The sequence below is a fragment of the Perissodus microlepis genome, chromosome 12 (assembly GCF_051167445.1).
Source record: "Perissodus microlepis isolate ML-2025 ecotype Zambia chromosome 12, ASM5116744v1, whole genome shotgun sequence".
NCBI classification, from domain to species: domain Eukaryota; kingdom Metazoa; phylum Chordata; class Actinopteri; order Cichliformes; family Cichlidae; genus Perissodus; species Perissodus microlepis.
This window is the reverse complement of record NC_140472.1, coordinates 19,733,497-20,018,067: the sequence shown is the minus strand read 5'-3', so window position 1 is coordinate 20,018,067 and position 284,571 is coordinate 19,733,497. Positions and strand designations below refer to the sequence as shown.

Below are 284,571 nucleotides of genomic sequence, written 5' to 3'. Positions count from 1 at the left end.
CAGATTTTTCAAGAACTCAGATAATCTGCAGTGCTGTAATAACTACAGAGGAATAAAGTTCATAAGCCATACCATCAAGCTGTGGGAAAGAGTTCCTGAAGCTAGGCTAAGACGAGAGGTGATGATCAGTGAGCGACAGTATGGCTTCATGCAGAGAGCTCTACAGATGTGATGTTTGCTTTTAGAGTGTTGATGGAGAAGTGCAGAGAAGGTTAGAAGAAACTGGAACTGTGTCATTGTCAATCGACAGAAAGCATATGGTAGGGTGCCAAGTGAAGAATTGTGATACTGCAGGAGGAAGTCAGGAGTGACAGAGACGTACGTGAGGGTGGAGCAGGACATATGGCAACACTTTCAACACTTTGAGCTGATCTTTCCCAATGAAACATTACAAAAAATATGCCTGTAATGAAATATGTCACTTGTATAATATTCACAAATCAGGTGGGAGGGTTTTTTTTGGATAAGTGTTAATACCTGGGGTCAACCATCCAAAGCAACAGACAGTACACGAGGTTAAGAAGGCAGACTGAAGTGGTTAGAGATAAGTGGCGGGGGCAATGGCTGTATAAAATATAGTATATTTCTAAAGTCACTGGTCAGGAGGGACTTGTGACAGAAAAATAGCAGCAGTGGATATATTGGAGAAGTTTATTTTGATACTAATACTAACAGGAGTATAAAAAAATGGACATGGAAAACCATAGTACAGCTTTTATGTATAAACATCTGGTTGCTCATTACCTGGCATCCCAAACCAGCAAACTCAAATTTATGTAGTTTTGACTAGTGGCATTAGTATAAAAGAAAAGACTGCCAAGTCAACCCTCCTGATTAAAAACTAATCGAGCTGTCCGTACATCTCCTCAACTCCTTTGCCAGAGTATCTGTAATCGCTATATTTCCTACAGCACCTGAAGGCAGCACATGGCTACTCGTCCGTCTTTGGTCACGCGGTCAGTGACATCAGACGAAGCGTTGGTGACGCAGATATGTGATGGTGCAACACATGTAATATAACCGGCTACCTGTGAGGATCTGGACTTCGTTTTCTCAGTCATACGGAGAGTGGATCTGTCTGAAGCCGAGACTTCTGTCTGTCAGATCTGGTGTAAGCAGCAATTTTGGAGAAAACCGCTTTAGGAATTATTCGTTTCCAGTAAGGCTAACAGTTATTAGCGCTGATAGCATAGTAAGTGAACTTTCACGGTTCAACCTTAACCTACTCGAGGAGGACAGCATAATAGCTAAAGACTAATGTGAACTTTGAACTCCACAGGGGCAAAATTTCGGCAAAAAGAGTGCGTTAGATAACCGTGTAGTCCTGTCTGTTTAGCTAGCCGGACTTCCGTGTGTCGTTCGAGGTCATTCTGTAGCGCTCATTCAGGAGACACAGCTTCTATCCCAGACTCTAGTCATGAAGAGCCTGCCGTACTTCTGTCGGGGAGAGGTCGTTCGAGGATTTGGAAGAGGAAGCAAAGAACTCGGTATTCCCACAGGTGAGTTGACTATTTTACCATTTGCTTGCAGGGCTTTTAATTAAGCTTAACCAAACACCGATTTACGCAAATAACGTAGTTGGAATTAGTAGTTGGAAACAACCGTAGACAAAGTTAACATTAGTGGTCTGATTTTATATAATACATGTACGTTATAGCACGTGTGATCAGTTACTCTGTTAGTCCAACTGTTCTTTGTACTGCCCCTTTACACACGACTGAACTGCTCTGCACCTTTTACGTAAATATCGCTCAGTTTTTTACCGCAATGTCACGATGATTCACAGCTTTTAATTACTTCATTTATCCTCACGTGTACTTTTCGAAATAAGCTCAGTTTTTGTTTTACACCACCTATAAGTTTAGGGTTTAAGATCTTTACACTTAACCAGTATCAGTCCAATAGCTTTGAAAACAACTAAAGAGGACTGCATTTTAAACATCTGTTGACCAGGCAGCGTTCAGCATTTTTTTTTTTTTTTTGCTGTAAGAAATGGCCAAATTAATGAACTGTGGGCTTTACTCTAAGAGATCAGAATGGAGCTCTGGGCAGCATGCAGTCACGGACAAAACCAAAACACATGAGTTTATATGGCCTTGAGCATTTTGCAAGATTTTTGGCTTAAAATCAAACTTGCATAGGATATTGGATGCGGTTTGTTTGTAATAAATATCTTTCATGTATTTTTTTTTGTCCTCCACAGAAGTTTCTCAAGCAGTTTGTCTCGTTTCACAGTACCAGTTTTGAATACACTGAAGTTAACAGATTAATCAAATGCTTTCTGCAAACATTTCTGGCCTTTATTATCATAAAAAGCAGTTGAACGCATCAGTTAAATGAAGTCTTCTTCTAGTTTGAAGTAATTTTGAGAAAATCACTAACTTCTACCACAGCATCCTTTTTATTCCCATCATCTGATGTTTCCCTCTGACCTACAGCAAACTTCCCAGACTCCGTGGTGGACAATCTTCCAGCAGATATCAGCACAGGGATCTACTACGGCTGGGCTTGTGTGGGTAATGGTGATGTCTACAAAATGGTGATGAGCATCGGCTGGAATCCTTACTACAAAAATACCAAGAAATCCATGGTAAGCACTTAAATGCCATAGTGTTGTGGCCATAAAAGATGTCTTTGATAGTAAAGGGCTAAGCTAATTATGATCTAGTTATAAGTGTCCATCGATTCTACAGCTTTGGGAGGAAAATTAGATTTCACACAAACGTATTTAAGCTGAATATGTGAACTTCTTTAAAAAGTCACCTGACTAAGCCGTGGGTGAATATAGATTTTATATATACACACACATAGAGAGAGAGAGTTTTCCAGCCATCACCATGTGTAATAATCTGGAAATCTCCTTTCCACAAAACACATAATGTTGCGCTCAACACCAAATCTTTGTACATATGCAATGTTTCTGGTTTTAAAGAACACTGGTCTATTCCATCTAGCGACATACTTATTTTTGCTAATGACCATGTCAACAATTTGAGACGTGTTAGTCAGGGTGGATTTTCACAAATCTCCTCAGCAATTCATTTATTTATTTAATTTTTGTCTAGTTTACCAGATGGGAATTTCCCCTGTCTCAATCGTGCCCATTGTATATCAAAAAAGGATACTTTTTTGCATCCTCACAGTGGGAAGAAGTGTAAATTAAAAAACAGAATCTCCTGTAGAAAAGAAAACTGTATTCTACTTGTTAAAACGGCCATGTGGCTAGCATATGCAGGTAAAACTAAGCAGATTTAAAAATAAGGATTTCTGAAGATAACAGGAGCGTAAGAAATGGACATGAGAGCTCCAGTGTTTAGACATTTTAATGCAGCTGTCTGTCTTGTGCGTTCCCTTCCCTTTCAATGTGTAGAAATATTACCTCCTCTCAAAAGTGTAGATTCAGACCGATTATTGTTACAGAGAGACAGATATAGCTTATGTGCACTACAGACTGAAAGCCCTAAAGGCTTGAACTGTTAAAATGCTTTTTGTGGTCAATTATATGGGTTATCCTCTCTATTTTTATACTTAGTGTGAGGTTGTTTCGAGTCTAGAAAGTGCCATGCATTCTAGTTTCTTTGTGAACTTGCCTTTTTTTCCCCCTGTGTCTGTTTTTAATATTTCTAATAATGTTGTGCATAAAATCATTTTGACAGTATTAGTTTAAACTGTGTTTTGTTGTTTTTGTTTGTTTGTTTTTCATCTGGATTGCAGATGGCTTGTAGACATTCTTATTACTGATTTGTCCATTTTTTTTCCCCACCAGTATTTACTTTTTCTACCAAAGGTCCTTTTCACATTGACACTGTCCACTACTGTTTGTATGTGTTTTACATTGAGTTTTCAGTACTGTGCAAAAGTCTTTTGCCATCATTTGTCACTCAGTATTTTTACTTTCAAGAACTCTGACTTTCTTATAATCTTCTAAATGTTCTGTTAACTTTTCTTCAGGTCTTTCAAACGTTGCCTGCTTTTTCACTCATTGTCAGGCCCTCGCCACTTTCAGAGGAAGGTTTTTGTTTAAGCCACTTACAACTGACTTATGAGTCATCCAAGCATTAAAAAACACAACTGAAGAAATTAACCAGTGTGATGTGTAAACGCAACACACAGTTTAGCAAAGAATCTGTTTTAAATTGTATCTTCTGACACTTTGTTAATATTTGTTCCCATTTCTTTGTAAAATCTATAAAATAATTCCAACAAAAACAGATTAACAAACAAAATAGTATTTTTGTATCTTTGTACAAGTGGTGAACAAACAGAATAGCAGATGAACCGTATTTAAAATAGGCTGACGCAGAACCTTGAGTTTGGGCCTTTAGCTGATGCATCAACTGTTCACTGAAGCCTCAACAGAAATGGGCTCAGTGGAAGGGTGGCTGGGAAACTGTGAGAGAACCCTGATGTATGCCAAAAAACCCAACATCTGGACTAAAAACTGATTTCTGTCAGCACTAATTTAAAAACTTCAAATTCTTCAAATCATTTTGTCCAACAAAGCAGTCTGGATATGGCATGTCCTCCACACACTGGCATTGATTGGCTTTTTATTTTGCAAGTCACTTTTTTCCCCAGATGCAGGATAGGCGCGAATGCAACATTGTAACATTTTTCTAATACAAAAAAGCAATTCAGTCAATTATGGCTCTTATCTAACTTTATGCATTTTTGGTTATAGGAGACTCATGTGATACACAAATTCAAAGAAGACTTTTATGGAGAAGTTCTCAGTGTGGTCCTTGTGGGCTACATCCGCCCAGAAAGAAGCTTTAACTCACTCGGTATGCCTTTTAGTTACACTCATCTCAACACAGAAGTGATGTAGTGTGATGCCAGTAATGCCCTTTTAAAGTTTTGCTCAGTATTAATGAATACATTTCCATCATCCCTTTTTTTTCACGACTCTCATAACACTTTTCTCACCTTTTTGCACACCTTTGCCTCGTCCTGACAGAAGCCCTCATTGCAGCAATCAACAGTGATATCGAGGAGGCCAAGATGAAGCTGGAGCTGCCAGAGCATCACAAGCTGAAAGATGACAACTTCTTCACCAGCACGGCCAACTCCTCTTCAGTCCTGCCCGCCACGCCCAGCCCGTCCACATCACAGACTATTATGAACGGTCACTAACAGCTGGCTAGGACAGCAGTGCTGTGGATACACTCACACAGACCAGAATTAGACAAAGGTTTATGGAAATGCACAGCCTCGCTGTCACAATGCATGCACATGGACCTAATCATAAGCAATCCTTTTTTCTTTTCTTTTTTTAAATTCTGTTTTTCTTTTATGTTGTTGGTGTCTCTTTGTAAAGAGCTGTTAAGCTTCCTGCCTGGTTTTGTCACACAGACTGATTATGTCTGCCTCTCAACAGTCCTGCTGTATATTTGGAATCGTTTACTAGAGAAGGCACTAAAAACAGACCTTGGGATTAAGGTAATTGCAACCACTGCAGAGGCAGTTGTAAAATATTGTGTGTAAAAGGTACAAATAGACTATTAAGTGTCTGATCACTATTTATTTTGGTTGGAAATACATGACTTATCTTTTTTTCTGCTTCAGCGACGGTTAAAGAGAAGGTCTGGGCATTATTATCTGCAACAAAAACACACATTGTGCAATCTGAGGCTTTTTGAAAGTCTTCAGTTTTCTTGTTTTCTCCTTACATGTCCCTCTTCAGGAAAGGAGAAAGTAAAAGGGCACTGCCCTAAAACTTATACACTTGGCCAGAAATTCAGTTTCGTTTTGACGCAGGAAGAAAATGGTTAAGATGGTTATTTATTGAATGATATGTTTACCTAAAATGTTTTAAGCAAAGGCTTTTATTAATCTTTATTTTTATTTTATCTTGATTTAGGTATCACTTAACTGTCTTGTCAGTGACCGGTCCTTTTAATCAGCAGTGAGTTATAGATGAACACTAAGGCTGAAAAGGGCTTTAAGCATGTTGGGAATTTGTTATTCCCTTTAGCCTTTTCATTTCAGTGTCGATGGCTTTGTTACAGATAGAAAAACACTGGCAGGTGGAGATGCTAAAAGATCTTTTTAGTACAAGTGGAAGTGTATGACACCAATTTATGAGAATTTGAACAGATCAAACTAAAACAAGCACACTATTCTTAGTATCTGCATCGGTCAGGGTTTAATATATTTACATTCAGAAACCGTTGTCAAAGCCCTGGCTGGTGTTAGCTCTGTGTGTGTGTGTGTGTGTGTGCGCGTGTGCGCCTGTACCTGTTTTGCTTTTACAATGAAGTGTTTACTTTCATTCGAAGCTCTGATGATTAGTTGAAGAAATGTGGAAGCCTGCTGATGTGATTTCAGCTCTTATAAACTCTTGTTTTACATGAGACATATTAAAATGTTATTTAGAGAGTTAAAACAAAAGACATTTGTCGTACACTCAGCTGTTTTTGCTGGTGAGATGCCTTTTAGTTGTTCCATTTCTAATGCGTGCAAAGGACTGAACTAATTTGTGCTGCTTTATCAAGCCTATCAAAGATATAGTGACATCGATAATTTTTTTTTTTTTTTTTCTCCCCAGTCTAATTACTGCAGGGCGGTCTGGTGTTTTAGTCTCACATGTTGCAGTTATTTAGTCTAATTTACACAGGGACCACAGATACTTGATGTAGAGTTCATTAAAACGTATCCACCTTTATTTTCATCCATGTTTCATTAAATCAAATCATTTTAATTCAATTGTATCAAAGTTTTCTTTTCTTCTTTCCTTTTTAAGGCTTTATATACATTCAACGTATTTTCAAAAATGATGAAAACAAGAAACCCACATTAAACAATATGTAGCTGTCTGACCTGTTAATACTTTTTGCCACATTACATCTTTGGCTGATACAACCTGAATTTTGTTACTGAACTTGTATTAGCTTTTACAAATATGCACAGATATACATGTTAATTCAGATTAAATCAGTTCTGAAACATTTTCAATATTAAAAGGCTTAATAAAGTGGCTGGTGAGTGTATGCAATCTTGGCATCCTCCATTGTGGCCATTCTTTAACCACATGAACCCTGAACTCCTAAATAATTGCAAAGAAACTCAAATTTTATTTTAATCCAGCTTTATTATGAAACAACCATTCACAGCACATTTAACATAAAGAACAAAAAAAAAAAAAAAACTCTTTTCACTTCACATTCAGTGACTGAACAAGATTTGTTATCTCAGCGAGACCAAACAAGCTGCTACGTTAAAGTCACAATAAAGTCAAACTGTAAGAAAAATATTTTAAGGAAAAGTGTGGGAAGATCACTTATGAATCCTTCTGCTCTGTTGTGTGGAGGTCTGAACACCTGCACAGACATGGTAGATTTTAATGTAGCCTAAACAAGGAAACAACAACTGTAAATCGTTCTGAAAAGATCCAAAGTGACCCACACAGGGTCACAAATCACACTAGTCTAAGAATTCCTCTAACCTGATTCACACAAAAACAACTGAATAAAATGGTGATGTTTCAGCACTAATTAAAGACTGCTTAAAATCCCATGTTGCCAAAGCAGAGAAGCATATTACATGTATGTGCTATTAAATGTAGTATTGTGTGTGAAATGCAAAGATGTTTAGTTTTAGCTTTTGCTGACAAAGCTGAATCCTGCAAACATTAACATAATTTAATTATCGTTCTATTTCTGTTTTCCAATTAAAATAATATTAAATTAACACTTTAAATTTAATATAGGTGACTTATATTAAATAGTACTGACAAGACAACACTAACCTCCCCCAAAGAAATCCAGCTAAATTTGTCTTGAATCACATTTATAGTGACTTAAGAAGCAAACCTAATTTAGATGACCCATGCATGGTTTGCAGAGTATCTTTATTATAGCAGAGCCAATTTATCAGCTATTATTAGCCATTTGCCGATAGCTCAGTGTCGGCATTTATAATGGTTGATAAATTAAAATTTAAAAAATGAAGAAGAGATGGGAGAAACACCAGTGTTAGTAGTTCAATGCATGGTTTGTACAGGGCACGCTGCAACTCCCCTGTTGGCAAAAGGCATTTTAAATTCAACAACCAGCTGATCCGAGCAGAGTCGGGTAGAGGGTAAAGGAGATTATTTTTAAACTGCGCATGTTATCTTAGCTAGGGAAGTCTGTTTTTGTTTCATGTATCTGAAAGGAAAAAAAATATTGGCTGACATCTGATTTTTAAATCACCAAATAAAGGTGTCTGTCTTAAAAATCCTATACTGATCGGTTTCTAAATGTTTATTATATTTTTTACATGTATGCAACAGGCCATTTCTCAGCATAAAAAGATAAATAACATTTTGTTTCACCACAACATTATTTCCCACTGTTTATCAAACTTGAAAGAACCAAATAATTTTCACCAAAATATTAAACGACTGTCTGTGTAGATATGAAAACAGGAAACAATGATGGTTCAAATTTTCAATATGTAGCAAAAAATGTTGATTATACCCATAATTCCTTTCCCGGGCTTGTCTTTTATTATAATTACACATAGCTTTGCCCCACCAGCTAATTAACTGTTAGAAATTAAATATTTTCTAAAGGAATACAAATTTTTAAAAAAGGATTAAATTAACATGACTGATCGGTTTCTACTTTTACAAAAAAAGGCATTGCACAACAAAGTTGCAAAATAAACATCAAACGGAGAACCATCCCTCTCCGCTCTCTTCATCTATACGAGTAGCTCTCATCATCATACTCTAGTTCAATGTCATCTTGATCCAAGAGCCCATACTTGAACTTCTTATACACCGTTCCATCTTGTGTCATGTACACAATATCATCATCTTCCTCTTCTTCGTCATCGTCACCGTCAATAATTCTGTCGTTGTACTCCCCAAATGAAGAGCTGGCAGGTTGTGGTGCAGTGTTTTCCTTGGTGCTCAGTTTCTGGTACCCTCCAGCTCTGGTTTTGGGTGTCGCGGCATGGGATTTAGACCGAGCATTGAAGATGAGAAAGAGCACTCCGCCCACAGAGAGGATGATGAGAACACAAACGAAGGCAAAGACTTTAGCTCCACTGCTCTGAGCTTCCCCCTGCAGCACCACAAAGTTGACATCCAAGATGCACTCGACTAAGAAAAAGGAGAGAGCAGACCATGAGGTTAAAGTGCACAAATCTAAAGTGTGTGTTTGGTTTAACAACTGAAAACTGTTAAATCAGGAGTGTTAAACCGGCCCGCTGGATGGCTTTGGAAAATATGAAGGAGAGAATAAATTTTTGGACGAGAGTATGTGTTCAAAAAGCTAAGGGAGGGATTTTCACTGAAAAGATCACACATGCTGGTCGTAGAGGTGTGTTTGCTGGAAGTTTGTGTCTCAGTGTGACTCCTCATTTACATTGTGATGACTTGCAGTTGCAGCACTCCCTGGGGATTTGTTGTTCTTTGTGGCGTATCTCATTTCCACAACAGGTCAAGCAGCGGCCATCATCAGAGAGGAGTTGGCCCGCGTGGCACATGGTGCAGTTCCATATGCCGGGACCTCGGCAGCCCAAACAAGACGGGTGGCACGCTCTGCACTTGAGTTTCTCGCTCTCTGACTTTGAGTCCTGAAGAAGAAAACATAGACTGAATCCGCGGGTTCACACATTTGGTCAGCTCTGGCAATTTGCTGCGTATGATAAGTGTAAGATTAATGAGTGATTTGAACATAAACAAAAACACTTGCTAAATAAAAAAAAACAAGAGATCTGTCACCTCTGATGCATCGTAGTAGCCTATTGAACACTTGGCGGTACACATGGTAGCCATCAACGTGTAGCCAAAATAACAGGACTTACAGGCTAAAGCGCTGTTGTCTGAGAGGAGAGAGGCGACAGATAAGAGCAGTTACAATAGGCCTTCATCTTTGCTACAGTTTAAGATTAGATTCAATGGGAAAATCCATTTATTCCATGTTCCAGAAAAATTGTTCTCTATTTAATTTAGTATAATTTTTTTTTATCTCAGCTACCCCTCAGCCTCCTAATAGAGGCACATATGGTTTACATTTTAAAATCATAGGTCACATCTTTTTCAAGTTCTTGTTTTCATAAGAGTTTCAGAAAACTTGACCTTTGATGTCATCAAGGTCATCAAGAGTCTAACTTAAGATTTTTAGCAGATGTAGAATTTTCACCAATTTGAAAATCTTATGTGTAGTTCTCGACTTATCAAGTTCACAAAGTTCGGTGTCCACACGGCTCAATGGGGCTCAATTTCCCATCAGCCTTGAGGGGTAAAAGTAAGCTACAATGCAGATAAGAATAAATAAATAGACATGACAGGCTTCCCTTACCGTTGCAGGTCTTGCAGGTAGGGTGACACTTGTGACAGCTCATGGAATGACTGACTTGGTAGTATCCTGGAGGGCAGCTCTGCAGGCACTGCCCCCACTGCTTCATGTAGACATAGCCCTTTCTGCAGCTCAGACAGTTTCCGCTACCACCACCCTGACACTGGCTACAGGACGGGTCACAGCGCTCACACACCATGGTGGCTGTGTTGCCAAAGTGACTGAGAAAGAGAAAGAGGATATCTGCTTACTTCATGGTGTTTTTTTATTAAAGGATGTGAGACTACTCCTGAGATTTGCGAGCACGTCTTTGTTTTTTTGCCTGACCCCTCTGAGCAGGTTTCGATGCAGGTCTCTCCCTGCTTGAAGAATCCAGGTTTACAGGTGGCACACTCCACACTGTGGTGGCCAGTACACGTCTTACAGCTGAAGTGGCAGCGCCCACACAAGCGCTCATCCTGGTCCTTAACGTAGTAACCCTCAGGACACTGCGGCACGCATGTGTTGTCTGATTGACACAGGCACAGAGTCAGCATTTCAAAAGGAAAGGGACAAGCATACATTAAATAATATGAGCTACAGTACATCTTTTTTTCTTACGTAGTAAGAAGTGTGGGCTGTTACAGCTTAAGCAGTGGTCTTTGCCTGGCCCATTACAACCATGGCAGTGTTTATGGCACTGTTGACACTTCCCATTCTGGTCCTTGTATGAGCTCGGGGAGCATTCACTGTACCACACACAATGTCCAGTGGCATCCTTTTGCCTGCCTTCAGCACAGGTGAGGCAGGATGTAGGCTCAGAGCCTGAGCAGGTCAGACATGAACTGGGACAATCTGGGGAAATATGAAGCCATTAGACAGAGCCAACTAGAATCTGAGTATAAATGTCCTGTAACAACTCCACTGATTCATTTTCATTCTCATTGTGTGGTCATGTTAAGTTTCCACCTTCCTACCTTTGCATTCTTTGCTGGTCTCATCATAATACGTTTGGCTGGGACACTCAGAAAGACATTCTCCACTGTAACGTACATTTTTGTCACTTTGACATAGAGTGCAGTCATCTATGTCGGGTCCATCACACAAAGCACAATCATCATGACAACGCACACACTCCTGCTGGCTCATACTGGCAAAGTAGCCATCAGGACAATCACCCACACACTGATCATCATGGAGAAAGTAGTAAGGTGCACAGTCTGGGAAGAAGAAGGAGATGGCAAAATCATTTTTTTGTGATTTCCAAAGTCTAAGTATTTATAATTAAAAGCAAAGGATTCAGCTCTTTGTTGTTATTTCATTTCCTCACTTCCTGACCCTCTGCAGCTATTGAATTTAGGTTTCAGGCCTGAATTATTAGCAGTCAAGGCAGCAGCGACAGAGCTCTCTGCATTTCCTGTCTATCCCTCTTCTGCACCCCCTTCCTCATCTCCCTTATCTGTTCAGCTAGTATCGCCTTTCAAAACAGCTCTTTTCCACATCTTCATCTTCCATTCCTCTCCGCTTCACTGTTCCACCGATCATACTTACTCTTGCACAGGCCATACTGATTGCACTCAGTGCAGTGAGCTGGACAGTGATAGCATTCTGTATCATTGGCATAATAACCCTCAGGACACTGGAGCACGCAGGAGTTGTTGAGCAGCAAGTACGGCCTCTCACAGCTCAGACAGTGAAAGATACTTTCCACACAGGATCCACACCCTGTGCTACATGGCAGGCATTCGAGATCTTTAGGAATCCCTCTGAGAAGCAAGCCAGAGAGATAAGAACAAGATGTTACGGACGTTTTACATTTGTGTGAGTTCAGCAGGAAAAGAAGATGAAACTGAAGAAGCACCTCTGACACTCCACCACACACTTCCTGTTTTCCATATAAAGTCCACTGTGACACTGCTGGCACAAATTGGCAGTCTGGCACATGACACAGCCTTCTGAGCACTCCTCACACTGGCCAGACTCCACGTTGGCAAACATGCCAGAAGGACAGTGAGCCACGCAAGTGTGTCGAGCAGTCAAAAAACGGTCTAAAAGAAAAGAAAAACAACACAAACCACATCACTCGTTTAAATTTAAATGATATTGTCAGTGATTAACATCTTTCGGCATTTGCTGTATTTGATATTGTTCCATAGGATATATGAAAAACATCATGGTTGATGAAATAATTTATCACCTGTTGATGGAAAAGCATGGGTTCTGATAGAAATCAAGCTAAAGTATTTTCTAGTTTCACAGGCAGGCTAACACAGCATACAGCCTGCTTACCTGGGGGGCAGGTGGTGCAGTTCTCCTTCCCTTCACCAAGGCAAGTCTTACAGGAGGAGTGGCACACCTCACGTTTGTACTGAGCTGTCGAGGAAAAGAAAATGGGAAGTGTTTTTTTTTTTTTTTTTTTTAAAAAAGGGAATGACATACAAGTGACAGAAAAAAATAAAAGGACTTTTAAATATGTAAATGCCCCAAAAAATGAAGGCTCTGCTACTGAGTACAATAGAAACATGACTTTCAGTTTCTCCAGCTTCATTTAACCTCCTAGGACCTGGCGTCCACATATGTGGACATCACATTTTGGGTTATTTAGACTAAAATACTCAATTTTGCTCTACGAGGGCCTGATATCCACTTACAAGGACATTATACTGCTACTGTTCTATCAAAATTTTAAACGAATATCCTCATATGTGGCTCTTATTTTTCTTAAAAACAAAAATAAGGTTAAAAAAAAAAATCTGGTAATTCTTTGTTTTTACATTCATCGGGCCCCAATATGCCCAAATATCAAAGAGAAATTAAAAATGCATGTCGTGGAAGAGTTCAGGTCTTAGGAGGTTAAGTTTGATGTTTTAGTATAAGAACACTACAGAAGTAAACTCAGAATTTAGTACAATTAAACAAATATGGTGCTGTGAAACTCCTAATTTTACACAGAACATGTAAAACAATACGAGTCTATCACCAATCCACAGGATGCTAGATGGATCGTGCTGATGGCAGTTAGAACTGAGGTCAAATGATCATTTACTCTTTTTGTAGCTACACTTACTTTTTTTGAAGTGTTTCTCAAGGGAAGAGGCACGCTGGCTTCTCTCTAAACACTCTCCGTTCCTCAGCATAAACCCATCCTCGCAGGAGTCACAGTCATTGTACCGTGGCCCTCGACAGCTACGACAGCTGCGGTGACAAGACTCGCACTGCCGGCTTTTTTCATTCACAAAGGAACCTTCTTCACAGCGATCCACACACTCGCCATCTAAACACACAAAGAAAATGTGTAATGCATATAATGAAAAATGTCACATGTGCAGATGCGTCTAGGTTTTTGATGCTTTTGGTATTTTGTTGTTGGGTTTTTTTGCCTGGTAATTGGTACATAAATAAAACTGAAGTAAAAAAAAATAAATTGGATTTTTTCTGTGCATTCGTGTGAGTTTTCCTTGTAAATCTTGACTGCTTTGTCATGCTGGCTTGTCAGGAGACAAATGTTTAGTGCCTGCTTTCCTTGTCGGTGCATGAAAATCTCAGTCAAACTTGGTCAGAATTTAACCATTAAAAATTATGACTTTGTGCCATTAAGAATTAAGGCAGTTCTGAAAGAAAAAGGAGGATCCAACCACTACTAGCATGCTATATCTAATAAGGTGGCCAGTGAGTGTATATTCTTAAAACACAAACATTAAGCATCATTTCTGGTTTTCAGTTCCTCACTTTGTCTACCAAATGTAGTTACATATTTTTCCATCAGCAGTTTATTATCTGATATTTTTGCTACACACCAAATAAGAAATGTTTCAAATGTTACCGGAGACATAAAATCCGTCTTCACACCAGTAGCACTGGGACTGGTCACAGATTACACATTGCTTATCTTCACACGGAGCGCACGCCATGGCATCTTCCACAATGTAGGTCCGATAAGGACATGAGCGATGGCACTCGCTTCCTAATCTGGCAGACAAAAAGAGTCATTATAAGATGAGGACACACTGTGTGACCGTGGAGGAGGACCTTAATGACTTACTCAACTGAGGAGACTTACTGGTAGTAACCTTCTTCACATTTAAGGCAAACAGTTTCCTGCTCCTGATCTCCCAAATCATCTGTGGCGAAAAGCAGAAATTGAACCACACAAGAAAAAAGGGTAAAAAAAATTGTTGTTTAAATCAAAATTTAAATATGATGATTTTTGAACAAGTGAGGTGAGGAACCAGTGAAGCAGGTAGTAACTGTTCGAATGCAGTTTCTTCAGACAGCAGCAGGAGGCGCTCTGACAACACATATCAAATGTGTTCAGCTCAGCACAGAAATGAATGGCATGCTCAGATCGATCATAAGCCGAGTGTGATCAATTTTAAAGCAAGAAAGAGACCTAATCCACAAAGCAAATGTAAAAGTCAGCGAGTCTCCATGCTCACTTTGGTTCCAATCTTTAAGATCAGTGCATTTCTCTCATCCCCAATTATTGCAAGTGTGTGATTTTCTGTTTGTCAAGCTTGCACTGCAGGTGTACTTCTGCTTAAAACATACACACACACACACACACAAAATGCATAATGTGAGTGACGGGTTATGAATTTTTTTCCCTGTTTTCGTTAGACCAGGAAACATATGGAGGGGATATTAATAAGTAATTCAGGTGAGCGTGTGACTGTTTTTCTACACGCAGCAAAGGAAGAAACTTGTTTTCTTGCAAACTAATTAATTTGTGCTGCCACTCAAAACCATCCAACTGGTAAGTGGGAAAGAGTCACGCTGTCATCCCTTAGTCCAAAAATGTCAAAACATCTCGAAGGACAGAGAGAGCATGGGGGTGGGCTTTTAAAACCCTGCTTCTGCAGACTTTCCCTTGGGACCTTCATCCTCTCCAGAAAAAGCCTCTGCCGACCCCCTCTACACCCCCTTTCCTCTCCCTGCTTCTCTCCAGCACCCGCAACTTAGCACTGCACTGGTTTGCACTTCAATGCAGTCGACAAGCCACTACCTGTGAAAGCAATTACTCATACAGAGAGAGACTGAGAGAAAGGAAAGGTGGGAGGGACGGAGGTATATAGAAGAGGAGACAGCGAGCGAGGAGCCGGAAATCATGCCTCCAGGCTGTGTCTGTGTGTGAGAGAGGGAGAGAGAGAGAATAGCGCCCGCATAAATATTAACTGTGCACGCCAGGGGAGGGGGGATTTCAACAGAATTTAAAACCTGTACGCACATCCTGAACTATTCACTTGTGGAATGTGGACGCACTCACACATATTACGCAAGCAACAATCACGCTTTAAAGAAAAAGATTAGGTCAAAGTTATACATGCTCAGGAGGGGGAATGGGTGAACTCGTTTTTAACGTCAACAAACACAAATCATCAATTCAGCAAGAGAAACTGAGAAAGTGTGTTTATGAAAAACTCCTTGATATTCCTGAGACAAAGAGACAAGCATAGAAATGAGATGCAGTGCATTAAAAGGGCTGAACTCTGGGGGTGAAACCGAGCTTTGGCATGCAAACAGCCTCTGAGCAAGAGGTTTAACTCTTTATTACTCCTTTTTGTAATGGACGGGAAGAGGTCAACGGTAGCTGCGATTCCTGAAAAATTAGTAAACAAATGGAAATCCATTAACTATTTAAGCCATCCTCACTTGTATCAAATGGAGTGTGGCACGAACAGCCATGTAGAGATGTTATGAGGAATGAAAATAATGATGGGACCCAGACAGACAGAAAGGCCTTTTTTTTATTTAATGTTGGAAAAATACTGCAGTACACGCCCTATGTGCTAAAATAAGCAAGATGAAGGTCTCGAGTCCCAGGTAAAGGACAAAATACGGCGATTTCATCAGATCACACCCAGGTACACAAGAAGCACGCATCAGTGCCACTCCTGAAATTACCCAGAACCAAAAGCTTGACTAATCCAATTGTAAAATATTTTCAAACCTCTCGCCACTGATTACAAATCGTAGTAACCTAAGAGGATTACAGGACATAAAGCTGATGACGAGTCAAAAAAGACGCGTTGAATTTATAAGATGGTGAAGCTAGGACTGAGAAACAGCTGCTGCACCTTATCACACACTGTCAGGCTTGAATTCATTGACTGATCTCATCCGATGTTACAAACCTCGAGCCTACAGTTTCTTAATCTCTCAGGCAAATGAAAACAAAATCCAATGCCAAGCGGTTAGGAATTTGGTTTCTTATAAAACACAATAGTGCATGATTTAATCCCCTCGTATATCTATTCCTAATTATGATTTAAGGCTTAATATCATACACCCAAACCTGACAGCCAAATGTCCTCCACAAGCAGTATTCAGATTAAGCTGCATTCCCCACGCTGACATACAGAGGATGACCTCTGGCACGAGTATGAGCACACACACACACACACGTCAGATGTCAGTGACAGAAAACGACACGGTTTCGTCTTTACTCTGGCCTGTGGCATCACGTCACACAGCCAATCATCTCAAATCTCTAATGCGCTGACTGACTTGTTTGGCTTGCAGAATTGCGATTGCTACGACTGGGTGGGTGGCAAGAGCGAAACTGAAGAAACGTATTCCACCCAGACTGCATAATGACATAATAACAGTGAGCCTCCACCTCAGACTAGTTCAGCTCCACAATAACAATTTTCCACGGTATGTTGATAATTACCCCTCAGCCCTTTCGCCTTAACGTGACTTGTACCGATAGTGCTCCACAAATCTCATCCACACTAAGTCTATATGGTTTTCCCAGTGAAGGGAAAGTGCTCAGAGATTTAAGAGCGCCTGACTTTTTCATAAATTGACTCAGTTGTTGGGGGCTCCTCTAAGTGAATTGATGTACCTGCAGTAATGGAGAGCCTACAGCAGAGCGTGAGGTGCAACTAAAATCAATGGCAACGTCATTAAATGCAGCGGCGATGCCTCACAACTACCCTTTCAAACACGTTTAGAAAGTATCCCTCTTTAGTAGGTGTCATGTTTGCGCTTTCACAAATGTATCTCACCGATGAGCGGGTTGGCTCATGATTATTAATTCATGATTTTGTGCAGCGCCCTGTGACTGCCTCTGCCTCTTATTTTCTAAGGTCTGGTTTTGTTTATGCAGGTCGGTTGATGGAGAAGGTTGGATCAGCCAGACGATGGAAAGAAAAAATGCTTACTGCGTTTACACTGTGCGCAGCCGTCATCACAAAGAAGACACTTTTCATCCTCTGCATCCGAGGCCTCACCTGATGAACACAAGTGAACACAAATTAATAAGATTATATATAAGGACAAAAAGGCAGAGATATCACATACAGCACAGCTAACGAACCCCGGCAAGGTCCTCAGCCTGTCTGTGCAGGTCTGCCTTCCACATAAGATCAGCATCTCGCCTTATTCTCCAACTCATAAACTTTATCTCCTCACTTACACACTGCCATCATTCCTCCGTCTCAGATTCATTGTTGTGAAATTTTAAGTACCTAACTCCACCACTCCTCCTTATCTCAAAACGCAGTATCTCAAAAAATATAACATCTCACTCAAAAATTTCAGCTCTTACTCAATACTCGATTTGCTGGCATCCGCATTTGATCTCCCACGATGAGATAAAGTGCAACAGGTTCGTCCTCCTCAATCTTTTCAACTTTAAGAAAACATTTGGCAAGTGTTTATTGGGCTGAACAGATCGGGAACAGAAAGTAGATGTAAGAACACATCAGCTCTGTGCTGGCCAACAGATGAACGAAGTTAAGACAAGTCTGATTGTATTACTCTACTAGGGGATCAGTTTTTATAGAGCTTTTTGCTCTAAAATAGCTGCTTCACTGAATAAACTTTCAATACCATCTATTATTCTGTCATTACTATACTTCAGTCAGGACCAGCATTTGTTCTAATTTATATTTGGCAGAGCAGCTTTGTTCCAGAGACTAAGGCTCATTTATGAACAGAGAAGGCTTCAATTACAACAGATATGAGACAGATTCAGTCAAACACAGCATGAAAAGGAGGAGGGGGGTTGCAAAGCTGCTTGCAAATGTAAAATCCTCGCTTTAAAAACCTGCTCAGCTGAGTTGTAGCTTGTTGAAGTTGTCTTTTGGAGACCATTTTCCTTTTTATGTATTCTTTAAAATACGGCTACACGTGTTCTCACAGACTTGTATATATTGTTTTATTACAAATTATATTATTAATGCACTTTTTCTTTATAGAAGGTGACCTACTACCTGCACATTCTGTACCAGCGTATCTCACCTGTGCTGCAATGCAGTGGGATGCAGTGGCCATTTCTGAGCTTGTGTCCTGGGCTGCATTGGAGGCAGTGATCTGTTTCAGTGCAGATGATGCAGTGTGCCGGACACACGTCACACCGTCTCCCTTCTGAGCCTTCAAACTGGAACAACCCCTCTGGGCAGACATCCAGGCACTGACCCTGAAAGAGGTACCTGGCCACGCCAAACATATCTGAGGAAGAGCAAAAACAGCAAAAGTTTTAGGAAAAGAAATCCGAAGAAGAAGGAGTGCTGAAAACAGCTTTGAGGACATACTCAGACACAGAGTCATACACAGGTTAGGACAAAGCAGTTTTACTGCAGGCGTTTAAAGGAAGGGTACATGGATGTTTTGGTATACCGCAAGGACATTTGGCACAGCCAGTCACAAGTGGGAGCTTCTCCTGTAAAATGTATGTAAAGCCAGGAAAGATGATAAAATAACCCAAATTCAGAGGCAGCCCAATTATTTATTCACACAGGTTTAGAGACCATTCAACAACCCCTTTGCAAATCTACATTTTTTTGTTGGCATAAATATTTATGTAAACAATAATAATAAGCTTTTTACAACATTTAACACATTTTGTTTGATCCTTAAAAAGTGTTTTAAACCTGCTGGACATTCAAATGAAACAATTTATTGGCTTTAAATCAGGACACGTGCTTTTCAAAGTCAAATATTTTTGAAACTGTAAATGCAATGATATTTAAATGTCAACATTAACCCAGTTTTTCACAGTTAGTCAGCTAAACACCCTCAGCCTGCCACTCTGTATTTGCTTTCACTGTAATTACATTTAAAAAAAAAAAAAAAAATCTGTGTCTGGCTGTAATTTCATACATGTCCGGGCTTGTCCGCGTGCGTGTCAACATTTTTAAACTGACACTTTAGTATTTTGCTTGTTTCATCCATCTGTAGTAGTGACGAGCAAGGGCGTCGAACATGACTTTCAAAGACCTGTCCTCTCAGTACGGAGCTGTACGCATGTGAGTGTGACTGACCAAGATAACAGAGGTTGTTTTGAGAGAGGAATGACAAGGGCAGAGGCAGATAGAGGGTCTGTTCAAACTATTATTGTTATGTCTCACTGAGCCTCAGACAGACCGGCAATTAAATGAAACCACATTTGCAAACAGTCTGACAAGCTTGCCGGCTAATTGAGAGTGTATGCACATGTGAAGGTGACAGAGAGTGTGTGTGTGTGTGTGTGTGTGTGTGTGTGTGTGTGAGAGAGAGAAAGAAAAATCTGGTGTTAATCTTCTTTTGGCTGTCTGGTATCTCAAAGTGAGTGCGTGAGTGGGGGCTAGGTGTGTGAGTAACACAATCTCCCCAGTGTAAATACATTCATTCAAACAGCCATAATACCTCCTGAAATAGTGTGATAAACACAGTTATTACTACCATCCTCAGGTTGATATTTCTTCAGCTGTGGTTGCCTAATGACGTCCGGATTTTATAACTGCTGTTATGAGGGGAGGAAAAAGGCTTTTTGATAGACTGATTGGCTGCACAAGATCAGAAAACATGCAGTTTTAGAGGAAGTAAAAGTAGTCATTAAATACAGACCTTTTTTTTTTTGACTGATCTGAAAAGCTGACCAAAGTGCAGTGACCTCTAAAGCATGCAAATGACTAATATATGTTTTATCCACATCTATCAGCAGACCTTGAGTGACCTGCTGCATTAATTAGGTTCACTTTTGGAGGATTTATTGATGGAGACTGGCACAAATGAGTCTTTGTGTGAACCAAAGGATAGTATGAAGAGGCCCAGTTGGATGGATGGATGGGCCTGATGGATAGATTTGCAGCTAAACCTTTGCAAAAACCTGCGTCAGTTCAAAGAGTGCAGCTTTTATGTGGCAGCGAAGAAATAAAGGACGTTTTTAACTGCACTAACTGGTGCTGCATTTCCCTGAAAGCTAACTCAATGCACTTGTGATTGATGTTTATGTTTTCTAGGGGCATTGATGTATATTTTAAATATACCTGTGTCACAGGTGGTGCAGCTATGAGCTCCCTCATCAGTACACTCCTGACAGGTGTAGTGACAAAGGCGGCATTGTCTTCCCACGGCATAACGGCCCTTCTGACAACGGGTGTCACAGCGTCCTTCATCAAAGAACCTGCAGGTGGAACAAAATTAGGCCCAGCTACTGTATATAATATCCATATTTATAGTGTAACAAGTTGCTGCACTTGCATGACAAGTTGACAAGTTTAAGATGAAGATTTCACAAATTAAAACAGGTTAATCCAAACCCACTGGAACTTTTTTTTTTTTAGGTTCGTGTAATTATTTTAGCTCCTTCCTTTGGTGGGTTGGCTCAATTGTCTTCTTTTCAGTCAATTGTCAATCTTTTCAGTATACACTACAGATGTTTGTGTGTCAGTGGCTGTCACCGTGTTGCAGGGCAGCTGGTGCAGTCATCTCTCTCTGGACCTTTGCACCGCAGACAGGAAGGATCACACGGGTGGCACTTGTTGTGTTTACTCAAGTACTCTCCTGCCGATAGAGAGCCACAGAAAACAGCATCACCGCACGTTCTGCCTCACTTATCTGCCTCTATTTGACTCACTTCATACTTACCGTGCTTACTTGTCGTATCACTTGAGCGATTTGATTTGATGCTTTGATGTGTCCTAGTTGCACCAATTAACAGCCAATTGCTTTTGTTTTCATTTCATTACATTTCTCTCTGACTTCTCCTGCACAGAAACAGCTGTATATCTGCTTTTCTTTATCTTGCAAATATATTTCACACATCTTTTTTTGCTAAAAAACTAAGGTGTTAAAATGTCATTTACCAAGTACTGATCTGATAATTTCTCATCTATTTAAAGAGAAGTCTTATGGGAAAGGACAACAGTGGTGCAGTAGTTAGCACTTTCACCTCATAAAGACTCTTGGTTTGAACCTCCCTGAGGCCTTTCTGTGTGGAGCTTGCGTGATCTCCCAGTACACGCGTGGGTTTTCTCTGGGCGCTCCAGTTTCTTTCCACAGTCCAAAGACTTGCATGTTAGGTTCATTAGCGATTCTAAATTGGCCGTCATGTGGATGTGAGCGCTTCAGTGCGTTGAATAAGGCGCTGCCTGAATGTGGATTGTATTGTAAAGCCTCGTGTGTGCTCAGGATGAGTAGAGAAAGAGCAATATAAATGCCACTCAGCTTCCATTTCAGTCGTGACTACAAATTTTAAGCACTTCTAGTTCGCTGCACAGCATTTCTGCACGAGTCCCCCACTTTGTGTGTTGACTTTGCACGTTTCCTCGCTCACATTTGGGTTTGTTCATTATCCAAAAGAGTCACAGTTTAAGTCAGCAGACAAACGCTACACCCAGTGTAGCGTTTGTCTAATTAAAGTAGTCTCTGAGGGGAAACAAAGACTTTTCACGCCATGAACAGGAAGAGCCAAGATAATATACAAAGTCTTAAAGGAAGACATCATCTCTAATCACCAGCATCTGTAGCCAGGTAATGGCAATATTTACAACCTCTTGCCATAGAAGTGAGCTTGCTTATTAGAGTGGAAATGCGACAGAGGCATCTGCTATATCATAAGGAAACATCCTCCCCGCAGCCCATTAACCACATCTTCCACTGATGAATGTGTTGAAAATGTGCGTAGGTTCTTGAAGGCCGGAAAGTTTTTCTTACAAAACAGATTACTGACTGGAAATTCAGCTTCAGGCGCCAGAAACCTCAACACCTGGCAAAGCAATCGTTGAGTCACTGGATCCCACTCCAGGTAGTTCTTATTGTAAATGTAAAATTAATAAGTGGTGATTTTCTTTCTCAGGAATGAATACCTAAGCTTTGCTCACAGATTAAATGTTTGTAAGCGTTTGTGCCCAAGATTAACAGGAGAACAAAACTTTACAAAAAAAAATCAACCTTGAAAACAATATTGTCTCCTCTTCTACTTTTGTATTACACAAAGGTGACAGACACTGGTTCAGGCGTAAAGATGGATGCTGTGTGTGTTTGTGTGCGAGCAGCCTTCAAGGCATCGGTGGGGTTTGTCTGTGCTCTCTGGCTTTCTGTGAAAAGCTCAATTGTTCCTTTCAAAACAAAAGAGCCTCTTTGTGTACAAACACAACAGGCGGTGGCTTCCCATTCAGTAGAGCTCTGCTGAAACGATTCAAGCAGCCCCCGAATACACGCCGTCACTCTTACTCACACACACAAATTGTCTCCCTGTCTTTATGTTTGTCTCCCCCTCACTCACAAACAAACAGAGCCAAGTTCTCAAGGGACAGAAAGCTGCACAACTCCACTCAGCAAAAGCAAACTTGACTCCCACCGCCAGACAGGAGAAAAATGGAGCGGAGAAGAAAGGGAGCCTGTCACTCAGGGGAGTAAAACTTTTCCTCTGCTCTGGACTCGGCTGACCTTGTGAGGACAGTGACACTCTACTTTGTAAGGAGAGACAGAGAGCACGCGCTCTGTTGGCAGGTGTCACACTGACGTCTAACACACCTGATCGTGAATCCCGATTCCTTTCCCCTCTTTCACCTGCTGGTCCCTGCGCCCACTCACTCTAAGAAGGTTTCAAGATATATTTATTCTTTTCAATCCACCCAAGTGGTTATTGAATACATTAGGTGTTTATTAGCCACAGTGGTTATTTAACATTGTGTATTTATCACCACAAGGTACCCTTCTTAGTGTTTCATACCCCAAGTGGCGTATTTGGGATGCTGAACTCACAAAAACCAGAGGAAAAAGAAAAACAATAAAAACAATAACATAATAAAATAATAACGTAAGACATAATTTGAGGGTATATCTCAGACTCCTGAAGACTCTTGTCTATATCAGCTACTATGAAGTTATCATGTTGCTTAGCACCCACCTACTAACAGGCTAAAAAGACCCCTTTTAGCATTTATGCAGATATACCTTTATACCATCATTTCATTTTCACAGTATTTTTTTAAAATAAATTTTATTCATTTACATAAACAAGACCTGTCACTGCTTTTTCTCAATGTGATTATATTTTATTTACCATCACGAGCAGGCCAAACAGTCCTGCATCATGCCTATGTGCTAGTTTATATAAAGGATGCTGACGCTCTTCTTTACTATTACGAAAAAAATGTTTGATTGCTGGAAACTAAAGTGTTTCCCGAACTGTCCCATCAGTCAGACCCCTGTTAAAAAAAATATTTTATGCACAGCAGGAGCAAAACTAGTTGCAGTGGGGTGCAACTAAAAATAACCCTAATTTTGATAATGAATATACAACAGCCACACAAGTGTCAGAAGACTGCATCCTGGCACTGAAATGTTTCCTGAAAGGCTGATATTAAACAGTGATTAGTATTTAATGGGACATTTAACCTGAAAATATTATTGTAGTACTACATATCTCCCCAGAATGTTGAGGTGCCCAGTTTTGTAGATGTAGATACATCTAAACGGCACTCATTTACTACTTTGTGATTAAGTTTCATTTAAAGTCTCTAAAACTCCTCATTTCAAACTGTTTGATGTAAGAACGATGATAAATAAGGTTTGTAGAATTCTTCATTCTCTGAGTGACGATTACTAGAAAGAGGCACTGTAGCTGCTTTGGTCATCACAAGCCCACAAACGTCATTTATTCATGTATCCAAACTACTACTTTTTTTCTTCACCACTTATCCACTTGGGGGTTGTGACAGAACTTGGAGACTATCTTGGTTGTAAACCTTGGACAGGTTTAACACAGAGACAGACATGTATTCATTCGTACTCCTAGATTTAGACTCAACTAACGTGCTAATGGAGAAACCCCACGTCTGCAGGATCCAGCCGGCCAGTGGATTCAAACCCCAGACCCTCTTACTGTGAGGTATCAGTCCAAACCACCACATATCTGCATCATCCCATACAGCGTCATATTTTTGCTATTATTTGCTGCTTTGTGACAAACATTCTATATTCATAAATTTAATCTAATACATGTAAAAGTTAAATCCAAAGATGTTAAATAAACCTTGCACCCAAAAACACACACTGTTGACCAGTTTCAGCTTCCACCTAATTGTAATTGAGCGCACATATCTCCCTTTAAGAGCTGCGCCTGGGGCATGTGCAACTTTCACTTAATCAATGCGATTGAGTGCCGAAAAACGAAATCAAGGATCTGAATTTCAATGATGTTTTTGCCTTTCATGAATTTGTAAAACATAACTCAATAGAGTGAAAACAGGGAAACTTAATGACTTGGAAAGTGAGCAAACAAAAATGCTAATGAATGAAATAATACTGATTAATACACCCTCAAAATAATTAATGGAACTGAAAGGAAAAAAACATGAACAGATTAAACATTTTAATAAGAACACTTAAGTAAAAAAAAGAAAAAAAAATATTTTCAAAACTAGGACTTTGAGTAACATTAATAATGCATTGTCACAGATATGTCACAGGTACACAATAAAAACAGCTTTTATATGAGGGGTGGGTATGTGTGTGCGTCTTCTACCACACACACGCGCACATGAACACGCACACGTACACACGTCATCTTAAACAATGACCAAGATTAAGTTTTTGTTAAACAAAACAGGGGATTCATCAATCTTTATTACAAATCATCAAGAACCATAACCAGATAACGGTACAACAATTCATCTAATACTGTAAATGCTCAAGCTGCGGGTGCGAGAACCCACACAAAATAACAATCTTAAACATTTTTTTTAATATTTTTTACTTTATTTTTTTATTGTTTCGCTGTTCTTTATTAGAAGCCAGCACCTCCAGGACAACCCTTTGAGTTCGATCAGGTAAAGCTCAGAGACAGGAGGAGAAACCGGGCACCTGACGTCTGTCGGCCTTGTCGCACACGCGATGCGATTTGAATTTCTAACACAATGGATTCTGTCTAAACAGAAAGTAATAATAATAATTTGACTGCATTATGTTTGTTTTAGGCTTTTCCCCCCCTTGGATTAACTGGCCAAAAGTTCTGCTGTCAAAAAATAAAATAAGAAAGACTTTGAACATGAATTTTCAGAGTAAAACCCATCCCAGCACCCTGCCGTTTCGCTCAGCTGTCGCAGACCTTTACCTGCCGATGAAACGTGATAACAGCATTTTTCTGCTTCAATCGCTGACCCCACCGTGGTCAGAGTTTAGAGCAGTATTTCAGCTTGATATGCTTTGCCATAATAATGGGATGAAGAAAAGTTTGGATTTCTAAAACTCTATGTTATTTGATAACAGTAACATGTAGGGGATGCACCGATACACATACCCTTTTTGTTTGTGTGGAAAATATAACCAACATGTAGTAGAATTTCAGTTCCCTTTAATGAATAAACTTCAATTACTTTAATCCAGTGACAACAAAAATGACGGAGGAGGCTTAAATCGTTTAATCACAGAGACGGATGGAATCGATACTCGGTTTGGGGGGGAAACAAAAAAGTTTAGTATCTATAATCATCATTTTGTGTGAAAAATTTGCATCGGTACATCCCTAGTACCACAAAATTACTATAACTCACTGCAGAAGCTCTGGAAGGAATGACTATTGACTCGTCCTGTAGTACCTCTTGATGGATCAATGCTGTCTGGGCTTACATCAAGAATTAATGGCATTCTCCGAGACCCACCAGTAAAGACAAACGCACACGCTCTTCAAAGGGTAACTTTACGTTTTAAGTAAATGAAATGGGGTGATTCTGGTCAGCGACATGCATCCGCCTTGTATGCAGTGAATTCAAGTGGTGCACAGATTAAGTGTCTGAATAGTGTGTGTGTGTGTGTGTGTGTGTGAGGGGGTATGGATGCATTTGTGTGCCGTGTGTGTGCCGTGTGTGTGTATTAAAATGTGTGTAAATTTGTCTTCTCGCACAGCCAAAGTCAGCCCAGACACACATTATTTTCACATTACTGCGTGAGCTTGGTTTTTACTTTTTTCTTTTTGTCGTCCCCCCTCTTTGACGTATATTTACAGGCATAAAACCACGGCTTTTCCTACTGTATGTTCGCTTTCCATCTGTTTATCATTAACACTGGAAAGAGAGGAGGAAGAGGAGCCAGAATAAAAATGCACACAGACGTATTTGAAGATTCACAGGCTGAGCGGCTCCTGCATTTTAGCTATAATTCCTATACTGGCAACAAAAAAAACAAAAAAAGGAAGGAAGGGAAAAAAAAAAAGGAGGTTCAATTATTTTGGCATCAATGCTTTGGTCACAAAATACCGACACTTATTCTTTTGTTTGTTTTCGCTTATGTTTTCATTTGCTCATTTGTTCTTGAAGTAAGTCCCAGTCGTATTACGCCCTGACCTCGTGTGTGTCCCAGTACAGAAAAAAAGGTAGGTTTGTTGTAGTCCTGTCATCGCACCTCCGATGCAGTCCCTTTAAAAGAGGCACAGATTCTCTTATAAATTATGTGACTGTGAATGAGTGGGCAGGGGGTCTGAAGAGGAGTGGGGTGCCCCCTGTGCCCCCCTCCCCCCGCATCCCCCCCTGCACTCCCTTTAACACCCAGCAACTACGTCCCATCACCCCTTTTGTGAGCATGTTCTGCAGCACAGTTGTTGCAGCACTTTCCTCTGGCAGAGATTGTTCTTTTTAACGAGCACGCAGAAGCTGCCTTCCGCCCAAGATTCTTCATTTGCTTTCCACAGAGCAGGAAGAGGAGATAAAGAGGTGGGGGGGTGGTTGGGGGAGGGTAGTGGGGATGGAGAGGGGAGAAAGGAGACACACACACACACAGATACACAAGAAGGGCAGAACCATTTGTGATGGTTTAGAGCCGTGTGATTGGTCAGGAGACAGGGTTCAGGTGACAGGAAGAGGTTTTTGTTTGTTTGTTTGTTTTATCCAATCACAGGTGATGTTCATCGAGGAGGAAAATTATTGCAGTCCGGTGGAGTGATTTCAATCCATGTCAGGAGAGAGGGGAATCAGATTCAGGAAGGAAAAAAAGAGAAAGAAAAGAGAGACAGAGAGAGAGAAAACAAAACAAACGTCACACAATTAGAAAATTGAAGATTTTTGAAATTCACAACGTGGTTTCATTTTGCACAACAACAAAAAAAAGGGGACAACAAGTGGACTGCCAGTCTGTAAATCCTGTGAGCCAATTCTTTCACAACTCAACAGCAGTTCACATCTGAGCTGCAAATCAAAACGTCACCAGTAAGAAGCTGGAGCGGAGGGTGGGGGTTTAGGAAGACAGGAAACAGACTGAGAGTGCACTTAAAGTCCTCATCATTAACAGAAAGGTCACGCAGTAAAGATATTTTATCCTCGGAGCTTTATCTCATCACAAGCCGAGACTTCGTGGCCAAGGGTTCATTTTAAATAGAAGGTCACGGCTAGAGCAGAAAATCACAGGATTTATTCAAAGCCTCATAATCAGACCATCACATCAGAGGGGTTAGTGGGGGGAAAGAAAAAATAATAACCAAAAAGAAAGGGAATGTTTGCATTTAGAAGAGCCATCAACAGAGCATGCTCAATTTGGGCAGAAGCCACAAGGCTTGGATGACAGAAAATGGAGAACACAACGTAAGGCAGGAGAAGATTGAGCAGAATATTTAAATAAATATAAAAATATATAAATGAAGACTTGGAAGGGATTTAATAATGTTTAGCAACTGAACAGTTATGGTCACAATCCACCCCCTTTGAGTTATGGCATTAAACAATGGTAACGCGGGCCAATATTTTTCATCTAGACCTTTAAGATCTCAAAAATATTTCCACTTCAGCATTTTATCTTGTTGGACAGTTTTCTAAACTTAAGCCATAATAAACACATGGTTTCTCGAGTTATTACCAAAATGTATTTGTGAGGTCACAGTAAACTAGTGCAAGACAAGATTTAGATATTGGAGGCCGAAGTGAACATTTGTGCCAAATCTCAGGAAATCCCTCAAACAGGATTGCGTGTTGCTGAGAATGAATGACCCCAACATGGAGCACAAGAAATACAAAGGAAAACATAAAAGAGGTAGCGCATAAGTAGATACTCAACAATCTTTTCTGCCCATGCGGTCTAACAAAGTTCAGGAACCCAGGAAAGCACTGTGTTAATGTCATATGATAGAAACGTGTGAGCACGTAGTCCCAGAGAGGTTTTATATTAGTGACATGCAGGACATGGATGTAGAGCACAGAAGCCAAAAGCACAGCTTTGTTGGTTAGGAGCTACAACAGTGAGCGGTTACATTTAACGTGTTAGTTCAGAGTTCGAATTTCTTAAAAATGGCCGCAAGTGAATCATTTTCTTTGTCAAACTACTTCACCTGTGGGCCAAATAAAAACCATTCCAAATAATAAACAACTATCCAGATCATGGTATTGATAAGAAAGCTGACAACTCACCATCTTTGCAGATGGTGCTCACCACGCAGGCTCCTGCCTCCAGATTGTAACCACTGTTGCAGCTGCTGCAGTTTCTTTCCCCGGGCCCCAAGCACTCATAGCAGCTACTGTCACACCTGCCGAAGGGTGTGTGAGGAATTAGATGCTAGTTAAGGCAGCACAAACTTTATTCCTGCACGCCAAAATCTGAAGTAAATCGATCGCTATAAAGGCAATGACGAATGACACCTGTTAGAGCTCACATTTCAACTACAAACACTTGAACTATTAAAGGTATGACTATATTAATAGCAGAAAACAACCCTGACGCATATATTATACTGCAGTATTAGACATTTACAAAGAGATGAAGATGAGAAAAAGCTGTAATTTATGTAGACTCTCTTATTTATTCTCTTACTTTCCTTATATGTAATATTATTGGCCTATTCGGTTTCTGCTGGTGCGCGGTGTCTGCAAATGTGCCAAATTTCTGAACACAGAAAATCTGGAGGAGAAGATACCTGAAGCAATCCTTTGGGAGCAAGTGTTAGACACAGTTATCACATTTATCATCCCGCTAGTGTGAAAACATCACTTTCTGAGACAAATCTGAAGCTGAGCATGAAGGAATCCAGTACGGTAAAAGGGTCAAGTGGGTAATAAATAATTCAAGACGGGAAGGGAACATAGCAGGGAGGTAAGGCCATAAGAGGAACAGACAAGATGTCTGACGCTGTGGATGAGTTTCAACTAGCAAAGTAGTCATCAAACCATTGTCAATCATGGGGATATGATTATGTTTATGTGTTCTTTCCGTCCTCATTCAGGTTAACATTAGCGAAGGGTGACTCAACAGAGCCGTCTGTGGGAAAAGCTCACACAGCTTAAAGACAACAAAACAATGACGGCACCAAATGTCAGCGCTGACTGGCTCTGTGACTGCGGTTTACTGGGAAGTCCTTCATTGCAGGCTTTCTGTTCTCATTTACCTTTACTGTCATTAGTGACTGATTGCAATTTTGCTGAATTACCCCGTTTGAATTTTTAAATACAGGTGTAGTGCAGCCGAGTTTTGATTTCATCAGATGTAGGTGCCCATCTTCAGCCTGCTATCTCAGAAACCAGAAATGCACAGAGCAGGGAGAGAAATAAGAAAATAACAGCGGAGGCTAAAGTTAGGTTTAAGTTGGAAATTTGCACTTGCACTAGCAAAGTAGACTTCCTTGTTTATCTCTACAGACTGGAAAGTCGTCCCCCACACCACCCCTTTTCACCGTGGCGTAGAGGTGTTGGCAGGTGTGCTGACTCACTTCTTACAGGACCTCTGCACCTGCCCGTTGTCTGAGGTCTGCTCTGACAGGTAGTAGCTAGGACTGCATGTTAAAACACACCGCCAATCCTCAAGTAAGTAGCCGTCCGCACACTTTGTGCACGCCTCGACTCCTGTGCCTGCAAGACACAAATGCATTTTTGAGCGTTACACTGGCGAATAGAAAATGTTGATCGTGTCTTTAAAACGCACAGATTTACTGCACATAACAAATGTAATCCTGCAAGCATTGCTTCCTACCTGCGCAGGTGGCACAGGCCCGATGACATGGTTCGCAGGTCCTTCTGTGGCCGTTGTAGTAAGTCCCGGCGTCACAGGTCATCTGACACTTGTTTGCCTGAAGGCTGGAAAGTGAAGAGAAACAAGGCACTCGTAACTTTAAAGTAAAACCAGAAAATCCTGCAGTAAAATCACTGGACATTAAAAAGCCTCATGTTTTCCTTTGTGTGGATGCAGTGTGCATCAAAACAACATGCTTCTGATTTTTGCATTGATTTTAGAGGTGGCAGACGGTGGAGAAGAGGTCAGATATGTAGCAGGTTTGGAGGTTACAAAGTCGGCTCTGTGGAGTCACAGTGAGGACAGGTTGGTGAGCTTTGCTAAGCTGAAAAACAGCTGGTCCGCGTTAGCTTAGGTTTCCCAGAAACAATTTCGTCTGGTCCCGTCTTCCTCTCCGACTCCTAACTGAGCATTAATGGTGGACTAAGTGGAAGAGGAGAGACTGTGTGTGTCTGCGTGTGTATGTGTGTGTGTGTGTGTTACTGTGGTCTCTGAGGCGTTCAGAGGAAATTATGGCCTACAAGTGTCCCTCCCCACCTCCACCTCTGGCAACACTATGCACTTAAAAGTTGGGTTCAAGACCACAGTATGTTTAAACACTTCACAAGTGTTTCTTTCCTGACCTAGCTGGAATTCCAGCACTTTAGAAACTATCCTCAGTCAGGTCAAATGCAGCTGGGTCATTTTGAAGAGGCTCCTGTGGAAGTGGCCAAATGATGAACTGAACCATGTCTCAATGGCTGGCTAAACGGTTCAGATCATAGCCTCTTCAAAGTAAGGATTACAACGCAAAACAGATCCTCTTCCTTTGGGTCTCCACATTACACAAGCATATGTGGGCTTTAATAAGCCACTGACCCCACTGGATAACTATCAGTTTACTCAATATGGATCCCAAGTGGATAAAAGTTGGGAAACCCTCGTTTCACCGGTTCACTGTACAAACCACAAAGTATACAATGTTCTGGAATAAAATGGCAGCACTTCTGCAGCATTACAGTCAATGAACACAAAAGGTTTTTATCCTGGAACCACAACAGTGATATTTGGGGGGGAAATCTACGTCAAATTTTATGTTCAAGGCTTATCAAAGCACAAAGCCCTTCATATGATACATATTGTAGAAGCGGTCCATGTATAATGAACAGGATTTTCTTGTAATTTAAGTCGTTTTTAGGAATAGTTCTCCTGGTTTCTTGAAGGACATTTAAAGCTCTTCTTTGGATGTTGGCTGGCATTTGTTCTATTCTCTGTCGAGATGATCCCATACTGTTTCATTACTGTGTTTTTCTCTACACAGCTAACCTTTTACTGCACTGGCAGTGTGTTTGGGATCATTGTCATGCTGAAAAATACATTTGCTGCCAATCAGATGCTTTACACTTCGTATTGCATTGTGAGTCAAAATCTGATGCTAGTCCATGTTTGAAATTAAATCAGTTTTGATAAGATCTCCAGCAATGAAAATGCATCAATGTCACCGTGTTTTATAGATGGCTGTAGACATTTGTGTCCTACCTCTCTCTAGGCATCCTCCATACTATTGGCAACAATCTGAACCAAAAAGTTAATTGGATTCATCACCCCATAAACCACTGATTTCGAATCCAGTTCTTGTGTAATACGTCATACCTGGCTGGTTAAAATACTTGGCTTCTTGACAGCCACCCTTCCACTCAGACCAATTCCAATGAGGCTACAGTAAACAGTAGACGGATCGACTTGTAACGCCGTTATTCCCATCACTGCTCATAGGTCAATATTAGGTGGCTTTAAACAACAACAACAATCATTCTTCTGAAAATGGTCAGTACAAGGCCTGGACATATAATGAGTGAGAAAGCAGCCATTATCCAAAGAAAAACTGAAACACCTTCAGAGAGCCTGGAGAACTATTACTGAAAAAAGACAGTAGGACTCCTGTGAAGCAAGACGTAAAGGAATGGTGGGAGGTCTAACACGAACACATTTTGCACAGTGCTACATTGACTTTTCATATGCACCTCTTTCACGTGATGACTAAAAAAAGTTCAAGGCTGTGCTGTTTGTGAAAATGATTAATGCTTTAAACTATAATCAGTGACTCTAGTCAGGAATTGCTCAACGAGGCACCCATCTTACCTCATCCCAGGTTTACATTCTGTGCAGATATTGGAGGCTGTACACTTCTTACAGTTCTCCTGACATCGCCTAAAAATGTTGGAATCTGGAAGACACACAGTGTGCGAGTCATACACAGCACATAATAGGAACCAGAAGTCTGGTTGCATTAAAAAAAACAGCAGGGGAATAGAGGCAAAAGAGTGATGAAGAGTATCAGATGGAGTCGAATGTGTGAGGAAGACCAGCGAGTAAAGTTATGAGAGAATATGGAGAAGAAGAGGCAAAAAGGACAAAAAAGGAAAAAAAGAGGAAGAAATCGAGATAGCGAGATGAGGGGTGAAAGGTTCTGTGGGGCTGAAAGAAGATTATAGTGTTGAGGGAGAATGGGAATCTAGATGAATATTTCAAAAGGCAGACTAAAGTCAATGACACGCTTTGACACAAAGCACATGGACTCCTCTGTAGCAATGGTGATTGCCAAAAAGTTATGCTAATAACATGTTTTATCATTCCCTGAAAGGACGAGGAGACTGTAAGTAAGAATGCTGGTTGGATTTTTGGGATTTTTAGGAATCCTTACAGGATGAAGGAAGGACATGGGCAGGCTACGGACTGGTTTCCAAGAAAAGTTGGACGATATGTTGTTTTGGCATTTTGGCTCAGAGCTGTAGGTGAACATTAGAGTGTAATTTGGCTCATCAATCAATATAAATTCTTTAGAAATTTTAGGGTTTTTAAAATGCTGCTGATTTCTACCCTTCTCTGTGTTATATCAGGGTTTCTTGAATATTTTTGCATTTTAAACAATTCACAAAATGATTAATGATTAGAAAAGATTTAGTGAAACCACAATAAATAGTACAATCCTGGTCAAACGCTTTGTCATTTAGTATATATGCACTAATTTTAACATCAATAGCACAGCGAGCCTAGCTTACATTGGTTTATCCGTGATATGGTAACAAAATCATGTCAACGTTGCTGTCAGAATGTTAAAAAGAAAATAAACTCCAGTTTTCTTATTTAAAAAAAAACAACAACCAAAAAACCCTCGGCTATGCTGCCATTCCAAAAGGGAAAATGTACCCACTACATCTTGGCCTGTTAAAATGTTATGATTAAACTTGCATCAGAATATCTCAGATCTGCTGCCAGAGACTCTCAGAGCTGCCAGGGCTTACACACTATCCTGGCAAATACAAAGACATAATTATAATATATACATAGTGTCAGTCTCTCATTTCTGGTTTGTTTTTATTAAAAAAAAAAAAAAAAAAAAAAAAAAAAAACACTGGCAAAAATTCTGAACCCGTAAAGCACATACTTTCTGTGAATACTACTGCACTACTGAATACTTTACAAGCCAGAATTTAACACAGGAAGAAAAAAAAGAAAAGAAAAATGATCGTAAACCTAATCCAAGCATAATCTTCCTGCAGATCTGGTTTATTTCATGTTTTATTCCACTTTAATTTGACGTAGCCAAACAGTTCGCTACCACAAACTTTTCAGTTCAGCTTGAATCAGCAAGTGCATTACAATAAACAAGTGGCTAGACATTACCTCAAGGGTACAATGGCATCATTCTGGTGTGGTGAATGAAAGCAGACTGGTGATAGTTACTGCTAAGGGTGGAGGTTTTTAGAAACCTCCTCCACCATTTACAAATGGCAGTGTATTTCTCTACAGTCTTAATCTAAGGAACTTCAGGCACAGATGATTATGCAGTGGACACGGAGAATAACAGTGAGATTTTGGCATTTTAAGAAAACAGGTGCACAACAGAAACACAAATGAAGTCCCAAGAAACGTATAACAAAACTGTGTGACAGCCTGCAAATAAGAAATGCACAGCCACCGTGATGTGACTAATTGGTTTCAAAAAACCTGACGTTTTGAAACCGAGTGAAGCATAGATCTGAGTGAGAAACAGTAATATACTATAACACATTCCCTGCTTCTTGTTTATGTTACTCTAATGTTTATTCGGGGCGATCGTTGGCAGTTCGTCCTGTAACCGGAAGGTTGCCGGTTCAACCTTCCGGCTCGGACAGTCTCGGTCATTGTGTCCTTGTGCAAGACACTTCACCTGCCGCCTACTGGTGATGGCCAGAGGGGCCGATGGCGTGATATGGCAGCCTCGCTTCTGTCAGTCTGCCCCAGGGCAGCTGTGGCTACAACTGTAGCTGCCTCCACCAGTGTGTGAATGTGAGAGTGAATGAATAGTGGAATTGTAAAGCGCTTTGAGGGCCCTGAAAAGCGCTGTATAAATGCAATCCATTATTATTATTATTATTATTATTATTATTCTACGAAACAAACATTGTGTTTTCTTAAATAAAACCTAAAACTAGCGACTGAGACCATAAACCCGTCGGGATTTTTTTTTTTTTTTTTTTTTTTTTTTTTTTTTTTTTTTAACTTAGGGAGTCGCCCCCTGTTGGCCGTCAAAAAATATGCAGGATATGGCACTTCTGCAGTAGCTTTACTTTTCAGACCCGGAGGTTAGCCATGACAAACCCGGTGTGACCTGCGGGGAAACCTACCGCTATCGAGGTAGAAGCCGTCAGGACAGTTGGCGACGCACGTGTGGGAGCCCTCGATGAGGTTAAAACCACTCCTGCATGTGGTGCACAGGTCACTACGACTACCAATACAGGTCTCACAAGAGGAGGAGCACTTCTTGCAACGTTTCCTATCATCACGGAAAAATCCACTGGGGCACTCCGATACACACATCCTGGAAAGGGAAGTCATTGAAGACAGAAAAAAAGTATTTACATTTAGCGCATTAGGATAACCTCCTTGAGATGGAACATGTAATTTTGGAGGTTTTGAAGACAGATATAAAGACAACAAAAAAAAGGTGAGGGAAAAAAATAAAAATTACAACCTTATACAAAGCGACTCTAGCAATTCAGATTGATTAGTCAACGCTGCGCAAAATAAGTGAACAGTTAGACTCGCAAACATGTTTATGCAAGTTTATCACTCAGGTGGAGCTCAAAACATCAAAGCTTTTTTAAAAAAAAACTTCTTCGGATACAAAACAGGAAGACTTAGTATAAAAAAAAATGAAGAATGAAAAAAAGGTGTCATGAAAGCATGTAAAAAAATCTATAGCACATTTTTCTTAAAGATTTATTGAGGCTGTAGTTTCCTCTGAAGGGCAGCGTTCTTCAGCAGCAGACCAGTGAAGACCAAATCAAAACCAAGGACCGAAATGTAAAAAATAAATAAATACATAATCTCTGCAGCAAATATGATCTAAAATGAAATAAAATATCTGGGAAGTAATGCAAAAATAAATGTGTGCGTGCAGGTTTTACACAACGAACAGGCCAACATCTACTGAATAACTTCACAGCTCCTTAGCACCCCATCATTTTAACCCGAGCTCACACTTGAAGTAATGACCTCCATAGAGCTAAAGAGCAAAAAACCACACACAAGCGTGCGCCTTCTGCCAAAAAACACACACTGCACGTGTGTAAGTACAAAAGACATGCTTTTATCCTCCAACTTAAATACATGCCTGGTTTGCTGAAATGGTTATATAAAAAGAAAAAAATATCTTTTGTAACGACAGTATGTACTGTAGTGTAACCTCTAAACCCAGGACACCAATTAAAACTTCAAACTTCAAACCTTATTTTTTCTCCGACACACTGATTAAACATGTAGAAAACAATAGAAGGGAACTTTGAAGTTCAAACCTGAATATCGGCAAGAAATTTGGAAAGCCAAAAGGGTGCGCATTCAAAATGTTGGCCCCCTGTACATGCCAACAAAGCTAACAGATCTAAATTCAAATGTATACTTTATAAACGGTTACAAATATTTGCATATTATTATCCCTCAACAAACACTGATAGTTCTCTCAGAACCTAAGAAAATGTTTTTAAAATGTAATTGATTACTATTTACAAGCTGATAGTTTACCCTGAGAATCAAACTCAAAAATACATAACAAGAAATTCCAAAGACCCCCACATCCTTTGGTGTATGTGAAGCATCAAACACGCATGTAGGGATGTAATTATCTGATGACTAGACGCTGCTGCCACCCCTCCTTCCTCCAATCTTCATTCATCAATTGCTCCCTGTGGTGGCAGAAAAGGGCAGCACACCTCTAAAGTGAGCTAATGATAAGGCAGCACCTAAGCTTGCACATTCTCATGCATCTGCATCGGCCTGTCTTTTATTAGACCAGAGACAGGCCGACACAAAGGCAATTACTACAGACTTTGATCCCGGGGGCAAGCACAGAATGTAGACACATGCACAAATTTGAGTCACACACAGGCTTGTATACACACAATTAAGAAGGGGAAAGGACAAACAGGACACACCGTGACTGACAGCGTTTCTCTTATCAGACTGACGTGGTGTAATTAATCAGGCCACCATCAGGAGAGTTTCCAAGCTCACCATGTAACAGTCTCCTTATATAAAGCACAGTGCAGTGCAAAGCTTCCAAAAACTCAGTAGCCAGTTCTCAGTTCTTGTTTTTCTCTCAGATTTACTTGTCAAAACGTAGAAACACTCTTTTTCTGGATTCACATGAAAAATAAATAAATAAAATGCACTAAAAATAAACGCAGATGTTAAATTTCTGTAGGTTTCCTAATGATCAAACCCAATCACACAAAACAGGCTGGCGAACAGATGTTTCTCTGAGGTATGTAAACAACTGAAATGTTGCCTTCGGCTGGTTAGATCTACAGATCGAGGGATTTGTATGCACCAATGTTCACTTTACCTTTGGAAAACTATCTGATTGAAAGCCCCTCAGCTAATATTGATCCGTCTGCTCATTGGACCCTTACTCCTAAAAACGATCAAAAGACGAAGCAACTGCATGGGCCACATTTCCATGTGTTGCCTTTAAATTAACAGAGGAGAGAGAAAAAATGGCTCTGTTGGAGTTCATTAAACAAGATTTTTTTTGGCATTGTGGGTCATAGGGTTTGAGCTGATCTAAGTAGTTCTCACTCCTAATTCTACAACGAAGAACACAAAGGAATAAAAGTTTTGCCAGGACAATCATTCAATCATTTGTTTTTTAGTCTGTGATTTTTTTTGTTTATTCATGTGTTGAAATCTTTTATCTTCTTTGTTAAAAGAATCTAAGAAGAAAACCCAACAGTAAGGCACTTTTCCACTGCTCTCCTATTCAGCATGAGCTTGTAGCCACAGTGGATAGTTCGATACGTCTGATTTAGCACAGATTTTATAGTGGCTGCCCTTCCACCCTTGATACTCTCATTTATCTGCGCTTGGGTCTGGCACTAGGAGCATACAAGCCCGTGAAGTCACTGAGGCTGGGTTCTTGTCTCCTCCCGGTCTCGAACCAGGGTTCTTTCACGTTTAAGGAGAATGTATAACCAGACTATAACTAGATGGCAACCACTTGGGTCGAATCCATGAGTGCAAAGAGACACGTGTGGACATGTTGCACTCATCGGTGGAGACTTACTGCAACATGTAGCAAAGTATTTGCAAACCTTCACCAATTTGTCTGAGAGTGACTGCAGTCGAATAAGGCTGACTGTGCAATCATCCATTTTTTTCCAAATTGCAAGGACTCTACTGTCCTAACAGACAGACAACCATTTACACCCAGATTGACACCTCAGCTAATTTAGAAATGTCACGTGATGCATGTATTTGCACTGTGGGAGAAAGCTGGAGTACCCAGAGAAAAGCTACATGTGGAGGGGGAGAGCAACAGAGTCGACACAAAAAGTAAATCCCCATTCTGGACCCAGGACCTTCTTGCTGTGATGAGCCAGTGCTACACAAGGCTAAAGCACACCATGTAAAGCTTTTCTGTCAGAAAGTCAAGTGGCGTAAAACAAAGAGTGATACAGTTCGATTCTGAAGGTTTGATTTTGAGTAGATGTATACAATCAAGGAGCAATAGAACTTCTGACAATCTAAAGCAGTCTGACCTGGTGTTGTTCTTGAACTTGAGGAAGTAATGAAGGCAGTTAATGCAGTGGTGGGGTCCAGGACCCCAACAGCCATTCTCACTGCATTCAGAGTCACAGGGGCCTGGATTCAAATGCAGAAAGAAAAAGGGGTTTCAAGTCTTATGGCCTCTTAAAATGATCTATTTTAACTGATTGCACTTCAAAAGTACCCTTAAATCACAAACTACAATACTAATATTTTGACACAACAGCAGGGAAGTAAAAAAGGCAATGACAAACATGTTACTAAAGGCTGCTATTGTAACCAACCCTTCTGTGGGCGGCAATGGATTTATCACTTACCAGGGTACTCCTCTGGGAATTCCTCATCAAGGCCTGCAAACTGAGGCTTATCTATGTGCCCAGTTGAGTACGGGTGCACAGAGGTGCCATACAGCACCAATGACCACTCCTTTAGCTTGCCTGAAAAGACAAGATGAGACTTATAAAAGTTATCCTAAATAGAGGTATTTCGGTCTTTCCTTGTGGTGGGTAAATGGGGGTGTTCTCATATTTATATTGTAGAGTTACTGGTATAATCAGGTCACACTATAAACCCGACTACATTTTTACGCCCTGCATTTTCAGAAACCACCATGAAACGTTTTAATGATACCCAAGGAAAGCTAGGTAGTTTATATGGCCTTACAGTGACTGATGTAACAGCTTTTAAGAACCTACTACTCTTCATCTGAGACAGTAAATTAGTGGGTAATTTCAGTTACAAAATTCACGGCTTCCCGAGCAACATGCATGGCCCTATTGGCACTTTACCTATTCCAGAGAAAGTTAATGGCTCTTCTGCTTCTTCTGTTGCCATAACATAAAAATCAATGTAAAAAAATGAATACAACATGATTCAGTTAAAGAAACTATTCACACTGTCATACCAGGCACTTTCTGGCTGCGAAGTTGTGAAGGTGAGTCATAGATCTCTAGGACCCAGTCGCCAGCTGCCTTCTCTCCCCAGCAGTGGGTGGTCATAAACTCCCAGTTCTTAAAACCCTCCATGGAGTGATCAAACAACCTGTGCATCAGAAGTACACACAGTTACAAACACACAGACACTTATCGGATGAGGAAGTGTTTCAAACACTGCAAATACAAGAGCAAACAATCAGAGCCTTTAATGAGCTATGCGCAGTGTACAGTACTGAGATTTACTAGAGGTTAAGTAAACCTGTGAAAACTCTGAATTCTGATTGGTTGGAAGATGCTGATTCACTTTTTATGAGCAAAAACTGTTGATAAAGTGTTGTAAACATAAACTCAGTGGCCACTTTATTTGTTACACCTTGCTAGTACTGGATTGGACCGTCTTTTGCCATCGTGGCACAGATTCAACAAGCTGTTGGAAACATTCCTTAGAGATATTGGTCCATACTGACTGGATAGCATCACACAGATGCTGCTGATTGGTTGACTGATGTGAATCTCTTGTTCTACCACATGCGAAAGGTGTCCTGTTGGATTGAGGACCATTGAGGGCATTTGAGTGCAGTTAATACACTGTCACGTAGAAGAAACTGGTTCAAGATGATTTATGCTTTGTGACATTATTCTGTTGTAAGCTGGATAGATGGTACGCTGTGGTCATAAACCAATAGGCATGTGGTGTTTAAATGATGCTCAGTTGGTACCAAGGGGTCCAAAGTATGCTAAGAACCTGAGGTTGAACCATTATTACAAAGCAGAACGATCCATTTTCATTCCAAATTCTGACCCTACTCTAAGTCAAAGAGAAATTGAGACTCATCAGATCAGGCAACATTTTTCCAAATGTTGCAGACCAATCTACTGTTTTCCTATTTTGATCCAGCTTCAATTTCCCATTTTTATCTGACAGTAGTGGCGCACAGTGTGGTCTTCTGCTGCTGCAGCCCATATGCATCAAGGTTCAATGTGCTGTACATTCACAGATGCCCTTCTGCATACCATGGTTGTAACGAGCGGTTATTCGAGTTGCTGCTACCTTCCTATGACCTTAGGAAGGCAGTTCTCTCAAAGAGCTCCCACTCACTGGATATTTTCTCTTTTTCAGACCATTCTCTGTAAGCCCTAGAGATGGTTGCGTGGGAAAAATTCCAGATGATCAGATCAGTTTCTGAAATACTCAGACTGCCACAAACAACCATGCTACGGTCAAAGGCACCTTTATTCCCCATTCTGATGTTCAATTTGAACTTCAGCAGGTCGTCTTGCTCTTGTATACATGCCTAAATGCACCCAGTTGTCGCCATTTGATTGGCTGATATTCGATATTTGTTTTAACAAGCGGCTGAGCGGGTGTTCCTATTGAAGTGATATATTTGCCACTGTTCAACTGCAGGTAAACTGTAGATGGTAAACACCAAGCTTCAGCTTGAGGTCTTAGAGCCAACAATAACGACCAAAGATGGGATAAAACCATGAATATATTACAGTTAAGTGATGAGGACTGTATGATGGGCTGAGGGTTGCTTTGCTTTTTGAAGGGAGAGCAGCTGTTTTTCACATAAACCATATGATTTTTTTTATTATCTTAACACATTCCCATCTGTTGTCAGTTGATCATATTTTTCCTAAATTAACCAGACAAACTGTGGGGAGTACTCCACAGCAGACCAATGAAAAAGAGGTCTTAGCTGACCTAAAGTCCGGCAATGGTATTAATTTAATAGAAAATAAACAGATGAAAGAATTAATAACTGCAGATCAGAAACAGTGTACTTCAGCCCATAGAAGTTGCAGATACTGCTGTTAGGTAAGGAGTTTAATTTGATTTTCATTCATATTCAAATTAATTTTCTTTTTAATAGAAATACTCTGGCACTGGCAGCCCTCTAAATGCATCATCATCATCACACACAAACTTCAAGCTGTTCCTGTCTGTTGTGGCACTCGACTGCATGCTCTTTGGTTGTAGTAAGTGGACTTTGGACATATTCAGATAAACATGCAATTATATGAAAGGACGTGGCAGGCATGAGTCAGAAAAACTGGTGGATTGAGCAAGTTTTTTTCTGAAAAGTTTAAATTATACAACTGAGTCCTATAAGATCAACGTAGCTTGAAGCTACGTTGATCTTATAGGACTCAGATGTATAAGCTATAGAAGCTAATAGCTTCTATAGCTTATACACAAAATTGTTTACTCTGTGTTTTATGCTAAAGCAAAATGAATAAGTGGAATAAAGCCATTTTAAGCCCGTGCAAAGGAAGCTGTCTTACCTATGCATTCATTCATCGGTTATTTTAAGCTCCCGAACTTGTTCAGAACACTATTTCAGTGCATGAGCCGCAAGGTTATATTCCTACTTAGGAGCTGACTGATTGATTCTTGACTGATAGATATCAACTACCTTCTATAAAAGGTTTAACAGCTTTTTGGCAGTGCCGGTATTTTTTACAATGTTCTGTGAAATAACACAGCACTGTTCTGTGTTTTCTTCAAAACGACAGCACGTAAATTACTCATTTTGATGGAAAGTGGCTATAGAAGCATCCAGCCCAACCTCTGGAGCTCAAATATAAAAAAATAACAATAATTTAAGAGAGTAATGCAATCACACTTAGCTTGTTCTAAACTTCAGAGGGCCTCCTTTCTTATTTGAAGTTCTTTCTTGAAGTGCTACTAACTTTTCCTTTGAAGAAAAAGTATCTCCACCAGTGTGTCATTTATCTGATTTACTCCACACAGCTAAAGCTAAAGGATATACAGCCCTGGGCACTGCAGTGTCTCGTTTTAGGTTCCTTATGGCTGAAGTTTTGGGGCCTCCTTTGTTGTGATGTCACACACAGTAAAAAAGGTTTTTAGCCTGTTAAAGATGACGGGGTCACAGTTGGCATTGTTGTAGGCTCAGCAACTTACGGCTGCTCCCTTATTCACAAGATATCACCACACAAGGTATCTCCACATGTTCTATTTGGGAGATTTTTATAGAGGATGCCCTTCCTGACATAACCCCTTAAAAAAAAAAATTCTCTCCCAAGATTGGACCAGGGATCTTTCGTTAGGCATGTGTGTAAGTTGCTATAGTTTACACTTCTACAATAAATTCATGTAATATCTCAGAGGGCCCGGTGGCGCCAGTGTCCGGCAGCCTCGCCTCTGTCAGTGCGCCCCAGGGTGGCTGTGGCTACAATGTAGCTTACCGTCACCAGTGTGTGAATGTGTGTGTGAATGGGTGGGTGACTGGATGTGTAAAGCGCTTTGGGGTCCTTTGGGACTAGTAAAGCGCTATACAAATACAGACCATTTACCATCTAAGTGCCCGATGCCCTTGCCAGGATTTGTATTTGCACATGACGAGCAAGTATAGCCACCAAAACACAAGTTTGTGGTGCAGTTTCTCTCTTTAAGCTGGTTTGAAAAATCACACCAGAAGAAGCAGCAGCAGCTGGAAATGTTTAGGAGGAACCTACAGTACTGAATGGGCCAATCACAGATCCTATGGACTGTGCAATTACATTTCTAAAGAGGTGCACATTACGTTCAGCATATGGTTTCAGAAGGAATTGCAATTATTAGGTACCCATGTAGATTTATCGCTAACATATAAACCCCTGTTAGACTCCTCTGTCATGACAATATGCTTTATAAATAAATCGCTAACCCAAATATTAAACAGATTAAGGTCAGCTATTCTTCCTTAGATGGAACGGCACAAACCCGCTGGGCTACCAAAAATTATTCTCAAAGGCGTTGGTTTGGCAATGTATAATATACACATGCATGCATTTTTAAAAAAAAACTAAATTTAAAAAAATGCATAAAAAGAAAGTGGAAAAAGTGATCTTTTATTTCAAGTTCATGAAGCTGAACCTTTGAAAAAGATCATTCACAGTAGGTTCTGTACCTGTTGGCAAGCAGCTGAGACTTTGTCCCTGAGGGTGAAGTCAGGTTGATTGACAGGTCCCCACGGCGAGGGTGTGTAATCGTGATGCGTACGACCACATGCTCCAGGTAGATCACGTGATGGTTGGGGTTGTCAGTGCATCCTGTCGCCTTATACACGGACCGAACCACGTGCTCTGGACGGATGGTTCTGGAGGAAAACAGAGTGTAAACATCAAAAGAACCAACATGCTGCAGCACAGTTTAACCACTAAGTTTTTCAGAATCAGAAAACTTTGTTATTCTCAGAGGAAATGATGTGGTCACAGATGCTACAAAACAGCAAGGACAGCAGTGAACAAGTACCACTATCACAAGAAAGCTCCAATAAAAAATATACACAATATATAAAATAATAATATAAACTTGCAGCTGTGGTGTCTCTCTTACCATACTGACAGTTATTTTCTCTGCAAGGGATGTGCAGGATTTATCTGCCCAATATCACTCTACATGAACTGAGGCATTTGAAACCTTAGACTGTGGCCTTCTCCATAGCGATATGGCTCTAATTGCCATGACACAATTAATGTAATTATAAAGTTTCACTTCACTTCTTTTGATTTAACCTCCGAAAACCAAAGGGCATGCAAAAAAAGAGAGAGAGAAAAAAGTCCATATTAATATTTCTAATTTCTTGAACCTCACTCTGCCAAAGAAACCAAGAACCTGAACACGATAAGAAAGACAAAGAACATTATTTGTTCAGTCTGCTATGCACGGCTCAGCAGCAGAAAGCTCACCGAGCAGCCAACATAAACATCTAATGGCCCCTTGAATAACATCTGTGCTATGATTTAATAGAGCAGCGATACAGCACCAAAACCTGGACGAGTCCACAAGAGGGGACAATGAAAACCATCTTGCCAGCGCAACACTTTGGAGAAAAGGAGTCACACATGGAGCAGCTGAGCCAACTTAACACATCAGCTCACTGCTGCCAATGGATTACATGCAGAGTTTACTCACTGGAAACTAAAACATTACACTTTCTTCAAAACATTACAAAAATGAGTTACTAAAATAATTTCTTGCAGGCTGGAGGGGGTTGAGAGAACAGCCAGTGAGTTCTGTTGTTTGATTATATATTGGAAACTTTTTTTGAAAGATTCAGTTTTAAGCGTTGCAATCACGACCACGACATTTTCTAGTTATGAAGCCATGCGGTACAGATGTTCATCTTTGCCAGTAAAATTGCCCTGAGGCAATTACAAACTAGCCCGTGATATCGAAAGCAATTCCAGGAGTGACACTTCCTCGCATTTGGCTCGAGAATTGATTGAGAACAACAGTAACAAAGTGGCTTATTTCATTAATAAAAATAATCAGCTTTGGCTGTTCAGTCCGTGTAATTAATGCTGGTCTGCTGACTATTAATTACTGCTAAAAAACATCAATTTGTTGTGACTGATGTGTTTGCAAAAGGCCAACACTGGCCACCAAGATGAAAGTAACGATTTCCGCTGAGAAATGCTGCTTAAATTACCCGAGCTGGTACGTTAAATTAATCTGTCTCACATCGGTTAGAGCGGTGAAGAAAGGAACGACGGCGATTTATAATTAAAAGCAGCACATGAGCAGCACACGTTTTCCTGAATGCGGAGAGGAAAATAATCTACGATAATCTTTCCATTTGTCCCTCATCTCTATCTGAGCGTTTCCATAATGGAAGTCTGAGCAGCTAATTGACGCAACTATTTTTACATAAAGTACAAAATAGAAACAACTGTTGATGGTGAAGCAGATTAGATGGAGCGAATAACAGTGAACACACTGAATGTCCGTTTTGATGACCGTTTGGAAAGCGGTCAGCGGTAACGTCTGGGGAGTCTGGAGCCGACAGAACAGCTCTGCTCTATGACACCGCACAGATAGCTGAACCGTACGTGCTGGGACCAACCAGATGCACGGCTGATTACCACCAGTCTGATTGCACTCGGATCATGCAGTTTTCCTGCTGCATACTCCAAGTGGTGCTGAGATCAGCTGCAGACAGACATTACCAAACGTGGTCAGAGGGGCCAGCCAGAGGGTGTGTGGGAGCACAGCAGTGAGGTGATGACTGCACTTATCTTGCAAGTTGCACTAGAAGCACAGAATACACGCCCAGAGAGATGTGGCAGCGAACTAACTGCACATGTGTGCCTGCTGTCGTCTTTTCTTTATTTTTAAACAAACTCTTTGGTTTATGAAGGAGGTTGTTTCGCTCCTTTTGGGACGAATCCAGATTTGAAAATGTGTCACAGATAAAACTTTTATGATTGTTTTGCCTTCACTTCAGAAGCAAAAAAAGAATACAACTCCTTTTGTTTCTGTTGATTGCTTACTTTCTTCTTATTGTGGCTTAATGGAAGTGTTACTTCTGTTCAAAAACAATGCTTTAATCCCATTCACAGCACATATATTTCTCATTACCCACCAGTAAGGATTGCTTAACACAACAGCCTCTGACAGGAGTTAGACTTTACATAAGCCTCGTATGGGCTGGCTTGTGCACTGGTGCAGAACAGACAGAATGACAGTGATAATGGTGCAGTCGCTGGCCACTGAGCCTTCGACTGAAAGCAAACCAGTTCGGGGCCCAAGTTCAGCCAGCCTGCCTAACACAGAACAGAGCTCAGGCTTCCAGCTGCATCAAGAATAACAAGTTGTGAAGCCCTGGCTCTCTCTATGCAAGTGTGTGCACATATGCGTGTGTGTGTGTGTGTGTATACACATAGTAAAGGTCTTATGTGAGAACCACCCTGCCAGAACTAATGCTTGGCCCCTATCAAGGTACAGCTTGCACAACTGCACTCTGAAACACATGCCAGTGCAAAACACCAGAGAGAGAAAGAAATAAGAAAGAAAAAAGAAAGACAGTACAACTGAGAGGGGGGAACAGATTGAAACAAAGAGTGGGGGCGGCAGGGGCTCTCACAACAGCTTACAAAATCTGACTTAGCCAGAATGGAAGCATATTTAATGAGACTTGTTGGTATATGAGGACACTAGATGGGATCAGATTCCTTTGTGTCACAGAAACTGTACATATACATATACTCTTTTAACATAAAATTAAAATCACCCTAGCAGTAGACATCCATGATTATTTAATGCAGGAACACCAAGCTTTTAATTTAATTGGCGAAATTTTAAAGCTCTTTTAAAACAGTTGCTACAAAGCTGGAGTGATCCAGCTTTGTAGCAACAGTTGGGGGAGGCTGTTTCCCGTATCCCATGCTTCCTTGGGGATCATTTTGGAATACCAACTACGAACATCGCTCATCAGCTTACAGCAGAGTTTAATGATGCTTTTGTGACTGAATGGAGTAAAATTTCTGCAGCCAGGTTCCCAAAGTCTGATCTCAAATCTGCTTCAAGTGTTTTGTCCACATACTTATGACTTATAAGAGATTATGCAACCTGCCTTATGTTTTACCTGATTTGTCGGTCTGCACTCTCCACACAAACATGTTGAGTGGGAACTTGCTTCCATCGCTCCGCCTCCTTCACCATCGCCTCGGCATCCATCAGGCCGAAACCATACAGGTGGCTGACTGCAGGAAACAGCAGAAAGTCACAGGTAGTCAGGCTGATTTATTCGATTGTTTTTGGCTACAAACAGTTTGTCAAAAGAGGGTTACATCTTAAAGCTCCTTCTGTTTTTAAGCAGCCACAGTACAACATCGGCGTCAACATCCTTTTACAGAATCTGGCCTCACCGGGTAGCACCAGGTTGGACAAAAGAGGGGTTTATTTGAGTCACTGTTGCCTTTCTATCAGGTCAAAGCAGTCTGACCAGTCCTCTCTGACATCAACAAGGTATTTTTACCCAGACAACTACTACTCCCTGGATATTTTCTCTTTTTTGAAGCACTACGCCACATTCAAAGTCACCTAGCTCCTGTTTTTTGTTTTTAAACCATCGGTCAATCTCATAACCAGTCTTCAAATGACCATAATAAAAGGCAAGCGGTTTCAGAAAGAAGAGAAGATGACTTTTGAGGTTATGTCTGATGTGTCACAGTAGCACAAAGCTTTCACTAAGTATGGGTGTCTGAAGACAAACAACAAAAAGAAAAAAGAAAAGAAAAAAAACGCTCCATCTAAATTTTACGTGCTTCATATAACCATAGCTCCTCAACAATTTTGGTCTAGAGGGAAAATTCAGATGCTTCCTGACAGATGAGAATTAGTCCAGACGCCCTCTATAACACTTGGGTGATAAAGGGTTAAATCACCTTGTTCCTCATTGTGATGCTCATTGTGAACTTCAGCAGGTCATCTTAACCACACCTACACCTGACTCTTAGTCAGAAAAGAGTTAGAAAAAAAAAAATAAGACTGCTTATATGTACAGCTAATCAAATATGAATTCCTTTCATACTTCCTCACCCCTCCTCCTCTCCTCTGTCACTTGGAAAATCTCCAGGCACACTGGGCCTGCAGCCTGGCTGACCCTTAGTTCTCCCTCTCTTGGTTTCTCTCCACACACACACACACACACACACACACACACACACACACACACACACACACACACACACACACACACACACAGGTACGCACTCAAAGTTACAAAATAGCACCCACCACATGGACCCTGACAGATGGCAGCTGGCAGCGCCGTACTTAAGCAAGCAAGAACAAGACATTTTTGGAAACTTCTCATCAGCCGCCTTCAGAATAATCTAATGAAAATATACATTTTCACAATGCAATAATTGGTTAGTTAAGATAAGATCTGCTGAAAAAGAAATTCCTTAATAATAATAATAATAATAATGGATTGCATTTATAGAGCGCTTTTCAGGGCCCTCAAAGCGCTTTACAATTCCACTATTCATTTACTCTCACATTCACACACTGGTGGAGGCAGCTACAGTTGTAGCCACAGCTGCCCTGGGGCAGACTGACAGAAGCGAGGCTGCCATATCGCGCCATCGGCCCCTCTGGCCATCACCAGTAGGTGAAGTGTCTTGCCCAAGGACACAACGACCGAGACTGTCCGAGCCGGGGCTCGAACCGGCAACCTTCCGATTACAAGACGAACTGCCAACTCTTGAGCCACGATCGCCTTACATCATCCTCCTGTGTTCAAACTGATCTGATTTTTCTAACACAGAGCTGTTACATTTCCTTTTTACCTTTACAGTCAGCTCCACCTGCTAGAGAAACAGCTCAAAGGAAGCTTTATGTGAAAGCTCTACTGGCTCTGTTCTGTGTAACGTTTATTTGTTTGTTTGATATTCTGGCGGTATGAAACGAAGAAGCGCAGATTCCTAGCAGTAAATCAAAAGCCTCAAACAAATATCAAACACTTCTAGGGGGAGGGAAAAGTCAGCTTTAAAAAGACAAATTCCAATTAAGTTAAATCAACTTTATTTCAAAGACGTTTTTTAATGATTATCACCCATCCAGACTTCAAACACCGCTCAGTGAACTTCTTGAAAATTAATTAAAATCAGTCACATAGGACTTGTAACCGATTATTTTTATTGTGTAGAGGCACTGATAAGATATTGAAATTCAATGTGGTTCATGGTTGAGAAAACACTGTGGTAGATGGTCTGAATTCATAAGCAGATATATTTTGATGCTCTCTTTTTGAGCAAGAAGTAAACAGGTTTGGATGCAACAGAGATTCAAGAATTTTACTGCTTTCATTTACTGAAGGTTTACGTCTGAGTGAGTGAGTGTTTACCATTGTAACCAGCAGCATTCGTTTTCCAGTCAGGAGCGCTGAGGTGTCCGGCTCTAGAGGTTTTCACAATGATATGCTGAACGTCTCTCCATGATAGCAGAGGACTAGCAGAGGAAAACACAAATAAAAAGAAATCCATTGATTTATTAACGAAAAAAAGAAGAAGAAACTTTGCTTAGCTGTCCTACACTACAGCTAAATATTTGAACTGCCTTCACAAAAGCAGGAAGTTATCCAGGAATGATAACGTTGATTAGACATTAAAAAAGGCAGAATGGAGATAAAGACAGACAGATCTTTGTTGTGAGAGTTAACAATCAGACATCATCGTGGCGGGGAGGGGAGGAAGAGGCGGCCGTTGGCTAGATGAAAGGAACGTTGGGAAAAACAAATCCAGTACAAAAGGTGAAGCGGGTTTAAAAAAAAAAAAAAACAAAGCAGAAAGACGAAATGTAGGTAAAGAAAAATGAATATACAGTAGGTGGAAAATTACTGAGAGAGAAAATTACAGAGGGCGTAGATGGAGGCCATAGATGCTTGTTCCGTCTCTAGTTTCTTAGATCTCACGTGAGATCCATTACAGGATGGCAGCCATGTGTCTCAACTCCTTTGATGTCCAAATGTTACATTAAAGGAAAAAAAAAAAAAACAGGAAGAAGTGGGTCACCAAGTTTCCTGGGATTCCCTTCCATCTCATATGCTGGCCAGATGCTCTGTTCTCTCCCCTCATGTCACTCCCTCACCATCTGAGACCTCCAGAATTTGCAATTCTCCAAAGCTTTTGACCTAAAACTATGATTTTAGGCTTTCAACCTCACATTTTAGTGTTAGAGCCTAACAAAACAGACAGATATCTGCCCCAATTTCGGGCAGATATAGACAGGAACGAGGCTTGTTGAGTTGCTAACATAAGAGGAGCTACCTGCGGTCCGTGAAACATGCTGTACAGAGTTTTGTTTCACCGCCAACTGGCTATGCCTGTGATATATGCCTCCAACGAGGAAAGCAACACCGATGGTAACCTCTGTTTGTCGCTAATGGCTTACTTATTAGAATGAATGCAAGATAGATTAACTCTTCCTAATGGTTTACCTCGTATACTTATTCATCCTGATAGTGCACCAATCAGGTCTGGCAAACAAAACATTGTGTAACAAACCAGCATAGGTATGTCACCATAGACACTATTTTACGGCCAAAATCTACCAGGAGACATGGAAAATTCAAACAAGAAGACTCAAGCACGGCTTACTTTCATAACGACCTTCATTTGAAGTTTTATCTATAGCTGTGCGATAATGCCACATGGCGAAGATGAGGAAAAAAAATCCTCCAATGATGATTTAGTACCTAAAAAAGGAGCTACTTCAACAGCCTCCAACAAAGCACGGTACTTAGCAAAATGCGCAAGAAAAAAAATTCTTGCTAAATGTGGAAACATTAAATCAGGCAGAAAAATAAATAAATAAATATAGATAAAAAATAAAATAAAAAGTACAACCAAGCCACAGAGGAGGTGCTAGCGGCTGGTGCTGTGCGACTCAAATGTAAACAAATGACCCCACTGTAGCACTTGCTAGCTGTGCTCCACATGACAGAAAGAGCAAACAGTGACAAACTGACGCTTGCTTGGTAAAGCAGGACTGTAAGCAGTTCGTTAAATAGCTCCAACATCCCAGGCAGAAAATGTTTGTGGGTTTTATTGTGTGACAATTTTGTTAGAAGTTTGAGCTACTTTAGTTATTGCTAATCATAAGCGTCATGCAGCTGTTTTATACTTAAAATTTCCAGGTAAAAACACTACACTAGACTGCTGCTGGCAGCTTGTTTCAATAGATTCACACTTTAAATGTTGAAGTGTGTCAATGGTAACAGAAGCTCATTGACAAAGAAAGACAGGACATGTCTTTTAATTACTCACATTTATAAAGTTACTGCCTACAAGCTAAAAGCATTGATAAAACATTCACTACATTTTTAAATATTCATTCAGAAATATTGTTACTGCTAATTTTCTTAAAATGTGATATAATTTGGGGGCCATATTGTCTACCCCCCTAGCCCTATTGGAACCCCAAAAAACACAACAACCAGCTGATCCAAGCAGGGCAGAGCATAACTAAGAAAATAAAAAAAACTTTAAAAATAAAATACATGTGATGAATGTTTATGTTTCATGTGTCTCATCAGGAACAAAAAGATTTTTTAACATCCAATTTTTTTAAGTCTTAAAAATTCCATACTCGTCAGGCTCCAACTTGGACCCAAGCAAACCCTAGAATACTTACTTAAAAATAAATAAATAAAAAAAATCTTTTAAGAGTTTAGAAAAAAAAAATCTGTCCAGCATTTCTTTCTTTCAAAACGCTGATTAAAGATGGACACAGTTTCTGGGTCTGATCAGTAAAACCAATGCAGAAACAAAATCTTTCTAGAAGGAAGTCTGAAGGTACGGCTTAGAAACGCCTTCAGAGACTTAGATGAGAAATTATTTGAAGCATCCTGTTTATGTTCAATTTCAACAATCGCCAAAAATGTATCTTTGTTTCTCCTCTGATACGTCGACTTCTACCTCCATCTTTGCTGCTGAGGAATCCTCCCATAGATTTTAATTTCAGATTCTTTGACTTTGAACGCCCCTCTAATAATGTCTCTAGTAGTAGCGCCTTAAACCTGCATTATTTATGATTGCCAGCAGAGGTTGAACCCCCTGATTGGTTAGTATCTTAGAAAACCTCCCCTCTGCTCAATAAATAATCTCCTGATGGGTTAATGGGTCTTTATCATCATTTTTGTGTCTTATTTAATTCCAGTGTGATGTTTAGTTCGGGAATTATGGCCCAAATTGGAGTGAAGTAGGTGATAAATTATGTTATGGTTTAGGGCAAGGCTCCCTTGTGATTGGCAAGTCTCTACTACATGAGCAGGAAGTGTCAATGAGCATCTCAGTCAGATCCACCCTTTAGAAAGCACGTTAGGCACAAAGCATTAAGATGGTGTTCAAATTCCTCAGCTCGAGGTCTTAAGACAGGACTTCACTAACCTACAGCTGACACCACGGGAAATATAATCAAATTCACTTAGTTATAAGAGTTTATAGTTTAAGCACTTTTTGCAGGACATGAGGACGATTAGACAAAAAAAAAGGAGATTTTACAACACATTTTCTCTTTTTTTCCCCTTTTTAAATTTCTAATAAAATCCAGAGAAAAGAAATCCCCACAATGCCAAGAATGCAACAAGACATTTACAAGCTGTTACACATGCCCAAAACTCACTAATGCTCTCGATGAGACCACACTTGTAATTGTAGAACAGACCTAATGTCTTAAAATAAAGTCAAGTAAGAAATAAATAAGGGATGGCAGCACAAATAAGTCCAATGAAAAGTCAGAATAATTAATGGTCAGATCAATATTAATAGGCTTAGCTGCCAGTGTGTAATTATGGGTCCATAAATGTTTTATGGTCATTAATTAAAAGTGACTTTGGCATCGTTATCTAGGCCATGACTGCCTTCCCATAAACAAGCCAATACTAATTAATGGAACAGCTCACATGCTGGGGGAAACCAGCAGCAAATCAGACATCTAATATAGGTTTCTTGGTGCTTCTCTCAAGCGTAATTATGGCTGAAAACACACAGGGCCAATCTGAAGGGAGACAGCTAAGAGCACAGTGACAGAAGAACGAGAGGTGGGTGAAGCAAAACACTAACACTCCATCTATTTTCTACTCTTACTTCAGTCCAGTGATACAGTTTTTCATGCCACTCTCTTTAATTTTAAATCTGAAAATGTAGGGGGAAAAACTGAAATCCATCTGTCCCTGTTTTGGTTTCTTAAAATCTCCCTGTAGATGAGGTTCATATGTCAGGCAGCTCATTCTCATTTCTTGTTCTTTCGTCAGTGAAGCCTTTCGTCTCCACGTTCACTCTCTCTAACGTTTCTTCATTTTAAGGACACAAAGACCGGGTAAACGAATGAACATTTGAAGGGCTTTAAAAAGCTTGCCGTGCTAAATCTAGCACTCACTGAAACATCTTAAACTTGGAAAAATCCAGAGAGAACATCACATGGGGCAGTTTTCTGAAGTTTCCCATTCCAATCTTTGCTCATACCAACAAAGATTGCCTCAAAACGGAGATTGTAGTGAAGTCTAGCATAATGGCATCTTGATGTGTTTATCACAGAGTTTGCTCGCCCTCATTCACCAGATAAGAGCAGATATGATCAGTACGAGACAGACTTTTTCTAAACCGTTTACCCTTTTCGTCTTTCATCCTATCCTCTTTGAATAAATAGGCATGGAGGGGAAAAAAAAAAGATTTTGGAGGAGTAAGAACACAGAGCATTGTGACTATAGTAAAGGCAGAGAAAGTACCACAGAGACGACGTGAATGCCAGCAAAAGAAGAAAGCAGGCAGACAAGAAACAGTGTGTGATAATCTTGTTGAGGAAACAGGCTTATGTGTCCAGCACTGCCTGGAAACGGAGAATATTTTCTACAGGGAGGATTTGGATTGGATTATCCAGGTTAAACGAAGTGACCTCAGCTAACTGAGTCGCTCAACATGTGATGATGGGCCTAATTCAGAGTCTCTGCACCTGCACTGTTTCCAATTCATGAATGTATCACAGACTGAGCCCCTCAACAGGTTTAAAGTGAGAACAGGCCAGCACAGAGCACCCAGGGCTTTGAGAAGACATGAACGCTTAACTGAAACCAACTGGGGGAAAAAAAAAACAAAAAAACAGCTTGTTCTTAATATCTGTCTCCTATTTTTCTCATCTCGCTTCTTCACATTGGCACGTTAGTCAAATCTAAAAAGAAAATAAAAAGTCCCCGGGAAAAAGACGCCCAAAATGTCCTATCTGCTTGTTACAAATAGCTTAAAAATCCAGTGTTGACCTTATTCTGCCAAATTAATTTAGCTGGCACAGTTTGGGTCCACTTGACCTGTTATGGCTCGGCCACACTAGTAGAATAAGATTGGATGTAAGTGTGTGGTTGCAATCACTCTCACACAGGTCGACAAAGGTTTGCTAATAACTATTGTCTAATTTATTTTAAAAAAGAGTGCTAACATGCTAACATGTTGAGTGTGTTGTCTGCTTCTAATTGTGGACTCAATTCAACTGGTTGCCAACTGCTTGTATTCTGTATATACTTGGATATAAAAAGCTGAAGGTTGCTGAGCACCTGTGTCATTCTGCAGCAGCTGCGTCACTATTTGCGGAGGAATTTCTAAATTTTTGCTTCACATCTGTGGGCTTTGAACTGGGCTCTGAATGTAAGTAGTTTATGTGAATGCCTGTGTATGCAGACACAAAGAGATGTTTACCTTATCATGGTTAAATCTCTATATTATTGCAAAAAGGAAAAAAATGCAGATAACGTGACACAAACTGACAGCAGACTGATTGTCTTATTGCCGTTTGGTCACCTTCACTATCACACACCAGCGTAGTCACAGACCTGGTCCCCATCTTCAAAGCAACCGTTTCAAAAGCAGCGAGATCCAAGTTTGCTGCACACTGTTGCAAAAATTTTGGTTGTGCTGCCATCTCACTGTTAATGTAGCATTAGGGAGAGGTCATTACAAGGTCATTACAAATACAAAGTTGTTTACAGTGATAATGCCTCCATCAACAGGGCACGAGGGGGTGACCGAACACACCAGCTCTCCAGATTTAAACCTGAAGGGGAGATTTTAAACCAATGTGTTTGGCAGCACTCTTCTAATGAGGGAATGTGCTCATCCATCCAGCAGAATCAATGCCAAGGTCTACTGGATTTTCTTTTAATTTGTCACATATCTGTGGATGTTCAACGCAAATTTCTGACAGTCAAACAGGCTTTACAGCAGCTAACAAGCATCCTGTATTCATGCATTTTTTTCACCACAACGCACACTCACAAATATGCTGAGCTTAAAGTGCAGAAGCAGCAAATGTGAATGCATCACTGAACGGATGAAAGTTTATTGCACATTCAAAAACAGGCGTGCGTTTTTTTCTGGCCCACCGTCCAACAGTAAGTTTACACTTCACTAGATGTGCCGCTTAAACTGAAAACAAGCAGATGATCTGTTATCCAGTATGACCTCATCTTGTAAAACTCTTTACAGCTTCACAAATGTGGGCTGATAAAAAGAAAGACAGCATTTCCGTGTAATTAAATGCATCTGTCCTGCTGACTCTGACAAAAAAACAGAAAGAAAAAAAAAAAAAAGAAGAGAGCAACTTCACGTGGTCCCTCTTACACACCAAAACAGGCCAGAGGACAAGAAGGCATTAGAAGGTGAGCACAGGGCAAAGGGATGAAGTGAAAGGATGAGGTTAAGTGGATCTTACTTTGCCTCCAGGGCCAAAGCAATTATCGCAGCAGCCATGGGAGCCGAGGCTGACGTCCCTGTGTGACTGTCTGTACACCGATGCCTCAGGTCTGTTGTGATCTGTGGAAAGAGAAGTGAAGAGAGTCAGAGGCAACAAAGAGACAGGCGCAGGATGATGAATCAACGTCAAAGATGATAAAAGAGGATGAGGAATCAGAAAGCCGTAAGCAAACAATGAAGGAAACCATGAGAAGGGCATTACAGAGGTGGAGGAAAGGAATCAACAATGACAGTACCGGGAAGACCAGAGGGAGAAAAAGACGGGAAGAGATTGAAGTCATGAGGATCAGCAGGATTTAGACACACCTGAAACTCTTTAAACTACCATTCCAGCTTTGATACGCTGCCTTTCTATAGATAACGCACACACACACACACACACACACACACACACACACACACACACACACACACACACACACACACAAAATCACCAGATTCACAGGGAATAAGTTTAGTGTTAAAGAAGAAAGGAAAAACACTGTGTAAGAAGTATAAAGTAGCATAAAAACGTGTTATTAAAAAGCTGCATGTTCCCTTTGATTGTATGGACTTTAAGCAGCGAACTACTCAGACAGCTTGATAGTCAGTTAGCCAAGGAAAGCCTGGCTAACTTCCAGTCTTAGCCCTCATCAAAGGACCTTTTCTGGACTGAAAAGTTTGGGGGATTATCTGAAGAGACACACACACATATACACGAGAACAGAATGTGGTTCAATAGTATTAGAGTCGACAGTAGCCCAAGTAGATATGCTGACACTCATATCAAATATATGAAGTTCTACTGTGAACAAAGAGTACACAGCCAGTGATAAATCATACACAGCATGCGTGTTCAGGGGTGTGTGTGTGTGTGTAGTAGCATCAGTATGAGGAATGCAACACGACGCTGCCAGACAAGCCAACTCGAAGAGGCCAACAGGCACTGCTCATCCCAGCAGGTCAGCGGGACTGATGTGGTTGATCTGAGTTAAACAAAGCTACAAAACTGGACCTACAAGCACACACGAGGCCAGGTTCATGTCGGTTTTTATCATGCTGCACCATACCTCCATCCATCCATCATTTAACTCTGTTAAAGGGGCAGCACTAAAGGCAGAGAAGCCTAAACCTCTCTTTCCCCATCCACCTCCTTCAGCTCTTTTGGGAGAAACAGACGTGTTCCCAAACTAGCTGAGAGAAATAATATCTGCAGCATGTCCTGGGCCCACCCTGGAGTATCCTACCAGCAGGTCATGCCTGGAAATACTTCACCTGGGAGGTGCACAGGAGCCATGCTGTATGCTTATTTGAAATTATACTATACTGGGTTTTCCTCCATCTATCCAGCCATCCATCACCACCCATCCATGGCAGCAGACTGAGCAAAAGAGAAGGGGAAGACCAAAGCATTCCCAGGCCAGTCAAGATACATAATCCCTCCAGCGTGTCCTGGGTCTACCCCAGTGCCTCCTCCTGGTAGGACATACCCAGAACACATCACCCAGGAGGCATCCTAGGCAGATGCTTAAATCACCTAAACTGGATCATTTGGATGTGGACAAATAAATGTGTGGTGTTTGGTGCTGAAATTATCAGTCATCACCCATTGGTGCTTATTTTCCTTCACTCAGCACTTACAATCTTTCGGTCGTAGTTCTCCCCGCTGCTGTAAGTGGTGGTCAGTGTAGACGAGCACTCCTCCAGGTACCAGGGCTTGCGTCCGCTCTCAGCCGTGCTGGAGATGGAGATGGTGTAGATGGAATTGGTGTAGCCGTCACAGGAGCAGTGGTCTCTGCTGCGCCCGCCGTTTCCCGAAGCCCATACAAAGATGGAGCCGCGGCCCTTTCTCCCCTGACAGGAGAAGAAACGAGAAGGTTTTTATTAAAAGACTTCACATTGTCTTAGTACTTGGAGGCAGTTGCTGCCCGCTAGACCTTTGGCTTTATTTTAAAATGATCTTTTAATGTCTTTTAAAAATGAAAGCAATAGATTCTGGGCTTTATGTGCAGAAATTATTGCTTGAAGAAAAAAGAAAAAAGAAATCTTTACCAGCAACAGCAAAAGAGCAGAAAAAGATCAGAGAGAAGCCAGACAGTTAAAGTCCTCAACGATCTTGTGGGTGTCTGGCAACAGAACTGATGTTATCTGATCCAAGTTTAGTAATCATAATGTTTTAACTGGCCAAATACTGTGGATGTGTGTGCCTGCCTCCCCCTAAAAAAAAGAAAAAAAGATGTTGGCAATGCTTGGAGCCATGCTGTGTAAGTGAGGGTTTTTAGGATCTTGGACTGAGCGAGGTTCACTTCTGTCTTGTCACGTCACTGCAGCAGAGCATGCAGCATCGTTTACTGACTGACAGACGTTACTGGAAACTATTACGTTCGTTTTAAATTGCAATAATTGAGCTACAGGCAATTACATTAAAAAGATGCACGCTTTCCTGAACTGTACATTGCATTGTATGACGTCTGATGTCTGACTACACTTCATTAGTGAAAACTATAAACTTAAATTTGTCAAATGCTTTGTATGATTAAAAGGAATTGCATATCAACAGTAACTCAGGCTCTTCAATTCCCTTAATTCCACATTTTCTACCCTTCAACTCCAATTTTGTTGCTTCTTGTTACTTTTGTACGTCTTTCCCCTCTACTCAACATTTCCATTTTGTTACATCCTAGAGAAAGATACTGTGTTTTGCTTAGTATTCTGTGGCTTTTCTTTGAAATTGCCATGTAAACATCAAAGCAGTCACATTATAATGTGAAAAGAAGGCACTGAATAAATACAGACGATAGATCACTGGCATTGCTTGGCAGAAAGGAAGTCTTCACGACTTCAAGACGGGAAGTTTTTTATGTGCATGTTTTCCAGATTTTAGGCCCTGGTTACATGGGCGTAGAGAGACCGCCTCAACCATCTGAAAACAACCGGTTATAAGTAAACTGCATTCTTCGACTGACTGGTCAGTGGGTGCTGGAGGTTGCTGCCAGTGGCTGTGAAATCAGCTCCCGAAGCCCGAGCCATGCAGGCAAGTCAGAGACCTGTCAGTTCCTCCCTCCCTGCCAACCACTGATCGCTAAAGCAAAGTATGCATCCACTGCAGCACCGTATACCTCTTTGTGACGAATTTTATTCAGCAACTGCTAGCAGCCATTCATCAGCCAGTAAGGAAATACTTTTTTTCCCCCTATGTGACCAGAGTTTGCCACAGGACATAAACATAACACAAACCGAAAATACAAATCTTGGTGTTCAGAACATTTAAAAAAAAAAAAAAAAAAAAAAAAAAACCCCAGTCGTATTCAGAAAATCTTCCTAATGGAGAGCCCATGTTAAGGGTGAGCCTCACACTCACATTAATACAATTTTGCCTCAGTTTTTTCTTTTACCATTTCAGTTAGAAAGTATACTTCCACATTTGTTCAAACTAATTTTGATCTACACCGCGAACCCAGCGGAGACACGCTGAGGATGTCACAGTCAAAGTTCACCCAGGAGTCAGCAGAAGAGATCTCTGACAAACACACAGGTGCTAAAATTCACAACGTTTGTCAAGACACACTCGCACAATAAGCGCACTCACACACACAGACACACACAGACATAGAGCCGGGAATAAAAGGTAGAATGGAGTTCTTCAAAAGGGGGCTTCTGTCAGGCAGCGATAAGCGAGTGAAGCCCCTCTGTGAAGGGAGGGTATCAGACAGGAGCAAATGCTGACAGATGAGAGGGACGGAGAGCGCTTTGAAGAGCAGTTATGAAAAGAAAGAAGGGGACAAAGAATAAGAGAGGATGATGAAGGAGAGGAGAGAGGTGATACACGGGATAAACAGCATTCATAAGCAGCTGAGAAAAATAAAAAAGCAATACCTCCACAAATAACCTTGATTAAAAGTTCTATTCATTAAAAAAAAGTAACTGATCGACAAATTAAAACAGCACTTCAGAAAACTGTTGAAAAAGGCAGGCACAGGCAGTCTAATTAACACCTAAAACAACAATTCCCATTCAAACAATCGCATTTAAACTGGGACAAGCCAGGGTATCTCCCCATAGCTGTCAGTGTTATTTCTAACACCTTGCTCTCTGTGATAAACTGCCACTTCAAGATATGCACAAGTACTTGTTACACTCACAAACATGCCATTTCCACTCAGGCTCAAACGGTTGGTGGGCATGCAAGGAGACACGTGCCCTACCCATACCAGTGGGACAGATATCCCCCTCACTTCACCTCATGTTAAAGGCCAGCCTGTCATCAACAGGCTGGCCTGTTCTTCTAACACTCACAGCCTGTTCCATCACTCTTTTCCTTCTCTCCCTTCCTTCCTGTTTTGCGACAGGAGCCTTTCGTTCTCATCTTCTAGAGTCAAGTCTGAAAAAGGTCCATAATACCGCTGACCAGCCCCACCGATTCCCCTCCCTCCCTGGATCACCCCTCAAAAGGTCAACATCTGCTTGCCCAGAATGGAAACAGCCACCTAAAGTAAACTTTTAATGTTAATGAGCACATTTGTGAGACATAACCAGTAAATGACTTCACCCCACTTAACCTCTGATATTGCTTTTTCACTCCGCTCAGCCGACATCACAACACCAGCTTGCAGTTATGCAAAACAGGCTATGAATATGTAAATGAATATATGCTAATAGAGCAGAGCTGCTCTCTAATGTCCGGAGGAGCTTCACAGGTAGAGATAGCCTGGGAGCAGCTTGGACTACAATTATATTAGCGTGAAATGCACATCTGCTTTGAGTGTGTCTTTGTGTGTGTGTTTACATCTTTTCTTGCCACATGAATACTAATGCCAAAGTCCTGTTTAAACAATGAATCACATGTTTACTTGTTTCTACATGTATACGAGAGTCCATGTGTACGTGTACCCACCGTGCGGATGCCATTATCAAAGGCCTGCCTGGCCAGAGTTGCTGGCCCATCCACGGTCTTTCCGTCATCATCGGGTCCCCAGCTGGCACTATAGATGTCGATGTGCTGTGGGTTCAAGCTAAGAGATCTGGCCTCCACCATGTCCGTTACATCTCCATCCAGCATTCGCACACCTGATGCATAAACACAGAAATAAAGCATGCATTTGATCAAGTTAGATCAATATCTCAAGAATCAGAAGAATCAGAAGAAGAAGAAGAATCAGAAGAATCAGAATCAGAATAATCAGAATCAGAAGAATCAGAATCAGAAGAATCAGAATCAGAAGAAGAAGAAGACTAATAACAGAAAAATAGCTGAACCTTCATTCAACACACCGATTACCGTAGTTTTCGGGTCATAAGCCGCTACTTTTTTCCCACACTGTTAACACTGTGGCTTATACTGACGTGCGGCTAATGCATATTTTTTTCCATGCGGCCAAAAACATTTTGCCTGGTAACAGTAGACCAATGAAATTGATAAGTAGTATATATACGGTATATATTTTTACGGGTTGTTAAGAGACGTTGTAATGTTGTGTGTGCACTGTTCCGTAAAAAAAACATAAGCAACGTAATTTGCGTGTTACTGATACGTACGTATACTTAAAGGTAGCCGTGTTACAGGCGCTGTTCGAGGAAAAAAAGCATTTGCAGTATGTATTTTGTATGTTACCATGTTTATGTTACCTTACGGATTAAATTAAACGTTAAAAATCCTCACGTATAATATTTCTGTGTAAATATCTCATATTACAAGTGAAACGCATACGGCTTAAAATCCGGTGCGACCTGTACAAGTACAAAATTGATTTTCTTTCTAAAATTAGAGCATGCGGCTTTTAATCAGGTGCACTCTATAGTCCGGGATTTACGGTAATTACAGTTCAGGCTCTCAATCTGATGTGAACTCGAGTTATATCCTCTTTCAGCAACATCCTCCATGAAATAATTATTGGGGCTGCTTCTTTATACAACTTTGAATTCTTTATTTCCTCAGTGATTTTTAAGGCATCCAAGAGATTAAATGCAAAGCAGCCCAAAACATTGATGCTCCCTCCACCATGCTTCACTATGCGTTTGGTGTGCACAGTCAAAACCTGAATAGGTCAAAGTTTTCTGGAACATCCAGTGTTTAAAAACAAGACATGATTCAGTGTTTTTGTTTTTATTTTTAAGAGCAGCTGACTCCAAATGGCTTATATGGTATTAGCATAGAGGTGTTAAATAAGGCATGTTGAGCACAACGATTCATGTGTCACTAGTTGGTCATACTGTGTTCATCTATAATTGTAACTTGAAGGAAGATGGTTTTTTTAATGCAACATTAAAAATATTTGAAAATGTCATTAATAACATTTTTAAAGAATTAGGAGAAACACACATATGTACAGCACATTTGTGCTACGATGTCCTTTGATGTCTAATGACATTTCAGTTGTCGGGTTTATAATGAATATAAACAGAAGCAGGTAACCTGTCGGTGAGGTTATGATGTGCATGAGATATAAAAAAACTCTAACATTTAGGGTGAGCCAGTAACTCTGCATAGGTTAATGACATTCACAAAAGCAGAAGAGACAAAGTTCAGCAGTGGCAGTTCTCTTCAGCATCCTTTGAAATGCATTAGAGGTTCTTAACTCTTAATCACACTAATAAATCCTTATGACGTAGGTCTCTGCTGAAAGAGATGTCATGTCAAACATTGTTGATAAAGTGCAAATATAACACATCGCTCACCTCCTATTCTGGCATTGTAGGCAATTCCCACAATGCAGTGGGAGTTGTTTGCAGCTGCAGCAACTTCACCCGCACACCGTGTGCCGTGTCTGGGGAAAGAGTGGGAATGAAGAAGCTTATTACAAAAATCTAAACAAACACACACACACACACACACACACACACACACACACACACACACACACACACACACACACACACACACACACACACACACACACACACACACACACACCATGTAACTGAGCTGGAGAATGTCCCAGATGACTAAATATATACACAAGCAGGATCACACACGCAAACCACCACATAAACATGCTGCATCTGAAGGGGAATTGACAGACGTGTAACCGCGCTTTTTCATGGACAAATATGTACATTTCTGCTGAAGTCATCATAAACTATACGCTTGAAGTGTACAAATGTAAGAAACGCTACAAATATTTCTGCAATTCTTGTTTTTTCTTTTCTTTTGTTTTTTCTGACAGAAGATGAAAGAGTAGGTACTTCATCATTTGTAATACTATCAGGACAAATGTTTGCCAATGCTCCCCAAATGCATGCACGCACACACACAGGTCCTTTTGTGATATTTTCTGAGCACAGCATGCAAGTAATGTGCTCCCTACGAGCACACAGGAAATAAATGAAAAAAAAAAAAATCTAGTATGTTAGACTGCTCACACTTCCTTTTACAGTTAAAAATACACACATGTACACACAAAAACACACAGAGACACACACCAGGGTAACATTCCACCAGCAACTGCAGTGGTGACAATCGGCCCAGGCCAGGGACCAGCGTAAACAAACATGGCATGTTTGCGTCCACCGCCTGCTCAAAAACACCACTTTCTGGATCGACACAAACACACGCACACACGCATTCACCTCCCGCAGAGAACATCTGCATCATCCCGCCTCCCCCTTGTCCCGGAAACAGCTCTGACCGTTGCCACGGAAACCCAGCATCTAGCTATCATGAACACCCCCCGACCCCAGGGGAGTCAGAGCAAAGTTTGCTCCACAGTTACATGATAGACTCAAATTATCTGTAATCACTGTCCTCACTTAACTAAGGTGCTGTGTTTCTGCTACTATTAATCTAAATAAATTTAAAAAAGAAATACTTGCTTCAACATCAAAGATTTCCAAACTTTTGGGGTCACAGTTTTCTCCCCACTGGGGGGCCACTTTCCCAATTTACAACCTCATAAACCTAACACTGGTAGGGCGAATGCCTATTTTCACATTAGAAGCGACTGGAGCCATTTCAATTTCAAATGTTTTCAGACTAAACACTTCAGATGTATGCGCTGTGATGTGTTACAATGATGTCAGAGTTTCTGCTCGTACAAAGACAACATGGGTGAGAGTAAAGAACACATTATGCTGGCTTTGTTGCTGTAAATGGTTCCAATTTGCAGATTTGCACTTGAAAACAGAGCGCAATCCTTTACAGCAAATTATTTTGGGGACCCCTTTGCCAATAGTCATGGTAATGCTCAAATTTTAAGCATTATGTTTTACATGATAGGCTGTTTATCAAACCATTAGCACTTGACAAAGCAACTTTAACATGACCTTTGTGTCATGCACTGGATCTTTTGATTTATGCTCAATTTAATCCAGCCTAGATATTAAATGCATATGCCATTTGTAAAGGTCTGGTAACCTTCAGATACTGGATGGCCTCAGAGGCCTACAGAAAAGTTAACACAAATGCAGCTGTGAGGGTTAAAGTATAACACATCAAATAGCTGCACATCAGTGATAGGCCCCTTTATCAAAGTTAATGAGCCAAGCTGCTGGCTCCTTCTTTCAAAATGCTTCAACAGTCCCAGCCCACTCAGTTCACTTCACTCCAGTAATCCATAAAATCGTCTGTGTGGCCGTCTCTCCAGTCTTTGTTTGCCTGTATTTTCCATTTTTTGCACATCTGTGTCACAGCCACTCGGGGTCTCTTAGTTCACCCAGAACTATGCATTTGTGCAATGAATGACACTAAATGGGGCTGTTTCAAAAGAAGACAGAGTTTTAACTTTTTAACTTGTTGGTTCTTTATGAATTAGGCTCGATATAATCTCTAATTTTTTGTTTTTTATTTTTCTTGGGATTGTTTAACCCCAATCCATCTGAATATTATTACAAAATCTTACATTTTCAAGTCACTTTATCAAACAGAGTCGTACTGTTGTATAAATAGTGGTAACATCAAACCCAGCAAATGGGGATCCTAAAAACCTATGATCCTAATTGTAGGTTAATGAATAGGTTAAACAGAAAGAAAAATATTGTACTATAAAATTTTACCTCCTTAACCTAATGTCAATACACTCATAGATTGTAATCAACGTAGAACTGTTTTCTTACCCCTCCCAATTCCAATGTGTAATCCTACCTATGGTGGGACCACAGTAGGACACCATCTGTAGTGAGTGTAAGCTGTCAATCTGCTTTTTACCCCAGCCATCAATATGTGCTCATGTTCAAAAAGCCTGCAAAATTAATTTGTGAAATTAGTCTGAAACAACTCGATAAGTCTGTGAATCTCTCTTCCGTCTGATGACAGCAATGCTAAGGTGAGTTGTTGTCGATTTCCAAACTTTTTTGTCGGTACATGCAGCTGTTTTTGCTGCCGTTAGCCGCTGTTACCTGTTAACCCAACATTGCTAGACTCACAGACACTTAGCTGGAGTTACGTTGGCTTATAACCAGCTGTTGTTATTGATTAGTGGCTTTTGTGAGCCATCTTGAGATTGTGAGGGATGTATGTCTAATGTACTGACAACAAATAATTGCAACAATATCTGGAAAAAAATGAGCATTTTTAATGCAGGTTTTTGTGTATCATAGAGCTCCGACTTTAGTACAATAGGTGAGGCTTGAAGATAATGGAGAGGATAAAATTTTATTATTGGATTGTCTCTTTGCGCTTTTGCTTTTTTGGTGAGGTGGACCCTTTCTCAGATGATAAAACATGTGTATGACCCTTTATATCTCGAGTCTGAAGGTCAGACACTAATTAAGTTTTGCCGGGAAGCCCCACGTGCACCTACAGTTTCTCTTCTCCTCCCAATTTGGCATTCTCAGCCACTGTATTCAAGATGAAGGGGCAACATGGTGGCTTCCACAAACTGACGCCCATTCCTATGTATTTTTCATGGATTAATTCTAAGTTTATGAGAATGCATCAGTTTGTAATTTCACACTAACTAATCAAAAAATTACAGACTGTACCTTTAAGAGCATCTTGGCTGACGCGATTTTGATATTTTTTTCCCAATTTTTGTCAAATTATATTTCAATAAACTGTGGGTAATATGCACGTTCACTGTTGAATAAATAAATGATCCAAAGACATTACTTCAGAGAGCTGTAAAGGAGACTAATATAGTGATAATGCAGTTGTTTATCCCCTCCTGCTTGCTGTTTATACACATAGACATAAATCCACAAGCATTATGTAACTAATCATCTGCATTTTGATTCCAGATGTAGTTAAATTTAGCTTATCCCTTTACATAGCTAACAGATTATGTGCCTCATGTATTCAGATAAAATTATCTGCAGAAAATCATCATATAGAGAATGATAAACTCAAAAAACAAAAATAAACCAGATTTCTGTTCCACATGCATCACAGTCAAATATAAATTCAAACCCAAACAGAAACCAGCTCGTTAAGCTGCATCGTGGCCCTCGTGTCTCTTTAAGACAACGTATTACCAGCAGGGACTGAGCCATTGCCATGGCACTTGAGCTGCTGTGCCAAATACACATACACACACACCCAAAAATCACTCACTGAGCCAAACTGGCACAAGACAAGTGCACAGGCAAGCGAGTTCCAAATTACTTCTTCATTCTCAGCTGACTGCAGGTTTCCCCGACCTTATAGACAGTACATTTGCATAATGACTGAAACTAGCACCACTGAATGAACAATGGGCTCTGAGGTAAGTTTCTGAATCATTAACATGTAAACTGTCATGACCATTGACCAACAACCACTGATCAAAGCTCATTGATCATTGATCAGTGACCATGAGTACCGTTCACAGAGAGTTGGGGAATGGCCGCAATCACAGCATTGTAATAGGGCGAAAGATGTACCCTTAGGCCCCCTCCTCGATTCAGAGATGGTCTTTCCCTCTTCACGTAAATGGCCTCTTTGACTCCCTGCTCAAACCACCATTCCTCCCTGTTCAGGATGTGTACATCCTTATCATTGAAAGAGTGTCCACTGGCCTGTAGGTGTTAATAGACTGCCGAGTCCTGGCCTGATGAGTTAGCTCTTCTGCGTTGAGCCATCTGCTTCATCAGAGGTTGTTTGGTTTCCCCAATACACCACACTACTCTGTTTGTGTCGGGGGACCAGATCCTTGATGCGGACAAATTTTTAAAACACCGTGTTTTGGTGTTTGAAAGCCACAGATATGCGGTGTTTAGAGAAAATGTTTCTCGACAGTCCCGATACTCCTGACACATATGGGATCACCAAGGGTTTTTGTCCTTCTTCTCTCCTGGATCGACTGGAGAGAAGAAAGAAAGCTTTCTTTAGGTGCCTTCCCAGCTTTGACAAATGTCCAGCTGGGATAACAACATTTACTCAGGGCCTTCTTGATGTGATGTTCTTCTGCTTCACTGGCCGCTGTATCTGAAGGGCTGGTGTTCGCTCTGTATTGTACCGTCCTGAGGACACCCAGTTTGTGCTCCAGTGATGAGAGTCAAACCTTAAATACTGATCCATATGCGTAGGTTTACGGTACACAGAAACATTTAAATGTCCCCTATTACTGATGGAAATCTCACAGCTAAGAAGGCTAAACTGTCATTTTTCACATCCTCCCTGGTGAACTTAATGTGATCAGTGGTTGTTGATCAACGGTCATGACAACTTGCATATTAATGACGCAGAAACTGACCTCACAGCCCATTGTCTGTCAGTGGTGCTAGTTTTAGTCATTATGCTAATGTACCTTTTATAAGACTAAGAGGAAACTGCAGTCAGCTGAGACTGAAGAAGTCACTTGGATGAGCGACGTTTCTCCCACTGAAAAAGCGACGTCGAGATGAACAGAATCAACTTTTCGGGATTTCCTTACCTGACTGATTGAGCATGCATCAAGACAAATATGCTAATATAACTCACTGCACCACAACAGAGTCACGACTCAGCAAATACAAACATATTGAAGCACAGAGCTTGTTGTAGAAATCAATGAAGGGAAAAAAATTATCCTGAAGAGCTTTTGGTAAAAACAAAACAGTGAAGCCACATGCTTATTTTCTAAAACCCTGTTACAGTTCAAATTAAATTTCTTGCTCTCTCTGTTATAGGGTAGATTTCCTTATTTATTTTCCTTACTTGTTCTCGTTGGTCGCATCATATCGAGGCATGGGATCCACATCGTTGCTGTTGACATCATAGCTTGCCTGAGGGTCCTGGAGGACACATGAAGGTCAACACAAGTATAACAAAATATAACGATGGCTGTAACACACACACACACACACACACACACACACAATGGGAAAAAATCAAGCAAACAAGTGAATTCATTAGTAGAGTAGGTCCAACACTCTCTGTGAGTGTGTGTGTATAACTGGCTTGTAGATCGCCAAAAAGCTTCTCTAACCCAATCGAAGAGTTCACATCAACACGACTCACAACAGTTTTGTAAATCGAATGCAATCAGAGCTAACCCAATCTGCGGCACCACTCGCCCTTCGGCATAAACAAATCTAAGCATTAAGAGTAGCTAATAACAGCAGCGCAAAGAGGGTGTGAATCATTTCATCTGTGCAGCTGATTGATGGCTTTACCTGCTGCCTCAGGCCAACAAGTTAGTTCAACTATCAGTTCTCGGTCGTAGGTAGACATACCTCAGCACGCACACACACTAAAGTATGAGCTCACAGAGAGATAAACATGTACACACAGCATAACTGCACATCTGCAGGTTTAAGGAAGTTTTTCTCTGGAATTTAATTGCAGACACATGATGGGCTGATGATCCAAATGGCAGCAAATATCACTACCTAGTTCATCACATGACTGCTGTCTTCTGGAACACGACTTGGTTACATGGTAAAGAGAAACAGTGTGATTACAAAGCAGAATTTGTATTATTAAAATCACAATTATAATCGTCAGATTTTTATTTTTTTTTTCCTCCACATTTACATTACTAGAAAAAGTTGCATTTCCTGCGAAAATGCAGTGTGACTGCTGTGTAGTGGAATCTAAAAACAGCAGAAGAAGGAGAACTATCTGCTGAAAACACTGTGTAGAAGCTCAACTCTTTGCTGAAAACTACTGTATTTGAAAGGGTACACTGAACAGTGTCAATAAAGCGTACATGCAAGCGGGGAAGATGTGCGGCAACCGCCACAGGTAGGATTCGAACCTTTGCCACCGGATCTCACGGCAGCTGCTCATCCCACTGAGCCAAGCCAGTTCTGGTCACAAAGAAAGATATGATGAGAGACAAAATGTGCACTGTGCAGAAGAAGCTGAATTGTGCTGAAAAGAGTGAAAAATCTAAACTTTCTGCTGGAAAAAGCTGAAAAGAGGTGAAGAAACTAAAAAGAGGTAAAGAAGCTGTAGTTTCTTCTGAAAACAGCTGAAGAATCTAGAATTTGTGCTGAAAAGAGGTGAAAAAACTGAAAATTCTGCTGAAAAGGGGCGAAGAAGCTGAAATTTGTGTTGAAAAGAGTTAAAAAGGTTGAACTTTTAACTGAAAAATTATTGCCATAAGCGGGATTCGAACCCAGACCTCCCGCTCTGAGAATGGCTGCTCATCTCACTGAGCCAAAACATAGCTCACCCCGGCAAGCAATATCAGTGACCACACTTGTCATGTGGTCCCAGTCATCTCAATGGGACAAAATATGGCATAAAAAGCTTAATATTTCAAAAGGTATAAAAGTTCTGAGCACCAAAAGATATAGCAGTCATTAGCAGAAAGAGCAGAACAGGTTAAAATTTGAATGGTGAAAATTGGATGAAAACTGAGGGAGTAGTTAGGCGGAAACGGAGCAACTAGAATAATAAAGGATAAAGAATAAAGAGAAACAGGATCACAATAGTGTGGCACTGCGTTGCTATGTATTAATCAGTGCACTGTGTTGTATATGTGACTTGTTAATCCTGAATGAGGCAGACTCATAGCCATTCATGCAAACACATGCAGGGGCATTTACATTTGAACTGATACACTTCCTCACTTGTCACACACCGACTCAAAGCCAATATGCGCACACGCTGCCACTCATAGCCGCCCTACACGCGCATACATACACACTCACGTAGTTCTGATAGAGGTCTGGGTGGTTCCTCTCGATCCCGTCGTCTAATATGGTCACCACCACGTCTTTACCCGTGTAGCCCCTCTTCCACGCTCCCATGATGTTCATATCCGACTGGCAATTATGGACGTCGTCGTTGCAGTGCTGCAGAGATGGAAGCAGATGGTGAGAAGAGAGCAGGTGGGGATAAACATATGAGGTGGGAGTTTAGGAACTCTGTCATGTTCTTGCAGATGTTCAGCTAGGAGTTACAAGTTATGAGCGTACTCATGTCACTTTCTTTCAACTTGGAGCAAGCAGGAGAGTTCTGATTTTACTTAGAGGGGAACGATTTTACTTCAACAACTCCAATTAAAGCCCAGCGTTTTTGAAAAATACCTCACACAGTGCGTTTCAACCATTAGAAACAGACTCAGACTGCAACTACACACTGATCACCAACCAGTCATTACTTGCTGCCATTCAAGACCTGCATGATGTCATTGGGAATAGGGTGCCAAGAATAGGGATGGGAATCCAGAACCAGTTCCAACTGAGAACCTTTTCCAAATTGTCCAAATCACCGGAATCATCTGCCTCCAGGCTTACTAATTCCCTTTGTCAATGCTGGCATGCTCTCTGACAGTGGAAAAGAAAAAAAAACAATGACATCAACCTCACGACAGAGAGGAGCTTCTGCACACCTGAAAGTTGAGTCTTTTTTTGTTCCGTTTCAAAACTGTGTTTAAACTTAAAGATAAACAGTTTTGCTCATGGCGAATACCTGTGTGGGCCTATTTTTTCCCCACCCAGAGAAAACCGGTCAAAGGTAGGACGCTAGTCCTTTTGTTAGCTATGATGTCAACTGCATCCTTGCTCTGCAAGCCCACTAAGGAGGTAATATCCCAAAACCTGGCATTACTTCTCTGCACAAAACTAGAGCAAAAACATAATTCAAACATTCTCTCTATCGAGAGAGAGATCTATCTATCTATCTATCTATCTATCTATTGAGAGAGAGAGAGAGAGAGAGAGAGAGAGAGAGAGAGAGAGAGAGAGAGAGAGAGAGAGAGGAGAGAGAGAGAGATTAAAAAAACGTGTCAGTTTTTGAGGGACTTCGATCGCCAATCCTAAACTATTATCCTGGATCACAATGTGTGACTGGCAGATAATTTGGAATTCCAGCAACCAAAGACATCTATCCAACCAATTTCTTAAACCTTTATCCAGTACAAGGCTGCAGGCACGACACGGGGCTAAACGGGAGCACAGGTCCCCAGCCCATTATAGGGCTAACACAGAGAGACAGACAATAACTCACATCCACACCTGCAGCCAATTTAAAATCACCAATTAAGCTAACATGCATCATCTGTGGATTGTAGAACGCAATCAGAGCTACACCACCGAAAACTGCGTGCCGTCTGCAAATAAAGACAACACCACCTAGTTCACAAATATTCACCAATCTCTCCCAAACTGACAGCGGCAGATCGATAACATGAGCAGATGTGCCTCTGCTTTCTCACACTCTGCTTCCACTGGAGCGCGACAAATCAGGAGGCAGGCGTCAGATATCGTTTCATCTAGCACAGACGGGATTTTTTTTTAGTCCCGTCTCCCGCACCGTCTTCATTGAAAACAGCTACATGGTCACTGTTGCCGAGTGTAACCCTGGCATTTCAATATTGTTCACAGCAAATCTTATTCAGAGGCGTGTGTCACGAGCTATAGTTTATTTTCTAAAGGTTAAAGTGACATTTAGATGTGTAATGTTTAACCCTAAATTGCTCCTTCACACACTTTATTCATTGATTAGAAGCACTTTGCTATGCCTCTCACACAGCTCAATAAAATTCTAGTTATTTCAAACAATTAATGGTGTAATATTGCACTGCACTTATATTAAATACAAACTATACAACTGGACAGAACTATCAGGCTGTGTAAGGTCACTTTGATGGGATTGACCAGAGGAAGCTTGTTTTCCATTCCAGGTTCAAAACACACATGAAGTTCTGAAAGTCTGGAAAATATATAAAACCTCGGGTCAAAGTATCGGCAGTTATCTACACTGAGTTAACAATTGACTGAGCTGGGATCACTCGACCGCACACACAAACATATAACTAAGGAGCAATGATCTTAAGGTGTATGCAAACAGGAGTGATAAGCCAGCAAAAAAAAAGTATCTGCCCCCCCCCCACCACCACAGAGACACGTACGCGCCTCTGTGTGGGCATTCCTGTGACAAATGCTTACAAATAAACAAAGAACCTCAATTTCCTTGTTCCAATTAGAGTTCAGATAAAAGCTAAATTTCATCATTAATGCCGGGATTTTCAAGGCACAGGTTGGAATGGTGAAGCAGAAGCCAAAATGTACAATGTTTATTTGAGAGCAATCGTTCCCTAATAGTTGTCATCAAAGCCCCATTATATTTTTGCAAAAGCAATCCTTTTTTTAAAAATTAAAAAAATACCCATTATAACTCTGCTCATTGTTCTGAAACATCTTTGTGGGGATGCATAAGCATTTCTCTATAGGGGAAAAAAAATCCTATATCAACTCTTCATTCTTATAAGACACAAACAAAGACACACACACACACACGCACACACACAAATCCCTCAGCTCAACTGCAGTAATCAGGACAATGCCGTGACCTAACCTGACCTTTGACCCACAAACTGGATAAATGTGGGCAAAGAACAGCATGCAATCCTCCGAGCAGACTAGATGCTGCATACACTGAGTTCATGGGCCCTTGTTATATTCTTCTGTCTGGTGTAAACAGAGAGGAAGCCTGGAATAAGTATACACTGGACTTACAATATACCACATACTGTTCCACTTGGCGTCATTATAGAATATGTTGTTTTGGGCTGGGCTGCTGTGGGCGGGGCTTGACAGCGAAAGGAGCGGGGCCTGTTTGAAATCCCTCTTGATCCTCCTTTTCACCACCTGCTGCTGTATCCACTCCACCTGAAACATACAAACAGAGACAGGCGATAGAAGAAACTGAGGAGGCTTACAATAATAACAGGGGAGCAGAATCACTTCGGAGATGACACAACCAGTATACAGGTGAAGTTCCAGTGAACTGAATACTGAAGGTGAGGCAACATTTTAGGAGGATTTAAAAAAGAAAAAGTGCAAATACATTGTCTATGTTTGCTCTTATTTGCCTTATGTGATGAACACGCAGAGGGAAAACAAAGAAACCACCTACAGAGACTAAACTACATTATACTGTTGTACGCAACCGAGCAAGACAGAAACGAATCTACTGAGTCTTAAGGGGGTGTTTTTCTTTTGGTGCTCAGCCTTAAAGTCGTTTTTATCCCAATGGACTGCCTATAAATAAGCGTAATAAGGTTTTATGTGCTGTCTCCTCTTTTAAAAGTGGTAAAAGGTGAACAAATGAAGACTGCTTAAGTAAAACAAGCCACTACAAGCCCAAAAACAACAACAAAAAATAACAAACTATAGATGTGGAAGACTCGCAAAGTCATGATTTATTTTTAAAGAGAGATTTTAACCATGTCAGTGTTACTGTGGGCTCATCAGTTCGCTTCTCCTTTACGGAAAATTAAAAAAAAAAAAAAAAATGTTAGGACATTTGATGCACACATACGCACTAAAGGCTGTAAGGCCTCACAGGTAACATCAATCTCTCAAATGTTATGGGCTCGCTTCGAGGCGCAGAGGCATTCCTTGGCAGGAGCCTCGTTCAGACTTTGAGGCGGAATTTTCCAATTTCAAAATCCGTGCTGCCTGGATCCGAACGAGATGGCTGGACCCACTCGCGCCGCCCCGGTCAGCTCCTCTTAAAAACCCGCAAACCTTGTGTTTAGTCTAGAAGACTTCATCTGTCTGAGAAGGCCCGATCAGAAGTTTACGCGGACCCAGCGATGTTAACACAGAATCTGAAATATTAGCAGGTATGCGACTGGCACAACACAGAGCAGACGTAAACATTTGTGTGATAAATGATCCAGGGATTCTCCGGCACAGAGTTTGCACCCAAACACGATTGTGCAACAGTTTATGGGGACGGGGGAACGGTGCACATTGGCACGAAATGTCAAGGTAGTTCTTCTTTATACAGCGTTTACAAAAGTGTGTAATTCTTCTGAGATGTCCGCCACACCAGCTTCCGTTTCTAGCTGTATAGACGATGTATAGACAGAATAATTTTCACACCGCAAGTGTTTTTGTTTTGCCGCTCAGCCCCGACAGTCCCAGAAATCTGAGGTTTTATTGAGCTATGTCCGACTGTAAAAGACAAAGCGTTTCTCCACATCAATAGAGCTCCAGCAGACAGGAGGAGGAGGAAGAGGAGGAGTAGAGAGAGAGAGAAGAAGAGAATAGCTGACATAATGACTGCAGAGTGATTATCTGGTCTCATGCACTGAAACAATCTGCCAGGCTCTCTCCGGAGAGTTTGAGAGCGAGGCAACAAGACAAGATAAGACGAGAGGAGAGGCGATAAAGAGCTGAAGAGAACGAGTCCCAGGAGAGTCAATAATATAAAAAAAGAAGAGAGAGAGCTGGAAGGGAAGGGAAAACAAATAGCAAGAGAGACCAAAAGACAGCAAGTGAAGGGAGGATAATTGAGTTTATAAATAACTGATTTAATAACTTGAGTATGTACCTCTTTAGAAATTGTGAAGGAGGGAAAGGAATAAAGTGCAAATGATGTAATTCAATAAATGACCTCCCATAAGGAAGAAAAAAAGATGGGAAAGGAAAAGGAAATGGCAAACCAGCGCAGAGAGAAAGATAAAGTGTAGAAACGAAACAATTTTTTAAAAAACCCAGTGAGAAATTTTACTTCTCCCGTCTGCCAAGGTCTCAGCTCATTTCACTCCAACTTCTATCAGGCCCATCAGCTTCAAAGCAACCGTTTACACAGACCATTAGCCTCAAAACAACACTGTCATCAAGAATTGTGCGTGAGTGTGTCTGCGCAAAACCACTGGTGTATCATTACAATTTGCATACATTAGCATACCATCAACCACAATCTTTGATCAGCAGTGTAACTCTTAATTGCTCTTGTTCGCAACTTGCATGGATATCTGCCCCGTGTATACCCGTAAATCCTCCTTCACCGCCATCAGGGGCGACGCAAACGCTTCAAGAAACGACAAAAAAAACAAAAACAATAAATTCATTTTTTGCTGAAGTTTGTCTCAGATGTCGCGGGGCAAGAAACACACGTTCAGAGGAATCTAAAAGAGTTTAAAGTGGCTTTAATGAACAAGGTCAACAACCACAGAGCTGGAATTTTAAAATGCTTCTGCATGCCAGCAAGTGTACACCCTACTGAAGCGCCTTTGAGCAAGACACTGAACCTGCCACCTCCTGGGATTTAGTATTGTTTGCTACCTAAAAGCTTAGTGTGGTGAATGAGCACAAACCATACAACTTCTTTGGAGATTACTCTAGATGAGGCATTTTTGCAGACTGGTGTTTGCTAATTTCACATATTCTATTGACAAAGGGGCTCTTTTTTCCTCTTTATGAAGGCTATGATGATTCAAAAATATTTCTGAAAGCAAAAAATTATTTAAGCCAACTTTGACCAACAACGTCAAGGCAACTGCAACCTTGTAGATCCCTTGATCATGACTAGATTGTGAAAAGAGGTAAACTCTGTTATCCCAGTGCATCCCCAGTTTTAAAAGGTTACCTGAGGTGAGCTTTAAATATTACAGCTTTCATCAAACAGCACAAACACCGTGAGCACATCCTTACACCATCTTCCATTTACATTCTGCTGCTCACGCCGACACAAAAACTTGCCTTTAATTTAAAAACTGGTTACGAAAAAAGCTGCTCAAATGAAGCGTGTATTTCACCACAGCTTTGCTAACATAGTAGCGTCCCTGCAGCATTACACTGCAGGGTCTGTAACATAAATCATATGCCTTACTTTCAGTATCTGTGTGTCATATCTATGCCTGCATTATTAACACAATAAGAGCTCAGTGGGTGGCAGCGTGCTGGCTGTGGGGGTGCTATATGTCAACATGAGATCGCAGACATTTATATACAAATTCTTTACATCCCAAGGAAGAAGGCTCAGCTTAAAGGTCTAGAGGTGGAAATGCCAACACTGGCATCATAATTTCAAGACTGATGGCTCCCATCCATCCATAGTCATTTATATCATTTACTTCCATTCTTAAGGAGCAACAAAAAAAAAGCCTGGTCTTCAAGAAAAACATGAATCCGTTATGAAAAATGAATCATTTGTTTGTGTACACGGATAAGAACTGACATTTTTTTGGAACAGTCAGCGCAAATTTGTGAGTAATGCATTTCAACAGGGAGTGTATTTTGTGTCTCCGGCACGAATCTAGCCCAGACAAAATGGAGATGCGTCACCATTGCAATTTAAAAGAATAATAATAATAATAAAAAGTGATGGGACTTTAATTCCTAACCAACAAATTGTTATTAAACAGCTAAACTTAACCAAGTAAATAATATGAAAGTATAGTCTATAAGTAAGCATAGACCCTACAATGTTTAAAAGTCTGTGAGGTGTTACAGCTTTAACTTGGGTCTTGTGAGCGGTAAAATGACCAAGTGCACCATGAACGCCTCCAGCCGCCTTTTAAAAATGGAAAATATTCATTTCATGTACATGGACACAAAGATTTATGATCATTCAGATGAAAAATGGGGCTCAGAGACAAAAGATTTGGGTTTTCATGTTTTCATGTCCAGAAACAAGACTTGACAGAGTAGCTCGAGACCATTTCACAAACTGCGCTGTATATTGTGCGTGTTTAACTCTTCCACAACCTATTTTATGAAAATTTTTTAAACTTTCCACTGCTGTTGCTACAGTTGATGTTGGATTTCTTTACTGGGCTTTGTTTTTTTTTATTTTTATTAAAAATACATGTTTATCCTCTCCCTTCCTGGATTACCAGAGGCAGATAACGGCCTATGTAACACTTTTTCTGAAGCCGTTGAGAATAATGCCATCCTTTATTGTGTCTGCTAAAAATCACTCACTGATAACAGCCTGCAGTTATCCGCATCAATTGTGCCATGAATGCGAGGCCCTATCCAAACAAAGCCAATATCGCCCGTATTATTGCCTCTAAAACTTCCCCATGTATCACTACCATTGTGTCAGTGCCAACTCACTGGCTGGCTCTGGGGCATAACGACCTCCTCCATTCATTTAACTGCAGTCTGGTGTAGCAGAGGAATGATCTGGTAGCACCTGTACCTCTGTCACCCTGCCTTTACTCCCAGTCTGACTCCCGCTCCTATCTCACTTCCTTTTTTTCCCCCCTTTTTAAATCCCTTTCCTCGTCAGCCCCCCTCTCTCCTTCGCTGCATTTTTCAGTCTTCTTCTCTGCAGGTGCCCATTTCTCTCTCAGATGGCCTGTCTCTGTCTCTCTCTCTCATTCCCACTCCAACCCCCTTCCAACCTCCCTCCCTCCCTCGCTCTCACTCTCATTCACTCTGTATAAGGGTTTGCAGGTGGCTCTAGCTGGCTGGGTCAGTAACCAGGGGAAACTGGGGAAGAGTTCACTTCAATAGAACAAATGGGAACAAATTGATCCACTTTTACTGCTGTTTGTGTGACGATGTTAGAGCTCCAGGCAAAAAAGCTAATGGATAGTGGGCAGAACACCCAGTGAAACCCTTGCAGTAACATGAGAAACCAGTTCTTGTCCTCTCTCTGGGGTATTTCAGAGACTCGGCCCAAACTCAGCCATCACAAACAGCATGGGCCGTTACGGCCAGCTGTGGGGGCTCGTCTCAAAGCTTAGACTATTTTAATGGTTCATTTGTTAAACAAATTCAAACTAAAAATTCAGGATTCTCGGCCTAATGGAAATTTGTACTTGGGACTAAGATGAGTCTGATAAAATCTAAGGGTATGCACGTTATCCCTGAGGTCCAGACACTAGCTATGTCGTCTCCGTAATGCAATGAGCGTCCTCGTCTTCTGCATATCTATGAATACAGCAAGGCATCTGTGCGGTGAACAAAAAAATTCTGTGAGCCAAAAGGGAAAAAACACTGAGCATATTTTAATTGTTTAACAGTGTAATAAGTAGATATGAGCTCATTTTGGTAGTTTTACTATGTGGTAAACCGTTGTCCTGATGTGGCAGAGCAATAAAACATTCAAATTTAATTTTGTTGTCACGGCCATTTTGCATTTTAGTCTATCCCAGTGAGGATTCAGCTGCAAACCACACCTGGCTCTCAGTTTTCATGCACATGTCTGAATAGATGACTTCAAGTAAACAAGAGCCTTTCTAAGTGAAACCGGCTGGAAGCACCGTGCTCCTTCAGCTAGAAGGCGTTCGGCAGTTGTTTCTCCCTACTAATCTCTGCGCACACATCAAAAGGACACTACAAAAGGAGAAAACAACCACTGCCGTGCTGTAATTGTTGTTTACAGTAAACTTGAAATGTCTGGAAATAGATTTCAGGCAAAGCAGACTAAGTGTACTTGAACAAAAAAAGAGAAAAGACTGCGGCTGTCCAAACTCTCTTGGAACTCCCAGCATGAATGACTCACGAGCATGCGTCAGCAGAACCGAGCAAGGTGCATGCCGAATACTGCTTAATACAAAAAGACACGTTCGTATAGATAGCCACTTAATTAGGTACACTTGTTAAGCTGCTCATGGCATGGCACCTCAGTGCATTTAGGGATATAGACATGGTCAAGACCACCTGCTGAAGGTCAAACCAAGAAGAAAGGTGGGCTACAGCAGCAGAAGACACTGGGTGCCACTCCTGTCAGGTCAGAACAGCTAAAAAGAGGATATCGGATTCCACAACAGAAGATTTAAAAAATGTTGTCTGATCTGACGAGTCTCCAGTTCTGCTGCGATATTCAGATGTTAAGGGACAGAATTTGGCATAAACAACACGAAAGCATGTATCCATGCTGCTTGGCATCAACAGTTCAAGTTGTTGTTGGTGATGTTGGGATATTTTCTTTTCCAAAGTTGAAGTTATTTTTACTTTTGTTCCCAACTTTGCTCATTTGAATTGAAGTACAGGGATTGGAGAAGAGGCCACTGAGAGGCAAAAGGTAGAGAAAGGTAAATATCTACTCAGAAAGAGGGTGTACTGACCTGTACTAAACTTCAGACGCTCCACAACCAACTGTGGAAGAAAACTTCTGCTGCAGAGAGCCTGTTAAGGCCAGGCTTGAAAAATAGATATGTCCACACACGACTAACAGATTCCAGCTGTGCAACTACAACAATTACACTTGTGGCTCATGTCAACATTTTTTTTCCTAGTTGATATTTAGGGGCATGAAACAGAATAAAGATTATGACCTCTCTATGCGGTAAGACAAAGAACTTACGGCATGCATCGCATCTGCCACCAGCACCAAAACAGCATATGATCAAAAGTTTTCTTTGACCTACTTTGATGTGAAATTACAATGACAGCTTAGAAGGAGCAAAAAAAAAAAAAAGGTTAATAAATAAGCCAAAAGTAACATTCAAAAACAACAATGCAGTCATGCATATTTTCACAGATACAGCACGGCGCAGGCTCTCCCCTGCGACAGCACTGACAGCCGTCTACGTCCTCGTGCATGTAAACTGTGTCGCACTCCAGACAGAAATCGGAGGATGCAAAACCTTTAACAAATCATGTTTGATCAAGAAGCTTTTAAAATGTTTCCAAATAGCTTGTCCTGAAATACTTTCTGCAGGTTTTCCCAGATTTCTACATCCTGGGAGTCCAAAATGACTACAGCCACAACAGCCACGTTTATAGGAAATGTGCCAAGCTGAACTAAACTCAATCTAGGATCCCATCGGCAACCCTCTGATGCTTTAGCCTCTGTAGACAGAGCCAATATTTCAGGGCTTCCTTTGTAGCCAGCAGATATCTGGGACAATACTTCCTCTTAAGTCCACTTGTCATTGTTTACGACTGTCAATCGATTTTAAAAAAGCTACGTGGCATCAGGGGCCAACAGCTTCAAGATTGCATTTCAGTGTTCCCTTTTTTCCTTGTTCACCTCCATGCAGTCAAAAGCTGTTCAAATGTGATTCATCAATACTACATGGACTACAAAGGAAAGTCAGCTCGCGGTGCCGCAAATACTTTGTCTGTGTAGAATCTGTTTCATGAACCCTGTTTGTCCTTGTTTAAGGGTCAAGGTGACGCCATGTGCCCTCTCACAGCCTGGAAAAATAAGCGGTCTTTGACCCGAGAGGCAAGTGACACTGCAGTTAGGCGGGTGCCATAAAGTGGTAATCTGTGCTGTGCCTCATCTCCATGGTAACATGCGTGCCAGAGTCTACTGTGGATGGTAGGGTGCGCCTTTCACGGCATCGCTACACCCCTCTGACTCACTCACACACAAAACACACACGGCTGTCATTATTACAAAACCTGATTGCAAAACATCATTAGCAGAATGCCAGACCTCGCTGCTGCCAAACTGGCTGTCATGTTGATCCCAAACCTCGTAGACAGGTCCGCAAAAAGGACAGCCAGTCAGCAAGGGAAACACCAACAGCTCTATTTTGCTCCACTTTTCATTTATTCTGTGTCTCCGATGCATCCTTCTCCTTCTTCCGTGCGTTCTAATAGGCAATCTTCTGTTTTCTGTCATTTAACCTCTTCTCTCTAATCTAGTCTTTTTTTTTTTTTCTTTTTTTTTTAAATCTCTCAGTCTCCCGGCCAGCTGGCATCCGGACACAGACCTTCCTCCAGGGTGGCACAGTGTCAGGCCCAAGAGGGCAAGAGAACCAAAGACAGAGGGAGGGGGACGAGTGCACAGAAAGCAACAGTGAGAAAAAAGGGAAGAGGGAGCTCTTGACAGGTGATGACAGCAGGTGAACAAAAAAAAACAAAAAACAGCTGAGTGGCCCAAAAATACAGAGAAAGGAAACTGAAGAGAAACAATGAAACAGGATAACAGATAAGCGGGTAAAGAAGGTGACAGACGGCTCCTTTTCTTTCTTTTCTCCGCTTCCCGTTTCATCCTGTCTTCCAGTAATCACACTGATCCATCACCATCATTCTTCAGCAGTCGCCGTGCATTTATGAGTCCGACACAGATTTATTCGCCGTTCAGAATCTGCACGCAACATCACCGCTGCTGTATGTAAACGCTGTAAGAGGCATCGCTGCCCTGTTTCCTCAGGATCAAGTCCCAGCCTGTTCAAGAAAGTGACCCGCTTCATCAAACAGGCAGACATCAACAAGTCTGAGTCGGGTACTAAGATGACAAAAATATGCAAAATGTGAGATAAGGAGGTTTCACATGTCTTGGATGAGTCAAACGGTCATTTACTTCAAAGGCTTTTTAAATCTACTGTAAACATAAACAAGACATCAGAGGAGCAGACAATCGTGTGAACAATCAACAGGTTTGATTTAGTAATTTGTCCCCCGTGTTTTGATAAAGCTCAGAGTGTTGTGATGTGGAGGCCTCGTGTGTAATTCGGTCCAGGTTTGTTGACCTGATGAAGTGACGAGAAGAGCACTGACAGCGGTTTAGATCAAACTCTTGTTCAAACGGAAAGTTTTTTCTCAGCTGACGACAACAACAAAAGCATGTTATTTACTTTACTAAGGCTGTATTTTAGAGTTACAAAAGAAATCCTGCCCACAGTGATGTGAAACCAAAAAACAAACCTCATAATAAAGATCAAATATTCTGATTTATGATTATGTCACGTTGTGTTATGGTGATCCACAACCATCATGGAAAAATGTTGTTTTGTCCGTGACGGATTCTGTAGGAGAGTTGTGCCATCTGATCTGCCACAACCAGGTTCCTCTGGCTGAGGTCAAGATAAACTATCGGTTTATCATCAGGAAAACACAGAGCAGCTGTGGCTTCACTGGGATCTCAACGCTTGGACGGAAAAGTTTAGAATTTCTCTGAATTTGGATTTACTAGGGCTCCACTCTGACCCCTGGTCTCTGACAAGTGATCACGTAGGTGGCTATATGTACACACACACACACACTCACTGGACACTTTATTAGATACACCTTAACTCACAACTCACTGCATCCAGACACAGTTTAGGTGACCTGCTGAGGCTGTTATCTGCCTCTGGTAATCCCAGAAAGTTGCTTTTGTTCATCTGGAAGCCGAGTTTTCAGTGGAAGAAATGTTTCATCGCTTATTCAAGTAACTTCTTCAGCTCACTGCAGGCTTCCCCCAACACAACTGCCTAACAGTGAGATGTGAGCTCAGTTTTATAATCGTTGATATTCAAAGGCTATGAGCACGCACTATTCACAGAGAAGTACAATCACGCCATCGTAAAATGGTGAAAGATGTACTCTTACAGCCCCTTCCTCGGTTCAACTATGGTTGTTCCACATAAGTACTCCACATCCTACCATTCTTGCTCACCATGTCACAAATCTCTGATCATCTCAAACTACTTTCTTGAGTAATCTACCGGATCTCAGTTCAGTAGAGAACCTTTGGGATGTGGTGGAACAGGAGATTCACATCATGGATGTGCAGTAGACCGATCTACACCAACCGTGCTATCATGTTCACATGGACCGAAATCTGTGAAGAATGGTTCCAGCACCTCATTGAAACTGTGCCATGAACAATTAAGGTAATTCTGAAGGAAACGGGGGGTCCAGCCCAGTACTGGAGTACGGTGAATCAACCATTGTCAACACTGTTGACAAGTTTATTTCAAGGAAAATGATATTTTTAATCTTCTTTTATCTCCTTTAACCTCATCAAATTCAAACTAAAAGCAGTAGTAGGCAGATTTCATCATTATTCACTTGGCTGTTCGCAGGATGAACCACTGCAGAGTAAGATGATAGCCCTTGTAAGAGGTGTATGAAAAATCTACTGAAAACATGTTCAATTCTGGCAAAAGGTCCTCAGTGTATGCTAAAAGTTAATATTTAACTTATCAGTTAAAACCATCTTAACTCAAGGTCCACTTGCTTTTTCCAGAACTGCAAACAGAACCTCATGATCTTCATCAGCGGATGGAGTTTGTTCAGTTGAGTCACCTGATGATAATCAGTCATCTCCATCACAAGTGAGTGAACTTTGTACAGATTTGAACACCACACGTTATCCAGGAAAAGGAACTTGAATTAAGATCATATAAAACTACCTACAGTATCATTTCAGCACAAAAGAAACATTGATGCTCAATCTTTCATAAACAGCACAGACTTACCTTAGGCTCCATGGAAATGAAACTATGGCGACCACGGCTGGACAAAGTCGACCTCTTAATAGTCCGACTATGGAAGAAGTGATAGTGGTCTCTAAGATCCCCAATCTGCAAAACACACAAACAGACTATTCATCACCACTATGCCTTTCTCTGCTATAGTCTCCTAAAAAGTGAGCTTCATTTTTAATGCTGCTCACAGTTTTCTAAAGTCAAGGCGCAGGTCTCGCCATCTTCTCACTGCTGATTTATTCCCTGCTGAGAGCAAGACTATATTGTCAGAGAACCAGCGCACAATGGTTGGTTTGAACGTTAGCAGCGGTGGAAGTAACAGAAGTTGGGAGTTATGTCTACAAGAGGAAAACCAAGTTGGATAGTATCTGCAAGTCATCTGTGAACTTCATGTCGTAGCTGTTCTTGTAGCTACTGACATGAGAGGTTCAAGCTTTGGACCCAGCGCTTTGCGGCACCGCTAACAGTTAGTTTCATTTTTGTTTGTTTTCTAAAACAAGTGGAACTTGTGGAAATGATATATCAATGAGCCATCGTCATTATTTCAGGGCTCTTAATCATTGTTGTTTAAAATAGATCTTTATAACTCTTTATGGCTGCACGATTGTTGCAGTGCTGCAGAAAGAATATGGGCCTGTCATCAATAAAAAGGCTGAGAACCACCATAGCTTTAAGTATTTCAAAACATTTTTCTAAAAAAGGTCATGTTTTTGCATTATAATGACATTTTTCTATCTTAATATTTGTTTTTTCCCAGATATTATACAGAAACCACATTTAGGCTCTTAAATCAATCAGATAAAGGACAAAAGGCTGTGAACTTTAAAAAGAAAAAAAAAAAAAAAAAAAAAAAAAGAGGGACAGCGAGGGGCAGACAAGTAAAGCGAAAACAGACAAACACAGAGAGGCCAGACAAATGTACAGATAGACACACACACAAAGATTTTGAGTGACAGAGGATCCACAGACAGACAATGTTAGATGGAAAGCTGCTGGTCGGTGATTAGTTTTAATAATTGATAAAGACCAAACAGTCCCTCGGATGATCAAACTGTCATGGCTACCAAGGGTCCTGTGGTATGTCACTGATCCTTCCACTGCCACAGAGCCCATCAGATCAGCTTTCGGCTCATGTACCGACACACACTCCAAATTAGAGATGGATAAAATGAGAGCCAAGAAAGTGCCAATAAATCCATGACTTTCAGTATAACATCTAACCTTCAGCATGCATTTTCAATCTTAACTTGAAAAACAGCTAAGCCTACAAATATGGCTTCCCTTGTTGCTCTAGATATGACTGTGTGATCATATGGGCAGGCACATTACGGTAGACTGAAATTTTATCGGAATAATTCAAGAGTGAATCACAACTTCTACTTAACTGTTGGGAATTACACATCTCAGTCCTGCAGAAAAAACACTTCATCAGTGATTCATGATGTCTTACTTCTCCAGACCTTTTTCACTAGAAGCAATAAATCTCCATATCATCTATATTTCATGAACAATAGTACCAAGAAATGCCAAAAGGTGATGCGCGTTTTCCCTTTGGACCTTAATGTTTCATACCTTTAAGACTAATGTCTCATAACAGGACAAAGACTTCAGGACAAAACACACAGGCTGAGACACTGTGGTACTTTGACACCTTCTTGCTTCACGGTGCAGCTTTATCACGGCCTCTCAAACAAATCGAGGACAATGCTCAATAATCAAATCAATCATTTTTTCAATGGAAAACTGATCGTTTCATGTGTTTGGATTATTAGCGTTGTCAAAAACAAAGGTGTTACTCTAGACATTGCACTTGTTTAGTTACCTCTAGAGTAACAATGCTCATTGGCCTGATGCCTTTAACAAATACTACAAACTGCACAAAATATGTAACATGTCGTTGATGTCATGATGCACACACTTCCTGCACATGTGTGTCTCTAGATTACGACCAGTGGCTTTCACGGGCTCTCTCATCTCCTCAAAAAAAACACCAATTTTAACAGAGATCCACGTCTGAGGCCTTGTCAGCTGATTTAGACTCAATTTGGGCCAGTGTCTTAGTCTGGGAAGGGGGCTCCATAGTTAAGAGGATTACCCAGAATTCCCCAACGAGGTGCTCCCTCTCTCCATGCCAACTCTTTTCATCCATCCGTCCATCTATCGTCCCTTCTTTCACTCCCTCCTTCTCCCATCTCCCAGTGTGTGGTTATCTTTGTCTGTGCTCCTCTTTCCAACCCTGTGAAGAAGACCATATTGTCCGCCACACTGTTTTCTATCCATTCATCTTTTTTTTTTTCCCCCCTCACAAATTTAAACTCCATCTCATTTAGCGGCTATTCCCAGAATTATTTCATTACTAGCCCCAGCAAGTTTTTTTTGGATTTACAAACGCTTGGCAGCTTAAGTTCTTCGTGCACATACACGAGTGCTGCACTGATATCAGGAGGACTGGGGGGGGGGTGTCAGAGTTCACATTAGGCAACCAAAAGTGTGTTGCTATCGCTCCCATGGGAGCGGCTTTCGGCTGACCCCCAAACCAGGAAGTGAAGTAAAAACTTGTCTATGAGGTGTCAAAGTCCAGTGAGCCTTCCTGTATTGAGATGGAAATTAGGGCGAATGGTGGGGGTTGGAAGCAACACTCCACCACTCCACTCCACAGGAAAATTCCTATGGGGGTGGTATAGAAAGAGGGGGGTCCACACATTAGTTCCCATCAAAGAGAGGGGATAAACGAGGCCATTAAGGCCTACTCTCTAGGGTGTATAGTGGGTGGGCAGGCTGGATAAGGTGGAGGGGTGGAGGTTCAATAGCTGTTGACTGGACTACCCCACAACAACCTGTCAGAATGCCCCCTCTGTTCCATGCTGTCTTCATGTCGACCGCTGACAAGTGCAGGCTTGAACTGCCCACGTAGTTCAGTCGTATGTGTGAGGTCCACATTTGTGTGCCTTCTCTCTTTTGTTAAAACAAAACAAGTACTATGCTAAAAAAAATTTTTTTTAAATATTTCCTAAAACCACATTTGGACAAAGCTAACAGATAAATTCCTCATCTGGTGTTTACCAATAAAATGACAGAACATAAAAAGAAAGAGGCACATCTGAAGCCAGTGTCTGTGCGTGTATGTTGTTCTTCACCAGATGGATCCAGGAGTTAGTTTACACCATGTTAAGCAATGGCACCTGCTTTTGGCCTGATGCGCTGATCTAATCGATACTGGAGGGCCTTGAACAGTGGAATTATGTACAGTATGGGGAATTAAAGAGAAAAAGACAAAAAAAAAAAAAAAAACAGCTTGAGCAGCCCCGTTTAATAGGAGCAGACTGGAAAGAACATGTTACTATATAAAATGGTGTTTGGCTCACACACCAGGGACTTTTGAGTGAAATCTTACAGAGAGAGAGAGAGAGAGTGTGAGAGAGAGAGAGAGAAATACTAGAAGTCACTTCCAAGCTCATAAACCAAACAGCACCGCTAGCCGTCACTGGGGTGGCAAAACGACCAAGCACATGAGACTTCAGTGGAAACACCGTGAAGAGGCACCTGTTGTGCCATCCTGCAGCTGGTCTACTTTCTTTGTTCCTTAAAGCTTCTCCTTCCCTGGTCTGTTGCAGAGTTAAAAGAACCCGAGTTGGCTCAGGTTTGGACTTCAGACTTTGAGGTTTAATCGCGCAACTTTGCCGCCTTGGAAGAGGCATATTAAGCCCAATTTTAAGAGTTGACGAAAACACAGAGAGACACAAATTAGAGGCAACTTTGACCGGATCAATAAGCAGTAAGGCACATACCTGTCCCATGTTTCTATAGCCGTATTTTTCCGCTATCCGGTCAGCCACCTCGGGTCCCCCGGCTATCCTGACTGCCCAATGGTTGGTGTAAATCCGAGCTTTGCACGGCGGGGACGCAAAGCCGAGGTAGAGCGCCAGGACGCATAGCAAGCCTCTTCTCCAAGCGGCGTTGTGGACCATCTTTTAAACAGACTCTTCTCCTCCTCCTCCTCCTCAGCCGACCAGGCAAACAACCAAACTTCTCTTCTCGCCGAGAGAGGCTCTCATAGAAACACAAATATCCCGGCAAAAGAACTGAGAGAGAGAGAAAGAGAGAGAGAGGGGAAAGGGGAAGGAAAGGAGGTCCGAGGGGGAAAAATACACCTTATCTTCAAACCTCTCTTTTTCACATGGGAGAGTTGGAAGTTTCGTGCGTCTTCTCTCTATTCCCCCCCTCTCTCTCTTTCTCTCTCTCTCTTTTTCCACGGTGGATAGAGAGGAAGTGTGAGTGTGTGAGCGCTGTGCGTCTTCTACGCGCAAAGTTCGCGTACGTGTGTGCGCGCAGAGCTCCTCAAAGCTGATTTCTGCTTCTCCACGAACAACTCGGATGTTGCTCGTTCAGCTCATCGGGCTTTCATGTGGCGAAATGGCTACAGCGCCTCCCCACAAATAACTAGCTGACACTCTGGAGAGTAGAAACAACTCAAGCCGCGGGGTTTCCCTGCCGAGCTCCGCTGGGTCTTAAAGACACTCTGCTTGGATCCGCCGAGGCTGCCCGCCTGTCTGCCAGACGCAGATCAGCCGCAGGGAGGGGTCAAACCGGGGGTTCCAAGGGATTCCTCCAAGAGCCCCCTCACCCTTACTCAATACCCTCTCAAAATTAAGAATTAATTATCTCAAAGTCGAGTGGAAATTATAGAAATCGAACTTTATTTTTAATTACTTTTGATTTTGTCATCAATTGACTGACAAAAGACACTGTGACTGCAAAGAGTGAACATATCCGCTGATGTGTACCTTAGGGTAATTTTCCATTTTCCTAACTAGTGGAGCAAGTACCCCGGGGGGTATTACTGCAGTAGCCTGGGGGTTAAGTAGACAAATAGGTCAATTAGTAGTTAAAAAAACCAAAAGAACCTTATTTAACTAAGGTAGCCTGAGCAGCTTTGAGCAGAAAAGGTAACAGTTATCTAAAACGAATGTTTTAGGGGCAGAAAGACAAAAAATATGGATACATTATTTAAAATATTATTAAATGTTAAATATTTTATCAAAAAACAAGTATCTTACAAAATGTTTTTGATGTATATATCGTTAATATAATATATAAATATAGAACAATATGGATATATTTTTTAAGTAATTAGGAAGTGTGCTGCTTAAAGTAGGCATAGGTTTAAATGTATTTGCTAAAGAACAGTTTAAATAGGCAGCAAACATAACTGGACCCAATATTTTAAAATATCAATATTGGAGATATGGGAAATGGCTAAAATTGCTCACTTAAAGTATGAATAATATACACTTTTTGCAAGTATGCAAGTATAGGAATTTAAAGCTAATAGTTTGAATATATATGTGTACAGTACTGTGCAAATGTCTTGAGCCGCACCTCATTTCTTGATATCTATACAGGGAGTGCAGAATTATTAGGCAAGTTGTATTTTTGAGGAATAATTTTATTATTGAACAACAACCATGTTCTCAATGAACCCAAAAAACTCATTAATATCAAAGCTGAATGTTTTTGGAAGTAGTTTTTAGTTTGTTTTTAGTTTTAGCTATTTTAGGGGGATATCTGTGTGTGCAGGTGACTATTACTGTGCATAATTATTAGGCAACTTAACAAAAAACAAATATATACCCATTTCAATTATTTATTTTTACCAGTGAAACCAATATAACATCTCCACATTCACAAATATACATTTCTGACATTCAAAAACAAAACAAAAACAAATCAGCGACCAATATAGCCACCTTTCTTTGCAAGGACACTCAAAAGCCTGCCATCCATGGATTCTGTCAGTGTTTTGATCTGTTCACCATCAACATTGCGTGCAGCAGCAACCACAGCCTCCCAGACACTGTTCAGAGAGGTGTACTGTTTTCCCTCCTTGTAAATCTCACATTTGATGATGGACCTCAGGTTCTCAATGGGGTTCAGATCAGGTGAACAAGGTGGCCATGTCATTAGTTTTTCTTCTTTTATACCCTTTCTTGCCAGCCACGCTGTGGAGTACTTGGACGCGTGTGATGGAGCATTATCCTGCATGAAAATCATGTTTTTCTTGAAGGATGCAGACTTCTTCCTGTACCACTGCTTGAAGAAGGTGTCTTCCAGAAACTGGCAGTAGGACTGGGAGTTGAGCTTGACTCCATCCTCAACCCGAAAAGGCCCCACAAGCTCATCTTTGATGATACCAGCCCAAACCAGTACTCCACCTCCACCTTGCTGGCGTCTGAGTCGGACTGGAGCTCTCTGCCCTTTACCAATCCAGCCACGGGCCCATCCATCTGGCCCATCAAGACTCACTCTCATTTCATCAGTCCATAAAACCTTAGAAAAATCAGTCTTGAGATATTTCTTGGCCCAGTCTTGACGTTTCAGCTTGTGTGTCTTGTTCAGTGGTGGTCGTCTTTCAGCCTTTCTTACCTTGGCCATGTCTCTGAGTATTGCACACCTTGTGCTTTTGGGCACTCCAGTGATGTTGCAGCTTTGAAATATGGCCAAACTGGTGGCAAGTGGCATCTTGGCAGCTGCACGCTTGACTTTTCTCAGTTCATGGGCAGTTATTTTGCGCCTTGGTTTTTCCACACGCTTCTTGCGACCCTGTTGACTATTTTGAATGAAACGCTTGATTGTTCGATGATCACGCTTCAGAAGCTTTGCAATTTTGAGACTGCTGCATCCCTCTGCAAGATATCTCACTATTTTTGACTTTTCTGAGCCTGTCAAGTCCTTCTTTTGACCCATTTTGCCAAAGGAAAGGACGTTGCCTAATAATTATGCACAGCTGATATAGGGTGTTGATGTCATTAGACCACACCCCTTCTCATTACAGAGATGCACATCACCTAATATGCTTAATTGGTAGTAGGCTTTCGAGCCTATACAGCTTGGAGTAAGACAACATGCATGAAGAGGATGATGTGGACAAAATACTCATTTGCCTAATAATTCTGCACTCCCTGTATATTTATTTATATTTTATAAGAGTAGTGGATGAATGGCTATGACTGACTGTTTGAAAGCAGGTCAGATCCTCTTTTAAATCTGTTCAAATAAATACATTTGAACTTGAAACATCTGAGTTTCTGGAGTCCCTGTGACAGTGCTGGGGATGATAATGATACAGAACTGACCCCAAAAGTGATTAGTATTATCAGCAGATTACCTTTTATGTCTGTTTTCTTGATTTTGGGATTCATGTGGTTGTTAATCCCCCCCAAAAACACAGACAAACTTTTAAAGGTAGAAAGAAACATGTTGAGATTCTTCACTGGACCTGATATGACAATCTACACTTTTGATATTCTGCAAATTAATTTATAAAAAACACACAGGAGTGTGCACTTTACATCTGGTGACTCCGATGGGAGTGCTGTTTTCTAACTATCGACCATTTCGCAAGCTTTCCCTGACTGACAGATTTTTATATGTTTGCCCGCGTATCACATTTCAAAAGCTGTGGTGTTTTTCCCTTACTTTTCACCCTGAAAAGTTCACCAGCTAACAAGATGGCTCATTATACTTTGGATGCAGCTCGTTTTTCCCGCACCTTGAAATCTGCTTTTGAATGCATGCTTTGTCAGTCTCTCTGGCCAATATTGACACAGACATGCCAACGTAAAGTTGAGCAAACTATGACCTTCACCTCAGCCATCATCCAATGAGAAACAACCACAGATGTGTAAATATTATTTATCCAGAAAGAAAATATTCTTCTTATTTACAGAAGACACCTAATCCCTCTTTTAGTTTTGTCAGTTTGATGATTCTTTACGTCACGATTAATGATTTGCCGTGCGGATTGTTTCGAAAATATCTTAGGTTAGTTCGCTTGAGTTGGGTTTGCCTTCGGCTACATCTTTGGATGCTCGACTGCCGCTTTGCTGTATGTCGGGGTTATGTGCCTTCCTCCAATACTGGTTTAATGCACATTTCCTTCTATATCAGTGAAGCTCTAGATGTCATGGCCCCCCAGATCACAGCCCAGGTCAAAGCCGAGTGAACGCTGTCATTGTGGAATGTGTTCAGAATTGAGCCTTTCATTCAAGGTCCTTGTTGATTGATGGGTTTTTGTTTTGCAGCAGTTTCCTGGCGACGTCTCTGTTCGCACTGAAAACTCTGTTCTGCGTGGTACACAAGTAAAAATCAGCATAATTGCACTAATTACAGCCAATTTTATTGCTGAATGGACCCCGCTGCCACGTCTCACAACAAGCGGGAGGACAAGACCATCTCACGGCACGCTCAGATAGAGACGAAAGCGAGTTAAAAAGGCAGATCCACTGATCGCACTCCATTCAGCAGGGTGAGAAAAGAAGAGGAGACAAGATACAGCAGAAATTGATCTGGGCATCAAAATTGAGCACCCAGGTCACGAGACAGCCTTGAGCAATGGGGCCCCCTGGTTTCCATTCAGGTCTTAGCTGTCGCGATATCCTGCGTGACAGCTTCACAGCTCCTAGAGTCTTCTCCAGGGAGAGAACCGAGTGAATCCCAACAAAACGTCTTTGTCGACATCTGAGAGCGGAGCGGTCACACGAGTGTCAACAAACACTCCGAGGGGCATTCCTGTGTGCATTCCTGTGCCTCTTCAGTGGAATAACAGGGTGAATCACGTGTTTGAAGCCAAACACAACTTCAGGGGGGTGGGGGGGACTCCACGATAAAGTACAATAGAAGACCTCAACAGGAAACTGCAGCCAACAAGCTTCATTCAACAAGGACACAGCTAATTTGTTCATTCAGCATTGAGCCCATCACTTCTACAGGGGAACGTCCCACATGATTTTTCTTCCATCAGCACAGGCATGTTATCAGATGTGAGCTAGTCATGTAAATTCATCCAAATTTCTTTCTAATGTCTCCACATTCTGTCATTGGTTTGCTTTCCTTTTCTCTCCAAATGTTCTGTTTTTTGCTCTTTACTTTCCTTCACGTACCTTTATGTCCCTTTGGTTATTTCCCATGGCTCCTTGGCCTATTACGTATTGGTATCTCTCTGGGCGGACATCCAGGGAGCTGAGGCTAGCCATGCAACTTCACTTTGACCTTTGACCTTGTCGTTTTAGGCTCCTGCACTTAGGCCACAATAGCACCTGCCATTCACCGACTTTCTCTCCTCGCTGTCCTGAATTTTATCCTCCCATATAACCATCATTCTCCTCATCTCTTCACCCTTTCCTTTGTCCAACACATTCCAGGGTTATATAGGCTCCTCTGGGTGTTCACACACACTCTCTACATTCACTTGAGACAATGAATGTAGGGTGGAGACAGAGAGCAGTATAGCTAAAACTTTGAAGGTCCATCTGTGAATGTTGTCACCACCAGTTTTCTGTGTACTTATCAGGCAAAAATGACTCAAACAATCTGCAAAAACAAAAAAAGTGTTTGTTTTTTTAGGTTTGATCACCTCACATTTAGACACACTCGTGTAGCATCACGCGTATGAACTGTGTACATTGATCTGCCTCAGTATTAAAACCAGCTTCACGAAGGCCCCACTCTCTGTGCTGCTCAAACAGGCCTGAACCAGCTGTGTATGGATGTAGGACCTCTGGAAGCAGGAAGCTGGCAAAAGAGCTTCCGTGAATTAGGCTTGTTCCAGTATATCCCACAGACTGGGATCAGAGACATTTAGGGGCCCTTTCATCACCTTGATACTTTGTCACGTTACACGAGCCGAGCTGTTTTTTCAGTGTCACGGGGCACTTTGAACTTTTGAGGAACAGCATGCCGCTGCCATGTGAAGCATGTCAGGTTGATATACTGATAAAGACCGAGTGTCTGCCAGTAAAATAATGCATTGTAACAAAACGGTCAATGTTACCCTTGTCAGTGGTTTTCACCAGCACACTCAGTCTGAATATTTTGATTTTCATAAGAGGATTTATTTGATATGTTCCTGTAACAGTGATCCACCCAGTCTGGGCTCCTGGGTCAAAAGTCTGTGTATGGCATGGAATTAATACCCACATAGGGCAGTTATATACTGCCACCAGGTGGTGACTGATAAGTTACACACAATTGCAGTTGAACTCATCACCATTTCTAACCATGCCTTCACCTCTACACAAACAGAATTAAACTTCCTCACTTTGATTTTTTCATATGCTATACTATTCAAACATCACTAAAAAAAAAGGTTCAGAACCGTTGCTGGGACTAACCTTGACTTATCAGTTTGAAAATGAAATGTCTCATAAAACTATGAGGGCCTCAAGTGACATCATAGCTCACCTTTAAAAATATCTCGTTCTCTTTATGTGATGGTACTGTGCTGAACGTGCACAAGACTAACAAAGTCACCATGCATCAATGCACCGTGCCGCACAAATTCAGCCACTTGAAATAAAAGGCCCTGTCATAGAACAAGGATGAGATTAATAAACTTTTAAACGTGCATCAGTTTAGCTTTCATTAACATCACAAACTTGGTATTTTATGGGAAAAGGAAAAAGAGTGCTATGATGGATTCACTGTAATCAGAGCCACCTGTGTCTTGCTCAAGCTGGGCCACCATATGGCCAACTGGCTTAAAAGACTATTGCAGAGAACAGTTACACTGACCAGATTACAGAAAATGCTAAACTTGCGTGTCAGGGACCTACTCTGCTCTGAATCTCATGCGAGTTTAGAAATGGAAAGAAAATATTTTTTCTTGGACTTGAACTGAGGATGATTTTATCATTTAACATTGTAGCATACAGGTATAAATTAGATCAAAATAGGACAGCAGTAGTTCTGGTACTTAGAACTGAACCACAGCAGATGGCTCTGGAGGTTCAATTTGGCCCAGATTTTACACCTCATGCCTTCTTAATGGAATCTAATTTATCTGAGCTTGGGACAGCCTGAGAGAGTTTGTGTCTTAGTCTTGAATCAGAGTCTAATTACTACACCATGGAGCCATCTTCATTAACAGTCATTCACTGTCAGTGGGTGGCACAAAGAACAAGAGCAGATTATTTAACAATAGTGATCAAATATTCCCACCTGGGGAAAATATGCAATCTCCACATAGAAAGCCTCCAGTCTGCAGGGGGATTGACACCCTGGAGCTTCTCACTGAGGCAACAGTGCACACCACTGTGCTGCCAAAAATGACCAGTTTATCACTGGTAACTTTTGTGTTTTAAGGCCTTTTTGTACTGTTATGTTAAAAAATATTTAGCCGTTTGCCTACACATTTGTTCATGATTTATGTAGTGAAATAGACATTCATACGAAACAAATAATTCCCAGTAAATACAAGTAAATATGTTAAAACACTGAAAATGAGTCTGAAGACATGGGTCAGTCAAGGAAAACCCACTTGATTAACTTGTGTAAATGTACATACATATAAAACAAGGAGTCAGTTACCAACTGCTCAGAACTTTATTTCGAGAAAATGAGGGTTAAAATTAAATAAAAATATAAAATTTAGATGGGCAGGTCTTTCTTTAAAGAAAGTGACCCCGGGAGAGTAGGCGGCTCTCCAGAGGAGAGGGAGAGAAGAAAGAGGGAAAAGACAGGAAGCTACAAAATGAAGCTCAGAGGGACGAGCCCGGCCATTCAGGAAGTCATGTATAAAAAGAAAAAAAGAGGAGACAGATGCAGTTAGTTATTACAAACCCCACCCCCATCTGAAGTGTCCTCAAATGCAATCAGTGCTATAGCTCTCTCCTTTTCCTTTTTCTGGTTTCTTCCAGGAAGTTTTGGGTCGTTTTTCTTCTTCACTCACTCTCTCACTAACATCTCATTTTGTCTCAATGTAACATCTTTTCCTGCAGTTTTGAAAAAAGTAAACAAAAAGTCCTTCAAAAATAAAATGCAGCAACCACATTTCATGTTCTACTATTACATATACAGTATATATATATATATTTATATATAAATACATAAATATCTTACATGTACAACCAATTTTGAAAAGGGGGGGAAGAGAGAACCCAAAAGACTTAAGAGGACTTGGAGGTGGGGGGAGCAGGGCAACGAAGCCCATGGTTGCTCATTGTGAGGGTAGTGTGTTTGTTTTTCTGTTTTAGCTTTACACACACAGCCTTTCAGGGAGACGAGGAGAAAAAAAACAACAATAAACAAACAAACAAACAAAAAAAAGAAAATTATGGAAGCATTCCTCAGTTTGTCCAGTATGCAGAGCTGCTATAGCTGGACTTGCTGCCTTGGGTTTTCTGCTGCATGCTGCTGGACTGACTGCGCTGACCAGGACCGCCCTATGAAGAAAAAGAAGTCCATTCAGTGGATGTGTTTAATTTGTGTAATTTCAAAGTGCTTATATTATTCATTTTAGTCAGCCCTATTCTATTGAACTTATCACACAAGAGGGTGTAGATTCTAAATATACAACAACAGTGGAGAAAACCAGGAATTATCAAGGAGAACTTTTCAGTGATGATCGATAGTGACAGGCCAAATAAAATCCTTAAAACTGCAGGAACGATTCTGTCTCTTGATGCGCACAAAGCATTCGACAGGGTTTCCTGGCAATACTTGGCCCATAGACTTGAAAGATTCAAATTTGGGCCAAACTTAATTAAGTGGATACAGGTTCTTTACTCCAACCCAATGGCGGCTGTACGGCTAAATGGAACAATATCAGCCAGATTTCCACTGGAACGTGGGTGTAGACAAGGTTGCCCACTGTCGCCCCTGCTGTTCGATATAAGTATTGAGCCTCTGGCGCAGCTGATTAGAGATGAACATGAAATTCAGGGCCTTACAATTAATGGAGAACAGCATAAATTGTCCATCTATGCAGACGATGTACTTTTATACATTTCAAATCCTGCAGTCAGTGTACCTCATTTAAAAGAAATTATTAGTACATACGGTTACCTCTCTGGTTACAAAGTTAATATTGACAAAACATTGGCAATGGATATAGGAGGAAACATTTCACAAACATTCAAGGAGCAATCTGGCTTTAAATGGCCAAAGGAAGGTATCAAGTATTTAGGAATTCAAATTCCTCACTTATTATCAGACTTGTTTAAAAGTAAATTATGTAAATTATGTCCTGCCTCTGTCTTTCTTGGGTCGGATCGAGAGTATACGTATGAATGTACTGCCAAGACTTCTATACCTTTTTCAAATATAAACATTCCCAACTCTACATTTGATAATTTAGGTAAACTTTTTTCCAAATTTATATGGCAAGGCAAACGCCCAAGGATCAAGTTCCAAACATTAAAACTGTCAAAACTGCAGGGGGGGTTGGCTGTTCCAAATCTGAAATATTATTTCTGGGCAGCTCAGATGAGACCCTTGACTGTATGGGTGCGGGATCTGTCTGAAACTCCGTGGCTAAACATTGACAAGACAATATGCGAAAGATCATTGGAATCCCTGGTTTTTTCTAACATTTCAATTAAAAATGTGCATATGGGGGAATGGACGAGGGTCACACTAAAGATTTGGCGTAGAATCAGACAATCATTCGGTCTTCCAAAAGAAATTTCAATTTTATCAAGCCTCTCCTCCCTGCAGGGTTTTTCTCCTATTGTGGAAGACTCTGGCTTCAGAGCATGGTCACATAACGGGCTTCATAAACTTTGTCATGTTGTGAGGAATGGGCACCTGAGCTCATTTGAACAGTTGAGAGGTCAGTTTCAGCTTCCTTCTTCTGACTTTCTCAGATTTCTGCAGCTAAGAAGTTTTTTGACAAAACAAAGAATGGAGGCAAGTTTTGGAGCCCTCGCCCATTGAGGAAATATTTCTAAAAATATTTCAAAGTAATTCCTCCCCAAAATTAATCAGCAATTTCTATAACGCATTTATGCGTTTCAGTACAAGTGCAACTTTGGATATTAAGGCAAGGTGGGAAGCTGAGACTGGCACTCAAATCTCAGAGGACGCCTGGGAAGAGGTGTTCGGTGAAACCCATCTCGTGACTAACTCTGGGCTGTGGAAAGAATTCAAATGGAAGGTGGTCATGAGATATTTTGGAACCCCAGAGATAATGGCCAAAATGAAGCCTACAAATCCTGATACCTGCTGGCGAAATTGTGGTACTCATTTAGGAACCCATTCACATATATTCTGGTCATGCCCAAAACTCTGCTCATTTTGGATTGACATATTTAGAGTTCTCAATACAGTTTTCCAACAACCACTAACAAAAGGCCAACAGTTAGCCATTTTAGTGTGTTGTTTCCTAATTGCAGTTCTTATTGTAATCTCCATTTCTGCACTGCGGTTCCTGTAACTGTCTTACTTGTGAACATTTTAATATGATTTACAACATTGCAAACTGAGTTAAAAAAAAAAAAAAAAAAAAAAGCAGTAACACAGGTGCAGAATTTAATCAGATGTTCACATTGAGTACTTTTCTTATTTGATTAGCACGAAAAATATTTAGTAAGGGTACAGCAGCCTTTTTAATAGACGATAAACCAAAAGCAAAACTAAACTATACTAAAACTAATACCTCGAAGTTTAATGTATAAAAAAAATTTTTTCACTGGTTGTGGAGGGTTACCTGTCCGTCCTGTGTGAGGTGATGGTGCAGCAGCTGGGAGTGGGGCTGTTGGTGAGGAGGCAGAATGTGCAGGAAAGGTGCAGGGGCGTAGCCAGGCGCACCACCAGGGTTCAGGGGCCCCGTTCCTCCTAGTGCTGAAGGCAGGCTGAAGGGAGGTGGTGTCCCTGTGTGGAAGCCCTGCTTGTCAAATGACTACAAAAAAAAAAACAAACAAAAAAAAACAAACAAAAGATTCATTTATGTCTGGCAAAAACAATCTAATCCATAATCTTTCCATTTAATATTCTTCTGAAATCAAACAGTTCTTCATCCGAGCTTTATTTTAAAACATTTGACATTCAAACGGAAATGCTCACATTTCTACATTTTCATTTGACAAGCAGAATCATTTAAAGAGGACCTAACTGAGCTTGATTATGGTAATATATGTAGCCAAAGTTTGTACTAACCAGATGAGTATATGGACTAAGTCAAAAGTTGAGACTTCAAGCTGCTCTGTATGTAAAGTCGCATGCAAACTCACAAACATAAGCTATGAGCAGTCGCACGTTGTTAGCATGTGGCTGTGGCTGTTAGTGAGTTCTTCAATGAGTGAGGAAGCTAAAGAACACTACAGGGGAACCGTATCAAAGAGTTCAAGACAAACCTAACGAGACATTTTAATCAATTTCACCACGCCAACGGTTTAAAGAAGCTAACAAAGTGAAAGCTATGCAGAACTCTGAGCCAACCATAAGCCAGTAGCCTCGGTATGAGCAAAGGATAAAAACAGTCATGTAGTGGGCTTTAAAATAGGGTGGAGAGTGGATGAACTGAGGAAATGAACTTAAGACAGTGTAATATACATGAACAGTCTGGAAATGTGAATCAGACAGCTCTTCCAATTCAAGAAAGAGAATTGTCAGAAAAACATTACCGAGCTCTTACTGGGTATAATCCATTACCTTTACAGCTTAGTATTTTTCCTGTCATTAAATAGAAATGCTGGCATCTATCAATGAGGTTTTAACTCCCCCTCCCCCCAGTAGGAAACATTTGGACAAATAACGTATTTTTACCAGTTAACTTTGCACCACACATTTAAATGATTAAACCTCTCTTAAAAAATGTCATACAAAACACATTGTTTTAGATATATACAAACAGATCATGCTTAGACGTGTGGACCACACACACACACACACACACACACACCTGTGTTTTGCTGTAGATTGAACCTCCCATGTCAGGTACTCCACCACTAGTACCTGAACCTGACAATCCTGGTGCTGGAAAGAAATGAAAGAGGGGGAGAAGGAAAAAGAGGAAAAGACAATGTTGGGATTTCAGAGGGAAAGGAGGACAAAAACAGAAAAAGCAACAACAAATCAGTGGGAATGCATAAAAACAAAACAAACAAAAAAACAGCAGCTGTGTCACTTCAATGCTGATAAGCTTATCTTCTAAACTAAATGCCAGTTTCCACTGTTAGTAGGACACAGGCCAGCCAGGAGGAAGAAGCATAGTAAGTGAGGAGGAGCAGAGGCATGTTTCTCACTTCCGCGCCGCCCTTTAGCATGTACCCAGCCATTTGCACATGAAAGTACAATCACATGCTTGCATATACACACCTTTCTCCGGGACGCTCTCGACTGTAGAATCATCTGCAATTGTGAGTACACCCGTTTTTCCTCACTGGAAAACGCCCACTAACTGTGTGTGTGTTTGTGTGTTGTTAGAGTGTGCACCATGTGTCGTGCATGTACCTTTCCCTGGACCGCTGCCTGCTGACTTGGCCTGTGACTGGGCAGTGCTTCCATACCCTGCCTTACTGTATTCCCCACCGTGGGCTTGAGACAGGTCATCAAAGGCTGAAGGGGGAGGAGGAAGAGTATAGAAGAACAGAGGAGGCAGAGCAAAGCAGAGGGGGGAGGGAGAGAGGATGAGGAGCAGATTTTGTGAAGGAGGAGGATGGGAAGGAAAAAGAGGGGGGAGGGGGCAGGAGAGAGAGAGAGGCAGTAAGGTAACCTGACTGAAATGGCAGCTGTCTATACTGAGCTGTGTCCAACTTTAGCAGGGGGTTTGAGCTATGCATGCAGCACAAGCAGAAAAAACAAACAAAAACAAAACAGGCCCAACTCTACACGCACATGCAGCATATGGTGTACATGTGTAAAGGTTTGGAAATTCAGTTCACTTTCCCCTCCCACTAGAGACACCTTGATTTAGTCTGACGTCTATTTTTACACTTGAGTCTCAAAATACACCAAAATAACGTTCCAGAAAGCCCACAATAATGCCAGCTTTTAAGCTAATTAAGCTTCATAACTACATTTTGTGTTGATGAGATATCAGTTTAGTTTACTAATGTATTACAACTACTATTACAATAATAATAGAATTCTAACAAACCAGACAAAACTCTGTTTAGTCCAGGTCTTACCTGTGCCATATGCGTGCTGTCCATAACTTGGCTGATGCTGTTGGTGGTACTGATTGGAGGGGTTGGCCAGGCCCATTGCTGGCTGCTTGGCTGAGGCAGGAGGCACAAAGACAGTGGGGGCATACTGGAAAGCTGAGGGAACTCCAGGCATACCAGCATAATATGGCAGACCTGTGAAATGATGGAGGATGTGCAAATGGTTAATAGTGTAAAAACCTTAAAATGAGTGACATCGATGTGATTAAACATGATTTTGTTTTTCCCTTACCAGTGTATCCGTAGCCAGGAGGGAGAGGGGGGTTGAGGAAGGCCTGGTTCTGTGTCTGCTGACCCTGGCTCTGACCCTGCCCCTGTCCTTGTGTGCCTGTCTGCTGTGTCTGCTGGGGCTGTGACTGCACCCCAGCTGTAGACAGGGTGGTTGGAGGAGCTGGAGATGAAGAGTCATTCCTGCCAAACTTTGTTGCTTCACCTGAGCAGAATCAGGAGAGACAGAAGAAAGGTAAGACAAAATTGGAAATGAACCCTAAAGCCTCATTTCTACTCTTATAACAGGTACTCCAGCTTTCCACCGTACACAATTCCCCATCAGTAAAAACAGAGTTCTTAGATGACCACCCTTTAGGCAACAAATACACCAGACTTTCAGGATATTGTTGGGCTGGTGTTCTTAGGAAATGTCCTTCATTTGCTTCAAGCCATAGCAAAGATTAAAAACACAGCTTAGAAAAAAAACTAAGATGGGCCCCCCCCCACCTTAAAGAAAAAAAAAAAAAAAAAAAAAAAAAAAAAAAATCACCTACAGGCAACAGAAAATTTCAGTTCAACATAATCTATATAAAAAAAAGTGCTTAACCAAAGTCATCAAGTCAAAATGATCAAGTGCAAAGGAGAATAAAATTTGATCTACCTGAATATGGGTTATTAGCAAGTCCATCTCTACCAGGCATAGCAGTTGTAGCACCAGGGAATGTTACACCATAGTAGTCCTGTCCAGAAAGAGGAAAATAATTAATAATTAAAAAGACAAACAGCATTAACCTCCTAGGACCTGGCGTCCACATATGTGGACATCACATTTTGGGTTGTCTAGACCAAAATACTCATAGATATTTCTCATGTTAAAAAGCAACTAACATTAAGGCATTATTAAAGGTTAAGTTAAGCAACAGACTCACCAAAGGAAGACGCGACTGCAGCATTTGCAAGTCCTCATATCCATATATCTGCTGTTGAAATTAGGACAATGGTTATTTAGCAGATGTCGGAGTCTCTAATAAACATCGCTTATGCCTACAAAGCCTTTTATCTTAACTAGCTGCTAATGAGTGTATTCAGTACATGATCAAAATCTTCCCAAATGACTAAAAACCTCTATAGAATAAAGAGAAAATTCAATCCCTCTGTTCAGTTTCTGCACTTCTAGAAAAACCTGCATTTTTTATTTTTATTTTTTTAAAGAGGACACCCAATTAATCTATCTTTAGTATCCATATTAAGGCTACGTCCACACGTACCCGGGTATTTTTGAAAACGCAGATTTTTATATGCGTTTGCACCTTTCGTCCACACGTAAACGGCGTTTTCGGTCACTGAAAACGGAGATTTTTAAAAACGCCTGCCAGGGTGGATATTTTCAAAAACTCAGTTTTTGCATTTACGTGTGGGCGAGAACAACGGAGAAAACGCAGCATCAAAGGTGTGCGCCTTTTGTGACGTCACACTGTGCGCCACGTTATTATTTCGGTGAAATGAATTTCTACAATACTGTTAATTGTACTCTCTGCAGTGTTTAAATGCTTACATATACACACAGTTACTGTCCCTCCACACATACGACTCGGTTCTGCTTCTATGCCCCATCTTTGTTTACTATTTCCCACCGAGGCTTCTAGACTTCTGATTGGCCAACATTTCTACACGGTTAGGAATATAGCGCCACCTGTTGCTTTGGCATGTTCCTAGCAGTGTTTTCCTTCATTTCTGTGTTTTTTAAAACGAAAACAGAAAATCTCCGTTTTCAAAAATGCCTGTGTACGTGTGGACGTAGCCTAAGTCTTTCCTTTCCCTTAAAAATTCATGGGATCAAGAGTAATACAAACAAGTAATTATATGATACAGTTAAATAGCTACCGGATATGCAGGGAGCAATCCACCAGGGCCCATGATGTACTGGTTGGCCAGGAGAGGTGGCACTCCTTGGGCCAAGTTGGGAGGAGCTTTACCTGGAGCAGACACCACAAAGGACATGTTATGCACTGAATGAACAAAACCATTTACAGATAAGTACAGTCTCAGTTAAGTGTCCAAAACAGCCAGATTAAAATAATAATTCATAGTAAGAAAAAAAAAAAAAGAAAAAAAAAAAAAGAATTGAGTATGATATTTTAGTTTTAACGTCCATCGTGGTGTTATGGTAGTAAAGATCATACCGGAGGTGGTGGTGAGCAGGGGTGCTGTGCGGCTGCCGGCAGCTGAGAGTGTGGCGTTTGTGCCATTTGGAATTAGTCCAGGTGCTCCAGATGGATGCAGACCATTGGTGGCAGAACTACTGACAACGGGGGGAGCTGAAGGATTGGGATTAACAACCTGGCTGGACGATGGCGAAGTAAAGGCATGGATGTTTCCGCTGCTACTCTCCTCGTTACTCGTCTGAAAGAATAAAAGCAGAGAACGCATTTTCTTTTTGTTTGTTTGTTTGTAAGCTCTGGAGCTTAGTTAAATTTTGGATTAAAATAAAATTATAAAATCCAAACATACTAAGCATCTGTTTACCGTAAGGGAGGAAGTCGTAGAGAGGGTCGACCCAGATGAGTGCGTACTGCTTGTGTGACTACAAAGAGAATAAAGCGAGTCTGTCAGCCTGCTGAAATCTGATAAATCTGCAAAAGCACTTCAAAATGGGTGTGTGATCAGGAAGCAGGGAGATTCAGTGAAAAATATGTCCACATTAAATGATTTAGATATGTGCTTGTAAGCATCATCATCTCCAGGCAAAAACATCAAAGTGCAGCCAAGCCGCTCCTTACCTGCTGAGCGATGAGATGGATGTTGAGTGGGAAGCTGTAACTGCAGGAGAAGGGATGTGGTGGCCAGGGCTGCTGTCACTTGTCATAATGGGAGACTCAGTTTTCACTGTCCTAGATGATGCTGTGCCTGGTTTAAAATTAGAAAGATTAATCTGGGGCAAAATTTGGTCTATTTATCTTTTTTTTTTTTAAGTTACTGTATGAGAAGGAAAAGAATTGAACAGAATCAGGGTGAAAAAGAAAATGAGATGGGATGGCTATAAAAACGGCATTTATCAAACCACAACTTTCGCTAAGATGCATCTTTCCATTTCCTCCTCAGCATTAAGCAATCAATGTTCATTATACCAGACTTTATTGGCCACGTGAGTGCATTTTTACATTACTGACAATAGTACTTACCGTCTTGTGTGCTCTGTGTCTTCATACCAGTGTAGCCATTCTAAGAGAGAAAACGTTTAAAGACTTGGTTTCATCATTCAGCTTTCAGGCAAATAACATTTAAGTAGTTGCCAAAATCTTTATTCTGTTTGAGACCTGAGAAAAAAAAAGGTTTATACTCACCGTCAGAGGCCCACCAGGAGCCGATGGGATATCTTTGCTCTGTGAGTACCCAAGATGAGGGGGTAGGGACCTCGGGACGCTGCTCTCCACCCGGCTGACTGTGGTTGGGGCTGAAGAGGAGGGTGGCGCAGCAGCACTGGGGAGACCAAGGGAGGGTGTGGGCGTGGCACTAGGTAAGCCCAAAGAGGGTGAAGGGAAGTTGGGGTCCGTTACAGAAGATAAGCTGCTCATGTGTTCACTGTTTAAAGGACAAATAGAGATTTGGTGTTGGGGGAGACATAAAGTAGTATAGGGTCTCCAAAAATAAATAACATTAAATAAATGTAAGCAAAGTTGCAAAGGGTTCCTGATGGAGTCATGAAAAGGCTAAATTTAATTTAATTTAAAAAAATAAAATAAAATAAAATAAAATAACTGGTTCAATTCAACATCAAGAACTTTCTTTGGACAACAAGACTTTTCTGAATCTGAGGTTTAACATTTTTTTTTAAAACCAAGTTTCCTGAATGTTTTTAGGGCTCTGGGCTACACTGCAAAACAAAAAGAGTTGTGGTGATTTTAGTCCCTGGAATTTAAAGTGTTGTGATCACCCGGTTTGCCAGTATTATATCCACAACATGGGGAATTAAACAAAACAAAAAACAAAACAAAACATAAAAAACCCCACACATAACAAATACCTCACATAAACCAACATGCTTGCATGACAAACACATACCTCACAGCTCCTGGCTTAGAGAACAGGCTATTCTGAGGCGGCTGTGTGGGAATAGCAGTAGGAACTGGCATGGCTGGTGGGGCCTGAACAGGCGTGTGTTCCCTGGCCAACTCAGTTGGTACCACATCTGATGTTCCACTGCTAGCCTCAGACCCAAAGTCTAGAGCTCCAAACTGAACATTAAGACCAGACACATCTGCCGATCCCGGCATCTCCACTGCTGACGATGGAATCTAAAGACGACAGAAGGGCGAGTAATCAGAACTGATCTAATTTTGGATTTGGGGTAGGTTTCTGTTCTTTATTACAAAAAATTGATTGTGAAAACATTTATTTTACCAACATTTTGTCAGTGTTCAATCTGAGTTAAAACAGTCCCATTAAAAAAAAAAAAAGAAAAAAAAAAGTAACTGAAGGTCAGGACACAATGTGATGCTGATTTGAGCATAAGCACCAGCTGCTGCTGCTCACTCAAGAGCAGATGTAGTAAAAGGTGAGCACGACCTCATGCTTGCAGCTTAGCGGTGGCTACTGTCCAAACAGTAACCAGAGAGGTGTGAAAAGTCATTATTTGTAACAACAAAGACACCGAGTTGAAAACAAAGCCAACAAAAGAACACATAAATAGCTGAATATTCTGGTCTACTGCTACTTCAAGACTAGCAGATAAACAAGCACCGGGAGGAGTCAAGTATGAGCAGTCTATTCTTTAAAAAAAAAAAAAAAAAAGTTTGCATACCTGTGTGTGTAGTAAGGGGAGCATAAGGCTGTGGAAACTACCTCATTAAGTCTGCTCATATAACTGGTTAACTAGCAGACCTGCCTTGTAAACCCCTTAAGAGGAGATAAATGACTGACTTTCGGTTTCTATCTCCTCTTAGAATGAATACAGCTCTTTTGTCATTTCTCGTTTACATTTTCTGCCACATAAAAAGGTTCAAAGTCTAAATATCAAAGAGGCTTACTTTTGAGGGAGGAGGCGCTCTGCGTCTCTGGGTCTTTATTTGGCGCTGAGGAGGCTCTGTGGTCAAAGGCTCCATGCCTGGCAGCTTCACTCCTGGAGAAGCGCTGTCTCTTACAGGAGGGACAGAGGACTCATGACCTGAATGAGAATAAAAGCACCATGACCATTCACCATGTCATTATAGTCACAACAACAACAGCACGGTATAGCAATAAAGCAATTGACTAACTCGACATCCTGTTATGTATCTTTTTTGTAGGAGCACTACATATTTCACTGTCTCTCTACTCTATAGGTGGCAACAGCCTACAATCACACTTTTAGTGGTACAGGATAGTTCTATTTTGCAGGCCTACCTGGCGGTGTGGGGGCCTGTGGAGCATGTGCCTGGACAGGGCCCAAAGGCTCTGTGGTGGGAAGGATTGTGGACTGCTGTTGCCGTTGAGCCAGCTGGCTGAGCACCACTGATGGCTCTGGCTGAAGCTTCATCTCCGCTGAAGACAAAGGGAGACAAATATACATTCATTACCATGACTACAATACTGAAATTCACCATACCTCTGGGTTTTACTCCCTTCTTTAACAAATGCTTCCAAACCTAATAACATCTTTCTGTTTTGGATTCCTAACTACTCTGAGATAAACTTACAGTGTTGGGCAGTAACAGAGCCATTCTCCAGTCTTTGAGCCTTGTTGTCTGCAGAGGGAGAGGGGGCAGGAGCAGGAGCTTGCATTGGAGACTGCCCTTGGTCTTTGGAAATGCTGCTATTGCTGGTGGTGGCCAACATCTGACTGGTTCTTTGACCAAGCCGAGGCCCATTCAGCTGCTCTGATGTCCGGATGTCAGGGGCAGGTGCCTGCTTGGGTGCATTCAGTGACCCAAAACCAGAACCTAGGACTGAGGACTGACAGGGAGACAGAAGAAAAAGGCAATGAGGATATATCTGAATGTATATTGTATTAAGGTCTATAAATCTATAGAGTATAGTTATGAATACCAGTGCAGCATGTGCGTAGGTGGTACTGCCAGAAGCTGCATGGGCATAGCTGTTGGCTGTGGCATGTGCGTAGCTGTGTGTTGCAGTGCGTCCATTGTGATGTGAATTGGTAAACACCAGGCTTTGGCCTAAATCCTCAGCTGAGGGGCCATCGACTATCGCCCCCAAATCGGAGTCCACAGAACTCCCTACACCCACTCCAGCCTTAGGAAGTATGCCAGCCAGGTCCACACTGGGAACAAGCAGGAAACAGGAGAGCACACAGAAAGTGGAGTGAAGAGTGAAAGTAGAAAGGTTTGGAAGGAGGAAAGAAGGAATAACAGTGTTGATTAAATAAAATGCCATTCTCCAAAATTAAACAATTTCTATGTGTTCTTTCAAGGTGCCAATGACTTATGAAGGGCTTACTTGTTTCCAGGTGTGATGTGATTTGTTGGGGCAGAAGAGGCAGTGAATACTTTGGTCTCAGATAACTGTGTGAAAGATGAAGATATTAGTACAGCATTCAAAAACCTCCCAGAGCCACATCAAGTCACCCTCTAACAACAGGACTTAGTTAACTAACATCATTAGACAGCAACACTAGACTTTAAGCACAAATGCGCAGATTTAAAGTGCTGTAATACACTTTCACTGAAAAGCAGTGCCTTACATCTTCATTCCAGTCTTCTGAACTCCAGTCTTCTGGGTTGCCTCCCCATGTCCCTATTTAAAACAGAAGCATAGCCAAATTAGTGTTTTTGTAATTTCTTGTGGCAATTCTGAAATAGTCGAAAACTAGACATTTGCTCAAATGTAGAAAGTGGACACTAAAAAGTATATATTGCAAGAAAAATCAGTGTATGCCTGACTATTTTCTTTACCAGCTTCCTCAGCAGCTTCGTTGCCATCTCCTTCCCATGCCTCCTGGCGAGCGCCAGCGTTAGCAGAGTAGTCAGCAGGATTGAAGGTTCTGGAGAAAAAAAAAAAAGCAGCAGTGTGAAAAAGCAAAACAAAAAAAACAAAAAAAAACTGAGCAAATTGAAAGACATCTGTTTTTACTGATAACGGGAGGCAGAACAAATTTTCAATCAAGGAGATTCAGAAACATATTTTTCCACACACACTTGTTTTTAAGATATGTGCTTGTAATCAACATCATCACCTCCTTTTGTAAAACCTTTACATGATGCATATTCTTACCCCATTCCCTGTGAAGAGAACCTGTTACCAACAGCTGCTCTTCCTCTGCCACGAACCCCTGCAACTGAAAATGCAGCAAAACAACCATATGAACAACGCAAACCAAGTCACTTGAGTCTAAATTCCTCATTAAGCATTTTTAAGAATATCAAGCCTTGGGACAAACGATTGTCAGTGACTTCTCAGCTAAGTTTCCCATTAGTGCATTGAAGAAAAAAAAAATATATGATTAGCAATAGATTGACTAAATTTTCATGTCAGGGCATGTGCACACCTCTGCAATCTAAAAACAATTTGTGTGGGGAGTGGTTACAGTGATCCATCATCAACTCAAAACAGGTTGTGGTGTTTCTGTCTGTTGACTTCATTTTAAGTTTGTAGCTTCATTAAAATTTGTATCTGAATTTAAGAACAGGAGTAAGAGTTGTCAGCCATTTTATACACTTTTTAAAAAGATATTGAATTGCAGACATGGACAGCTGAAGACAGGTGGCTCTTTTAAATCAACTGCCTAGTGGGCATGCATAGTTGCATTGTAAAGTAAATTCTCCTCGGATGAGTCTGTGCGGTCACAACAAACATGCAGACCCTCACACTCACTGATTATGAAATTTACATCACTCGACTCTGAACAAACCCCGGTGGAGTTGCAGATACAGAAAGTATCATCAAGGCTGTAGCAGAACTACTAAAAAGCATGAGGAAATGTTTTGACTTAATGCTCTTAAATCAGCTGATAACCATCCACTTACAGTTACCATTTCCTGTAGGCTAAATCATTTATGGCACGTAAATGAGGCTCTGTTGCTGGTGTAGTACTTTCTCTTTCGCTTTATTGTGCATCTTTGGCCCCGTTCCATTTTTGCATTTTAGTGACTGTATGCATCAAACGCCCATTCAAGCAAGCACATGGAATTGGTGGACTTAAATTTTGAAGCACAACAGACAAATACGATGCCGATCACATCAGGGAACATGAACCTGGTAACTACAGTTAGCATTCTTTTCACGTCACCTTATAATCCAACTCTGCATTTGGATATGTTTAATAAATCTGACATGCGTTACTCTCCAATGCTTACCTCTACCGCGTCCCCTGCGTCCACGGTCTCCTCCTCTCTCACCAGGAGCCACATCAAATCCATTCTCCTCTGACCGACCTGAAATTCAACAACAAAAAAAAATGATGAGGAAAATATGATGATGGAAAAGTCATAATTAACACTGAGCCAAAATAATGACATTATCCTCGATGTGAAAGATTAAGTTTTTAATCAAAGGCACACAACGTGTCTTTTTCTTACCCTCACGTCCTCGGCTGATGCCTCTGCCCCTTCTGGTGGACCCTCCACGCCCACGACTGGCCTCCCTCTCTCCCTTCTTCTCCCTGCTCTCCTTTATCTCTGAAGGTCCTCCTTCTTTCCCAAGGCTGCGCTTCTTTCCTACAGTCTCCCAAGAGGTCTGAGAGTTGAACAGAACATCATGATGGTGCTACAAAATGCATTTGTACTTCTACTTTTGCATCATGATTTAGTCTCTCCCAAAACAGCAATAATCAATTCATATGTAAAAAGCAAGCACAACACATGTTTTGGGGATGGAGCATACTTACTGTGTCAGAGGTGCTCTCCAGCAGGAAATTGATGGCTCTGTTTACATCTTCATTGCAGTCATGGAGGGCTACCATACACTCATCTTGAGTCTTTCCAGTGACCTCAATTAGCTGTGAAAGTCACAGCATAGGAAAAAAAAGAAAACAAACACAGTTAAGTTTTAAATCCAGGAAAATATATCCTGGTGACCCAGAAGATAATTTCTCTACGCACAAAATATGAACAAACATTACCTGTTTGACTTTGTCTTCAAAATCAGCATCGTTTTTGTCATAAATCACTTGGGCTAAACGAATCTGTTCTGCTGTGGCCTGGCAAACAAACAGAGCTTAATGAGAATCAAGAACATAAGCTAGCTTCTTTCACCATCTGAATCTTACATTTAAATGTTTTTAAAAGCATTTGGATTGTTTATATATTTTAATGAAAAGTGGGTTAAAATCATTTAAAAGTGAAAAATTACATTTAAGACTAAGAGATGCAATATTTTATTGAAGTTAAAAGACTATTTTGCTTAATAACTCTGTATTTCCAATGACAATCACCTACCTGTATCTGTTTCTGTTGCTGTGTTGTTTGTGTGGTGGTGGGCAGCGTTTTGTCCCGAGTACCCCGGGCTTGATTGCTGACCAGTGAAGTCATCATATACAGTATATACAAAACAATGTATGTACAAAATAGAAAAATCTGAAAGACAAAGGATACAGAAGCAAAGGTGAAACGAAAGTCAGATGGTACGGCATCATTACCCCTTAGTAAGAAAACAATAAATAAATGTGCAGTATATATAATTTGAAACTCAAAGTCAATGATGCACATGAATATTTGGTTCTTGCACTATTGGATGTCTCTATTGCCCAGCTGATTATGGTATCCTGAATGAGAGACTTAGAACTTGGGTGGGCATCTCTTTCTTGCTCTGGACCTTTTCAGATGGTTTTGCTAATTTTCGGTCCTTTTCTGCTGCTTTATCTTGTGGCATACCACCAAGGTTCCATCCTAGGGCCCACTTGTTTCCCTTGTATATGCTGCCACTTGGACAGATCCTAGTTTAACTTGGACTACATCCATATTATGAAGAACAGGATGGCAGCCGATTATCTGTCTATTAATACAAAAAAAATTGAAGTTCTTATTCGTGCCCCTTTGGTCCTAAGGTAAGTGAAACTCTTGGACATCTTCAGTTCTCCCAGCTTTCAAATACCTGGGTGTTACTTTTGCTTTAACTGCTGTATTTTATTTTGTAATATAAAACACGTCACTTTTTGCTCTTGAAAATCGCAATGTAAGTAAACTTTCCTTACTTACGGTGCTGATACTGTACACTTAATATAAACAGACCGACTCACTAGTATACCATGTAAGACTATAACCCCCATCTGTCGCTCCCTACATCCCCGTTTAAATTTAGCCAGCCCAGAGGGGCCTGTTGGGTGTCAGCTTACAGCCCTGCCTTATTCTCCCACACAAAAACACTCAGTGCACCGCTATATTTTAATACTGGTATTAACATCTTTTATATATATCAAAAATGTGCATAAAAGATAGCCAACAACAACAGAAATACAGGCTTTTTAAAAAGGCGAAAAACAAACGCACAAACACAGCCTGAATAGTATCGAACAAAGCAACTGGCTGTAGCTAATAATACAACCAAGTGACAATTTGTCAGGCAGCGTGGGTTCTTAAATAAAATCCACAGGAAAGCGTTATCTGGCAAAGCATTTGCGTGCGGCGTACATATACAGATAGCAGTGTTTATTTTTGCCTTAATTATACGTATTAAATATCAGAGTCACTCTTATTTGTGTGATAAACTCGACAGAAGCATGAACCACAGAGGCTAACGTTTATGTTAGGTCAAACTAGCTCACGATAGCAGCAGCCCGGCTAACTGCTAGTCTTTGTTCCGTGTGCGAGTAACACGCAAATTTCTTCGTTAAACTACCACAAGCCGTGTGTAGAGTATCAATATCCTAACCTGTCTGCCAATATGTCTATTCTATGTACAGTCCGTCTGGGGTAGCAACCAAAAAATAAACAAACGTGACAAGCGCTGCCATGCTCCCCTTTGTGTAGCCCAACGAGCTAACGTTAGTCACTTCATGGGAGATGTGGCTAACGTTAGCAACAAGCTAACAACTGAAACTAAAACGAGTTGCGTGGTTCGTTGACATTTTTAACTGTCCGTGTCCCTTAATATATTTATAGGCACATAATTCGGGGAGAAAAGTTATTAAGATTTGTTTGGGCAGTAATCAGGAGCCAGAGACAGGCGGCATGCCGACTGCCCGGCGTGCGAACGGCCCGTCCGCATACAAAGCAGCACCGCTCAGCACGGATACAACGCAGTTAGTTAGACGACTAATAGCCGAATAATGTTTTTGAACAGGCCCATCGAGTTCGTTAAAATAAACAAAAAATACACAATAAAATACCTGAACTCTCAAAACGACTTAATAATAATAAAAAAATATTCAAACATAACAAATCTGAAGCTTTCGTTTACCTGCTAACACGCTTCGCTCAGCCAGCAGCAGCAGATGCTGTCACGTGACCTACCCCGCCGACACTCGGCGTTGTGAAACCGGCACAGCCAATCAAAACCCGCCAAGCCGGTCAGATGGCCAAGCACCACGCCCTTACGTACTCGTTCCTGTGTGTGAGCGCGCTTCAGCCTTACAACAGGTGGTAGTTCCATCGACTCAATTTTAATGTTTTTTTTTTTTGTTTGTTTGTTTGTTTTTACCATTTCTATGTGGAAACTGATCGTCTACCTCCATCTCACCCTATCCCTAGTATCCTTCCCTGTCACACTACCTTCTCCATGTCCTCCTTTATTACGTTCATGAATTTTCTCTGTGGTCTTTTTTTCCTTCTGGCTGGCAGCTCCATATTCAATATTCTCCATACCTCCTCTGCACATGTCCAAAACATCTCTACCTGAGCTGTCCCTTTATAATCTTCTCCATCTTGGTGATGAAAATCTTTACAATTTCTTCTCTGTCCTGTCTTTTTGTCAGTGCCACCATCTCCAAACTATATATCCTATTACTACCACCTTCTCAACCTTCCCTTTTACTCTTGCTTCTATCCTTCTGTCACAAACCACCTCTGACACTCATCTCCACCCCCTCCACACTACCTGCACTCTGTTCTTCACCTCTCTTGTGCATCTATTGGTTTCGATGTCTGATCCCAGGTATTAAAACTCATCCATCTTCACTACCTCAACTCCTTGCATCGCCACTGTTAACCCGTCTGCCTATCTTTTATGTACATTCTCTGTCTTTCTTTTATTGATTTTCATTCCTCTTTTCTGCAGAGCGTACCTCCACCTCTCATCTTTCTTCCAGCTGCTCCCTACTCTCACTACAGTTCATAACGTCATCTGCAAACATCATAGTCCACAGAAACCCGTGCCTGACATCATTTGCCAGCCTGCCCATCACACTGCAAACAACAACAAGGGGCTCAGAGCCAATCCCTGATGTAATCCCACTTCCACCTTGTCACTTCCACCACTTTTTTGTTCTCCTCATGCATGCTGCTTTCATATTATTTATCAGAAGAGTCAGCACAAAACTCAATGTCAAATTGAGCTTAGATAAAAATGTAGAAGGATGTGCTATAATTTTAATACAAATAGGTGCTTGGGTATACTTTTTTTAGTCCTTGTTTTATTCATTTTCAGTTGCACTCTGTGGAAAAATGCGCACACATTACCCAAAGTTAAACACTGACATTTAAAGAGGAAGATTTAAAATTCAGAGATCACAACATAACAGATATCAGCAATCTTGAAATCTTAAAAATGTAACACTAGAAAACAGTCTGCTAAGCAATCAGAATTCCATATATATTACTGTCACCATGAAAGAAAAACATATGATTGCACGTTTCACCAGTAAAACCCTTAGTGCATCATGCATTTTGACATCAAACACATCAAGTGCAATTTACTTAAACATAACAAAGCATATATGGCCATATATGTAACAAGCTGCAGTTACTGTTGTCACTGAAAACACTGCACAAAAACATAAGTATTATTAACTCAAATTCAACTAGTTGATCTGTGATTGTCTGCTCCCTGTGGGTGGATTGAGGTGATGGGCTTCAGATATGGCTGCAGCTGAGCTCTCATGCTGTGTACACACCGAGCCTTTTTCTCCATGATTTCCTCCAGCTGCTGGACATATTCTCCAAATGCCTAACAGAAAAAGAGTATGTACATTTAAAAAATGTAAAGAGTTGCTTTTGTTGCTTTTATTTCTCACCATATCAGGCTGCTGGCACAGAAGCTTCCCCTCTTTACGACATAAAGCTTCCATCTCTTTTAGCTGCTCCCAGTGGGCCTTGAATATACACCACCTAAAGTTAGAATGGGTACAAAAAAATATGCATTAATGTTTTATTAAACTAACCCCTTTTTGTGCATCATTCTAATATTATTAAATACACAAGAATATGTTTGTGTTATTTTAATATTTTTTGGATGATTACACTAACAAAACCTACTTTGCGTGGTCTAAGTCGTCCAGCTTAAACAGCTGGATCGTGGGTCTAACGTGGTGATTAGTGGTGCTTTCGTCATCATTAAACTCTCCAAGATTGTTTGGTTGGAGTGAAGAGGTTGAGTTGGAGGGATGCTTTGAATATACTGTGTGACACTGGCTTGCTGGTGTGTAACCTGAGACACTTTCTAATTGTGGTGTTAAAATGGAAGCTAATGGAAGTTTTTCGTGGTTATCATGTGCATATTCTGGTGGAACTTGTGCATCATTTGTCATTAAATCCTGTAAACTGGGTAACCCTTGCACAGAAGTGCATGTAGATTTTTTAAGTGGTGATGTAGGAGGTTTGTTGAATGTAGCTGGTGGTGTTTGCTTCTGATTGCTATCTTGATCCTGTGAGGAGCCTAAAATATCTTCAGGAATACCTGCACAGGAAAACAAAACAAGGTTGTGGACAGACCTGTTCAAACACACACACACACACACACACACACACACACACACACACACACACACACACACACACACACACGACCATCAGAATTTATACTTATACCTGTGTAACAATTACTGAGATGTACGTCTTGTTTTCCCTCTGTTTGATTCGTAGCTGTCGTAGTGTCACATAAGGGAGGGTAGTGCGTCTTTACCTGTGGCAGTTCCACGAAAGACAGTTGCAAACCTGTATTCTCGTCCTCTACAACTTCCTCCATCTCTTCCCACTTGTTGTATTCTCTATTCTCATTAAGAGGACTGAGCAAGGTGTTTTTGTTGTCCCCTCGCAGGAAAGAGATTGTAGCAGCCTGTTGATCCACTTGAAGCTGGGAGATGCTGAGGGGCTCCATGATGGAGCTAAAAGAATCCACCTGAGTCTCATTTTGAGGTAAAACCAACTTTTTGACTTCTGAATGGTTATGTAGCTGAGTGTGAGCTGGATTTTCTGGTGGTTTGTTAAGGGGCTCAGTAGGTGTGATGGAAGTAGTGGAAGGTAATGTAGCTGGCAGTTTAGGATTAGCAACAAACCATAGTTCTTTCTCTCTCTCTGTGTTTGATGGTACTGCCTCTGGGATGACTCTTGTACACTTTGATTCAAAAGAGGCAGCACTAAGCACTAAGCATGAGGCTGTTGCCCTCATTGTTCACGTGAGCAGACAATAAACACCCTTTTTGAGCTGCTCCCCCCTTCCCAGCACTCCACACTCCATCAGCTGGGTCATCTGAGGCATTCAGTCCTGCCACACCCACTTCCAGTCTGTCTTGTGAATCAGAGCTGTGACACAATTGTGTTTCACTTGTGTCAAAGCAGACAGCACCTGCTGTCCCATTTGAGATCCACACCCACCTACCTTCTCCCCTCTCCACCTCAGCTGGCCTCCTCTCTTTCCTTCTTTGTCTTTCTTCACTTGCTGCCTCAAGCGACCTCCTCTTCTCGTTTCTACCCCTTTCTTGTTCAAATCCTGTCCATGTTCCTTCCAAAGATGCCCTCGAGTTTTCCCCAACACCACCACTGTCTCCATTAGCATCCTCTTCACTAATGTTATTGGAGATCGAAGAGGTTTCAGTTTGTAACAGAATCTCAGCGCTGGGAGAAAACACCCATCCTCTGTTACCATTAACTCTATCTTCAGATCTGGTTGTGTATCCATCTAAAACCAGTTCCAAACCATGATTCGCATGGGAAGAAATGGAGAGGTGAGAGACAGAAGGCTGAGTAGAGGAAGAGGGAGATGGATATATAGAGGGTGAGGAGAGTTGGCTGGATAAAGAAGCAGAAGAGGGCATAAACTGCTGCAGCTGCTTGTGATACCATCTCAGATGCCTCTCTCTTTCCTTATCCCTTTCATTGGCCTTTGGTAACTCCCTTTGTATTATCCCTTCCCCTTTACTATTTGCATCTCCATTCTCTCCACCTTTTTTTATTCCACCTTTCATAGCATGTTGCTCATGTTCTTCTTCTCTGAAACAGGAGTCAAATTTACTTTCAGTAAAAAATGAATCAGTCTCGTGAGCTTCTCCCTCTTTTTGCACCTTCCATACACGCTTGTCTTTTGGTTGTCCCGACACAAGCACTGCCCTGGGGCTTTGCTGACTAAGAGACTGTCTCTCCATAGTTTTTAAACTGTCATTTCCTGTTCTCCCCCCTTCTAATTCATCTGCTCCATTTCTCCGATGCCTTTTGTCACCTATTCTCAGCCAACCTCTAACTGGAGAAATATGTTCAAGTCTGATCTCTCCCCTCCGTCTCGCATTTGCTTCCTCTCCACATTTAGTGTTCTTGGGTGTGGAGCAGAGAAATGCACTCCTCACGGGTGACCTTGTGGTAGGAGTTGTGGGACCGAAAGAATTGCTTTGTCTTGTTAACTTTGGCTTCTTTGGAGGACTTTTCCCTCTACTGCTAACAGTGCTACCAGTGGTGCTGCTGAACAGGTTTTGTTTGGGTGAGGCTGCTGTCTTGCCTCTGTTTCTTCTTCTTCCTCTCAGCCCTCCTTCCCTTTTCAACTCTTTTACCCTGAAAATATTAAAGAAACCTTGATTGTAAAGACTGAATTTAATAGAATTTTCCCTTTCATACAATATAAAATCAGAGGACTGAAACCCGGCATGGCTTTACACAATAAAGATATCAATAAATATTTTAAGAAACTAATACAGTATATTAAATTCCCCTCATTATACCTGGACATGTGCACACTTACCGGTCTGCATATCTCAGTGTATTAAGTGTGTGCTCCGTTGCTGTGTGACCAGGTGAAATGTTGGCAATCATGCATGTCATTGAGTCACCGACAAATGAATCTTTCAAAACCTAGAAAAAGAATTCAGTATCAAAACATAGAGGATCAGTGGAGAAACCAGAAAATCAGCTATATGATGCATACTCGTGTCACTATTTCCATCAGCTTTTACTACCTGAGTCAGTTTGCTCTGCCTAAAAGGTGTGTGCGATTGTTTCTGATCAAGTGACCGGATACATTCTTTAAGCTGAGGGAAATAAAAATCAACAATGTCAATGAACATCCTTGACTTTATGTTGGGCCTCTTAGTGTGTGAGCACGTATCTGTATAGCTTACAGCCAACAGACTCTGGTTGATCTCAGCTCCCTCCATGCGGCTCTGCCTGTTAGGTTCTTTGGCATCGGATGCTCTTTCGCTTCCTGCCAGATCCACAAACCACATTCTACACAGACACACACACACACATGCTAGGTCAGTCATTTTACACCGACACTGTTGCCTTGTTTGATCTACTAATCAATAATTCAAGTATGGTTTCAGAGAAAGAAAAAAGTAACATCATGAAGTGCGTTACCTGTCACTCACCTGCCAGCTATCTGCTGGTTTGAATCTCTAAGCTGAATCTGAAGCAAGGCATGGGATCGAGAAGAGAGTGGATTCACGCCACTCATCCCCTGTGTCCGCTCGGCTGTACCCTGAGAAATCACCTGAGTAAGAGGGGAGAGATGGAAACTACTCTTACTAGGTTGAGGAGATTGCAGAAATCTAACTTACTGTTAGGTAATATTTCACGTATTTAAGGTTATTAAAGACAGAGGTGGGGATCACAGAAAAAAAATGCCCATGAGACAGCAACACTATCAAAATGACTCTGGTAAGTCAAACTGCTGGGGGAATCTGTTTAGAGTGCTTGCATATTTTAATAAAAATTTCAGTATCAGATCATATTGATATTGTGACTTACCCCAACCTAAGATAACACTGGTACACCTGTGAGACCATAATATAAAAGTGAAGTGCAAGAACAACTGCTACACTCAGTTCAGTTATAGCTGGGGACCTGTTTCTTATTATTTCCAGGGAGAAAAGATCTTGGAATCTTTCTGTGCATTAGCTCATCTGTTCCCAAGAAGCAATGAGGTCACGCCATTGTCTGTCTGTCCAGAATTCACAGGAATTGCTTCGCCTCCCACAGTATTGGTCAGATTGAGTCAAAGTTACAAAAAATAATGACCTAACAGATCTTCACCCAAATTGTATTCAAAGTTGAGGTCATATTCTGCATTTTAAGGACCCTTTTCCATTTTCAAAGCATAATCATCATACACACTGCATACAATTTCACCAAATTATCATTCTTGATGGACTGAACAATATTAACTTCAAAGCATTTAACAGAGTCATTACTGTGAGATTATCTATGTTGATTTGCATGCACAAAGTGATGAAGAAAGAATTTTATTATGTTATTGGTCATGATCATGGAGGGAGAGGTCCGCTCACATTACTATGGTTGGGGCCTTCACATTAGCATTACATACTATTTTCAGTAATCTGGTCAATGCTATAATTTGTTGATACACTCACATATACTTATGCTTTACTACTGACCTGAGTCATAACGCTCCAAACCTCAAACACTTTATTTGGTGTTGAAGTAGATTAATTTGTCCTGCGACCCTGCTTGACCTATCAGTAAATTTTATTTCTCATTACTTCTTGAAATACAGCCACACACATTAAAATTAACCACTTTTCTTTCTGTAGTTCACACACTAAAGTAGCCAGTGAATTGTGATGGATCATAAGCCAGAAACACTAATATGTCACAGATTTTTTTTTTAATAATATAACTTATTGTAAAGAAAATCAGGCAAACCTCTAGCAGAGAGCTGACTGAGTCCACTCTGACATCTCGCAGCCCTGAAATGTGAACCACTCTCTGTCCATCCTCCCTAGCAAATAACCTGCAGAAGAAAGAAAGAGAAGGATTAAGAGATACAAATACAGAAGAAAGACTATGAGGCTTTGAGCAAAATACTAAATAAAGAAGTGAGGACATCCTAGATCCAGGCATATCAATTTTATGATAATGTTACCAAAACCTAAATGACCTCAGTGAGATAGAGATTATATGAATTCCCCCAGTGCAGCGTCCAGCTCAAAAATCTGCATGCACTTTTAACACAACCCCCCCAAAACTTAAACACAGACCTTTTTCTGTGGTCCAGGAGGTCATACAGCTGACCACAGTAGATCTCGAAAAAGCTGACAAACACCAGCTGGTATGAGTGTGTGGCTGACAGGTGAGCAAAGATGTCCTGAACTGCCAGAGCATACAGTCCTGGAATGGCAGGTGAACCCAGCATGGTGTGAGTCTTTCCTGCACCTGTTTGACCGTATGCAAAGCAAGTGACTTTGCCTCTGTGCTCACACACACAAAGAAGTATAGACGATTAGGATACACTGATACAAACAATGTCCTTAATGTGGTGTAAATTAATACCTTTAACCTAATTCACTTTTTTTAAATTGGGCATTTTTGTACTTTCTGCCCATACTGAGATGTACTGTTGTGCATGTTTATTTCATTTAACAACCTGTACTGGATTTTTTATTATTTAGTTTATTATACTTTAAAATTTGTTAAATTAAAGTTGCACAAAGTCCATTTAACTAAAGCATTGGCACTGCTTTTTTTGGTGTAATGATATGCTGTTTACTGCACACTCAATCAAGTTAGTACAACTCTAGCAAGATTTCCATGAATGCAACTCTACCCTTTGAGCATGTGCTGCACCAGAGGATATGCTGTTTGGTGATAAACCTCTTCGTTGGAGCTTTTCTCCCCAAAAACTTGGTCAAAGTAGAACTTGTGCTGTGTGGACAAAAAAACAAAACAAAAAAAGCAACAGGAAAGGTTTGAAAAGGCCTTAAAGTAGTAATTCAAATACCGTGACATTGGTTAGAGTACACTGTCTCCTCTCTGCACATTCACCTGCAGTATGTATTGTGAGAGATCCACGGCTTCCTTGACTTCATGGACAATCACACACTCTCCACCTGGAGTTGTCACAACATCTGCCTCTCTTTGTCGGCTCTCGGTGCATGTCAGTGGTCTTTTCCTCACACACACCTTAATCCGCTGCTCTTCTGCTTGCCTGGCTCTCAAATTAGAGTTAGAATTTCAATCACAGTAGAAAAACTCAATATTATAAAGAGACACTGTTATAAAGACAATGACAGTCATCAAAAATGTTGTCTCATCAGTGTGTTTACATTTGCTTTTTTCTAACTGTCATTTATGTATACTGCTGTCATCAATGACATATTCAGTTTAAGTAGAGGACAGTATAGACCACACTCACTGTTTGCACTGAGCAGGAGGAGTACTCATTGGTAGTCCATAGTTATATCCAGCTGTTCTCTTTGCTTCATAAACAGGTGTTGGCTTACACATGCATCCATCAGTGTCCATTTCTGTATAAAGAGTTTTCTTCCTTGTGGTTCTTTTTCTGTCTTTGTGACCCAAAGGTTTGTGATTAAATGTGTTTGATGTCACGTTTGCAGGCTTGGCTTTTGGCCTGTATTGATGTTGCACAGAGGTAGCAGATCCTTTTTTCCGAATGGACTCCTCATATCTGGCATAACTCATGTTAACGTGAACAACAGGATGAGACAACCGCTGATGATGATCACTGGTCTCATTACTGAAATCAAGTCGCCTGCGAACATGTGATGGTCTGGCAAAAGTGCTGGCAATTATATTATTGACAGCAGCTCCATTACCATCTTCATCATCAAAAATACTGTCACTATCATGACAAAAGCTGCTATCCACTATAGTGCTGCCTTCGATTCGTCCACCATGGCTATAGTGATAATCATCATCATCATCATATCCAAGGCCCTCCAGATCAAAAGTTTTGACAAATTGGACAAGTTGAAATAACCGAGTCCTGTCCTCCATTGTATGTATCCCCAGCAGGGGGTAGTCCTCCATGGTGAGCACTGAGATGTGGGCTGTACGACAAACACCCACTGAGGTAAACCTGAAGCACAGGAAAGGAGGAGGCAAATTGTTTTATAGCAGAATAGTGCCAATTTGAATGGCTTGTGGTTGCTCTTACCTGGCATAGTGATGCTGTAGCCCGACCGCTCTCAGACACTCATACAGACAAAGTGTCATTTCCTTCTCTTCCTCTTCTTTCCCTTTTTCCTTTACTTCACTCCACCTGCCCTGTAAGTGGCAGAGACATCCCTCAGTATTTTCGTCTTACAGCCAATGACCGGTCATTGTGTCATTACTACCACACTGCTCTGTTGTTGGTAAGCAAAGCAGAGGATACTGGTAGCAGGTCGAAATCTGACACTAGGCCAGCAAGGAGAAAGGGGAGTGCGCTGCAGTCGTCACACATTTCTGTACAGTAGCAAATACGATAAATATAGCAAACACATGCAAACAGCTGCTGGCTTCTACACAGGACTGACCAGTTGCTGCAAAAGCTCTGCAGTAAGGCATGAGAGACAGCCTCTTCTCCTTCATACATAAACCACAGTCACTTTGGTGAGTCCATACTGGGATTTCATGCCCTGCCTTAGTAACTGCAAAACTTCAAATTGTGCTATATAACTTACTGAATGGGGTTTAATGTATATTCATGTCTGCAGAGCATAAAGTAAATGGTGAGGAAATCCCAATTCCTATCACCTGAAATGTGACTGATCTACCATTGAACAGATCTGTCACTGTGTATCTGTGTGTCACTGTCATCTGTACTGTCACTGTGAAAACATCCAGTGCTTCTGGACTGATCACGTGTCATTGTTTTACAGCTGTTAAGGGTTTTCCCCCCGTTTTACTCTCTTTCTCTTTTGCCGTGACTTTCTTTTCCCCACATGTTGAGGTGGGCATGTACCACTCCCTAGCAGAGCCACCTGGTTTCCTGCTCTTCAGCCAGTGCACTAATTTCTAATCTAATCATTACTTATCAGCACTTAAGAACTAACTCGAGCTACTGTTCTCTGCCAGATTGTTATCTATGGTTGTGGTAATAAGGCTTTTTGATGTTTTCTGAGTACGTTGCCTGCGCTAAAGTCACCTGTTTCTCTAAGTAGATCTGTTTGTCAGCTGAAGAGCTCTCTCCCTGTGGATAGTAGTTACCTGATATTCTGAGCTGGTCTGTTCCTGCAGAAAGAAACTGTGGACTTACTCACCGAAATACTAAACTGCCTGCCTGTTTGCCTGGATTCAAGTAAGAATCCAGTTAAGTTCAAATATCAAACACCTGAATCTTTATCAACAAAATGAATGAACCTCCTAATCAGAGGCTTTCCCATTGCAAGTCTTAATGTTTATTTTTAAGTTCCTGTTCAATAAATCTTTGAAGCCTGCAAGCAGTGTCTGTTTTGGGTCACAGCTGGTCATGACAGCATGGATGGGACCAGTGCTGGAAAGTAAGTAGAGTTACTCAAGTTCTAGACTGAAGCACTTATGCTATGTTGCTTTCTATTACCACTGTATTGGAGGCACTTATTGCTCTTTGTACTGCTTCAGCTTCAGCTAGTATTTATTTTGCAGTCATAGGTTATTATTATAATAAAAATTTTAACCTAAAAATAAATCGGTATACCATTATACATTACACTAAATAGAAATTACTTAAACAAATCAGAGACAGAAGATTTGTTCATATTCATCATCCGTCCTCTGAAACACTGCGAGCAAGTCAGGAACCTTGGAATCATTTTGGACAGTAATCTTATTTTTGGTAATCATATTAATAATGTCACTAAACAGCTTTCTACCTATTAAAATATTTTGTAATTTAAGCATTTTCTATTTTTAATATATTTTATTTGAAACTGAATCTGTGAAAAATGTGTCATGCATTAATATTAATATAACATATAGCATTAATATAAACCAGGTTATTCTATGGTAATGTTCTATTTGAAGGATTATCCCAATCACTAGTCGGATGACTTCAACTAATTCAGAATGCAGAAGCGAGAGTCCTTACGTATAACATACGTAAGGACAGTTCAACACAGAATTGCCTTTAAAATATTTTTATTAGTCAAGCTCTCAGTGGTTTGGGTCTATTATCCAGAACTGAATCTAAATCTGTTGAGGAAACTTTCAATTCTCTGGAACAAGCTGCCTGCTGACCTGAGGTCAATTACAACTGTGTATAGATTCAGAAACAAACTTGAAAAATTTTAATCCCATGGTTCTCTAGATAACAAAACAGACATTGACATAACATATTAATTATGTAATTATGATTCCAGTTATAGCTGGTAGATATAATCTTTTAGAATTTTCCTGGACTCCCCTGTCTGGTTGTTACTGCCGTCCTGTGCCACCACGGTTTAAAAATCCTGGATTCGCCCCTGAATGGATCCCACTTACATGCTTGTGCTTGGTTTAGTTTAAGAAGTGATTACGCTAATTTTGACACAAATAAGTTTTCTTTTTATAAAATGCGAAAATCACTACGAAGCTTACCAGATCAAGTCCAGACCACGCAAAGAGCAACAGATAGCCGCAAACGCAGAGCCAACTGAATAGATAATTTGATTTTTCACAAAGTTGCTAGCTTCAGCAGGACCACTATTTCCGTACACGGAGAGGGTCTCCATGACGACGGAAACGGTTGAGGAAGAAGAGCGTTTTGTTTTCCCGCTGCTCGTCCTCACGGAAAAGAGGAAATGTTAATGTTAACATATTTCCGAAGGACAGCCGGTCGGTTCAGCATGACAGAGGGATGATAATCCTTCGGACGGCTTAATGCCCACCAACAAACCCACTAAGACAGAAAGCCTTCTTACAGGTATTACAGCATACTGAGAGATGGCAGTACTACGAGCTACAGTATATTTTCTGCGTTAATATAATATAGAGTTTTAAAACTGTGTTTTTTTGTTTGTTTGTTTGTTTGTTTGTTTTTTGGGGGGGGGGGGGGGGGGGGGCTTGTTTTACTCAGTCTAGATAAATCTTGTATACATATATCCTCAAAGACAATGACACAAATATATCTGTCGCACAGTTCCAGGGGATGCAGTCCCGGGACCAGAGCGTCCAATTCAGCCCACTGGATAGCTGTTCGAGGACAATGACTGTATAAATTATTTATTATATGCTCATTGGTCAGATTACAGTGAGGTCATTAAGTAATAAAAAATGTTCGGCTAATGCAGGCCAGTGTTGCTACAGAGAAGTAAAAATGAATGGAAAGTAAACATTTTAAAGCATAAATGCATAAAATCCTGTTGCACTTACAGTGAGTCAGGATACAAGTTTTTATCCTTTTCTTCATCCAATAGGATCTGTCATGTGTCATCGATGCATTTAATGACAATGAATGTAAAGACTTACATGTAATAAAATTGGATTTATTTTGCATGGTTCTCTCAAGGTTATTATTCTTTGCTAGTTTATACATTATAGTTTTTCTAGCATAGTCCAGTTTAGATCAAAATGGGATATATGTGGCCCATTAACTTAAATGAGTTTGACACCCGTATAGGCAGACAAAATGTTTACACTCTGATACACTCCAATACGATTGTAAGCTTCTTCATGGTTGCTTTTGGAGATAATTGCAAGTAGAAAGCCAGTGGTTTAAAGTTGCACTGTCTATAAATTAAATATACAGGTCAGTGCAAAACCCGTGATGCAATCCTCATTTCGTTATATTTAGCAAAGAATATGTAAAAAAAGAAAAAAGCTCTTGCTGGTATCTTACCTTTGGCATTTATTTTTATTTATTTATTTTGTATATTAAAGAAATGGGAAAGTTTATATGCTTTCCAACAAGCTGCTAGTAACAAAGTGCCTAAACATACAGTTTAACATAGGTTCATTGTTAAGTTGTCTGTGTAGAGAAAACACTTTCTTTAGATGCATTTATGAGTGATTTATAAGTCAGTGTTAAGTAGATTAACAAACAAAAAGAAATTCCTCCGAAAACGGTCCAGTGCAAAGACTGGGGACTGGAAATGAGTAAAAAAGGAGCAAATTTCCTTAAAAAATAAAAGAAAAAAGAATCTCCTAAAGACTGGCCGAACGACTGCCTAGAAGCACTTAAAAATCACAATAAAGTCTGGCTCCTTGGAATCAAAATATAAAGAAATGCTCAAGACGTACACAAATGGGTGATAATAGACTTCTTCATCTTGGTACTTGCTTTTTATTGTATTTGTCCTTATTAACATAATTATTGCTCCTTTTTGTGTGAAGCTTTTTTTTCTCAATTCAATATGCACTTGTGCTATTTCAGTGTGTGCGGACTGCACTGCTGTATCATTTCCCACAAATTTTTAATTTTCTGTTATTCCCCTATTTTGTTTTGTCTACCTCGCATGACTAAAAAAATATCTCAACACGCAAATATACACACTAATTACGCAACAGTGAACTACTTCGGACAGATTTGCCACGAAGTGAAATGTTCTCTGAAAGTTTTTTTCTTTTTTCGCATTCTGTATAGTTTCACCGGGGACGTATTTCGATGTAACACACAACATTGGCGCTTCCTGTTCAAACCTCAGACACTCGTAGATTTCTTGAAACTTCGACGTTTAGTTTACGTTTTATAATTTCACACATGTCCAGTTTTCTCAGGAGGCCCGTTTTAGAAAGATAACGTGCTGACACGTGATCGAAGCGCTCTTCAGCAGCAACGAAAGAGACCGAGCATGACAGCCGCTCATTGACTTCACGGTGAAACTACAGAAAAGGTAATTAAACGCTTTATGGAGTTGGCGTTTTAGAGAAATAGAGCTGAATAGAATACGATAGAATAGAACAGAACGCGTTACTCGTTATGTGTTTCTTATGTGTAAATGTGAACCTTATTAGCTAGCATATTTCTGTGTGTTTTAGTCACACAACCCTGGTTTCCTCCGTCAGGTTTGATAGATGAAAACAGGTGACAGGAGAGTATCCCTGGACAAAATACAGACTTCTTACATAATCTGTACAAAGCCAGTCAAAGTGACAGATTATCGCTTCCGAAAGGATTTACAATGTTTGTTTGTTTTTTAAGTCAGTATATGAACTTTGGAAAGGAAAACAGTTTCTTCTTCTTCTTATTATTATTATTATTATTATTATTATTATTATTATTATTATTATTCATAATATCATCTAGGTATATATAAAAAATATTTTTCAGTAAATGTGCAGGTTGGTGAAAAGAAGATGTCTAACTATAACTGTACAAAAAGAACATTAGGTTGTTTACAGTGTTCATCCATGTGACTTCAGCAATGACATCAGTCTATATCTCAAATATACCAGAATAACCAAAAACTCTTCATGGCAGTTATATTGAAATTGTCTGTGGGCAACATGAAACCAGATTTACACTTATTATTTTGATTTGGGAGGAGGTGCTGGCCGTCGGATTGGGGTCTGGGATGCGGGGCCTCCCTGCTACTGCAGATAAGGAGGCGGTCTGCTTTCCTCCACCCCTGAGAGAAGGGTTACATCTCCTGGGTGTGTGTATGGTTTGCCCCTCTGGGGCAGGGGTACCCAGACCTGGGATACAGAGTATGTTTGGGGAGTGTGAATGTGTGTACAGTGTCTATTTGTGTCTGTCTCCACGTCGGGTGAGTGCTGAGTATTTGTTTGTGTATATGGGGGTGGGAATGCACGGTTGTGTCTGCATGCGTCTGTTCGTCTGTGTCTATATGTCAGCTTGGGTCTTAGACTCCACCTCTCTGGGAACATCTCAGGCTCTCCGAGGTATGGAGACCTATCTCCCCTCACCACACTCCCTGCCAGTGGCTGATGCCCTCAGATGTTGGTGTATTGGTGGTTCTTGGTGTCTGGGGCTGGGCGCTCATGTATGTACCGGCTCACTCCTGGTGGCCGATTGGCGGGGCCTGGCACCTGTGGCCCAGCTGGGCTCCTTCCGGGGTTGGGGTGCTCTCAGGCCTCTGGGCCTGAGGCCCGGTGGCCAGAGGACTTTTAACTGTATTTTCATAGGTTTTACAGCTTTTCCTTTGGATAATTCATACTACTCTGAAGAAAGTAGTAGGTAGACAATTAAGTGACTTTACTTGTATGAAGACATCCGAGGGGTTCTATGTGTAGTTATAAAAAGAGACAGACAAACACTATGTTTTTTGTGTGTTTTGTAACTGGAGTGTAATAAGCAGTCCACATAAAATAAGAAATTAAAGTGATCTTTTTGTTCTTTTCATAAGCGTAATCTTTTTCATTTTATTCAGAATATCAGCTATAAGAAGAGAGCAACATGTCCTCTGAGGAGGAAATGTCTCAGACTTCTTCTGCCTCTTCCTCCTCCTCAAACTTGTCTACCTCCCACTTCATTGGAAAGAAGGAGGACATTGTCAAAGCTGGCCGTGTGACAAAGCTGGTGAACGGATGCAGAGATGTGCTGGTCGTGCATCACCAGGGGCAGCTTTATGCAATGGACGTGCACTGCTACCGTAAGTACTGCTTCTGCTGAGATAATCCATAGTACATTGCAGAGTATATGTTCTTCTACGGCTCGTCGTTGATGTCCATAATGCCACGTTTTTTTTCATGGACAGATTCAGGTGGTGCTTTACAGTATGGAGACGTTGAGGTGAGTTTTCTGCTGTTTATTCTGATTACTGGTTAAGAAAAACAGTCACCTTTTGACTCGTTTACTGTAAACAGCTGTGCATAAGTCTGACACTCAACCTTTTCTGTAATATCTAAAAAATCTTTTGACCTGTGTTACCTTCAGGAGTTCAATGGACGGCTGTGCATCGTGTGTCCTTGGCACAAGTACAAGATCACCCTCGCAGAGGGGGAATCGCTTTACCAAGCTGTGGACGACCCTACAGCCAAACCGCTGAGGACTTACTGGCGCTCCAAGGGTGTCAAACAGCGGGTTCATAAGGTCACTGAGGTCAGCGGGGATGTGTACGTGACGCTCAATGACTCTGGCGAAGCCATCGAGTCAGACGTCTACCAGACTGAGAAATACAGGCGCGCTTCACTCAAAGCCAAGCCGAAAGCCAAACCCAAGACATAACCTTTAATGCTCCAGGGACAATTTAAGGAGCTTTGCTCGTCTTCCACTGACTCTCTGATCTTGTAATAATATAGAAAACATGGTGTTCTGCAGACATGCATAAAATCAGTAAATATCTGGCATGGTGACTTCCTCAGGAACTCTTTATTTTGAAGCTGATACAAACAGCTGACCAATACACAGTTTGTTTTTAGTTATATTTTCTAAATTATTGTTATTTTTAAACAAAAATAATCATTGTGTTTCATTATAACTTTATATGTGAATTTTTATAATTGTTGTTATTATTATTATTATCATTATGTTTTTATTGTATTTATTTTTTTTCTTGTTATTAAACTACCTTAATGGCGATCAATTTTTCCAGAAAAAATGGGACAGTGTGCAAAAAAAGCAGAATGTAATGATTTTGAAAATCATTGAAACATTAACTATTTAACTCAAAGTATGATGAAAAATAAAACATGCATCGTCTAATCTTATCTGTTATGCAATAAATAACACAATTTTAAGATGATTCAAAACTGTAACTGCTTAAATTGTGAAATCTACAGCAGCACTTCAGCACTTGCACAGCTTCTCAGGTGATCAGTTAGTTAAATTAAACTGATAACCCCCTGTCGTGATACTGTTGAATTTTATATATCTAATAAATAATTTTCTGTAAAAGATTTAAAAACTTACTGTGTTGTTTTTTTCTAGCACATGAACAGGATGATGATCTGAAGCTTGCAAAGAAATATTAGAATTAATTTATAGATGGAATTTCCATCCATAAATGTATTTTACAGACCGCCCTGCCTCCCGCCCTATGGTAGACTTGTAGTCAAGACCGCCTAATCCGAGACCAAGACAAGACCAAGACCAGAGGGTATCGAGACCATGACAAGACCAAGACCAAGTCGAGACGAGACCAAGACCGAGACAAAAAAAGTCTTTAAACTGCAGCCAGATGCTGCTTCGTTTACGGGTGTCAGGCATATTTATGTGTTTTTGCTTTCGCACAGCCCTCCTCACCGCTGTCTACTGTCTCACTCACTTACTGAGAGGACAGACGGATGCTCCACTTGACTGTCGCGTCTCTCACCCTCTCTGTTTTTCACATAATGATATTATCCTATATCCTCGCATGTGATTGGCCACAATATGGAGTGATTGGAGCATAACTGAGCCACTTTGTGAGAGCTGAGCAGCGAAAGGAAATTAAGTGAGGGTAGAAATGATTGAAAGATTATTATGGTCTGTTTTGAGTTTTGTTCAAAAAAGAATGACTTCATATATATATATATACACATATATACATATATACATATACATATACATACATATATATACATACACACATATATATACATATACATACATATACATATATATATATACATACACACATATATATACATATACACACATATATATATACACACATATATATATACACACATATATATATACACACATATATATATACACACATATATATATATATATATATATATATATATATATATATATATATATATATATATATATATGCAGGACACCTTAAACTAGTTTTTTAATTAAGCAGCAAGGCAGAACAAAGTCGGGCCTGTATCAAGACACAGGGACTAAACCCGAATTCAACCAGACCCAGAACTGATCCGGAATCAAAACAGGACTACAACAGTAAACAAGACAGAACCAGAATTAGAACTAGATGTTAGTAGCACTAAAAATCATCATAAACCTGCACTACACTTATTTTTTAATTCTACCAAAGTACAATATTTAGATTGAGAAATGTTTATATAATTATTTAGCCTTGTTGTGCAAACAAACCTGCATAACTTAATAAATATAGAATTTGAAAAGTAACAAATGGTATCTAAAAAGAAACACTAGGTACATACATGTTCTGATGAGTTTTGGCAAACAACCATTTGACTAACATGTGTGTCTCACCTGCTCTTGTTCCATCTCTGTTCTGTCGTCATTCTCTCTCTCTCTCTCTCTCTCTCCCTTTCTCTCCCTCTCTCTCTCTGTTCCTCTCTCTCCCTCTCTCTCTCTCTCTCTGTTCCTCTCTCTCTCTCTCTCTGTTCCTCTCTCTCCCTCTCTCTCTCTCTCTCCCTCTCTCTCTCTCTCTCTCCCTTTCTCTCCCTCTCTCTCTCTGTTCCTCTCTCTCCCTCTCTCTCTCTCTCTCTCTCTCTCTGTTCCTCTCTCTCCCCCTCTCTCTCTCTCTCTCTCTGCTCCTCTCTCTCCCTCTCTGTTTCTCTCTCCCTCTTTGTGCTGACAATCAAGCCAAACACCAACATCATCAAATATACAGTTGAAACCAGATATTTATGTACTCTTCAGATAAAAACACAAACACTTTTTTAATTGTAACATCAAATCAGACTAAATGTTTATTTTTTTAGATTGATAAATATAAAAACATATTTGTTAACTTTATTCTGAGCCACACTTATGGAGCTCCACAATTCTTTTCCAGGTGTTTTGGTTGACATCTCTTGATTTTCCCATGTCACAGAAACAGGCTCTGTGTTTTGCCTTATATGCATCCACAGGTGTGCCACCAATTTACTCACATGGACTCTACTAACCTATCAGAAGCTTCTTCAGCTCAGAATGGAATCGTCTGGAGTTTTCTTATTAATTAACAATAAACTTAGTGTATATGTGCTCCTAAATTTGATGAAAGTGATTAAAATAGACAGCTCCCTCTTTTTATTCTGACATTTAACTAATTCAAAAGATATTTCAACATTTATTTATCTAAAACAAAAGTTTACTCTAAATTGATGTCTAACAGTAAAAAAAAGTTTTTATGTTTTATCCCTAAAGCAGCGGTCTCCAACATTTTTTGCGCCACGGACCGGTTTATGCCTGGTTTATTTTCACGGACCGGCCTTTAAGGTGTCGCGGATAAATACAACAAAATAAAACTAGTACCGGTACCGAAAAAAATAAGATTTATTCATAACACACGTGAAAAGACCCAGGAAAACCGAGTTAACGATCAAAACGATAACAAAATAACGCTGAAAACCGATAAAAACCCTGAAAACCATACATTTCACACCTGAGCCTCAACTCTCGCGGCCCGGTACCAAACGACTCACGGACCGGTACCGGTCCGAGGCCCGGGGGTTGGGGACCGCTGCCCTAAAGTGTATGTAAATATCTGGTTTCAACTGTGAATATACTGCTGTGTATTGAAATTCCTCTTGTTTTGCATAGATATACTGAACAACATCCAAAGCATAATATATAAAATAACATCTACCTGAGTTTTTTTCTTTGAAAGAAGCTCCTTATGTCCATTGTTGTGTTCATCAGTACACAATTGAAACCGATTTAGTGAGTTTGTTTAGCCGTGGAGGGTAACAACTGAAAATATGAAATGTAAGCTAAGACTCTCTAAAAAATCAGCATTGCTGTTCGGCTTTTTATTTATCCATTTGTTGATTCACTCGAAGAGCAAGTAACGCAACCAAGTGATCAGTTTGATATCAATCTTTTGTGATACACCGTCATATTTACATTATTAGTTCAGTACGAATGATTTGCTTTGGTACCTGGTCAAACTTAAGCTCTCCTCTGTCTGCAGCAAACTCGCAGGCAGCAGCTTCTCCCCCTCGCTCACATGGGTGCTGTGCTCAGTCGCCTAGTGCCTGAGCTCGGATCATACCAAAATTAGGGGGAATTTACGACGGTGCGCTCTGTGCTTGGTGTGTTGTTTTTGTTTTATACAGTTGTCAGTCAGGCATCTAACTAACAAATTACACTCCAAAAGACCCCATGCTTCTGAAAAAATGACACGGGCTTAAGCCCAGTAAGTCACCCCCCCGCTCCGCTGATGGTTGACTCCAAATCTCCCGAACACTATGTCGATTTGAGAACGCAAGACCGAAGCAGCGAGACCGAGACCAAGACAAAAGTCTGTCGAGACCAAGACAAGACCAAGACAAAAGTCCGTCGAGACCAAGACGAGACCAAGACCACATAAAAGTGGTCTCGAGACCGGTCTCGAGACATCCAACTCTACCCTATGGCAGCTGGGAAGGGTTCAAGCGGGCCTCTAAATTGGATGAGCAGAAGATAAGGGATAGATGGAGAGATTTAAGAACGTAAAAAGGGTTGGTTTATATGACCATGAATGTAGAGAATGTATAGACCTAAGAATTTGCGCTACAGCAAATGGGCGCTAGGTGGCAGCAGTGTGCCGGGCGTCTGTAGTCTGCTATGAAAAGCCACAGAAGAAGAAAGAAATCGTTTCCTGGAGACGCCAGCGGTGTGAGTGATGAGAAATAATGTGCGTATCCCTGCATATAATTGCTTTTCCTAAACTATCTGGACTTTAATACGCTCCTAGCTGTCTGCAGATTGTTTGAAGTTTACGATAAAGTATGAGCACTAAGAGAAGATAGAGCAGCAGAATAGAAGCCATCTCTTTTTCAAGACAATAATCCGCCGTGATGGCATCAGGTATGTAGCCTGGCTCATAATGAGTCTTTGCATCGTTTATTTTGTACACTCAGGTGCTTTTTGATGAATCTCTTTCAAAAATGTTGCCTAGAGGACGAAATCAACCTCCTGGTGATCGTCGTGGATGTAAACCCCATATGGTGGGGGCAGCAGGCTCAGCGGGATCCACAGGTAATAGCTGTGATGTCTGTGGTTACTCTGACTCATTAAAGTTTTTCTGAATGTCTCTGATGCTAAACAACGCTCCATGTACCCCTGTGTCCGCCAAGTTCACCCTGTCCAAGTGTATGGATGCAGTCATGGTGATGGGCAACGCTCACATGGCCATGGCTAGGACAAACAAGCTGGCTGTCATTGCTAGCCACTGCCAGGGCAGGTAATTTCATACCATAGTTTCACTGGGTTTTACTGCACAGAGGAATTTCTGAGGTCCACACACAGGCTTGTAAACCATATTAAGAGGAGAATCACCATCATGTGGAAAAGTATATTATCTGTTAGTTCTTGGACTTAAATATTAGGACATAAAAAATAGCAGTCGTCTTAAAATCAAGGAAATACAATATCAGATGAACAAAAACTGTTCATCTGTTTGCAGTGCAAACTGTTCATCAGTTTAGCTGGTGGGTGTGGAATCCAATATGCTGGTCTGAGTATTTCTTCCACTAGTTTTAGTTTCCAGGAATAAAGTACTGTCTGTTTAATGTTTTGCTGCTGTCGCTGCTCATGCGCGCTTTTCTCCCACTCACTTTTTCAGTCACTTCCTGTATCCCAGTAAGAGCTGGAGTGGAGAAGACGGTGGTGGCAATGATGTATCCTCAAGCGGAGATGGAAAATATGAGCTCCTGTCTGCTGCCAATAACCTTATTGCTGAAGAGATCAGGAACATAATGTCAAAAAGTAAGCATGTATTTATGAGGATAAACTCTGAGGTATTTAAAGATGTTGTACAGTGCTCCCTAAAATTCAGTGTATCTCACATGATTTCAGTTGAAGTGACGGGAAATTCAACAGATACTTTGTTGGCCGGATCCCTCGCCAAAGCTCTCTGCTGTATCCTTTTCATGCAGACTGTTTTATCATTTATGACATGCTGTGCAATAATAAACAGTGCATTCAGTGCACGACTCCACAGAATCAGCCAGGAAGTGTAAGGATAGACAGAGGCTGGAAACTGTAAGCAGATATTTATATTTATAGCTTTTTACAAAATTACTGTAATTAATGTCAAATGGGCCTACATATATGTAGGTAGTGGAGGAAAATATTGTTAATCTTGACTTTAGAGGACATTTAGTGTCTATTTTGAAGAGAAATAGAATGGTATCACTTATTTAATCTTTCTTTTTTGCAATTTCAATTTATATGCCATCGTCACCCAGAGAATGTTAGACATTTCTTTGTGTTGCAGAACGTATGTGATGTTTTGCTCTAAAGTTAAATATCTATAGATTATTTATTTTCCACCAATATTATTTACTTTTTCACCTTAATCCTTTAATATATAGATATTCACCGGCTCACGAAAGAGCTGGAAGGTGATTTAATCTTTATACATGCTTAATGCCAGTTATTGAATGAAGTTTTCCATTTACCCTGCTTTAATGTATATATTTTTTCTCTCTCTCTCTTTTTTTTTTAGTTGGACAAGAGATCAAATCAAGAATACTGGTAATGAACAAATGTTCAAATATTATGAATGCTTTTGTTTAGTTTTTTTTTCCCACCTGACTTTGACCCCTCTTTGATGCTTTGCACTGTATAGGTGGTAAAAGCAGCTGAGGACTGCGCTCTCCAGTACATGAACTTCATGAATGTGATTTTTGCTGCTCAGAAGCAGGTAGAATATTAATAGATCATTGTCCTGTATTAACACTTAATTACCCTTTACTTACTACAGCCACTGCTGTAGATGAAAAGTTGGACCTAAAGATGCTTATAATGAAATGCTGTGTTGAAATAAAATATTTTAAAACTCCCAGAAATAAGTAAAGCTGTTGACACTATATATAAAAACATCTGCTATCACTTAACATCCAAGTCATTTTCATGCTGTTTTTAAGAAATATCAACCACTAATCCTTCTTTATTACAAATAGAAGCCAAAATTTACAAAATAGACTTAAATGTTTTATTCATTATGACCCAAAATAACCAGCTGAGTCCATAAATTCAACAAGACCGTCTTTACAGAGGTAAAGCTTGAGGAGCCGTTTTCCCATTGACTTCTATAAGAATGGAAGTGTTTTTGCAGCCAGAGCAGTCGCCACCTGGTGGCCATTAGAAAGAATCCAGGTTTAAGGCACTTGACTTTTCAAACCTGGAAGCCTTCTTCACCTATTATACTATTTATGATATCAACTGAAGTTAAACTAAGCCCAGGTTGTACTTGTCCTGTAATACCAGTTTGTAATACAAAATGGTTCAGTGAGTCAGCGTAACCTTTATTTAGCCAGACAAAGGTAGAAATAGAAAGGTAAAAATGAAACGCTAAATTTAAAAACGTTTTTGTGTTTTAAACAGAACATCCTGATAGATGCCTGTGTGTTGGATTCAGACTCTGGTCTCCTTCAGCAGGTAAATTCTTATAGCTCTGTAAGGACAATCACTACTTTGCAGTTTTCCAAGTATTTAAGAAAAGTACTTTGTCTTAACACAAATATTTTTCAGTGTATTAACATCTTTAGTGCGAGGTAGTGTGGTGATTATCATGTGATGTGATGTGTGCCCTCTACCATGCTGTCGTAACCGTGTCATTTCAGGCTTGTGATATAACTGGAGGATTGTACATGAAGATACCACAGAAAGTCGCCCTTGCACAGTATCTGTTGGTGAGAGTGCAGTACAGTTTCACACGCATTAAGAAGAATGGGGTTGGTTTCATTTGCATCTAACGACGGCTGTTTTTGTTGTCTTCTGAGCAGTGGGTGTTCCTGCCTGACTCTGAGCAGCGGTCACAGCTGGTGCTGCCGCCGCCTGCACACGTGGACTACCGAGCTGCGTGTTTCTGCCACCGTAACCTCATTGAAATCGGTTACGTGTGCTCAGTTTGTCTGTCCAGTGAGTTTGAATTGCTTAAGTCTTTATTACTGGAAAGAGCTGCAGTATGTTTTTTTTTTTAATCAGTCTGTTTCTTTTGTTTTTAGTATTCTGCAACTTCAGCCCCATTTGTACGACATGCGAGTAAGTGTCAGTGTTTTGTGGAGTAGTGCTAATACATCTACATGTGTACAGTCTGTACACTTATTTCCATATTAGGGCTGCCACAAACGATTATTTTGATAGTTGACTAGTCACCGATTATTTTTGCAATTAGTTGACTAATCAGATCATGTACAACGTACAGCTTATTGCACTAGCATGCATCTGCTCTTATATAACTATCATTAGCTATCATTGGAGTTTAATAAACGCAGCCGTCTGCTCCTTGCTATCTAAAATATAACAGGACACCCTAGTATATTCACGAGCATCTCACACTTCTGATAATCAGTTGTCTGCTTGATGTTTATTCAGCTGTGTAAAAACTATAACTTTAATCTCAGCCAAACCGATTTACTCAGAAACAAATAAAATACTGAAAAAGGCCAAACAATAACATTTTTAAGTTATCTAAGTGACTTATAAATCATGTTTAGCCTTAGGAGCGAAAGACTGCGGGTGGTTTGAAAACGATTTGTCTGCAGTCCGGTGTTTTCACCGGTTCTAGTGAGCCTTGCCCCCGGCTAACTATCGAGCTGGTGGGTAACAGACGTCTCCGAAAACATCGGAGCGCTTTTGAAAATATGTGGTGTCTTGATAAACTGAGCAGATATTTGAGGTTTACACAGCTACATCCTCGCCTGAAAAATGTTAAACGTTTATTTTGTGACCCAGAAAGAATAATAAGAGTAATATTAAAACTAACTAGCAGCCGCTATTGTTGGAAACTGAGCAGGGCCACGCTATGAATTCTGGGACACAGCTTCTTCTTCGGGGTTTAACGGCAGCTGGCATCCTTCTTCATGCAGTGCTGCCATCTTCTCTTTCAGTCCGTTATTACACTCTTAAACCCTTCTACTTATTCCTGCGTCTTTTGTGATCTTACAAAGCTTCAAACAACGCGTCGACTATTAAATTGGTCGTCGACGATTTTGATAGTCGACTAATCGTGGCAACCCTATTCCATATGTATTTGAACACTGGCTTTTTCAAAATTATTTTTTGCCTCTGTACAACAGCACGGTGGATTTGTATCATGTGTGAAGTGCAGACTGTTTTAATTCAAGAGGTCCAAAAAATATATTACATTAACTGTTCAGCAAATACAACCCTGTTTATATACAGGCCACCATTATGACAAGGTGATGCCTGTTTCCCTGTTATTTCTTGACAAATTAAGGAGAACTTTCTTTGGATAGATGAAACCACGGTTAACTTGTCCAAGAATTATGGGAAGTGAAAAGTATGGAGGAGGAGTGAAACAGATCATGATCTGGAGCATACCATTTATCTGTTAAAAATATTGGAGGCAGTGTTATGGCATGGACATGTATGGCTCCCAGTGGAGGCAAGCCAATAGTGTTGATGCTGTGAATGCTGATAACCGTAGCAGGATGATCTGTGAAGCGTGCAGGTCTATACTCTCTGCTCAGCCAAATGCTGAGTTTCACAACGCAAATGGATAATGACCCAAAGCATACTGCAAAAGCAACTAAATAGGATATTCTTAAATGGCTGAATCACCTCAACTCAATACAATATGCTTTTAGCTACTAAAACCAGAGACCCACAAACAAGCCTGGGTGAAGGCCTAGCAGAGCATCTAACAAGAGCAAAAGGAGCATTTGATCCACTGACTGCAAAGGACCTTCATCCAACTATTGAAACTAACCTTATGTGATGTTGTCAGTTTGATCAGTTCATTTTAGGCACCTGAAAGTGAAGGGCTGTGTATAAAGAAGTCTATAATTCTTAAACAGTGCAAAATTTTATTTAAACACCCTAAAGCTTAAAGTCTGAACTTCAACTTCCATTTAAATCATGTATTTTTTTTTCTTTTTAGGACTGCCTTCAAAATCCAGCTACCACAGATAGTCAAGCCCAAAAAGAAGAAACTGAAACAACCAATGTGATGGGGGTGTTTGTTTTTTCACACTAATACAGTGAATTTAAATATACTTGTGAGGCAGTATAGCCTTATGGACATATGGAGTCACACCGATTGTCTTCAATGTTCACGGAGGCTGGTACTCATGTTTGTAAAAACATAATTCAGACATGACTGAAAATAAGTCTTATTCTCTTCATCTTGGGTAAAAATCATTCACCCAAAATTAAAACAGACACCGTTTTGTTGTGATTTAATTATTTTTACATTAAAAAGACACCGTAATAAACGTATGTTTTTGTTTCATTTTTTACAATAATCGTAATAGTGCTGTCTCCATCATCGTAATTTCAGAAAGGTTTGAGTGTTTTTTCTCCACAGAGTTCAAAATAAGCCTTTATTAACAGAGTACTGCAAATCAGACATGTTCTCACAGTCAGCTCACCATCACTTCAGATAAATAAGTGTCCAGCTGTGCTCCCAACAGGAAATCAAACCCTCAACACTGAACACCATAAAGCTGCTTTTTAAACACACAGAAATCTAATCAAGGTTCAGCTCCACACTCAGTAAACTCAGCATGACTTCTTGAACAGAGGTGCTTTATTTTCATACATCCTGTTCTGAAAACTGGAATAAGGGATATTGTTCCAAGTTCCCATAAAGTAGTGAAAAGGCCAGAGAGAGTTTTCAAACTTTAAGTGTTATGGTGATCATCGCTGAACTGGAACGATGTTACATCTGAAAAATACAAAAATCAAGAATAACTTTTTACTTCTTATGGACATGATATAATGAATTTTAAGTATGTGTACTAAAAAGTGTTTTACTAGTGTCACTACATGGCAAATTGTAGAAATAATATGCCAAGAAACAATTTTTCAGCATTTTCTTGTCATTGAGGGCATCACTTGTTTTTGTTTCCAAATATCTATTAATCTCCAAACTCGTACAACTCAGGAGCTGCATCCTCTGAAGGTGTGTACTACATAGGACACAAAGCCCACACTGAGCTGCAACTGTGATAGCAGCAGAGGTAGAGTAGTATATTTTTGAGGGATATGAGGGTGAGAGAATAAACCACAGTATTTCAGATGATGCAAGAAAATTAATTATTCATTCATTTTTAAATTTGAAAACTTCTCACAGCCCCGAGCAGGTGTTGGATTTTATATCCAGTAAAAATTTAGAATGGCATTTTCCCAGATGATGTGATAGGACACAAACTTAGTTGGCAGCATAGAAATGGGAGAGACTTTGCTACAGTGCTGCAACACTGTCAGCCTTTAAAGGATGCATCCCCTGAGCTGGGGGAGAGCTTTAGTCTATATCAAACATGTCATTTTGCCACAGCCGTGCACTCACCCCAGCAAACCTCTGCCTGACCACCGCTGTGGAGTCAGGCTCATCTGAACTTTCTGGCCAGCCCGGATCACTGAGACGTGCAATGGTTTCTGCAGAGGAATGTCAAATTACAGTTTGCAGACTCAAATAACAACAAGGGAGATGCTTTTAAGAAACAAAAACAAAAAATCAAAACATTGCATTCTCTCATTATGACAAAGTTAAATACAAATGAAATTATATGCAAAGTATGACTTCTTATGCATCACAAGCTTCATGCATCAACAAAAATAAACTGTAATGGAATATTAAGAAATGAAGTTTGATTAATTGCCCGTTGAGTTTTCTGTGGTTCTTACCCCTTCACTGTGTTGCACCACAGAAGCAATATTCTGGAGGTTCTGAAAGTTCCCTGAGTTCACAGAACCAAACTTGATCAATTCATCACCGACTCGGAGCCCCTTTTAAAAGAAACAATCACTAAAATTATAGGAGAAACCCCCCCCCAACAATGTTTTGCAGTACAAACTGAAAACAGCTGCTAGCTACAAAAGTTCACATCACTCACAGCTCCACAGGCAGGTGATCCCTCTGTCACAGCATCAACCTGTGCAAAAGGTGGAGGCAGCGTAATCTGATGTTCCATCGCCTCCTCCTGGGCTTCTGCCTCATCCTGTTCCCGCTTGGCTTTCTCTCGAGCATGCAACTTGTGTAGGGCTTCTTCTATCTCCGCCATGATGGCCTTGTGATCGTTCTGTAAACCTGAGTATAGAATAAATATCTTAATAGGGTTAAAACCAATCTGAAATCAAAGAAATATAATAAATAATAAGTATACATTAAAACATTAAATAACATATTAAGTAAACAAAAATATATAATATACACCCAATAGCCACTTTGTTGAAGACATCTGTTCAACTGCTTGTAAATGCAAATACCTAATCAGCCAATAACATGGCAGCAGCTACACTGAATGTAGCAGGGAGGCTGGTCTGAGTCTTTTAGAATCTGCTGAGATTTTCTCAACCAACCATCTCTAGGGTTTACAGAGACTGGTCAGAAAAACAGAAAATGTCCAGTAAGTGGCAGTTCTCCGGGTGAAAATACTTTGCTGATGTCAGAGGTCAGATGAGAATGGCTTCGAGCTAATAGGAAGGCAACAGTAACTCAAATAACCACTCATTTAAGCTATGCTGGAGTATCTCTGAACTCACAACATCTGGAACATTGAAACATATGAGCTACAGCAACAGAAGACCACACAAGGCGCTACACCTGTCAACTAAGAACAAGAAACTACAGCTACAATCGGGAGGGGCTCATCAAAATCAAACAACAGAAGATTGGAAAAATGTTTCCTGGTCTGATGAGTTTTTCATTTCTACTGCAACAAAAGCACGAATCCACTGCATCAGCAGTTCAAGTAGATTATGGTGGTGTAATGGTGTTGGGGATATTTTCTTGGTCCACTCTGGGTCCTTAGTACTGAGTGAGCATCATTTAAACTTCCCACCCTACCAGAGTATTGTTGCTGAACATGTTCATCCCATTTTTAGCACCTTGTTGAATCTATGCATTGAAGCATTAATGCAGCTCTGAAGGCAAAGGTGGGTGCAGTCTGGTGTACACTCTGGCAAGTGTATTACATCTTAGAAAAATAAACGGCATTTAAAATGCTTACTACATGTATTAAAACCAAATAGAATTATCTGTTGGTGTCATCTTTAAAATCTTTTAGTGACCATTAACATGTACTTTTGTTTCATCATGCCTTGGGAACGTAGTTATCTGAAATACTACTTTAACTTTTAAAAACGCACCGCACACGTGGTGTGTGCGTAAATTATGAGATATCAGTTTGTGCTTTGATAGCATACATCAGTTTTTCTGCCACACAACATAAAGAGACCATTATCTGCCACACAGTCAAACACGACATGCGTGTCTCCAGCTGTCAGGGAAACCACTGAAAGCAAACAAACTGCTGCTCACATGAAATGTTGTGCCTAGCCGTCCTAATCTGGTACAGATTAACATCTGCTCGTGGGTAACCCTCCGCATCCACCAAAGAGTCTTCAACTCCGACCCCCTGCTGTAAATAAAAGACGATTAAAAAAAACTTACTGTGACTTAGCTTTGTGCTACGTTTTGCTAATAATATGGTCGCCGACTTACGTCTTGTAGGACATCGTAATACGCCTTTATCTGCTCTTCAATTTCATCTTTCTTCTTGATGAGGTTTTTAACATCATCCATTGTTATTTCGGAGTTTCCAGGAATGTTTTCATCTGTCATCTTCATGGCTGCTCCAACTAGTGCTTCCGGTGTAACGCCTGTTTCTTCTTCGCTTGTCTTTATTTGGCAGTAAAGCGCTCCGCTGCCCCTCAATGATTTGCTCGTTGTACGAAAACATTTTAGACTATCTTTAAACTGGTATTACTGCCAACAGCACAAATAATAATGAAATTATTGTTGGTCATTGTTATGTTGTCCAAAACAACTACAGCCGAAAAGCGCAGAATTAGAATGAAATAACTAATAATTTAAATGACACATATAGAATTTCTAAAACTACCTAAACTGGAACATTTAAACTTTGGCTTATATTTTTTATACTCCAGTGGAAAACACGTTCACCACTGGGTTCCATCAGTACAAAGACCAAATAAAAAACTTCCGACATCTCATACACAACAGTGATCAATGATTCTTCCTTTTGTGCATCTCTCAGCTCAGATGTTTTTGTCCTCTACCTGCTTCCATCTGAGAAGCAGAGCTGTAAGCTCTCGGGGCCCTCTTCTGTTGAACAAGCTCGTTTGGTTTGGGAGAGAAACACCCTCTCTATTTTTAAGATTAGGTTTAAAACTCTCCTTTTTGATATAGCTCATTGTTTATATGTTTATATGCGACTTTACTCTTAGTTATTATGCCGAGACTCTCTTCCACTCGACTGAAGATCTAGATTAGGCAACAATATTCACACAAAAAAATTAGGTCAACTTATTGCCTGTATATCCTGAATGACTAGGACCCCGCCCCCTCCTGATGATGCAGTAATGCTGGTTGTAAATAACAGTTTTGAAGTTGCAAGAGATTATCACTATTCTGCCCTCACCAAAACTAAACAAAATATTAGTGTGAGGCTTTTTTGAGTACTTTATTTTTCCTGTATACCAATTTATTTGTTTTCCAAAAGAGCTACTAACAGTTTTTTTTTATCATATAAGATGCAGACAGTTATTGCTACTAGAATCTCAGCATGAATTTGAAACCTTTCAGTTTTCCATTTATATGATAAAGTTTTGTTATTTTTAAACTTTTTTTTTTATTTAAAAAAAAAAAAAAAAAAAAGCTTTTAATGGAAATTAGTAAAGGAGGACCAGGTTTGGACTATCAGTTAGTCATTGGACTAAGTCATTTCAACATCTGACACCTGTCTGACTTTCCAAAAAGCCAAGTTTCTAAACTTCTCTGTTGGCAATATGGCAAATAATCATCGGCTTTAGTGAAGGAAAACACCCAAACACATTACATTCAATCATGTGTCACCTTTAATATATTAGATACATACAATCACAGATCTTTAGATGAAGCCCTTGGATTTTTTTCAGAAATCTTTCTAGAGCTGTAAACAACGTGCAGCTTGTGCATGCTAAACATTTTTTGCACCCACGTGCTGAGAACAAATACACAGCTTTCACAAATACACCCCTGACTTTTAGTCAAGAACAGTCACACCAACTTGTCCTGTAGCCTACTTTGGAATTTCAGAGCAGCATACATAAAGGCACAATGGTATAAAACTATTCAAAATTATCATAGTGAATAAGTATCGTAAAGTGTTTGTTCTACATCTGTAAGTGCTGTGTACCCTGAGTGCTTAAATGGTACATATGAGATCTCTTATTGGAAAATGGAATGTGATTTATTGGCTCAATGCTTAATTGCGCAAATAATTTGGACTAAAGTCATTAAAACCTCTGTGAACGTTGTGTTACTGCATGCATAAAGTTTCCTTCATCTTCAGCTGGCTTACAAATGCCCTACTCCTGCATTGGGAGCATGTGCAAATGTGGCACTGGAAAGTACGCTTCATTTGTCCTGCAGCCTACAAATGTTAGTGCTGACGATTAAATAAAGTCAAGTGCCAGATTAGCTCTATTAATAGAAATGCCTAACAGCCTGTTTCCCTCAAACCTCCGTCTTGATCCTCAAGCACCAGCACTGACTCCTCCTTATTATCCTGAGTGGACAACAAAACCTCCTTCTGAGCAGTTATCTCCTTCTGAGCCAGGACAAATTGGCTTCTGGTCTCGTCCAGCTGTGAATGAACTTCTTGCACCCACTTTTGTAGCTGCGCATTGAGAGCATCCATACCTTGGTCCAGCTTCTCCTGCCTGCCTTTGAGGTCTTCTAGCAGGTTCTGTGTGTCACTGATCACCTGCTGCCTCCTGTTTAATGCACAGGGAGTACGCTGACCCAGCATGTAGCCTTCAAACTCTTCTGGACTGAGGCTGAGTGCTGGCCCATCCAGCTTTTCAATGAAGGCCACAGCACAGGACTAAATAAAGAGATGCGGACACCCGTATGAGTTATTAACAGGTCTAACAACACCCTGTGGTGTATGATGGGTGAGGAACTTTTCAGTCAACTCACCAAATTTGTGAAATAGTAGCCGCTCTCTCCTGCCATCAGACTGTGAGGGAGCCCAAAACGAATCACGTATTGCATGTTGGAGTGGAGGCGAGGTGGATTGGCCTTCAGCACCACGTAAACCAGGCTTGACAAGAAGTCATCAGCATTAGCAGGCTCACTGTTTGAGCGAGAAAGGGCTTCGAAGACATGCTGGCTGCATTTGGAAACGCACGCGAGTTTGTCTTGAGGTGCTCGTTTGGCATCCATTTCGATTATGGCTGTGGGAAAAATAAAAGCTGGAACTCATTTCAAATGTTATGACACTGACAAAATATGCCTCCCTTTATCATTAAAGTAACAGTTTTTCATTTTGGGAAATGCACTTTTTCTTTTCTTATGTCAGGGAGTTAAATACGAGGCTGCAGTTGGCAAGCCTGGACCCGTACACAGGTAATATGTTACCAGCATCAAAGTTGCTCATGACATGAATCTTTTGATGCAATTTTTAAATAAGAAAGCAAACAAATGCATTTCCCACCATGTCAAACTGCTCATTTAAGTATTGAGATTTTAAATCACCAGTTATAGCAGGCAGAAAGGGGTCGCCTGTGACAGAGACCTTTTCATCAGGAAAAGGTACACCTAGCATCTGCGGCGTAACCCAGTTCAAAGAACTGCAAATAAGAGACATTAGTTATAAAAAACAAAAACACAAAACTTCTAATCCTGACTTTTAACTCAGGATTAGAAGTTTGGGTTTTTTTTCCATGATGGGTAAAACCAAAACAAAACACAGCTGATGTACCGGATCCTTCTCTGGAGAGCCAGGTCCTTCTGTTCATCATCACAGCTGTCATGGCAGAAAACCCATTTGTGCAGCCGTGTCATTATTAACTTCTCTACATGCTCCATTATCTGAGTGACCTGAGCTTCAGGAAAACCTGAAAACATAAACAGCGATTTAAAAGCCACTTTAAATACAAATATTGTATCATACACAGTTTGGAACAGATCTGTACTCACTGCTAAAATATTCAGCAAAAGACTGATAAAAATCCTGCACGAGGTCTGACTGCTTCTGCACCGGCAGATCCTGCAAAGATGACGTGAATCGATGATCAGGATGCCTCTAGCTCGTGACATAATTGTCGTGTTAGATGCTTAAACTGCTTACATGGTATGCCTCCATTGTGTTGAGAAAAGCTGTACAGCGGGACTGCAAGCGCTGGGAAGGAGGACTCCGAAGTATCTTTAGGAAACCAGTGAAGTCTCCAGGCTCAAGGTTTTCGTAGGCTTTTAACACATTTGCACGGCTTTCAGAAGACTCTGGAGGGACAAATAGTCAAAAGGTGAAGAGGCAGCAAAATCCAAACAGATAGCCAGATAATCTAATCCAGGGGTGAGGGAACTCTAGGCCTCAAGCGCCAGTGTCCTGCAGGTTTTAGATGTGTCCTTGATCCAACACAGCTATATAATATGGGTAAATTACATCCTTAACATGTCTTGAGGTTCTCCAGAGGCCTGGTAATACTATATATAGTATATAGGTATGTATAATTTGGATGTGTACAAAAGACCAAAACAGTATATATAGTGCATTCTGGTTCAGCAGAAGGTATGGTGGATGTTTATGTACAGTGATTATTAGTAAAGTCTGTTGCCTTATTCTCTGCATTTTGCTGGGTTTTTTTTCTTACAGACAGCAAAAATACTGAGTGAAGGTTAAAACTTTTACCTTCATGGACTTAATGACAATGTTTAGAGGAAGAATTCTGGCTTTCTATTCAGAGGAGCTGGGTAGTATTAAGTTATTCTTCTTTTTGAGTATGTCAGAGAGACAGGATTGCAGAAAAAAAGTAAAAAGGGCCACCTTGGTTGGTGTGACAGAGGAGGATGCTTGGACAAGGTGAAATGGAGGAAGCTGATCTGCTGTGGCAACCTCAAATGGGGCTAGCTGCTGTAACTGGCTGTTGACCTAATAATGACTTTAAGAAAACCACGAAACTAAAGTTTTACCTTGAGGTTTTGGAGGCGATGGGCTGCCCCAGAACAGTCTTCTCACTGTGTTAATTCGACGACCTTTCTCAATGTTTTTCTTCTCCTCAAATTTGGAGAATGTGGGGAGCGTTCCATCACTGCGCGGTCTATGAGGAATGAAAGGATTAGACATCTCTGTCCCGAGCTGTGAGACAGAAAACAAATGGAAGGTCTCTCTATCTGTATTTAGACTGATGCGTTATACCCTCACATATCCAGATGTCATATTAAAGGGCAGTATTCTCACATACATTTTCAATATACTTTAACATAATGTGCAAACGTAACAGCGTGAATAAAGTTTACCTAATTTCTTCTCTCGGGGTTCCAGCGGCCCGTGCTCTCTCTCTCCAGCACTTGGAGCACAAACCCTGCCATGCTGGGTTTCCATAGTAACCACAGGCGTTCTTACAGAGCAGCTCCTCCTGAGAAACTCTGATTCCTCTCTGTTTATCCATCCACATGTCTTTTATATGCTACCTGCTGGACATACAATTCAGCTTTAGAGCACAAAAAAAGTAAAGTTCCACTATACTTATCATCATAATTATTATTATACTTAACTACTCAATATTTGTCTTATAAAAAATGTCAGTAATTTTAAAGAAAGTTCAGTTGTGTGTTTGAAACTATAGCCTGGTTATGCGTACCATAGCCCAACACCCTGTGAAAATAAAAAAAACAAAAACTCAACCAAGTCTCATTTTATGATTCTGGATGACCACATAATGTCAGAATTGCAGTGACGCAAAGAACATTAAACTGAACAACTAAAACTGACAAATATAAGATTGGAAAAATGTCCAAATTCCATTTTGGCACAGGGTCAGAAAACATTAATGCATGGATCCATCTTGCCTTGTATCAATTGTTCAGGCTGGTGGTGCTGTGCAAACTTTGAACCTTAGTGCTGACTAAGCATTGCTTAAACACCACAGCATAACTGAGTATTGTTGCTCACCACTTCCATCCCTCTATGACCACAGTGTTCCTATCTTCTGATGGGACAGACAACACACCATTTCACAAAGCTCAAATCATCACAAACTGGTTTACTGAACACGACAATGCGTTCACTGTACTTGAGTGGGCTCCACAGTCACCAGATCTCAATCTAATAAAGCACCTTTGGGATGTGATGGAACGGGAGATTCACATCACAGATGTGCAGCTGACAAATCTGCAGCAACAGTGTGATGCTGTCATGTCAATATGGACAAAAATCTCTGCGTAATGCTTCCGGTTCAATGCTGAATCTATAGCGTGAAGCATTAAGGCCAATCTGATTGCAAAAGGGAATCCAACCCGACACTAGCAAGGTCTACTTAAAGTGTCCAGTGAGTGGAAAATATCCTAAAATATCCTAGTATCCTAAGACGTCTTATACATTTCTATGGCGCTGAGAGTTAACTAACTTTTTCGGCAGTATCGAGTACTATTGCAAAAAGCTATAGCCTCGTGGTAACATTTTATTCAAAACTTTTCAATGAAGGCATAATGTCTAATACCCGAGTGTATAAGAGTTGGGTGTTAGCCGTTAGCATCTCAAGCTGGAGCGGCTGACTGTCAGCTGAGGGGGATTGGCGACAAGAACCGCTGGCTAATGCTAATGCTAGTACCAACTAAAAGCGAGTGACCAGTCAATCATTAAATCAGTCACCAAAACCTCGTTTTAAACACAACCGTCAGTCTCACCTGTCAGCTGATAAAACCATTACCAGCCCCAGCTGTTATCTTATCAAAGCGCTCCTTTACTTTCTGGAGTCGTCACAGTCATAAACGCTTCATAATGATAACGAGAACCTTTCAGACCTCGGTTGAAGACATTTAGTAAGAAAAAACGAAAGGCTAAGAACAGGTAGCAAACATTAATAACGCCCAGTAGCACGAAACAGAACCAGAAAGTCCGCCGCTTCTAAAGCCGTGCAACCGGAAAAACCATCCAGAAGGAAACCGTGAAAGTACAGGTATTTGGACACCGCGTCGACCCTTCAAAGTAAAAGCTTTATATATACCGAGCATTTGTAGATTTCAAAATAAAACATCATTTTGGTTAATGCGATCTCGAATTATTATAGTTAATAACCACATAATCTTGTCTATCGTGGCTTTTATCTTTAAAAAAAAAATACATAATCAAATAATGGAATAATTGTCAACTAATTAAAATTACAAAAAATATTTAAATACATAATTATTTTATTTAAAAACATATTTAATCATGTCACTATTTGATTAAATATGATACAGTGCATCGTGAGTTTATTTTATCTGTCAACCTCACAGATCATAAATGTCAGGGGGCAGGGCTAAGTGAACTGGTTTGTGTTTGTATAAAACAAGCAGCGGTTAGTAGATCACCCACAGAGCTTTCCAAACCAAATCTGTCCCATAAGGGCATATATGACAGCTTTGACCACTCAGTTTTTATTGGGTTTCTTGCATGGAGCACTGTTCAGAACCTGTGATACATCAATTAGAACTGGAGCAACTATAATAATTTTTATTTCATAATTTTTTAAAGGCAATTGAATTTTTTTTTGTTGACAATTGTTTTCATTGGAATGTCTATACTAAACTTATTTAGGACATTCCTGGCTTACTATGAGCACCAAAGAAAGTACAATGTTTATTTTTTTTGACAGTAATTATCCTATAAGTAATGTAACAATTACAATAAATAAACATATTAAATGACCAGAAAGATCCTCCTGGTGTTTTCATATCGAAAGGAAAGCATTTCCCCCCACCTTTAATGCTTTCGAGTGCTTTTGTGACTATCATGCTTTTAATTTGAAAAGGCTCATCCGTTGATCTTCTGTAACTAGGCAACGAAACGCTTCCCTCCAAGTAGCAGCTAGACAGAACAGACGAAAACCTTTGGTAGGAATAAAATTAAAAAGAGCAAATATCGAATAGAGCTTAAATGTGTTGTTTTTCTGTTACTATTTGGCCTACAGTTAATTTAGGGCAAGGATAATAAGGAGAAGGCTTATATGAGTACCAAAAGGTAAGGTTAATCATAATGGAGCCACCCACAAGCTATGAAGCTGAAAAGCACCCAGTAGTGGGACAAGAACAGGACAGGGGAGAAGCAGGTAAGGATAAAGAAAAGGAAAACTCTGACATACCAAGGAGGACTGGGCAGTCTCAAGTCTACACTGCAACTAGAGACACACTTTTCTCAAAGAAGACAACTGATGCTGAAGCACATGTACTGGTAAGTATGTCCCAATCAGTGTTTATATTTGAGTGTAATTTGAAAGTATTTGTCTGTTTTACTTCACATATTCTTGGCAATACCCTAAACCTGTCCTTCATCCAGTCACTAGATTTCATCTGTGGCATGAGCCCTGCTCTTCCCGTTTTCACTCTGCAAGACCAGGATGAGCTGGTTTTGCTCTATGCTGCGGCTCATGTTGGGATTATTTACAATCACACCTCAAAGTCCCGGCACATGCTTAAGGTAAAAATCACTTCAGCTTTTTGAACAATGTAAGAGTAAGTCATTGCTTTAAGTTGCAATAAACAGTCTGAGAAATCAGATCATGTTAGCCTGGGTTTTCATGTTAAATGTTCACAGTATATGTCTTTTCATAACAGGTGTGCAGATTTATATATTCTCGTTAATGTCTTCAGGGGCACTCCCACTCCATTTCATCTATGTGTGTGAGTGAAGACAGACGCTGGATTGCAACAGCAGACCGGGGACCAAATGGCATGGTGATCATATGGGACTCCTACTCTGGGTATCTCTTCATTCTTCACACATTGAGGCATTTTCACTGCATTAACCTTGCTCTCAATGGTAACCACCTATTTGATAAATGTTACAGTATTCCTGTGAACACGTTGTTTGACTGTCACCCTGACGCCGGTGTCATAGCAATAGCGTTTTCAAGCGACACAAAACATCTGGCAACACTTGGGACAGAAGAATTTCAAGTAAGTATGGCAGCTCAGGGCTGTCACAATATCAAATTTCCACCGAGCTATTGTGCTGGCAAAAAATACAAATAAAAAATAAATCACTGTAATCATAATATGTGTATGGAAAATAAAAAATGATAGCAGCATCAGTAAAATGTATCTAAATTAATCGCTCTTTTTTAAATTTGTTTTTCTAATATTTCAATGAAACTGCATTTTAGTCATTTTAGGTCATTTTTTTAAGAGTCATATCACCATGTGGGATTGGCAGTCATATGGAAAAGAAGGTTTCGCAGGATGGTTTCTGTGAAAAAATAAGTACACCCCATGAATTGGTGGCTTTTAGAACCACCTTTAGTAGCAATAACCATTTTCTGTATGACTTTATCAGTCTCTTGCATTATTGTGGAAAACTTATGACATTGAGGTTTGTGGCTATTCATTTATTCACCACTCTCTTAAGGTCCCAGCACAGCATTTTAATCAGGTTGAGGTCTGGAGTCTGACTAAAAACTTTGACCAAACTTTGACATTATGACCTAAAATCTCCACTTAGGTCTCATCTGTCCAAAGAACATTGTTACATAAGTCTTGTGATTTGTTCGGATGCAACTTTGCAAAACTAACCTGTTTTGCCATGTTCTTGTTAGAAGAGAAGAGGCTTTATCATGACAGCCCTTCTAGACCAGCCATAGTTGATCAGTCTTTTTCTAATTTTCTAAATATAGCATTTATCATGCAAACCAAGGACTTTAGAGTCTCCGATGTAGCTCTTGGGTTTTTTTGCAGTTTCTCTGAGCAGGGGTGGATTTGCTGAGACATCCATTCCTGGGAAGACTGTGAGACTGTATTAATACAAACCTAACCTGAAAGTTCCAGACCAGCAAACTGCCAAAACTTCTCCTGTTATAGAGGTGCTCACACTTGATGAGGATCAGTTAATCAAAAGCATTTGATAAGCATATAGTTTACAGCAAAGATTATTAGATTAGATTTACATTTCATATTATATCTATATTTCTACATTTATCTGTCTATATTTATATAATATCTCTATCATCACCTGGCTGCTAAAGCAGTAAGTGTGCACTTTTTCACATGACTGTAGCTGGTCAAAACAAGTTATAGCGCATGCAAGGTCTCCCTTTTAGTAAAATTTTAATACCAGACTAATCTTCTAGCCCTGTTATTTCCTGGTCAAAAGAAATGTCTAATATAGTCAAATTTCAACATTTGTAAGTATAGACTGTGAAATGTTGACAGTTTGGCCATATCGCAATAATGAAACAATTTTAGTGAAAAAGTGAACCAAATAGTGCAATTTTTGACCCCCTCCTATGCAATCATGAGGCGTGTAGCTCAGAGAATGCTGCTGATGTGGAAGGTAACATTTTGTATGGCTTATTTAAATATACTGCAGCTATTACACAAAAAAAGCTGATTCTGAGGATGTTTTGTGAGAGGGAGCAATTGATAACTTTGCACATTGTATGCTGTTCTTTTCACACAAAATGGTGTAAGTCAGTTATTTAACCAGAATTGTCCAAACGTATACAAAATTACAATTACATAGTTATTTATACTATTATCACATTTTATTTTACATATAACAGTTACACTGACACCCACAGTTTAGATACACCTAAAAAGAAAAGAAGTTACTGCTGAGATTATGAAACATGCTCTTCACGAAAAGGGAAATTTTATATTAAGCAACACTTCCTGGTCTTAGAAACACTCACATACAAACACAACAGGATTCTCTTTCAAATATGTATATATTTGAATTTTATTTTTGAATTTGGTAGGTCAAACAGTGCCTGTATGGTAAAAGCAAACTTTTCATGAACTGACAATCTGCTTAAATTATATGGCGATCTTTTCAGCGTGTGTGCATTTGGGACTGGACCAATGAATCAGAACAGCCTTTGTGGTTTACCGAGCTCAATCCTAAATATGGTTTTCAGGTAAATATGCTTTCTCAGTATGTGAATAGCACCATTGCTTTATGGAAACGGCACTGTGGTGAACAGATGTTGAAGTGTTAAGCTGTTTTTCAGGATTACATCATGTTTAGGCTGAAGAATAGCTCTCAGCTGCTCAGCAGCAGTGAAAGTCATGTGTTATTCTACAGCAGCGTGAGTTCAGCTGTTCAGTATTTTTTTTTAAAAGTGTAGTACAACTGTTATGTATTTATTGTGATAGTGATAGACTCATCCTTTTTCAGGCAAGTGGAAGTCTGCAGTACACTGACCTGAAGTTCAAGAAGGTGAAGATAATCTTCTAAATTTGAAGTTGTTATTAAACTGTCTGTCTCATTATGTAACTGAATATATTGATTTGTGTTCTGGTGTGTTTTGCCATTACAGTTCAATAAGGAAACCAGTGGTGCTGCTGAATTTACTTCGGACTGCTCTGAAAATTTTGGTGTGGCAAATATGTCTCTCAGTCGGTCTGTGTTTCACTGGGAAGAGCCTAAGATCTTAATAGCCTCTGGAGGGGGTGTTGTTGAGTGGCTTGTGAAAGAAGACACGGCCAATCGAATCAACCTCCAGCAACACCAAATCACTGTTCTGGCCGTCACCGACAGGTGGGCACAGCAAGAAATATTGTCTGTTGTTGCATGTGAGTTGTGACCTGCATTTACCGGTTCCTAATCTATCTTTGTCTGTATGCTTGCACAGCTGCATCGTAACTTGCAATACTGAAAGCCACATCTGCTTTTACAATGGCAAATTCACCCTGCTCGCTTGGTACACTGAATTAAATCTGGATGCCATTGTTTCTATTTCATTTTCCAAAGAGTGGATAAGGAGGCAGCAGGAGTACAGACTGGATTCCAAACCCTTAATTACCAGGTATACAAATTTACTCTACTACAGTGTTCAGCCTAAAGAGCCACTGAACCAGTAGATCAGACTTTTACTGGCCATAAAAGAGACACCAGCCGATTACTTTCTATACTCAAGTACATAGCAAATATTATTGGTAGATTTATATTTTATATTATAAATCTAAAGCTTGATGCACTGTAGTAACCACTGCTTCCCTTTTTAGATTCAGCTCTGTACGTTGCAGGTACCATTGCTAGAGAGAGATGGATTTATTTCTGTCAGCACTCAGCAAAAATACAAGATAGACAGACAGCTTCTATTTTACCTACTTCTCCTTGAAGTAGTTTGAGTATGAGTATGAGTTTGTGGTACTGCTATGTTTAACAAACTTGTGGTGGACAGGAGCAGACAAAACTGTGGCTTATTTTAAAAAACAGCTGAAAAATTCATCAGTTTAGACAGGCGTTTGGGTAATGTTCTTGTGTAATATGTTTTTTTTTTTTTTGTCTGATGTATTTTTACATTCCCTGTAAAGTACTTTGTAACAGATTCCTGGCTTTAAAAGTGCTATGTAAATAAATTTTACTTACTTACTTTACTTACAAAAAGTTCACTTTTCTTCTTTTAATTTATGTGCAGAGGTAGTTTAAAGAGATTAAAAGAAAATAATAGTGAGCATCCATTCATGTTCACAGAGGAATTGATCTGTGCTGGCCAATCAACATAGGCCACACACTTTTTTACTGGCTCAAAGCCATCAGGACACTTGTTATGTTGAACCCGATACTATATCTTCACGCTGAACTGTTTTACACAGCATAATGAAAATACAGATTATACATTTTTAGGCAAGCTGACCTGTCTTTTTCTGCAGGAACTTCACTGTGACCACTGTCAGTCACAGAGTTGTGCATGTGAACGCAGAGAGCCTCATCACTCGAATTGTGCTGGACGAGGATTATGAGCCTATACATGCACTGACATGCCACCCCAGTCAGTCAGCTGTGGTCACTGGCAACCACGGAGGCATTTTAGAAATGTGGGACTACAGCAGCAAAGTACGCAGTGGTAGAAAGGTCTTTAAGACAGAGAAGCAGATTCAGTGTGTCACATTTGACCCTAAAGGTAAGGTCAGACTATGTTTAAAAAGAAAAGTGCTTCCATATCCTCAGTGTGTAAAAGCTGCTGTTAGATTTTGTTTGTCACATTTCATTTCTAAACAGGATTATATCTGGCTGTTGGTTTTGCAAGTGGAGCTGTTCACATACTGAATGCCAGAACCTTAGAGACTGAACAAGAGGAAGCTTTACATTACACCAAAGACAGCATCCAACTCATCACCTTCTCCTCAGACTCAAAATATCTCGCCACTGCGGTGAGTGAGAGAACTGTGTGGATTGGAATTTGTTATAATGTATTGAGTTTTGTTAGAGCTGTTATTGTTACAGAAACATTTTGTTGTTGTTGTTGTTGTTGTGAGATGATTTATGATTTGCGCGTCTGTCAGGATGCTGGAAAAGCAGTGTCAGTGTTTCACTTGATCACCAAAGAAGGCTCTTTACCTCAGTGGATGCATTTGGGTAGGATCCACTCTCACTACAAGCCCATCAAAGATCTTCTTTTTGGGGTTCACCTGGACAGCACCCAACCCAGACTACTCTCTCTGGGAATGGACTGCCAACTGGTTAGTCTACCTGGTCTAAGTTGCAACACTCTTGTCTACTTTAGTGTTTTCTGCAGCTGTTTTTGACACGATAATTGTACACGCAAATCTCTGTGCTTGTGTGGAACTGAATAAAAGGTGGAGTACGACCTGGAGAACAGCAGCGTGGACCGGCTTGTCATCTTAAGCTCGGAGCGCATTGAGCAAAGCGGCGTGCCAATGTGCATGACTTGGTATCCTCCCCTAACGGCAGAGCAGTTTCTCCTCATCATCACAGATCAATATAAGATGAGGCTTTTCAACAGCACAACAAAGATGTGCAGGTCTGCAAAATACTGTAACAAGATCAGTCAGATGTTGTGTCACAGCAAAATACTCACGCATCTCTATTACATGTTTTACAAAAACAGAAAAACCCTTCAAGGCCCAACATATGGCTCTCCAATTAAAAAGATAGTTGTTCTTCCCAAGTCTGAAAAAGCTGATACAAACTCATATTACCTGGTGTTCATCACAATGGAAAAGGTCAGTGTTTGCAGTATTTTACTGACAAATGTTTGACTTTCACTTCCACCAAATGGTGTGTCTTGTTTAAATTCCTGCAGTCGAGTTTTTTGTGTCTTTCTTTTCTCTGATCAAATTGTCATCACATTGACAGTGATACTGTCATGAAGAGTATTTTGTATTTTCTTTAGTTGGGTCTCCAGATTCTGCCACTGGATGGGAACCCCTACAAGTCGAATGCTTTGATCTGCCATTCAGCAGGAGTGTCTGCGTTTGCCTGCTCCTATGATGGCAGATTCATTTTCACTGCAGGAGGAGCAGACTGCACAGTCCTCTCATGGGAAATAAACTTGAAGTATGTTTTTTTTCTAAATAGCAACCTTGTAATCAGTCGAAATGAAAGAGCAGTATAATGATGTTTCCTGAAATCTGTCTCCTTTCCTGTGATGAATGTAGTGTGCTTGAGGCAGCAGCCGCTTTGGGCGGAAAGGACATGGTACCTTTTTACAATCTCTTAGAGGGAGGACGAGATGACAAGTTCTACAGAGTGAGTAAAAATTTTCCTTTTTCTGCTGAGCTTTAAGTAAACAAGCATAGCATTATTCAGATTTTTTTAGACTGAAACTTGTTAGAGGCACACTTACTCAAGTGCTTGTTAATGCAAATATATCAGCTTGGATATGGCAGCAGTGTATGTAGACATGGTCAAGATGATGGTGAAGGCACCCTGCTGAAGGCCAAACTGAGCATCAGAATGGGGAAAAAGGTGATTTAAGTAACTTTGAACGTGGCATGGTTGTTAGTGCCAGATGGGCTCATCTGAGTTTTTCAAAAACTGCTGCTCGGCGAGTATTTTCCCACACAACCAATTCTACGGTTCACAGAGACTAAATACCCAGTGAGCGGCAGTTCTCTGGGGAAAAAATGTGTTGCTGATTTCCTGAGTCAGAGGAGAATATCAATACTGCTTTGACCTGACAGAAAGGCAACAGTAACTTAAATGACCACTTCTTGCAACGAACGTATGCAGAAGATTAACTCTTTGAAGCAGATGGGCTACAGCAGGACATCCCAATCATCTCCCAGTGTCACAGTGGATTAGGTCAGGAGACAACTGAGGAAGCTTCGCCCCAGGAAGGCAGCAGGCCCAGACAAGGTGTGTCTGAGGATGCTAAAGGTGTGTGCTGCTGAACTTGGGGAGCCGGTACAACGGGTCTTCAATCTCAGTCTGCGACTGGAGAGAGTGCCCGCCCTATGGAAGACATCCTGCATCATCCCGGTCCCCAAAAGGAACCGGCCCAATGAGCTGAATGACTTCCGACCGGTGGCACTGATGTCACATCTTATGAAGACTCTAGAGCGGTTCTTCCTCAACCTCCTCCGACCACAGGTACAACATGCCCAAGACCCACTACAGTTTGCATACAAGGCGGATGTTGGAGTGGAGGATGCCATCCTGTACCTCCTACATAGAGCCCACTCACACCTGGACAAGGGAAAAGGCACGGTCAGGATCCTGTTTCTTGACTTTTCCAGTGCCTTTAATACCATCCGGCCCTGCCTGCTTCAGGAAAAATTAAACAGGATGCAGGTGGACCCCTGCCTGGTCACTTGGATCTCCGACTACCTCACTGACAGACCACAGTACGTCAGGCTGAAGGACATCATGTCTGACACTGTGGTCAGCAGCACAGGAGCACCACAGGGAACTGTGCTGTCCCCTCTTCTCTTCACCCTGTACACCTCTGACTTCTGCTACAACTCTGAATTATGCCATATTCAGAAGTTTGCAGACGACACAGCCATCGTGAGGTGTATCTGGGATGATCAGGAAGAGGAGTACAGAAGTCTGGTGAGGAATTTCGTCACATGGAGTCACACAAACCACCTGCAACTCAACACCTCAAAGACCAAGGAACTGGTTGTGGACTTCGGGAGGTCCAGAGCAGGTCCACTGCCGGTTCAGATAGAGGGAGAGGAGGTGGAGGTGGTCAACAAGTACAAGTATCTCGGGCTGTGGGTGGACAACAAACTGGACTGGTCATGCAACACAGAGCACCTGTATAAAAAAGCCTAAAGCCGACTGTACTTCCTCAGGAGGCTGAGGTCTTTTAACATCTGCAGGAAGCTACTGAGGATGTTTTACCAGTCGGTGGTTGCTGGAGTACTTTTCTATGCTGTGGTGTGCTGGGGGAGCAGCACAGCAAAGAAGGACTCATCCAGGCTGGAAAAACTGATCAGGAAGGCTGGCTCTGTGGTCGGCATGAAGCTGGACACTCTGGTGACAGTGGCAGAGAAAAGGACACTAAAAATTGTGGACAATGCTGGGCATCCTCTGCACACGGCCATAAACAACCAGAGGAGTCTATTCAGTGACAGGTTGCTTCTCCCAAAGACAAGAACCAACAGACTTAAAAAAAAAACAAACCCTCCTTTGTCCCACACGCCATCAAACTGTTTAACTCCTCTCTGGAGGGGAAACAGGAGGACAAAGGAGGGGGGAACAACTAAGATGTAGTGCCTCTTCACTGTGCAATACTTTTTGTTAATAACCAACGGTGCAATAGACTTCAATACTTGAAATGTGCAATTCCCTTGTATTCTTATTCCTATTTATTCTATTTATCCCTTTTGTATATGCTTTATTTATATATGTCTCTGTATTTATATATGTGTATTCTGCTCACATTCTGTAACTTATGTCAGTGCTGTGGTATTTGGAAACCGAATTTCCCAGAGGAACCCACCTGAGGGATTAATAAAGTTTTATCTTATCTTATCTCTCTTATCTTATCTTACAGCAGCTAAAAACCACACCGGGTGCCACTTCTGTCTGCTAAGAACAGGAAATTGAAGCCACAATTCACACAAGCTCACCAAAATTGGACAGGGAAGAAAAAACATCTGATGTCTAATGAGTCTCAGGCAGATGAGTCTGTAACAATCATATCGTAAACATCAAAGCATGGATTATCCTGTCTTGTATCGGTGGTTCAGTTTGGTGGTGATGGTTTAATGCTCAGCTGAGCACCAACCGACTCCACTCTGCCATCTATTCAGCAGTATGTGGACTATAAAACATGGGATAATAAAACTCTTGACCATCTATATGCAGGAATGCATACAAAGCCCCCGCCCTGCCCCCAGTAGGTATTTCAGACAACAACCTGGTCCTGTTAAGATCTCAATATGTCCCTGCTCTTCAAAGACTCCATGTTGCCATGAAGTCTGTGATGAGGTGGATTCAGGAAGCTTGCGAAGTTCTGCTCCATACTCCCCTTCGACAATGCAGAGTCGGACAAGCCACATGGGGATGACATCATCAGAATCGTGGATTGTATCACAAGTTATATAAATTTCTGCAAGGATACCATTGTCCTAAACAGCATGCCCGATGTTTACCTAAGAATAAACCCTGGATCACCATTGACCTGAAAGCCCTAATGAATGAAAAAAGAGGGTTTTCAGTTCAGGAAATAAGAACGAGCAAAAAAGGATACAGTACTGGACCCCCTGTTGCCCCTCCCCACACAGCATCAATCTTAACACCTCATCAGCCATCAAACGTTCTTCCATTTTGTGTTCCTCTGCCATGTCAGCGAGAGACAGGAAGTCACTAAACAAACTGCTCTCAATCATCCGCTCCACATTACAGAGGGACCAGAGCTCATTCTCCCTCAGATTTAGTGCTACCATAAAGAATGCTACAGGAAATAATTCCCACAGTCCTTTATATAACTCTACCATAACTCTTCTTTTTGTGACAGGTGAACACACCTGTCAGGATATAAAGAAAAATTCCAAACACATTTACACACTTTTTGCACTACCTCAGATTACAATAACTTCACTATGGCCCTATGGTACTTTTAGTTTTAACTTTCAGCAGTTCTGAAAGCAAAAAGTGGTCCAACATGGACGATCAACATGTAACTAATAAAGTGCCCAGGGAATGTCCACTGGCATTAATGGCATTATATAATATGGTATTTTGTGCACCCAAAACTACAATACATGTATGTATTTGTTTGATCTCTGGTTTTTAAGCACCTTAATATAAATGTATTTTTTTTAATTCACGGAGCTCTGTTGTTAAATTTTTATGTATTAATTCTCCTCCTTTTACTTACTAATTTTTTCTTTTTAAATTGTGTTTATTTCATTGAGCTATTCTTTTTTTTTTTTTTTAAACCTACATGACCTACACAATAATTTCCCAACATTCCCCAAAAAAGTTTATTTAATCTAATGGACTTAGATTTATGAATTTCATTGTGTTTTTAATTCTGTTGGTTCTCAGAGAGAAAGGCATATGTGCATGAATTTCGCTTATTTAATTGAAATTTTCTTTAAAAAATATGAGCCTACACTTTTTTTATGCATGGCTATACAAAATGAATTTACAGAGAAGTATATATAAAAAAAAATATGGCAACTATTTTGGACACTCGCAACTGAAGACCAATGCACATGGCCACGCATAAAATGTATTTCTAAATAGTACAAGAAAATAAGATAAGTCCTCGCCCTAGTACAAGTTTTAAAACTGTTGTTTACTGTGACATTTTAATCAGTAATGGGAGTTCTTCTGTCTTTAGGAGATGGAGGACTTTTTTTATTACTGCCAAGTCCATCATCAAGGCGTGGACTCGATGGAGAAACGACAAGTGTCTTGCAAAATCCCCTTGTCAGAGGTTTCCTCTCTCATGAGAGCTTTGGGGTACTATCCTACTGAACAAGAGGTAAATTCAGTGAAACTAAAACCGGCACTTAATCTCAACCCTTTAATAACAGTTAAACATATTTCCTTCACCAGATAGAAGACATGCAAAATGAAGTTAAGTTCAGTAAGTATGCCGAAACAGGAAAATATGTAAATGACATTGACCTGGAGGAATTTATCAAGCTGTATGTCAACCACCGGCCGGCCTTCAGCATCTCTAGCAGTGATCTGGTTAGAGCTTTTTGGGCCCTTGGGAATGTTGACAGCACAGGACAGCCCGTCCTACAGAGACAAGAGCTGATAGAACTTCTACAGGTTCGAGGTAACGAGAATGATTGGTCAGCATCTTACTGGTTATAAATCTTAATCCTATGGTCCATGTTTTATTGTCAGTTTTTATTGGCTCATCCAACACGTTTGTTATTTTGATATTAAACCCAGGAGAACACATGACAGAGGAAGAGGTGGTGGAGTGTTTCACTGCTCTTTTAGGCCTCGATGATGTGGAGGAGGAGGAGGAAGAAGGAGGGGGACTATCTGAACCTAAAAGTGTGTAATGCAACAACACATACTTCCAAGTCATTGCCAAAAAATTCACATAAATGCTGAGAATAAAATCTTTTTTTCTGTGCATGTACTCAGGTGGACATTCAGAGTATACACTGGACTCTGTGATCCCAAGTGAGATATCTGTGGAGACATTCACGGGTCAGATCCTGGGCTTCACGTCCTCAGCAGAGCAGAGCAGCAAGTCTTCCCCTCCAGAGTGATGAACCAAAAACGTCTGCCTGAGAATCTGTGTTTATGACGAGGTTTTAGCTCTGCTTGTCTGTTTAAAGACCAGCAGTATTACTGTAACATGTTATTAACAGAAGGTAGAGTGTAATCTGTGTTTAGCTTAAAATATAAAACATTATATCTTATACTAATACAAAAAGTCAGTTAAGCAGTAGAGAGTTTTTTTTCTGTTGATATTTGAGTGTTTCTGATGACAATCGCTTCCACATGTTAAATGTAGAAAATGCATTATAATAAAGGAAGATTTAAAACAAGTCTTGTTCTCTTTTATCAGCCGCTCCCTTCATAGGTCGCCACAGCGGATCATCTGGCTTCCTAGGATCTTCTGTCAAATCATCCTGCTGCATGTCCTCCTTCGCCACACCCACGGATCTTCTCTGAGGTCTTCCTCTTTTCTTTCTACCTTGCAGCTCAATATTCTAAAGCCCTTTTTCTGATATATCACCTATCCTCGCCAAACCATCTCAGACTTGTTTCTCTAACCTTGTCTCTAAACCACTAAACCCGATCCTTAAATTAAAGATATTTTCACAAATCACAAGTGTGATCATTCGTCTTTCCTCGCTGCAGAAACGTGCCTGTGGCTGCAGGGTGTCATTAGTGGGCGGGGCTCTGAGGCGGCCCAATCAGAGGCGCTTTTCGACAGGAACTTCCTGCTGTGGGCAGAGGGTCCAGTGAGCAGCTTCTCGTCAGCTGGTCGTTGAGACTCGTAGCTACGTCAACTCAAGATAACAAGTTAAGTTGGGAGTTTAATGACCGACAGCGAGCTTAGCGATGAGTGAACCGAGGGCCTCGACTCCGCAGCGTGAAGCTGGTGAAGTTTAACGCTCGGCGTGTTCTCGGGAGAGACTCATGAAAGGGAGAGTTTTATTGTTCTAGCTTGCTGGCTAACTTTAGCCATTTGTCTGGTGAGTTATCGACATGGCTATGAGCGAGGTGTCCCTGCGGCACAAATACCGTTGCCCTTCCGCGAGCATAAAGCAGGAGCAGGATGACGACTCGGACACGGAGGAGACTCACCTAGGGCTGAGGAAGGCAGAAGGACTGGAGTCTCAGATCATCCATAGCGGACACTTCATGGTGTCCTCGCCCCACACCGAGCATCCACCGAAGAAAGGCTACGACTTCGACACTGTCAACAAACAAACGTGTCAGACCTATCATTTTGGAAAAGCGAGCTCGTCGCACTTCTCCATAGACGCCTCACTGACGAAGCTCTTTGAGTGCATGACTCTGGCGTATAGGTAAGTTATGGCGAACTATGTAAACACATGGGGAATATTAATTTTCACTTTAGCTCCTCCTCACCCACTCCTCCACGCTGAGCTTTCCTCTGTGTGCAGAGTCAGGCGTGGGGCGACTGCATGCGGTCACGAGTCTTCCTTTAACTTCCTGCTCGATGATCATGATTTTGTAGGGAGTGTGGTCCTGGAGATAGTTGTAGAAGCCTTACTTAGATCAAGGAACTAGACACGGAGAAAAAACAAGCCCTGCATCTAATTATGTAGGGATTTAGGTTGAATTGTGTAAATTGCTAAAAAATATCCTCTGCAACTCATATTATACTACATGACATCATCGGGTTGTGAATTTGCAGTATTTTTTATTTTGTAGAAATGTAGGCCACCTTTCCAGTAAGACTACTTTCTTTTGATTGGGTGCTTCTTAAAAAAGTTAGTTAGCACTAACTACTGCAACTCGCATTCACTCAACCACACACACATACAGTGACTTAACTAAAACACACACATCCACTCTACCACCTGAGACAGTTCTACTCTAGTTCTACTCTGTGTGTGTGTGTGTGTGTGTGTGTGTGTGTGTGTGTGTGTGTGTGTGAGAGAAAATGGCCAAGCCACATTGTCCAAAAGACTCACACAGTGTGCAGTACAGTAAATAATACTCAGTACAGTAAATACATGCAAAAATGATGCAACGGAAAAGAATTGGACAAGAGGGACAGGCTGTAAAATTTGACAGGAAGAATGGAAAGACGGGAAACTGTGAGCCAACCCCTTTGGATCGTAATAAACATTTCCCCGTTAAGGCACTTTGGAATTTTTTTTTGTTTGTTTGTTTTTTAATTTCATGGTCAGTCTTTTTACAATTCAGCACTCAGATATCAGAATGGTACACCTGCATCCCTTAAGTCCACAAAGCGTCAGGGATTTTTATCATTGATTGTTTGACTCTCCCATCTTGTTGTTATCTGACACTGAACAGACAGAACCGTTACTGTGGTGTGTGTGTGTGTGTGTGTGTGTGTGTGTGAGTGTGTGAGAGAGAAATGGCCATATTGACCATTGTTGAGTCAAGCCACATTGTCCTATCTGTGTGACCACACATTAATGCTTAGCATTATAGTCGTTAGAGAATATTTCAGGGCTCTGGTAATTAAATTGTTCCTACTTAAATTAAGTTGTACCTCATCCCTTCTTACTAACCCCACTGAGTCTTGCAGTTTTCCCATCCAGGAACCCTAGAACCAAAAAATCTGGATGCAGGAATCAACTAGATATGTTGTTATGCTGACCCTTGTGCACAGTGGAGGTTTATAAAAGTTTAATTTGTTTTGTGGCAGGCTTATCTACAGTCATGTGAAAGAGGAAGTTTTCACAGGACTCTATGCAATCCTGTTAAAACCTAAAAACACCCTTACTGCTGCCACAATGAAGGAAAGTAGCAGCCAGGTTTTATAGATCATCAGTAAATGTCAGCACCTTTATGAAAGCAGAAGTTTTGCCAGTTTGCTGGTATAGACATCCCAGAAAATTCACCTCAGATTAACCAGTGCTCGTAAAACCAGCAAAAACCACAAAGAGCTATGTCTCAGACTCTAACGGTCTCAGTTGAAATGTCAAATGTTAAAGTTAATGACAGAAATAGAAAAAGACTGAACAAGTATAGCTTGTTTGGACGGCCTGTTCGGAAGAAGTCTCTTCTCTCATTGATAACAGGGTGGGAAAACACAGCAGCAAATCAACAACAGAATGTCTGAAAAAGGAAAGGATCAAGGTTTTGCAAATGGCCCAGTCAATGTTCAGACCTCAACCCGATTAAAATGCTGTGGCAGGACTTAGAAAAAACTTGTGCATAAACAAATACCTGCAAAGTTCATATAACTGAAGCAACATTGTAATGAAGAGTGGGTGAAAACTTCTCCACAATGGTATGAGTGACTGATAAAATCCTGCAGCAAACAATTACTTGGAGTTAATGCTACAAAAGGTTGATCTACAAGCCGTTGAATCATAGGGCGTAATTAGTCTGTGGGCAGAGTCCTGTAAAAGCGTTCCTTTTCACATGACTGTACTTGTTATTGTTTCTTGGCTGATTAGACATGAAGTTAGCATGGCAATTTTTCCTGTGCGCTAGTGGGATGAATCAAACATACTGATCATGTCAGCACTCTGAGTTGAACTGTAAACAAAGCTGCACATGCTTCTGTGGTTGTAGTAGAGGTATGGACTGTGTTTTAAAGACATTTCTACTTGGTATGAAGTCCGTGCAGAAGGCTCTTAAAACTAGCATTCTCCTTCATAGCCAGCAGACTGGTGGTTTTATAAAATGAGTTTTTATGACTTGGTGACATATCAGATTAAAAGAACAGGACACCCCCACCATGACCCTGGCTCAGGCCTGTACATCAAAATTTGCCTTAGTTTAAAATCTGGTTTCTGTGCCATCATCATATGTGTAGCACATAAGTGCTTCAGAATTAAAAATATTTATTTCTCATCAATAGTTGATTCATTTTAAAGCCGAAAATATGTCAATTATTAGTGTAAACTGTGCATCTCAAGTTTCCAGTTCAATTACAGATCCAGACAATGTTGAGCAGTTATGCCTGAGCAGGGATTTATAAAATTAATTGACAATCACTATAACTTAATTGCCAGTTGTTCCATGCAGCTCTTATCACAAGATAATGCCTCCATACAATACTTAAATCAGATAAATAAAGTACCTTGTTATTCTGAAAAGGTAGAATTTGCAAACTTGGGCAGTTAATAAATAGGATTATTGATTGTATGTTTGCATAAAAGCAGTGCTTTTGTGCAGATTTAAGTAGAAGGTTTAAAGATGGTCCCTATAATGGTACATTATAGTAATAGTGGCCGTACTCATAGTTTTCTGTTTACAGCTATGTTTGAGGTAGAGATGGACCGATCCGATATTACGTATCGGTATCGGTCCGATACTGACGTAAATTACTGGATCGGATATCGGAGAAAAATAAAAAAAAATGTAATCCGATCCATTAAATATCAAAAAAACACCTCACAAAACATGGCGTAACTCGGCTCATAACCGTAGCACATCGCAGCAGTACGGGTCATGTGATAGAGCGGCTGTGTGTATTTGTAGCCTCGCTAGCAATCCGGCATTTCATCTCCGAGGAAGTTATCCCAGAGAGAAGTAAAGCAAGTGTGTAAGTTCATCTCTGAATGTTTGTAAAGCATTCCCGCGTTAAGCGTAACAACCGATATATGGAGCGACTGCCTCTTCTCTCTCCCTCTCCTGCTGCTACTTCAATCGTGAAACTGATCAATGATCAGCTGATCGGCTTTTCTGTCACGAGTCTGTCTCTCTTGTTTGTTTTTGTCCCACTTTGCACCAGAACGAGGAAACCAGCGGCTGAACAACAGCAGCACGTTTAAGCTTGATAAGCTGTTGTTAGAATTTATTTAATATTACTTTCTACACCAGGATCTTTTCCTACGTAGCTGACGGCTGGTAACTGTGCAGGGGCGGATCTAGCAAAGTTTAGCCAGGGGGGCCGATAGGGCATGAACAGGGAAAAGGGGGCACAAAGACATACTTTTCTTTCTTATTCTCATTTAAAATGTCGAGCTTTTAATAAATAATTATCCGAATCTTACACCCAAAGTTTTAATCTGATGTAAAATGTATAGAAGTCCATTACTGTATATAGTAACTATTAAGTCTTAATATACCCTAGTAAGCTATAGTACTTTTTCCTTTGGGAAGGTACCATCTGTGCAGTCTGCAATTTTGTTGAAGAAAGATGTTGAATCTATTTAATTATTCTTGAAAAATAACTGATTTCTGTGTATTTTTTTTCACACTGCATCAAATTATAGTTGATTACGTCAATTAAGCATCATGAGGTGGGGGGTGGGGTTCCCTTTTTTTTTTCTTTTTTTTTTGCTGGGAGTTTTAGAACCCTATTAGTTAGGTTGCTTAATATTTCTGCTAAGTACTCTTTAAAATACCAGAATAGGGAGGATTGAGTAGGTTTAAGTTTATTAGATTGATCAGTGTTGCTGAACTATGAAATATTTTGGGTGCAGTGTATTTTTTACATACAGGTATAACAGAATAGCTTTAGTGTTGTTATTTATTTAAACTTGAGTATAAACTTATACAAAATGCAGCAAGATATTAAAAAAACGTTGTATTGATTAAAAAACACACTATATCGGATTCATATCGGTATCGGCAGATATCCAAATTTATGATATCGGTATCGGACATAAAAAAGTGGTATCGTGCCATCTCTAGTTTGAGGTGCCAGTTGCTCAGAGGATTTCCTTTGTCCTGATTATTTAAAGATACGGTTACTGTTCTGTTGTTTTTGTTGTAAGTGATGAGGGTTTATTTGAGCAAAAGGGCATTTACCATTGAAACGGTTGCATATGCTCCAAAAGACTCACACAGTGTGCAGTACAGTAAATAATACTCAGTACAGTAAATAAACACACAAATGATGGAAAGGAAAAGAATTGGTCAAGAGAGACAGACTGTAAAATTTGACAGGAAGAATGGAAAGACGGGAAACTGTGAGCCAACCCCTTTGGATCGTAGTAAACATTTCCCCGTTAAGGCGCTTTGGAAATTTTTTTGTTGTTGTTTTTTAATTTAATGGTCAGTCTTTTTACAATTCAGCACTCGGATATCAGAATGGTACACCTGCATCCCTTAAGTCCACGAAGCGTCAGTGATTTTTATCATTGATTGTTTGACTCTCCCATCTTGTTGTTATCTGACACTGAACAGACAGAACAGTTACTGTGATGTAATCATTAAGCGCACATGCTGTACACATACCTGCACATACAGATGAGTTCCTCCAGTGCTCACTTGTCTCAACATTACCAACGTGTGTGTGTGTGTGTCTGTGTTTTAGTGATGTTACTGTTTGCGTAAGCTGCAGGAGCAGCCGCCATCATCTTGTTGTATAACTTGTAACTCAAGCATGACTTTAAACAGGCTTCCTTTTTCTTGTCTGCCTTTGCTTTCCCGCTCTTGTGGTTAGACATAAGTCACGGGTTGAGCAGGCGAACAACACATGTGGTTTATTTTCACCTTTTTTTAGTGTGATTATACATTTTTATTTATTTACATTTTGTCCTGCGGCCCACCTCTGTCCAAATATAATTAGCCAAATTTAGGCCGCACAGTTGGTGAAACTCTTTCGTCAGACACATAACTCCTGTCAGAGGATGGTGCTCCCTTACTTTTTTACTAATTGATGGGTGTTGGATCAGTATAGCCGCTAAGTATCACTATTAGGCTTTAAAAAAAACTGTGATAATTTCACCTGAAAAAGATACGTGATTAATGTGTGCATGATCAATTAATCAAAGAAAAAAATGGTTTGTGATTTGCTAATGCAGGTTATTCTTACAGTATTTTAAAGGTTTTGGTTTGGTCTTACAGTTATTTCACTGATGTTTTTCTTTCCTTTTCAGTGGTAAGTTGGTGTCTCCAAAGTGGAAGAACTTCAAAGGGCTAAAACTGCTTTGGAGAGACAAGATTCGCCTGAACAACGCCATATGGCGAGCCTGGTACATCCAATGTAAGAGTTCCACAGTGCTTTTCATTTCATACACAAAATGTGAAAGTGACTGTTTTTGGTTAATATTTAATTAAACATTGCCTTCAGTGTAACACAATTTGAATCAATCATAGAATCCAGTTATTTTTAGAAGCGATTACTGTTTTGCGGTTTCTTTTGATGTGCTGCTCTTGGTTTGTCTAACTGCATAGCTCTTTTCTTCCCAAATGTATTTCGCACCAGGTATGTTTAGTTTCATTCCTATTTAATTGGTTTTCAGCTAATTAAAGTGGAAATAAATGTATGTTTAAAAGAAAAAGAATTCAGCACAAAATGATTGACTAAGAAGCCCAATACAGTACTGTGGAAGTCTCGAGGCACTCCTCATTTCTTTAAGTTTTGCTTCTGGACCTTTGTGTAATTTTTTTAAAGTCGTCTTGAGCAGTAGTTCTCCAGGCTTAAGTCTTTCAAAGTTTTTCTGTGGACAGCAGCTGCTTTTTTTCAGTCCGTTAATTCTACCTCACCCTTTTCAAAGAGATAATTTTATTAAGCGACTTAATGCTGCTATATATGACACTAAAGCATATAAAAGGCATATAACTCCAGGGATTAAGCAGTGTTGTGTCTACTCATAACACTGAACTTATCAACTTATTTTTTTCTGTCAGGTTTTCCCCCCCAACCCCACCCACCCCTATTATAAAATTTTAGCAATTATTGTTCCAATGTGTAATTTCTAATGAGACACTAGTTTTAATCACTACAAAAACTGCATAAAGATCTAAAACAATATGCATAAGAAGGGGAGGAACATGAAAGGCTTTGAAAAACTAACTACACCCACAATTTAGTGCCTTGTAGAACCACCTTTAGCAGCTATACGTTGAAGTACTTGTTTTACATGTGACTTTATCTGTCTCTCACATTATTGTGAAGAAATTTGGCCCGCTCCTTTTTTTTTTTTTTTTTTTTTTTTTAACAACGTTGTTTCAGGTCAGTTTTGCGGGCGTTCATTTATGCACAGTTCTCTTAAGGTCCTGGCACATCATTTCAGTCAGGTTGATGTCTGGACTTTGACTGGGCCATTGGAAAACCTCAATTCCAAGTTTGAGCCGAGCTTTAGCTATTGAACAGATGGCTTCACATTTGTATCAAGAATGCACTCTGACAGTTAGTGTGAGGTGTCTGTGTTTGGTTTATTTTGCAAACTTTGCAAGCTGTGCTGACATGTTCCTTTAGAGAGAAGAGGAGTTCTCCTGGCAACCGTTCCAAACAAGCTGTGCTTGTTCAGTGTTTTTGAAGTGATCTAAATGTAACATTTAACATGCTAACTGAAGCCTGCAGTGTCTGAGATGTAGGCTTGAGGTTTTTTTTGTGTGTTTTAAAAAAAAACATATTTATTATTTTATTTTTATTGTTTGACTTTTTTCTGGGACATCTCCCTTTGGATTATGTTAATATAGACCTGAATGCTCCAGGTGAGCTTTGCGGATGATCAGTTAATTAATCAAGTGCATTTGATTTCCAGTGCTTTCCTTTCTTAAAGCTATCTAAGCAGTAAGGGTATAGTTATTCACAGGACTAGATAGAGCCTGTGAAAACTTTGTTTTTCATGTGACTTTAGATCCAAATTCAAATTCAAATTTTATTTGTCACACACACACACACAACCATACACAGTATGACATGGGGGTGAAATGCTTGTAGCTGTACAATGCCCGACCATTAAATGACAGAAAAAAAAGTTTTACAGTATTTACAATTTACAGGTTACTACAAAATTTACAAATTAACTTAGGAATTTACAGTAAAAAATGTGCAAATAGCAGAAAGAGATTATAAAGATTATAAATTATAGGAATTATAGGATTATAGGAAATGTGTGGTGGTGCGTGTGGTGATGTGATGTGTGTGAGAGTCCAGTCTTATAGTGATGTGTGTGGGAGAGTCCAGTCCTACACCTGGTTCAGGGCCCGAATAGCCTGGGGGAAGAAGCTCCTCCTCATTCTCTCTGTTTTGGCCTTAAGGGAGCGGAAGCGCTTCCCAGACCTCAACAGTGAGAAGAGTCCATTGTTGGGATGGGAGAGGTCCATCATAATCTTCCTAGCTTTGGACTTGCACCGCTTGGTGTAGATGGACAGCAGGTCAGGGAGCTCTGATTGAATGATGCGTTCGGCTGAGCGCACCACTCTTTGCAGATCTCGTCTGTCCTGCTTGGTGCTGTTCCAGGATCCATCCAGATCCTGGGGGGAAATCAGGTCAGAGCACAGGAAGTGTGGAATCAGCAGTATAAGTGTTTGATGGGCTTCATAAAAATCTCTTGCTATACCAGATAAATTAGAAGCCATTTACAAACAACAAAGAAATACAGGATAGGATGAGATATGCACTTAATAATGATACTAAAGGGAATGGAGAGGATGTCATGCCGGTCTTACTTCCACCATAATAGATCTTAGAGACAGTTTCTGATCTTCTGTCTCCAGTATCCTTTCATACACAGGCTTGATCCAGCAGTGTGAGAGCAGAGTGAAGGGGTTTGGAGAAACCTGTAATCAAGCTCTCTTATTATCACTGTTGAAATCTTTTACACATTTTGTGGGACATGTACTGACCTGAATACTGCTCTTAAAAATGGTTTGTTGGAATGGACTATTAGTATCACGGTTAGGACATGTCAGCATGCTTTTCTCACTGAAATTATAGTTCAAGCTTCTATTTGTGTTTATAGATAGCTACTTGTGGTCCTTCTGATATAATACTTTATCGCATGTGAACATGTTTCTTGGAAGTCATTACTACAGCAGAGACTTAGCCACTTTTCCAGACATGCAGTAAACCTAATTCTAGAAAAAAATGAAAAGTAAACAAAGAACCACACGGACTACACTTATAATCCATGTTTTGCAAGCTGAGCCACTATGTTTTGGCTAATATATTTCAAAGTTATACCAGCCTGACGATAGATGACTTAAAACGGAAAGCTGCATGTCTTAAATACACTTTAATGTGAATCCAAGGTCACCACAGGTGACGCCTGATTTGTGGAAGTGACTAATAGTAACTTTCATTTACATCACTAAGTAAACTAAATCTGGGTCAAGTGTTTTCTGAGCTGGGTGAGTTATAACTAAACAAATAGAGATATTTATTTTAACAATGAAGCTTTAATTTGCAGTTGCAGTCAAAATGTTACATCCACTCATCGTGGGTATAAACGTTGTAGCAATTTTGGGCCTTTGGTCAATTCGTTGAACTCTTCTTTTTCTACGGTGGAAAAAGAAAAGGATAAATATATAGACGGAGTCATTAAGAAATGAGCGTGTTCTAGTTTTTTGTTTTTTTTTTCCTGTTTTTAAATCACCAGAGATGTATGCAGTACAATCATTCCACCCTGGAAAAATAGCAGTTTGAAGAAGTCATTAGGGGACCAAAATAACCTTGACATTTGTGTGCATGATGAATGTATGGAAACCCTAACTGTACATACCTGTTATGTTGCTTGTTTTTTTCATATTCTGCAAATATCTTTTTCTAAGATGGAAAAATCCAACTCTCTATTTTAAACTTGAGTTATTTTTCAAACCCCAGATGTGGAGAAAAGATCGAATCCTGTTTGTCACTTTGTGACACCACTTGATGGAAGTATGGACCTGGACGTCCATCGTCCTGAGGTAAAGATGAAGAAGTGGTGATCATTGTGAGATGCACAGAGACTTGTTTTTTCTTTTCACTGAAATCACCCAGCTGTCCAGACACTCAAACCACTTTCTTGAAATTGATGTTTGTTTTCCTTTCCTGCTTCCTTTCTTTGTACCACATGCTTCTCATAGGCTTTGTTTTAGTTCCTATCTCTTGCCTTCTCTTTTCCAGGCCATTGCTGCAGAGGGGAAATGCTGGAAAAGAAGAATTGAAATTGTCATAAGAGAATACCACAAATGGAGAACATACTTTAAGAAAAGGGTGCAGTATAGTTTTACTGAAACATTGTTTCTGTTACAAAGATGCTGAGAAATTTTAGTAGACATGTTGTTTGGCCATAAAGCATAAATATTTATTTAATGTTGAACTTGTGAACTCTTTTATAGCTACAGAAACACAAGGATGACGACCTCTCGAGCTTACTTAAGGTATGCAGCATTGCAACATGCTTAGGTCACTAACAAGACGTTAATATTAACATAATCATTAGTGTCAACATCTGTTCAGCCAGATATTGATACTGATGAAATGAAACCACACTAACCCAGTCAACTTGAAATTATTTGTACTTAGAAGATCATCTGTGACTATGCATACAAGGCACTTTTGATTGTGTGCATCTAATTTAGCTTGTAAAACTATGTACTCACTCACTCACCCACTCACTCATTCAGGGTCCCGTTATACCCGGCATGTGGAATATTGTCACCTCTCCCATCATTTCCGCCGGTCGTGCACTTCTCGATGTGCACGACAAAATGTGTGTTGCTGTGGCGCAACACCTGCACACATACCCCCAGTCATCACAGCCATCCCTCAGTTTGATATCCGCTCTTCAACGAGCCAAGCTACATGGTGGTACCTTGTTCCTCTCCTTCAGGGAACAGAAGTTATAGATATAACCGTTCATTCCTTTTCATTCAATTCAGTTGATTCACTTGGTACAGCAGTATGGAACATTTATACACGCCACCAAACTAGAATCAGACCGCCAGCGCTTTAGCGTGTGGTAGACCCAGCAGAAAGGACATCATGAGCCACCAAAGGGGCTGTGACATCCAAATGATAGAACTGAACAAAAGTAATGCCCAACTAGCTGCAGCACAAATATCATGGCCCTTTTAAAAAGAGCCCATGAGGTTTCCATTCCCATGGTGGAATGAACTCTCACACCCTGGGGCAAAGCAAGACTCTTGGTGCTGTACACCAGTGAGATAGCTTCTATAATCCAGTGGGAAAGCCACTGTTTAGGCAGAGCAGGACCTCTGGCTGGATTAGCAAAGCAGACAAACAACTGGTCACATAAACTCACATTCTGAGTAAAACCAGAATCAAACGTTATGCCAAGGTTCCTAACAGAGAATTTTGCCAAATAACCAAGAGGTCCAGGTGTCTCATTTATCCCAGACATGCGTTATTCTTGTGCAAAGATAATTATTTTAGTTTTGTCTTAATTTAACTGAAGAAAACTGTCAACCATCCACCTGCCAGCCACTGTTTAACAGTGTCAGGGCACTTTAACAAACTGTGGAGTTTAGACATGAGCGCTGATGTTGAGGTGTGAGTGTCAAACCTATGGTTCAGGAGAATACTGGAGCAGCTACCTGTGCTGTAATGCTGAATATAAATGGATGTGGTTGTGTGATTTTACAGACAGCATGTGAAAGGACCAACATGCCGGGTATGGTGGTATCCTCACCCATTCAGCACTGTGCAAAAGTTTGAGGTGTTAAATTTAAAGCGGAGCTTTAAAGAAAATGAACCTGTTTATTAGTTTTACTCAAACTTCAGCCCAAAATAAAATCTGTATTTGGTGTTAGTGATCATTCACTTTAAAACAGCAACTGTTTTTCTGGGGGTTTATGTCATCTTCTGTTCCTTCATGCAATCCCAGACGCAGTTCATGATGATAAAATTTGAGCTCTTTGTGGAGCCTAAAAAATTTTATGCAGGACTTGTTTTTCTTGTTGCTGAAAATCATTGTTTTGATGTGAGTGAATATGGATATAAAACCCAACTCATCTGTCCTCAGTACTTCCTCCGTAAAGACGTACAGTGTCCAGTCAAAAGTCATACAAACTGATTTTATTTGACTACCTGTAGCTTTAATGATGGCACACATTTGCCATGGTGACATTTTAATAAGCCGTTTTCTCGTTTCAGTAAATAATCTCAGGGCATTTATTTCCATCAACAGTTGCATGAATTTTTCACCAACAAAGGTTTTGTGTTGATGCGATTCGAGTGGCAGCTTATAGTGCTGTGAATGTCTGCTCATATGTGTAAGTGGACTCGTATTTGTATAGCACATTCCTAATGACGCAGAGTTCATACAGCAATAAGCTTTACTACCCTGAGCTTAAAGGTGGTATGACTTACAGCCGTATCACTCTCTGGTTCAGTGAGCATGGCATTTCAGTATATTCAGGTAGTCAGCTGACCTAAAACATTGCTTAAATAGGCCTGAACAACCGGAGCAACCCCAGATCACAACACCACCTCCACTAGGGATCATGGATGCATTACTTCAGCCATTTCTCTTCTTACCCTGCTTCACCTATTATTGGTATGAGTCCGATGTTTGTGCTCCATAGCGAAATTAAGTTTTTTTTTTTCCCAGTTAGTCTCACTGATTGTTGGTTTTCTCAAAGCTGCACAGCTGTTTAATTTCAGTCCCTTTAGTTCTCTTCTCGTCATGTGTGGAAATGCTGTTACTTTTACTGTTATCAACATATCAATGACTTCTACTGTTTATTTATTTGCTTTTTTTAAGATTTAATTTCTCCAAATGTTTTTCCAGACATGATTGTTCAGGATTTCTTTTGATTTAATAGTATATTAGACAGTATTTAACTCAGTATTACCCTTTTCAGTTTTTTTCTTTGCTTGATCTAGGACAATAATTTGACTGAAACGGAGTAACACAATTTCCATGAGTATGGGATAGATTTTTCAACGTGGCTGTTTAAGAAATGAGAAGCTAATCGCTGCATCAATTACAGTCAAATAACATGTTGCAAGCTGAAACATAGTAATCACTGCAGTAATTATCCAATTATTGGAAGACTCTTGGCTTTTTGCGTAGTTACATCCAGGTGGTGACTTATTTTGGGGGCTGACCATTGCATGTCTGTTGCTGAAGAAAGAAGGAATGGCATGGGAATGTATTTTCCATTTCAAAGATGAAGCCAAAATAATGCAGGCTATATCAGCGGGGGAACAATGTTCACAGAGGACAGACCCCGCCCAAATTATACCAGCTATTATTAAACAGAACTTAATTGATTATAGTTGAACAACCGAAGATATGATTAATGATTTGCAACTGTTTTGAGCTGAGATTGTTGAGAAGAGATTCTGGCAAACTGTCAGGCGACTCAGGAGGGGTCTACCTGCACTGTGTATAGTGCAGGTGGACTGCTGCTGACTTCGACTGAGAAAATTGTCAGGCGGTGGAAGGAATACGGTGGTGGTGGAAGCAGAGTCTGGGGACGAAGGGGATGACCCGTCAATTTCCGGGGGCGAGGTCACTGAGGCAGTTAAACAACTCCTTGGTGGCAGAGCCCCTGGGGTGGACGAGGTCCGCCCCAGGTTCCTGAAGGCTCTGGATGTTGTAGGGCTGTCTTGGTTGACACGCCTCTGCAATGTTGCGTGGAGATCAGGGACAGTATTCCTGGACTGGCAAACCGGGGCGGTGGTCCCAATCTTTAAGAAGGGGGACCAGAGAGTGTGTTCCACCTACAGGGGAATCACACTCCTCAGCCTCCCTTGGAAAGTCTATGTCAGGGTGCTGGAGAGGAGAGGAGAGTTCGTCCGTTAATCGAACCTCGGATGTAGGAGGAACACTGGATCAGCTCTTTATCTTCTCAATGATACTTGTGGGTGCATGGGAGTTTGCCCAACCAGTCTACATGTGTTTTGTGGACTTGGAGAAGGCATTCGACCGTGTACCTCGGGGATTCCTGTGGGGGTTGCTCTGGGAGTATGGGGTGTCTGGCCCATTGCTACGGGCCATTCAGTCCTTATACAACCGTTGCAAGAGCTTGGTCCGCATAGCCGGCAATAAGTCGGACTCGTTCCTGGTGGGTGATGGGCTTCGCCAGGGCTGCCTTTTGTCACCAATTCTATTCATAATTTTTATGGACAGAATTTATAGGCGCAGCCAAGTGGCCCGAAGACTTTCACTTGGGTGGTCTCAGGATCTCATCTCTGCTTTTTGCAGATGATGTGATTCTGTTGGTTTCTTCGGGTGAAGGCCTCCAGCTCTCCTTGGAATGGTTCGCAGCAGAGTGTGAAGTGGTGGTAATGAGAATCAGCACCTCCAAGTCTGAGGCCACGGTCCTCAGCCGGAAAAGGGTGGAGTGCCCACTCTGGGTCGAGGACGAGTTCCTCCCCCAAGTGGAGGAGTTTAAGTACCTCGGGGTCTTGTTCACGAGTGACAGGAGAAGGGAGCGAGAGCTCGACAGACGGTCTGTTGTGGTGAAGAGAGAGCTGAGAGTAAAAGCGAAGCTCTTACTCTCAGCTCTAAGGGATGTAGATTGACCGGTAAGGTCAATCTACATCCCTACCCTCACCTGTGGTCACGAGCTGTGGGTAGTGACCGAAAGAATGAGATCACGGATACAAGCGGCGGAAATGGGCTTCCTCCGAAGGGTGGCTGGCCTCTCCCTTAGAGATAGGGTGAGAAGTTCGGCCATTTGGGAGGGGCTCAGAGTAGAGCCGCTGCTCCTCCACATCGAAAGGAGCCAGCTGAGGTGGTTCGGGCATCTGACAAGGATGCCTCCTTGGCGAGGTTTTCTGGGCATGTCCCACCGCGAGGGGCAGACCCGCTGAGGGACACACTGGAGAGATTATCTCTCGGCTGGCCTGGGAACGCCTTGGTGTTCTCCCGGACAAGCTGGAGGAGGTGGGTGGGAAGAGGGAAGTCTGGGCTTCTCTACTTGGGCTGCTACCCCCGCGACTCGGCCCCGGATAAGCAGAAGAAAATGGACGGATGGATGTTTTGAGCTGCTTTTTATGTGTTGAAAAAGTTTAGAATTCAGTATGGAGAGATCATTCGGACAAGTTCAAATGATTTACGAGATACAGAATTTGAATAAAAGCTATTTAGTGATTAGGCTGTGGAACAGCGGAGCAGTGACCCAGCAGCGACAGGAGTTTGGACAGGATCCTCTAGGATCTAGACACTGATGGTGGTGAAGAGGGAAATGGAAGCTTTGATGTGGCTCTGAGACACTGGGGGGAGGTGGAAATGCATGAATGCGAGTCTGACATTACAATGACAGAAGAGCACTGAGATCTGAAGCATGCAGGAAGCAAGCTGATTGGGTCATAGAAGAAAATGATTGGACTAGAGTAATGATGTCAGTCTTGAGTTTGGCAGCATGGAAAAGTAAATGTAAACAATAAATAAATAAATTAGCAGCCTGCTTGAATGTAGATTGAGGTTAATCTTTTAGGCTTCGTTTAAAAGACTGAATTGTAGCTTGTATCGTTTTAAAAAACCAAACATCTAAAATACATAAAATGAAATTTCCCATCAAACTTTTGCACAGTTCATGTAAATGAGGAGTTCACAATACTACGTGATGCTGCATGCTTGTGTGTTGCTAACTGGTGTGGTTACTGCATTTTGAACGCTCAAAGGGGCCGGAGGAGCAGTTATCCCTGTTTGGGGAAGTCTCTCCAGACATGCTCCGTGTCTCCTTTTATCAGGATGAAGAGGCCGCTGCACGCCGTGTGACTCGTCGTATGATTAATGAAGCGCCTGCCCCCATGGAGATGGACAACCTTTTCGACATGGACGTTTTGATGTCTGAGTTTACAGACACATTGTTCTCTACGCTGGCCTCACACCAGCCCATACCCTTCCCTAATCCGAGGGAGATTGGTAAGAAAATCAAGAAAAGATATGCTTGTGGAACTGGATCTCTTATATTTGCATAAACACAGCCATGCCGTGGCCCTTACTCCCCATAACTCTGCCTCTCCTGTCCAAAGCTCATGCAGGGAATGCTGACATGATCCAACCAGGACTCATCCCGCTACAGCCTAACTTGGACTTCATGGACTCATTTGATCCACTGCAAGGTAACAGTAAAGCACCACCCACAGCTGCATTAGGACTTGACACAGACTAATAGTGCACACTGTACAGAAATCAAGCACACATATTCTAGTAACTCTGCTACAGCAGTTGACCTAGCCTAACGCAAAAAGTAGTGTGGTTTTACTAACCTCTAGCTAACATAGAGACTCTTGTTCCAGACTTATTTCACAGCCTCCGTCAGCCCGCCTTCCCCCCTGTTTCCCCCACTGCATCATCTGTCACCCCTCTACCCAGCAGCAGCTCTCAGTCACAGGTAAACACAGATCCAAGGCTCAGTCCCTAACACACACCACCATGAAAACAGTCTGTTCAAGGAGAGGTTTTTTTTTATTTTCTTAGATTTAAAATTTCTTTGTATTTCTGCCACGTCTGCCACCAACTTTCTGCCTTACTGTAGTTAGACAAAAACAATGAAGTAACATAATAATATTACTAAACTGTTTACACAGCACTTTCATACATGACTTGCTCAAACTAATTAACATTTAATTCATAAAATTTTCAATAAAATTGTGTACTCTAAATAGCTCTGAATATTTGGCTTTTCTTTCATACCTTCCTCCTTGAAGTTTCTCAAAAGTTTTTTAATCAGCCATGACTTGGCTTTAGTGAAAAAAAATGTGTATCTTTTGGGTCCACTGTTAATTGTTTCTGGGTCCCTGTATGAATTTTAGCAACTCAGACAGTACAAAGGCTCATTATAGCCATGAAAAAGATATGCAGCGTTCGTGAAACCTGAACCTGGTTGAACCAGCAGACACTTTCAAAAGTGACATGAAGGTGTCACAGAGTTGCTGCACATCCATAATGTGAAACTCCTGTTCAACCACAGGTGCTATGGAGATCTGGTGGCTGTGATATTTAAACAGTGCTCAGTCGGTACAAAGTGTACACCACCACCACCACCAGCCTGAACCACTGATAGACAATAGATCATTGCTTTTATGTTACTTACCTCAAATCTGGACCCAACCACTCGAATGTTGCAGCAGAAATCAAAGCTTAGGCAACATGTTTTTTTTCTGTTGTCTCATATTGGTGAGTCTATATGAGTGAGCTCTAAGAAATGCTCTTTTGCATACCTTGGTTTGCACCAATGGGTATTTGCGTCACTGTTGCTTTTCTATCAGCTTAAAGCAATCTGGCCATTCTTCTCTGACGTCAATCAAGACATTTTCACCCAGAGGAACTCCTGCTAACTGGATATTTTACCTTTTTAATCATTCTCTGTAAACCCTACAGATATTTTTGTGGGAAAATCCAAGCAGGTCAGCAGTTTTTAAAAAAAACTCAGAGCAATCAACATCGATGCCACGTTCAAAATGACTTAAATCACTTTTCCTCCTCATTCTGAAATAGTTGTACCCAATAAAGTGTCCAATGAACTTGTTTAAAAAAGAAGACGCTTGTTTGACAATTATATATGCACACTGTCATAGTCCTGTCACTGTACTTCACTGTAATTGACTTTAGAAAACCAGTATTTGAAGACAGGACACGTACTACACTTTAAATACTCCATAAATAATCGTTTGGTACAGCACTTAATAATTCTGTTAAAACTATGACCTATGAAATGAATAAAATAGTGTGGCTCAAAAATAAACTTCAGTATGGAGCAAATCAAAAATCTTAATAAGGTAAAAATATTTTTAAAATAAAAATTTCAATAAAGTAGAAACTTCAAATGAAAATTAAGGTACAGGATCAGTTAGCAGTGAGGTCAGTTATTAATTATTCAGAATATTTAGTATTATAAATCATGGATCCACTCCTGAAACTTTTACTACCGTTAGTTAAAGAGCGGGTATAACAGATGTGTCATCAGACAGTCTGTTTACTGTCATAAACCACAGAAGTGTGTCTGCTCTGTATCATATTTTACTAAGTGTGCTTGTTTCCTTTTCATCCCTTGCCAGGCCCAGTTAATGTCCTCCATGCAGCTGACAACCAACCCCATCTCCCCTTCTAGCCCCATGTCTGTCCCCTCTCCCATGGCCAGTCAGTCAGGCGGTAGTAGCGATGTTGTCTATGCGCACAACTACATGTCCTTGTTCCCTGGGCAGGTGGCGCCCAGTGGTCAGGTTCCCTCTGTCGCTCAGCCGTTATCACATGATCCTCTGGTACAGTGCCTTCCAGGTCAGGACATGGCCTCAGCAGCACCCATGGTTACCTCACCCTTGAACAACACCTCAGTCTTGGATGAGACTGTAGCGGCATCTGTGATTACGCACACAGCCTCCTCTACTGTCACGCCGAGTGACTCTGCCACCACCTTCAGCCACAGCTCGGATTATAGCACCTTATCTGCACAAGCGCCAGGTCGCCCATCCCATCTCCAAACCGTGGCTCCTCTGGTTGCCACTTCTGTACAGCAAACTCAGACTTTTGCTCTGCCTCGACCTTTACAGCCACCCAGTGCCAACAAAAGTCGGCCCATGCCAAGGATCGCTCCTGCTAACACCCTTCCCTCGTCTCAGATCATCCTCACAGGTCTGTGGTTTCTAAAATCAAGATCAGTGTTTTATATCTGTAAAAAAGAAATGTAAAATTATCATTTTCACTTTCACCACAAGGTGGCGCTACAGTATGTCTAATGTAATGACTTAAATATGTGTGTTACAACATTGAGTTACTGTAGCTTCACTTGTGTTAGAGTTTTAAGGAAAAAAGTACACTGAGGAAGTTATTTCAAGTATAGATGTTTTCCTTTTCAGCTTTTATTTTAAATATGACAATCTTTGTAAGATGTATCAGGAAAAGCTGCTGAAAAGGAGGTTATACTCATCGATGACATTAAAAGACAGATGTAGTGTGCTGGTCTGAAATGCCAGCGTGGAAGTAGCCTAAGCCAGGAGGAGGCGAATCACCCTTTTGTAGAAAACCAAGACTTATTTGATCTTTGAGCTTAGCAAAATGTTTCTGATGAGCTCATCATATCAGTCGCTTCATTTTGTAAACTACAGAGCTACAGTTTCATTGTACTGTGGTCGCAGATTTTGAAGCCATCCTGATAACCTTCTCCCACCAACGATGTGGAGATCCAACCTCTTTAGATCCAATTAAAATCAAGACACTCAAAAAGATGCTCTGGAAAAGAGTAGAATTCTTGGAACAGAGTTTAATACACTGAATCATATGAACATACAGAAATCTAGCAAGAGAATTACATAGCAGAAAGCAAGGAAAGCAAAACCCCGGGGTGTACAGCCTTGAGCACAGACAGTAGAACAACTCAGAGACGGACAAGGAGAAACAGCAGAGGGGAAAAAAAGTACTGGGGGTGTCCTCTGGTCCCCTAATATATAGGGACCCGTATTCCCGCCCCCTGCTGCTGGGTAACTTTCCCACCCGCCTTCCAGCCAAACACAGCTGCAGGGGTCAGGTAGCGGCCAAGGTCTAGGCCAAAAGCCAGTCAGGACTCTGACTACCCTTTGGCTTTGGCTTATCACAATAGGTCATGACACGGTCAAACATCACACATTAATCCTAATTATTAAATCTTCACAATCTTATCTTATAATTACATAGGTTCTTAAAACACTTCAGTGTGTGTGTGTGTGTGTGTGTGTCATTATATATCTTACATGAAAGTTAAAATATATATGTTCAGTGCACATAGATATAGTGTATATAGTTACATAGTTATCATACAAAAATCCACCACAGTACTATTGTACAAAGTACAACTGTGCAATGACAATAAAAAGTTAAACTACGCTAAACTTGGGTCTCCGTTAGAGTCAAAAAGAGTAAAAATCTGGGTTCAGGCAGTAGAGTGAGGTTGTCTTTTGATTGGAAAGAAGATAATAGATAAGCAAAAACTGTACCCTAGTTTCTAGGTCACATCCAGTTTGTCACTGTTTGTCACATTTGGTTTCAAAAAGCCTCAAGAGCTCCTGTCCACAAACCAATGAGCGAGGTTAATGTGGCTACAACCATATTTTATATACATCCTATGGTTAGATTTCCCACAGAGCTTTCAGATCACTCGGTAACGTTTGTGTATGTGTGTGTAAATCCTCTCAGGCCCTTTCCCAGGTCATGCCAATGCTGTGATTGTTACACCGACACCACTGAAAGCAGATTTGGTCCCTAACACAGGTGTGGTCATCGCTTCTCCTGCTCTTGGACCGGTATGTTTGCAGCTCATTGTTTGAATTTATTTCCTACAGTTTTGTTAAATGAATAAATAAATAAATAAATGTGCCCCTTATAAATTGTAAGGTTTTATATCATATTATAACAAAACAAATCTAATTTTTACCATGTCTTAAAAATTAGGTAAGTACAACCTCAGATGAACAACAAGACATGAGAAATCATATTGTTTGATAATTTATTTTGGAAAAATGTAACCAAAATGCAGAAGCAGTGTGAGAAATGTGATTCTATAGCTTGCAGAATCACCTTTAGCAGCAATAACCTAAAGTACATTTTCTGTGCCATCTTCAGTGTCTCATATCTTTGTGGATTAATTTCCACTCTTCTTTATAATGTTTGCAGGTATTTGTTTACGCACACATCTCTTGCCACACTAATTGCCACGTTTTTAAATCCTTAACTGGTCTGGCACCTGTATATTTCTCTGATTTGCTGAAGCCCTATGTCCCCACTCGTTCACTCCGGTCAACTGAGCAGCTGTTGCTCTGTCCCAAATCACGGCTGAAACTGAGAGGAGACCGAGCGATCTCTATTGTGGCTCCAAAGCTTTGGAATAATCTTCCTCTTCACATTAGGCAATCGACATCAGTGCTGGTTTTTAAATCCAGATTGAAAACGTATGTTTATTCGCGGGCCTTTGACTCAGTGGGTAACTGACTTTTATTTACTTATATTTTATTGTTATTACTATAGTTATTATTTTATCGTATTTATTTTTCTTATTGTATCTCTTATATTTCTTTTGTTCAGCACTTTGGTCATTCTTGTGTGTTTTTAAAGGGCTATGTAAATAGACTATGATGATGATGATGATGATGATGAGTAATTCAGTGAGGTTGAGGTCTGGACTTGTGATCAATGTCCCCCATTGTCGCTGTTGCATGACCCAATTTGGGCCAAGCTTTAGCTGTTGGACGAGTGTCCTCACATCTGGCTCTAGAATACTTTGTTATATTGAGGAGTTCAGAGTCGACTCAGTTACCCAGGTGCCCAGGTCTTGTGGCTGTAAAACCAGGCCAAATGGCCTCTCCTCCACCACTGTGTTGACAGGTGTTATGAGGCATTTGTCTTGGTATTCTGTGGTTGGTATATGACGAACATGGTTCTGTGCATTCTGATCAAATTTTCCACTTTGGTATCATCAGTCTAAAATGTTTTTTGGAGGTTTTTGTAATTTGTTAAGATGCAGACAGACTTTCTCATGGAAACCCATCCATGCAAACCATGGCTGTTCAGAATTTTCTACTGTATTGTCATTAACTTTAACGTTTAACATGCTAACTGGGGCCTGTACAGTATGAGATGTAGCTAATTGGGTTTTCTGCAGATCTCTGAGCACTGCACAGCCTGACGTCTGGGTGAATTTGCTGAGGCATCCTCTCATGGGGGATTTGCATCTGTTTTAAATGGTTTCTGCTTGTGAATAATCACCCTCACTGCAGAATGATTGACCTCAGATTGTTTGGGCCTCTTGGATTTCTGGGCAGTCACAGATGCTTCTCATTGCTGATATTTTGCTCCTTGGTATTATGTTAAAAAACATCTGAATGCTCCAGACCAGCAAAATTCCAGAACATTTGTTTATATATAAGTGCTCACATCTGCTGATGATCAATTAATCAAGTGCATTTGATTAACAGCACCTGGCCTTTGTTGCCTTCTTCATTTCCATGGAAGCAGTGACTTAATTTTTCACAGCAGAGCTTCTTTGTTTTGGCTTAATTTCTGTAGATCACAACACTTGTAATATGTTGTTTTGCAGTTCATCTGAGGCTACATTTACTTAATTTTAAGATCTACAAAGGAACAAATTATTTTGTGTTTTTCCTGATACGCAAAACCTTACAAATTAAAGAGAGGAAACTTTATTTTTGTTGTGACGATATGAGTGTCACATAAAAATAAGTGAAATTTGTTCGAAGGCTGTCTTTTTTTATTTTTATTTTTTATTTTTTCTTTAAGTAAAGAGGATTGATATTTATTGCAAAGTTTCTTTGATGTTTTTATATTTATTTTTTGGATATTTTCATGTATCTCAGGCATCTGGATTTCACGTCGTGCCTCAGCCTCAGAAGTCTCAGACGATTGTTCCCAAAGAAAAATCATTTTCATCTAGCCGCAAAAATCAGAAGGGTTCCTGCAGTGTTGGTGAGAATTCATTCAGAAAGTTACTTAAAACTTCACCTCCACAACGTGTTAAAACCTGTTTTGTTTTTTGTTCCTTTTCTTTTCAGTTCCTAATCAGCCACAATCTGGACAAAGGTCGCCCTGCGGGTTAGATCAGGTTCCTAGCCCACAGTCGTTACCCTGCCCACAGTCATTAATCAGCAGTACCAGTCCAGTTTTGGTGAAGAACGAGCAACCTCAGGTTTGTATTCGTGTGTTTTCAAACATAAAACTCAAACTTAAATAAGTTTGATCATGTTTGTGAATAGGACTGAAGTCCTACTTTACATGTAAAACATCTTAATTAACTGAGATTGACCTTAATGCATGGATTACAGCGTCATGGGGCATTGCTGATGTTTCTTTTTAACATTGCATACAATCTCCATAATACTGTCTAATCCTTTGTGTGCTGTTATATGACAGATCCGGAGGACCACACACATATCTGCTGAGCAAAAGAGGCGATCAAACATAAATATTGGCTTTAAGACACTCTGCAACCTGGTTCCTGCTCTAAAGTCCCAATCAAATGTAAGCATGTGTACCTGTATGTTATCATGAAATGTCCAGAACCATGTTTGCCTCTAATGCCTGATTTGTTAATTAAAAACATATTTATTAACTTTGTGCTTTTAGATCAGTAATGCAGTGACGTTACAGAAGACAGTGGAGCACATTATGAAGCTCCAGCAGGAAAGGCAACAAATGCAGGACGAAGTTAAGAGACTACGAGAGGAGATTGAGGAGCTCAACACCTCCATTAGGTATGTTTAAACATTTTGTATCATGTCTTAAACATTGAGCACTGTGCAAAAGTCTTTTATATTTCATTTTTTCTTCTAAGGAGCCAGAGTTTTTACAGTGGTCTTGAGTAATAGTTCTCCTGGATTTTTGATGTTTTTTCAAAGTTTATCTTTGGACATTGGCTGCTTTTTCACATTTTTTTCTGTCCAGTTCTTGTACATGACCATTTTCAGAGCCATGTTTTATTTGTTTAAGCTACTTAACGTTGACCTATGAATCATTCAAGGATACAAAGGTACCTGAATCAAGCGCCTACAACTTTAAAAAGAACCAGTTTTAAATTGTGTCTTTAGGCACTTTGTCACTAAAAATACATTGTTCCCTTTTTTTGTTTTTTGTTTTTTGTTTGTTATGACTTAGATAATAGTCATATCATTAAAAAAATGAAAAAGTTGTTTAGCAATAACTCTTTTATTTATTTATTTCTTTTTTTTGCTACTTTGCATGTTTTTTGGGTTTTTGCTTGTTTTTTTGTTTTTTTTTAAACAGTGAATAGTGTTCTGCGTCCTGATTGGCTGTAGACCATTGTCAATCAATCTCGTGCCGTGTTTCCTGTGCAGTACAGAATGCATTCAGCTCGTCAAATTTACATAAATTTTCGAACTCTAGCAGTGTGACTGTGAAGCCCTGTACTGTATGTTTGTAAGTTTGCACCGTCAAAGGGAACCACGGGTGCCTATGGTTTCATTCTATAATACTGGACTTTTTTCTTTCTATGAAGTTTTAAACTTTGAGAGTGTTTAAACAAGCGAGAAACATTTGACAATGTTCATGTCTGTGTATAAAGTGTGTAGTGAGGGGTTTTACAGCCTTAAAACATCTATAATGATTGTAAAAAAATTAAGTTGGCTACTTTGTGGATTTCACCTATCACGGGTTATTTTTGGAACGTAACTCCTGCGATAAACGAGGGACCACTATATTTTAAATTATGGCTTCATAATGGTCACAGGACATCAGACTACTTGTTCTTATTGCTTAATAATGCAGAATTATCATACAGACATAAGAAACCTGAGGTTGTGCGCTATTTGAACACGTTGCCTGCCTGCAGCACTAAAGGACTCCGCAAGAGATGTCTGTCTCGCCCTAGCAGGACCTGTCCCACTCCTCTCCAGGTCACCCAAACATAAGTTTGTCATATTCTGTGATATGATTTACTCTGAGGTGTTTGACGAGGTTAGTGGTGTTGCCACAACACCTCACTGTCTTGCCACATGTATCGCAAATCACGTCTTGGCTGTTTGTGAAGGTAAAATACGTCCACACATGACTCCGTTTACGCTCAGCTGTTGTTGTGAGTGTGCACGCCAAGGGGCTGCAACACATTTATACAGCCGTATTTCGCATATGACCATGAAAGGCAGAAAAGGAAGTAGTTCCTTCCAAGTTAGACGATCCAAATGATATAGTTTCTTTCCACTGTGTTCCTGTTAATGATGAACTAAAAATTTACCCCAAATTACTAAAATATTGATATTTTAATATGAGAATCGATTCTAGAACATAAATAAGTGGTATCGGAGGAATCAATATTTCAATATCAATCCACACACCACTAGAGGTTAGTCATTAATATACTGCAACGACATGGGAATAGAGCAGCTGTGAGAGAATTCAATATTAATTAATTAATGGTACAGAAGTGGAGGAAGCAAGAAGAATGAGTTGAGTAAAATTAGATTTATCTGACTGTTTTGTTTCACTTAATGCACCTTATAATCCAGTGCGCCTTATGGTCCGAAAAATACAGTATGTTTGCACAGGTTTCAGTACATTGCTGCACCGACCAAAATGTAAGGAAGTAAAGAGTGGCTCGAGACTTATGCACAGTACAGTACTAAACGTGAACAGCGATCTGATGTATTAACTCTGAAATCTTTCCTCACTGCAGCTTGTGTCAGGAGCAGCTTCCTGTGACGGGTGTACCGATGAGACGACATCGCCTCGACCACATGCAAGAGAAGTTTAATGAATATGTGAAGAACCGCACACTTCAGAACTGGAAGTTCTGGATTGTATCCTTCTACAAGCAGCTAGCTTGTAAAAACAGAGTGCATGATGTAACAGTTTTTATTTTTTGAGGGAGGCTTTTGTGTCACCCTCTTGAAACTAGAAAGAGAGGCACCTCACTGAGATCTGAATGATAAGTTGCAGGAAGTACACAGCAGAGGCAGAAGCAGGCTTCCGACAGGAGAAGTTATGCGTAAGTTATTTTCTTAAGAAGGCTTTAGATAAAACTGGTGCCTCATACAGCTTTTAAATTTCAAAGTTTTCAGTCCATAAAATATTAAAAGTATTCATATAAATAACCTAAAATAAATAGGTACTGTTGTATCAGATAGCAGAGGGATTGGTTTGTTTGTTATCTACCAGAGTCCAATTAGCCTCCCCTCACACAAGACCAGAAGAGTTTATAGATCTGTATTGACTTTGTATTATGTGAAGGGGAATCTTTATTTATTTATTCAGTTTAATATTCTACAGTTGCATCTCCTCTCCCCTTAAAAATTTCTCAATTATTAAGAAAAGACCCAAAGAAAATAAATTCCTTGCGTTTGTCTGGTTTCTTCTAATTTATCACCAGTGACTCTGAAGCAGGGAGTTTCTTTTTAGGAGCAGTAATCATCCCAGATAAAGTTTCTTGTGTTTTAGCCCTGTTGCTGTAGTGCAGGTTACTAGCAGGCGGGCTGCTTTTCAGGCCTTAAAACGGTCCCAAACGGATCCGGACCTATATCCAAAACAGATTTAAAACCTGATGGGATGCTTCTGTTTTAACTGGTGCAGGTTTTCTGGTCTTTGCAGCAGTAGTTCAGTGGCTGAAGAAACACGCAGACCAATTGGATGTGAGTTAGCTATCTCACATGATATCGTTTAGCCAATCAACTCTGTGCATTCCATGGGATACACACTGGGACTCTGCAGTGGCAACAGCTGAAAAGACAGTAAAAAGAAAGTGACAAATATAGAAAAAAGACAGGGAGTGATACAGACGACTGTGCTGGAGAAGGCCGAGACAAAGAAAACGGAGAGAAAAATAAGTAACAAATGGTGCTGGTGCAAAAAACAAAAACATTGGACAGTGAAAATAGAGGATTAAATGGCTAAATGCTGGACTTCTACACATCCAATCAGGCGATCTCCTAACAAATGTGATCCTGAAGGAGCAGTTTGTAAGAAGTGACTATTCCACTGTATTTGACTTGACACACAAATGCAAGGTTTTCTACAAAGTGAATATAATCAAACTAAATATTGCTCCAGGCTCACAAATGACCACCTCCACATGTGTATGAATGGCTCTGACTCCAGTCCAGGACAAACTAGAGCTCTGAGCCAAAACATGGGAAAGAAAGTGAGCCACTAAAGCTGTTCAGCTGTTAGGATGTTTATTATTTTTAAAACCAGTGGAGACTGTTCAGTCAGGATGTGAAACAGAAAAGGGGAGGTCTATTTACTTTTTCTATTTCGGAAGTTAGGTCTCCCATAACTGCTGGGCCACTGTAACCTTCACCCTCCACATCTTCTCGCCCGTCTCTGAGCCCTTGGAATTTCTTAAGTTTCTTGTGTTCCTTCTTCCTGATGTTGCTGTCATTCGGAACTGCTACATCTGTCACTATAGCTGTCTTCTTCTGTTTGCCATGGATGTTAGTTGCCTCATCCTGGACTGTGGTGCTGACACTCACCAGTCCCCAGCCTTCTTCCTTCTACTTAGCATACAGCCTCAGGATGCTGGACATGGGGTGAAACCCTGCATGCATGCATGGTAAGGAGCTTCCTTTTCTTGATATCAGTGGCTTCTATCTCCTCCTCTGGCCAGCTTATTATCCCAGCAGGGTATCTGATCACAGGCAGGGCATAGGTGTTATTTCCCCCTTAGTTCTTACTACCTTCCCTCTCTATGTTATCATCAAAGTACTTTTCTCCAGGCCGGACAACATTCCGATGTCACTGCTGTATATCCTGGTGGTGTGGATCAGTGAATTGATGTCTTGTTCACTCTCGGCATACAGCTTGATGTCATCCATACAGGAGGTGGCTGAAAACTGCTCAATTCCACAGTCCGTATTTGTAGCCTGTAGGTTTGGGCGATATGTAAAAATTTTCCAGCCAACAATTGTCAGTCCAATAATCGATGATGGGCGATATATTCGCGCATGCACATATCCTCCGTGTAATCATGCACGGACTGATCTCATGTTTATAACACAGAAGAAGTCCAAACATGGATGAACTAATTTCCCCCAAAAAATTGGGGCTGTCAGCGTTGGCGCAGCATTAATGCGGTCATCACAATTAACACGATTAAAATTTTCAACGCGCTAAACCCATCTGGAGCGCAGAATGAACAAACGACGTTGACAGAGACATTTCAGGGATTTTTACTCAGTCTGCGTTTCAGATCGGTTAATTGTTAATCTTGTTAGTTGTGATGACCGCGCATTAACGCTGACAGCACTAAAAAAAAAATAAATCAAGTTGCCAATTTGGGATTTCTTTGGCTTTAAACCAGATGAAAGAGGTAAACCTAAGGATGTAACCAAAGCGGTGTGCCGCGTGTGCAGATATAAGCAAAGTACTCAAACACGGCTAACTTGCATGAGCATTTACGTTTCCACCATCTGGCTGAATATGCGGCTATTACCAGCTTCTGCACCTCCATCAACAAGCGTTTGGGCGCACTCTGAGGAGGGTGCATTTGCTCACAAATAAAAGAGGGTGCTGTTAAAACAGCGCTATTATTATTATTATTTTTTTTTTTTGTTGACTGCTTCTATTAGCTCCATTATCATTAGCAAACTTGCTCATGGGCAAATAAATGAATAAATCGCCCTTGTGAAAACGATCACCGATAGCTGATATATTCGTCCAATCACCCAACCCTAGTAGCCAGTCTTGTCAATGATCTCACTGAGGGGGTTCAGGCCGATGCAGATGCATCCCCATTGAGTTCCTGATGAAGGCTCTTAGGGTCCTGTTGATCTTGTATAGTTCTAGGCATTCCAGGATCCAAGTGTGGGACATTGAGTCATAGGCCTTCTTGTAATCTATCCAGACAGTGCACAGGTTGGTAGGCTTGGTCTTGTAGTCTTGGCTGACTGCTCGGTCTACCAGTAGCTGGTCTTTTGCGCCTCTGGTATTCTTGCCAATCCCTTTCTGTGCCCCACTCATGTATTGAGCCATATGCCTGTTCATCTTAGCCGCTATGATGCCTGACAGTAGCTTCCACGTGGTGCTGAGGCAGGTTATTGGCCGGTAGTTGGATGGGACCGGTCCTTTTCTCGGAGTCCTTGAGGTTCAGGACTGTCTGGTCTTTGGTTAGCTATACTGGGTGTCTCTCGTCAGCTAGCAACTGGTTCATTTGTGCTGCCAGGCGCTCGTGGATTGCAGTCAGCTTCTTCAGCCAGTAGGCGTGAACCATGTCAGGGCCTGGTGCTGTCCAACTCTTCATACTGGAGACCCTTTCTTGGACGTCTGCCACTGTGATGGTTACTGGACCCTGTTCAGGGAGGTTGCTGTGGTCTTCTCTTAAATTCATTAGCCAATGAGCTTTGCTACCCATATGCTCTTCCAGTATTGTTCCGTCTCCAGCCTTGGTGGTGCTGCTCTCATATTGTTCCCTTGCCACTGAAAGTACACTTTGGCTGGTTCTGTGGAGAACAGCTGCTTTATTCTCTGCCTTCTATCTCTCTGGTGTACCTCTTCAAGCAGCTGGCCAAAGTTGTGAGTCTTTGCTTGGCAGTTTCCAAGGTGTTAGGTATGGACAGCTTGCTGTACTTCTTAAGTGCCTCCTTGCAGTTCTGATAGTTGGCTAACCACTCTCCTTCTCCAATGGAGGGTACTGCTCCTTGTGGATGTTCAACTTGTAGCCAAGCATCTCATTGATCACTGCTGCTGTAGTGTAGATCAGCTTGTTAGTCTCAGTATATATCCTAACCCTGTATTATGTATATATGTGTGTGAGAGAGAACCTAGCATCCTAGTAGGGAAACCTTCAGGTATTTATTTACCTTTGCTCTCCAGGTCAATAATGTAGTAGGGTTGATAATAAGACTTCAACTGTATCAAAACCACACACTGCATTTTTTAATACCTCTTGGCCTTTTACATTTAAAGCCTATTTTGATAAGTTGTGTAATCAGATTTAAAGTTCCTCCTTGACTGTCATACATTCAGTTCAGCATCATTATCAAGCCTCTTTTTGATTCTTTCAATGGGATGGTGTCAACAGCGAGCAGAGCAGAGCTTTGTCAGACCACGCTGCAATGGCTGGATCGTCACTGCTCGCTTCCAGCACTCAGACCCAGTAAGTAAAATAACCGACATGCTCTGACATACAAGTGGGGGGGGAAGGTCCTTTACGTCTTCATTCCACCTACTCTGTTTGCAAGAGAAGTGGATCAGCACTTTTGGATGATTTTTGACCCCAAAGGGACTTTCTTCCATATGCACAGCTTTGACTACTATCTTTCACGATCTCTGTATATTCCTGCCTTTTAATCAGAAATCAGACAACCATGACACAACAGGAAATTCAACATTGTAGCACAGTTTTTGAACGATATGATAACTCACTTGAGGGGTAATTACAGTAACTTTGTTGTAATTACAATGAGTGCATCTGATTATTACATAGCATTTTCTTCCACTGAAAATGCTACGTCCAGATGAACAGAGGCAACTTTTTGAGATTTGTGACATGGCGTGTTATGCTGTTGGAAGCAGTCTTAAGAAGATGGGTACACAGAGGTCACAACAGTCTTATAAACAGCATGACAGCATCACAACACACAGAACAGCAAGACAACGCAAAGCAATCCCCGGGATGTAGCACCTTAAGTGCCAACAGCAGACAGACAGATGAAAGATGAAGACAAACATACCCACACTTATCAGGGCTGAGGCTCCTTTATATTGAGAGGCATCTACGGCTTCTCCTCTTTTTGTTATGTAAGCTCCCAAAATTTGACTTTAAAAGTGTTTAATTTCCACTTTAAGCTTCAATTTTTTCCCAATTTGTGTGAAATCATTCTCCTTAAAAACAGTTACATATTAGATGTATTTATTCATGTCTTACTTTGATCAATGTGTCAGTTTACACAACTTTCCCAGACCTCATCGTCCATCATCTTTATAGCTCATTTTGACTGCTTTATGGCCAAGGTCAGGTTAAAGCATCAGGATCATGGTTGTTATGCCACCTTTGCAGCAAAATGCAATTAGTCCTACTTGATATTTTTATGGCTTTAAAGGAGTTGTAATGCCAAAGTTATAAATTTCACTAATTTATGGTAACTTCAGACTTCAGTTTGGGCTGTCAAAGCTATAATCTACCAATATGACACAAACCTGACCTAAGTATACTGGTCACAAATAATGTGTGTATGTTTCGACTACTTAACATGGGCACTCCCTAAAATATAAAGCACTGTAGTACAAGTATATAGTGTATACCAGTATATATCATTTCAGAGTCTACATGCCATGAGAAACATCCCCTACAGGTAGACATGGTCAGCAACGATACTAATGGAGGCTGAGAAGTTTAAATGATGCTCAAATGGTAGTAAGGGGCCCAAAGTGTGCCAAGAAAATATCTACAACATCCCCATCATTAGACCACAACTGATCCATTGGGACAAGGCAGGACATGAAGCTGGTTTTCTTGTTGTTTGTACCAAATTCTGACCCTACTGTAAAAATACTGCAGCAGAAATCAAGATGCATCACACCAGGCATCATTTTTCTCCAGTTTGTCCAGTTTTTGTGAGAGTCTTTGTGAACTGTAGCCTCAGTTTCCTGTTAGCTCACAGAAGTGGCACTACATATGATCTTCTGCTGCTGGAGTTCATCTGCTTCAAAAGTGCTGCATACATCGGCTATAACCAGTGGCTATATAAATTACTTTTGCTTTCCAATCAGCTCACAGCAGACTGGTCATTCTCTTCTGACCTCTGGCATCAACAAGCCGCTCACTCTCTATAATATTTTATAGTTTTTTCTCTGTATGAGATGGTTGGTTAGAGGCAAATCCCAGCGTTTTTTGTGATATTAACACCAGTTAGTGTGGCACCAATGACCATGCCACATTTAAAGTGACTTAAAATCACCTTCTTTATCCTGATGCTTGATTTGAATTTGAGCAGGTCATGCAGTCAACCAAAACTCAGAGTAAATCAGAGCAAACTACATGCGGCTCTAAATGGAAAGCACACGGGCATCTGTTTGTGCAAATATTCCATTCAATTCAATTCAATTCAATTTTATTTATATAGCGCCAAATCACAACAAAAGTCGCCTCAAGGCGCTTCATAGATACAGAGAAAAACCCAACAATCATATGACCCCCTATGAGCAAGCACTTTGGCGACAGTGGGAAGGAAAAACTCCCTTTTAACAGGAAGAAACCTCCGGCAGAACCAGGCTCAGGGAGGGGCGGCCATCTGCTGCGACCGGTTGGGGTGAGAGAAGGAAGACAGGATAAAAGACATGCTGCGGAAGAGAGACAGAGGTTAATAACAGATATGATTCAATGCAGAGAGGTCTATTAATACATAGTGAGTGAGAAAGGTGACTGGAAAGGAAAAACTCAATGCATCATGGGAATCCCCCGGCAGCCTACGTCTATTGCAGCATAACTAAGGGAGGATTCAGGGTCACCTGGTCCAGCCCTAACTATATGCTTTAGCAAAAAGGAAAGTTTTAAGCCTAATCTTGAAAGTAGAGATAGTTTCTGTCTCCCGAATCCAAACTGGAAGCTGGTTCCACAGAAGAGGGGCCTGAAAACTGAAGGCTCTGCCTCCCATTCTACTTTTAAATACTCTAGGAACAACAAGTAGGCCTGCAGAGTGAGAGCGAAGTGCTCTAATAGGGTGATATGGTACTACAAGGTCATTAAGATAAGATGGGGCCTGATTATTTAAGACCTTGTATGTGAGGAGCAGGATTTTGAATTCAATTCTGGACTTAACAGGAAGCCAATGAAGGGAAGCCAAAACAGGAGAAATATGCTCTCTCCTTCTAGTCCCTGTCAGTACTCTTGCTGCAGCATTTTGGATTAGCTGAAGGCTTTTCAGTGAGTTTTTTTGGACATCCTGATAATAATGAATTACAGTAGTCCAGCCTGGAAGTAATAAATGCATGAACTAGTTTTTCAGCGTCACTCTGAGACAGGATATTTCTAATTTTAGAGATGTTGCGCAAATGGAAGAAAGCAGTCTTACATATTTGTTTAATATGTGCGTTGAAGGACATGTCCTGGTCAAAAATGACTCCAAGGTTCCTCACAGCGTTACTGGAGGCCAAGGTAATGCCATCCAGAGTATGAATCTGGTTAGATACCATATTTCTAAGATTTTCAGGGCCGAGTACAATAACCTCAGTTTTATCTGAATTAAGAAGCAGAAAGTTAGCGGCCATCCAGGTCTTTATGTCTTTAAGACATTCCTGCAGTTTAACTAATTGGTGTGTGTTATCTGGCTTCATGGACAGATAGAGCTGGGTGTCATCTGCATAGCAGTGAAAATGTATGCTATGTCTTCTAATGATGCTGCCTAAGGGAAGCATGTATAATGTAAACAGAATTGGTCCTAGCACTGAACCCTGTGGAACTCCATAATTAACCTCAGTGTGTGAAGAGGACTCTCCATTTACATGCACAAATTGGAGTCTATTAGATAGATATGATACAAACCACTGCAGTGCAGTACCTGTAATACCTACAGCATGTTCTAATCGCTCTAATAGGATATTATGGTCAACAGTATCGAACGCTGCACTGAGGTCTAGCAGGACAAGCACAGAGATGAGTCCACTGTCAGAGGCCATAAGAAGATCATTTGTAACCTTCACTAAAGCTGTTTCTGTGCTGTGATGAGCTCTGAAACCTGACTGAAACTCTTCAAATAAACCATTCCTCTGCAGATGATCTGTTAGCTGTTTGACAACTACTCTTTCAAGGATTTTTGATATGAAAGGAAGGTTGGAGATTGGCCTATAATTAGCTAAGACTGCTGGGTCTAGAGATGGCTTTTTGAGTAAAGGTTTAACCACAGCCAGCTTGAAGGCCTGTGGTACATAGCCGATTATTAGAGATAGGTTGATCATATTTAAGATCGAAGAATTAATCAATGGCAGGACTTCTTTGAGCAGTTTTGTAGGAATGGGGTCTAAAAGACACGTTGATGGTTTGGAGGAAGTAATTATTGAAGTTAACTCAGAAAGATCAATTGGAGAAAAAGAGTCTAACTTAACATCAATGGTACTAAGAGTAGCTGTAGATAATATTACATCTGTGGGATGATTACTGGTAATTTTTTCTCTAATGATAAAAATTTTATTTGTGAAGAAGTTCATGAAGTCATTACTAGTTAACGTTAAAGGGATGGTTGGCTCAACAGAGCTCTGACTCTTTGTCAGCCTGGCTACAGTGCTGAAGAGAAACCTGGGGTTGTTCTTATTTTCTTCAATCAGTGATGAATAGTAAGATGTTCTGGCTTTGCGGAGGGCTTTCTTATAAAGCAGCAAACTATTTCTCCAGGCTAAATGATGATCCTCTAAATTTGTGACACGCCATTTCCTCTCCAGATTACGAGTCATCTGCTTTAGGGTACGTGTTTGAGAATTATACCACGGAGTCAGGTACTTCTGATTAGAGACCTTAGTTTTCACTGGAGCTACAGTATCCAGAGTCGTACGTAGTGAGGAGGTGAAATTATTAACAAGATAATCGACCTCTGTTGGGGTAGCGTTCAGATAGCTGCTCTGCTCTGTGTTGGTACAGGGCATTGAAGATGATAACAGTGGGTGGATTATATTCTTAAACTTAGTTACAGCGCTTTCAGAAAGACATCTACTTTGATAAAATCTACTCTCCACCGCTGTGTAATCAATTATTGTAAATGTTATCAGGAAATGATCAGACAGGAGAGGGTTTTCAGGAAACACTGTTAAATGTTCAGTTTCTATGCCATATGTTAAAACAAGATCTAGAGTGTGATTAAAGTGGTGGGTGGGTTCTTTTACATTTTGAGAGAAGCCAATTGAGTCTAATAACAGACTAAATGCCATGTTGAGGCTGTCATTTTTAGCATCTACATGGATGTTAAAATCACCCACAATAATTATTTTATTTGAGCTCAGAACTAAATTAGATATAAAGTCTGAGAAATCAGACAGAAACTCTGTGTAAGGCCCAGGTGGACGATAGATGATAACAAGTAAGACTGGTTTCTGAGTTTCACAGCTGGGGTGGACAATGTTAAGCATCAGGCTTTCAAATGAATTAAAAGTCTGTCTTGGTCTTTCATTAATTAATAGGCTGGTGTGAAAAATTGCTGCCACACCGCCCCCTCGGCCTGTGCTTCGAGGTTTCTGGTAGTTAGAATGACTCGGGGGTGTTGATTCATTTAAACTAACATAATCATCCTGCTGCAACCAGGTTTCTGTAAGGCAGAGTAAATCAATTTGTTGATCAATTATTAAGTCATGTACTAACAGAGACTTGGAGGAGAGAGACCTAATATTTAATAATCCACATTTCACTGTTTTACTCTTTGGTTCAGATGTGGATACTGTATTGTTCTTTCTTTGTAATTGTTTATGTTTAAGTTGTTTGTTGCTGGTTTTTAGTTTGTTTTTTGTCTTTTTGGAAGCTGACACAGTCTCTATGGAGATGGGTTTTTGGGGGGGTAGCAGGAGGAGAGAAGCTGCAGAGAGGCGTGTAAGACTGCAACTCTGCTTCCTGGTCCCAACTCTGGATAGTCATATTTTGGGGGGTTTAATAAATTTGTCCATATTTCTAGAAATGAGAGCTGCTCCATCCAAAGTGGGATGGATGCCGTCTCTCCTAACAAGACCAGGTTTCCTCCAGAAGGTTTGCCAATTATCTATGAAGCCCACATCGTTTCTGGGACACCACTCAGACAGCCAGCAATTTAAGGAGAACATGCGGCTAAACATGTCACTCCTGGTCTGATTGGGGAGGGGACCAGAGAAAACTACAGAGTCCGACATTGTTTTAGCAAAGTTGCACATCGATTCAATATTGATTTTAGTGACCTATCAATCATTTGTTTTAATGCAATTCATTTGGGCTTGTTTTTCAGTGGTCCTAAGTACTCTTCGCCAGCTGTGCACTACCACATCCATTCTCAGCGATCCATCCGTGCTCCCTGAAGAAGCCATCCAGGCCGTAACACAAACAAACTCTTAGATTCCTCCTGGAAGTGACCCAGAAGCCACCTGAACTTTTTTTTAACCATCATAACATATCACTGGTTTGCCTTGTAGCCTTTCAGCAAGCTCACAGTCTTCCACAAATCCCAGAAAAGAGACTATGTTTGACTTTTGGGAACGAGGCGCATGGTGCACCAAACAAAATGAGTGCAAAAATGACTTTTTAATCATATTTAAATAGAAGTAACTATGACTATCTTTAACTTTCAGATGACTTTCCTCTTTTAGTGTATTAGAAGCTGGCCCATGTTGTTTTTATGTCTTGAAAGCAACAACTTGTATTTAAATTTGAGTTACATTTAAAAAATGTTAAGTCGCAAGATTGTGTTTCAAAAAGGGAAATACTGAATGTGAAGTTTATGTTCTCTTATGCAGTATAAGGACATCATTTCTTTCCTTTCACAAGATTATCAGATGGTTTTTTTTTGTTTTGTTTTGTTTTTTTTAATCTAGCTAGAAGTACAATTTATTTGGAGGTTCAAACACCTCCCATTGAGGAGATTGAAATATATTAAAGTTGAATACTTATATGTTGGAAATTGCCAGTCCTGTCCTGTTCTGTTCACCGTCCCTTGTTTACTCAGGTGAATGTTATCTTGTCAGTTCATAGCAGTTTTTTTCCGTCCCTGCTCTGCCCATTTCTACTGAGCTCACCTGCAAACAACACAAGGATGAACATTGCAGGCTGCAGCACGATGTCGCAACATTACTGTCAGCGCCCACAAGACGCGTAACTGAACTAGCAGTACAGATTTTGCATACACTACTGTATATTCCCGCATCTACAGTGTTACAGGATCTTCAGTGTGTGCAGTAGGGGTCTTTCTGGTTCTTTACTGATCACTCAGGGCTACGCTAATCATCTAAGAACAAGTCGAGCCAGGATCCTTCTCAGCAGGAACACGTACTGTCTGTAAGGGTACAGGTTTCACTTACCTGCTGTTTCTTTCCTTCTCACGGGTACACTTATTCAAAGCAAACACAGATAAAAAGCAATGCATTGGAGGAAGCGCAAAGAAACACACCCAAAGCCATATCCAAGAGTATTCTCAGTCTGTTGTGTTACTGGTATAATGTTTTTATGGGGTACTCTGCTTTGTGGAGAGCTTGAGGGTTAGACACTGTGAGTGCAGCTGGCAGCCTTGAGGTCAAAGTGTGCCTGCATGTGATCTTTGCCAGCTGATTCGTCTCTTTATCTTCTTTTGTGGTTCAGCACTCCTCAGGCAGATGTTGTGATTTCTTTTTTTTTTTTTCTTTTATTGTGCAGAACAACTGAGTTTACAGTAGCACAACGCACCATGTTTAATAGACGAATGTGCAGCTTTTTGTGTGTGCAGTTCTTTTCTTTTTTTATTTATGATTGGATTGCACGAGTCTTTTATAGGGGAAGTTGTGCTCTTGTGTTCCTCTGTAGGCTGCTCAGTTCACAAAAAAATGGAGAATGCAGTGATGAACACTTAAATGAACAGTTTGGTGTTGCGAGTCAAATATATAGAGTTCAGATATGATTTACTACTATTTGATGATGAAGATGCACCTCTGAATGCAGCTAGGGTTTCTCTTTAAATAGTTTTGTAGTTGTTTCTCCTCTTTTGAGGATGTCTCTGTGCCGTTTCTCTCCTGTATTACACTGTTTTCTTTCCTTCTCTCTCTCTAGTGATCTTTACTTTTGTGTTTCTTTGTGTGGATTTGTTTTGGATGATGTACAGGATGACGCAGATTGGATCTGCTTATGTTCGACTCCCCACATTTAGTATTGTATTGTTGGTTTTATGAAGAAAAGATATTTTCTTACGCTGGATACGACTGTTTCTTTGTGCTCTTCCCAAATGTCTACATGCAACATGATGGAAAATGCCTTAAATGATTCAGAATCACAATAAATACAACAAAACTGAAAACTTTGTCTTCTCATCACTTTAATTTCAATACAAAACATTTGCTCAATAGGATCCATGACCAGGTATCAGATTTAACTAAATATTTTGAATAAAAGAGAACATTAGTAGCCGACCAATCAGTGAATTCTAAACTTAGCTTTGCCGAGCCATTCGTCCACAAGCTCCAGCAAGCACTTGGTGTACACATAGCTGTCCAAGTCCTGCTTGAAGGAGGGTAGTCTGCATGTGTGGGAGACCGTATTGCCGGTCCAGAGATGCACCACATCACGTATGATCTGGCAGATGTAGTGCAGCTGTGACGACAGCTCCGGGGTGAACTTTGACACCTTTGCCATGTGGCACTCGAAGGAGCTTAGCTGGTGAGCGGTGAGGTGCCGCTGCTCCGGCTTGATCAGCTCTGAAATGTTCAGGGTGAAGCAGGTGATGTTGGGAAGCAGTCCAAAAGCATCCTGCAGGAGAATCCATGAACATACAACTCAGTAACTACTCATCGCTGTTTGTGTGAAACTGATGATGATGTGTTGTTATTTTTGTAACACAAACACATGAAAATGATCCACAGAAGAATTTGAAACTGACAGACGGTTCAAATACAGCTCTTAATTCATCACTTTCAGTCCCAGGAAGAGTTTATTATGCCTTTCTTTGTTTTCTAATGTAAAGTTATAATGTTTACATTTTTTTTTTAAACCAGCTGCTAAAAGTAGAGCAAAAGTCTTGATAATGCCTTTAATGCATCAACATACACTCATGGTCTGTGGTCTCACCAGCTCCTCATGTCCATATAATCAAGGGAGCACAGCCTACAACTGGTATTGCTTGTAACATCCTAATACCAGTGTATGCACCTCAAATAACCTGATATGACTATAAAAGCTTTAATTTACTAAACCAGTGGTGGACTACCTATAACCTCTCTTTAAAACACAGTTTACCAGCTCAGTTTAGTTTCAGCAGAGACAGAATCAAGTTAAAAACATCAGTTTCTTTTATAAAGTCTAAATTCTTCCCTCATTATGTAATACTAATGATCTTTGTAAGCATCAGAAGCCTTACCAAGTGCTCCAGCGCGCTACGCATCTTCACCCTAATCATCCGGATGCTGGCATTCAAGGCACGCTCGGCTGCCCTGTTTCCAACAGCCTCACAGTTTGCTTTCACAGCCAGCAGGCAGAAGAAGATAAGGACTGCAGCAGCAGCATGAAAGGGAACACAGTGGAGATTAATTAGATTGATTACACTGAGCAAGTTTGCCGACCAAAAACTCGAGTCGAGCTGCAGCCTGCTTTCAAATGACACAGCCTCACTTCAGGATGCTTACCAGCACGGAAATTCATGACAGCAGGAGGCTTTGGTTGACTGCAGGCTCTGATGAGATGCTGTGGTCCATCTTTCAAGGACCACTTTTATTGAGGCTTTTCAGATAAAGATCATTCTTTTCCTTTGGGTGTGGCTTTCAGAGCAAGAATTTTAGGAGTCAGTGTTTTTCTTCTGGGGCTTTCCTTTGTAAAGAAATTCCTTCAAAAGAAAACAAAAAACATCAACACTTCCCTTAACAGGTAGTCAACCAAAACAGATTAAATCTGTAATAACTGGACAAAAAAAGAAAAGTGTACAAACAAGAATTAAAGGTGGGTACCTTTGTGCTTTACCCTCGTTTAATCTTATTTCCTGTGATCTCTCATGTAAAATCAAATAAGTAACTCTTTAAAAAACTGTTTCAGGGTTAGCTAGAATGCAATTTTTTTCTATCTTTGACCTTTACCATTGTCCTTTAAGGCCAGCGTATGATTCTCAGCTGGTACTAAGAGGCCCAAATTGTGGCAAGAACCTATCCCCACATCATCACATCACCAACAGCCAGATACAAAGCAGGATGAATCCACCAAATCCTGACCCTACCATCTGGATCCTGCAACTCAAGACTCACCAGACCAGCGTTTTTTCCAGTCTCCTATTGTCCAGTTTTGGTGAGCCTGTATGAATTGTTGCCTAAGTTTCCTGTTCGCAGCTGACAGGACTGGCACACAGTACAGTCTTCTGCTTATGTAGGCCATCTGCTTCAAAGGGAAGGGAAGGAGCCTGAGCTAATGTGTGAGGTTGAGAGGTAGATATAGTCAGGCTCACCTCAATACACGGTTTGGGCTCCGGAACCAGTCTCCTGGAGAGGGGCTGATCTCTGTCTCAGCCTGGAGTTGCCCTTGTTGACAGGTGGCAGGCTGGGGTGGGTGTCTTATCTTAGTGTCCCCTCAGCTTGCTCCCTTACATTGGAGTTTTTCCTGGTGGACGCAAGGGTTTGTGCCCTGGACCCATGCGCTGAATGACAGTTCAGAGTAGTGGGTGCTCCACCTGAGGACTCCACCTGTCGTCTTATTGGGAGACTTCACTACTCAAGTCCTATCGGGCTGGGTTAGCCTGTGGGACTTCGGAGGCAGCCGATTCAGGAGGAACAATGCGGTTTTTGTCCTGGTTGTGGAACACTGGATAAACTTTTTAACCTCTTGAGGATACTTAAGGGTGCATGTGAGTTTGCCCAACCAGTCTGCATGTGTTTTGTGGACTTTGCTACGGGCCATTCGATTCCTATACAATTGTTGCAAGAGCTTGGTCTGCATAGCCAGCAATAAGTTGGGTCCCATGGGTGGCTAGCCCTTCACTTATAGATATATATAGGGTGAGGAGTTTGGCCATCTGGCAGGGGCTCAGAGTAAAGCCACTACTCCTCTACATCGAAAGGAACCAGTTGAGGTGGTTCAAGCATTTGACATCCCCACACCCGTGAACAAGACCCTGAGATACTTAAACTCCTCCACTTGGGGCAGTTACTCGTCCCTGACTTGGAGTGGGCAGTCCACCCTTTTCTGGCTGAGGACCGTGGCCTCAGACTTGGAGGTGCTAATTCTCATTCACACCGTTTCTCACTCGGCTGTGAACTGCTCCAGAGCGAGCTGGAGGCCACCTCCTAATGAAGCCAACAGAACCATATGAGATATCAAAAGTAGAGATGAGATCCTGACACCATCTAAGTGGTAGCCATGTGTAGTTAGTCCCTGTATTGTTGAGGGGTGAATTAAAAATAGATTTAATTTTTAATCATTCGTGCTCCAGTCTGCGTCCTTTGGCTAAGTTGCACTGCTCTCTCTTGGCAGAAGAAAAAGCAAAATTACTTTTTTTAAAATATCATATTTAGATAAAAGTGACTATCATTACATTGGAAGCTGATCCTTATTGTTTATTTGTCTGGCAGAAGAATATTTAACTTCATTTAATATATTTAACTACCTGTGCTTTCTAAAAGTATTTATATAAAACTTTGACTTTGGTTGTTTTAGATCTTTTAGTCTTAATATAAAGATTTTTAGTGTGTTGTGTACATTTCTAATGTGCTGCCAGACTTGTTTGCTGGACTAAAAGAGTGGTTAACTGACCAAACTGAGTAATGATGACTGGATAAGTCAGCCTGCAGCTGGAAGCTGGTGGCTTAGAGCCACTTGGTGGCTGTAATGTGGAACTACAGGCTGACAGCTGATTACATCTGCACAATACACTGGGTAGATGCCGGAGTCTTGTGGAGCTGATAGGAAGTGATATCAGACGGGAACTGTGCAGAAGAAGGACAGCTCATTTCCTGTGGGTCTGGCTGCTGTTAGAGAATGAGAAGAGATCAGGAAACAGCCTGCTGGACAGTTACAAGGACTGGACTGTGCTGTAACTCTGTGGACTGGGTTTTTGTTTTTATTTTGCTGTATTCAGGTACCTGTGTAGTGTACTTTGTCAATGGAATTTCCCCTCGGTTCTTAAGAAGTGTAATAACTATTTTTATTATTTTTAATCATCCATCAATTCACTTTCTTATCCGGGACCGGGTTACAGAGGCAGCGGCCTAAGCAGAGAAGCCCAGACTTCCCTCTTCCCAGCCTCCTCCTCTAGATTTTCCAGGGAAACGCCAAGATGTTTTCAGGCCAGCAGAGAGATATAATCTCTCCAGGGTGACCTGGGTCTCCCTGGGGCCTCCTGCCGGTGGGACATGCCCGGAATACCTCACCCAGGCAGCATCCTTTTCATATGCCCGAACCTCCTCACCTGGCTCCTTTCATTGTGGAGGAGTAGTGGCTCTACTCTGAGCCCTTCTTAATGATTATATTCCTCACTCTATCTATAGGGGAGAGGCCATCCACCCTTCAGAGAAAGGTCATTTCTGCTGCTTGTATCAGCGATCTCATTCTTTTGATCAGTACCCACAGCTTGTGAGGGTGGTGACATAGATCAACTGGTAAATTGAGAGCTTTTTCACGGTCAGCTCTCTCTAGGTACTACGGCAGACTGGTACAGTGTCCACATCACTGCAGCCGCAGCACCAATATGTCTACTGTGCTCTTGCTCCCCTCTCCCCTCACTCATGAACAAGACCCTGAGATACTTAAACTCCTCCACCTGGGGCAGTAACTCATCCCTGACCCGTAGTGGGCAGTCCACCCTTTTCCGGCTGAGGACCATGGCCTCAGACTTGGAGGTACTAATTCTCATGACCATCTTTTCACACACGGCCATGAACCGCTTCACTGCAAGCTGTAGGGCACCACCTGATGAAGCCAACAGAACTACATCATCTGCAAAAAGCAGAGATGAGATCCTGACACCACCTAAGTGGAAACCTTCTATAGTTTGTTCCTGTAATAAATGCATTTTTAATAAACAATTTAAAATGTATTTATTTTTTATTCATTATCGCTCCAGTCTCTGTCCTTTGGCTAACTTGTAGTGCTTGCTCTCTGCCTACCTAAGATTTAGATGCAGAGTTCCTAGCCTCTGTAAAACATGGGTGGCACTGAAAAATAAGCAGAAAGTTTAATCGAGGCCTTTTACAGGTTTAAGAGCAGCGATCATTGCCCAGACCTGAGACACAAAATATGATGAGGATATTAGTATATCTTGGTAGACCTTAGATGCCTAATTTAAGGGCCAGGTGGGGATATCGGGGTGAAAGGAACAGATTTAAGGAAGTCTTAAGGATTTTAAGATGGTAAGACTTGTGTGCGCTGGGGCCTCTCGGAGACTAAGGTGAAATGTTCTGTTTGGAGGATTCAGGGTTAGAAAGAAAAGAGTGCTGCAAATGTTGCTCACTGGTTCAAGTGGTCACCTTTATTGAGGTTTGAGGTATGCAGGTGATACTATATGAGCTTTAGGCCCAGGACTGTTACTGGGGCAAGGATAGGAGGGAGCTCAAACTTAGCTGAGGCTAAGCTTGGCAGGACTTCATAGCTATGCTAATAACACTGAGATTATTTAGGTGACCTGGATTTGACTGTATATTTGTGAAGATTGAGCTTGCCTTTGCTGATGTGAGTCATGAGCCTGAAGGGTGGGTCAGGGACCACCACCCCAATTTTTTTTGCTTATGCGTTTGCCAGACACAAGGTGGCAAAAGTTGTTACGTGCACGAAAAAGGTTTGACCTTAATCTTTGACCTTAACGGCTCATGTATCCAAGCTGATGCATGACCTTTTGAGACTTTTACATCATCAGTGTGATATTTTTCCCTGTTAGAAAAAACGAAATCAATTACAAATTATATTTTTATGCAATAAACTCAAAAAAGCCACATAGCAATGCAAATGAAAAAAAAAAACACAAATTAAACAAATTAAAGCTCATGCATGTAATTTTTTTATATATATCTATATATATATATATATATATATATAAAACTCAAACTCAAATTTCTAGCAAATATTTAATGGTGCAGGCTTTAAAGGGCCTTGCTTCTGACACTAGATGGATGGATGAGGGTGACTACTACTACTTTATTGGGTCAGCCAATAAAGTAGTTCCCTAGTCCTTTAAGTGTGGCTAGAGTCTTCACATCATCAGATGTTTGTCTTTTCCATGTGCTTTAGGGAGTAGGTGAAGTTGTGCCAGAAAAATTTATTGAAGGATGGAAAGGGACATGCTGCTCCTCCACAGACTTTGGTGCTCCGCTACACTAAACTTGCAACAACTGCCTGCTCGGCATAGATCAGATGAAGATCAAGATGTCAGGACTACCATCATTAAAGTGCTTTGGGGTGTCACAGGGGACAGTATTTGGATCAATGTGCGTTATAACTTGTATTTAAATTTCAATTGGTTTTAAAAATTTAAAGTCACAAGATTGTGCGTGGGTTTTTTAAAAAAAAATATGAAGCAAAGTTTTTATCCAACATTTGTTTGCTGTTTCTGGTTGATGTAGAGTATTCAGAATCACAATAAATACAACAAAAATGAAAACTTGGAGTTCTTTTCCCTTTATCTTTAATAAAAATAATTTGGTTATTAATAAATAAATACAACCAGGATATCAGATTTCAATAAATATTTTAAATAAATTAGAACATTAGCAGCCGACAAATCAGTGAAATCAAAACTTCGCTTTGCCGAGCCATTTGTCCACAAGCTCCAGCAAGCACTTGGTGTACACATAGGCATCCAAGTCCTTGAAGGAGAGTGGACTGTAGGTCTGGGAGACCGTCATGCCGGTCCAGAGCTTTTCGACATCCTGCATGGTCTGGCGGATGGCCTGTAGCTGCGATGACAGCTCTGGGGTGAACTCTGACACCTCTGCTATGCGGCTGTGGAAGGACGAGAGCTGGTGAGCGGTGAGGTGCTGCTGCTCCGGCCTGACCAGCTCCGAAAAGTTCAGGGTGTGGCAGGAGATGTTGGGAAGCACCCCGGGAACATTCTGCAGGAAAATCAGTGAGTTACAAGCTGCAGGCGGTTCAAATACAGCCGTCAATTTATCACCTTCAGTGCCAGAAAGGTTGAAAGGCTGTCATTGTTCCCTAAAGTGCAAATTTACATTTTCACAGTATTTTTTCCAAACCGGCTGCCAAAGCCCCCCAAAACTTTCAGTTTACTTTAGAAAAGGAAGCTGAGAAATGTACTTTTAGATTTTTGCTTAATTTTAAAAGCCATTATAGACGCTGATTACGCATCACTGTCGGTAAGTCGGCAAATAATTTCAGCTCACTGATTTACTGATATGTCACCTAGTCCCTGTTAATCTCTATTAGGGCCTTTCAGTGCACAAACTAAGAACAAACCTAAAATAAAAATGAGAATTATTGTTATTTATTGTTTTTGTTAAATTATCTAAAATTTTCATTTTAATATTTTTAGCATAATCTCAGTCGATTCTGACATCTGACTGGGCTGTGTGCTCAAACACAGCACAGCGCTTTACTGAAGCTGCTTCCATTAAGATGAGTCAATTTTTACAAACTATCATTCAAGCTGCTTTAAAACACATGTAAACTGTAGAAACTTTTACCAGAGACAGTACTGAGTTAAAAAACACCAAATTCTTCACACAGTCTCCCTTCTTTATGATCTAATGATCTTTGTAAGCATCAGAAGTCTTACCAAGTGCTCCAGCACGCTCCGTATCTCCACTCTAATCTCCTGGATGGTGGTGTTCAAGGCTTTGTTCCTAACAGTCCCGCAGTTTGCTTGCACAGAGAACAGGCAGAAGAAGATAAAAACTGCAGCGGCAGCAGCAGCAGCATGAAAGGGAACACAGAGGAGATTAATTAGATTTGAATACACTCACATGTACACAGAGAGAGAGAGAGAGAGAGAGAGGGTGAGCTGCAGTAACCACTGGAGAGTTTCAAAATTGCGCAAGTTTGCCGACCAAAAACTCGAGTCGAGCTGCAGCCTGCTTTCAACTGACACAGCCTCACTTCAAGATGCTTACCAGCATGGAAATCCATGACAGCAGGAGGCTTTGGTTGACTGCAGGCTCTGATGAGACACTGTGGTCCATCTTTCAAGGATCACTTTTATTAGAACTCCTGAGATAAAGATAAAGATCAGGCTTTTAATATTTTCCTCCGCGTGCAGCTTTGAGAACAAGAAAACTTTAGGATTCAGGTTTTTTTCTCTTCTGGGGGTTTCCTCAAAGGAATCCCTGGTTTTAAAAAAAACTACACATCCCGTAACAGGTGCAGATCTCATGTGATTACTCATGTAAAATACATGAATGACTTGCACAACTTTCTATATGTATATGTATATGTGTGTGTGTGTTTGTGCGTGTGTGTGTTTCTATTAGCCTAATATTACACAAGAAAATGAGTCAGTGAACGTAATCAATCAAGCTTTGTCCTGAAAATGTAAATGTGTCATCACTGTTTTAGGTTTTTTCTTGAGCTTAATCATTATTGACCTTTGCAGGTCTCCATTAAGACCAGCATATGATGGTAAGATTTTACTAAGGGGCTCAAGGTGAGAAAATATCCCCCATAACATCACACCACCAAGAGCTTGAACCATTGCCGGATGGATTCTCCATCCAAATTCCGACCCTGTGATCCAAACGTCACAGCAGAAATCAGAGTCATCAGATCAGGGAATATGTTTTTAATCTTCTGTTATCAGTTTTTGTGAGTCCGTGTGATTGTAGTCTCATTTCCCTGTTCTTAGATGACAGGAGTGGCACACAGTGTTGTCTTCTGCAGCTCTGGTCATCTGCTTCAAGAGATGCTCCTTTACATCCCTTACTGGTAACACATTGTTATTTGAGTTGACTACCTATGAGCTCCATGCAGTCTGACTATTTTCCTCTGATCTCTGACATCAACAAGCGATTTTCACCCAGAGAACTGATCCTGACAGGATGTTTTCTCTATGTTGGGCCATCCTGTATAAACCCCAGAGATGGATGTGTCTGATCAGCAGTTTGTGAAATCTGGCACCAACAACCAGAGTCACTCAAATTATGTTTCTTTTCCCTTCCGATACTCAATTTAAACGTCATCATTATCATCGTCACCTAAATACACTACATGTGATTGGCTGAATAGGCATAGAGATACTAAATTGCTCTTTTTAAACACTCATAGTGCTTTCTTACTACAAGAGTCTCACTCACACCAACACAAGTCATTTTTTCTACATTCACATATGTGATGGTTGGGAGCATCTGATGGATTACCTTTGGGTTCAGTGTCTTTCAGAGTTGTGGATGTCAGAGATCGAACCACTGACCTTCCAATTAGTAGACGACCTCCTGACCCACAGCCTTCTGAGTATATGGTACAGATAATAAGCTGCTAAAGATGTTTACAGTCCTGTTATTAACTCTTCTTTATGTGGGACAAAAAGTTGGTTCTCATAACATGAAGATGCAGTCGTGTTTATGGTTAAGTTATGGTTAGGCGGGTTAGTATCTGTGCTTACACTAAGTGTTAGTCAGCAGGATGTTCTGTGACGTATATTGCCTTTGGCAAGAGCGTCCTCTGAACTTCACCGTGTGAAGGTTTGGCCGTAGGTTTGCTTTTAGGTTAGTGGTGAACATTTTGATGGCTAAGGTAAAATGTAAAAAAACTAAACTAAACATTATGTTGTTTGTGTGGCAAGCAGAGAAACAAGGAAAGGTCAAAGGGCTTCATGGTCTGAGCTGAACATTTTATTATGCCAGGTAACGTTTTTAAACTGCACATGTGGTAGGTTACATTATCCAGTCAGAATGGACCAGTCATAAAACATTACACATCATTTGATATAAATAAAATAAATACAGGCAAAAAATAATAATTAATTAATAAATACAAAAATAAATAAATAAATAGATAGAAAAATAAATATTTTAAAAAAGTCTTACATTTTGTCTAAAAGGTTAGTGAAAACGTTAACAGGATGGCTCCATCTGTGTGAAATTTTTCACCCATATCATGCTGTTTTTTAAAATACCGAGGATAGTGGTTTTCTTATTGTAAGTGTCTAAAGCGTTTAAATCTGTGCTGCACTGTTGCCGGGGGGAAACAGCAAAATCTGTCTGCGCAACAGTCAAGTTGAACCGTTTAAGGAACACGTTTGTGTCACTGGTGACTTTTTCAGCCTTGAGGTCCCCAATTACACCCTTGACGAATGCTGGCAGGCTTTCGAGGCAGCCCACAATGGCACAGATGGACTTCCTGATCGCAGTTTCGTTTCCCATTCCCCAAGTTTGTCCCTTAAGTTTCCCTGTGTTGGTTGAGTTGAGTGGCAGACCTGCGTATTTGCACTGCAAAAGAAGTGAGAGCAGTTAGCGCAAAGGCAATGATGCAGCACAGCGCTCTGAGGATGTTAGCTATACTTCCATGATAAAAATCAGAGTTTCAAAGGGTTCCTTTACAACAGATCGTGTTTATCGTGACACATAAAGTGGCTTTGACAGTTGAATGCAAATCTTTAGATTTATATTTACCGGCACATTTTATTTTATTGTACTTACATAATTATTTGTTGCCCTTTGTAGTTCGCAGAGAGATGCTTCCAAGTTCTTCTTCAGTTCCTCTTTAAGCTTTTGTATAGGGTTCTTTGGCACTGGGTTGGAAGCCATAATGGGAATACATATCATCACGATGAGCGACAGATGAGGGAGCTCTGCAAGCAGTTATGCAAAAAAAAGCTGATGTCAAAAAAAGCTGGAATCAACACTGCTGGCAGATCTCCTGATCATACTAAAAAAGAAAGCTAGACTTGAGAGACTGACACTTAAACAGTTATTTCAGATGGTAAGCACACCCTCATACCTCAAAGCAGACTTACACCATAAAAGGCGGTAAAGTAGCAGAAGGATCATTCACTTCAGTGTATATTTTTATGTATATAGTGCCATTTCAAAACACTGGTTATTTCACTACAAAGTAAAAACCCTACAATCTTAGAGAAAGAAGATTAAGCATGTCGCAACAGCAGGGAGAAAGAACTCCCTTTTAACAGGAAGAAACCTGCATCGAAACCAAGATTGGAGAGGGGAGAGGAGGAGAGCGTGGAGACACACAGACAAAATGCAAACTATGAGAGGGGAAGACAAAAGTTGATGATATGCACTAGTGAAAAGAGCTGAGTGGAAAAGAAGTGCTCAGTGCATCATGGGAAATTCCCTAGCACTCTGAGGCTATAGCAGCATAACTGAGAGATGGTTTCAGTCACTTGATTCAGCTCTAAGTAAAAGCTTTATTAAACAAAACCAAAAAAAAACAACAACCAAAAAACAATAACAAAAGCTGAAGCCTAATCTTAAAACTACAGAGGATGTCTGTCTCCTGAATCCAAACTGGGAGGTGGTTCCACAGGCGAGGCTCAAGCCCCTGCCTCCCATTCTACTTTAAGAAACTCTAGGAACCACTGTTTAGCCTGCATTCTCCTTCAGGACTACAGGTCTGTAAGGGCCCTGATCAATCAGTACTTTGTATGCGAGTAGAAATAGGATCTCTTCTTCTAGTCCCTGTTAGCACTCTCACTGCAGTGGATTGGACTGAAGGCTTTTTTCTTTAAGCTTTTAGAGCAAAATCATAATAAAGAAGTACAGAATAGTCCAGCATAGAGGTAACAAATACCTCAACAAGTTTTTTAGGGTAACTCTGAGGCAGTTATTGACATTAAAGTATGCAGATGAAAGATGGCAGCCGCACATGTGTTTAATGTGAGCGTTAAATGACAATGACTCCACGCTTCGAGCAGTTCTAAAAAGCCTCACTTCAAAACACACCACAACGTGAAGATAAACAGCAGCTCTACACAAAGATCTGTGTCTGATTTACGCTTTGCAGGAACAAATGATCCTCCTATACTGTTCAACTAGAAATAAAAAGGAGCTTACCTTTAATAAGACCCATGGTGTTGCCTGTTTCTGTTTGCTGCTAATGATCCTAAACTGGCACACAATGTGCTTATATACCAAAATGTGGGATTTTTTTTGTTTCAGGAGATGACGTTTGTGGCACTATCGTCCAGAGAATCTTTCTAAATGTTTCTATTTTGCAATTGTAGGTCGTTCACCACATGAACTTACTGTGGGTAGATGAAGCAAACTACCACAGAGGCATCTCAAAGATCTGATGTCTGTTGATTAAAGACAAAAAGTGGTGAACTGCAGGTAATGATTTGACTATGTCTGCCACTGACCCCATAGTTAACTGCTTGTGGCAGTACAGGAAACCCAGAAAGACTGACTGTCGTGTGAACAGGTTCGATTTATCGCTTTTTGTTCTTTCTGTTTCTGAATCACATTGCTTTCCTCTTTTGTTGACCAGATATTTCCAAATAAGGTCCAAAAAGCCAGATTAACTTTAACTGCGGGGCTCCAGAGGGCCAAGGCCCGCCGCCAGCGGCGGTAATTGTGTAAACAATTTTCATGTTGTTTACACAACAACTTAAGATTCATCTGACCAGTCAATATTTTTCCAATTAAATTTTTGACGTTCGTGGGCACCGGTTTGGCTCAGTGCGCTGAGCGGGCAACCACATGCCATTCAGCTGAGAGCGTCCCACCCGGGTTTGAGTCCGTCCCGGGTTTGAGTCCGACCCATGCCCCTTTGCTGCGTGTCTCTCCCCCGCTTTCCTGTCCGACCTTCACTGTGTCTATTAAATAAAGCTGAAAAAGGCCAAAATGTTTTGATGTGAGAATTGAGGCCTGCTCTTAGTTGACAGGGATGGCACTTGGTGTGGTTTCTGCTGCTTTAACCCATCTTCTTCGCAGTCACACATGTTGTGTGTTTAGAGATGCTCTTTATATTTGCTATACAAATAAATTTATTATTATTTGAGTTACTGTTGCCTTCCTAAGTTTGAAGCAGTCCGGTCATTCCCTTCAAACCTCTGGCATTAAAAAGGTATTTTTACCCAGAGAACTTCCGCTCGAGGATATTTGCTCTTTTTCCCACCAATCTCTGTAAACAATAGAGATGGTTGTGTGGGAAAATCCCAGATTAGCAGTTTCCAAAATATTCAAACCAGCTGGTCTGGCACCAACAACCAACCCACATTCAAAGTGACTTAGATCAACTTTCTTCCTCATTCTGATGCTCAGGTTCGTCTTCAGCAGGCCGGCTTGACCACGTTTACTTGAAGCAGCCTTGCACCATCTCAGTCTTCACCTTTTGAAAGGCTGTGTTGAACTACAACACATTTACTCCTAAATACAGTGTGCCGCTGCCATGTGATTGGTTAGATTTGCATTAATCAGTTGGACAGGTGTACCTAATGAATAAACTCAGTTTGAGCAAAATGCAAAGAGCTTCACTCACATACACTTTTTCACTTATTTATTATTCAACAACTATTCAAGTGTGGTTCAGGAGTTTGTAGTAGTAGCACCTAATAACGTAGCTGGTGTATATTTGAAGTGGAGAACAAAACTGTTCATGGAAATAAGGGGAGCCATAACTCCTCATACCTGAGAGTAATTTCCACTCAGACTCAAACAAGCATTGAAGATACTGAGTCATATTCAAAATCTACTTTATTGGGTCACAAATTTCATAGAAATTAATCTAAGAAAAAGAAGTCAGAGTTTTTCCATTCTCAGACACAACACAGGATCTTATCACCTTGTAGTCTGTGTAAAAGGTTTTTTATCTGAAAACGTTATCACTAAATGTCACCTGCAGTCTGTGTCAGTTATCTGAGATCTCAGTTTACTAATTCCGTTCTCCTTGTGGTTTACGGGGAACTCTGTCACTCGATTACTGGAGAATTCCACAAAACATTTGTGCACACCTAACTCAACAATAATTAATAAGCTGCCATAAATTTTTGCCAGATGTTCACACTTCCCAGAATGTGAATCCAACTCAGTTTCCAACTCAATCCCAGGACTCCCAGGTAATCCCCAGTATCTCCCACAGGTGTAACAACACCGTGATAGGCCTCACTGCAGCCACATAAAGGCCACTAATGTCTGTTCAAGCATGGGGTAAAAGAGACAAACCCGTATAACAAACACACTCATTCATATATTTCCTCATTGAACGGTCATTTCCAGTGGACAAGCACACAAACAACATCCTTATATTTTCAAACTTTTACAAAAACTCAAACAACTCACCCATCAGAACTTCATCTTTTGGACCTTGTGTTCAGCAAAGTAACTGACAGCACTGCTCAATTCCAAAATCCTTGTGGTTTACTCATCCTGCTCTCTTCCCTCTTTCCCCCTGTGAGCACTTCCTTGCTATGGTTGCTAAATATATATTTTAAAAAGCCACTGCGCTTAGTAACTGCTCTGAGCGAAACACAAAGGTGGCATCAACAGGTTTGGGCACATTTTGCAGAAATGACAGGAAGCAAGACGAGGAAGTAAAGCAATATATTTCGCCAGAATCCCCCACTGGCAACAAAACATAAAATGCACCTATTAAATCAGTGGAGTGTAAAAAGTCTGAGTAAATATTTGCAGCTAAAATCCAGTTCATCTTTTTGTTCACAGTAATTGTGAAAAACACTGACTTTATTTTACACTTCCTCATTATTTTCTTTAAAATCCATCACTAAATAAAATGTATTATGAATACGAGTCAGTATCTTTAATGCTTCCACAAGTCTTATCATGTAAATCGATCAATAATCAGTGCAACACATGCCATTTAACATTAACTTTCTGTAGGCTCAGCCTGCACATGTCCCCCACGGTGAAAATGTGTGGTCACCCAAATTCATTGTCATCCTATAAAAAAAAGCCTCCACAAGAGCAAATTTAAAATCGGTATTTAGTGTTAAACTAAATACCTGAAAATGTAAAGATATTCCTATCGGGCTCTTTACCCCAAAGCACCTTTCTGCTTAAATATACAGCTGCATGGAGCTGCTACATCAAGCCTTCGTCTTTGTCAGATGGCTGGTGTTAATCAGTAAATCTGAGATGAAAACGATTGAAATGCACACATTTACTCTTCCATTCAAGGAAAAACACAGATTTAATTAATAATAAAGTTATGTTTGTACCTGTCAGGAATTATTGTGTCATTATTATTCTCCTCTGTATCTCCTTCCTGCAAGCGTCTGGGAGCTGCCAAGGGTTAATTGCTAATTGTTTACACTAACAAGGTGTGGCTAGAGGTGTGCATTTGGCTAGCTTTGGGGCCTGGTTAAGTAAAAGTTGAACAAAGAAAAAGAAGAAATACTGAAAGGAAAGCAAGATGGCAGTGAAAGAATAAAACTTAGAACTGATTATCAGTCAACCATCTTTTTAGCTAATGTTTAAAACATTGTATGTATGCTGCTGTCTGATGCTGATGGGGACACTTTTGCACAGCCTTTGCAGAGTCACATCTACGTCTGTTTATCCTGATGGTAAAAACGTTTGACATAAACGGTCGCGGAGCCAATTTGTAAGACAAATTTTCACGTGTCCATGTGACCAGATTTTTTCCAAAGCTAAGTAAGCTGCACTGTTAAAGCATTAGACTGCGACTGTGTTATAATACAGTAAATTATATTGGGGAAAAAAATCTGAGAAAACATTTTAGCTGCACGAACAGACGCTTTATTAACTATTTATTTGAAGATGACATTTTTCAATGTGACTACTTTTTAAAATTTAGGACTTAAAAGAGAGTTTAGAGTCTATTAAACTTCCCAAATATTCATCACAATCAGCAGTTTTTCTGCAATATGTAAATATTACTTTCTAGACTGTCCTGATTTGGTGAAAAACACATGCTGTTTTAGAAACTTTTAACCAAAGACGAGAATGATTCAGCCTTCCTTTTGTTGTTTCCTGCTAACCTTGTTTCTTCTCGTAACTTTGTATGGTGTCAGTTGTATTTAGTAGCATTTTAGAGAAACAATCGGACTATCTTCCTTTAAATCGACTAGTAGCGAATGACCCCAAATAATTCACTGATTGTTTTTTCTGAAGTGTTATTTTCCTTTTTTTTCGGGAGTCCAAATAACTTTTGTTTTCTATAAAAGTAACATCTTTTATTTGCCAGTGAGGTAATGATCAGTCAGTCCAGTAGTCATGTTATAGTCATACCCATTATAATAACTTCTTTATTAAAGCATTACATTCATTTAACACTGCTAGAAAGTTATCATACAATCATTATTTGATGAGGGTGGCCTGTAAATAACTATCAAAGTAAAAGTCATTTGTGGAAATAACACTATATTAAGGCCAATACGTTCTAATTCAATACAGTTTGTCCACTGGATTGCATTACTGCGAATACCCTCGTCCATAAAAACCATAATCCCTTCACCTTTTGCAACTCCACTCTCTTCTGTAGATGTTGTAGCCAACCACATTTAGTGCAGCAGAGCCATAATTTGTAGGAAAAAGTCAGTTCAGTTATTGAGAGCAAAAAAAAGAAAGACAGAATAGCAGTTGGGTGTAAATAAGATAAAAACCCACAACATGCATGCAGGGGATGATGGAAAACTATAGTCAGGAAGAATAAAGAAGAATCAAGACAGGCAAAGAATAAAAGGTCAAATTTATTGATTAAAAACAGATGAATAGTGATTATGATTTAGGAAGTATGGCAAAGTCGTCAGGTGAATGACCTTCAGTCGGCTTTTCTGTCCACTTCCAAACACAAATCCTTTCTACTAAGGCAAAGGTCATCTCACCACAGAGACAACAGGTAAGGCCAAAGAATCACTCACAACAAATAAGCACCAAGCTTCATCGGAGAAGAACAGCCGTCATTTTATTCAGTTAATGTGTTTGATTTTTAATGGTTAGTAAAACAGAGGACTTCAGAGCCATTCATGCCGAACTCCCTCGTAATGTTTCACAGGGTAGCTGCATGGAGCCCCAGGTGTTGCCAGGCAACCCTACAGGCATTTGTAAACAAAGAGCAGAAGTCCTTTTCTTCTGACAGACAGACCAAAGACTGACCGTGAACGCACAAACTACACTAGCTACAGTGTGACCGTGGTGTAAATCCGCCTAAATGTGATGAAGTTACGCAGTGACTAAGTCAGCCATGAGCTCAAGCACACTGTCTGCTGTGATAGAGAAGCTGATTCGCAGCCTATGTCTGAATGACTTTCCCGGTGGAAATGGCACATGGGTAAGTATCTAAAACACTGGCTTGTCTATAAATACTTTAGAGTCTAAGACATTAAAAACATGGATTCAATCTGCAGAGAAACACCAAAGGGAGTGCGGAGCGAGCAGAGATGGAGTCCACGGATGCTCTCCTGGATCTGCTGAGCTGCCCTCATTCTCCATGGCGCCATGATGTAATGTGGAGCCCTCAAGCTTTGCCTCTCAGACAGCTGGCTGTGCTCACACCTGAACGCCTCCACGCCCCCTTCATTTACAACTACTTCACTTCACTTCGTATTGTTGACAGAGACGTGAGTAGGCCTCTCATTAGAGGTGCACTGGTGTTCACTGATAGCCTATGGCAACAGTCATTGATCAGTCTATGATCCACAGTCATTCAGAATAAAAAATTTTGTACCCCAGATTGAGAATGAACCATATAAGGTATCTTCACTGACTGTGATATGCAACATAAAAAGTAATAATTTTAATAAAACTCAAAAAACAACAGTTGAAAAAGAAAAAGAGTTTTGTAATATGAAGGGTTATTGGGGGTGAATTTTATATTTGTCCCAATGTTAAACTGCTGTCAGTTTGTCTAATGTTTCTTCGCCACAGATTAGCTCAGAGCTACCAGTTTGCCTCGGATAACTCCTCACCCCACTTTTATCGTATTTATCATAGCACGGATTTATTTAATGTTTGATGCTTTTACACATTTGTAAAGGTTTATCTTCTGTCTGTCTGCGTGTTCAGGTAACAGCCATTGACGGTGGCCTGTTGAAGTTCTCAAAGCTGGAGGAGCTGGTGCTGAGTGCTAACAAAATCTCAGAAGTACCCACAGCAAACCTTCCCGGCACTTTAAAGGCAAGTCCCAGTCCTGCTTCAGCTTGAATTTGCAGCTCTTAATAGATTAAGTGTAGACAGCATTGTTATCATTTAAATGTGATTCGTGATTCACCAAAAAACACTATAGCTGTCCCATTCTGCATCATCAAAGGCGACACCCTTGCTTTCGGATTTACCCATGAGATCAGACGTTTAAATACTCTCATCATTGCCATAAATGTCATGGTAATTTTAGACTTTTAATGATTTCTTTGAACTGTATTTTTTCCAGAGTACAGTGATTGTACAGCATACCTCTAATGATTTAACAAAAACAACAACAAAAAAGAAATTAAATGCACAAGTTTGAAATTTTTTTTGATTTTCTCTGATCCACACAGGGCCAGAATCATACAAATATACAATATGAACATGACGCACAACCAGTAGTTCCTCTTTGCAGCATAAAAGTATTTGTTTGTCAGCACTCACTGGATCGACCAATACTTAGGAACAATGAAAACATTCATGGAACTCAGTGAAAGAATGAGAATGCAAAATTACACAAGTTGGGAAAGTCTCTCTCAGCCATTTCTCAACAACTTCAGGTTTCAACATCATTAGTTCAAACTGTGTCACCACTTTTCCAAGGTGTGGAGGAAGACCCATATGCCCATATGATCACCATCAGAAGCGATTGCTTGGGATGTTCATGAAGCACCGAGGCTCAAGCCTGCCATGAGCTGTTGGACAGTGTTACTCTCCAACAGTGAAGCCAGTCTTATATCTCTATGAACTGAGAGGGTGCCGACCAAGAAGGAAGCCCCTGCCTTAGTTGAAACCTTTAAGCTCAGTTGAATGAAGTTTGCAAAGCCCTCTGGAGAAAAGTTTTATGGTTAGATGAGACAAAGACTGAGCTATTGAGTTTGGAGGAATCAAGGTGAGCTTTCAAATCTGAGAACACTGTACCAGCTATCAAGCATGGCGGCGGTTGCATCATGCTCTGTTTTGCTGCCATTTATATTGTCACATTGCAACACATGCAAGTGGATAGAATAATGGAGGAGGAGGACTACCTCTAAATCTTTCAACTTCACCTCAAATCAACAGCTACATGGTTGAAAGTTGGACACATTTGGCAGTCCCAGCAGGACAATAATCCCAAACAAACTGGTTTTGGAATGGACACAGTAGGCTAACATTAAACTTCCCTTAATGACCTTCCCAAAGTCTGGTTAAAAGTTGGGTCTGTGCCAGCAAAATCAACCAGTTTGAACTCTAACAATTCTGCCAAGAAGAGTGGTCAAATATCCAGCCAGGCTACCAATAGTGTCTCATCCAGGTGCAACTTGCTAAGGGGCGTTTAACCAAATATTAGTGAGGGTGTATGTAAAAGTCTGAGCCTCTGTGTACATGTTTACCCTGTGTGAAGACGAAATCCAAAATAAATTCAAACTTCTGCACTCAATTCTTGTTTTTTAAAGTCATTAAAGACATGTGTGCTGTAAAAACTTTAAACCACGGAAAAATAACAGTTCAAAGAAATCATTAAAATTAGCACTAAACCCATGATGACTGTGTGTAAATTCTGAACACAAGCGTCTGTGGGAAAGTGGTTTTAACGTGTTGATGCACTGAGAGCTTAGCCCAGCACAGTCTGGCAGTGACGGCCTGAACGAGGGGTGCGTAGAGTCATCTGCAAATCCAGCCACACTGCTGGCTTTGCAGATGCAGTGAGAATCAGATTCAGATTCTGTGATGGAGGAAAGAGCTTCTCAGCTGTTCTCACTCTCTGCCACACAGTCTCTCAATCTGATTTTGTGCAGTTTCACTATCATATACTGATGCAGCTGCTCTGGATGGTCTTGATAGTCCCTCAGTAGGAATGTGGTGAGGATGGGAGGTGGGATGTAGGCTTTCCTCAGTTTTTGCAGAAAGTAGACATCCTGGCTATTGAGATGTTCAAGTTCTGCACCAGGCGAAGACCGAGGAATTTGATGCTCTTGACAACCACAGCCTAGATAACACGAGAAGGTGACGATGACAAGTGCTGCAACCAGTGTGCAGTGTCACACTTGCTCTTTTGATTTCTCGTTCTCGCTCTTTGTTCCCTCTCTCTTTCACTCTTTTATCTCTCTTTGTCTCTTTCGTTCAGCGTGCACACAATAACGCATACATGCCAAGGACTGTGAAGCTTTAAAGTTTTGGGCTTTAATGCACAATCAGACTTATAGCTCAGCAGCTCAGCTCAATCAGTCCTTGGTGTTTGTTTTGTTTGTTTCTTTTTCATTTTCAGATCTATGGTTTTATAAGTGATGATGACGCCCAGCAGGCTTTTATCTGAAAGTTCAGAGAACAAAGTGTAGCTGATGCTGCATGGAGATGAGTGAGTGACACATTTTGAACATGTTTCTTTCAAAGATTTTGGAGCTACGTGCAAACCGGCTGTCGTCTTTAGACAGCCTCGCCAGCGGTGCTCCTCCTCCCCACCTGCAGTACCTCGGCCTCGGCTCAAACACTCTGGGTTTCCACAATGATGTCACTCATCTTACTGGAAGACACTGGTTAGTTCATAATACACACCACAGACGCACAGACACACACACATACACACAAACCGGAAGCTTTCTGGCATTTTAAGAAAACCAAACCAGGTCAAATCAAGCTTTCAAGTGCAATTGTGTACTTTCTAATCAGTCAGCAGGTGACATTACTTCATTGCAGGTTGCTTTTATGTGGATTTACTTCTCTTTCACACCTGTGTGTCATACTTGCACTGATCAAACTGAAGCAATATCAGCTGGTTTCCTGCCAAAGTGGCCACAAGAGACTAAAACACACCCTGTTGGGAGGAAAATCTTTTCATCTCACCCACAAAACTGTGAGGAAAAACCAGAGCTTTCACAGTTTTACAGAATTATAATACCAGAGGTGAATACAGGTCTGATGATGTCTGTGTCTGTTGCAATCAAAAGGAAGTATTACAGCTTCACGTTAGAGCTCTGAGGCTTCTGCTCTTAATCATCACTTAAACAGAACTGCAAACATCTACAAACACAACACTTCTTTATGTCCCGTCAGGATTTTTCAGAACAGGAAGTGTTCAACATCTTATGAAAACAGGAGTATAATGGCTCGTACAGGGGAGAGAGGAGCCTTGTTGAGCAGCTTTTGGATGGACTTCTTTTGTCCTCCACTTGTCCAGTTCCCTCAAGATTTTTTAAGGACACACTGCACACAGTGCCCATAAATGTCATGTTTTTGGCTTGTAGCTCTTTGGAAATTGTCTCATTGGTGAAAAAATACTATTTTATGCCTACCAAACTATGTTATGTTATATGTTGGGTGTAGTCTATGTCATTTTCACCAATTCAGTTAATGAAATGGGAACAAGTGGTGTGTTTTTATTTTATTCATAGGTCAAACAAAAAAAACCCAAAAACAAAAAACACAACAAAAACTTTACTTTGAAAATGGACAAGTACACGAAGTGGACTGAAAACGAGTGAAAATCAAACAAAACACTTCAGAAAGTCTGGAAAACAAATGCTCAACACCAATTAAAAAATAGCTTGGCTCCTTGGAAGCAAAAATATAGAGAAGACTTTTACACAGTATTTTATAAATCTACAAAAATATGATTTGAACGTTGAGTGAATCATGGAAATTCATGAAGTGTCTTGATAAAGTGTCGGGTGAGCTGCTTCTGTGCACCTTTAGTTTTTTCAAGATCAAGATCAACCCCCTTCAACCTGATAGCTGTGAAGGCCACAGCATTTGAATGATATCACGGCCTATGAATGAGCGGCTCGTATCAGGAAAATCCCAGCAGAAATTTACCATTGTAATGCAAAAATGATCAGTCAGAACAGTCATGATTTGCAGTGAATTTTATCTCCATTGGTGGGCGGCTGGATCACCGTTGGTACACATGCACACACAGTTTGTGATTTTAAGGGTAACTTTCCGAGTGTGACCACTGACTGCGGGTATTTTAGAGCCTGAGATTGTCTCAAAAAGACACAGTTGCACTGATGTTTATAGTTTGAAACACTAGAGGACCAAACATACAGCTTTGATTTTATTTCTTTTTTGGAGTTACGTTGATCAGGTGCCTTCTGTGGCCCCCTCGTCCATTCACTGAGACGGTGTCTCACATTTTGAATGGCGTTCATTTTTGAAACTCAACACTGTGAGAGAGACAGACGCAATGTTTCTGTTACGCAGTGAACTTTATCAGTAAAAGTTGGACTTGTCTTGGCTGTCATCATGGGTTTCCTGCAGGTTAACCTGACACCGCCCTTTGCTGCCTACGCTACACCCAAAGATTGCAGCTCACAACTGATAAACACCGCATAAGAAAAAATTTGAAGGAAACGCAGCTACATCAGTCAAGACCGGGAAACTTCAAGTAACTGGCTTAAACTAGTCAAAAGGGTTTTTACAAGTGCTCATCAGTCATTTGTGTGCCATACAATGAAACTGTCGTTGGTTGCATCCCAACTGAAACCTCAGCATTAACAACCAGAACAGCAAATGCAAAAAGGAAGGAAGGAAACAAAAACAGGCATGACATCATAGACGGCGGAAAAAACAGGTTCAAAAAAAGAAAAAAGAAAGAAAAGAAAATCAAAATTTTAAAAGAGAAGAAAGGCGATTTAAGTGAATCTGGGATGTCGCGGGAGGAGATTTGCATCGTGGATGCAGAATGAGATTATTACATCTGGATCTTAAATAACTGGCACACACACTGTAGCTGACATTTAGCGATAACTGTGATAACAGCCTACAAGGATGCTGTGTCATAGCTGTTCGAAGTTGACTTGATTTTGATTTCCCAGATAAATTTCTTTGAAATTCATGACTAAATAAAGCATATTTTGAATATGACTGACGTGTTTAGATCAGGGATGTCAAACTCCTTTTATAGTGTGGGCCACATACACTTTGAACGTAATTAAGTGGGTCGAATTGGTGAAACTCAGCCTGTATTTATATTTACTGTGAGCCCAGTGTAAAAAAAGATCAATTTTTTTAATCTTTTTTTTATGTTTGACACCCCTGGTCTAGAGAAACTGTAGCTATTTTAGACACGGACGGATTCGTGTCAGTGCGACCCTGGGTGGAAATTACACTCAGGGATGAGGAGTAATGGCTCCAGTGTTTCTGTGAAAAACTATTTTGTGCTCCTCAGTTTCACTATGTATATACATTCCCTGGCCACTTTATTAGGCACACCATTTCAGCTGCTCATGAGCGCAAATATCTAATTAGCCATTCACGATGTGGCGGTACAGTGCGTTTAGGCATGTATGAAACTGAGTATCAGAATGAGGAAGAAGGATGATTTAAGTGAGTTTGAATGACAGCTGTTGATCTTCAGGGATTTCCCAGAACCATCTCTATGGGTTATAGAGAACAGGTTGAAAAAGAGAAAGTATCCAGTGTGTGTGTGTGTGTGTGTCTGTGTGTGTGTGTGTATTTTAGATATATATTATTATATTTTTCTTTATGACTTTTATGTCACACCCAAAACAACCTGCTGACATTCAATTGGGGTGAAAAACGAAAAGCTGCTTGTCAGCTGAGAGAGGGAGATAAGCTACAGCAGCCAAAGGCCGCAGTGTGTCCCACACCTGTTAGCTAAGAACAGGAAACTGGGGCTACGATTCACACAGATTCAACATGAAAACATGGTGAAAAACATGATCCATCCTGCCTCATATCAACAGTTCAGGCTGACTGTAAAAGTGAAACAGTGTGTGTGTGTGTGTGTGTGTGTGTGTGTGTCTGTGTGGTGTGAGGTATTTTATTGGCACACTTTGGCCCTCTTAGTACGAACTGAGCATCGTTTAAATATCATAACCTATCTGAGTATTATCCATCCCATGAAGATGGATGGAAGATGTGTTAAAACACAGTTAATAGCTGCATGAATGAAATAAGATATCTGTCATCTTCTTTAACATCTATTTGGATCACAAGTTGTCTCATACACATCTGTCCTGTAAAGCCAGCACCGCTGTCTGTCCTCAGGCCACAGCTGGTGTGTCTGGACCTCAGCGACTGTGGGTTTCAGGACCAGCCAGCTCTGCTAAATGGCTTGAGCACCCTGCCTTGCCTCAGGACGCTGCTGCTGGAGGGAAATCCTTTCGCGCTTGCATCTTCATACCCAGGACTGACTGTGGACAGCCTCCCGCAGCTTTCCTGTCTGGACACCTCATGGATTTCCCCGGAGGAGAGGATTCGCTTTAGGGGCTTGGCCAAGATGAGTGGTGAGTGTGTAAGCTGCCCTATGAGCCCTGTGAGCGAGGGCCCCAGTTTTCTATATAATTTTAATGCACACTGAGCATGTGCTTACAGGTCATAACATCAGAATACTTTTTACTTTGCACAGACCTGGCAGTAGGCATAGCGTCACCCACAGTGAGCGTGGGCAGGATGATGGGAATTCCAGATCCTCGGATGACTGTGGATGACAAAGCTCCCGTTTTCCCTGTGGTCAGCTACCACTATTTTATCACCTACGAGTTCCTGAGGCATCAGACACCTGCTCACTCGGTGGCGTATCCTTCCCACACATTTTTAGCATAGCTACAAGTTTAAATGTTTTTAAATGTTTTGGGCCTCGTTCTAATATTTCTAATATGGTTTTAAGCATTTAAGCTTTGGACGTATAATTGTCAGAATAAAGAGTGCAATTTAGTCAAACAGCATATTTCCTTCCTGTGTTAAAAGATAAAGCTACCCACACGCTGATAAGTTCGTTATTTGTTGTTTCCACCTTGGTTACACAATCTCTCTACTACACACTACATCTTCACATCTTTCTTCTTCTTCTTTATTAAAATTTTACTACAAATTGAGGTTTGTGGGGTTTTTTAACCTCACCTTTCTTTTGTTACATGTGATTAATGTATTTACTTCACTGCTGTAACTAAATTAAGAGCAACAAACAGCAACAAAATCCTTCTAAAATCTCTATCTAGCAATTTACCGGCAATCTTAAGATTTGATTTAAATTTCTAAATATCTTTTAAAAACCGCTGTGTATTACATTAGATACAGTTATAAACCCTGTTTAACTTTAACAGGCCAACAAAGTTTTGCTTGCATTTACAGAAAAAGGTGAACGAGTCATGGTGAAACATAGACATGGACTTTATTTAATCCCACATTGGGGAAATTCACTTATTACAGCAGCACAAATGTGAAATTGAGATATTATATATTAGAAAACTAAAAATAGAAAAAATTAATAAGAAAAATCGTGTACAACAAAGGTCCATGTGCAGACGGCTATTACATGCAGTAAAATGCATGTAATAGTAAGATTTTTTGTACAGTTCAGTGAGAGTGAAGGAGAAATATTGTTAGTATTAATTTTACATGGCATGAGTAATATTTTTTATGTTATTATAATACAGTATATATACATATGTGTGTGAGTGTGTACCTGTTTAGACATCTTTGTGGGGACCAAAAATTGGAAGTTTACTATTAGGACCAAAATCCTGGTCCCCACAAGTTTGAAGGCATTTTTCAGACTTAAAATGTGGTTTTAGTGTCAGGGTTGCAATTAGGTTATGGTTAGGGTAAGGGTAAGGGTTAGGCATTCGTTTTTGATGGTTAGGGTAAGGGTAAGCGGCATGGGTAAGTACATGAGTACACACGTGCCATAGGACACATTTACAGTGCAGTAATGTTTAAAAAAAAATGTTGCATTTACTGACAAGGTTCGGGAGCATTAATAGTTTTCTTTTTTTTATACTTCTTTAATATGTAAATGTATTTATTCTTCTAAAATGTCAACTGCTTGTTTTTCTACTACACATCTGTCAGATCTGATGACTTTGTGGCCATTGACTGATTGACTCAGTAGCCACTTTATTAGGTATAGCTGTATGTTAATGCAAAAATCTAATTAGCCAGTCACACAGCAGCAACTCAAAACAACCTGCTGATGTTGACACTGAGCACCAGAACGGGGAATAACTATTTCACACACTGCTGATCTACTAGGATTCTAACACACAACCATCTCATACAGACAATGCTCTAATCGCTGGAGAGATTGTAACTCCACTTTCTATGTTGTAGACAGCAACAAGTCTTTAACGTCACAAAAACACAACACACAAGCCACACACTTCAGTCAAAAAGGAAAACGAGCACATAATTTCCTAAATTTAAGCACACAACTGGGAGGAAAAAAGTACTCAGAGTACCACAGAAGTAAAATTATCCCATTACTCCAAATTGAAATTGATTTTTTTTTTTTTTACAGAAACTTGACACTGAGACAAAAGCTGACACAAGATCTGTGACTGAAGGCCAACGATCAAATGAGAACGGCGAAAAACAGACGTCCAAACAAGATGGCGGCATTCTGAACTCAGAGAAACCCAGTTGTGGTAACACATGTGGTAATAACACTTATCTCATCTGACCTGTGTGTCTTTGACGTAAACTTCTGACTGCAGATGAAGCACAGCAGACACTGTGACAGCTTTTTGTACTGAAATATACAAAACAAACAAACAGGGTCGCACGCCGTGTATAACAATCCCTGTTTGATATTTTGATTTCTTAAACTTGGTGATGTGTCCTGTTCAAATGAGAGAATTTTTCTCTTATAAAGTTTGTGGAATTTACACAAGTGCTTTAAAGGAAACTACAGTCAGATCAGCCGATGAAGAGCTGTATGCCTACATAACCTGAAACCAAATGACGAACCTGATCTTTTATCGCCTTCATCAGGTGTCAAAGGCACTGATGAGCAGCCGGTTTATATCTGGTTTACTTGTGTGTTTTCTTTTACTGCAGTGTGTAGTCATGACGATTCAAAAGCTGGACTTTTTTGTATGTTTTTCTTATTTATTCCTCAGCAGTGTTAAGGCACAGCACGTCCAAGCTGTCGTGGTCAGAGAGCATGGACTTTGGTGACACGCAAACCCACACTGTGAGCGCTCTGGGAGATTTAAAGAAATTCCTCAATCGGGGACTGCGTTTATGCTTAGAGGAAGAAAAGGTACAGAAAGTCAGGTTTGATAGGGTGTGTGATTGCACAGGCCTGAAGCCAAATTTTTCTGATTCACTGAAAGTTCTTCACTGAAACCTGAAATGACTCAAAGGCACTTTGAAGAAGTTAAAGTGCTTCATTGGGGTCATCTTGAATTCAAAGACACACAAAAATCAAAGTGAAAAAATGATCACTTTCCGGAAAAGGGTGGAGTGCCCACTCCGGGTCAGGGACGAGACCCTGAGTTTAAGTATCTCGGGGTCTTGTTCGCAAGTGATGGGAGAAGGGAGCGAGAGATCGACAGATGGATTGGTGCAGCGGCTGCAGTGATGCGGACGCTGTACTGGACTGTTGTGGTGAAGAGAGAGCTGAGTGTGAAAGCAAAGCTCTCAATTTACCGGTCGATGTACGCCCCTACCCTCACCTATGGTCAGGAGCTGTGGGTAGTGACCGAAAGAACAAGATCGTGGATACAAGCGGCAGAAATGAGCTTCCTCCGAAGGGTGGCTGGCCTCTCCCTTAGAGATAGGGTGAGAAGTTCGGCCATTTGGGAGGGGCTCAGAGTTGAGCCGCTGCTCCTCAACATTGAAAGGAGCCAGCTGAGGTGGTTCGGGCATCTGACAAGGATGCCTCCTGGGCGAGGCCTCCTGGGCGAGGTCTTCCAGGCATGTCCCACCGGGAGGAGGCCCTGGGGCAGGACACACTGGATAGATTATATATCTCGGCTGGCCTGGGAACGCCTTGGTGTTCCCCCGGATAAGCTGGGTGAGGTGGCTGGGGAGAGGGAGGTCTGGGCTTCTCTGCTTGGGCTGCTGCCCCCGCGACCTGGCCCCGGATAAGCGGAAGAAAATGGATGGATGGATGGATGGATGGAAAAAATGATGCTGCAGGCTCGTCCGTTTTGCCAAACTTTCAATGCAGCAACTCAGAATGGTCTGTATGACCCCATGTGGTAGTATGCACGTAATGTGATGATGGATGAGGTCCTGCGGATCTAATCCCAGATCTGGACCAGGGTATCACTCTTGGACAGTCTGAGGTGCAACCTGGTTAGATGGACTACCCCTCCATGGGCATGCCTCCCCAGACAATCACTGGGTCCCCACCAAACCGGTCATGCTGAACGATGTTACAGGCAGCTTAAGGTTCACCTCAGCCTCTCCAGACCCTAGCTGTGGCAGAGCTTATCTTGTTCCTCTGTGCGCACTAGGGTAGATACCGGTCCTGTTGATGGCTTAAGGACCTTCTACGGCCCTGTCCCGCTCTACTAGAGTAACTGTCTGTCTCCTGGAATCTCGTCCATGCTCTTGAGACTGTCCTGGTCCAGGTGTTACCTCCTACCACCAGCAGTGACACAGATCCTACTGCCAGCAACCTCCACCTGTAAAACCATTCATGTATGGGGGTTGTCTTATTGTTCTCACTGTAGTGCACCTGTTGTTAATTTCATTAACACCAAAGCATCTGAAACTGTTTAAAAAAAACCCTCTGATACTAAACTGACCTGATCAATATCCCAGAAGTTTAATCGACTTGATGCTGCACTCTGATTAAAAAGAGTTCCAGTTAATGTTTCATATTACATCTTCTCTATAGAGATAGTTTTTCAGATTTTTCATTTATGATTAAAAGTCCACTATCCAAATAAGTGATAGGCAATCATTTACTCAAGAGTCCACATGATAACCTTGGGCCTGTTCAGTACTAATGTTGTCTCTGTAAGCTTATTGATGAGGCTCTCCACAACAGTCACAGTTTATCATGTTGTCCAAAATTAATTGGTTAAACCTAAAAATAAATATATTAGAAGCAGGAGACAATGAGCTATTTTAATTACAATATTTAGAATCAGCATATATGAAGTATTAGATCCCTGATTTGTTTCCTGGAGGAGACACAAACCCAACCTCAGCAGGTCACAAGCATGTGTACTCGTACTCAGGGTCTCAGCCCTCCTGAGAAATGGGAGGTTCCCATCAAGTCATTTGGTAACAAATCAAACACGCAGATGCAATAAGGGAGGAAGGCACCTTACCAGATTTAGCACATAGAACACCAGAAATATTCCATTTTATTTCTGAAGCAGACAATGAGCTGAAGATTTGTTGGCCTGTGTGAGTCACAAAATGCATCGAAACTCATAGTTTGTGGTTTTAGGTCCTGTCGTGGCCTGCAGCTTCTGAAGAAGTCCCGCTGACCAAAGCCAACCAAACTGGAAAAGAGAAGAAAGGCAGGAGGGAGAAAGAAGTGAGTGTATCATGTAATACCATTGAACTGTAGGTACAGCCATCACCTAACTCACCGACTGCAGACACAATAATGAACTTATTTTCAGGGAAATCTTGCACTGTTGTGGAACGTGGAAGAAACTTGGTGATGTGGACAGATACTCTGATTTTTATGTCTGGGTTCAGTGTCGGAAGCTATGCTTTATTGCATACTGTATATTCCTTTCAACGCTGATGGTGCCTTTACTTCAGAGATGCAGGCTTTTGACGAGTGTCAGGGGTGATTTGTGTAACACTAGGCGAAAGCATATAAAGGTTCAAAAGTTCAAAATGGACCAAAAAGTGACCCTTGGGGAATCCCAAGAGCTGTTTCTGTTTGGTGCTTATCATAAATACTGAGAGATTAAAGGTATGCACATTTTTTCTGTTACGGTGGAGTGGGTGGAGACAAGTGTCAGGGGAATAGCAGTAAATCTAAAAAACAACTAAAAAGTTCATGTTTATATGTGGCACCTTCTTTTTTGCATAACAGACCTTTAACATGCATGTGATGGTACAGGGAACTGTGATCTCAGATGAATATTTCTGGAGGTGTTCCTGAGTCCATGCAGGGATTTCTGTGACATGTTTTTAATGCAGTGCTGCCTGACGATCCGACGATCTCTTGCGTACAGAGATTCCTCCAGATTATCTGAATCTGTTGATTTGATTATTCTGAAATCATTTATAGATGCAGTTTTTTGCAGGTTGGTGAACCTCTGCCCATTTAAGTTCTGTGTAACTTTCCCTCTATAAGATTATATCCAATCATGTTACTGACCAGTTGCCAGTAAACCTAGTTGTAATAGTCACTTACTTTTTCAGGTTTTTGTTGCTCCCGTGCCAACTTTTTAAAGATGTGCTGCTGCCAATAAAAATATTAACTCACTCACTTTAAACACTTTCTGTGTCCTGTGGTGGATACAATTTGGGTTTATGCATTCTGGTTTTAATTTATTTATTTTTATTTTTTTAGAAATGGGGTTGTAATCAACAGAAACATAATAACCGCAGGGAAAGCCTCGATGGGACTGTATATAAACAGAAAGTTATTTAATGTCACTGGTCTCTTCTTTATAGTCTCCAGTTAAATCTGATTTCACCAAGTCTAAAGACAAAAATAAAAAATCTGTATCTGAGCTGGTCCAAGATGCCCCGATCAGACGAATCCTTGGCTCCGTGCACATCCCCCTGCAAAGCCTGGTCAGAGGAGGCCAGCAGGTTAAAGTCCTCTGTGACTTTGGCGTGCTGCACACAGACTCTGAGGTGGAAGCAACACAAACACATCAAAAGGCAAGTTTGCACATATGAGTTTATGTTTTGCTGAGATATTATTGCTGTTTTCTGGATGAGTTACATGGGACAAAGGTTAAAATAGGAAAATCCATCCAAAAGAGTAGCATTGTAGGAAAGGACACAAAAAACAAATTGACATGTCTGGGCTATTTTTTCGTACATCTTTAGGATTTGGGAAGGAAAAACAAAGAGGACAAGAAGATGGAGGACAAGGAAACAAAAGGGAGACAGCACAATGCAGCATCGTCAAAAGGTTAGCGAGAAGACTGCTTCATGACAAAATGGCTTTGACATACATAAGACAGGATAAAAGCACCAGACCACTTTGAGAGTCAGAGCAGCTGTAGATGCTGTGGTCTGTGTCTAGGAGAGGATATTAAGAAAGAAGGCAAAGAATGAAATTGCGTCATTAGTCAGTGAGCTTTTCTTTTTCCGTCTCTGTAATCCTGCGTGATGTCGGCAGATAAAGAGAAGAAGTCACTTGAAGTGCACGACTCAATAACCAGCCAACAGGAACCAGTGATTGTGGAGCTGATTGTGGAGCTGAAGAAATGGCAGACTGCATCTGAAGCTCACCACTTCCTCCTGCCACAAACCTCCTAAGGCAGACTGCTCTCCCCGGGGTCCGTTTGTCCTTCCTTCCTCATGACTGTTAACTGTGACCGTACCGTTGATTTAACTGCATAATAAATTTCTTGCCTCCGCAAAGTACCGCGTTATCAGGCTGCTGTATTTGCATCCTATGTGCATGTTGTGTGTGCATTTAAGTGGACTGGAAAATGTCCGTACTTAGGGCTTATTCAGAACCTCAAATTAAATATCATACCCAACTTTGTGTTCATGTGACATGGAAAAACCGCCCAGACTGACAGATTCCTTTTAACTACATGGAAGCTATTTTTTTGAACTTAAATCCACTCAGTGAATCACCATCTTGTGGTGGTGGAGGGGTTTGTGTGTCTCAGTGAGCCCAGGGGCTATGTTGCTGAGGGGTTTTTGCCCCAAAGCAAATTAGTCCTGTATGAAGGGCCAGACAAAGAGTGATTCGGAGGACCCCTGTAGAAGTAAAGAAATCAAGAGAACGAATTACTCTGCCCAAGATGGGGTTACCAGGGCCCCTGCCCTGGAGCCAGTCCTGAGGAGGGTGGTCAAGTGAGAGCGCCCTGGGCCCGTTGGACCCAGCCACTCCAGTAGGGTGGGTTCAGTGATGGAGAATGTCAGCACTGAACCCCATTACAGCCTAACTTTTTATATTTTTTCAAGTGACAAAAAGCAGTTGTGGTAACTTTATTAAATTATTAAAGTGATTATCAAAGCTTAGATCACTGTCGAAAAATAATGCCAAGCTTCCTAACTTGTTCACTGTGTTTCAGAGAAAGGATGATAAATTATTTTATGTCTTTGACTTTTTGGAGTAACAACAATTTCCATCTTATCTCTTTTCACTTCTGAAAAGTTTCTAGAAAATTAATCAAGAATCTGACCCGTTAAACAAGTTAAATTGTGATCCTTGAAATGTCTTTGTGAAAGAATCATAATACATCACTGTTGACCTTCAGGTCATCAGTGACTTCAGTAAGAGCCGTTTCTGTGCTGTGGTTGGTTCTGATTGGTACTTATCAGAAATACTGACATTAAAAGTATGAATATTTTTTTTCAATTAGGGTTGAGTGGGTGGAGATGAGTGTCAGGGGTGAGTTCTGACAGAAGAATAGCAGCAACAGTGAAAAGGACTGTTTATAAGATGGTAGTGAGACCTGCTGTGATCTATGGTTTGGACATGACAGCCCTGACAAAATGGAATGATGAGACCAGGATGGACACATTAGGCTGTGTGGTTTGGAGACAAAATTAGAGGCAATGCTGAGTTGGTTTGGACATGTGCAGGTGGAAGATTAGTGGTTACAATGGACAAAGGATGCTGAAGGTGGAACCGTCGGGCCAGAGGAAAGGAGGAAGACTACAGTAGAGGTTCATGGATGTAATGAAGGAGGACATGCAGGAGGTTGGTGTGACAGAGGAGTATATCACAGATCATAGCGCTTATAAAAGAGTCTTACAGCAAATATGAAGTCCTTATTAAAGGGGATTGATAATATAACCAGGTGTTAAAATATATTAAATAAAATTAGGCAAGTGCTCCAGATTTGGCTTCTGGAGCTTTCTAAGTGTGCCTCTATGAACACGTTTGCAGTCTATTAAACAATTCCCCCTGGTTTAGTACTCTGGTTTTGAAATGTATAAAATAAAGGTTTGCATATTTAGTGTACTGTTTTCACTGTATAGTGCAACAAGGCGGAAGGATTCAGGCGTGACACACAGATATTATTATGAAGGAATTGTGCACAAAGATGCTTCATTTACCCATAAACGTTTTATTTATTTTTTAATACACCAATATTGAAAACATGTTGCGAGAAATGCCAAAGTGTTTCACCGTTTCATACAGAAATGATCTTCTAAGAAACTTTTTTTGGAAAGGCCATTACAGGAACTGAGGACTTATAAGCATCAAGTCCATTATTTAACAGTTTCTTTTATTCTTATCAATCTTCCTGCAGTCCTTTTCAAAGTCCATAAAAAAAGTTCCCTATTAAAGCCAAACAGCATTGCTTTTTGCTCCAACTCCATATCAGAGCAAGGAAACCTCTCCCTGTTACAAATTTACACTCATACTATCAAATCTTTAAGTACATAGCATTTCCAGGCATAAAAAATAAACTATAGCTCCCAGACTTTGCGCAAACTGACATTTGTTTTTCAATCAAGTCATTTACAGCTTCAAATAAACAACTTTTATGATATTATATTATCTCTGTAACCCCCTTACAAGCTGTGCAAACGGTGTTAACATACTGATAAATTAAATGATTTGAAGAAGACTGCTGCTTCTCCCAGAATGATACATCCACTTACATTAGCCCCTCACTCACACAAACCCAAGATATCAAACATTTTTTTTCCTTCAAACTCATTTACAATTGCAAATGAAACTGTTATTTCATGTGTAGCAGTTTATTTGAATGAATGGAGAGATTCTGCCAAACCTTTCTCCTCTAAGAGCGCTTAAGGGGTGGTGTGGACAACAAAGATGCTTGAAAAAAAAAAAACAAGCACACAAAATGCATACACACACGCACAATTAGGACCCCAGAAGCACAGCGTAATCCAAAATGGTGTGCAAATATAGTGATTGTGCGAACGAGGGTTTAAAAAAACAAAAAAAACAAAGCAAAAAGGCTTTAAAAGGTCTGGTCATCGTTACAGGAGTCAGTCCAGTGCCCAAAGACCTCACAGATGTCGCAGTAGGGCCGCTCCTCACCCTTATTGCCATGGTAGGTGGTGTGTGGAGGGGAGTCTGGCATCTGCGTTTGCGTAGGACAATCCTCAGTGTCGTGGAGGTCAAAGCAGTCGCAGATGTCGCAGAAGAGCCTCGGAGGAGGTTTCTTCTTTGCAGGCTGCTTGTCGTGGCTGTGGAGCAGGAGAAAAAGTAGAAGAAGAAGGATAAAATGACAAAGAAGAAGCAAAAGAAGGAAGAAAAAAAAGAGGAGAAAAAAGGTAGAAAAAAGGAGAAGACAAGAAGAAAGAAGCAAAAGGAGGAACAAAAGGAGAAAATCATGAACAAAAACAATGGAGAAGCAGCAGAAGAAAAGGAGGAAAGGAGAAGGAGAAATTGTTCAGAGTCATTGCCACGCAGCGAACATCATTTTAAACACCTGAGAAACTCTTTTGTGAATCGGACTAACCCGTCATAGTTATCCAGCTCGCTTGGATTATTCCCATTAAGGGCAGCAGCTGCCATTTTTTCCAGTTTGTCCTTGAGCTCCTGATTCTTCTTCTGGAGGTCCACAATGACTGAATTCAGGAAATCAATCTGTAAAGGAAACACACAACATTAGCATCAAGGCTGCCCCCGGAGAACAATGAGCACAACATTTTCTAACATATTAATAATTTTAAACAATGGGGGTTAGAATTATTGTACTATGTTCAAAGGCTTTCATTGCTACAACAATGTGGACAGTAACTATGGTGATGTTACGACAACAGTAACTACGTGTCACTAAATATTCCCAAAAATCAAATCCCCCTTATAAAACAAACAAACCAAAAAACACAGAAAGAAAAAAAAAAAAAAAAAAGGTGCTGAGTGGCTACTGCGAGTCATCAAAGAAGAATCAAAGCTTGAAATGAGCCACAAAGAAAGCTCGCTTATGATGACTGCCAATTAAAACCTCTGTGAATCTTAACAGAGCGCTCACTGAACGCTAAAATCAAGCTCGATTCATCTTTGGAGGACATTTGTAGTTTTCACACCAAATAATGTGACTCGACCACATGAAACATAAGAGCCACAGTGATGGACAAACATGCACAAGTGAAGCTGATGAAAACAATAACAAACCGCTGCCTGATGGTGGTGCAGCATTGCCAACATCAGAGACAGGGCAGAGGAGAAGAGTTGGAATAAAGAAAGAGAAGGAGAAAAAAAAAAGAAAGTGAAATTCAAATTAGGACTTCTGCTCGACAACACGCTCAAGTCATCACAGACACGTACTACAGTATAACATTTTTAGAATAAACATGGGAGGGAAACTCGTGAAGCTGAAAACACGCTCACAGAGGTGACCCGATGGAAGTGTGTTACCAATTTGTTTGGCTTTATCAGTCATCCTCGTAGAGCTTGAGATGACGGAAGCTTCAAATACTTTCAGTGAAATTAAACTCCACTAAATTCACCTCCACAAAACATTATACTGTAAGAATTAAATGAGTCAACAGAACTATAAAATCCACTATATAGCCTGTTGCTACAAACAAAAACAGTGTCATTTAGTAGTACTGCATAAGCAAACGGCCCAGTCATTCACAAACAGCATTCAGGAAGTCTGTTTCCATACAGCTGCCCCAAACGGGCAGGGTAGGAAAGCATTGTTACACTGAATGTGTTAAAAGAATAAAATAGACAAAGCAAAACTCTCAGTCTGTTCACCGGTGTCAATCGGGAGTGCCGCAGTACACACCTGACTCTCTGCAGTCTCCTTATCCTCCCTCATTTGGTCCAACACTGCATCACCTGGAAAACAGAAATTAGTTTACCTTTGGATGGACGCACTGTCAAGTTTCATTAATTCTGCTGCTATCGAATGGCTGCAGTACAAGAAGAGATTAAAGGGTTAATGAAGTATGTGGACCTGGCTAGACCGCCACAGCAATTCCAGTCTACATAACGTAAGCATGTTTGTGCAGTTTTGGATTAAAATCAACCTTTATTGCATATTTTCCATTGACCTTTTACTCTCAGTATCCTCGACATGCTATATAGACTCTTTGCTGAAGGAATACATTTTATACATTTAATCTGCTGAGCAGTAAATGACTAACATGGCAGAAGAAAGTGGTGCTGCACGCGGTGCATCATTGTGGGAAATTACACATCAAATGCAACCCCCCTTTTTTAAAAAAATAAATACAAACACACATAGCCCGAAGCAGAGGCCAAAAGAAAACCATTCTGATATCAATTATCTGAGCCAGGTGACAAAAAGAAAGTCTGGCTATGTTGAAACTGTGCACTGTTGTGCCCGAGGACTTACCAACGGGCCCCACGGTCAGATCCTTCTCCAGTCTCTGCACACGCGCCTGTAGAGTAGCTTTGTCCTGCTCCAAGGATTGAATTGTACCCTGCAGTGTCTTAACTGAGGCACTTTCCCCACGTACTACAGCCAGCTATGATGAAAAACACAAAACAAAACAACCCTTGATATTAAATTACTGAAACGTTTCTTTTCAGGATTATAGTACAAAATAAACAAACATTGTACAAATACAATCTCAGCCAATCTTCAAGCCAAGATTTGAGAGTATATTCAAAATAAGAAGACGAAAGCATAACAGAAATGTGTCACCACCTCCAGATGTTTCTTGCATTTCACGGATGCACTTTCAAGTTTCATTTTTAAGCAGAAAGTGTGGCCACACTTTATGACCTAGAAGTAACTTCCTGTTTCTAGCCTCTGAATTTAAAGAAATGTGCCTCGAACCTCCAATTAAAAGCTATACTAACTGTGACAATGACACTGAAACCCACACATGGCATTTAACAGCCAGCTGCCATAAAAATGTTCCTTGGAGCAAACACTTGGTATTGCAGCAACAATCAGATGAAAAAGTTTGTGCTTCAGAATTATGTAACAACATCCTTCCCCTGGCTGTGATTTGCTATAACAACTTAAAATAAATTACCTCGCTCTTGAGGTTTTCCACCTGCTGGTCCTTTTCTGAGATTAAGGCACCGTTTTTATGGATGGACTGTTGGAGGGCAGCCTTCTCCTTATCCAGCTGTTCCTTCAAGGTGCTCCCACTATTTCAGGAGACAAATGGAGAAAGTTTATTTCTATGGACAAAATTTTCTAATTGTAAGACAGCAAATGTACTGAAGACAACGCTAAAACTGAGATCCAGTACAAACAACACGTCATGCAGGTGGGATGGAGCTGTAGGATAAATTACAAGCATTAGTGTCTTGTACAGGTTTATAGAAATGTGGTCAATATACACTCACAAGCCAGTTCATTAGGCACACCTTGCTAGTACCAAGTTGGACTCCCTTGTGTCTTCAAAGCTGTGTTAATTCTTAGTGGCACATATTCAAAATGTGGCTGGAATATGTGTGGCTGCACATCCACGATGCTAATCTCTTTCCCACCACATCCAAAAGGAGCTCACTGTCATGTTCAAGAAAGCAGTTGGAGATTATTTGAGTATTGTGACATGGTGCTGTCACACTGAAAGCAGCCATCAGTAAACTGGTACACTGTGGTCATAAAGTGATGCACATGGTCATCAACAACACTCAGACAGGCTGTGGTGTTTAAACGATGCCCACTTGGTAGCAAGGGGCCCAAAGTGTGCCGAGAAAATATTCTCCACACCATTACGCCACCGTCACCAAACTGAACTGCTGATGCAAGGCAGGATGGATCCATGTTTTTATGATTTTTGCACCAAATTCTGATCCTACATTCTGAATTTTTCCAGCAGAAATTCAGACTCAGACCAAGCAGTGTTTTTCCCACCTTCTATTGTCTAATTTTGTTGAGTCCGTGCAAGTTTTCTCAGTTTCCCGTTCTTAGCTGACCAGAGTGACACCTGGTGTCATTCACTTGTAATCGGAAGGTTGCCGGTTCGAGCCCCGGCTCGGACAGTCTCGGTCGTTGTGTCATTGGGCAAGACACTTCACCTACCGCCTACTGGTGATGGCCAGAGGGGCCGATGGCGCAATATGGCAGCCTCGCTTCTGTCAGTCTGCCCCAAGGCAGCTATGGCTACAACTGTAGCTTGCCTCCACCAGTGTATGAATGTGAGAGTGACTGAATAGTGGTATTGTAAAGCACTTTGAGGGGTCCCGAAAAGCGCTATATAAATGCAATCCATTATTATTATTATTATTATTATTATTATTGTGCTGCTGTAGACCATCAGCTTCAAGGTTCGACGTGTTCAGAGGCACTCTTCTGCATACCTTGCTTGTAGCAAATACTTATTTGAATTACTGTTACCCTTCCATCATCTTAAAGCTGTGTGGTCTTTCTCCTCTGGAAGAAACAAGGAATTTTCATCGCGAGAATTGCAATTAGCAAATTGAATATTTTCCCTTTTTGTTAAAAAATAATAATAATAAAATATCAATCTTATAGAGATGGCTGGGTGAGAAAATCACAGCAGAACAGCAGGATTTTTGTTTGTTTTGTTTTTTTAAATACTCAGACCAACAACCATACCATGTTCAAAGTCACTTAAAACACCTTTGTTCCTCATTCTGATGCTCAGTTTGTACCTAATGAATTGGCCAGTGAATGTATATTTACGCTGTGACATGACTGACATGGAGTAATATTAAAAAGCATTAAGTACCTGAAGGCATTATTTGGCAGGCTTTAAAGGAAAGGAAGAGCATATTCACTTATTCATCAGTTCAGATGTTTAGTAGCTGAAGTCATTCGTGCTTATGCTGTTTATAAAAGGCTTTAAAGTGGACCTCCTCATTCCCAGCACCACATTTTTATCTTGCACTCTACTAAAGTAGCTTTCAATGACCAACACTTCAAATGATCAATCATTATCTTGCACTGTGAAACAATAAATTTCCTCAGTTGTCTGTCTGACAAAAAAAAAAAAGAAAGAAAAAAAGAAGCTAATTCGGCTACTATTTGAATTTTAATATTTTACTTCCTGTCATTGGCTGCATCTAGGCTTGTTTTGAACCTGGTGGCTGGGCGCCACCTCTCAAATGCATCTGTCATATCAGTAATATGAGGGTGGATATTAAAATGTTATGCAGCAAGATTATAGCAATGTTGTTTCTCTGAATATTCAAATGATAATATTATTAATATTAGTGTGGATTTAGTCAATCACAAGCTGTACAAACCAGAGTCTATATACATTTCTGGTAAAAGGTGTATATGAGGGAAGTGTAAAGAAATATCAAATTAAGTAGAAGATTTTTTTAAACCTTTCCTGCAAAAGCAAGAATCATAAAGTGATGTTTACTACATATTTGTAAGTGGTCTGATTATTAAAAACATATGAGGTCCACTTTGCATGAATCACGTAATGCAGGTGTGAATAATTTTACCTTTGCTTCAATTCTTCCAACTGTTTTTTGAGCTTTGAGTGCTCATCCTTAAGCTGGCAAAGGAAAAAAAAACACAAAACAAAAACAAAAAACCCCCAAACAAACACACAAAACGGTTAATATTCAGTCACTGTCAGCTGAATTTAAAAATCTGAATCATGTGGGTCTCTGTATCCAAAGAATAAAGTTTAAACCTTCACAACATCACTCTGGTCTCTGTGTTTATCATCGAGCTCCTCAGTCAGTCTGTTTTTCTCATCTTGGAGCGTCTGCAGGGACTGCGACTTCACAGAGACCGCTTCTTTAAGCTCCTCACTGGAGAAAAATATTGTTGTTCAACTCATCCAAGTAATTTTTCAACTCAAACAGACCATACACTGGCTTTTCATATCTTTACAATAATATGCTATTTAGTTGATTGAAAATATGAATATGACATGTTTCTGTAACAGAAAACAGTTAAGGATGAGGATGTACTCACATTTCCTGGCATAAACCTTTGCTCCTCTGAGTTTCAGTGCAAAGCTGCTCTTTGGATACATTAAGGTCTTCTTGATACTTGGAGTTCTCTTTCTTCAGCCTTTCCAGCTTTAAAAAAACAAAAACAAAAGGTGGAGATAAATACAATCAGAAGATTTTTACTTCACACCATCACTTTCACATCACTTTATACAAAAAGCCACATTATTAGAAGTTTATCTTCAAAATCCCATCTTTTACCTGTGTTTCCAACTCCTGCTTGGACGTCTGCAGCTCGTCCAGCAAAGACTGGACTTCATTCTTCTGCTGCATCAACACGGCCTTCTCTTTTGTCAGCTGTTCGAGAGTCTCGGCTGTCTTGCCAGAGACCTCTGCAGCCTAAATGGCAAATGATCAGAACAGATTGAAATTAAAAGCAGCAGATTGTTGGTTAGGACGCCAAATTACTTTAACCAAAACAATAGAATTAGAAATGCGCAGATCAGATTTAACTACTTGTAATGCATGATTTGTTTTGACAGCAATTTAAAAAAAATGTAATTAACTACATGTTAAATTATTTCCTCAAATAGCTTGACAATTATCAGACCTCAGGTTTTTGCAATCCAAGTGTGCCTAAAAATGAACAACATGAAGATTTCACAATGAGGAAACATAATTACTACATAAAGACTTAAATCCTGTGGCCTCAGAACGGACACTGACAGCTGATTGTCTTGTGGAAGAGACAGTCAACTATTTAAATTATGGCATTTCTCACTTATTGAGCAGGACCCAGATCACCTGACACCTACATAACCATATGATCAACAGGAATTTTTGCCCAACATCAGATCACGTTATAAACCCACAGGCTAAGGCTGGGAGCCAAAAGAGGTAAACACTGGTTAGTAAATGGAAAGTGTTAAGACATAAAGAGCAGAAGGACAGTGCGACAAACCAGCAGGCATGCAGTGAGAGGGTGACATAGCCCCAGCCGTTCTAACATGTGTTAATCAGTGATTTCTACAGGAGGACAAATACCTCAAGTTGCTTAGAAATGGCATTTTTTAGCTGTGATTCCAGTTGCCTGACTTGCTGGGTGGCTTCATCCCTCTCCACCTGGAGGGCATCCTTCTGAGCTGTTAAATGTGCGACGCTGGAGGAAATTTCTTCTTTTACAGCAGTGGAAGCAGATACCTCGGCTACAGCATCTTGATATTGCTTTTCCAAAGTTTCTTTGTCTGTCTGTAGGACCTTAACATCAACCTGTAGTTTTTCCTGACTAACCTGCAAACACTTCAACTCTTCAAGAAGTTTTGATTGCTCTGCAAGCCAGTTCTCCTGGTCCATCTGGAGGGAAGAAATCCCCTGCTCTAGTTTACACTGGCTGGCTAACAGCTCATCCTTCTCTGTGGTCAGTGAGGTCATCTGTCTGCCCAGCTCCTCCAGCTTCGATAGTAACTGGTCTTTATCTTCTGTCAACTGTGAATTTTCTTGCTCTTGGCGCTTCAGTTGTGCCTTCGAAGCCTCCACATCCACCATGAAGGCCTTCTTTTGCTCCTCAGCATTGCTGAAGTTGTATGAAAGCTCTTCTTTTTCCTGAGCAACTTTGGACAAAGCTCTCTGTAGTTCCTCAATTTGCTTGGAAAGATGATCGTGGTCAGACACCGCTTTACTGCGCTCATTAGATTCAGTCTGCAGCTGGGTCTCAAGTACGCGCTTGGCATCGGAAACTGAATTAATCTGACTTTTCAACTCCTGGATCTCCTGAACCAGCTCCTGGTTCTCCTTCTGCAAGGACAGCACTTTTCTCTCTGCCTCAGCCTGTAAGGACTGAAGATGTTTGTGTTCTTTTGTAAGTTTCTCTACCTGATTAACAAGCTCAGAGTTAGCCTTCTCAAAATTCAGTTTTAGTTTACTGTGCTCTTCACTGAGTTCAGCTTTGCTCTTTTCAAGCATTTCATTATCAGAGGACTTTTCCTTCAGTTCATTTTGCAGGTCAGTCTTTTCCAGTTTCAAAGAAGTCAACTTGGCTTCAAACTCTTTTTTTTGCAGTTGGGTTTCCTCCAGCACTGCTGATAAGTGATTCTTCTCCTGAATAAGGTTAACATTAGTTCTGGAGAAACTATCCAGTTGGTCACTGATTGTTCGGATATCACTAGCTAGCTTATCACGTTCGAGAGAAAGAGCACTTTTGTCAGATACGGCCTTTGTGTGCTTCTCTTCCAACTCTTCCTTCTCCCCAGCCAAACGCTCATAGTCCATGTTCTGCTGCTCCAGCGCTGAATCCAGGCTCATCTTCTCTTTTCGTAAAGCATGGAGAGCCATCTCCGTTTCAGAATTCTGAAGACGAAGCGCTTGCTTCTCTTGCTCAACAGATGCTAACGTTTCTTCATATTTCTCTCTGGTCTGGGTCAGCTGTTCTGTTAATACTTGAAGCTTTTCTTTTAATTCTTGTATCTCTCTGAGAAGCTCTTCTTTCTTGTTAGAGGTTTGTCTTTGGATTGCAAGAAGGTCTTCCTTCTCCTGTAGCAAGTGAATCCTTTCAGAATCAGTCACTTGACTGCTTGTCTTGAATTCTTCAAGCATCTGGGCCAAGCTCATTTTTGAGATTTTAAGTTCTTCACATTCACGGATATAGCTCTCCATGTCTTTCTTTGTAATACTAAGCTTATTCTGGAGCTCCTCCTTCACAGTCTGAAGGCTCTTTTTGTCCTCCACAACTGCGCTGATTTCAGAGGACATCTCTGCCTTCTCTTTTGTCAGCGTTTCTGCTAGGGCTTGGAGCTGGGTGTTCTTGATTGTAAGATCTTCTTTTTCTAAGTTCAAGGATTTCAGTTTTTCCTGCAACTCAGCATTCTTAGCATCAAGAGACTTTTTAGCATTTCTAGCAGAATCTCTCTCCAAAATCAGATTGTCCTTCTCACACGTCAGCCTTGACTTGCTTTCATTAAGGTCCTCTTCAAGCCGGTTTCTCTCCTTGCAGACTTTTTCATAATCCTCAAGTAGCTGCTTCTTTTTCGCTTCAATTTGCTCAATGTCCTGTTGATGCTTTCGGATAGAATCATTCTTCTCTGCATTCTGTCTTTGAAGCTCCTCAATTTGAGCCAGATATTCACTTTTACTTTGCTTCAGATCTTTGATTTCAGTCTGTGCTTCTAGAAGAAGGCTTTTGAGCTTGTCGAGTTCCTCATTCATTGAAACATCTGAATGCTTCTTAGTGGCGAGCAGTTCCTCTTGGCGTTTTGTTAGATTTTCTCTGGTTGTAAGCAGTTCTTTATTCTGGACTGAAAGTTCCTGGTGAATAATCTCAAGGGCAGAAAGCTTAGCCTGAACATCTGAAAGCTGCTTCTCCAGTTTGCCTTTCTCAGCCTTAAAATCCTCACTTTCCTTATACATATTTTCCAGATCTAGGTTTTGCTTTTCCAGTTTTTTGGACAACTGTTCAACGTCATGCTTGTAGGAGTCAAGCTCAGCAGAAAAACACTGGGAAAACAAAAGATGACAGAAAAAAAGGGAGGGGAATACCCAAAGCAAGGAATGAATGAATACAAAATAAACCAAGCAGATATGGATATCAGTCATATGCAAATGGAAAGGTTAAGCTGCAGAAGCATCAAAAATGGCAAAAGATCAAACCAGAGCTTACACCACAATGATTTTCAAAAGATATACATATATAAATAAGAGGCAGAACATTTTCACTTCTGCTTTCTTTGAATACAACTTGAACAGAGCATCTAAGATGAAGCAATCAAGATATGATTGATGACACAGAATTTATTACATTTAACGGAGTTAGAAGTTAGCAGGAAGCTAGCGGAAGTTAGCTCGCTAGTTTCGCTAGTTACCTAAGCATGATATAGCATGTTCTGACTGAGAGATTTCTGAAAAAAATCAACGTACTGCTCTGCTATCACTTCCAACATAAATGAAGACAGGAAACTAAACAGCAGTGACATTTGTAGGGTTACTGAAGTTGGGCTAGGTGGTATATAATGATGTGCTATGTGATCGCTAGCGACACAGCTATGTTAGCATAACATAAACAGAACAGAACGCTAACAACTTTTCCCCTTGATAAAAGTTAACGTGAGGGTTCCTGGTGGTTAGGGACAAATGCAATCGCAGGCAGGATGCTGTAAACAGACCAAACTTCAGTCAGGAGAACAACTGAGATAATCCTTCCACAATACGAGGTTAGTCATTAATATACTGCAACAACATGGGAATAGAGCAGCTGTGATAGAATACAGCATTAATGAATCAATGGTACAGAAGTGGAGGAAGCAAGAAGAATGAGTTGAATAAAGTTTGATTTATCTGACTGGTCAAAGGAGCTTGCAAAGAAAAGCGTCTGGACTTCTTTCTTTTCTTTTTCTTTGCAAGCTCCTTTGACTACGATGACCTGGATGACTGAGAACCTTCACAGACATTTATCTGACTGCTTTGTTTCGCTTAATGTGCCTTATAATCCCGTGCACCTTATGGTCCGAAAAATACATATTTGACTTTTTTATTTGGCACACTGCAGTTTAATGTTGCAAAGCACCTCTTTTTAACTTCAGTGGATATTATACATGGTTATGCTCAGGATATGTCAGCCCATTTCTACTGGAAATGCCTTTTGGTTAAACTTTCAGCAAGGAATTTGCATTTGCACTGTTAAATGTTTATATAGCTTTGATGCATATAAAAAAAAAAAACAGCTGCTTGTTTAAGTGAAAATAAATGGATGGGGGGTTTTTTTGCGCTAGTAAAGTTGTGGAGTTGTATTTTGTCTTGCATCAATTATATCGTCAGTTATATCGTTATCGCAAATTTTCAAATATATATCGTGATAAATATTTTTGGCCATATCGCCCTGCTCTACTGCAGACTTGATTCTGAAGCGTGTAGTTGTATTTGTATCAAAGTATCAAAAATTATCCTTAAAATTTAAATTTATTAACCTTTTACTGAGTGTAGAATGATATATAGTAACTTGACTTGCAACATAACTGAAAAATTCACAAACACACGTTAGAACGCATCAATACTTAACTTTGGTTCAACTGTTGGATTTCAAAGTCTTGAATCACATCTTGATTGCCTTATTTGTGCGTACACTAAGTTTAAATTGCAACTCAAAAGAAATAAACAAAAAAAAATTGTAACCATCCATCTCACGACTAATTAATGTAAAATAAACTTTAAGTGAGCACTGACACAAACAAATCAAATTTTTGAAAAGTGAAAATGTTCAAATTTTTTAAAAAAAGAAAAAAAAAACAAGCAGATTTTTACTATAACTTCATAAATTTAGACAATAACTTCGTCATTTTGGGTTTATGTCTAATTGTATCCATGTCATCCTGATCTGAAGTTCTTAAAAAAAGTTTACGGTCTGAAAACTTTTCTAAATCCATGGCAATCCAGATTCATCTGAAGGTGAACATGCGATCCATGTGCACAGCATTTAAAACTAATCGTTTCTCTTTATGTGAATGTTTTTCCACTAATAAGTATAAACCATCTATAAATACAGACAGAATTTTATAAGCTCTACCCCTGCAAGCATGCAACCCATGGTGCCTTTGATTGTAGGGCTTGTTATTAACTGTAATGTGAGGGGAAAATTAGCAACTCAAAACAAATAATGTGTATGGCAAAACGTAAATAAACAACAACAACAAAAACCCCAAAACAGTTAAATACATCTTCCTCATCGTTTCCGTTTCAACCATTTTAATGTTTGAGGCTACCAAATTGCCAAAAATAAAAATGCACCAGAAGGTGTTTGCACTTACCTGGGCCTGCTCTTTGTATGGCTGCAGTTCAGACACCATCTTCTCTAGCTCTTGGGTTTTGTCCTTGGAGGAGGAGAGTTCCTGCTTAAACTTGTCAACCTGACTCTGCAGTGTTTCAAATTCCTTTGCATGGAGCTCAGACACCTGAGAGAGGGATTTCTCCTGTGAGGCCTTGAGCTCCTCAACCAAGGTCTCACCCTGTTTAACAGTCTTCTCCTAAAGAACAGGGAACAAGAAAGGGACACAACAATAAAATTTTTGTCGCCTTGTTTTGATGCAGCTCATGTCTAAAGAACATGTTTTTAATGGAATAATTTACATCGAGTAATAAGTAGTATGTTACTTTATAAAAGGATTCAAGTTAACCAAAGGCTCAGGGTCAGTTTTAAAAAAAAAGAAAAGAAAAGAAAAAAAGTTTGTAGAACAAGATGACTGTCCACTCCGTTTCCATTTGCAGTTAGGAGTTCACCAGTGAACAGGCTGATTAATTCCTGCCATAAGTTAACCGCTCTGACGTTAAATGAAGTGTTTGTGGCTAATGAAATAAAGATGCTGTGAGCATTTCTAAAAATAGATGTGTGCATTGAAAATGCTAGCTCAACATATGTACTCAAAATATATATCAAAACATATTTTTTGTGACTAACCAAGGTAGTGATGTTCTCCTGAAGGGTATTTATTTCAGTCTGATGTGCCTCTCTAGTATCTTTGAGCTCGTGCTCTTTGTGGGACACTTCTTGTTGGAGTTGTTCATTTAAGCGTGCCACCTTCTCCTTCTCCTCTGCTAGGTGATTTTGTAACTCCTCTAGCCTCCTGTGTGATGACAAAAGAAAAGGAGGATGTGCAGTGAGCAGTCGGATAAATTACAAATTACGTGGACTAAAACAAAAGAAAAACAAGTATCCGACTCTTTCTGAGTAAACATTGTAATCAGGTCATATTTAATGATGGAAAATTAAAGTGTGGTACCTTTCTTTCTGTATGAGTTCTTCATTCATTTTGGTCAGCTGTACAGAACTATCACCTGATGCCGTCATCATATCAGAGATATCATTTTCCAGCTTGTTTTTGTCTTTTGAAAGCTGCTCGTTCTTTTCATCTGAAGCCTTTAGCTTCCTCTCCAGCCCTGTAAAAACATAAAAAAGATGACTTTGTTAAAACAAAAAATGTACACACACACACACACAATATTTAAAGATAGATCAATGAAATGATAATGAGCTTACCAGCAAGCTGACTTTTTAATGACTCTGATTCTTGGGCCAAGGATGTGTACTCCTCTTCTTTCTTACTCAGTTTCTCAAGTGTTTCTACAAAAACAAAACAAAAAACAAACAAACAAAAGAATTATACTGATACTAGAAGATTTTGCACATTAAAAACGTAGAATGACAGCAGATGACGGGAAAATGGGATGTGAAAACATTTCGGTAACTGAACACAGAGTGACTCAGATTACCTTGCATAGTTTTTGATGATGTAGTCTGCTCCTCTGTGCTTTCAGCCACCTTTTGTTTCTGTCGGCAAAGTTTAGGAAACGTTTTTTTATATGACACTTCTACGGTAGACAAACTGCCAATATGTAACGTTTTAACTGCGTTCAATACTGAGATCAACCCACTGGATCAGTAAATATTAGCTGACACTAGCTTACTGCAGATATATATGCAGATTTGTTGTGTGTCAATAATAAATATCAAAAAATTAAAAAACTGCAGCAGAGAAATAACAGAAATAAGATAAAGGTAAACTGTGGGGAAAAGGGAGGTACAATTTGGGGAGAATATCTCCAAAACCAAAAATTAAGTCACACTTCTCACCAGGCCTCCAAGTTCTTGTTCCAGGGTATCTTTCTCCTGCTTTACAGTATTCAGACTCTGCTGTAAAGAGAGGACTTCCTGTTGTTTGCCCTCCAACTGAGAGTTTAATTCAGCAACCTTTAACATATAATGCAATGAAATGCATAACAAACAAAAAGCAATGATTTTATGAAAATGGTACACCAAGTCAAGGATAATCACATCACCAGGAGAAAAATATGGCACATAACAAAAAGGGAGCAGTTATTGATCATGAAGTTACTAAGAACCCACCTTGGCACCCTGCTTGTCTCCTTGGCTCTGTACCTCCTCTAGCTGAGCTTTCAGAGCTACAAGCTCCTGGTTACTTTGTGCTACTTTGCTCCGCAGAGCCACCATTTCCGCCATCTGTTCTTTGGTTTCTCCATCCTTGTCTTGAGCCTGTTGTGCTAGCGTTACTTCCTTCTCCTCAAGCTCCTTTACCCTAAGTTCAGCAGCATGAAGCTTTCCAAGAACATCCTCCATCTCCACCAGGTGCTGCTCTTCTGTTTTTTCAACACTGGACCGAAGTGACTCCTCCAGTCGCTCTTTGTCCTCAGTCAGAGACAGCACCTGTGCCTTCAACGCCTTCAACTCCTGAGTCCATGCCGTGGCTTCAGCTTTGTGTTTGGCGTCAGCCTCCTCCAGAGCTGACTTGTGCTCCAACTTCAGCTTCTCAAGTGCACTTTTGGTTTCTACAAGTTCTTCTGTCTGAGCACCTGCACCTTTGCTGAAAGACACCTTCAGCTCTTCCATGGCTTGCTGGTGAGAGGCAACGGCAGCCTCCAACTTTGAACGCCACAGTTCAACAGCGTCAGCATTCTCCTTCTCTGCCTGACTTAAGCGCATCTGCAGCTGCTCTTTGTCACCAGAGAGCCTCACAGATGTAGCCTGAAGCTGAGCAACTGCATCACTGTGGATTTTTTCTTGAGCTTCTAGCTTCTCCTTGTATTTACCCAGCTCTTCTTGATGACTAGTTTCCTGAGAAGCCAACTGATCCCTCAGAGAGTTTATTTCTTCCAGGAGGGGAGAAAGAGTGGAGTTTGAGTCCCCAGAGCCCTGCTGGACCCCAAGATGCAGCTGCAGGTCAGCCACCTCTCTTGTTCGAAGTGCAAGGTCCCTCTCAAGTTCCATAATACGGGATCTTTCTGACACAGTAGCAACCTTTAAAAGCGGGAAATTTTTATTTAAAAATGTATCTCAAACTAGCCTACTAAATATCTTAGTACATTTAAAAAAAAAAAAGGATTAATAAGATTATTTAATAACTAACTTTTGCTAAATAAATGAAAAACTAATTGTTAAAGTAATTTAAAGTGATTACTGGGTGAGATTTTTTCCTCGATTTGCTTTTTTTAAATGAGAAGGATACAAAACATTTGATGTTAAAAATAAATCATTATACTGACCTCTTGTGGTTATAAACGGTATGATCCAAATAATGGAAGTGAACACTGAAAGCATGTATGGAGCTACAGCAGTGTGCAAGAGATTTTCCACCAAGTATTAGACTAGAAAGTGTCCTCACTGACGTCGTGATTTATCAGACACACAAACTAAAAACATCTCAGGTAGTCCTGATATTGTATAGTACTTTTACACCAATCAAGCTCTGGTACAAAACTATTTTCTTTCTTTTTTTTTGTTAACATAGTGCAGTTTTAAACCTACAGGCCTAATCCTCCTTGTAACTATACATTTACTGTGACTCTAACACTGTAGGTGGACTGGTCTGGGAGGTGGATCCGGTTTTAAACTGGCAAAACATAGGGACACCAAATAAGCGGGACAAATGGATGTCAGGAAGGACCGGGAAAGGAGAGCATAGGATAACTGGGAAAATGATTAGCTTGGTACAAGCTGGGGAGGAGTTTGTCTGTCTGGTTAAGCAGTGATATCACAAACCCATCTACTGGAAAATATAGGTAAACATGTGTCTCTCGATCAGATACACATGGTTAGAGGTCAAAACCTCCATATTTTCAATATATAAAGATTTTGAGTGGACCAGTGTGAATTTGAGATAATTTAATATCTGATAAAGTGTGACAAAAGAAACGAATACTTTTGACATTTAATTTGCAAACTGTAAGCAGGGCAGACTAATTTAGGATTTTAAACATACCAAAGATGTTTAATATTTTAGTATATGATTTAATCTGGCTTTTAAGATCAGGGTTATTAGTTTTATGTAAAGCTGAAAAAATGCATCTGTAGGGTACATTTACCACAAGCCCATATACAGCAAGAGTCCAGTTACTGCTGCACATTTTTTGGCTACGGGCCTTTTTCCCAACGCAACACGCTGCAGAGCAGAATTCATTACCCTAGTGTCTTCTAACTCTCTTTGGAGTTTCTCAGCTTTGGTCTTTTCAAAGAGCAGGCTCTGTTCAAGCTCCTTAATGTGGGCATGCTCCAGTCTGGTCTGCGTCTGTTAGTAAACAAGGGGGAGAGGAAGAAAACACACCAGTGCCACCATCACATGCCAGCCCAACGCAGACAGAGAGGGAGGGAGACAGGAGAAAGGAAGGAGGGGTTGGATAGGGATGACAGTGAAAGTGTGTGTGTGTGTGTGTGTGTGTGTGTGTGTGTGTGTGTGTGTGTGTGTGTGTGTGTGTGTGTGTGTGTGTGTGAGTGAGTATTTGAAGGGTTGAGGCAAGGACACTGGGTGGGTGTGGATAGTGGTGGATGAGTGGAAATGAGAAAACACCCCCATGCAGAACTTTCAGGCTGTGCCATAAACAGCTGCAAATAGGGATTTTTTTCAAAGAAACGGTGGGGGGAAAAGAAAAAAGAAAAAAAAACAACAAGCAGCGGACGACGGGGGCATGTAGTATGGATGTGCAGGATGAGTATGTTGATGGAAGCAGTTTAGAAGTAACCATGCAAAAAAAATGTCACCTGGTAAACAAATCACACAGACTGTTATGATACACAGAAAATTTGATACTGTGTGCCAAGCCAGCAAGTAAAATCAAGTTAACATGACTTCACCACGGTGTGGAGAGAAGGCAGTACTGGGAGTTTCCTGATCCCTGTGTGTCACTAACACAAAGTTGGTGCATGTTAATATACAGAAGATGTCCGATTTTACCAGACGAAGTCAATATAAAGACATTTATTATTGTGGTTTTCTATATACAGCAATTAGTGTTGTCAATACCTACACTGCTTTCTCTCTTTGGTGATGAGGCCACTGTCCACACTTTAAATATTTAGTGTTGTGAGAAACCAGCAGTTATCAGACCACCGTGTGCAAGACTTGTGACCAACTTAACAGATATCAATCAGTAACAGAAACATTTTAGGCTCAAGAAATAGAAAGGATCTCACTGGCTTTCTCTGTATTTTGGTGCTACAAGTACAGATTTTTATGGAAGCTTAATAAAGCATTACTTAGAAAAATGCTCTGCTTCTAATCTTATGTAAACACAATAAAAGTTAAAAAGAGGGTCTGTTTGGAAAATTGGAATAGCACCAGTTTGAAATGTATGGTTTATCCCAGGTCTTCATTGAATACAATGGATAAAATAAACTAATATTTAACAATCTGATACACCATATCCAGTCAGTGGTATGGATGTTGGACCGGTTTTATTAGAAAACTTAAAACACATATATTAAATTACATTTTAACTCTTATCATAGGTGTTTTCCTCCCTGGTTGCAGTGGGCAGGCTCAGAAATTAGGACTGTGACTGGGTAGTGAAAAGACAAGGGGGCATTTCCAGTGGTTCCATGCTGAGCACTGGACCAACATGAAAGACGAACATGGGAAGGAAGAAGAAGCAATAAGACCGCATCACTGAACAAGGAGGGTTACTGAGGGTTACAGCTCAACATTAGTACACCTTCAACAGCTTGAAGTTAACACATTATTTTTTAGTTTGGTGGTCTTTTTTTTTTTTTTTAACTACACAAAATTATTTATGAATATCTGCTGCTTTAACTGTTAGTACACACATTTAAAGAGAAGGAAAATTGAGTTTCTAACCCTGTAGCCCACAGTTTAAAACATCTATTTTGAGCTAGGATGCCTTCAGAGTAACAGAGGTGGTTTCCTGTGCAACACTGTGGAATAAATACATTCTTTAATTAGAAAAGAAACACATACTACTGAGCTACTGCACTCTCAATATTGCAACTTGGGATGCAAGTTGCTAAAAACAACAGCAACCCAATAACAAATGGTAAACAGATCATGACATAATTTATCTGTCTGCATTAAGTTGGGGGTTACATAAAACTAACACTTTCAAAATCGAGATGTCAGATTTGGTGATTTAATGGAAATGGGGGCAGGTTTAAATGCAAACACTGTATTGACTTGACTGTACTTGTGTGAATCTCATGTAAGATTAAAGTAGATATATTATGCTCCATATTCTATTATAGGACTCTAGTTGAGAAGATTTGTTTTATTTGAAATTCAAAATTTACCAAACTGGACCTTGGAGTAGCTACTCCAATTTTGCTAGCTTTACCAACATTTTAAATCCCTTTATTATGTGGGTTTATGTAAACTGGAATTTCGGGCATGGTGAATGGGGCAGCCCACTGCGTCTGAAGTGTAAATTTAGATATGAAGTCAGCGGTGTGTATCCGTGCTGTGTATTTACCTCCAGGTCTCCTTTGGTAATGGAAACTTCCTCAACACGAAACTGAAGGTCCTCCACCTTCCTATTTAACAGAAACATATTTACTCCTCTGAGGCACAAGCCACCTCTAAACTGCAGTGATCAAGAGCGATGCCAACAACAAATTTATTACCTTATGACTGTAAAACAACAGCACTGGGAGCAAAGCTCTCACCCCACTTTCAGTGTCTCACAACATTGAAACTAGAGGACCTAATATACTCTCATGAGCATCTTTAACTAGTCCCACACTCTCACCTACGCTCCTCCTCAAGCTGATTCAGCAGCTCCACCTTGTCTTTGTCTGCAGCTTCTACCAAGGCACGCAACTGATCCATCTTTGCCTCCATCTGTCAAAATCACAGACAAACATTTAAAAGAGATAAAATTAATACATACTAAACTCTAACTGTAGTTCAGGCTCAGTGACTGAGCTGACCTGCTCATGCTCATCCCTTAGCAGGGTAATTTCTTGCTCCATTTCTCCAACATGGCTTGTGGCCTTGGCAACTTCTGCCCTCTCCATGTCCCTCTCAGCCATGAGCTGCTCAATATGCTGTTGCTTTTCCTTCAGTGCCTCTTGCAGGGCTGTGGTGCCTGAAATCTTTCGATTATACCTTGAGGATGTCTCTGTCAGCTGTAGAAAGAGAGACAGGTACCATGTTCATACTGCTGCGTGTCTCTCACCATAATGCCATAGGTAATAACACTGTTGTTGCTCTTTGTTTTGTTTTTTTTAAATAAGTGTGTCTCACCAGGCCTGTGCGGCTCGGCTTAGCACTAACAGAAGATGCCACAGAGCTCATGGTACTGATGGATGAGGCACTGGGGCTCCTCTTCAGCCCCGCCGGGGTGGCCACCACTTTCCGAACGGTTGTTTTTGCTTTGGCAGGCGTAGTGGAAGGAAAGCCAATGCGTGTGACTTTGTGCACTGGAGCAAATAAGCCATACTTGGGCTGGCACTGAAAATATCTGAATACAACCACAATAATAAAAGTGTTCAATAAAAGGAGGAGTGTGGTTGAGTTTACACACAACTTGTTTATAGATCTTGTGGCTTCCGTACCTTGTGCCTGCCACTGCCCCATCATTCTTTCCTAGGGGCTCGTCCAATTCCACGCCACACCACTCGCCTTTGGCAAAGTCTGTTTCTCCAAGGAAGCGTACCACTCCTGCCTTTGTACCACCAACCTAAGAGGAAATACACCAAAGATTAGCCAACATTTAATTCTCTTAACAGATGAGAGGGGACTAAAAAGTAATCAGCTTTGCCTGGTAATAAATCCCAAGGGAGATAATTCCACAAAAGCAACAGATGCAAACATGCCAGAATTGTGGGGTATGTGTGTGTTTATTACATTTTATTTTTTTTCATTTGTAAAATAATGTTTAATAATAATAAATTATTTATAAAAGAATTTCTAAATGATTTTAAAAGCATGGTTTGAAAGTTTACTAAATTTGGTAATGGTGAGCATATTTCCTCTGCTGCCCAACAGGCATGAGTAACACTTCCTCTTTACTTAATGTGCTACACATCCTCGTGATTGTGCAGGGAAAAAAAGTAATTCATAAGGAGGAAGCAATGCACTCAACATCTATAAGCAGACCTGAGTGACTGTACTACGTTACTAAAACTACTTCACTGACTCAGAAGTGAATGGTTCAAAGTACAAGTGAAAGCAACCATATTTCATTTGTTAGCTTCCCAAAAACTGGAGGAGGGCTTCATGAGTCATGTGATTCTCAAGGCCCTGCTGACATTGCTAAAACACAAAAGGGAGAACCTTCAGATTTTTGTAGCTTTGCTGAAATATTCAGGGAAGAAAACTGTAAGCAACTTTTTTTTTTTTTTTTTTTTTCTACTTATAGAAACTTTACCAACACACGGTCACCAATCTTCAGTTCCCGTTCCCCCTTCTTGACCGATCCAGTCTCTGAGAGGTTGGAGACAGATTCACTGTTTGTCCTTGCAAGGTTGGAAGATGGGGTAGCTGGTGCTGTTGCTGTTGAGGCCTTCTTGGCTGTCGCAGTACTTGAAGGCAGTGCTGTTTTTGTGGCTACGCTTCCGACTGAGGGAGTGGGTGACGCTGCGCGGGACGTCGGTGCCGTCTGAGTTCCATTAGCCTCTCCTTCTGTGCGAGACAACTTGGAGGGGCGGGTAAAAATCCCTCGCAGGGCTTCACACTGAAAGTATCGAACGCCTGCTACTGACCCATCGTTCTTCCCAATTGGCTCGTCTAGAACAATTCCCGCCCACTGTCCTGGGGCAAACTGCGTTTCTCCCAAAAACTGTATGTAGCCCGGCTTATTTCCATTCACCCAAACTCGATCCCCAATCTGGAAGCTCTCCTCCACATTCCCCGACTCTCCAGAGCTGGTACTTGCAGCCGATTTGTCTGCAACAGCAGTTTTAGCTGCATTTTGGTGAGAGGGAGAGCAGACTTTAAGAAAACTCATTAAGTTATTAATTTGAATCAGCGAGCCACGTCACAAATGCAGAGCAAACACAGCACACCCCTTGTATATATTAGAGATGGCACGATACCACTTTTTTATGTCCGATACCGATATCATAAATTTGGATATCTGCCGATACCGATATGAATCCGATATAGTGTGTTTTTTAATCAATAAAACGGTTTTTTTAATATCTTGCTGCATTTTGTATAAGTTTATACTCAAGTTTAAATAAATAACAACACTAAAGCTATTCTGTTATACCTGTATGTAAAAAATACACTGCGCCCAAAATATTTCATAGTTCAGCAACACTGATCAATCTAATAAACTTAAACCTACTCAATCCTCCCTATTCTGGTATTTTAAAGAGTACTTAGCAGAAATATTAAGCAACCTAACTAATAGGGTTGCAAACTCCCAGCAAAAAAAAATAGGGAACCACCCCCCACCCTCCACCTCATGATGCTTAATCGATGTAATCAAATTTAATTTGATGCAGTGTGGAAAAATGCACAGAAATAAATTATTTTTCAAGAATAATTAAATAGATTCAACATCTTTCTTCAACAGAATTGCAGACTGCACAGATGGTACTTTCCCAAAGGAAAAAGTACTATAGCTTACTAGGGTATATTAGACTTAACAGTTACTATATACAGTAATGGACTTCTATATATTTTACATCAGATTAAAACTTTGGGTGTAAGAGTCAGATAATTATTTATTAAAAGCTAGATATTTTAAATGAGAATAAGAAAGAAAAGTATGTCTTTGTGCCCCCTTTTCCCTGTTCATGCCCTATCGGCCCCCCTGGCTAAACTTTGCTAGATCCGCCCCTGCACAGTTACCAGCCGTCAGCTACGTAGGAAAGGTCCTGGTGTAGAAAGAAATCTTAAATAAATTCTAACAACAGCTTATCAAGCTTAATAGTGCTGCTGTTGTTCAGCCGCTGGTTTCCTCTTTCTGGTGAGAAGTGGGCCAAAAACAAAGAAGAGAGACGGACTCACGACAGAAAAGCCGATCAGCTGATCATTAAGCAGTTTCACGATTGAAGTAGCAGCAGGAGAGAGAGAGAGAGAGGGGCAGTCGCTCCATATATCGGTTGTTAAGCTTAACGTGGGAATGCTTTACAAACATTCAGAGATGAACTTACACACTTGCTTTACTTCTCTCTGGGAAAACTTCCTCGGAGATGAAATGCTGGATTGCTAGCAAGGCTACAAATACACACAGCCGCTCTATCACGTGATGCATACTGCTGCAACGTGCTACAGTTATGAGCCGAGTTACGCCGTGTAGCAAGTTTTGTGGGGTGCTTTTTTGATATTTAATGGATCGGATTACATTTTTTATTTCTCGCCGATATCCGATCCAGTAATTTGGGTCAGTATCGGACCGATACCGATACGTAATATCGGATCGGTCCATCTCTAGTATATATATTTTTATTAGTGCTGTCAGCGTTAGTCTTGTTAAAATGACGTTAACGCCATAACCGCATTAACACAGCAAATCTCCATTAGCGAGTTAGCGCGGATCGCCTCATGCATGGGGCTGCACGTATTAACAAGCTACCTGCGCTAACGGCGTTGAAGCCTTGCAGCTCCGCAATCCGCGTTAACTCGCTAACAGAGATTTGCTGCGTTAATGCGGTTATGGCGTTAACGAATTTTTATATTTATATAACACTATAAATGTACTGTCATCTGTTTAAGTCTTGCTGCTTAACGGGGTATCAAAGGGAAATCTTGCATTAAGAATATACTAATTATTTATTCAAGAATCAATTTTCATGTTTATGGTAAGTTTAAAAACAAAACACACACACACAAAAAAACAAAACACCAGACATGTACATTGTTTTAAATAAGGCTATACCTGCATTCAAATGCTACTCAGCTGAAGAGTTTCGACATTCCTACCTGTGCTGGGGTTGGTCTTGGGGGCTCCTGTTCCAGGTGGCCGAGCTATCTTGCTAGGCACTTTTATGCCACTGGGCTTGGCTGTGCTCATGTTTCCTCCTGTGATCTGAACCACAAGGCTTATGTTCGTCCCTGGATACAGACTGACCCCAGACCATCAAAACCACTGCCTGCTGCTCTGTGATTGCAATGCTTTTTCTCTCTCCACACCAAAATTTAATAAACAAAAAAAGGAAAAAAAAAAAGAAAAAAAAATGAGGAAAAGGGAGAAGGGAGAAAAAGCGCTTCTTGCAAAAAGGACCCTGTTGATAGAGAGAGGGAAAAACAAAACAAGTAACATTAGTTGATTTTGTGAACCTTTACTAAAGTATTTTTACTCATTGGTCAATAACCCTTGTGTGCCTTCTGCCAATATCCTCTGCCTTTAACTCTTATTGTCTTTGACAAAAATAATTTATTTAAATAATTGATTTAATTTATTTAACTAAACTAATAAACAACAGTGCACCTGTTGCAAGCCATGATCTGTAGACTTTGTTTTTAGTGCTGTGTTAATGGAGGCATTTTGTTATGACAACAAGTTCCTCGGCATACACGACATCACAGTTAGATCTAAAAATACCCCTTCACAGCCTGACCAACGTGCAGTCTGTGGTAGTGCCATCTGAACGTCTGATAATGTGTGACCTTGACCACAGAGCACAGACTGTATCACAGAGGGTCTCTCTCAATCTATCATTCTGACATCAAACAACATGTAAGGCTTGGCTGGCAGCTTTTTATAAAACTGGATTACTGCAGAAACACGACCACAGGCCGCAGATTATCCTGTTTGTCAGATTACCTCAGCACACAAGCCGATTGGTTGAACGCTCCATTTTAACAAAAATTGTCTGTCACTTACTTGAAGCAAAGACTGTGGAATCATAATCATAATGTTTTATACATCTGCTGACCTTTAACATGCACTTAGGCAGGGAAAGACCCTGCATATGTCCCCATCCAGCCGAGACACTGTTTGTACAAGTATGGAATTATCACAACAATTTTTGTATGTAATCTGCAAAGAAATTTGCTTATAATGAAATTCTACCAGTATACAAACAAGGGTTTTCATTTAGTGTATTGACACTTAATTCTGTACTTGGGCTTTACCTTGTCGCGTTATGAGTGAAAACAAGGAGCTCAAGGACTTGAACAATGTCAAGAAAATGATTTTATTATATGTAGCTATTCCTGTAATCATTGACTGCAAACGTCTGAAACGTCCCAGGACAATGAAACAAGCTGTGCATGTATCGAATTCCTGAGAGCGTTAAAAGTTTTTCACTTCAAAACAAACTATGACGTGAACCTCTTCGGAGTCAGGCGAGACGCTCGTCTTCAAAGAAAAGAAATTAAATGTAAGACTTGTTCAACAACAGCACACAAACATTACTTTCATTCCTGAAAGGGCCTAAGAGCTGCACTACACAGGTTTACCTAAACAACTTAAGAAAGGAAGCTCTCACGCAGCCTCCAAGATATTTCTCAGCAGAGAGTGAAAGGTGGCCATCAGCAGACATGACCCAGTTTGAAAGCAGTGCTCCAGTTTTATCCCGCTGTGTCTTTGAGTGACGACTGACTCAAGCCCTCAGGTCAAAAATAGGCAAAACAGGGAAGCCATTATAGCTGAAGACTGTCTATGCAAGACTGCACTTTCTAGTCTGATTGACCCATGAATGCGTGGTACAATACGCAGAGGTTACATTCATTGTGCAGAGTTTTAAAAGCAAAAGGTTAGTTCTATCAGAAAAACCACAAAGCTCTAGTACAAAAATCATATGAGCTTGACCAGAGGATGTTACAGCTCTGATTGGTGAGCTGATGCTGTCAGCTGAACATGATCCTCTCACGGTGAAGAATTTCCCACAGCAGTAATGTTAATCTTTTGCCACTGACTCGGTCTAATCTGTAGCTTGGGAAAAACACCAAATACTCAAGCTTTGCAAAAGTTAAAGAGATTTAATACACTGATGCATGCAAAAAAAGCATAATTCTTAACTAGATTCACATTATATCACATGTAGTATGATTTTATCTCTCCCCTGGTGTAAGTAAACAAACAGAAACAGGTAGACAGTAGCTTGTAAAGCAGAAGTGAGACTTCTCAGAGACCTCCATTAACATAGATGACTTCCATTTTCACAACTGCATACATTTGCATGCTCAGCGTCCATTAAAGTATTGGATATGAGTGTTATGGCTCTGACAAATGATTTAACTGTCCTCCACCTCCACCACACAAAACAGGATGAAAACAAATTAACGTCCAGACAGAAGTTCTTAAAATTCTTCAGTATATTCACTACTAGTTGGAAGGAGTTAATGGTTACACAAGTCCACATGGTCTTCCACAAGATTAATATTAGCCAGAGACTTCACTACTAAATCAGGCCCATTTCCACTATTCGAGCTGCCAAGGTATCCTTTTAAACTCCTGCCCCAAACAAAGACCAAGTAGGGTGCATTTCATTGCATCCATAAGCAATAAACTAACACCTTTACATCTTCAGATGTGTGCATTATCTGACATGACTCGCACATTCTCTCTCCTGCTTTGGTCATCTCAAGGCCAAGTCAAGCTCTGGCTCTTCCTATTTGAGGAAACATCTGCAGGGAGGATTATTCAGGCCCCTGTTAGCACTGACAAACGTAGGCAAAAAAGCCTCAAAGGTACAGAATAAGAGCCAAAAGCATCCTGTGTCCTCTAACTTCACTTGTTTTGAATTTAACAACCCTCACCTTGCTGCCATTTTACTGACACAAAGATTCTGGCTCATACCAATGTGAATAGACATAAATAAGGCCTGGAATGACCAAAAACAGACTTCCTACCTCTTTAATGTGTTCTTACAGCACTGCAAACATTACAGTTAAAAAGATAGCATTCACGAGCCCCTTGCCTCTCAATGCAGCTTCACTGACACACTGCACACTGTGGCTGAACTGTAAACCCAGTTATCTTTGTGTCAGGTCAGCGAATTTGCCTGTAAGCGACACTCGCCTTGTCACCTCTGCCTACCAGTGGCTAGCGGACCGAGGAGCTGTCGATGAGGTGGCACATCTGGTAACGCTGCTCTAAAAATGTCCTGTCAGCTAACTCACCTTACCAGCTAGCTGAATGGTAGCTCTTCTCCGCTAAGAATGGGAGACATTAGCGCTACACAGGTTCAACACGTCCACACCTCCCACATAGCCCCCCAAAAGAAAAAGGTGTCATAAGCTAAGAAACTGAAAGGCAAATTCCACAAGTCCAAAAGTCTCCGCAATGTCACCGGCGCTCCAGCAGGGCACACTGCTGCTACAAATTCACTCAGCACACGTAATTGTTAGCTAAAATCATCTGTATCGAATGAATTTTCGTATAGTGTTGTGGCGCTGAGGTGCCTGGTCACCTCTTCGGCTTAAATGGATCCCGGTCGGGGGGGGGGAGATGTGATCAGTTGCTAAGTAACGCTAGCAGCGAGGCCCAAAGCGGTTCAGCGAGCCGGTCGTTAAGACCACAAGCAATATGGGCTGGTTAGCTAGTGAGCTAAACTAACACTTCACCTCAAGTAACGTCTGAACAACACCTGAACAACTTTCACGCGTGTTTATCAGGAGCTGTTGGACCAGAAAATACACGGAAACGGGATGAGGAAGTACTGACCTGATGTGTTTATGTACAGACTTCGTCGTCCGAGGGGAAAAAAATAACACAGCTAGCAAGCTAAGTACAGAACCTCGATGACTTTTAGAACTACGTTCGACTCACACACGGGGAGGCAGGCACAGCCCAGCGTGCGTGCCGCCTATCCAACGGCTGAGGGAAACGTCAGGGGCGGGAGCCGACCAAAGATGATATGTGCAGAAAGATGGAGCACTCCATTGCTTCGAAGACTGAACGATAGATTAAAGAAGCACTGAAAATAGTCATCCATGTGTAAAAAAAAAAAAAAAAAAAAAAAAAAAAAAGTGACGTACTATCGAATTGTTTAAAAAAATAATAAGATAACTTAATTTTTTTAGTTTTTAAGTAGACACTTTAAAATAATTAATTGAAATTTTGACTTAGGAATCCCCAAAAAGTTTTTCTTCTTTGTTCCAAGTTTCCATAGATAACAATAAACTGGGGAGGAAATAAAATTAGACTTCACTGATTCATCTCGCACATTGGTAACTCGTTAAAAATGGTGGTCATAGCTTTTTAGCTAGTTTTTTAGTAAACGGATGTTGGCCTTGGATGCAGACCAGCGCATCAAACCCTCGGAGGTTCTCAAGCATCCCTTTTTTGACCATGGCCTCTCTAAGAGTTCCTCCTGCATTAAAATGAGTAGCAGAGGGGGACAAAACCTTGTGGTCTCTCAGCAGCCTTCAAATTGGAAAAGAGAAAGACCAGACAAAATCAGCTGCAGTTTCCAAAACTCAGGTGAATTTGCACAACAAGAACATTTGAACATGTCAGCCAACAAATCCTTCTTGCAAGATCATCGTGAAATATCTGAAGGGAGCATTTTGGGAAAGCACTGCAAGATAGAAGCTTTCCTTGGAGAAGGTACCTTTGGTGTTGTAGCCAAATGTCGAAATACCAAAAACAGCAAAACTGTGACTATTAAAATCAACAAGAGCAAACCTGAAATTTTGCAACAGGCAAAATTGGAAATGTTCATCCTGGAGAAACTGCTACGTTTGGATGCTGATACCTGCAACATTGTTAAGTGGAAATTTTTTTCCTCCATGGAGAGCGCATCTTCTTAAATTTTGAACTGCTGGACCAAAACCTGTGGGACTACATAAAGGATCGGAATCACCAGGTTTTCCCCATAAGAGAATTGAGGCCAATTTTACATCAGCTATCAAATGCTCTGTACCACATAGGTTCCCTGGGAATAGTGCATGCTGATCTCAAACCTGGAAACATAATGGTTGTGAACCGCCATGAGTCTCCCGTCAAAGTCAAAGTTATTGACTTTGGCCTAGCATGTCCTGTGTCTGCAGTGATTCCTGGTGCCTGTGTGCAGACAATTTGGTATAGAGCACCTGAAGTTATGCTTCATATTCCATATAATGAAGCAACTGACATGTGGTCTCTGAGGCTGGTAGCTATGGAATTTGCCCCTCTACTGTGGGAAAATGGATTATGATGTTTTGAAATTCATTGCCGACACTCAGGGCCAGCCACCAGACTATATTCTAGACTGTGGCTTTGCCACAGAATATTATTTCAGTAAAAACAACCACAGAGAACAGCGCTGGACATTTAAGACAGAAGAACAATTTCTGTATGAGACAGGATACCAATCCAAGGACACTCGACATATAAGACTTCAGCATCTTGATGACCTCAAACAAGTAATCACAGTTAGAACAGGACCTGAAAGTGATACAGATTTATTGGTCAGCCTGATTAAACGGATGTTGGCCTTGGATGCAAACCAGCGCATCAAACCCTTGGAGGTTCTCAAGCATCCCTTTTTTGACCCTGGCCTGAGAGTTCCCCCTGCATTAAAATGAGAAGCAGAGGGAGACAAAAGTCTCCAGCATTGCTTCTTTGACCCAGGACAAAAGTGACAAAACCACAAGCAGGGGTTGGAAAAGGCAATCAACAGCAGAAATCCACTGCAAACACTTATCTACAATTCAAACCCAATACTCCTTTAAAACTGATAACAACAGCTTAAGATTTTAACAAAAAATTAATTAAGTTGTTCCAATATTTATCACTTTGGCTTTTTTTTTTTATTTTCACTCCCCCCACCCCAACCAGTCGCGGCAGATGGCTGTCCCTTCTTGAGCCTGGTTCTGCCGGAGATTTCTTCCTATTGAAGGGAGTTTTTTCTCCCCACTGTCGCTAAATGCTTGCTCACAGGGAATCCTCTGATTGTTGGAGTGGCCAAATACTGTAAGGCAGGGGTCTCAAACTCCAGTGCTCAGGAGCTACTGTGTATTATAGTAGCTCTCGAGGACTGGAGTTATAGAGACTCCTGCTCTAGGGGAACTAGCAATTCTTGTGAAAATTTAAAAAAAAATCCTTAAAAACAACAACAATAACAACAACAACAACCAGCAAATATGGTCTTGAACGTGGGCACAATTTTGGTGAAAATCCACTAAGTACTCACTGTTTCAAGTTCATACCAATATTCAAAGTGGAGCAGCGGACACCTTACCATCACATCAATCCTTCAATCAGACCTCAAACACCATGTTTACACTGGTAAATTGGATACAAATTAATTAAATAAACCAGCTTTAAGCATCAACTAAGTCTTGTTTGTAATTCTTCAAAAATACAGAGCTACCCTTCAGCTTCCTAGGAGACAAACTGTCATGGTCCTGGGTCAGGTGACCCAGGGTTCTTATGTTTTTGAGTTGTGTTAATATTGCAGTGTCAGTCATGTTTTAATATGATTTAACTTTTGATTTGTGACTATTTAGAATTGTAGTTTAAACATTTTCCTGACTGCATAAGTCTCAGTGAATTTAAAATACGTTTTCCAAGTCATAATCCTTCTTTCCCGAATGGACTTTTATCTTGTGCAGTCTCCAGACTTAAACCCCATTTAGCTGGTGCCACACACACATTCATGGGAACCTCTACAACAGATATTGGAAGAACTTTCTGAAGAATATTTGATTTCTATTGTAAAAAGAAAGCCTCGGGTGTGTTCAGCTGTTATATTTGCCAAATCTGGCTACTTTGATGACTCATAATTTTAGAATACATTATTGTGTACAAATTGATTCCATGATTATTTCTTTTTAACTCCAATTGCTTATTTGTACTATGCTTTCATTTTAGAGTGCAATGAGACATTGAACTGCATATTTTTCAATTTAAAAAAATTGAAAAATTGGGGTGTTCTAAAACTTTTGACCAGTAGTGTATGTGAAAGTAGAAGCAGAAGAACAGTAGCAGAAGACCACACTGGATGCCATTCCTGTGAGCAACAAAACAACGAGGCTACTATAAGTCATCTTACCTTGTATCAGTGATTCAGACTGCTTGTGGTGTCGTAGATATTAATACTAATTTAAAATCCAAAGACTACCTGAGTATTGTTGCTGACAATATCCAACCCTCTGTAATTAAATTGTCCCCATTTTCTGATGGCTGCTTCCAGCAGGTTGACAGACTGCGTGAAAAAGCTCAGATCATTTTAAACTGTTTTCTTGAACATAAAACTGAGTTTACTATACTCAAATGACCTCCACTGTCACCAGATCTCAATCGAATACAGCACCTCTGGAATGTGATGGAACAGCAGATTCACATCATGGATGTGCAACAAATCTGCAGTAACTGTGTGACGCTATGATGTCAACATGAGTCAAAATTTCTGAGGAATGTTTCTAGCTCCTTGTTGAATCTGTGTAAATGTAGTTATGTGCAACACTTTCATTGCTTGTAATTATGTGTTCACACCTAATTAAATTTCATTAGAAGAGGGACTTAACTCACACCTTATGCATTCATTTACATACAAACACACACAACCAACACTACAAAACAATTAAGGCTACGTTCACACTAATGCGTTTTCGTTTGAAAACGCATCGTCTTCTCTCCGTTTTGGCCTTCCGTCCACACTAAGACGGCGTTTTCCCCAAGGAAAAACGCAGTGTTTTGGAAACGCTCTCGAAAACGCATACATTTCAAAACTGAGCTGTCCTGTCGCAGTGTGGACACTCGAAAACACAGACTTTCTAAAACGATGCTGCATTTTAGTCATGTGACCAATTAAACAAAGACAGCGGAGTGCATTATACAGCAGTTGTTTTGATTGCTCTCAATTTTGACAGCCCTAAAAAAGATTGATATCAGTTTGTACATGCTCCAGATAGCTTTTCTTAAAATTCTTTAATTCTCATTCGCTTTTGCGCATGCGCAGGACTGGAACGTAAGCGTTTTGGGCAATTTCAATGTGGACGCACAACTCTGAAAACGACTGAAAACGCTAGTGTGGACGCGGAGTGTTTTCACCCAGGTCAAGTTTTTTCCATCTTGTGCTGGGCAGCTGTTGTACCACACTGTCATGCTAAGACAGCAGATGCCTTCTATTGTGGCTCTGTAGATGTTCACAAGCAGCAAGAAGAGAGTCCGGTCCATTTTAGCTTCAAGAGGAAGACGACCCTTAGTTGGACTTTATTCACCAGATGTGATGTGTTCAGCTACCAGATCAGGTCACGTTAAGTGAAGACCCAGGAACTTGACGTTGTCCACACGCTCTACTACCTCCCCGTATACAAGGAGAGGCGTTTGTTCTGTCTTCCTGGATATCCTGCAGTCCATAATGAACTCCTTAATCTTGCTGGTGTTCAGGATGAGGTTGTTATCTAAGCACCACTGTGGATGAGAGGATAATGCTGCTCCTCCAGCTGAGGGAGATAGTCTCTCTGCTGCTGGATGAGTCAAAGCGTGCAAAGAAACTGTTCAAGGTGTCAGGGAGAGTTGGATCACAGCTAACCTGTTGGTTACTGTGTTTACAGTCTGTTATACTCCTGATGCATCGCCACATATTTTGCGGTAAAGTAAATTTTACTTTAACTGAATTTCAACTTGCTGAAATTTCACTTTCAAGGTGGTTCAAAGACATGATTAGGTCAGCTATTCAGAGTGCCACAGGAATCTTCACTGAGCGCTGCTAAAATAGCTAACATTGAAGAATATAGTCTAAGGAGCTTGGAAAGAAAAGCATCAGGACTTCTTTAAGCTGCTTGAAGAAATTTCACTTCTCATCCAAAAGGCTTCTTCAGAACTGAAGACCAGGATGACTGAGAACCTTCACAGACATTGAATATAATCATTGTCTATCATGGGGCTCACGTTACCGTATTCCTCCAACATTAAGAGCACATTCAAATGATTGCTGAAAGATGAGAATAACTTTTTTGCTTCCATTTTACAGCAAAAATGACAAAGTATGTCCATAAATCTTGGTCAATAAAAGGGCTAATTTGCATATTTGATTTGGCCATGGGGGTGAAATCTGCAATCAGACATAGCAACTTGAGCAGAAACAATATTGTTTACTCCATTACTTTAGAGAAATTCAAGTGGAACAAATAACACAAAAACACCACAAGATGAAAAATAATGCAGGTCAAGAAATTACCATTGTACACATTTTACAGTGAAGTAAACAGTTCACTTCTGCTGAAAAAGAATCTCAGACTAGCTGGTCAAAATCAGTTGTTGAAGCATCTTTAAAAGGCTTTCCCTAACTGAATTTTACATATCGACTGCATTTACACAGAATAGAAAAAAAACATGCTGAATGGAGATGAAATGAAGACTTTCCATTAAAATATACTGTGTTTTGAATCAAGGCAATAAACTGTCACTTCTTCTTTGCCAGACTTCGTGGGGAACTTTTAAGCAAGTCTCTGATCCTAAGGTATGTTCCTGTGGCTTCAGCAACTTCAGTGAACTCTGGTGTATCTTCAAATGGAACGATGCCAGCTGCAAACTTGCTACGATGCGGAACAGCAGTTATCTTCTCGAGATGCCCTGGAGTCGTACAGTCTCCACTCACCGGATGAGGCAAATCTGACTCAGGGCTCTGTGGGTTGTCTACTTCGGCTTTCACTGGCTCAGGACTCTGAAATGTGCCGTCCTCGACTAACAGTGATTCGGGACTCTGAGGGGTGCTGTCCTGAGTTTTAACTGGCTCGGGACTCTGAGGGATGCTGTCTTGGGTTTTCACTGGCTCGGGACTCTGAGGGGTGCTTTCCTGGACTTCGGCTGGTTCGGGACTCTGAGGGCTATCGTCCTTAACTTTGACTGGTCCCGGGCTTAATGACAAACCCTCTTGAACTTCCGGTTGATTTTCTTTGCTTAGGGAAGGTTCTTCAGGTTTTATTGAGTCCATTCCTTCATCCGTGTCTTCAGTTTCTGTGTCCGCGTGTGCAGATGTGGATACACTTGGTGAACTTGGTACAGGAGTTTGTGTGGCAGGTGTCTCACAGTCACTGTTAGAGGCCATGTCAGCATTTTCTAGAGCTGCCCAGATCAGTCTCTGCTGCTCCTCCAGTTCCTCCAGTGTAAGGTCATCCTCTGTTCCCTCCCCAGTCTCATCAACCACCACCCAGTCACGCCCTCGCACAGCTGGAGAGCCGTTGGTGGGAGTAAGTGGAGGTGTACCTTTAGGGAGAGGTGGGGGGGTGGGTGTAGCAGGAGGAGTGCCCTGTGGTAAAGGCGGAGGAGAACTAAAGCAAGGAGAGCCAGGAGGCAGTGGTGGCTGGAACTGGAAATCACCAATGCTGTGAATTTGATGAGGTGTTCCTGGATCTATGAGAAGAAATAAAATAAAATCATCCACAGAGTGCTGACTGTGTATTTTTGTGCAACTGAGCTACAAATACCAAACAAAAACATTGTTTCTGTGAACTCAGCGTGATCTACTCTTGTTAAAAAAGTTAGCAATAAAAAGTTAGCAATAATCCTGGTAACAATTTACGTAGAGCATTGATATACTGGCAGCAGCCGGGTCAACATGTTGGTTCAACAACAGTAAAATGAGAACTAATCATCTTTAGAAGAACCATAGTTTTCACATTCCAACTTAAAAACACAAAGTGAAGTTGGATGGATGGGATCCCAACTCTGGAAATCTAACCATTCAAGGAGAACATGAATGCAGGCTGTGACACCCAGATGTACGGTTACCTGATTCAATATCCATGTCCGAGCTCCTGTCTGGGGTCCGGTCCGGGCTAAACTTACTCCTCTTCCTCAGCTGTGGAGATGAGTCAAATTCATGTCTTCTCTTGCTGGAGGCAGCACCAGGCTGTTGGCAAGAGCAACATGCAATAAGACCAAAAAGCACGACTTTTGTTTTTCCTTTCTTAGCAACATAAAAACATTTTCTAAGTAGAAATATTGAAATCCTGTGGATTAAATGGAGGTCTGTGCAGTTGGATCAGTGTTGATTCATGCTGTAAAATGCGTAAAGGAGATTTTAAAGGATGGGTCATGTGAACACCATGAACTGTTGCACAGAGCAAAGTAACCTCAAGACAGTAGATTTTGTCCTCGATGAGAACAGTAATGGCTTAAATATCTAATCTATATCTTATTTCTAAGAATGAGCACTAATCTGCTAAATTTTGCTCAAGGTGGTGGCCGATAAAAATTTGGTTGAAGTTGAGAAGCTGCCGTTGCAAGAAGTCAGTAGAGAGCTGTGATACAGACCGTGGGAAAGAAGCTGGACAGGTAGGCTGCATAGTTTTGCTTCATTTGGCTGCTCTGCATTGGAATTGAACCATAGTGCATGAACTCCTGAAGATACAACAGAAATAAAGAAAAAGTGTTATTTAACTTAATAAAAAAGACAGCAAAAAAAAGGTCCCAGCATACTTTAATGGGTTGTAAACCATTTAAACTCCACATTTAATTGAAAATAACACAAAGACAACATAGCAAATTTGGAAACTAAAAATATGTACTCATTTTGAAGTTGATGCCAGCAACATTTGTCAGAAAGTCATAAGAAGGTCATATACACCACAGTATAAATTAGCTCTTTTTAAAAATTAAAAAACAAACAAACAAACAAAAAAAAAAAACACTGTACAAATTCATGAGGAAATAAAATATTTTCCCATTCTTTCAGCTCAGGGTCTTTTTAGTTGTGTTTTAACACAATTTAGTACCTGGACTTTTATTTACTCCACAACTGTCTAGATGGCTGAAAAATGTTGCTCCTGACCCTGTGTGTGTGTTTCAGCATTCACAGGGCTGACACCCATACAAACATGGACGCTGTTTTTTTTCTGATAACTACTCAGATGGTCCCTCTCCTCATCAGAATTTAACATTTTTAGTTGTCAGATGACATGACAGGTGGCAGTCGTGTCATTTCTGTGTCCTGTTTACATTTTCAGTCAGTCAGTGATCTCCACTATAAAACTGTGGATATTGCAGAACCGTCTGTTGGCCTGAGGATCTCAGTCATATATCTATGTGCAGCGATTTTTTTCTAGATTCACCAAATTATTTTTTGAAATCATCTTTTTTAGATGACAAACACCTCAAATTCCTTCCAATTTTACACTGAGAAAGAACCTTACATTTATTATTATTTTTCCCATGTTTTGGTTTATATTCACACAGTGAAAACCCCAATCAAATCAAAAATGCTGTGTGCCAGAATGCAAAGCATGTCTGGCTACACAAACAAATCGCAACAAAGGGGGAAACAAAGCAGAGTTTGATTTAACCAGACTAGAGAATGTAGATTTAGCTTCACAAGTACTGATCTGTTGCAATTTACCTAAAAATGTGTTGTGTTGAATTTATTCAACAAGATATTTCTAGTCTTTCATTGCCCCTTTCTTATTTTTATTACATCAAATCAACATTTAATGTTGTTTTTGTATTTTTTGTCAATTAAATGTTGTGTTTAAATGGTTTTGAAACAGTACATCACATATTTACTTTTTACCAGATACCAGGCGGTACTGGAGGTCAAACATTTGAAAAGGCAGACTGCAACACTTACATCTTTCATTTTGTGTGGTGCGGCTACATTGAAACCTGGGAAATCCACCAGTTTGGAAACATCATATGAGAGGTTTTGTGAATTAGTGTTGTCAGTTACAGTGCCATCACTTGATGCTGTAAGAGAGAAAAAAACAACATCCTCTTTAATCTGTGCAGACTGCAGAAGCTTTTATTTTTCTACTTACTCTGTTCAACAAAGAAAACAAATTGAGAAGCTGTTTAGTTCTTTTTCAAACTTACCATTTCCGTCATACAGTGATAAGCCAGAGTTTTCCATCTCTGCCTCTTTGAGCCAACCTGGTGGGTAACCTAGCTGCCTCATGCGATAGATCAGAGGAGGTAGGGTGTTCTCATCAATGCCCAGAGCTGTCAGCAGCTCCTCACTGTTTAACAGCACAACACAGTAAATAAATCAAATGAAAAATTAAAAGACTAAAAATTACACTTGTCTAAGTTGGCATAGAGACCAAAACCATGTGATCTACATGCCAAATATCTTTGGTATAAACTAACTAACGGATGAAGCCGTTGGAGTACGAATGTGAGACAGAAAGCACTTACCGAGGAAAAGCTTAGAAAAAAGTACTTGTGTGAATGGGTGAATAAAGCAAGTTGTGTAAAGCGCTTTCAGTGCTCAGATAGCCTAGAAAAGCGCTTTAAAAGAAAAAGTCCATTTACTGCCAATGTTGCTGAAACTGCAACCTCTCAAGAACAACAGGCTCACAGGGCGGCAGTGGCAGTGAGCCAAAATCAGTCTTGGGTGTGGTTACGCTTTCAGAAATCCAAATGTATTAAAGGACATGCAGCTAACTCCAGCAAGTCAACCACCAGCATGCAAGAAGCTGAAGCCAAGGATTATGATTCAGAAACTCTGAGTGAGACACTGACAGCTTCTTCTTCATGTAATTAATTTGGTAGAAAAACAGACATGAACAGAACAAATATTACACTGTCAGACAAAGAACCTGGAAGCTGCTGTGGTTGTAAAATGTTGTAAATACATTACATTTTTAAAATTCAATTGAGAAGTACAGACTTATTTCAACATGAGTACTGAAAAAGGTACTGTTGCAAACATAAACCTTAGGACAACAACGTTGGGCAATTTCCACCCATATGATGAAAAAAGATCACTTAGTGGTCATTTCCAAGGGAATTCATAATCATAATAAAATGTAACAGGGGTCGTTCTTTCCCCTCTTACATCTTATTTTGTTTCTCTCTCCCACAGTTGTCAGTTTGCAGGGAGACTGTGCTTTCACCATTTTTCATTTTTATGATTTTTTTTTCCATTAATGATTCCCAAATTTTGGGGGAGCCTTTATTTATTTTAAATTGAGTCCCCAGATAACACTTTATATGTATATATAACCCTGTAAAATATGCACTTTTGCAACATTATTTAATTAAATTAAAATTGTGAGTAAATAAAGATGTGTGGAGAGTAAAAAAAAAAGTCCTGCCTCATGACCCCAGGCTTGTATTTGGCAAACCGCTCCTCCACTTCATCAGCATGGTATCTCTGGTTACTCTGCATGGCTTGGTTGTTGCTCTGATTGAACTCCTTTCTTCTCTCATTAATTGCAGCCATGTCTTTAGGCTAGGAGAGAAAAAATACATTCCTATTTTAAATTATGTTCTGTCCTTGTGTTCATCCTGGATTAACAGATCATCAATGGTACCTTGGGACAATCTCTCAGCTGGTGACTGCTTGAACCACAGTTGAAACACATAGACTTGGGTCTACAAGGAACAGAGCAGAGACAGAATCATTATACATTATAAATTCCACCCAGCACACAAACAAAGAAGAGTTGTAAAAAGGAAAAGCTATGGAATTTTTGTAGTCTTACCTTTTGTCTTTCATTTCTATTTCCTGGCCATCAGTTCCAATGACTTGGTTGAAGACTTGCTGATAACTTTGCAGCAATTCAGGAAGCTATAATGCATTTGTCTACACAGCTGTGAATTTTTAAAACTTAATAAATCTGACTACAGCACTTCATAGGCAATAAATGTTTAATTTATTCATGTTAAAGATACGTTGGAACATCCCATCCATCGGTCAGCTGGGGGTTTTCATTTACCAGAGGCTGTCCAAGTTTATCAACACTGAAAGTAGTGAAATATAAGACACTCCCAACAACCTAAAACAAAAACATAACACAATAAGTTACTACTTGTGAGCCCACACATCCCGTTTTCAGTGTGTTTGAATGAGAAATAACAGCATGTGCTCACTTTAAAGGCTTCTGTTGTTGTTCTCACACTACTGGAAGACATCGTCTGTGGATCTTCGTCCAAAGCAAAAGCGGAAGTCTTTATAGAGGGAGAAATATGTATTTTTAAACAGAAAATTCATTGTGATATTGAAAATATTTACAATAGTAATATACAGTGCTGTGAAAAAGAATTTTCTCCCTTCGTGACTTGTTTTTTTTTTTTTTTTGCAGATTTGTCTGTCACATTTACATGTTTCAGATCATGAACAACTTTATAAGACAATGAAAACCTGAGTAAATGCAAAATGCTATTTTTAAAGTTACGTTTCTGATAATGAAGTCAAAAAGAATTTCTAAACTTACCTGTGTAGAAAACGAAAACGCCCTCACCCCTTGCAAATGTAAAATTAATCGTGACTTTCTGTCTTTGTAGACAGACACATGTATTTAATTTTCAATGATTTATTACAGGTATTTGCTGTATTATCAGTAACAGACTGGATGTTATTGCCAGCTTGACCCCATTTAATGACAGACTGACAGCATACCAACTTAGTCTTATGGCAACATTAATGGTAGGTTGTAATGACAGGGTTAGCATACCAGCAAAAAAAATATTGTTTTTTGTTGGGTTTTTTTTTTTTACAATATTACCCCATCAGCCTTTTACAGCTTTTATGTCAAAAAGTGATAAATTACAATATGTGCTATTGTAATGTTAAAAAATCTGAACAATGTCATATTTTGAGTGACGTATTGTGGTAATATTCTATCATGTTGAGTCTGATGATTTTCACCTCTAACAAATAGACACAAAAAAAACTTCTTCACGGCTCTGTATATTCTAGGTACACACCTGAGGTTTGATGTTAAAGGAGGACCTCTTTTCAACGTCTGGTTTATGGTGCCTCAAAATCACACTGCAGATGCAGTCTTCAATTTCCTGGCGACACGTCCTAGCAGGGTGATTAAAAATTGTCATTCATATGTTGTGAATGGATCTAAACTGAACATGTTGTTAATAAATTACCATAGATGTAATAATTTCACCAACAAATACGTCCATGCATACAAACTTACTTAAAATAAAAAGAATTCTGACTTACTTTGATATGATGTTGTTTGTATAAAGGACCTGAAGAAGAGGCCCGTCGGTGTTAACATCTTCAACAGTGACGCCGCTGTAGCGTTGGAGGAGGGAAAACATCGCAGGATCACGGTTGGCGAACAGTTTCGTTTCATTTGAAATTATCATTATTGGGTGTCTACTAGTTACCTTGGTCGCGTCAGGAGGCTCATTTTCCTTCGTAAAATTTTATGTGGTCTCGGAGTTAAAGAAAAATGACAAATTCTGCAGAATAAGGACTGTTAGAAGTCATTTCTTGGTTGTGTTTTGGTTGCATCCTATGCTAGCAAATTTAAGCTAGTGCTAACAAACTGCCACAAGGATATTCTCCTCAGTGAGTTTCTGGATGTAATCGTCGCACTCCTCCAGCCTGCTCCGGAGCTCGCTCCTCTCGTCCTGGTCTTCATCATCATCTGTGAACCGAATGTGCGTCGTGACCGGGGGAGCAGACTCATCGAGCTGCTGAAAGAGCTCACTGTCCCCAAAATCAACTTCAGCCATACCTGGCGCTACCCGATCCGTATGCGGAAACACGACATCTAGTGCGCATGCGCAAAATGTGATTGTTCCTGATACTTTCACAATAAAACTACTGAACCTTCACGTAACTGATGTACGTAAAACCACTAATATTATTTGTTTTTAACTTGCACTCACTGCGTAAAGTAACCCCAAATAAAAATATAAATACATTGTATTACTACATATCTCTGAAGATATATACAAATAAAAAAAACTCCAGGAATAAATTTGAATTAAAAAGTAAAAATTGCTTTGCGTTATAAATTTTCGTATTTAGAAAAAATACATACTGAAAATAGAATATGTACTACAAAAAACCGAATCAACTTAAACATTTACAATCCGCTTGCGAAAAAAACTAAATAAAATCAGAAGATAATGAATCTCCTAAACCCATATATTATGTATTTTATTCTCAACAGAAGATAGAAAAGATATCAAATGTTTAAGATGTATCATTTAAATGGACAAGTCATTTTTTGAACTGAGGAGACCAGTTGCTCGACCTTTGGGAAAGGATTATCCCATTGTTATATATAAACCTTTCTGATGTCAGTTTTGACAAGACTCCCAATAGAACTGGCTGAGATGTAGCTCCAAACCATGACAGTGTCTCAGAATTTACACGTGTTTTATGGATGTTTGTGTTTTAGAGAGGTAGGCACATATGTACCTCTTTCCTGGTTTAGACATATTGGCACTGATTTTAGAGCAGTTCTTGTGTTGTTGTATTGTGTGCTATGGATTCAGCACTGAAGCAGATGCTGATTAGCAGACCTAGTTTGACTGAGCAAACTCACTGCCATTTTTTTGTTTTTTGCCTAGACAACAACACTGTGATCAAGATGAAAAACAAAACAAAATAACATTTGCATCTTTTCTCAGTTTATTTCTTAAATGTATTACTCTTTTACAGGTCCAGCCAAGGAGTTCCTGCTCAATCTGTGAATGAGTAATACATCTGTGAATAAGTGAGTTGAGTGACTGATAGTAGAAGGAGATGTTCTCTGTCCCTCCTGATGGTGCCTGAAGGACTATCTAGGAAATATGAATGTGGGGTGAAATGAGGGAACATCACCTTGCCTGAAGTCTTTGTGTCTTGACACACACTTGCTGTCATGGTGTGACTGGGCTCAAAGCTCTCACTGGGTGTCTTTGGTTGAAGGATGTAGTGTCTTTTATCCTTCTCATCTGAGGGATCGTCCATTTGCCTACATCAGGAGGCTCCACAATGCTGCAGTCAAGTGGCTGCAACCCAGCCCAATGGAGGGGGAAGTTAAGCTGCTGAACATGCTGACACTGCAGCAGTTCATGGAGGGGCTCCCAACAGGAAAAACAGAGAGGGTCTGCTGTTATTGGCCAGTGAATCCTCGAGCTGGCTGTGACGCTTGCCGAGGATCACTTGGCAGCACGGCAGACCCTGGTCCAACCAAACCATGGTTTGACCTGGGGCTTTTCTGGAGGCAGAGAGGCAGAGAGACCTGCCACTGCAGGTCTCATTTGAGTGGATTGGCATGGATCTCATCGCGCCATTTCAACGCTTTGTATTAGTGGCGGATATGTAATCTGGTGGATTATGCAACATGATATCCCGAAGCACTGCCGCTGCGCACCATTTTGGCAAAGAGTGTGGTGCAGGCCCAGTTTCAGATCATCTCATGAGTCAGCAAGAGACAATGACTGATCAGGGCACATTGTTCATGTCTCACACATTAAAGGAACTGTACGAATTACTGGGAATTAAATCTGTTTAGACTGTTCTGTTCATGTTTGGGAGGTTAACACAGGAGCAGGTATCATTTGCCCATCTTTTTCACCCTTAGCTGCTGTTTTTTTCTTTATTGAGAAAAGAGACAAAACACTCCATCCCCGTATTGACTACTGCACCCTTAACCAGATTACAGTTAAAAACAAGTTCCACTACCTCTTCCTTTTTCCAACTTAGTAGTTAAATTAACTGCTTATAAGTTTATAGCAAAGGAAATTTTGGTGATCTAATCTGAAAAAATATGTTGGGGAATATACTGGATCCTGCACCATCACTCAAAATAAGACTCCTCCTGCAGGTCTCCTCAGACCCCTGCCTGTACCTGGGCGGCTGTGAGCCCCCAGAGCCCAAGATTTGGTCACTTACTTACTACCCAGGTAACACAGTCATTCAAATCATTTATTAGGTAAAGAGTTTGCCATGGACCCTAAAATTATACAGGCAGGGGAAGTCTTGATCTCCAGAGTTCCACTCAATCCTAAGCTTCACATATCTGAAGATGCTGTTGTTTGGATTCTGTTGACAAATGAGAGAGAGGTGGTAATGAAAAGAACCAACCAGGTTGAAAAGTAAATGCTATATAACATTGTGCAGTAGTAGCCCCTCCCAGACCAGCTGTCAGTGCATCCCAGTAAATTTTGTCATCAGTTTTTTCTTATTTGGTTACAAATTGAGCCCATTAAAAACAGCATGACTGAAAGAGCTCTAATATGTTTTTGTGTTGTACTCACTGGTAGGCTGAAGGTCTGAAATTCTCTTCCTTGGCTGTCATATAGGAAAGTTCCCAAAAAGGTCCCTTCTGCCCCTATGGTCAACATTCCCTTGAAGAAGAAGAGAGGTTTTGGTGAGAATTATAATACAAAAAAAACGTGAAATCTTTAGACTAACAACAAAACATGTCACTCACATAGGCAGAAAACACTCTTGGGGCGCTTTTGTTGGTTCCATCAGGTGACTGGTGTTTTGGGAGATGTCCCAGTGTCAGGGCAGTGATGGAGACTGGGTGGAACAGTGAGATGATTACACTCTGACCTGCCAGGGGCCAGCAGTTCCCTGGAGGCACAGGCAAATATTCCTGAGGAAAGAAAATTAATTTTTACGCTGCCCAGAGTTCTTAAATGTAAACTTTTTCTCCATGTTATATCACTTTAAATCCTGCTGTGCAAACTATGTCATTCTTACTTGGATTACTCTTCTACTGGCCCTGGAGGGGTCCACCCACTGCATAAATTTGTACAACCACCACTTTGCAAAGTGGCGGTTGTGCACAGAGTTCTCTGTCCATGAGGAAACCCCGCTTTGGATCATGGCTCCTGAATTCACACAAATCACAGACAAATTATTTGTTTTCTTTGTGTACATTCATGTATAAATGATGATGAGACAGATGAAGATGGTGATCTTTACCTTGAGATTCTCTGGCAAAAATTGGCTGAGTGTCTGCTGTTTCTGCTTCTTTTTTGCTGTTGGTGAAAATTGTGTAGCTCACAATTCCTAAGAGACACGAAGTAGAGAGAATAGGGGTGGATGTGGGGACAAATGGTCCAGGTTTTACTTGTGTGTTAGGAAGGATTGTCTGACAGAAGGTTCTGACTCACTCACCAAAAGTCAGAATGGGCAGCATCAAGAAAGCGGTGATGTGCTTTAAAAGTCTTGTTTTGTCTGCAAAGAGAGAGCCACAGGGGAGTTTACAGTCTGATAACAGAATCTTCTTCTCTCATTTTAAATGATGTTAAAATTGAGTAGTGGTCCTTACTTTGCTGTATGCGAGGGTTCATAAAGGGACCTCGTCTCCTATGTTTTCTCTGACGGAAGACCCTAAAAGATGACACACAAGTTTAAAGACTTATTCTACAGGTGAAGATTTACACCGTCGGTACGCCTGAGGATGTTTTATCCAGAATGTAGCGTGCAGTCCCCAAAGCATCCACACACATACTTGTATGAGGTCTCTTTATATGAAATATTTGGAGTTCCGTCTTCCCTATAATAGCCTGACTCCTGCAGGCGGAGGCTTCTTCGTGCCATCACTGTAAAATGGCAGAAAGACAGAAAATGATCAGTGATTCACTCTTTAAACACAAGATGCATTCATCACTATGTAAAATCAAAAATTATTATTAAAAGCTGTATACTTTCTCTACTTAGAATCATTCAATATATTTAACATCCTAAGACCTGGCATCCACATATGTGGACATCACATTTTGGGTTGTCTAGACCAAAATGCAAAATTTTGCTCTACAAGGGGCTGATATCCACTTATGAGGACATTATACTGCCATTGAGATTTAAAGTGAATGTCCTCATATGTGGATCTCATTTTTCTCATTAACAAAAATCAGGTCAAAACAAACAAAAAAAAGTAATTCTTTGTTTTTACAGCCCAAATAACAAAGAGAAATTAAAAATGCATGCCATGAAAGAGTTCGGGTCTTAGGAGGTAAAACAAATCTTTGCATCTCTGCTGCAATAAGTCTTTAAAGCAATGTGCACCAAGCTCATACCTTTAGGGATCAGGTGTTCAGCTGTCTCTGGTTAATCTTTAGTGGATCAGTGTATGCTAGTCGTTTTTTTTCTCTCTCGCTGCAATCACAGGTATCTGAGTATGCTGAATGCTGCAAACACAAAGGTTTACTAATAAATTCATTTTTTTTTCAAATCCAATAACATTCTGTCTGACGCAGTTGCCATGGAAGCACGTGTAAACACTGTCAGCAGAGTTGCTATAATTCGTCATTTTTTCACGTCACCTGTCACCAGTGTTGGGACTAACGCGTTATTAAGTAACGCGTTACAGTAACTACGTTATTATTGTGGTAACGAGCACGGTAACTAGTTATTATGCCAAAACCGGGAACGCGTTACTCGTTACTGGGATTTAGATAGGCTCGTTATTCGTTACTTCGTGTGGTGGCTATCGCGGAGCTTCCACAGATTCAATAACATTATCAAGTGGTGGAAGCCAGCAGGTGGATGAACGAAAAGGGAGGCAAGAGGAGAGACCCGAAGCGGCCGCTGGTCCGAGAGTGTCAGGTGAACTGAACTTCAGGTAAGAAGTTATGACCTGCAGTCTATCTGGGTCAGATATAAACCAAGTTTAGTTGGAGTTTATTTTCGTTATGCTGACTTTTTCGTATTGCGTGCTAGCTAGCATGACGGAGTTTCTATACAGCTGGGTGGGTGCTATGATGTTACTGATGTTGAACTTTATTTTGTTCATAAGGTTAATTATTAGAGTTGCCAACCGTCCCGTAAAAAACGGAATCGTCTCGTATTCAGAGAAAATGTTACGCGTTTCGTATTGAGGTGAAAAGGAACACAGTTTGTCCCGGACTTCAGCTACAATGAAAAAGACACAAAGCTGGAGTTATTCTGTGTCTTTGCTGCACAGCTGCCTCTTCTTCTCTCATCCTCTCACCCTCCCTCTCCTGTTTCTACTTCAATCATGAAACTGATCAATGATCAGCTGATTGGCTTTTCTCTCTCGTTTATTTATCGCCCACTTTGCGCCAGAAAGAGGAAACCAGCGGAGGTCGCGCTAAACAACAGCAGCACTTTTAAGCTTGATCAGCTGTTGTTAGAATGTATTTAATATTAATTTCTAGTATCAGCTGATGTTTGCTGGAGCCACAGCTGTAAAGCTGCTGGTCATGATGTCGGTTTGGATATGTGGTGAGAGGGAAACATGAAGATGAAACCAGGAGATGTCCTTACTGAATCATCAGAGCTGTGATGGAGAAACAGGTTTACCTTTTAGGTGACATGAATGAGTTGAAGGGAAGTTATGAACTGTTTCTGAGAGACAAATAACACCAGGATCCTTTTCTAAGTAGCTGACAGCTGGTAACTGTGCAGGGGCGGATCTAGCAAAGTGTTGCCAGGGGTCCATGTAGGGCATTAAAAGGGAAAGGGGGGCACAAGGAAATACTTTCTTATTCTCATTTAAAATGTCTCACTTTTAAAAAAATAATTATCTGAGTCTTACAACAAACAATTGATAGATTGATACATATATACCATCAGAACAGTGTACATCACTGTCACAACAGTGTTTATTTTCATTCAAAGGCTTTATGATTTTTCCTATAATGGTGGGCCGGTCTCTAGTCAAAATGCCCGGGACGATTTTTTTGTCCCAGTCCAGCTCTGTACGCAGCTCATCTGCAGTCTGGTGTTACCTACATCTTCCTATTCAGAAGGCAGAATTTCCGAGTTCCTAGTACAATCGAAAGCACCACGACTGCAGTTTTTGTGTTGGATGTAAAAAGCAGGCTAGGATAGAATCAGGTGTGGGATTTCTCTCGTGGAAATGTGCACACTATTTTTTCCTTTCTATAGGTGGCACAGTGCACTTGTGGCAAGTAAGAAAGCTAGAAGACTGGCAATCTTGCTGGGTATCCAGTTACAGAAGCAACACATTAACAAGAGAATTCTGAGTAAAACCAAAGTTACTTTCCCTAGTAACTAGTTACTCTGAAAGTAACGAGTAACTTGAAGTAACTGAGTTACTTTTGATAGAAGTAACTAGTAATGTAACTAAGTTACTAATTTAAAGTAACTTACCCAACACCGCCTGTCACCCGCAACTTTTTCCCGACCGCATCTTAAAAAAATGCACGTTACCAATGCAGTGCTTAACACTCTAAACTGGTGTTTATTTAACTGTGGCATCTCTCCTTTGTCTCCCAGTAGACATGATTTAGGTGATCTGGGCAAATTACAAGGTATCCATCCCTGCATATAATTCAATACACTGTTCCAAACTGGAAAAAACAGCCGGCATTCCCAGAGGGCGTGTATCAGTACCTTTACTTGTCGACATTTCCAACACAAGTCCTCTCTACCAACACCCATTCTATACAGCGCTGAAGGAGTATAATAATATATATTAAGAATTTTGTGCTGAATAAATTCCTCCTTATCTATCGGGTTACTTTCGTGTGTTATTGTAACTCTTCCTTTTAAACAGTTTCTTATTTGTAAATACTTCCAAAAATGGCCATAGCGCTCCAAACGAAACTTATTTGTAATATTCTCATATGGCATGAAAAAATCTCCCTCAAATAAGTCACAACAGTTCTGATACCTCTTCTTAGCCATTGTGCCCAGTAAACAGTCTGCTTACCAATTTTTATTTTAAGATTATCCCACAAGGTGGCATACTTTTGTACTAAGGCACAAGTTTATATTTTTATGCACGTCCAACCACACCATTTTTGAAATTTCAAAATAGGATTTTGCATCTTACCCTCTTTATTTACTTTTTGTGATAAAATATAAATTGGTGTGGATGGAGATGCAAGCTCTTGTTCTATTAAAATCCAATCTATATCAGTTTTCATTGCGCAATGTTTGCCTAATCTAGTCATTTTTAAAAGAGATGCTATAATACTCTATATTGCCTTGGGCTATTCCCTCTTCTTTTTTTGGTTGGGAAAGTTGATTAATGTTAATACGGGGTTCGAACCCTTCCAAAGAAAATCTTTTATCATATTATTGTAGCTTTGGAACATCTGTCGCGGGATAGACATGGGCAACATTCCTGTATAATAGCTGATGAGTCTACTGTGTTTACTTTTCCCCACAATGTAGATTTGGTTTTGGCATTGGTGGGGACGGATGATTCAACCACCGAACCCTGCCCTGTTTCTTTTCTTTTTTTTCCTTTTCGTCTTTGCTTCTTGATAAAAAAAAAAAAAGGAGAAATATACTTGCCCACATATGCTATTCTACATGCTTTTAAACCATTTAAAATTTCAATTCATAGTTTTATATGTGAATTAGTTCAGTTCATTTTTATTTTAAACATGTACATTCACAATCATTACAAAATATCATTCCATTTTTTTTTGCTTGAAAAGGAGTAGGCAGAAGTATACACTTATTTGTCCCTACCCCCTCAAGTTTTACCTCTCATTCATTTAATTTAATTTTAGTCTTAAATTAAACAAAAATATGAATATGAATTATATAATGTAAAATTACTATTAAACAAACTACTAAGTATTTTAGACTTTACTTTACTTCAGCCATATTCCATATAAATCAGGTATCATACAAAAATAAAATTTGCTTCAAATACAGTAATGAACCACCAAGTCATCATCCAATTTCACCTGTGATCTTGTATCACCATTACTCTCTGAGCTTTGTGTTGGTTCTTCTGTCACCTGACAAATAGGAAATACATGACAATAAGAATAAAATGTGTAGCTGCTTCAGTGTTTCTGTCAATTTGTGCAGAGCTTCACTCATCAGTAATGTTTGTAGGGTATTTAAAAAATCAAGACTACCTCATGATATTTAGTCTCAAAAATGAACCCTATGAATATGCCAGTACCATTAGGATGAAATTACTGTGTCACCAACATTATAACGTTAGACATATAATTTTAACACCCTCTGTAAACTAATATCCTTGCTTGCTCGAGGCTACAGTTTTCTCTGACAGTTTCAATCAAAATTAGAAATGCTACTCTGGGAGACTGAGATAACTAATAGTGCTGCATGTTGTGCAGTTAGTTTCCAAAACACGTTATTCATGGTTACATACAATTTTAGACTGATGTGGGCCAAAGCCTAGCATAACCTGTAACGTTATTATAACGGACACATTTTGAGTGAACTTGACTTTAAGTGACTTACAGGTTTCTTTGAAAAATACTTTCTTATATCCAGGTTCTTCCTTTTTGCTGCCATCCTCCTCTCCTCCTTGCAGGTCCTCGCAGTGCAGGCTTGCCGCTGCTAAAACTAAACAGAGCTCTCTGAAAGGCACAGCCAATCACATTGGCCATATTTGACACATCAGGTAGGACTCCAGGACAGAACGTAATTTAACTCTTTCTGCACCGCTGGGTGAATGAGACGTTGACAGATGGTTTTTTTTCTTTCTATCGCTTTTGTTTTTCTTTACTCGAAGCGATCAAATTATTGGTGGGGACAATTCAATAATCGCTGGATATTGGTGGGGACATGTCCCTTCCGTCCATGCCAAATCTACGCCCTTGCCACAATGTCAAACTGGTTTACTCAATTTATCCACATTTTTATTGATTTTGCTTGTTAATTTTCCCATACTGTTAGCCATAATATCCTCAATATTTGGGTTCAATTCAATTCCAAGACACTTCATTCCTTTTTCCACCCACTGAAATTTAAAGCCCAATATTAGGTCATGACTACAAGCTTGGGGAAACTGGCATCGCCTCTGATTTATGCCAACCAACTTTGTACCCCGAAAACATTGAATAATTATCAGTCACTTCTAATAGTGTTGTGATAGAATTAGCAGGGTCTTGGCTTAATACCAGAACATCATCTGTGTACAGGAACAATTTGTGTTCTCTACCTCCCCCAAATACACCTTTAATCTCTGCATTTTCTCTAATTTGAATAACTAATGGCTCTGAAAAGAAGGTAAATAGTAATGGACCTAAATTACATCCTTGACGTGTTGATCTAGAAATACTCAAAAAAGGAGAGAGTACCCCATTCGTAAATACAGCTGCTTCTGGCCTCAAATATATGGTTCTAATCCATCTGCAAAAGTTGTCACCTAATTCAAATTTTTCCAGGGTCCTAAACAGATATTTCCACTCCACCATATCAAGTCCTTCTGTGCATTTAAATATATAGCCAGTACAGGATTTGTGTCTATTCTTGATAAACCCTACTTGATCTTTATGAATAATTTGTGGTAGTACAACCTCCAGCCTCATTGTTAATACTTTGGATAGAATTTTGTAATCCACATTGATTAAATTTATCAGTCTGTAATTGCCTGGATCCGTTAAATCCTTGTCGCCTTTGGAATTACTGATATTACGGCCAGATTAAAACTTGCAGGGAGCCGTCCATATTCAAAGGCTTCATGTAATACTCAGTTAAAAATGGATGTAGCAAATCTCTAAATTTGTGATAAAACTCTGCTGGGAGGCTATCTATTCCTGGTGACTTTCCAGCTTTCATTGCACAGATCCTTCCTTTACTTTGCCTCTGTTAGGGGAGTTTGCAATTTGTCAGAATTGGAATATTCTTAAATGCCTAAGTCAGTCACCTGATCTTATTCCAGTTGAGCATACATTTCACTTGTTGAAGACAAACTTTGAACAGAAAGGCCCACAAACAAACAGCAACTGAAAGCCGCTGCAGTAAAGGCCTGGCAGGGCATTAAAAAGGAGGAAGCCCAGCATCTGGTGATGTCCATGAGTTCAAGAATTAGGCTGTCATTGTCAGTAAAGGTATTAGAAAAGGACATTTATTTTTCTGTTATTTAATTTGTCAATTACTTTGAAACCCCTGAAATTAAGGGATTGTGTTAAAACGCTTTAGCTCCTCACATTTTTATGCAATCTTTTCATTCAACACACCAACTAGTTAAAACTCCAGGAATGTCTTAAAGACATAAAGACCTGGATGACTAAACTCTCTGAAGAGCCTTCAGTTGATCCAAAATGCTGCAGCAAGAGTACTGACAGGAACTAGAAAGAGAGAGCATATTTCTATATTGCCTTCTCCTTTCTCTGTGTTTAATCTGTAATCAAATTTATAATCCTGTTCCTCACATACAAGGTGTTGAATAATCATTCCCCATCTTAATGACCCTATTGTACTGTGTCACCCCAGACAAGCTCTTCATTCTCAGACTGCTGTTTTACTTGTGGTTCATAGAGCATTTAAAAGTAGAATGGGAGGCACAGCCTTCTTCAGCTTTCAGGCCCGTCTTCTGTAGAACCAGCTCTCAGTTTGGATTCAGGACGCAGACACCGTCTCTGCTGTTAAGATTAGATTTAAAACTTTAATAAAGTGTATACTTAGGACTGGATCCGGTGACCCTGAATCCTCCCTTAGTTACACTGCCATAGGTGTTGGCTTCTAGGGGATGCATTGAGTGTTTCCTCTTCAGTCACCTTTCTCACTCACTATGTGTTTATACATCTCTCTGCATTTGATTATTAGCTATTAAACAATGAATACATATTACCAACTCTGTTATTAGTAATTATGCCACAAACATCAAAGACAAATCCTTATATGGTTGGAACAGAACCATGTAAGGATTTGTCTTATAATAATTTAAAGTTAGACCTAACAACATAAAAAAACAAAAACTAAAGACCATGAGTTATTGATTTTTTTTTACCTGTCCCAGTTTCTCCAGTAATGTACAGCATTCATTTGTTGATTATTTATCAAACATAAAATTCTCACCCTTTTATTCTGCTTTTTAAAAAAGAAAAGAAGAAAAAAGATGGTGGTTTATATTTTAAAACACTGTCGCCAAAAGAAAAACAAAGACTTCTTGTGGAATTCATATTCATTTTCTTTTATATATTTTTTCTCATTAATGCAGTTGTACTGTGTATTTTTCCAATTTGTTTTGCAGGAAAGTATTTTAACGAAGAATTAGATAAAGTTAAAAGCGACACCAGCCAGGAAACGGCTCTTTCTAATCTGTAGCGATAACAGGAAGTACGTAAAAGTTCGCGCATGTGTAAAGCAAACCTTACCCTGCGAGTCATCGCGGAGGGTTTAAAGCATATGATTTTGTTTCTGTTTCGTGTGCAGTCATTTGTGTTGATCTTTTTATTACTTTAATTTGCAGTGACTCTTCCCGCAGGAACAGTTCTGTGGGACAGCACTTAATTGAAACTTCCAGTAATGTCAGGTTGCTCGGTTATCCCTCTGACGTTACCGCAGTGGGGCGGGGGCGCGAGGAGGATTCGTTTTATTTACCTGGTGGGTCTGACATCGTTCAGACTGACAGAGAGCACCAAACAGGTGAGTTAATGGTTCAGAGGTAGTCCAAGAGGGTGATGTATTACCACCAGCATAATAAACACATCTCCTTACTTCCAGGACGGTCACAGACTTTCTAATTGGATAGTGATAAGTATTGTTTAACAAATAAGTACTGTAGCTAACTAAAAACAAAAAACAGCTTAGTAAAATAAATAAATAAATAAAGCTTGACTAATACTATACTGCAGTTTTACACTCACCGGACATTTTATTAAGTACACCTTACTAGTACTGGGTTGGACCTCCTGTTGCCTCCAGAGCCAGCTTAAATCTTTGTGGCACAGATTCAACAAGGAGCTGGGTACCTTCCTCTGAGATTTTGATCACACACAGCTCCTGCAGATTTGTCGGCTGAACATCCATGATGTGAATCTCCTGTTCCAGGACATCCTCCTGGATTTAGACCTGGTGGCTGTAGCGGCCATGTGTGTACAGTGAACTCATTTTCGCTGCCAGTTTGAGATTATTTGAGCTTTGTGACATGCTATGTTATCCTCCTGGAAGCAGAAGATGGGTACACTGTGGTCATAAAAGCTGGACATGGTGAGCAATAATACTCAAGTAGCCTGTTGAAATTCTGCTCAGTTGGCACTAAGAGTCCCAAAGTGTGGCAAGAAATTAAACTTTGCTCCACCCAAACCCGCAAAATGTCGCGTCAGTTTCCTTTTCTTAGCTGACAGGAGTGACACCCAGTGTGGATTTCTTCTGCTGTAGTCCATCTGCTAAAAGCTTCAACATGTTGTCCATTCGGAGATGCTCTTCTGCATAATTTAGGTGGGATGAGTGGTTGTTTGAGTGGTTCTTGCCTTCCTGTCAGCTGAAAACTCAAAAGTCTGGCCAGACTACTCTGACCTCTGGCATCAAGACATTTTCACCCAGAGAAATTCTCTGTAAAAACATGTTTGTGTGGCTAAAATCCCAACAATCATGTCACATTCAAAGTCACTTAAATCATGTTTTTTCTCCATTCTGATGCTCGCGTTGAACTTCAGCAGGTTGTCTTGGCCATGTCTACATGCATAAATGCACTGGGGTTCTGGCATGTCATTGGCTTATTAGAGACTCGCATTAATGAGCAGTTGAGCATGTATACCATTAACATGGTCAGGCAGTGTACGTTATTGTCAGGCTTTATACGGCGGTGGCTTATATTCATCCTCTCTGTTTCAGGGTTCAACGATTCCGCTCTATTTGGGAGCCGATCTCCTCTCAAAGACTGATGTCCGTACAGAAAACCATCCAAGACACCATGCCAAGTTTGCCAAGAAAGGCCTTGCAACAAAAATAACTTTTTCCTCAGGTAAAATACAGACATACCAGTGGAAGTTAAACATTAATTACACCTGTGCCTCTAAAACCACGGGGTGGGTGTAGACAATCAAATGAAATAAATATGACTAGGGGAAAATAAACATAGACAAGCTCATGCTATCACATTGATATGCACCTTATTTTTAGTCACCCACCAGGACAGACACATTGTCACACTGATCCCCCTGATTGTGTTCAAGCTTTCAGGTTTCACGGCTTGAAGGTACCCTCTGCAAATAACAGCCTGTGGTTCTACAGCATTCAGGGACTTTTTCGAGTAGCCTTTGAGTTGTACAGTAAGCAAGATCAGCTTGCTGTGCTGGAGAATTTCCAGGTAAACATCATGTATACGTGATAATTTTATTTTTCTGTCACAATGCATGTTTTAATCACATCTGTCCCCTAGGATGTCTGGAAAGCACAGATCAGTGACAGCCCTCTGCAAGTGAGTTACAGCCTCAGCGTGCAGCTGGACCCTTCAGGGTCGCTCAGCCAGCATGACTCACAATCAAAGGGTGTAATATCACAGCCTCCTTATTGCCAGGCTGACAAGGACGTGGTAGATGTTAGTAGCATGGACACTGCTGACACATCAGCAGATCATGATTATTGTTCTCTTCCCAAGCAGAGCTTACAATCTGAGCAAAGAGAAGTAGTGATATCCACAGTGAGACAAAAATTGCACCACTTGGATGAACAGTTCTCCTCAGAGCCTCGAAGCTGCTCAGAGCAGCTGGAGACGGTCTTGCTGCTTTTGGTGAACATTGATCGCTACATAAATGGGAGACTTGAAGAAAAAGATGCGACGGAGATTGTGCTGGCCCTGCTAAAGGCCAAAGACTGGGGCCCAGTGTATTCAAGCAGCCTGCTCACTTGTATAGGACGTTGGCTTGGCCAGCAGTTTCATGCAGCCAACAGCAGCATCAGCCAGAAGGTGGAGGGCTTTAAACTTCAGCACATTGAGCGCATCAGCGACCTGCCACCTGCTGAGGAACTAGCCACAGAGCTGTTCCCTGAAGCGATGCGGACGCTGCTGCTTCACTGGATGGGCTTAAGTGAGGACTTCAGCCTTGAAAAGAGACGCAGCGAATACCCAATCCTGCTCCTCATCCTCGAGTTTGCCAACCACAACCTCATCACTGGCGTAGCTCATGTGTTGTACTCCAGTCTTATATGCAGGTAAAAGTGTCAACATAAGACCTGTTTTTCAACGGAACAACGTTTTATATTCAAATAAAGGTTTATTTTGTGCGTGTGTGTACATTACTATACATATGACTCCTCTTAGGTTGGGTAAGGTTCAGTATTAGCAAAAACATTTGTTACACAGTACCCTTCAAAAATCTCCAGATTCTCATTTCTTAATTTTGCTAGGAAAAGAGATATGGGTGGAGATTGATCAAAATACAGTATAGAAAGAACAGTGGCTGAAATCCAAACAAGCTTAAAGTCAGTATCTGGTTATGACCACCTTTATTAGTGTTTCATTGTGTTTTTACTGTCTAGATATGTTTTTGCTGCATTGACAGTGTGCTTGGGGTCACTGTGATGCTAAAAAATAAAACCTCTGACCATCAGATATTTCCAGGTGGTATTGAGTGGTGGATCAAAATCTGACTGTACTTTTCTGGGTTCACAGTTCAATCAGTTTTGATTAAATCTCCAGCACCACTGGCTGAAATGCAGCTCCATGACAGAGCCTCCACCATGTTTTACACACAGTAGCAGAAGATACAGTTGTACCTCTCTTCTGAACTTCTCTGTATATCGTGACGATGATTTGAACCAAAAATTTAAAATATGGATTCATCTCTCCATCAGACCCGTTGTCACTGATTTTCAGGTACTGTTTATCTGCTGTAGGGTAGTTTTTGTGTTTTTAGGTCCTCCACTTGTCCAGTTTCTTCTGATTTATTTTATTGATACAATGCACACTATCCTGAGATATGCCAGGTTCATGGCTAAAGGTTCTTTGGGAATCACCTTGGTGTGTAAACATTATTTTTGAAACACGTTATGATCCAACCATATCACATAAAAGGAAATGCTGTGACGTGTTCTAAAGCTTTTTAAGACACAAAATCTATTTATTTGAAACACATTAAAAAGCACAAAAGAACATTTGAAACACATTTACTCCTCCCCACTCATCTCTGTGCAGGACAATTTACAGGAATTGTCCTGCAGGGGCCAGCAGTTCCCTGGAGGCACAGGCAAATATTCCTGAGGAAAGAAAATTTATTATTACGCTGCCCAGAGTTCATAAATGTAAACTTTTTCTCCATGTCATATCACTTTAAATCCTGCTGTGCAAACTATGTCATTCTTACTTGGATTACTCTCCTCTTGGCCCTGGAGAGGTCCACCCACTGCATAAATTTGCACAACCACCACTTTGCAGAGTTCTCTCTAGGCAAGTATGTCCACGAGGAGATGTCGCTTAGGATCATGGCTCCTGAATTCACACAAATCACAGACAAATTAT

At 40.6% G+C, this 284,571-nt stretch overlaps 14 protein-coding genes, 1 long non-coding RNA gene and 1 pseudogene across 27 annotated transcripts; 7 read left to right on the top strand and 9 right to left on the bottom strand.

The window, feature by feature from the left end:
* Positions 1-960: 960 nt before the first annotated feature.
* rfk (riboflavin kinase) lies at positions 961-6,705 on the top strand. The gene is made up of 4 exons (XM_084945185.1): positions 961-1,499; positions 2,439-2,590; positions 4,682-4,784; positions 4,958-6,705. The coding sequence occupies exons 1-4, from the start codon at positions 1,418-1,420 to the stop codon at positions 5,131-5,133; spliced, it is 513 nt and encodes a 170-aa protein (XP_084801311.1). The 5' UTR covers positions 961-1,417; the 3' UTR covers positions 5,134-6,705.
* A 409-nt stretch (positions 6,706-7,114) lies between these two features.
* Positions 7,115-87,133, bottom strand: pcsk5b (proprotein convertase subtilisin/kexin type 5b). 2 transcript variants are annotated; one of them, XM_084945184.1, is made up of 37 exons: positions 86,451-87,133; positions 82,654-82,758; positions 72,281-72,433; positions 69,470-69,613; positions 67,527-67,603; positions 62,156-62,244; positions 60,375-60,547; positions 57,122-57,334; positions 55,461-55,561; positions 49,105-49,208; positions 46,840-46,957; positions 43,381-43,569; positions 39,433-39,569; positions 38,846-38,965; positions 38,522-38,624; positions 35,114-35,307; positions 32,586-32,670; positions 30,426-30,529; positions 30,166-30,304; positions 28,874-28,989; positions 20,936-21,038; positions 20,522-20,658; positions 18,513-18,722; positions 17,432-17,500; positions 14,329-14,389; positions 14,092-14,237; positions 13,336-13,542; positions 12,558-12,641; positions 12,130-12,316; positions 11,820-12,034; positions 11,246-11,488; positions 10,890-11,123; positions 10,617-10,797; positions 10,293-10,510; positions 9,713-9,813; positions 9,354-9,564; positions 7,115-9,088 (listed from the first exon to the last, which is right to left on the bottom strand). In XM_084945184.1, exons 1-37 carry the CDS (start codon positions 86,628-86,630, stop codon positions 8,682-8,684), a joined length of 5,658 nt encoding a protein of 1,885 aa, XP_084801310.1. In that variant the 5' UTR covers positions 86,631-87,133; the 3' UTR covers positions 7,115-8,681. The 2 variants fall into 2 exon arrangements, with proteins under 2 accessions (XP_084801310.1, XP_084801309.1); XM_084945183.1 differs by lacking the exons at positions 7,115-9,088; positions 9,354-9,564; positions 9,713-9,813; ... (12 more) ...; positions 20,522-20,658; positions 20,936-21,038 and adding an exon at positions 27,001-27,158 and having other exon boundaries at positions 86,451-87,115.
* Positions 87,134-94,022: 6,889 nt separating this feature from the next.
* LOC146376222 (ubiquitin-associated protein 2-like) lies at positions 94,023-111,235 on the bottom strand. Of its 2 annotated transcripts, XM_084946465.1 has the most exons (29): positions 111,141-111,235; positions 109,181-109,318; positions 108,865-108,942; positions 108,631-108,741; positions 108,323-108,479; positions 108,101-108,178; positions 107,019-107,082; positions 106,700-106,788; positions 106,489-106,541; positions 106,245-106,309; positions 105,837-106,068; positions 105,488-105,743; positions 105,195-105,332; positions 104,840-104,976; positions 103,875-104,107; positions 103,157-103,394; positions 102,995-103,034; positions 102,593-102,719; positions 102,339-102,396; positions 101,996-102,215; positions 101,697-101,788; positions 100,742-100,792; positions 100,474-100,552; positions 99,835-100,035; positions 99,567-99,737; positions 98,890-98,994; positions 98,339-98,412; positions 97,145-97,336; positions 94,023-94,880 (listed from the first exon to the last, which is right to left on the bottom strand). In XM_084946465.1, the coding sequence occupies exons 2-29, from the start codon at positions 109,274-109,276 to the stop codon at positions 94,785-94,787; spliced, it is 3,531 nt and encodes a 1,176-aa protein (XP_084802591.1). In that variant the 5' UTR covers positions 109,277-109,318; positions 111,141-111,235; the 3' UTR covers positions 94,023-94,784. The 2 variants fall into 2 exon arrangements, with proteins under 2 accessions (XP_084802591.1, XP_084802592.1); XM_084946466.1 differs by lacking the exon at positions 98,890-98,994.
* A 1,056-nt stretch (positions 111,236-112,291) lies between these two features.
* LOC146376221 (kinesin-like protein KIF24) lies at positions 112,292-122,493 on the bottom strand (annotated as a pseudogene). Its single transcript, XR_014801849.1, has 15 exons — positions 122,396-122,493; positions 120,015-120,124; positions 119,253-119,936; positions 118,883-119,051; positions 118,665-118,762; positions 118,099-118,308; positions 117,764-117,851; positions 116,470-116,591; positions 116,221-116,326; positions 116,059-116,130; positions 115,845-115,954; positions 113,705-115,657; positions 113,153-113,573; positions 112,912-113,005; positions 112,292-112,844 (listed from the first exon to the last, which is right to left on the bottom strand). The product of XR_014801849.1 is annotated as a kinesin-like protein KIF24 (transcript).
* A 1,812-nt stretch (positions 122,494-124,305) lies between these two features.
* Positions 124,306-127,559, top strand: LOC146376220 (Rieske domain-containing protein-like). Its single transcript, XM_084947096.1, has 4 exons — positions 124,306-124,629; positions 126,127-126,348; positions 126,454-126,488; positions 126,633-127,559. Exons 2-4 carry the CDS (start codon positions 126,153-126,155, stop codon positions 126,921-126,923), a joined length of 522 nt encoding a protein of 173 aa, XP_084803222.1. The 5' UTR covers positions 124,306-124,629; positions 126,127-126,152; the 3' UTR covers positions 126,924-127,559.
* A 3,123-nt stretch (positions 127,560-130,682) lies between these two features.
* gtf2h3 (general transcription factor IIH, polypeptide 3) lies at positions 130,683-136,771 on the top strand. The gene is made up of 13 exons (XM_084946584.1): positions 130,683-131,393; positions 131,485-131,564; positions 131,663-131,769; positions 132,151-132,293; positions 132,384-132,446; positions 132,902-132,931; positions 133,036-133,064; positions 133,159-133,233; positions 133,917-133,970; positions 134,156-134,224; positions 134,318-134,453; positions 134,540-134,576; positions 136,438-136,771. The coding sequence occupies exons 1-13, from the start codon at positions 131,384-131,386 to the stop codon at positions 136,505-136,507; spliced, it is 903 nt and encodes a 300-aa protein (XP_084802710.1). The 5' UTR covers positions 130,683-131,383; the 3' UTR covers positions 136,508-136,771.
* An 89-nt stretch (positions 136,772-136,860) lies between these two features.
* Positions 136,861-140,183, bottom strand: psmd9 (proteasome 26S subunit, non-ATPase 9). 2 transcript variants are annotated; one of them, XM_084946586.1, is made up of 6 exons: positions 140,005-140,183; positions 139,822-139,918; positions 138,395-138,588; positions 138,186-138,287; positions 137,848-137,936; positions 136,861-137,223 (listed from the first exon to the last, which is right to left on the bottom strand). In XM_084946586.1, the coding sequence occupies exons 1-6, from the start codon at positions 140,128-140,130 to the stop codon at positions 137,196-137,198; spliced, it is 636 nt and encodes a 211-aa protein (XP_084802712.1). In that variant the 5' UTR covers positions 140,131-140,183; the 3' UTR covers positions 136,861-137,195. The 2 variants fall into 2 exon arrangements, with proteins under 2 accessions (XP_084802712.1, XP_084802711.1); XM_084946585.1 differs by having other exon boundaries at positions 139,822-139,921; positions 140,005-140,182.
* Positions 140,184-141,362: 1,179 nt separating this feature from the next.
* On the bottom strand, positions 141,363-146,445 carry LOC146376217 (rab5 GDP/GTP exchange factor-like). 3 transcript variants are annotated; one of them, XM_084945436.1, is made up of 9 exons: positions 146,197-146,445; positions 144,808-144,984; positions 144,481-144,608; positions 143,639-143,790; positions 143,488-143,557; positions 143,270-143,405; positions 143,044-143,138; positions 142,486-142,742; positions 141,363-142,390 (listed from the first exon to the last, which is right to left on the bottom strand). In XM_084945436.1, the coding sequence occupies exons 2-9, from the start codon at positions 144,963-144,965 to the stop codon at positions 142,004-142,006; spliced, it is 1,383 nt and encodes a 460-aa protein (XP_084801562.1). In that variant the 5' UTR covers positions 144,966-144,984; positions 146,197-146,445; the 3' UTR covers positions 141,363-142,003. The 3 variants fall into 3 exon arrangements, with proteins under 3 accessions (XP_084801562.1, XP_084801561.1, XP_084801563.1); XM_084945435.1 differs by having other exon boundaries at positions 144,808-144,981; XM_084945437.1 differs by lacking the exon at positions 146,197-146,445 and having other exon boundaries at positions 144,481-144,646; positions 144,808-144,906.
* Positions 146,446-146,487: 42 nt separating this feature from the next.
* On the top strand, positions 146,488-159,315 carry cfap251 (cilia and flagella associated protein 251). The gene is made up of 20 exons (XM_084945432.1): positions 146,488-147,721; positions 147,827-147,967; positions 148,141-148,250; positions 148,338-148,446; positions 150,318-150,398; positions 150,492-150,569; positions 150,659-150,700; positions 150,801-151,021; positions 151,116-151,289; positions 152,140-152,390; positions 152,489-152,640; positions 152,773-152,949; positions 153,067-153,251; positions 153,339-153,453; positions 153,624-153,787; positions 153,889-153,979; positions 158,031-158,174; positions 158,249-158,477; positions 158,597-158,704; positions 158,798-159,315. Exons 1-20 carry the CDS (start codon positions 147,527-147,529, stop codon positions 158,923-158,925), a joined length of 2,895 nt encoding a protein of 964 aa, XP_084801558.1. The 5' UTR covers positions 146,488-147,526; the 3' UTR covers positions 158,926-159,315.
* A 300-nt stretch (positions 159,316-159,615) lies between these two features.
* mlxip (MLX interacting protein) lies at positions 159,616-196,841 on the top strand. 2 transcript variants are annotated; one of them, XM_084945434.1, is made up of 17 exons: positions 159,616-160,197; positions 165,670-165,776; positions 169,347-169,429; positions 169,629-169,718; positions 169,844-169,885; positions 175,173-175,347; positions 175,458-175,547; positions 175,725-175,819; positions 177,486-178,059; positions 179,596-179,702; positions 181,770-181,878; positions 181,965-182,098; positions 182,323-182,430; positions 182,536-182,663; positions 184,598-184,721; positions 188,881-189,010; positions 194,811-196,841. In XM_084945434.1, the coding sequence occupies exons 1-17, from the start codon at positions 159,875-159,877 to the stop codon at positions 194,915-194,917; spliced, it is 2,526 nt and encodes an 841-aa protein (XP_084801560.1). In that variant the 5' UTR covers positions 159,616-159,874; the 3' UTR covers positions 194,918-196,841. The 2 variants fall into 2 exon arrangements, with proteins under 2 accessions (XP_084801560.1, XP_084801559.1); XM_084945433.1 differs by having other exon boundaries at positions 175,104-175,347.
* A 9,423-nt stretch (positions 196,842-206,264) lies between these two features.
* Positions 206,265-211,683, bottom strand: LOC146376214 (uncharacterized). The gene is made up of 3 exons (XR_014801857.1): positions 211,590-211,683; positions 207,094-207,245; positions 206,265-206,883 (listed from the first exon to the last, which is right to left on the bottom strand). It is a non-coding gene; the product is annotated as an uncharacterized LOC146376214 (long non-coding RNA).
* Positions 211,684-213,421: 1,738 nt separating this feature from the next.
* On the top strand, positions 213,422-227,786 carry LOC146376213 (leucine-rich repeat-containing protein 43-like). The gene is made up of 12 exons (XM_084947406.1): positions 213,422-213,664; positions 213,741-213,953; positions 214,399-214,509; positions 216,892-217,034; positions 220,507-220,745; positions 220,868-221,031; positions 222,758-222,896; positions 223,359-223,501; positions 225,650-225,739; positions 226,840-227,052; positions 227,224-227,308; positions 227,519-227,786. Exons 1-12 carry the CDS (start codon positions 213,578-213,580, stop codon positions 227,656-227,658), a joined length of 1,767 nt encoding a protein of 588 aa, XP_084803532.1. The 5' UTR covers positions 213,422-213,577; the 3' UTR covers positions 227,659-227,786.
* Positions 227,787-229,410: 1,624 nt separating this feature from the next.
* On the bottom strand, positions 229,411-256,644 carry clip1a (CAP-GLY domain containing linker protein 1a). 6 transcript variants are annotated; one of them, XM_084945706.1, is made up of 28 exons: positions 256,499-256,644; positions 252,808-253,109; positions 250,304-250,839; positions 249,489-249,613; positions 249,178-249,394; positions 248,862-249,059; positions 248,681-248,772; positions 248,405-248,465; positions 246,112-246,216; positions 244,041-244,949; positions 243,768-243,884; positions 243,407-243,464; positions 243,174-243,257; positions 242,917-243,073; positions 242,595-242,760; positions 241,948-242,163; positions 237,200-239,644; positions 236,417-236,554; positions 236,178-236,284; positions 235,891-236,011; positions 235,697-235,749; positions 234,973-234,993; positions 233,302-233,419; positions 232,653-232,785; positions 232,080-232,132; positions 231,461-231,466; positions 230,802-230,929; positions 229,411-230,526 (listed from the first exon to the last, which is right to left on the bottom strand). In XM_084945706.1, exons 2-28 carry the CDS (start codon positions 252,896-252,898, stop codon positions 230,298-230,300), a joined length of 6,684 nt encoding a protein of 2,227 aa, XP_084801832.1. In that variant the 5' UTR covers positions 252,899-253,109; positions 256,499-256,644; the 3' UTR covers positions 229,411-230,297. The 6 variants fall into 6 exon arrangements, with proteins under 6 accessions (XP_084801832.1, XP_084801833.1, XP_084801835.1 ...); XM_084945707.1 differs by lacking the exon at positions 256,499-256,644 and adding an exon at positions 255,955-256,467; XM_084945709.1 differs by lacking the exon at positions 234,973-234,993.
* Positions 256,645-261,838: 5,194 nt separating this feature from the next.
* Positions 261,839-269,223, bottom strand: zcchc8 (zinc finger, CCHC domain containing 8). The gene is made up of 14 exons (XM_084946965.1): positions 269,008-269,223; positions 268,832-268,874; positions 268,662-268,736; positions 268,412-268,511; positions 267,575-267,652; positions 267,377-267,480; positions 267,187-267,252; positions 267,016-267,076; positions 266,797-266,933; positions 265,574-265,716; positions 265,332-265,447; positions 264,023-264,109; positions 263,498-263,618; positions 261,839-263,119 (listed from the first exon to the last, which is right to left on the bottom strand). The coding sequence occupies exons 1-14, from the start codon at positions 269,180-269,182 to the stop codon at positions 262,170-262,172; spliced, it is 2,256 nt and encodes a 751-aa protein (XP_084803091.1). The 5' UTR covers positions 269,183-269,223; the 3' UTR covers positions 261,839-262,169.
* A 2,145-nt stretch (positions 269,224-271,368) lies between these two features.
* On the bottom strand, positions 271,369-272,999 carry LOC146376210 (SUN domain-containing protein 2-like). The gene is made up of 8 exons (XM_084947037.1): positions 272,911-272,999; positions 272,728-272,789; positions 272,574-272,633; positions 272,379-272,465; positions 272,154-272,284; positions 271,879-272,046; positions 271,703-271,792; positions 271,369-271,487 (listed from the first exon to the last, which is right to left on the bottom strand). Exons 1-8 carry the CDS (start codon positions 272,997-272,999, stop codon positions 271,374-271,376), a joined length of 801 nt encoding a protein of 266 aa, XP_084803163.1. The 3' UTR covers positions 271,369-271,373.
* A 7,467-nt stretch (positions 273,000-280,466) lies between these two features.
* On the top strand, positions 280,467-283,665 carry LOC146376209 (uncharacterized). Its single transcript, XM_084947036.1, has 4 exons — positions 280,467-280,754; positions 281,946-282,075; positions 282,287-282,420; positions 282,493-283,665. The coding sequence occupies exons 1-4, from the start codon at positions 280,635-280,637 to the stop codon at positions 283,267-283,269; spliced, it is 1,161 nt and encodes a 386-aa protein (XP_084803162.1). The 5' UTR covers positions 280,467-280,634; the 3' UTR covers positions 283,270-283,665.
* The last annotated feature ends 906 nt before the right edge of the window (positions 283,666-284,571 follow it).

What these genes read in the sequence shown, in the direction of transcription:
- pcsk5b (XM_084945184.1), bottom strand. Translation starts at nt 86,630, where the DNA reads ATGGTCCACAACGCCGCTTGGAGAAGAGGCTTGCTATGCGTCCTGGCG. An exon ending in AAGTTCAAGAACAACACCAG is followed by an intron (nt 35,308 to 38,521) that starts GTCAGACTGCTT and finishes TTCCCTTTCCAG; the next exon opens with GATGTGTGTATCGGAGTGCC. An exon ending in TCAGTATGGCCTGTGCAAGA is followed by an intron (nt 11,489 to 11,819) that starts GTAAGTATGATC and finishes TCTTCTTCCCAG; the next exon opens with ACTGTGCACCTTACTACTTT.
- rfk (XM_084945185.1), top strand. Translation starts at nt 1,418, where the DNA reads ATGAAGAGCCTGCCGTACTTCTGTCGGGGAGAGGTCGTTCGAGGATTT. An exon ending in AAAATACCAAGAAATCCATG is followed by an intron (nt 2,591 to 4,681) that starts GTAAGCACTTAA and finishes TTTTGGTTATAG; the next exon opens with GAGACTCATGTGATACACAA. An exon ending in AAGAAGCTTTAACTCACTCG is followed by an intron (nt 4,785 to 4,957) that starts GTATGCCTTTTA and finishes TCGTCCTGACAG; the next exon opens with AAGCCCTCATTGCAGCAATC.
- LOC146376222 (XM_084946465.1), bottom strand. Translation starts at nt 109,276, where the DNA reads ATGATGACTTCACTGGTCAGCAATCAAGCCCGGGGTACTCGGGACAAA. An exon ending in TTCTCTTCACAGGGAATGGG is followed by an intron (nt 106,789 to 107,018) that starts GTAAGAATATGC and finishes TTTTTTCTCCAG; the next exon opens with AACCTTCAATCCTGCTGACT. An exon ending in CACATCACACCTGGAAACAA is followed by an intron (nt 106,069 to 106,244) that starts GTAAGCCCTTCA and finishes GCTTGTTCCCAG; the next exon opens with TGTGGACCTGGCTGGCATAC.
- psmd9 (XM_084946585.1), bottom strand. Translation starts at nt 140,130, where the DNA reads ATGAAGATGACAGATGAAAACATTCCTGGAAACTCCGAAATAACAATG. An exon ending in GATCACCTGCCTGTGGAGCT is followed by an intron (nt 138,288 to 138,394) that starts GTGAGTGATGTG and finishes TTCTTTTAAAAG; the next exon opens with GGGCTCCGAGTCGGTGATGA. An exon ending in TCAGGCAGAGGTTTGCTGGG is followed by an intron (nt 137,224 to 137,847) that starts GTGAGTGCACGG and finishes TGTATTTTTCAG; the next exon opens with ATGTAACATCGTTCCAGTTC.
- clip1a (XM_084945706.1), bottom strand. Translation starts at nt 252,898, where the DNA reads ATGAGCACAGCCAAGCCCAGTGGCATAAAAGTGCCTAGCAAGATAGCT. An exon ending in CAGCTTGAGGAGGAGCGTAG is followed by an intron (nt 248,466 to 248,680) that starts GTGAGAGTGTGG and finishes TCTGTTAAATAG; the next exon opens with GAAGGTGGAGGACCTTCAGT. An exon ending in GAGACAAGCAGGGTGCCAAG is followed by an intron (nt 243,885 to 244,040) that starts GTGGGTTCTTAG and finishes TATATGTTAAAG; the next exon opens with GTTGCTGAATTAAACTCTCA.
- LOC146376209 (XM_084947036.1), top strand. Translation starts at nt 280,635, where the DNA reads ATGTCAGGTTGCTCGGTTATCCCTCTGACGTTACCGCAGTGGGGCGGG. An exon ending in AAAAATAACTTTTTCCTCAG is followed by an intron (nt 282,076 to 282,286) that starts GTAAAATACAGA and finishes ATTGTGTTCAAG; the next exon opens with CTTTCAGGTTTCACGGCTTG. An exon ending in CTGTGCTGGAGAATTTCCAG is followed by an intron (nt 282,421 to 282,492) that starts GTAAACATCATG and finishes TCTGTCCCCTAG; the next exon opens with GATGTCTGGAAAGCACAGAT.
- zcchc8 (XM_084946965.1), bottom strand. Translation starts at nt 269,182, where the DNA reads ATGGCTGAAGTTGATTTTGGGGACAGTGAGCTCTTTCAGCAGCTCGAT. An exon ending in AGCCTCCTGACGCGACCAAG is followed by an intron (nt 268,737 to 268,831) that starts GTAACTAGTAGA and finishes CCAACGCTACAG; the next exon opens with CGGCGTCACTGTTGAAGATG. An exon ending in CCTTTAACATCAAACCTCAG is followed by an intron (nt 267,653 to 268,411) that starts GTGTGTACCTAG and finishes CCCTCTATAAAG; the next exon opens with ACTTCCGCTTTTGCTTTGGA.
- cfap251 (XM_084945432.1), top strand. Translation starts at nt 147,527, where the DNA reads ATGGAGCCACCCACAAGCTATGAAGCTGAAAAGCACCCAGTAGTGGGA. An exon ending in ATGTGTTATTCTACAGCAGC is followed by an intron (nt 150,570 to 150,658) that starts GTGAGTTCAGCT and finishes ATCCTTTTTCAG; the next exon opens with GCAAGTGGAAGTCTGCAGTA. An exon ending in GTTCTGGCCGTCACCGACAG is followed by an intron (nt 151,022 to 151,115) that starts GTGGGCACAGCA and finishes ATGCTTGCACAG; the next exon opens with CTGCATCGTAACTTGCAATA.
- LOC146376220 (XM_084947096.1), top strand. Translation starts at nt 126,153, where the DNA reads ATGTCCTCTGAGGAGGAAATGTCTCAGACTTCTTCTGCCTCTTCCTCC. An exon ending in AATGGACGTGCACTGCTACC is followed by an intron (nt 126,349 to 126,453) that starts GTAAGTACTGCT and finishes TTTCATGGACAG; the next exon opens with ATTCAGGTGGTGCTTTACAG. An exon ending in TACAGTATGGAGACGTTGAG is followed by an intron (nt 126,489 to 126,632) that starts GTGAGTTTTCTG and finishes TGTTACCTTCAG; the next exon opens with GAGTTCAATGGACGGCTGTG.
- LOC146376210 (XM_084947037.1), bottom strand. Translation starts at nt 272,999, where the DNA reads ATGGCACGAAGAAGCCTCCGCCTGCAGGAGTCAGGCTATTATAGGGAA. An exon ending in CCAGTAGAAGAGTAATCCAA is followed by an intron (nt 272,047 to 272,153) that starts GTAAGAATGACA and finishes TTCTTTCCTCAG; the next exon opens with GAATATTTGCCTGTGCCTCC. An exon ending in CAAGAGTGTTTTCTGCCTAT is followed by an intron (nt 271,793 to 271,878) that starts GTGAGTGACATG and finishes TTCTTCTTCAAG; the next exon opens with GGAATGTTGACCATAGGGGC.
- LOC146376217 (XM_084945436.1), bottom strand. Translation starts at nt 144,965, where the DNA reads ATGTGGATGGATAAACAGAGAGGAATCAGAGTTTCTCAGGAGGAGCTG. An exon ending in TTTTGCTGAATATTTTAGCA is followed by an intron (nt 143,406 to 143,487) that starts GTGAGTACAGAT and finishes TTATGTTTTCAG; the next exon opens with GTTTTCCTGAAGCTCAGGTC. An exon ending in GCTACTATTTCACAAATTTG is followed by an intron (nt 142,391 to 142,485) that starts GTGAGTTGACTG and finishes CTCTTTATTTAG; the next exon opens with TCCTGTGCTGTGGCCTTCAT.
- LOC146376213 (XM_084947406.1), top strand. Translation starts at nt 213,578, where the DNA reads ATGAGCTCAAGCACACTGTCTGCTGTGATAGAGAAGCTGATTCGCAGC. An exon ending in TTCGTATTGTTGACAGAGAC is followed by an intron (nt 213,954 to 214,398) that starts GTGAGTAGGCCT and finishes CTGCGTGTTCAG; the next exon opens with GTAACAGCCATTGACGGTGG. An exon ending in GGGCTTGGCCAAGATGAGTG is followed by an intron (nt 220,746 to 220,867) that starts GTGAGTGTGTAA and finishes TACTTTGCACAG; the next exon opens with ACCTGGCAGTAGGCATAGCG.
- mlxip (XM_084945433.1), top strand. Translation starts at nt 159,875, where the DNA reads ATGGCTATGAGCGAGGTGTCCCTGCGGCACAAATACCGTTGCCCTTCC. An exon ending in CTCATTTGATCCACTGCAAG is followed by an intron (nt 175,548 to 175,724) that starts GTAACAGTAAAG and finishes CTCTTGTTCCAG; the next exon opens with ACTTATTTCACAGCCTCCGT. An exon ending in GCAGCAGCTCTCAGTCACAG is followed by an intron (nt 175,820 to 177,485) that starts GTAAACACAGAT and finishes ATCCCTTGCCAG; the next exon opens with GCCCAGTTAATGTCCTCCAT.
- gtf2h3 (XM_084946584.1), top strand. An exon ending in AGATCAAATCAAGAATACTG is followed by an intron (nt 133,065 to 133,158) that starts GTAATGAACAAA and finishes TGCACTGTATAG; the next exon opens with GTGGTAAAAGCAGCTGAGGA. An exon ending in GTGCTCAGTTTGTCTGTCCA is followed by an intron (nt 134,454 to 134,539) that starts GTGAGTTTGAAT and finishes TTTTGTTTTTAG; the next exon opens with TATTCTGCAACTTCAGCCCC.